The sequence below is a fragment of the Zophobas morio genome, unplaced genomic scaffold (assembly GCF_036711695.1).
Source record: "Zophobas morio isolate AGI-343-1 ecotype UQ-CSIRO unplaced genomic scaffold, CSIRO_AGI_Zmor_V1 ptg000021l, whole genome shotgun sequence".
NCBI lineage: Eukaryota > Metazoa > Arthropoda > Insecta > Coleoptera > Tenebrionidae > Zophobas > Zophobas morio.
The window spans coordinates 7448997-7729790 of NW_026972126.1; the positions used below are offsets into that span (position 1 = coordinate 7448997).

Here is a 280794-nt window from a genome sequence, read left to right on the forward strand (position 1 = left end):
CGAAATGATTGTAATTTTTGTGATTTTAAATGTCAAAGCTATGTTGTATTTCTCATTTTTTTTTGACTTAATATTTTCCTTTACATGAGCTGCAGGCCATATACTGTTGGTTTATTCTCACACACAAAAGTAGTTAGAGACCGCTAATGTAATCAGCACATACGTTATTTACTTCCTTAGTACATAGCAAATATGGCCTCGATGTTGCGACGCAAACTTATATTATTAACTACGATTACGACAATATAAAACATTGGTGTGTATTAATTTTTAAAGAGAGTTTGTAGAGTTTGTTTTTCTGAATTGTATCACATTTGAATCACCCATAGTGTGGCCACTACATTTGATTCGAATACATTATGCTATAAAAACACTCTGTTGACTTGTTTGTATTTGGTCTAGTGCGGAGTGTCAGTTCACACTTCGTCACCGATGATAGGAAACGGAGATCCGACTACACCCCCATTGATAAAATGTTACGCAAATGTTTGGAGGTTCGAAAATATGAACGGTTGTTCTTGATGATGGATACCTCTGAGGGTGCGCCCATCCTTTAAATTTTACTTTACCTATTATGTGACTAAACAACAAAAAAACAAGGCGGATTTGTAAAGTACGAGTACAGGAGTATATTATTTTATAAAACTGAAATGACGTTTCTTAGTAAATCTTAAGGTGAGGTCATTACAGTGTGAGTGGGGGTGACCAGACAAATTACGATCGGAAAGTAAAAATTGAACTGTTTTCAACAGCAACAAAAAACATTATTGTAATCCAGATTGGAGACTTAAAGTCAAAAGTACTAGGTGTTTGTATACCTGTCTCTAGAGCAATATATGGCAACCGTATACATCCATTTCTTCACATAGTAATTTATATTATTTACTACTAAAACACGTATAAGTGTTTTATATCACTATAATCGTAATTTAATGATCTATCAAAATTCGTTACAAAAAAATATATCTTGCATTTTAACAAAAGTATAATTTTGTGTCACAACGCCGCAGCATATTAAATTAAGGTTATCCATTCAAGCTAAAAACAATGAAGTTTACAGAATTTTAATATTTCTACCCGTTTTCAAATATACATTTGAGAACGGGTAGAAATAGAATATATAATAGAATAGAATTTTATCTGGAACGCCTATATAGCGTTGGTCAACAACAAAGAATTTTCAATAGTTCCTATATCACTGAGGGTGTTGCTTTCGATAATATATTTTTATTTTTTGAAATTAAAAAACTGATAGAATTTTGAATAAACAGAAATCCAAGTAGGTTGTATTGTTTCATCATGCATACAACCCGTTTTACGAGTTCAACAATTTTTGACATTTATTTAAAAAAAAAAAAACTGCATTTTAATTCCTAAATATTCCACTTTACCGTACGTTCCCCTAGGTACGTGCTTATATTAGAATTGCTAAACGGATGCGGTAATAAAACGTGAACAACATACCTACAGTTGTAATTAGATTTGAAGTTAGATATCTGCTTAGCAGGGCTTTAGCACCGGCTGTTCATGCGACTTTCACGTGATCACCGCAGCTGTTAATTGACTCTAGTATATCTGATTTGCCTAATCAAATCGTTTTGACTGCATATACTGCGTGACCAAAAATGACTGACTCTGCTGGCAGTACTTTTTAAACAAAAAGGTGAACTTTTCTTGCGTTTATGTTGGCACAACGGAAGCAATTATGTGACAGATACGTCAATCGTGACATGCGATAAATTTAGGTTATGTTTTGGATACATTTTGCCGTCGTCTTCGTTGATTCACTATTAAAGTCTCTCCAATTGGTTACAATCGTCCGATTTGTCAAAAGGGAAAATATCAAAAGATGTCACCCCCTTCGGGAGTTACAGGAACCTGTAATTAATCCGTTTTGTCACGCGCCAAACCAGTTTGTACTTGAATTGTTATTATCAAAATGTCCAAAAAAATATTGCTATGTGCCTGCTTGTGGGATCGTCAAGGATCCTAGAGACCACAAAATAATGCACAGATTCCCTTCAAACACTGTGAACAAAAGGTTGTGGTGCAAAAAGGTTTTTAATGGTACAAGTAGGTACCCCAACATGAATCTTTTACCTAAGGGAATGTATAGCCATTAAAACCATTTCAGGTGATAATATTGCACATAATTTATACATTTGTGGTAAATAGTTTGAGAGAACTTGTTATTATACAAATAAAAGAGTTAAACCCGGCTCTTTTCCTACTTTGTTCCTCCATGGTTCCAAGTCACCGCTACCTGTTCCTACTTTTTCAAGCTCCCCAGCAAGTACTAAACGGGATCCAGAATGCAGCTTCATAATTCCTGAGACACATTCCGATAACAATGTAAACACCTCAAAGAAAAATTTTCCTACTGCATATCCCTTTGAAGACCATCCACGCCCATGGCGTTGTGACTTTGGCACCGGTACCGAAATTTTGCTTCTTTTTCAAGTAAAAACCGAAATACATGATGTCAAATTGTCTCAAAAGTCACATCACGACGGACATTTAGCCGACATTACAGATTCCTTTCCCTCCCGACGTATGCTCCCCCACATGTCACATTTAAGGGATTGGAGAGACTTTAATAGTGAATCAACGAAGACGACGCATTTTGCAAATTAAAAATGTCAACAATCTATCAGTCTTGATAGCTGACAACTGTAAATTATAGAAATGACACCAAGTTCAACTATAAATCCAGAATTGCTAACAGACTCAGTTATTTCTGATCACGAACGCGGTATGACTGGAATGAAAAAAAATTACTGGTGACATTTTCTATTGCTACTTTCATGTTTTCTTGAGGTTTTATGACTCTTGGAATACTGTGATGTCCCAGTTCGAATTAAAATTTCGCACTGAATTTGAATAATTTGAATTTGAAAAATAAATTAAGGAAATTGTTAGACATAATAGACAATCATGTGCAACCTCAGTTAGGGTGATAGCTGGTATAGGAAATTAGTGAATGTCAAATCAAGTTGACAGTTAGTTGGTGAAGGGTTGGTAATGATATGCATGCGAAGTAGTTTTGATGCATCACTTATTGTTTGTTTGGTGTGAGTGTAGTATAACTACGTGGTGAACATTAGGAGCACCTTGGTTAAGTTTGGTTTGTAGCTTCATAAAACAGCAATTTGTTTAGACGAAAATTAATCGACGTCGTATTTGCCCCTCACGAGCGTAATTAATTATTCTTAACAGTTTTCTAATCTGAAATGTTGTAAAGTTACAAATTAATTAACGTGAGGAATTTTCGGGATGGCTAAAAATACACTAAACTTAATTTCTTTGTCAGTAGCCGATTTAGAACAACCTGTTTTCGGCAGATCTTCAACACATCTTCAATTTATTTCATATCATTGAAAAGTTCTAGTAAACTTACTGATATCGCGATCTGGATAAACATTATTGAAGAAAATACGAACGTTCTCATAGGAACGCTACCTGTCACCATGGCCACGCATTATCTCAGTTCGTTTTGATTGACTCAATGTAGACATTATTTAAATTCAGTTTTAATAAATACTTGGTACATTTTTAAACAAAATGTTGACAAAATTTATTTTTAAAATTTGTTTTTCTTGTTTCAGATGTTATAACACTTTACATTCTAAATTCGGGAGAAATTTTCTTCAGGAAATAGTTCACTCCGTGCACTCGCAAAAATATTTACGTATTTAGCGTACACTCGGCATATAATTGTTGAATATACAAGGCATAATATTGAATTTAAAAAATTTGGGTACTATGGTAATCAATAATTTCGGGTACTAGTTTACTGTCACGACAAAAATTTGAATATAGTCGAAGGTTTATTGTCACTAAATTATTTAACTCATTTCGACAATAATATTGTTTTTGCAAATAGTAGTATAAATTTTGATCTATATTTTTATAGGGGAAGTTGTTTGCGTAGTGATGTATTTCAGATAAATTACAATTTATCACTTCTGTAATGAATTTTAGGTCATTTACTAAGTAGGAAACCATGGATATCTACGTCAGTTAACCAAAGCATGGGAATTGGATATATCTCAGCTTTAGCGTGTGAAAAAATGCCGATAAGCCGATAATGACAAAGTAAACTAACTACGGAAAAGTAATTTAATTGTACCCGGCGCCTCCACCAAATATGTCACGTAGCCTAAATTTGGAACCAATTTAATGTAACTATTAATTATCATTATGACAAAGCTGAAGCACAGATTATCAGTATACTACATTTTCTAAGTGAGATTTACATAACAGATTTTAAGATGATATCATTAATAATACATCCAAAATTTGAAAGCCGTCGGTTCGAGAATTCCAAAGGTTATCTGTCCTTGTATTTGGCACTTAAAACACCACCAACACTGGCATTCTACCCTGAAAATATAACTGACAACACCGTAGTATTAAATCTGAAGTTTGAGATGAGGGGACAACAAAAATAGGTTAACTAAAAAAACTGAAATTCGATAAACGTTAATGTATATAATTGACTTCATTTATTTGTGCTTGCATGTTTCGTGATGACAAGTTTGACGTTCGTTGATGCTTCAACGGTATAATATGAAAATCATCACTGGAGGTTTCTTTTGTTAGCAACTGAAATCAACAAGTAGTGATTTTTAATTTTGGCAAAAACTATAGAACAATGGCCAATAGATAGCAGACGACAAGGAATAGAAATAGGAGTAATTCCACAATAAAATTAGTGTTCTTAGAATTTTGGCAAATTCAGAGAAGTTTAGGCGAACTCAAAAAATTTTGGCTTTTAATAACTACTGAATAATTTCACTTATCATATTTCATATGAATTTCAGTACTCCAATGCGTGAAAACAAATTCTATACCCCGTTAGTAATTTTGGATATTGTCTTTAACAAAAATTTCATTAGATCATAGACTGACAACTGCATTTTTATACTTTACGAGCTACAAAATGTTAAACAAATGTGAAATTACACAATGATTCGTTAGATATTTCCCTTACTGACCAGCCAACATCAATAAAATAATTTCATAACAACAATAAAAAAATTGGTCGAAAGTCATATAAGTAATTCGATAATATATGAATGGATTGATAAACCACAAGTGCAGAGTCATAAATATTTTGCATATTTTAGGTAGGATTTATTCGGCAAAATTTTGAGTTGTCATCAATTTTTTGGGGATAAATTAAGTTTTAATTGATGCAGATTCGGTTTTGCAGTTTCAAAGTTAATTTACAAAATATTGTTGTAGTGTTCCGACTCCAATTAAATTTAACACCAGGAAAAACATTTCAGTAATGTAGACGACTTGCTTGCTTTCATAGCTTCCCCACTCGACAGTTCGATTCTTTCAGTCAGTGGTGGTGAAAGGACGCAGGTCTCCAGTATCGAGCTGACGTGTGTTTGAAACCTATATGTTTCATTTTATTTGTAAAATTTAGCCAAAAATCAAATCCACAGTAAACCAATACTCCCATGTGTAAGTAAAAAATCACTATGATTTTAATTAACAATTCGTTTATCTCACGTATTGCGACGCAACTGACCATCTGCTGGGTTTTTAGGACGTGTTCAAATTTGTACAGGGATAATGCTGCTTTTGTGATAATATATATGTGTTTTACAACCTGAATTTTGAATATTTATTCTCGAGTAGTCATCTCACAGCGAAGTGTGTGCTGAGTGACGTTATCATGATGTTGACCGCATTTAACAAATGTCTTGATTTATGTAATGGAGCATTCGATTCATGATGTGACATTGATTGAATTATTTGGATTTATTGAATTTAATATTTCAGTTTCAACTCAACACGGTTTCATAAACAACAAGTGCAGGAGTACGTTACTGTATGAACTTTAAATAATACAGGGTTATTCAGCTAAGATGACCCACTTATGTTTTTAAAATAGGCAACCGAAAATACCGATTCCACCTGAACGTGGATTACAAAAAATGTCTCAAAATGAAATTGTATCAAAGTTTCCTAAATGTATAGAAACGTCATCAGTTAACGTCAGTGTCAAAAAAACGCCTATGCATTCAATAACGAGAAAACCGACATGAAGAATCATGTCGGTTTTCTCGTCTAAGAATAGTTATGGACAGATTATGGAGAATGATACAAAAAGACTAGGCGGACAGCACAATTCGTTGCGTAAGAACGTGGCCTACTTACAAGAGGAAACGGAACCAGACTGCGAATAGCTTGGAAAATGAAGTATAACCTCTTGCACAAGTTAATGAGAATTCTCATATGGGAGTTATGGGACAAAATAAATAAATTTCATCCTAACCATCTGGATCTGGAGCATGCACTTCGACCCACAAACCAACCACCAAGGTTGGTCAGTTTTCTCGTTATTATCGTAAGAATGCATAGGCATTTTTCTGACACTGACATTTCTATACACTTATAAGCAAACTTTGATACAATTCAATTTTGAAACATTTTTTGTAATCCAGGCTCAAGTGTAATCGGTATTATGGGTTGCCTATTTTAAAAACACAAATGGGTCATCTTAGCTGAATAACCAGGGCCGGCTCTAAAGGACCAGGTGCCCCGATGCAACTTAGTGTTCAACGCCCTCTAAAAAAAATTATTAAAAAGAAAACAAATAAAATTTTGTAATCACATATTTTTGTAGAAAGATATTTTTTATTAACAAACATGCATAAAATTATGATGAATAAATATAAGTATAAAAATAAGTACATTACAAACATTTTTCAATTTTTAATATTGTAAAATTGATTTGATTTCAAAGTTATTTTTAATTTAGATTTACCTCAATGTTAAACGAAATTTAAATTTAAAATTAATGATGACAGAGAGCCACGGAGTGATACACAGGACCAAATTCGGCTATGATAACAGGAACAGTGAAAATTATAACAAAACTGTTGAACAACCATCACAATCAGCCGACTACACTTAGAAAATAGATTTTTTAAGTGTGTGCCTACATGGAATTTTATGGTAAAAACAAACGTAACAAATGTTCTGAAAAACATCTGGTTTTGGTCATATCGCTGTCTCGTCAGATTGTTACCCAGATAATGCAATCATAAATCTGGTATTTTTTGTCGGTATTGATCTAAAGGTCCCATCACCCAACCCAAAAGGGACACTCTTTCAATTATTATAGCCAGAAAGTGCCAGGAATTGACTTCCTTTTTGGTGAACCACTCCCCATAGTGGAATGTTAAAATTGGTTTTTCTGAAAAGTTTTTGATATGCGCCTCAGTCGGTTCCTGCTATAATATTTTGTACGTAGTGATTAAATGCAAATCTAATACTCCTCCTATTAATTTATTTTTATAGCGTTAATATAAAAGTATAGGCGGCACCCGCCGCCCGGCGCCCCTGGTTGCGGGCGCCCCGATGCGATGCATCTTTCGCTTACCGTGTTGAGCCGGCCTTGTGAATAACCCTGTATTTACAATTGTAAATTTTGGAAATTACCTCATCACATTGTTGGTGGAGATTGTTACACACTTTTTTGGTTGGTGTTTTACCATATACATGAAATTCCTAACATAAATACAACAGGCAGACAGAGAGACATCTAGGGAGAGAAAGGGAGAGAAACTAGAAACCTATTGTTCCGTACTCTAGGAGTCAAAAAACATGAAAGGAGCCAGTCGTCCGATGGAATCAATTACATACTCCCTTAGCTTATGCTCGGGAAGTAAAAAAGCAGAAAAAAGGCTTCAAAAGAAATGACAAAATACCTTAGGCACTTGAGGAAATAACTTTTTATTCATGATGTATATATTAAGGGTATTATGAAATAATTTATGCCACTTCGAAAGCTACAGTTTACAGACCTAAATTTGAAGGGCATTAGGAATAGTCGCCACAGAAGATTAATCGGCTAGAAACCAATTATTACTTAATGTATTGTTGGTTGTATATGTAAATACGGCGACAGTGTTAATTTCTACTCCACTGGAAACACGGTTTCTGATTATAAGCAAAATTTTATCTGCCTGTACAAATCATTCGTTAGCAATAAGCTACAAAACTGCAAACTGGGCAAATGAAAAGAGTTCTTCTGGAGTAAATGCAACCAATAAAATAAATAAATAATACGTAATTATCAAAAACTACACGATAAGACATTTTTACAAAATAAGATACTCCTGCACTTGTGGTTTATGAATCCGTCTTGATTTTTCTGGGCGTAAACCAAAGACGTATTGTTATAGGGTTGATCCGACGAATGGCAACTTCTATATTTTCTGAATTTTACCTACAATGCGGAACAATAGACGTCTTGTTTCCTTCTGTCCGCATTTTGATTAATCTTCGAAATTACTTAATAAATTAACTATTAAATTAAAATTAATTGTAAACGTAAAATTAAATTATTGCTTCCACGTTCGGACGGTCACTGTCGGAACATACATCCTATGTTAAACGGCATTTGGTGATAAATTTTCGCCAACTTTTAATTTTAAAACTCGAAAAAAAAAAGTTTCAAATGTGAGCCGTATGAAACGGTTATTTTGTTTTCCATATCCCAATTTGATTTTTTCTTTATTCCACAGAATTTTATCAAAACAATCCATTTTTGGACAAAACGTTGCAATATATTGCACAGCTTTGAATTGATTGTTTTGTTCGCGTTTTTCTAATTCATCTTAAGCTTGCTGAAACAAAAGCAGTGTCTCTTAGGAGAAGCTGTGGGAGATATTCTTGAAACACCTTTCTGATTATGCACTAAAACTGTCAAAAGTATTGATAAGGTTTAAATAATAATTTATTGTCGCGAATTCTGCACATTTATTACATAAATGATCTGAATAGATAAAAATACACAGTACATAAATAATCAAATGTGAAATGTTTGGGGGCCTTGGACGCTATAGACTAGTCTTCATATTATTATGCTTATGATGTTGTGACATGATTACCGATTTATAAATACAAATCTTCACAAAATACCAAATTTAGTTCAATCTTAAATTCAGTATGCTAATTATTTTGACAATGACAAACTATTCAAAACAAAGAAAAAACCGATATAACATTAGTGAGAACGTTTAGAATTTTACATTCCTTTACAATATTACCGCTTACATCGTTACATCATAACATATCGATAACCTTCACGTTTGCATAACAATGAATCCTAACCCCACTAATGTACCTATAAATTAGGACACTCCTGCTTAAGCATCTTTAGTTGAGATGTACTTAATCAAATCTATAACTCTGCTGGAATATCCATACTCGTTATCGTACCAGGAAATCAGCTTGACAAAAGTGGGGCTCAACTGAATACCAGCAGAGGCATCGAAAATAGACGAATGCGTGTCTCCAATAAAATCAGTCGAGACAACTTGCTCCTCAGTATAAGCCAAAATGCCCTTCAAAGGCCCTTCAGCTGCCGCCTTAACCTTGGCCTTGATGTCGTCGTAACTGGCGGGTTTACCCAAGCGCACAGTCAAATCGACGACAGATACATTTGGCACAGGAACTCTGAAGGCCATTCCCGTCAATTTACCGTTCAGAGACGGAATGACCTTTCCGACAGCCTTGGCAGCTCCGGTAGAAGCTGGAATGATGTTCTGGGCGGCGCCACGACCGTCGCGCCACAGTTTGCCGGAGGGACCGTCCACGGTCTTCTGAGTGGCGGTGGTGGCATGGACTGTCGTCATCAGCCCTTCAAGGATCTCGAAGTTGTCATTGATGACCTTGGCCAGTGGGGCCAAGCAGTTGGTGGTACAAGAGGCGTTGGAGATGACTTTGGCTGCTGGATCGTAGGCATCCAAGTTCACGCCGCAAACGTACATGGGGGCGTCGGCCGAAGGCGCGGAGATGATTACTTTTTTGGCACCACCTTCCAAGTGAGCTGAGGCTTTCTCGATTGTGGTGAACACACCAGTGGATTCGACGACGTAGTCGGCGCCACTCTTGCCCCATGGAATGCTCTGAAACCAAAAAGGAAATCAGAACGTTAAATTATAAAAGAATCTATCTGTCACAGGTTATATGATTTGTCCAGTTGAGTGCTTAGATTATAGTGAAAACCTATCCCACTTCTTATGTTAAATTAAACGCTTGTTATGATTAAAACACTCGTACAAACTACAAATACCTACATTTCAAGTTATCAAAATCCCGAGATGTTACAAACTATGACTGTATTATAAATTATGAAAAATAGGGTGGGTAAACTGTGTACAGATAATAGTTACGAGTCGAACCTTGACTTTTTGTTTGTATTATTAAAATATGAGTTTTTTCTTGTGTAACTGTATGTACGTAAAGTCTCTAGTTGTTAGTTAACTTAACTTAATAAATATTTTCAAACGCTCATAAATTAAAATAATATGAGAAATTCGCACTTGATTAAATTAAATTTTTTTATCTAATTTACTCAATACAATTTCACAAGACTTATTGACTCTTTTTCTCTGTTTATAATTTATTTAACTAACGTGTGAATAATTACCATCTGTAATTACAACACAAATTTATCGTTATCATAAATGAGGTCCGGGATCATATAACACACACCGCTAAAAATAGGGTTTTGTTACGCGGTAAGTTTATTTGTGTATCTGAGAGAGAGAGAGAGAGAGAGAATAGAATAATAGCTTCCATTTAACATACGCTATCTTTAATCCTGGGCGTATAATGACTTTATAAATTTTTTTTTCATTTGGCAGCTTACTTAAAAAAATATACATTACAATATCCTTCAGGGCTTTCAAAATATATTGCCACCGTTTTATTAAATAGTATTATATTGTTATTTAGAAAGTTCACCTAAAAATTTTGCATAGTAAATGCAATTTAATGTTATAAAATAAAAATCCTAAACTTGTGTATGAATCCGCTTCGATTTATATAATTTATAATCATAAAAAAATAAAATTCGCGAAATCATTTTTCGAAGAACTGTCTACTACCCTAGACCAATTTTGATTTTATGAACAGATATAACAAAACATTAATTAAAAATATTCGAGTTAGTAAACTTCGTAAACATAAATAACACTATTACTATTTGGCAATGTGTAAATGAAAATAAATTCTCTTCATTTCGTTTTGTCGGTATAATCCTCTACCGTATATATAAGTATAATCCCGCTAAAATTTTCAATCATTATTAAAAAGAAGTGTTATAGAACTTTTTCCTCTTTACCAATAATAAAAAAAGTTGGTCTGGTCTAGGATTAGACAGAACTTCCCTCGCCTCATAAGTACTTCTCCATTTTTTTTTTGAAAATTTATAAAATTTGATATTGCGAATTTTTATTTTGTTACGATAATCCCTATAAGTGTGTGTAGTAAACTAATGGTAAAGAAGCATGCTCTCGCAAGGAAACGTACATCAATTTGGATACACGTGTGTAATACTAATAATAACAGTACTATATTTCCAAATTTTTGTAAAATCGGGGAAGCCATTCTTGATTTTATGAATCAAATAAATTGCTTGCAAGCTCTGTATAAGTAATTCTCAATAAGGTGTCATTTACAAGAACCATACAATTCGAAATATCAAATAAAACAGTGAATTGTTAACGACTCCTCTGCTAACGAGGATTCGATTTTGCATTGATGCTACTTGCTAAGATAAGGCTGATTTTGGCGAATGACATACCTTCTAAGAAAACAGAGGGAGGGTGGGCGGGCCTAGTACTTGTTAAGATAAGACTAATTTTGGCAAAAGAAATACCCTCTAAGAAAATAAAGGGGGGTGGGCGGGCCCAGTACCGCTAAGATAAGACTGATTTTGGCAAATGAAATACTCTCTAAGAAAATAAAGGGTGGGTGGGCGTGGCTAGTACTTTAAGATTAGACTGTGGCAAAAATAGTAGAAATGTGAACGATATCAACTGTTCTAAAGACAGCCAGACTGCCAAAAATATAATTTACAAAAAAAATTTTAAATGTCACAAATGTTCAAAACATCAAACAGGTCATAGTTATCAAGAATATGAAGAAAAAAAAAATGTAAAAAAGGATCAAACTGTCAAAAATATTACATAACTGCTTTAAGTTTATAGGTATAATATTTTTGATCTTTTTTTTTACATTTTTTTTTCTTCATTATCTTTTCTATCTTTATATCGAGAACGTGTAAGAATGTCAAAGTTTAAGGTTACTACAAGTATCTAACATTAAAAAAAAAAAATCACCAAGAATGATATGTCTAATATACGTGAAAATGTGTAAAACACATCTCAAATATTTCAAAATTGTCAAAAATAATATGCCAACATTTTCAAAGTTGACAAAAAAATTAAAAAGTAAAACACATCGAATATTTCAAAGCGAGCACATTTAGATGTCATTCAAAATTATTCGTCTGTGTCTCATTTTTAGTGTCTAATTAAAAAAGTCAATCTTGAAAATGTTTGTGGATACTAAATTCGGAAAAATTCCATCAATCTAATAAACGTGCTCGCTACGCTCTCATACAATTGAACTCAAGCAGCTTCGCAAAAACCCTCTCTAGAACATTTACAAGACTAAACCCTAAAAACAGAACGTTTAGAATGCGAACGAGAGAATTTTTTAGTGTCTAAAAAAAAGTAAATCTTGAAAATGATTGTGAGTACATATTAAAGTTAGAGAGACCCTAGCCACTGGAACGTGCTCGCTGCGCTCGCATTTCTAGGGTGTGTTTTTTAAAATATAGAAATTTATTATTACAACTGAGCACAAATAACTTCTCTAATAAGATTCTTTCTTGAATATTTCAGGGACAAAATTTCATACCAGCACAGCGACCACGTTCAGGTATAATTTAAACAATTTTTCATTGGTCAGACTGAATACGGTCGTTACGCTCGTCTTGTAGGGGTTGGTTTTTCAGAGTAATTTACCTCCAAAGTGTTAAAACCTCAGAAACAAATGTTAAACTTTTTATTTAAAAATGTCAAACATGTTAAATGATTCAAGAATGTCAAATAAGTAAAGTTCTACAGAAAAAAAATGTTTGACGGTCAAAAATTTCCAAAATTTAGATAGCAGTAGATGAAACTACAAATTCTAATGGGCAATACATTGCAAACATTGTGTTATCTGTAGAGGCAGCTGATACAATACATTTATTATTTATTAATCAAATATTCAGAATTAAAAGAATGACCCGGTATAATTTTTTAATTGTCAAAACCGTTAAAAATTACTGTTTCCACATTATTTTCTTTTGGAATTCTAACTTGAAAATATTTCACCACTACGACGAGTAATGTTAACGTAAGTTAAAACCGATCCTTAGGTTAATGAAAAGAGTAATTTTTTTTATTTTTTGGTGGTCACTGTGACAATTGTGGCTAAAATCACACACATGGTGTATGTACAACCCATTTGACATTTGTTTGAAGATCACGGATATGACATTTCGTAAAGACAATTTTACACCCATCCATGCGAAGGCAACTGACAAGTGTGGTGTAAATCGGGTTCGACTCTGACGCACAAATAAAATTCAACTTTTTAATTAACACTCCTACAACATATATTTTTCCAAGAAACCATAAACTCAGAACAGGAAGCGAGAACGGCCGATGGTCACAATTTACGATTGTTCCTGCTTGTTTGATAACTTGCCTAATTTTTTTAATTAGAAAAAAAATTCTTAGTATTCTGTAATTAAAGAAAAGTTGAAAATTTCTTAATAAAAAGGTCCAAGGTTATTTATGCCACCTGAAGTATAGTCCAACAAATTCAGCTTCCTCGGAAAATTATAAAACTGAATATATGAATTAAAATAATCCCTGGTAAACCTGTCACAGTGTAGGGAAAAAACTGAATATATCAGATAACGAACTCCGGACCTTTCAGCTGCAAACCTAACGCGCTTGCCATGTATTTGAATACCAACTTAACTACCAAAAATGTTGAAATGAAAAAATCAAGGCAAATTTATAAACCACAAGTACAGGATTATGTAATTTTATAAAATTTATAGACCATACTCTAAGCAAAATTTTGAGATGACGTCACCAAATTGTTGGCACCCATTTGCCAAATGGACCCTAATTACAATACTTCCTTAGGTTACGCTCTCGACGTTACGTATTTTTTCAATTTATTTAATTATATAAAAGTTTAGAATAAATAAAAAAATAAGTTACTAAAAAATAAGTGTTACCACACATTTTACTTCTACTAATAGTGAATCAACAACTGCTTCAAAATGGTGCAATTATTTTGTACTTTAATCAAATCTAATCTCTTTCCGTTTCATAATACAAATCCTAGGAAGCAAAACATGTATCACTTCATTAATATTATTTTTAACGCCAATAAAAATCGCAGATCTTTTCACAAAGTGATAAAATACAAGAACCTTTGAACTTGGGAGCCACTTGACCCTTCCTATCGCTTCTACTTCAAAACAATTTTTTAATACTTGTAAATTACCGAGCTACTACCTAGTGAGTAATGATACTGAAAATACAAAATCAGAAGAACTTTAAAAATACACCAGAGTTCTTACTTACTTACAATAAAGATTTGTTAAAGTAGCAAAGGTAAAGAAGTATGCTTCAAGTGGGTTTTCTATAACTAACATTTTGTGATGATGTCATCAACATTTTAGCAAGGACACATATAGACTAATAATAATAATAATGATAATAGTAGTAATTAATAATAACAATGCATATCATTACTTGGTCTTAGTACCCGTAATGATAGAAGTCTTGCCTGAATGCCGGTCATTTCCGGGTCAGTGGTGGGTCTTAATAACAACAACAGCAGTACTGTATTCTTAGATTTCGGGGAAAATGGGATTAACCGTTCTTGATTTAATTAGTAAAATATACTTCCTAATTGATTAATTTATTTGAGTCACCATGTATCTATAAGTAATTCTAAAAATTATGAATATATTGACAAACCACAAGTATAAATTCGATATTCTGCCTATTTTTGAAAATTTTGAGACGACGCCATCAATTTTTTGCAATAAACAGATAGATTTTGATTAACAATTTACAATGCTTACAACAACTTTAAAACGTCTGCAAGATTTCAAAGCATTCAGTTTTGCAATTCAGTCCAATTATTTATTCAACAAAATAAATGGACTGATTCATTAATTTTTGAGTAAGGTTCTTAATGTGATCAATAAAAAATTGGTCGAAAGCTATAAGTAATATCCAACAAATCAAGCTCTTTGATTTTACGACTTTCGTTTTGTGACCACGGCTGTAAAGTAAAAACCAGAGGCATAAATAAGACCCCTTGTCTTTCAGCACTAGGTACTAGCAATCTGACGTTCAAGTGTTTATTTATGTTTATATATCGAAAGAATGTCACGTAGAAATTAGTTTGATTAGAATGAGTTTGTCTTTTCAAAACAGGAGTAAAGTGATTAATTAAACCACAATCGAACAAAATATTCTGAATATTGTAATTCTTATTTTATCATTATTATATAAACACGTGCATATTCTTCACATTTTCGAGAAAATGGGGTGACTCGTTCTTAATTTGACCAATAAAAAAATTGCAATATAATTAATTTAATTACTTTGAAGGTGTGCCAAAAAAAAATGTTCAAAAGACTAAAACGAATTACTCCATGTGAAATGGGCCACAAATTAAAAGATCTAATCTTATTGAAGCTAAGTTATACGTTTATTTAAAATTTCTTTGGAATAATATGTTAGTAAATTTTATTTTCGAGATAAAAATTCAGCCATGGTATAACACAAACCCTAAATTAGTACATATTACATACGGGACGTTTGATGTTGCTGAAGTTAGCTTCAGATTTGGATTGGAATTCATGTTTTGCCAACTTGAACTGAGATGATAAGGTATGTAATAAAAGTTTCACATTTGTAATGAAAAAAAAAACTACTTCCAGGTTATAAATATTAAAAAAAAATCCAAATCTAGATTTAAAGCTAACTTCAATGTAGTAATGTTTGTGCGTGTATGACACCCTTACGTTTCAGTTGACTAGCGCTAAGAAAGCAGATACAAGTAAGTACATGAAATTAATTTTTAATTTAATGGTCTAAAATTTTACCTTAGGGTCGCGTTCGCTGAAAACGCTGATCTTATTTCCATCCACAACCAAGAATCCACCTTCTGCTTTCACCTCACCTTTGTAACGTCCATGGGTGGAGTCATATTTGAACAAATAAACCATGTAATCTAATCCAATAAATGGATCATTAATAGCAACCACATTGGCCCCACGTTCCAAAGAAGCACGAAGAACCAAACGACCGATACGTCCGAAACCGTTAATTCCAATTTTCACCATTTTTGCTGAAAATAATCAAATCAAATAATTACACAATTCTCAAACTTGTCTTTTAATTTTCATTAAACATAATTGCTTGAAACTAAAAGATGTAAAAGGTAATTTTATCTGAAGGTCAATAAGGTCACCATTGCCGGCATCCGCTACAAGACATCAAGTTACAAAAATGCATTCAATGCAGTTCAAATGTACAAATTTTGAATTTATGCAGCGCGTTATCATTTCCAAAGGTGCGGTTTTCTGCATTACGTGACACTCCATCGTGTGATTAAAAAATTAGCAAATATTCCACAAAAACTGCTCCCAGAATGGTTGCACCGTTTCGACAAACGAAGCCAGAATTTCGCGTAGAATTTCCAAATTCAAGTTTGCATTATTTGAGCTCATGATGACTATGAAATTAGCATTTAGGTGGGAGGAAAGCAAGTTAATTGTTTTAAGTACTTACAGTTTTTTTGACGACCTACAGCGTTCACACGACCGGCTGCAATCACAGAATGTCACTTGAAGGGCAAACGCGCGCTTTAAAAATCGAACGTCGGTCACGTGACCTTTGACTCATGCGCAGTCTACCGTGCACGTATGCAATTTTTAGTTTTCAAAAATGGCTTTACAAAGTTTGGCAGATTCGTAACTGAAAAACACGATTGAAGTAATGAAAAAATACATTTATTTTGAAAATTTACTTTATAAAAAGTAATCATTGCTATTACACAATATTACGAAAATATGAATTCACATTATCATGGTTGCACTGACACGAGCATCTTACTTTTGTAAATAAAATAGTAAAATTATTGTTCCTAAAATTGTAATGTAAAAATATAACAAATAAAGCACAAATAATTTCCAAAATTGAAAGCATAGAATATATAAAAATCTTAAAATACAACAAAATTAATAAAGAGATAAAAATCACAAAAAATTCATGTCACTACGTAACCTCTTTAACACAAAATCGGACAATTGTAACGTAATTCGTGTTACTCAGACTAAACTATGAAACATGGCACAGCCTGAATTTACTGCAATTTTCATTTGACAGGACCTACTACGGATTGCTGTTCAGTTTGCGCAGTTTTTTAATTCGCTGCAAAAGGATTTGTCCGACATCCTTATACTTTCCATTCTCGTCTTTGTCTGCAATAAAACCGACGTAAATACTGTAATACATTAGAAAAATATTTGGAGTTCACCGTCATAAAAAATCAGTTCACAAAAGTTTGTACAGTTTTCGTGTTCTTTCAACACCTTCTGTAAAGTCAAGTAAAACTGCAGCACAATGTCATTTTTATGTTTCTTGTAATGTTCTGAAAAAGAAAATAAAGTTACAATATAGAAAACAAATAATAATTTGGCTGACTTGAATGCTCTCCGTTGTACGAAACAACATCTTTGAATGTTTTCAGTGGAGTTGCATATTCTGCACTAACATAAACCTTTTTATCCTTGTCTAATCGGATTTTGTAGACTGAGTTTTTATAAACTCTGTTTTGTACTCCAGCCACTGTCATCTCTTTGGGACGCAAAGACTGAAACAAAGTGAAATATATATTTATCAAATATGAGAAACATTCAATAAAAATGCAGCGGTCACAATGAACAACCACATTCAGACACAATACTATGTTAAATGAATGACTTTGTCATTTTATAGTTGTTAGTATAAAAATTATTATTATTAATTTTTTCAAATAGATACGTCATAGAGTAGTATACGTTTTTTTCTTAAGTAAACGATATTAAAATAAAAATGTTTAAACTTAATCCAGCTTTTTCTATTTTTAAGCATGCAGATAAAAATAAGACTTATTTTCCGTTTACATTTGACGATTTGTAAAACGATTTGATATGTTCTATTTGTACCTTTTATTAATACTTATAATGTATGTTCTTTAAATGGATGACAGAAATAATATTATCCTTTGGTATTTACCTTCGTAGACAGAAATTGTAAAAATAATTATAATAATTAATACATAAAATGTGCAATTTCATTACTTATTTAACGACTGAGGCATAGCGACAGCTGAAGTAGGGAGTTTGAAGTTTAACCATACATTAATATAAATGCCACATACAGGCTGATTTTGCAAAACCACCCTTATTGACATTGGAGTCCTCAACCGCCAAAGACAAGCGCCAAATTTAAATAGTCGATGCCAATAAAAAAACTTGTTTCACAACAACTCGTCGCCTGAGGACTTGTTTGATGTACAGACCAGAGCGCGCTCAGGCCAATGTCGACTCTAAGCGTTCAGAAGCGATTTGGTTGGTTTGGACTATAATCTCTGCGGGAAATAGTTGTTTGGTCAGTTTTTATAACGACTAAGTGAATATTTTTGGTACATCTTTAGATGATTTTACATATTTTGTTTAAATAAGAATTAATTCTTTATTTGTGTTTTATACTAGCAAAACGTCTTAAACTAAGAATATTGTGGAAATCGTAATAACCCAATGGATTTTTTTCGGGAAAATGTTTTGGAAACACTGTGTTCTATTTTGAATGAATTTTTAAATGTTTTTAGTGATAATTTTTCTGATTGTTTTCGATACACTGTATGATATTAACAGCGAAAAAAAATGAAAAATTAAAATAATCGAAAATTCGAAAAATCGAGAAATTCAATACATAATCGAAATATCGAAGAACTGAAAATCGAAAAATGAAACATCAGAAAATCAAAAAAATGTAAAATTTAAAAACTGAATAACGAAAAATCGAGAAATCGAAACTCCCAAATTGAAAAAATCGGATAACTGAAAAATCAAAAACCGAGAAATGGAAAAATTAAAAAATTGGTCTAAAGAGTTTAGACAGTACTTCCCTCGTTGTCGGAAACTTGACGACTGCATGCCTATTGTGTTTTTTTTTTCTCATTACATTTTTGTAGTGGGAATTGAAAAAAAAATTGCGATGACGTCATCAACATTTTTGCAAGGACACGTATATCAGTTGGGATAGATGTAGTGTAATACTAAGAATAAAATTATTATATTCTCAAATTTTCGGGAAAATGAATTGGGTCGTTTGAATATTGATTTGTAACAATCAATAAAATAACGAAACAATTTACTCACGTATACCTACGTATCAGAGGCAACTAAAAATCGTGTATGTATAAACATTGTTAATTTAAGATGACAGGCGTAACAGCATACGTGAGAGCCAAACACAGAAACTGTAAACAAAACGACCGTCGGTTTTATTGCTTCGACTTCCGCTTATTATATAAAACATTGGGTTTTATTTTAATTCTTGACGGTGAAATTCACAATTGGTTGGTTATAAACATGTCTATTTCGCATTCGCGGAACCAAGTGACCGCATAAAACAAATGCAGATCTGTAACGTTAAAGTCGATGTAAATAAGCGTGCTACCCTTATGTTTCAACCGAGTTTTTCCTTTAACAAATTTTGTGTCTACCAAATTGGGTTGGTTGGGGTGTAATACTAATAATAAGTGTTGCCTTTAATTTAATCAATAAAATAAATTGACTTCATTAATTTTTTTGAACCACCTCTTAAGAAAATCTAAAAAATATGAATGGAATGATAAATCACAAGTACAAACTCATCATATTTTTTGCATTTTAGATAGGATTTATTCAGCAAAATTTAAGGGTGACGTCATCAATTTTTTTAGGAGGGATGAACAAATACATTTTGAAAAAAAGTTTACCATGCTTATAATAACTTTAAAATATTCCCAAGATTTCAAAGCATTCGGTTTTGTAATTCCTGATTAAATCGATAAAATAAATTCACGCCTTCATTAATTTTTTTCAGTCACCCTGCATATGCAAATCCAAAAATATGAATGGAATGATAAATCACAAGTACAGACTCATCATATTTTGTACATTTTAGATGCGATTTATTCGGAAAACTTTTGAGCTGACGTCATCAGTTTTTCGTAGAAGATAACCAAATATATTTTGACTAAAAATTTATTATGCTCTTTATAACCTTAAAACATCTGCAAGATTTCAAAGCATTCGGTTTTGTAGTTCCTGATTAAATCAATAAAATAAATTTACGCATTCATTAATTTTTTTGAGTCACTCTGTATATGCAAATCCAAAAAATATGAATGGAGTGATAAATGACAAGTACAGGCTCATCATATTTTGTACATTTTAGATATGATTTATTCGGCAAACTTTCGAGCTGACGTCATCAAGTTTTTGGAGGGGATAAGCAAATATATTTTGACTAAACATTTATTATGCTCTTTATGACCTTAAAACATCTGCAAGATTTCAGAGCATTCGGTTTTGTAGTTCCTGATTAAATCAATAAAATATATTTACGCATTCATTAATTTTTTTGAGTCACCCTGTATATGCAAATCCAAAAAATATTAATGGAGTGATAGTTCACAAGTACAGACTCATCATATTTTGTACATTTTAGATATGATTTATTCCACAAACTTTTGAGCTGACGTCATCAAGTTTTTGGAGGGGATAAGCAAATATTTTTTGACTAAAGATTTATGATGCTCTTTATAGCCTTAAAACATCTGCAACATTTCAAAGCATTCTGGTTAGCAGATTAAAAATTAAATTTCAAAATGTTGTTTTATAATTTTGATTTTTTTTCCAAAAATCTGGACGTTTCGGGTGAAAAGTCGATTCAGAGTTGTAAACTACATGTGTAGGACTATGTTATTTTATACAATTGAAAACCCATTTACTATGTACAATTTTGAAGTGACGTCATCGCTTTAGTGGTGGGGATGATTCGACAAATTTTGGTTAGCGTTTTACCATCTACACGACATTCTTAATATAAGTACAAAATTTCACAACAATCGGTCGAGTACTTTCGGAGATTATCTGTCTAATAAAAATCCGTGACAACAGACGGACAGACGGACAGACGGACAGACGGACAGACAGACGGAAATGGGAGACCTATTTCTTCGTCTTCTAGGGGTCATGAAAGATCGAGAAAACGTAAAAGTAGAGAGTCGGCCGACGGACTCGATTACAATACTTCCTTTGCTTACGCTCGGGAAGTAAAAATCAAGAAATCGTGGAATCGAAAAGTCGAACAATTGAGAAATTGGCAATCAAAATATCGAAAGATCCAAATCTCGATAAATCGAGAAATCAAAAAACTTAAAAATTTGAAAAATTGAAAAATTGAGAGATTGAAAGATCAAAAGAACGAGAAATCGAAAAATGATGAAGTCGAAAAATCGAAAAATAGAGAAATCGAGAAACAAAAAGTTAAAAGTTGAAAAATTGGAAAAGCGGAAAAATCAAAAAACGAAAAAATGGAAAACTGGAAAAACTGAGAAACCGAAATAGGTCAAAATAAAACATTGAAAAACTGATAAATCGAAAACCTGAACAATCAAATCTCGATAAATCGGGAATGAAAAATTAACAAATCGAAAAATTGAAAAACAGAACATCTAAAACCAGGAAGTCGGAAGAAATATTGAAAAATTAAAATATCAGAAGATCGAAAAATCTAATATTTAAAAATCCAAAAATTGAAAAATCGAAAAAGTAAAAAAGTAGACACATCGAAAAACCCAGAAGTCAAAAATAGAAAAGCCGAAGAATTGAAATATTGAAAAATCCTAAAACTGAAATATCTAAAAACTGAAAAATCGAAAAATCAAAAAGTCAAGTCGAAAAATAGAAACCTTAAAAAACCGAAAAATTGAAAAATCAAAAACCTTAAAAATAAAAAAACTAAAGAACTGAAGAACAGGAAAATCGAAATACTCGAAGGTCAAGAAATGGGAAAATCAAAACATCGATTACTTGAAAAATCGAAAAATTGAGAGTTTATGAAAGTCAAATTTGAAAAATTAAAAAATCGAAAAGTTGACAAAACAACAATTGAAAAACAGAAAATCTAAAACCGGGAAGTCGAAAAATCAAAAGATTAAGAAATCGAAACATTTGCAAAATTCGAAAACTTGAAAAATTCAAACATCGAAGAACTGAACTAAAAAATCGAGAAACCGAAAGATCTAAAATTTTAAAAATTAAAAAATCTAAAACTTAAAAATCGAAAAAGTAAAATAATCGACACGTCGAAAAATCCAGGAGTCAAAAATCGAAAAGTCGAAGAATCGAAATATTGAAAAATCCCAAAACTGAGATATCGAAAAACTGAAAAATGAAGGAAAAACTGAAAAATGTAAAACCTGAAAAATCCGAAAACTAAGGAGAAACCTAAAAAGTCGAAAAATTGAGCAATCGAAAAATCCAAAAAGTGAAGTCAAAAAATCGAAACCTTAAAAAAACTAAAAAATGAAAAATCGAAAAATTAAAGAATTGAAGAACAGGAATATCGAAACCCTCGAAAGTCAAGAAATGGGAAAATTAAAACATCGATTAATTGAAAAATCGAAAAATTGACAGTTTATAAATGTCAAATTTGAAAAATTGAAAAATCGAAAATTTGAAAAAACTACAATTGAAAAACAGAAAATCTAAAACCGGAAAGTCGAACAATCGAAAGATTAAGAAATCAAAACATTTGAAAAATTGGAAAATGGAAGAGCTGAAATGAAAACTCGAGAAATTAAAATACCAAAGAATTGAGAAATCTAAAATTTAAAAATCGAAAAAGTAAAAAGTCGACACATCAAAAAATCCAGAAGCCAAAAATGGGAAAGTCTAAGAACAGGAATATTGAAAAATCCCAAAACTGAAATATCGAAAAACTGAAAAATGAAAGAAAAACTGAAAAATCCCAAAACTGAAATATGCAAAAACGGAGAATCTAATGAATCGAAAAATTGAGAAATCGAAAAATGAAAAAAGTCAAGTCGAAATATCGAAACCTTAAAAAATTCGAAAAATTGAAAAGTCAGAAACCTGCAAAATCGTAAGATCGAAAAATTGAACAATAAGTAAACTGAAAAATCCAAAAACTGAAATGTCTAAAAACTGAAAAATTAAAAAATTGAGAAATCGAAAAATCAAAAAAAAAGTGAAGTTGAAAAATCGGAACCTGAAAAAATAGAAAAATTGAAAAACCAAAAAACCTGAAAAATCAATTAATTGAAAAATCGACAAATAAAGAGTTTATAAAAGTCAAAAATTGAAAAATCGAAATATTTAAAAATCGTAAAATTGAAGAGGAAAACTGAAAACCGAGAAATTGAAAAATTGTAAAATCAAAAATTGAGTAATAAATAGAAGTAAACTGAAAAGTCCCCAAACTAAATTTCGAAAAACTGAAAATTCAAAAGTTCAAACTGCAAGAAATTATGGTCGAAACGGGTTAGGATATGTATCAGATCACGAATCATGGCTTATAAATCAAATCGTTTCCGAACGCTTAGAATCGACTTTGGCTTGAGTGCGCTCTGGTCTGTAGATCAAACAAATTCTCAGACGACGAACTGTAATTCGTGTGACCTCAATTAAAGTGAAGGAAACAGTAAGCAGCTTGTAATATTCTGGTCAATTTGTCGAAAGTAAAACGCGTCGTTAAAAATATTATGACATTTTTTCTATTATAGTTAATTTTATTGCTAGTTATAAACAAACACTGTTGCCAACATAAGTCGAGGAGTTCTCAACCGTCATTTAATTTAAACTATGACGCTTCTCTATGGTCTCTGGTTTAACTGTCCCATGTATATATCTTTCATTGGCCTGCCCGTGCTGCCGTTGTCAAACAATATTGCCAATTCGCATTGTAGTATTCAAACATCATGTAGAATAAAGATTTAAAGTTTAAAGATACCGAGTAATTACAAATGTTTAATTTTTTGTTACATATTTACATTTTTATGGTGGCATACCTGATTTCAAAATAAAAATTTTGGATACCAATTCAATAGCTGCCTTCTCCTCATTGGTTTTTAGTTGCACTCGTGTTAAAATTGACAACAATAACTCAGAATTGCCATCCCAAAAACTTGCTTCAATCATTAAGAGTAACCTACTATTTTAAAAATGGGTTCTAAAGTCTGAAAACACTGAAAAATGGCAAACAAAACTTAACTATAGTAGACTACACTTGATGTGTCAAAATTTTGTGTCTATTTAAATGTCAAACCGAATGACACTAGTGACAGATTAATGTAGATTTGAACATCGATTTGACCTATAAGTGGTTATGGTGTTACCTAAACTTTTATCAAATTGAATTGTGGTTAAAACCACGTCTATGTGTAGTTTATTATAATATAATATACGAATTTCCTGAAAATTTTGAGGCTAGTGACGTTTCTTTGTCGCTAAGTTTTGTCTCCTAGTTTATAACATTTTGTCTTAAGGAATTGTTTAAAGTGTCTATCCTGGACTTAAAATCACCTCTGTAAAAGTGTTCGTTATTTAATTTTACATTTTATTTTTAGAAAAAACGCGTTAGATTGATGTACGTTTCAATTAATGCAAAATTTCTTAACACCTTCTTCTTTAATACTGTTACGAAAGAAACCCATACGCCGCCCCGGTACGAAGCCTATGGGTTCTAGCATGTACGGCGATGATGACTCATCGTCGGTGACGGCGGCCGGGCGGCGTTCGCTATAGAAGTCTGGAAGCGGAACTCGCGATGGGTATTTCAGAAAGATACCGATTGCCGAACATCTAGAAGGAAGTAAGGGTTTAAATAGAGGCCACCTTCGGGAACGATTATTATGCACTCGTGTCGAGTCCAGTGAGAGAAGCCACTCAAGTTGCGCCAGAATTATTTTGTACATAATCGCTGTATAATTAGTCGTGTAAATTCGAGTTGCTACGAAATAAATTGTTGAGTTTTACCAACGCCGATTTTTAATCACCGATCATCGTAACAATATTAATATTTAGTTGCTAAAACTTTTTGCACCGACTATATTAGTATTAGTACTTGTTTTTTTAAGTAAAATATATAGATCATCTGTAATCAAAAAAACATCTTTAAAGTAAGATCCTTTTCAACGTTAGCAAATAATTGCGCAATGGCGGAAGTTAACGAACGAAGAAGGAGCACTGAAGAAAGACAAAATTATCGTTTCTAAATGTTACGAGACGGCGCGAAAACATTGATATTAAAAATTTGTATTTATTTTAGTAAAGTTACTCCTCCGTAGTTTATTTGTAAAAAATTTGGACAAATTTTTCTGATCCGTTTGCTCACTAAACCACAATTACATCGGCAAAATTAAGAAATTTACAACAATTCAACAAATAATTTTTATCTTATAAGTGTACAAATTAAATACAGATTTAGATAAAATAGATCAGGGTACCAACACAGAGTGCAGGATCTGTAAAAAATCATGACCTTGCTAAATGTATACTAAACACACCTGCTTTTTTAATATTAATACTTCAAGTCTAATATTTTTTGGGCGTCTGTATAAAATCAATTAATCTACTTACTGAACTCTCCTCAATACTAGGTGAAATATCATCATTTTTCAGACTAGTTGGACAATACAACGACTTTGGTATTAAAATGAACAGTTTGTAAAACTCTAGTTTTACATGGTGTTCATCTTCATAATCCTTCATTAATTCTTCTAAATTTTTTTCACTAGTACCAGTCTTTGGAATTATTAGTCTTAAATACCCATGGAAGAACGAATGGGCCATACCTGAACCATAATCTAATCCATTTGAGTTTCCTATCCACAAGGAATCATACAGAGGGCCACATTTCTGCCAATACAACGTTTCAGAGGGACGTTTTTTCTAGAGATAGTACCTACCAAGTCAAGATTCCGTTGCAGTAAAAAGGCACTTATTATTGACAACATCAATGAAAAAGGTCCCATATTATACCAAAGAATAAATGAAGATTGTTCAAACCTTATGTACATAATAATATGTGTAAAGAACGCCATTACCGCTACTAAAGTAATGCTGAAAGAGAAATAAAAGACATCTTTTAAGAGAGTTCTGTAATTGTTTTCATAACGTGTGATCAAATGTTGTTTCTCTTCTGCAGCATATAAGATTCGAAAACCCAGTTCGATCAGACACAGTAAGGGTATAAGTACACTTATTAACGTAACTAAAATAAAAGACACAAGATCACATCATGTGCAGATATTGTACTTACAGATTGCATCGGTCCAACTCAAATTAATATTGTTGTTGGTAATGCTGCTCACTACAACAGTAAAGGTATTAAAAGAACACTACCACTATGTGAATTACAGAAGAAGAAGCCAGAACTGACAACATAAATTAACAGGGTGGTTAAATTTGACCGGGTCCGGGGAAGTGTCTTTTTTGTTCGTGCATTGCGTTTAGTACCGACCTGTTTAAACAGGAAATTTTAGCATTAACTGAAAACTGGATAAAACATCAAGCCACTTACTGTGTTATTCATTTTGGTTGTATAATTTTACACCTGAAGCAACATTATTTATCTACAATTTTTATTAGTGTATTGCTACTATACATATATTTCCCATTCGGAGAAAGCGATGATGCCGCATCTCGTTTTCTTTTAACTCTGATTCGCGGTTTAAATACATGTCAAGACCCTGATAGACTATCATACGAAGCATTGAATATTATGATACCGAATACGGTGTGTATATATATATATACTTATTTTTTTTATGAACATTTAAAAAATGATCTTGTTATAATCGGCAACATGGCATATTATTTTTGCCGTCAAAGCGTCAAGTGTCAAGTGCGTAACCTTGGTTTATGAAGTGTCAATTTTTTTTAAATTATGGATGATGTTGCTAAACGTCGTGAAGCCCGAAGACGGAAAATTTTGGAAAATTCCCAAAACAGGTTAAACCGAATCTCAGGAGTAGAAGAAAAATCGACGAGTGAGTGTCGCGGTAAATATTGAGGTTATGGCAGAAATGATGAATTTTGTTTTTCAGATGCATGTGCATATGATAATCATACAGAAAATGCGACAGAAAATCCATCCAATTCACATTTTGAAATTAACGAGTCTAACGAAACGTTTATAAACGAAGTACAAACGCAACAGAATCCAGTGGTAGAAGTTAGGCCCCCTCAGAAGCAATACAGAAAAATCGTTATAAGCGCCTTGGCTGTTTTCGTAAATGTGTTATTGTTGTTGATTGACAAACTGGAGCTTGATGCAACTCCATCACATAGTAATAAGATATTCCTTCCACTGCTTGTATATGAGGTGATTGAGCTCTTGTCTTCGAATAATCATAGAAACAAAAATAAGAATTTTCTCATACTATTAGCTGCCAATTTAAACAACAAATACATTCTCCCTGTGATTAAATATGTGGAAATATTGACGAATGTTTTACAAGATGTTATGGTTTATTTTTTTGTATTTGTGTGTTGTGAGTTAGTTAAGTATCTGTTGAGGATGGTGGGGTGATTTATAAGTTAACTGGTGAAGTGCCTTAAGTTAATTTGCATTTCTTATTTGAGGGTTCATATGTATATAAAATTTGCAATACAAACTATGGTTTTATTCAGTTTTACACACATAAAATAACAAAAATCCCATCAAAATAAGAGTAAAAAATTAATGCTAGAACAAATTTTTCAGTTTAGTTAAAATTCCTTCAGCGTCTCGCATTTTTTCTTTACCGTTATTTTGCCTATCCGCCTCCACTAATGAGCTGTCTGTTTGAGATTCTTCACCACATTTGGTGCCTTCACCCGACCAGGCGGAAGGTAACGGAGGAAGACACGCGCGTCCCTATTTACTTTTTCGTGGCTTAGGGGATTTTCCTGTGAGAGTAGAATTTCGAACGACATCCAAGTTGCCTTCCTCCATCATTTTTAGCTCCCAATTTTTTAAATCCTCCTCGTACTGTTGTTTGGCTTTAGCTGTTTCTTGAAGGTATTTTGCTTTCTCGCCTTCAGGCATTTCAGCCCAGGTATCTTTTAATTGTCCCAGTAAAGTTACATAGGACTTATTTGCATTCGAGGGTAGTTTTGCCTGTTCCATAACATACAACATGTATGCTCCAACTGGTCGTTTCGGCTTGCCTGTCTCCCGGATTTTTTTCTTTCGCTCTCGCCTAACTTTCGCCTGTTTCACTTCATGTTTATAATTTTCTAAAGCCTCCTTTTGCTCTGGTGTTAAACTGTTCATATATTCTGAATATTTTTTTGCATATTGCTCTATGTCTGTTTTGTATCGCTCTTCATACTTTGACTTTGTAGACTTATCAAGCGCTTTCCAATCAGCAGCACACTGCACAGACACTTGAGTAACTTTCCAGTCTGGGTATTGTTTAATTATAGATTCCCTTCGTTCCTGAACAAATTTAAAATAGGGTGTTAGAGGACGTTTAGGTTTTTCCGGAACTTTTAATTCTTGTAACGCTTTCACAACATGTTGCTTTACTCCTGACACTTGATTGAGTTGAGGTATTCTGGAAATTTGAAATGTGAAAAATAACGTGAATATTAAACGGTCTGTTACCTAGTATTAAGTAAAAATCGGCAGTTATTTAATGAATTGGAGACTCTAAATAGAAGCCCCTGGAAAGCCATAACAGAGTAGGTAAATTATTCTGTATGTGTTTAAAAAAACGCAAATATTATAACATATTCGAGGTTAAGATAATCACGCCAAAACCAAACATTTCTCAATTTTAGTGACATTTCACACGAGACAGGGATACCACACTAAATTTTAAATTCTTAAACAATTTGTTAACATCGTTTATTCTTTATTACTTTGAAACCAGGTTATGTAGTTATAATATTTTAGGCTTTTTTTGCAAGTTGCTATAATTATTGTCGTTATCCACATTTTTTACCTCGAGTATGATCGCGTCCTACCAAAAAGTGCAACAATGAACAGATTACGGATCATGTCCTGGAAATGTGCCAGATTGTTGTGAAAGTGTGTTACGTTTTGTTCGACTCTTAACACTTTTAGAAAAAACGTTGGATCACTAGGTGAGTAAATTCACATTTTTTACTCATATAATTGTATTATGTCCTAATTTATTCATATGAAAATTGTTTATAACCGGAGAATTCAAATTTAATCTTTCCTAACCTCAACACCAATGTGGAGAATTTCCTAAGTTTAAAACTAAAAATAGGACTGATTATGCATACTTTAGTTGTTTTGCATATCTGCACAAAGTTTCTGACGTGTACTAATTTGTATTCGAAAACTTTATTTTCGTATTTTTACCTAGTGGAAATTAACTATGTCACAATGTCAGGGCCATGAGGTCAGAGACTTGGATCTCTGACCATAAATGAAAGTAAATAGTCGTTTACAAACTGTCGAAGACTGAGGAAGCGTTTAATAAACTGGTTTTATTTTTTTTATTGGACGTTATCGCCGTTTGCAATTAAAAATTAATGTGTAAAGTTCACCATAAATATAAAACGCGTACAATTCTCATTATTACATAAACTTTCAGAGTGTGAAGCCCAAGAGGATGTACAAAGAGAAAGTCACCAGTTATCCCATAAGTGTATTTCACCTGTCCTCATCACCTAATTGCTGAAGACCCAACTTTATGACTAGCAACACAATGGCTTTGAAGACTGAAAATAAAAAATACGAGTTCGTGGTCAAGAATTTATTGGCTGGGGGTGAGTTTATTATTATTATTATTTTTTTTTTTTAAATTTAACTAACATTAAACTAGGTATTGCTGGTATGATATCAAAGACGACCGTCGCTCCTTTAGATCGAATAAAAATTCTTCTGCAAGCTCATAATAGACATCATGAGAGTCACGGGGTGTTTTCTGGTTTGCGCCACATAATTAAAACTGAATCTCCATGGGCCATGTACAAGGGTAATGGGGCACAAATGGTGCGCATTTTTCCATATGCAGCTACGCAATTTACTTCATTTGAATTGTACAAGAGATATCTGGATGGTGTTTTTGGGGCTACTTCGCACATTGACAAGTTTATTGCGGGGGCTGGAGCCGGACTTACAGCCGTTACCTTGACCTACCCGCTGGACACCATTAGAGCTCGTTTGGCTTTCCAGGTTAGTCACCTAAAAATTGTTGCATTTTAAGGGAAAGTTTCATTCATGTTGATTTCACTTCATCTAATTAAGTGTAATTGGATTTTTTAATAGGTTGTTGCGACGTGATGAAAGGCGACTAAAATTATTTGGTCTATCAGATTTTTTCCCAGTGTGTTAATTAGATTAATTTTTTTTTTGCAAATTATATCAAATATATCGGGTGATTTTTTTTTAAATTTCTGCTTTAGTTGGCCATGACGCTTACGTCAGCCGTTTCAATTGCACTGCTGACGTACGCGTCATGGCCAGCTAGAGCAGAAATTTAAAAAATCACAGCAGTATAATTTGCTACACGTGTCTATTTTTTTTAATGCTAATAACTGTTTTTCAAATTATTACTGGTGATATAATATATAATAATTACGTCAGTAATATAAATAAATTCAACTTTGGATAAGTACCTATAATGTCCAACCTTTGTTCCAGAAGGTTTTGGGTTAGGTGTTATATACAAATTTAAAACTTATTTACGTAACAATTATGATTTTGGGATTAATTGTCAACTGCGAAAATTGGATATGCCTGAAATAAAAAATTACAGGACTAAAGATCTCTGGTTGTCCGGTTTTGTCATGTTCTTCTGAAATGGTGTAATTTTGATTTTTGTTAGATACAAAATTCGAAATATTCTCTACCATTTACTAAGTTGTCACTTAAATCTTATTCTTTTTGTATTAGAGCTACGCATTTTTAAGTACTTATTTTTCAAGAATCCTCTTTTTTTTAGTAATAGTGTTTTAATAGTACACTATAGATACGAAGAAATAAGTTTTAAAGGAGACATCTTACGTGATTTACAAAAATTAAATTACGTATTATTCACATTCTACTTGGGTTATTGATAGAAATCTTACTAAAAGAAATGTGTTTTATTTATGTGGTAGTAACACATATACAGCAATAATTAATACAAACATGTTATATATTTATGATACATTTATCGTTTCACATATGTATTTGTATCTATATACACACAATTATACAATTTTATATTACATATATATGTACTTACGACCTGTATATTGCATTTCATTTTACATGGTAGTAAAGAAAACAATGGGACAAAGTCGTCAATAAAAACTGTAAGTTATATCGTGCGATAAAAAAAAGAAGATTAAAGTTAACTGTATAATAAACATTCTTTTAGTGATTGACATTGGGTATTATTCAATACGGAATAAATTAACAACTTTCACTTTCTTCTTAACTTTGCGAATAACAATGCCGTCCTTGACATTAGTTTATCACTATTGTTATCACATTATTTAAAATGTATGACTAATAATGGCATTATTAAGAATCGAATAAACACTTCAGTGTTCAAAGTAAGTCCTCAAAAATTTTAATAATTTGATCAGTGTTATTTGTTTTGGTCCATTGATAGCAAATGAAATTTGACCATTATTTTTCAAAATAAAGAAGTACCTCCTATGGACAAAAACCGATTTAAAAGTTCTAGAAACAACTTTCTCGATCTTGAAGCACACTCAAACAAATCCACTTTCTTATTAGATAAATTACAAAATTTGATTCTGCGAATTTTTTGTTTACAATAACCACCATTGTTAAAAAATCCATATTTATCCGAGCGTGTTTGATATAATGCGTTCCAACTGTTCTTTTTATAAATGTTCCATATATTTTGAACACCGTGTACAATTTTATATAACTGTAGAGACACATAACATTCTAATTAGGATCGAGTATTTAAGAACGACTCACAAATTCACAATAGCAAAATTTACTTCCGTACATTAAACAATCCACAAAGCTTTTGTGTTGTAATTCATAATTAACAATTGTGTTGGTTATAATTTTTTACACATTTATATGCATTTATTTGAACGACTGTATCAATATTTAAAGGCAAATAGAATAACGTGGATTTTTAATGTAAATATTGATTTATGTTTTGAATATTAAATATTGGAATTTCCATTTTCATAAAATTACATGTTTACACAAGTACATATATCAGAATTTGCAATATTTTTGGGTCTTTAGCTGCCGTATTGATTGAGAAATCATTTGGTAAAAGTTCAATTTAATGGCAAATTAAATTACAACACAGTAGTGTTGTTATTGATATTAATTCATACGTTTAAAAATAATATATTTGTCCTCCACTAAAATATTGTTGACGTCATCTCAAAAATAAGTTGGTGCATTGTGCGTTTAAAGTGATATTTTAATATTCGTGTGTTATGTAACAGGGATGATTTTTTAACAAAATAAATTTTATGATCTATTAGAATACAATTTTTAACTCATTTTTTCGCCGAAAGTGGAGATAGACCTTTACATTTTTAAAACACCGATTTTTACTAAGGAAAAATTGTAATAGAGTCCATCAGGCGACTGACTACTTTCTTCTTTTCTCGACGTTTCACGAAAAAATTGATCTCCCGTTTCCGTCTGTCGCCTGTGATTTTTATTAGACATATCTCCGAAACTAATATCGTCTCGTTAAAACTTTGCTTAGTAAACCATTTCAGTTTTATCAAATAATGTTCTGTTGTCATATGTTATATGAAAGTTAGGAGTTTCGTGTAGGTGGTAAAACGCCAAACAAAATTTCAGTGTCGATTTTAGAAAAAGTAATATCCAGAACTTTCCTCGCCCTTGAAGTACATGCGAAGAAATACAGTTAGTTTTTCGACAACAAAATTTTGTAATAACGTCTTTAACATTTTAGCAACGTTAGGTATATCAATTTGAATAGGAGCATTGTAATATTAATGATAACAGTATTGTATACTTAACTTTTCAGAAAAATGGGGTAAGCCGTTCTTGAATTGATTAATAAATTTCCTCATTTATTAATTTTTGGAGATACCCTGGATAAGTAAACATAAAAACTAATAATACATTAATAAACCACAACTGTATAGTTATAATATTTTTCATATTTTAGACAGGATTCAGCAAAATTTTGATATGATCTCATCCGTATTTTGAGAGGGGATAAACGGATAGACTTTGTAATTTCAAAATTAAATTGCAAAATGTTGTTATACAATTTTGATTTTATTTTTCCAAAAAATCTGGATGTTTAGAGTAAAAACTCAACACGGATTGAGGACACACAAGTGCAGAAGTATGTTATTTTATAAAATTTCAGTATTATTTACCATTGTAAACATACGTAAGGTATAAAATTTGACAATAATAGGTCCAGTAGTTTCGAAGATTAACTATTTAATAAAAATTCATACATACAACAGACGGATGAAAACGAGAGACCTTGTATTCGTACTCTTGAAATCATAAACATCGGGAAAACATGAAAGTGGCCATTCCTTAGCTTATGTTCGAAAGTAAAAACACGAGCAACAACTTTTCAATCCCAAGTTTCAAAATTGACTAAAATTCTATATAAGAAAAATTTCAAAAAATCCATTTTAATTGTGTTTTAATAAATATAAATAATACAGTTTTTTTATGCTAAAGTTATACACCATTATTGGATTTTTTTAAACGTAGCACCAAATATATTTTTACGGATTCAGATTTTCTTATTAAGAAGAACAAAGACTTTTTGCCAACAGTTGTCAACGTAAATATTTGCATTTTTGTGTAAAAATTGTCATATTTTTATAACACTCCGGCATATTGATAAATAAATAAAAGTCTGGAGTTTCACACAGAAATTTGTAGCTACCTTGATTGATAAACGTCTAACAAATTGAAAAATATTTTTATACCGAGTGTTCCAGCTTATATACATGTGATCAGTTTTTTTTTCATATTTTTCAGCAGGAGGCGGTCATTATTTTGTAACATTTTTAAACTTGTCGCAAAATCAAGTTTGTTGGGATTTATCCCCACAAATCTGGTATCAGAAGAAATTTCGAAAATATCGTAAAATACAGGTGTCCCATTTGAAAAACTCCAAAAAACCAACAATTTACAAATTGAATCACCTTGTATAAAATAAATTTCTATTTTTCGACGTATTTTAAGGTCAACTAATAAAAAAATCTTATGCAAAATTCTCGCAAAATAATAATAATAATAATAATAAAATTTATTTTTCCAACCGGACAAATTCAATTACAGGAAAATTTGTAATGCTCTATACGTAACTAATATATTGTAACTAAATTAAAATCTCTGCAGCTACAGAGCGAACACACTAATCACACTTTTTAGGATATGTCTAGAAATTACATATCAAATTTATTCGATACATATTTGGGTCATAATAAAATGTGTAGTGACTGGTGGCAGGTACTAGCCCCACCCGCCCGCCTTCTCTTTTCTCAGACGGTATGTCGTTTGCCAAAATCGATCTTATTTTACAAGGTACTAGCCCCGCCCACTCACCCTCTCTTTTCTTAGAGGGTATCTCATTTGCCAAGATCAGTCTTATCTTAGCAGCTATTAGCCCCGCCCACCCACCCTCTCTTTTCTTAGAGGGTATATGATGTCAAAATTTAGAAACATTACGAGCTTACTTATGTCCACAAGCCAGGAATTTTGAACATCTCTAGTGTTTAGTTGGTTATGAATTTTTCTTTTGTTAGTTTTCATTAGATGCGTGCAGTTTTGTTGACATTGATAAAATTATATTTTTTTCGTACTCTACATCATAAAGAATTTTTTTATTATTTTTTTGGGACTCCCGAAACCCCCGTACATAACGTACTGAAGAGTTAATCCGCCATTTTCCAGCTGATTTTGGCAAATGACATACCCTCTAAGAAAAGAGAGGGTAGATGGACGGGGCTAGTATCTGCTAAAATAAGATCGATTTTGGCAAATGACATACCCGCTAAGAAATAGAGGGCGGGTGGGCGGGGCTAACACCTGCTAAAATAAGACCGATTTTAGCAATGACATATCCTGCAAAAAAAGGTGGATGGGCGGGTCTAGTTCCTGCTAAGATAAGAGTGCTTTTGGTAAATGAGATACCCTCTTAGAAAAAAGAGGATGGGTGGGCGGGGCTAGTACCTGCTATGATAAAACTGATTTTGTCAAATGAGATACCCTCTAAGAAAAGAGAGGGCGAGTGGATAGGGCTAGTAGCTGTTAAGATTGATTTTGGCAAATGACATGTTCTCTAACGGGCCAATTTCAAGTGAGATTTACGATTTCGCAAGTCCCCGTTGCCATGGAAAATGGTATCGACACCAGTGGCGATAACGAATCAAATCGCGAATCGCAACAACTGTCATCGCAGTTACCATAGCAACGGCACTTGCTTAAGATAAGACTGATTTTGGCAAATGACGTATCTTCTAAGAATTTAATTAAATTATTATGAGAAAAGACACTAGAGGCCCCAAAGCACTTTCAAATTCATTCCAAACAGGAATGCCTAGAACCTTAAGATTGTTTTAAATTTTTCAAAAAAAAAAACAGGGTCCCAAAATTAACTCAAAAACAGGTCAGGTCAGAATTTTCCAAAGATAGAACACCAAAAGGAGAATAATTTCGGAGGCTTTCACGGTCGGAATCAATACATGATCGTTTTCCCGGTTGGAACCGTGGAAATTGAGTTTTTGAGAGAGACGAAGCTCTTTTTTCTTTTTGATATAGAGTTTCGCCTCTGGTATGGTTAACACACTGAGTTATCGTGCTCTTTTGCCTTATTCTTAACCCTGCTCCTGAAGATGCCACTTACGAAAGTGTGCGAAACGTTGAGCCCAAACACTCAATTTACACGGTTCCAACCCGGAAAACGATCATGTACCAAAAGGGGCAATTCTGAATCAAACCTATTAAAATTTAAAGGTTGTTAAAAAACGGCCAATTTACGAATTTAACTTGAAAACGAACAATTTTTGATGCGTCAAACATTTTTAACTGATTACTCGATTCTGGCTGATTGAAACTTTCGCTTTACAGCAGGCAAACATTGTTGTCAAATGAAATTTTATCAAATTATTACAAAGACAACACAACCAAATCTTTGTACATTCTAACTGAAATGGTAATTAAATATGGTCATGGGCGAGAGAAATATTAACTAAAATTTTATTACTAGTTAGTGTGATAATGAATGTGTTATTTAGTTGTTAAACGGTGCAAAAGAACCAATTTTAAACTCATTATAACTCCACCAAAATGTGAGAGAGAATTTGTTTACTATTTTTCCCAGAGCCACTATTTGATTCTTAAGAGCGTGGCGGAAAGTTAGTCGGCCATTTTACAAACACCCGGTATAACTGCTTTTTTTTAAGAATTTATCATCAATCTTTTTAGTATTTTGGTGAAATTTTTCATTACGTATCTTCAAAAATCAGTATCTCTATTATTTATGCAAATTTCGTAACGCAGTTTTCACAACTGTTTTCAGCTTATACTTAAACTTTTATGACTTAAGCGGGTTAAGCCAAATCACCTTTATAAGTCAAATTGGCTATCGCAAGCTGCAACAAACAAATTTTGACTTTATAAGGGTGGTTTGGCTTGTTGAAGAAACTATTTTCACCTTTTATTACAATTCTTCCAATCCTTTAATATTTTTCCAAGGCAAAATACTTTCTTGGAAAAATGCAGCTATCAAATCAAAATAAAAAAATCAAGAAGATACTTTAAACGATTTTTTTTTTTTGTAATTTTTTATTGGGTTCGACATGCAAATAATAAAAGGAAATATAAATCAAATATTTACTTGAATTTTTTTTATAAAAAACATTGAAATGAATAACTTTTGCGCACAAAACTTTGCTTTCAAACAGAAAAATTACAGCCAATGACGTAATAAGTAGCGAAATCCACTTATGTTAATATTTTGTCATTTTCTGACTGAGGTCATAAATATCCGTTCTATGCCCAAAATAACGTTAACTTCAAGGTGATCTCAGTTTATCTATTCCTGTCGTTTCTCTTAAAAATTTTAAGAATTGTGTTTGAATATGGCATATTAACTAATAAACGATAACATTGGGACGCGTCCGGCGAGAGGTCATCGCGAGAAACGCAACGTGTTTGCCTTCTCACATCACGCTCAGTTTCTCGGAATTCCAACCGATTTCCACTTTCCACCAATCTTGCGCCATAGTTCATCACGTCGCGCCACGAATTCTGGCAATTCCGACCTACTACCTCCAACCGAAATACCGCTTATGTACGCTCTGCGCGACACGTAACACGCGCCTGACCTGACTCACGCAGTTTCTCTTTTCCCGAACAGATCAGCGGCGAGCACGTGTACACGGGGATCGCCCATGCCGCCGTCACCATCTTCAAGGAAGAAGGCGGCACTCGAGCGCTTTATCGTGGCTTCATCCCCACCCTCATGGGGATGGTGCCCTACGCAGGTCTCTCCTTCTACTGCTTCGAGTACTTGAAGTACGGCTGCATGAAGTACCTGCCGAACCTGACATGCAACCCTTGCGAGAAAAACACGGGCGGCTTGGTCTTGATTCTTCCGGCGAAGCTGATCTGCGGGGGGCTGTCGGGAGCTGTGGCCCAAAGCGTGAGTTACCCTCTTGATGTGACGAGGAGGAGGATGCAGTTGGCGCTGATGAACCCGCAGACGCAGAAATTTGCGGAGGGAATGTTCAGTACGCTGAAGCTGATTTATAATGAGAATGGGGTTTTTAAGGGGTTGTATAGGGGGATGTCCATTAATTATTTGAGGGCGATACCGATGGTTGCGGTGTCGTTTACCACGTATGAAACGTGTAAACAGATTTTGAATTTGGATACGGGGTTGCAGGTTAAGTAAAAAGGGTGGGGTAGTTATGACAATCTCAAATTTGACTGAGGGTAGAAAAAGACCTTGAGGTTTTACAATTTGGTCTATTTGGGGAAACTGATAGTTTAAAAGACATTCCAAGGCTATTATTTATTCTCTAGTATTATTTTAGGGGCTCGTGTGATGCACGATTCTCGGATTTTTAGATGCACGTATTTTCGTATGTAAGGGCAAACATATTTATTTACAGTGGTAAATCTCTCTTTTAGTTGAAATTTTATAAAAAAATTGTAGTAAATTATTATTGTATATTTATTTTCAAGTTACCTCAATTAGGAAAATATTACAGTACAAAAAAAAATGTAATTATTTGTGAATAAAGACTTAATTCTTATGTAGTGGTTTTTATTAAATACCTTTTACATACACATATATCCATTTACGTTAATAGTAGTAGCGAGAAAGCTGACGTAATTTCTGTAGTATTTGCGGTTTGTTATTTTTAATATTATATTGCAAGTAATGTCAGTACATAGTCTAATATGTGTAACTTTTTAACTCAGATTATTATGCCTAGTTTTCTTGGTCATTTTCCTATTTTCTATGCATTTTTTTTTTCCAACAAAAACCGGTATTTTTACCAAAACATCAAAAAACAACGTTGAATTCGACTTTTTACCCTTGTTTTCTAACTCAGATTTTCCTAAAAACATCAATTTTTTATAAAAATAAGTCGATTTTCAAGTTTTAGTCGTTGAAGTTAGTCGAGTTTGAAAAACAGCCCATTGAGGTCTTTTCAAAAACTCAAACAATTGGGAAGATGACTTGTTTTTAAGCCCAAATACCCTATTTTTTAAAAATATATTCAAAAAGTGCATATAGAATTAAAAAAAAAATAAAAATGTGTAGCATACCTTAAGTGAATCACAGACTATTAATTAGTATTATTATTTGATCGATCAGACCACCTTTAAATCCAAAAACTGTCAAGTCAAATTTAACTGATGTATTCGAAACATCATCAAATTCATAATACATTTTATCTTTAAAGAATTATAAATTTTTGTATCTTGTCCATATGTGTTCGACTTGTTCTTTTTTTTATTCTTTTTTATACCATCTCCGAAGGCTTTTTGTGCTAATAGGTATAACTGCATCGTCGGTTATAACTAAAACCGGATGCACGGTATCATTCAGAATATTGTTATATAAAAATTGAATATTTCCAAGTTTTTAACGACTTAATATTTTCGTTTGTAAATTTCGAGAAGGTTTCCCATCTTGTTATTGTTTGTTTTTGCCCCTAGACTTTCCACCTGCTTTTCTTTTCAAGAGTTTATCTTCAAAATTGTCGATAAACTTTCTTAAATTTATTTTTTCATATGTTTTCAGATGTTCCGAATTAGCAATTCCCTAAAAAGTTAACAATAAAAATTTACATTACATAAAATAATCAACAACAATAAATAACATACTTTTTCCGCTTCTAATTCCTGTATCATTTGTTCATACTGAAAATTATTGTTCCTAGGATAATGAGCAGAGTGCCACTATTTCTTCACTTTATTAAAATTTACCACTTTTAAATTGCTTAAATTATGTAATTGCATATGTAATATATTTGATATTTTTAATGACAGTTTGTCGAATCGTAGAATTAGGAATGAAATTATAGATTATTACAATCAGTTCTAAATATTTGATATAGGATCGACGTATTTAGGTGCGCTAGTTAATATATAGCCTTCTCGCTTATTCTGTTTATTTGTTGGATTATTTTGTTTATTTGTTAGATTTTTATTTCCGTATGGACACCTGTTCGTTGGAAAATAAGCCCATTATTAATAAATAAAATGTGGACTCCGAATTTACAATCAGTGAAACCAAAATTACGCGTGTTGATGGAATAGTCAAGTTTTACACATTTTAGATTAGAAAATCATTAATAAACTGATATTACACTAATTACACCTATTGAGGGGGTAACGTGGCGTCAAGTGTCACTTCATTTTGTTTAAACAATTGCACTTTGGTAAAAATGACAATTACGTACTAATTTTAATACGTAAATTTAATACTTTTAGCTGATGATGGTGTAAAAGAAACCGAAACCTTTTACTCCGTCTTCAATTTGACAGTCTCGACTAACAACCCTTTAACAAATGGTGAAAGCAAAATTGGGTATATTGCTGATATTCCATATGGGCCTATTAGTAACTTTCAGTTTGATCTATCTCAAAGATTCATTCAAAGGGTACACCATACGCGGAAACAGACCTTTTGGACAGGTGATTCTGGATGCAGTTGACAGTGTGCGGGTGAATAATGTTTGAGATACATCTACATCAAAATATGGCAAATTTCGTGAGATTTTTGTTAACTCGGAAAACACCTACAGTCCCGACTTGGAAGTGTGACGTCATGATAAATGGACAATTTGATGCAGGCTTTCAAACTTTTTCTCGTCTGGAGACGCTTGTTTTTGCATTGATTCTGACGTCAGCAGTACTCGACACACTCGTTTTAAGGATGTTTACCTCTGTTTCATTTTTAATACAAAGACGAGTCTTTTTGGTAAGCGTTTAAAAATATGGGTCAAATTTTCAGTCAATTTCTTACATTATTTACCTATAAATGTTTGGTGGTGGTGTGCAAACTTTATACTACAAAAATAATGATAAACCTACAAGGGTTCTCAGAATTATGTGAACAAATTGTCATAAATCTTTTTAATATTATTAAGTGGTGATAAGAATTTGAATAGTATTGCAAAATATTTTTCTTTATTAGTAACTTGTTACATGAGTTTCATAAATAGATTATTATCCATAACTGCACTTAATTATTTTGATATTGATCTTAAGTGTCTTTAAACAATCGATCAATACTAATGTAATGTTGTTATCGAATTTTTTGCAGTTTTTAAATCACGTTGTTATTCAGGACTTTTTTGGGAGTTGGTCGGTAAAAGACGAAAGATAATTTGGTAATTTTCGCTCATTTAAATCTCTTTTGTCTAATCTAGTTTCGTTTTTAGATTTTTTCCTGAACGTCGCTTATGGGTCTTCTAGTACGTAAAGGAAAGCCTGGAAGCGGATGTCGCGACGGGCCCAAAAAAGTCTCGAAGTAGCACTCAAAAAGCTTGGAAGCGGAAGTCGCGAATACCCAATTCGTGAAAAACCTCGATCGCCGAAGTGTGGGTTTAAATAGAGGCCGCCTTCGGGAACGATTATTCATTCATTCAACCAGTTGAGTCAAGAGAAGCTGCGCCGAGATTATTTTGTACATAATCGCATAGTCGTGTAAATTGGAGTTATTAAGAAATAAATTGTTGAGTTTTACCCATGCCTATTTTATTCAGCGAGCAACGTAACAATTTTATTAATTATTATTAGTTCTCAAATCTTTCTTAAATGTCTCCCTTTAATTATTTACCACTTTTACTTTATTATTTCCATAATAGTTGACTCATCTCTAAAACCAAAAAAGGGTTTTTACTCTTTACGATAAAAAATATCTTAAATAACTCGTGTGATTGCGCAGCCAGTCACGCTCAAAAGTATCTAGACAAAAGATGTATGATAAAGTAATGCATAAATTCATAAAAAGTGCAGCAAAAAAAAATAGGTCGAATTTGTAAAAGTTTATGACGTCGTCAATGTTTTTTTTTTAATGTACCATTTTAATTGCATTATTTCTCTGCATATGAAAATGTAAATTGATGTAGGAGTTGCATTACAAAAAAATTGGTCTAAAGAGTTTAGACAGTACTTCCCTCACTGTCGGAAACGTGACGACGGCATGCCTATTGTTTTTTTTCGCAGTGGATTTCAAAGAATTCGGTTTTGTAGTTCCTGAGTAAATCAACAAAATAAATTTACGCATTCATTAATTGTTTTGAGTCACCCTGTATATGCAAATCCAAAATAATACTCGGAACCAAACACAAGTTACGCGCCAAAAACAAGAAGTGAGTGACTTTTTTAGAATTTTATCTGTGCTGTCTTACAAAAAGTAGTAGGTGACGTTATTGAATGTTTTTTTATTTTAATTTTTTTAATCCAGTTTCAAGGCGTTTTTCAGCATGAAATTTAATTTTTAAATTTCACCACAGTATTATGTTTAAATTTTGAAGACCTAAATGTTCATTTGTGGTCAGCCGTTTTAAAATAAAAATTAAGGCAACCGGCATTTATAAAATACAATTGATTTTTGAAAATAGAATTCTTTCCTATTGACTACACTAAAGATTCTCATTCTACCGGCATTCACTTATCAAATTAAACTAAGCATATTTTCGAACGAAAGTAATACAATTTGATAAAGTTTAGCATGATGCCAATTTTACATAAGTAGTATTTTTATTCTGTATGTAAAATCGGTATTACCTTACCGAAATTTCAATTGTTAACATTTGTCAAGGAATTGAAAAGCAATGAATGTGAAAAGCAATATTGTGAGTAACTTTACCGGTTTTATTTAAACTGTTTAATGCTTGACTGGATGCATTTTCAATACTTCGCCTAAATCCATCATTTTTCTAATTCTGTTCACAATTTTTTTTTTTTGAGTAAACAATAAAATGTAACTATAACACCGAAATATATGATGCAAACGTGATCAACCAAATGTATTTATTTTTTAAATAATTTTTGGCTTATTGGATTAAATTGGGCAGAAATCATCATATGTTAGAAGTAATTTCACCACGAAAGGGTACAGGGGCGGGGCTTAAGTTGCGCAACTTGTAGTCGGGCCATCAATGGCGTAACATCGATGCATTGAGAAGGGAGGCTCGGCTGAGTTATACTTCTTTCAAAAACAATTAAAAAAAGAACAATTTCTACAAAAGAATACAGACAACCATTTAATAAAAATAAATTTATTTGTTTGATAAAAAAATAGATTTACATAATAATAAATTATTATAATCTATCACACAAAATTTGGTATTTTTAATTATTAAACGAGTTTATAATGTGAGGCATTATAGCATGAATAAAAAAATTCACGAACCCCTCATTATAAACCAGTATCATACATTATTTTATAGTCGACTAGTCTTAAATCAACAGTTAAATCTTTAGATAAAAGCGAAGATAAAACTCTGAGAATTAGCAACCTATGACTATAATTATATGGTTTTTAATTTTCTGGCACAATTTGTCGATACCGTAAAATCGGATTATAATAAGGCTTAACGTTTTCTGTCTTTAACGTCGAAGTAATAATCACAGTTCATGAATATTATTAGTATAATTGTCGTTTATAACTAGAGCTTCGACTGTAGGCGTAATTTAACAGTTATTATTGCTCAGTAAAAATTACCTTTTTACTCCTTTTACTTACTTTTTTATTCAACTCATACATCAAATACAGCATTAACAATTGTTTAAATTCATTTTCTATAATGTCAGCGCTAATAAAATAGAAAAGTGATATTTTAATTAACCGCAATAATAATTTAATATTTCAAAATCGAAATATTCTTCGCCGCTGCCATTGCTTTCACGATATTTGTAAGGCCAAACCAAAACAATGTTCTGCGCACTCCCACCAGCTGTACCCTTTCGCGTTGAAAGCTACTCTAGTAGCTATAACATCAGTGTAATTTTTTATTGCGAGTCAAACTTCAAACGAAGGATCTTTTTTTTTGAATAAACAAATTAAAAGAATATACTTGTACTCGTTATTGGCAGTTAAACTAAAAAATCTTGATGGCACCACTTTTTTTATTACACTAAAACGATTTTATTAATTAAGCTAACGAAAACTGGTTTTACAAAAATAAATAAATATATTTATTTATTTTTGTAAAACCAGTTTTCGTAAGATACACTTTGAAAATGTCTATTCGCAACTATGTTGCCACATAAATGGATATTCTGTTGTATCTTCCAATACCGGTTACTGTTTTATACAAATTTCCTGCTGTATAATTAATTCTGTAAATAAACCTTTAAAACAGTTTGATAGTTCCATCTAAAATGGAAATCTTATGTACATATTTATGTACCCAACATTTCCCCGAACGTAAAGATACACAAAATGATTTCATAACTTGCATCAAAATTTCATAATATTGCAAACTACAAGTAAAATGTTATTTATCATTAACATTATCCGCGAAGAGTAATGAGCAAACAATCTTTAACTATAAACGGAAGATGAATAAATTCCGAAGTAACTTTTTCTTGACATTTGGAATTTTGTGCAACTTCTAGGAAATCTCTTTCTACTACCAGGTACTCCTTTACTAGAAGAATTATTGACTACTGAATCATAATCCAAATATTTCCAAAAAGTTGAATCAAGATTCTTAAAGCGCGCATCTGTCAGAAATGGGGGTGCGGTCGATGAACGGCTTTGGGTCACCTTGGTTTCAAGCTCCGCTCTGCGCTCTCAGTGAGTGATAAAACTCCGTATCAAACTAACGCGCTTTAGCCAGAACTTGGCGCTTTCATGACTGAAAAGTGCTTTCTTTTCCTGAGGCCTCACACAGCATAAAATTGCAAAACCGTAAGTACTATTAATTTCTCTTTATTCTCGCACTTTTTCTTGAAATTTTCTGACATATGTTGTGATGTTCTAACACCAACCACCAACATTTTCCTGCGTCGCTTGTGTTTTTTATTTATATTTCATGTCATAACCATTGTTAGTTTTACCTTCACAATATTATTTTTACTTATTTTATTACCATTGTTTGATATTCCGTGTTTGTTGTTGTCACTACAAATTAACTGCATGTATGAGTTTCATGTTATATCGTGTATTTTAATTTGTGGGATGGCTCGACGCAGTAAAAATTTATAATGTTGTTATGATTAACCCGTGTAATTGACAATTCGCATTCTAGTGTGTTTGATTCAATTAGAATAAATTTCTTCGCGCATAATCAACAGGTACGAGCATACTACACTCGAAACTGTATTTTCCAGGGCTGATTAGAGATGGAGCAAGAAGTTCCAGCCACAGGCGGCATTTGCGGGCGTAAGTCCCCCAATAATCCAAGTTATTTTCGGATTTATTGCAGTTCTAAATTTAGTGGTCGACACATATATTTGAAAGAAATATACCACAGACGGCACCTAAATCCGAAAATAGCCGCAGAATTCTTTGCATTGCAATTTTATTTTTTGCAAATCACACTCAAACATCGTTTGCTAAAATTAAGTTAATTTTACAAAAGACAAAGAAATATTGCAGCTCGGGAATTTATAGGAAACCGCAAATCTTATCTAAATAGTACCTACGCGTTTATTGAGAACAGATAGACTGACATTGATCATAAAGCTGAAAAAGTTAAAGCTATAAAGTTCACATAAACTAGCGTATTTCTAATCGTAACTTTAATTTTAGTTATACAACTTACGAATTGTTGAAAATACTATTAACCACTCGATGCAAACATTTTAATGATTTTTAACAAATCAAACCCATCTAAAATTGAACTGTTGAGTTGATATTTTGTTGTATTTGATGAAAATCCATATACCGTGACGTACACGATAGGGGAAATGTGTCTGAGACGGCATACTTTTTGTAATCGCCTCATAAAAAATTAAAAAAAAAAATTTAATTTATTTCACCTCGGGCATTTTCTTAGTTAACACAAAACTATGTTTTGAAGCATATTTGAAACGATAACCTTTTTCGCATAAACTAATATTAACACTACGCCATCTCAACCGCACAAGCCATCTCATCTATATACTTAAGGGTGAGATGGCATACCATTAAAATTTTACAACAAAAACATTAACCAAATGTTAAAAAATAGAAAATATTTCCTAAACGTTTATTTACCAAAAAACAAAATAACATTTTCATAAACATATTCAAATGCCGTTAAAAAAACATTAAATACACTTCCAAAAATTAAATAATTAAAGAAAACAACTTTTTGAAAAAGAAACAAAATATTAGTTAACTCTGAAAGTACAATTTTTATTATTCGGCCACTTGATAAGCCAGTTTTCGTATATCATTTGTAGACATACCAAATAATCTAGTTTCTAGATTTTTTACGTGGGCGACAATTTCATCTTCTAAGTTTTTATCAAACGTGCTTTTACGACCGCCTAGGTAACCCTTTCTCCAGCCATCTGCAATTTTCGCTCGTCGACGTAGTGTCGTGGATGGTACAGAATATATTTTCGATGCTCGGAGCCAACCCATTTTCTTACCACGAACCGCGAGAATAGCTTCTTTCATGTTCTGTTCACTCCATGATTGACGAGATGATTTTCTCCGATAAGGACCCATTTCTGACAAATAAAAACATAATCTCAATGGTGTAAAACAAATCAGTACAATAAAGACATGATGGCATGCCATGCCATCTCATCTTTAGATTTACTGTGCCATCTCACATAAAAGTACGTTTAAATCGAAAGTGCACCTTTAAAGAATTATCTTGAATAAAACCGTTGGGTTTGTGGTCATGAATTTATGCGCAATTACAATAAAAATAAGAAATTACTACTAGAACCTTCAACTTATCTCAAAATAAATCTTACGAGAGTTTTTCTGAGACGGATAAAAGTTTTTAACACTTACCTGTTTCAACAGTTTGCTCAAACATGAAAACCATCTCGCCAGTTAACCTCAAATTACGTAGCATTTTCTACTTACGCCACAGTCACGTGATGGCGTTACTCAAAGCGCTAAATTCAAATTCGAACTTAGTAAAAACGATAGTATGCCATCTTATCTAACATGCCGTCTCAGACACATTTCCCCTAATTGACAATTTATTTAAAAAATCTTTATCAAAAAATACCACAATCTCACCATGTTAATTTTGTTTTAAAAATATCGCTTACTTTTTCAATGGTACGTCGATCGAATACGAGTAGATGTTGAATAAAAAAACAATCTACATACTTACTTTTTTACGAAAGAGCCTCTTTCAAGACTCGAGATTAACGCTTTAATACTTTTTGAAATTGCATTATCCATTAGTTATAGGCCTTTTTATTAATAATTAATATATTAATATCAATTTTTTCATTAATTTTTTTATTACTTATTTTCGACAATTTAGATAAAACTAAACTTTATAACACGTGGTTTATTCCGTAAAAACTTTATTCAACAAAACATAGTATATACACTGCATAGACATAGACTGGTTACACGAGTTCTTAAAAATGGTCACTCCGCGGACGAACAGTCCTGATAACTCGTACACTCGCGAACACCCGGAGCGTTTTTCCACGGCCGGACCTGCGGGACCCCTCGGATACGCCGCTGATACTCAAGCCGACTTACTACTCGATTTGGACCTCCAAGACCCCTCGGATGCAAGGTGATACGCAAATGAGCTGTGAAGTTCGCAGATGGAAAAACTTGCCGAATCTGGCCGCTCGGGTCCTATGTAAAGGCGGCTAGAAATGCGTCGCGTGGGAGTGAAAGGGCGCACCGCCCTCTGGTAAGGGAGCGAGCGAGTACCGGGGTGCTGCGGCAGGGTAGTGGTGGTGCGTGGGCGTGACAGAGGGCGCTAGGGGTACTGATCGCGCTACAGTCTCCCCCTCAGGACCATAGGGTGCGTCCCCGCCTATTGGTCCTGCTGGATCTTTCTGGGGCGGCCTCGTCGTCGCAAGGGTTGTACCGGTGGCACGGGCCGGGTGGCTTCCTGCGTGGGAGGTTGGTACGGAACAAGGTCAGAGGCGTGATAGAGCCCTAGCACTACATCGGGCTGTTGGTGGGCGGCGATCTCGTAGCTCGTGGGGCCGTGCCTTCGTAAGACCACGTATGGTCCGTCTTGCTTGGGGGCGAATTTTGACGTGAACCCCTGGGAGGCCTTACTCAATCGGTGTGTTTTGACTAACACCAAATCTCCGGGGGCATAAGCGGTGCTTGTTTTTCGGTGACGGTCCTGGTCGCGTTTTCGCCGGTCTTGCTCGGACTCGTGTATTTCCCGAGCTCGTTTCAAGGTTTCGTCCAAGGTGAGTAACAGCGGTGTGGCCTCTGGTACGAAGTTCTCGCGGAGGGTGATTGCGCGGAGGTCGTGCGTGACGTCATCTACGGTGCGGAGGTCTCGGCCAAACATTAGGTACGCTGGGCTGTACCCGGTGCCGCTACACCATGCGCTGTTCATGGCGAAGCGAATGGAGGGTATCTTCTCGTCCCAATTTTCGTGGGGCTGGTTGCCAATCTGTATGGCGAGCTGCGTTTTCAGGTCGCGGTTTTTTCTCTCTACGGGGTTGGCCTCGGGGTGGTATACAGGGGTGAAGCTCTGGGTGATACCTAAGCAAAAAGTAATTTTCTGCATTACCGCGCTTATGAATTGGGTCCCATTGTCGCTCACGATACGACGGGGAATACCGTATCGGAGGAACACCTCCGTTACCAAGGTGGTGGCGCAGGCTTCGGCGCTAGCTTCAGCCAAAATGAAGAGTTCTACCCATCTGGTTGCATAGTCCTCTACGATGAGGACCCATCGGTGGTGTTCTTTGGTTGGGGGCAGTGGGCCAAATAGGTCCACGGCCAGTACTTCCATGCGGTGTCCCATTGCTGGGGTTTGTAGTAGGCCAGCGGGCTTCAGATTTGGGGCTTTGTAGCGTTGGCAGTCGATACATCCCTTCAGGTAGTCGGTAATATATCGTCGCATACCCGTCCAATAGTATCTTCGCTTGATCCGATAGTATGTTCTTTCGACGCCATAGTGGCCGGCGGTGGGTGAGTCGTGGTACTCGGCCAGTACTCGGGGTCGTTCGTGTTTGGGGACTACTAGCTGAGCCTCCTCACTCTCTCCATCTTGAGAGTATCGGTAAAGAACCCCTTGGTTGAGTAGGTAGCCGCGAGAGGTCCACTGCTGGGAAATCTCGGCTTGGGCGTGGACCAGGTCGTCCATAATCTTCCTAATTTCTTCGTCCTTGCGCTGCTCGCTTCGTAGTTCGTTGGCTTTACGTGTGGGGAGGTCCACTTCTACGGAGTCGATGGCCACCTCGGGTAGGTGGGGTCGTGACAACATGTCTGCTACTACGTTGGCCTTACCGGGCGTATATTCGATGGTCAGGTGGTACGGCTGCAGCTGCAGTGCCCACCTCGCTAGACGTCCGGTCGGTGTCTTTAATGTCATCAGCCATCGGAGGGGCTGATGGTCGGTGATGACCACGGTTGAGGATTCTTCTAGATACCCACGGAATCTTCGCACGGCCCAGACAATGGCGAGGGCTTCGCGCTCCGTGGTGGTGTAATTCTGCTCGTGGTTCGTGAGCAGGCGGCTTGCGTACTCGATCGGGCGCTCCTCCGGGCCCTCCCCCTGGAGTAGAGCCGCTCCTAGGGCGTAAGCGCTTGCGTCCGTACGCAAGACAAACGGTTCTTCGGGGTTGGCTTGTCGTAGGATGGGGGCGTCGGCCAATCGCTGCTTCAGTTCCTCGAACGCTTCTTGGTGGGTGGAGTCCCATTGCCATGCGGCATCTTTCTTTAAGAGGGAGCAGAGGGGTTTAGCAACTGTGGCGAAGGCGGTGATGAATCGCCTGAACCATGAACACGTTTGGATGAAGGATTGCAGTTGTTTGACGTTTCGGGGCGCCGACATCTGCGTAACTGCGTGTACCTTGTTGGGGTCCGCCGCGATCCCGGCGGGAGACAAGACGTGCCCTAGATATCGTACCTCGTGACATCCAAATTGGCATTTCTCTCGGTTGACCCGGAGTTTGAACGTGCGGAGCCTTTCGAAGACCTCCCTCAGGTGCTCCAGGTGGCTTTCTTCGTCAGCGGAGATGACGATTAGGTCGTCCAAGTAGGCCAACAGCGTAAGGTTAGGTAACCCAGACTTGAACCGGTCCATGAGGCGCTGGAACGACGCTGGAGCGTTCCGTAAGCCGAAGGGCAGTCGCCGGAAGCGAAACAACCCGAAGGGGCAGATAAAAGCTGTCTTGTCCCGGTCCTCTGGTCGCATTTGGATCTGCCAGTATCCGGCCTGGAGGTCAAGGGTGCTCATGCAACCAATGGGGCCGACGGAGTGCAGGAGATCGTCTAGCCTCGGCAGTGGGTAGGCGTCTGGGCGAGTGACGGCGTTCAGCTTCCGATAGTCGACGCACGGTCGCACGGAGCCGTCTTTCTTAGGGATGAGGACGATGGGGGCTGCCCAAGGGCTATCGCATTCCTCTATTACTTGAGCCTGGATCATCTTCTCCACTTCCTCCTTGAGCAATTGCTTTTTCGTGGCGTTCAGCTGATAAGGAGGCACCGCGATCGGGGCGTGGTCGCCTGTGTCGATGCGATGCTCGGCGTATGGGGTAGGCGGGCCGTGCGCCTCAAAAGCGTCGGCGAAGTCATCCACCAAGTCGTCAAACTTCGCGCGGGTCGGTTCGGTGAACCCGGTGCCTTCGTTGGCTTGCAGGTGCAGAGATGTTATGAACAGTCGCCGGGGCCCGTCGGGGAAGAGGCCCATCTCGTATTCGTCCATTTCGCCCGTCGTCATCGCGGTCTCCGCGTCTTCCCACATGTGTTCCGTCGCGTACGGAGCCTGATACGTGGTCCATATGCCGTGGGGGGTTACCAGTCCCTTGGAGGTATCGCGTTTCGGCGGTGCTGGTGGCGGGGGCCCGTAGCCTTCTTCGATGTCTCCCTCTTCCATGGGTTCCGATTGTGTGATTCGAACTTCTTTTATGGTCGTGGGAACTCCTTTTCTGGCGGGCGCCTCGGCTCCGTCGACGTCGACGAACGGGTAGGTCCGCGTGATGTCGCCGCCAAAATAGAACCGTCGTCTCGCCAAGTCGGGGATGATTCTCGCGTCCTCTATGAAGTCCGCGCCCAGCAGGGTGCGGGTGTCGCAAGAGTCGGACAACACGATGAAGGTGGTTTCTACGTGTCGTCCTTGAACGCCTACCTTGGTCGTGACGGCCGGCACCTGCAGGTGCTTGCTCGTGCCGTCTGCAAGGGTGGCGATCACGTTTTCCGTCCTTGCTTTGTGTCCCGTTTTTATCAGGTGGCGGTACAATGTAGCGCTGGCCACGCTATTGCACGCGGCCGTATCGAGGTAGCCGGTGCCTTCTTCTCCGGCGATTTTTATGTGGATTGCCGGGCGGGACCGTGGTTGGATCGTGCCGGACCTCAGCGCACAGAATGCCATGTTGCGTGCGGGTTGGCTGGCGTCGGTCGTGTTACAGGTGGGGCAATTTCTTCTAAACACCCCCGGGGCGTTGCAACCGTAACAACGCACTGGCTCAGCGGGCGTCCGGGTTGCCGGTCCGGGAGCTGGGGCAGGTCCTCGTGGTCTCCGGCGGCAAGCGGTTGTGTCGTGGCCAAAAGCTCTGCAGACGTCACAGCGGAGTCTGGGGCCGCGACTTCGGTTTTCGTCTGCTTTGGGGCCCTTACCATTTGGTTTCGCGTGCGAGTTTTTCCCTTCTCGCTCGCTCTCTTCGACGGCGCGGGCCTTGTGGAGGAGATCTGCGAAGGTGTCCACTTCCGTACGGGCGATGCGGTCTCTAAGTCTACGTCGCAGCAGTCCGTAGAGGATATCCATCTGCCACTGTTCGTCCAGCTGCCGGGACATCCGCGACAGCCGTTCGCGTTGGCGCGTGATGTACGCGTCGGTGGAGACCTCGTCCCCCTGAGGTTCGTTGAATATCTCCTTGAACAGGCGGTGGTTCGGGGCTCTCGGGGCGAAGGCGTCCCTGATTAGTTGGACTGCGGCTGGCCATGTGTTGACGGAATTCCTTACTCCGTTCCACCACGTCAGCGCTTCCTCGCGTAGCAGGATCGGTAGAGTTTCTAGGGCGTCTTCGTCACTAATTTTCTCCAACCTCTTGTACAGGCTCGCGGTTGTAATAAATTCCTCTACACTCGAGGCGTTGCGGGAGCCGTTGAACCGGGCCGGGCAATGGCTGAAGTGTCTCGTTCCTGAAGATGGGTGCAGATCGGCTTCTCGGGGCCTCGCGACATCCCTGATGCCGTTTATCAGTTCGTTGAATTGTTCTGCGGACATTTGAATCGTCATCCCGATGTTGGTTCGCGGACTTCTTCGCGTCGGAATCTTCGTTTTTCGCGAAATTGTGGTCGGTTTCGGGCCGCTTCGTTGGGCGTCACTTTTTATAACAGACGCCTTCTTCGTGCCCCACGTTGGGCGCCACTTTTTATAACACGTGGTTTATTCCGTAAAAACTTTATTCAACAAAACATAGTATATACACTGCATAGACATAGACTGGTTACACGAGTTCTTAAAAATGGTCACTCCGCGGACGAACAGTCCTGATAACTCGTACACTCGCGAACACCCGGAGCGTTTTTCCACGGCCGGACCTGCGGGACCCCTCGGATACGCCGCTGATACTCAAGCCGACTTACTACTCGATTTGGACCTCCAAGACCCCTCGGATGCAAGGTGATACGCAAATGAGCTGTGAAGTTCGCAGATGGAAAAACTTGCCGAATCTGGCCGCTCGGGTCCTATGTAAAGGCGGCTAGAAATGCGTCGCGTGGGAGTGAAAGGGCGCACCGCCCTCTGGTAAGGGAGCGAGCGAGTACCGGGGTGCTGCGGCAGGGTAGTGGTGGTGCGTGGGCGTGACAGAGGGCGCTAGGGGTACTGATCGCGCTACAACTTTGAAATAAACCGCATTAAATAATTTATCAGTCGATTATATGAGCTTATCAAATTACGCTCGTGCCAGCAGTTGTAACTAAACCCTTAACTTAAGTAGACCTTAATAGGACTGAAATGAAAAGAGTAAACAACAAGCTTGTTATAACATTTCATGTAATAAAGATTGAAGACATACAATAACATGTTAATAAAAATAAAGTGGACTAATTACAATTAATTTTGCCTCTATATCTGCTACTACTAAATACTAATTGTTATTTTTACTAAATGATCCAGGTAAATACAAGTTTGATCTATTTTCACATAAAATAAAGTCACTATCGCTTTTAGTGGTTTCAACAAAACACCATTACTTACCCTAATTCTAACATAGATCAAATTATTATTTTTTTAATAACGTAACTTCAATATAACAATAAATAATAGTAAGTAGGTACAGTCTAAATTTGTCTTTTGACCCCATTATCATACTAGTAATGTAAATATTTCGCATAATGCTACTGATTCCATATTATAGGTGTAGTTTATCAGTTAATTATTAATATCATATGTTGTTTTTCAGGAAGAGGCTTTAGATGTTTTTACATAAAGTACTGAAATTAATTTCTTTAACAATTGTGGAAATATAATAAATGATTAACACATTCATCATACAACCGTCCGTGGTATTTAATTCGTAATTTATTGTAGTTAAGTGCAATTCAACGCAATTTGTAAGACATCTGGAGCATGAATAACTAAAGTTGCTTTTAATCGCAAATATTGTATTTAAGATTAATCAACTAGAACTAAAAGTTTGATATTTAATTATAGTGTCCGACCAAAGGCTGCAACTACGGACCGAAACTTCCTTTTATTGTAATTTTCATTGACAAGTCTAAGACTACGTTGCTGTCAATTTTAGCTGCAGATTTTGAAATTTGATTTTGCGATTTTATCATAATCGCTAAAAAAATAAAGATATGTGTGTAGCGAAAGTAAAAGAAGCATGCTACAGACAGTTTCAAATGAGTTTTCCATTAAAAAAAATTGTGGTAACATTTTTCTTAGGAAGGACACTTTGGATAAATGCAGTGTAATACTAAAACAGTAATGTATTTTCAGTTTTCTGGAAAATAGGGTAAATGTTCTTTATTTCATCAAAAAAGCTTTTTTGGATGACTCTATACCTATAAGCAATTCTAAAAAATATGACAAACCACAAGTATAGAGTTGTAATATTTTGCACATTTTATATAGTATTCAGTAAAACTTTGAGGGGATGTCATAAATTTGAGGATTTTAGAGCATTCGATGTGGTAGTTTCAAAGTCATGTTGTAAAAGGTTATTATATAATTTGGTTTCTTTTCCAAAAATCTGGTAAGGTAAAAAATCAAGATGAATTCATAAACCACAAGTATAGGATTATGTTGTTTTAAAAAATTTAACTGAAATTTTTATGCAAAAGTTTGAGAGAACAAATTGATTAGACAAATTAATAAATAAGTAAACGTATAAAATTTGACAACAATCGGTAAATTAATTCTGGAGATTATCTATCCAATAAAAATCGACACAGACGACAGACAGACGGAAACGTGAAACCTGTTTTTATATTCTATTTGTCATGAAACGTCAAGAAAATATGAGCGTAGCAAAGAATAATTCGGTTTCGGTCGTAAAAACTAGTTTCGGTCGGACACTGGTATTTACGTAAGAGGTGAAATGATTAAATTAAATTAATTAAAGGTGAATTAATTTAATTAGTAATTAAGTAGAATTAATAATGAAATGTAAGTAAAACTAAACAAAATTAGCATTATTTAAATGCAATTGTGGGTGATTAGTGCCAATTAAATTAAATCTGTCGTTAAATAAAATCGATTCGTAGTTAATTAGATTTTGCTAAAAATATTTCAAATTTTCGTTCATTATTTTTCTAAAGTTTAATCTGCTGAATTATATTCAGATACCAAGAAATCAGTTATATTTGATGTTTAACCTATTGTTGATTTAGAACAGTTACAATTAATTATAGTTAATTTTAATGATAAATTTTTGATGTAGTATAACTTGAAGTTCTTAATCAGAAACTAAAACAGAATTTAAAAAAATGATCGATCTATACAACTTCTCTCGCCTGTGCAATAAAATCTAGATTTTTCCAAAAATTATAAATTGTTTTAGCGCATTTTATTTTTTATGATGACCCTTTTTGAGTTAAAATAAAGAAATGTATGTAATGTTCAAGTAAAGGTAAAGAAGCGTGCTACGCGTTTGTTTCAAGTGAGTTTTTCCATTACAAAATTTTGTGGTGCCGTCATCAATATTTTTGCTAGGACACGTATATTAATTTGGATCTTAGATGCAGTGTAATAGTGATAATATAATAACACTGTATTCTGAAATTTTCGGGAAAATGGAGTGAGTCGTTCTGGATTTAATCAGTAAAATAAATTGCCTCGTTCATTATTTTTTTTAAGTCAGCCTGTATAAATAATTCCAAAAACTGTGAGTGTACTGATAAACCAAAAGTGCAGAGTCATAATAAATAGTTTGCAATTTTTCAGATAGGATTTATTGGTCAAAATTTTGAGATAACGTTATATAGTAATCGTGGTAAATCGCCAATAAAAATGTATTCCTTTATCCCCTACCAAAAAATTGATCACGTCATCTCAAAATTTTGCCTAATATGTAAATCTTCTGAAAAACGCAAATTATTATGACTTTATTCTTGTAGTTTATCAATACACTCATAGTTTTTAGAATTATTTATACAGGGTGACTCAAAAACTGAATACGGAAATTTATTTTATTAATTAAATCAAGAATGACTCACTCTTTTGACTTATATGGGTTATCATAAAAAATAAAATAGGCAAAATCAAATCTTATAACTTTTGGAAAAAGCTGGATTTGTTGTATTGCACTTCAGAAGCGAAGAAAATTCAGTCGATCAATTTTTTCATGTAAAGGTAGCTTATGTGAAGTCAGAAAGTAAATATTTTCATTTTTCGAAGAGAACTGATAACAAGATTTAGTTAAAATTTAATTCTATAATTTCTAAGTCAGTTGTAATGACTTACCAAAGTTCGTAAGAAATTCGTTATGTAATTTTTGCCTTTGGCTTTTATGAAATTTTAAATACATTTTCAAATCTCCAATATTAACGGATTTATTATTGTTATGAAATTTTATACATATTTTTAAAAATAAGTATCAATTATTATGTATGAAAATTTCGGAACGCGGTTTTCATCGCTGTTTTCTGCTTACAAACCTTTATAAATCACAAGAAAAACACTGTCGACATTTTTTGTCGAAAATGAGATGCAGTAAAAGCAGTTTCTTCTACATAAGTCGTTAATGACGAAATAATACGACAAAAATTCTTCAGATACAGAGTAGGTATTAAAAATTCAAAAATCATTTTACACGTAAAAATTAAAAATAAAATTTATCACATCCTAATGTTGCCGACTAAGATATTTTTCTGTTTTTTGCTAAAACACACCCAAATTGGGCAGTATTTTCAACAGTTTTTTTTTATTCCTTTAATTCATAATTTATTCGAATACCCAAATTAATGTCATTCATTTCCAGCAAAATGCAAGGCCCGCTACATCATGGCCATCCTAGCCTCATTAGGAATGGGCCTAATTTACGGCCTAAAAGTGGGCCTTCACGTAGTCATCGTAGCAATGGTCAACAACACAGCAATTCAACATGATCGACATACCGCCTCCAGCGTGTCCGTATCGCGCTGTGGCCACCAAGACGCTATAAATGTTACAGTTAAACCTATGGAAGACGGTCCTTTTGACTGGAGCACGGAAGTTCAAGGATGGCTGCTTTCTTCATATTTCTTCGGGTATCTAGTAGCACAGTTACCCGGAGGACGAGTAGCTGAGCTTTTCAGCGCGAAGTGGGTTCTTTTCTTCGCTGTAGCTCTTAATGTTATTGCCATCTTGCTGAGTCCCGTATTGGCTACGGCTCATTATGGGGGGTTGTTGGTCATGAGGGTTCTGCAAGGGATTGGGGGCGGCGTAACGTTCCCGGCGTGCCACGTGATGCTGTCCCACTGGGCGCCGCCGCTGGAACGCAGCGTAATGAGCAGTATTGTGTATGCAGGGACGTCTTTAGGCACCGTGGTGAGTATTAAAGATAATTGACAGTAAGCCATTGTTTATTGACGGACACTTTAATGAAAATACGTTCGATCGAACATATTTTGTTTAGGGTTAATTATTATTAACTGTAAAAATGGGTAGATATTTGTCATGTGTCATATTCATCTGAATTTATTTTAAGTAAAGTGCGGTATCTATAGGGCAGACAGCAATCGTATTTATTTGTTAATGAAATTTGAGTTGTAAGAGTATATATAAAAAATAATTATTGAAGGTAATTTTCGCTCAAATAAGGAAGTGTCTATTTTAATGGTGTGTACCTGGTTTTAGGGATATTTGTGTCGTAAATTTTTGCGATAAACCTTGTTCACTTGTCACGATGCAGTACTTAATGAAATTAATATAGATTAATTTATAATTGGAAATTCAAAAAGTTTATAAAAGCGTGTTCAAAAAATTATGTTCTGCAATATAATACTTTAAATAGATCGTATTTATACCTAGATTTAAAATCAACTTTAACAGTATTTTTATTTCTATGAGAAAAAAATTCATATTTACTTCCAAAGTGTAAACTAAAATAGGATCCAGTTGTAAACGCCTAATTTCATATTTTTTCAACGTTTCATACCTTTTACCTTTTACAGTATGAAAAAATAGGTATCCTGTTGTCGTCGTCTCTTTGTCGTTTGTTGACGATTTTAGATAGATAATCTTCAAAACTACTGGACTGATGTTATAAAACTTTAGAACTTTAATTTTAAGAATATCGTGCTAAAATTTGTCCCACTATTTCACTAAATAAATTTGATTTCTTGCATACAAAATCTATACTAATACTAGATGACCCGGTGAATTTCGTTTCACCTACAATTTATTTGATTATAAGTTTATTAAGTTGATATATAAGTTTTGGTGAAGAAAGTTTTGTAATTTTTACTTCCCGCGCGTAAGCGATGGAAGTACATATTGTAATGGATTCCTTCGGCCGACTCTCTATTTTTACATTTTCTCGACCTTTCATGACTCCTAAAGTGTGAAGAAATAGGTTTCCCGTTTCCGTCTGTGTGTCGGTCCATCTGTCTGTCGTTCGGATTTTTATATTAGGAATATCATGTAGATAGTAAAACATTAACCAAAATTTGTCTAATCCTCACCAATCATGTGATGATGTCAGAGACTTTAAATACATAGACTGGCTGTTAGTAACATTTCTAATGCATTTTGGTGAAGCCACGGCGCATGGTAGTATGGACGCCATTGCTATAACTTTTATGTCAAATTAAGTGAGGTTGTGGTGTTTAGCAGCAGTAGTTTCTAGCACAGAACGTTTCTAGACCTCGAAATAAAAGTGGTTGTGTGTCGGGACTTACGAGATTGTTTCTAAATATGGCCATTAAAAATGATTTGGTAACTAAAATGTTTGCCTTAACTTTGCAAAGTAGGACCATACATTTTTTTTCTACATAATGAACATTTGTTTAGTATGGACTAGTTGGACGTAAATAATTCTTATTTTAATTTATTGCTTAAATTAATTTTGAGAAATTATTTGACTCTCGGAATAGGTTATGAGTGCCGCTTAAGTACTGAGCGTGAAAAAGCTATCTCTTTAAGACAAAAATTCAGGAAATTAATTTTGTTTCAAGGACATTAATATTTTTAAAGGAATTTACATATACATATAGATATTATTATGCTAAATAAATAATTACAATGTGTTCTCTTTTTTATTTAACATTTTAAATTCCATTTTGTGACCGGAAAATTCAAATTTCGCGCACTTACGGTTATAAGCAATATGGCGGTCGAAAAACTTCACGTTTTTCCTGACACAGCCAGTCTATGTATTAAAGTCTCTGGATGATGTCTCTTCAAAATTGTACATAGTAAATAGGTTTAAACTATATAAAATAACATGGTCCTACACATGTAGTTTAAGACTCCATGTTGAGTTTTTGCCCGAAACGTCCGAATTTTTGGAAAAAAAACATTTTGAAATTTAATTTCGAATCTGCAAAACTGAATGCTTTGAAATCTTGCAGATGTTTTACAGTTATGATAAGGATGATAAATTTTTAATCAAAATACATTATTATTTACTTATCCCCTCCAAAAAATTGATGACGTAAACTTAAAAGTTTGCCGAATAAATTTTGAAATTGCGAAACCGAATGCTTTGAAATCTTGCAAACGTTTCGACGTGGTCTTGACCCCCCCCCCCCCCAATAATAATAAATAATTTTTCCAAATAAATGTTACCTAAATTTTATAAAATAACACATTTCTGCATGTGCAATTTACGAATCCGTGCTGAGATATTACCTCAGACATAGCGTTATCTGAAAATGTTGTTGAAATTTTAATGTAATTTAATAAAGACCGATTTAAATTACACTAAGTATTATGCCTCTTGTGGTTTCTCAATGGATTCATAGTTTTTTTATATAACTTATACAGAATATTAATGACGTCATCACATTTTTGTTACGGAAAAATTCACTTGAAACAAACGCATAGCATGCTCTTTTACCTGTCTTTATTCTAACTTATATGGCTTGTTATTAAAAAATAAAATTAGCGAAATTAAACTTTATAAGTTTTCGAAGAAGCCGTTTTTGTTCGGCTGTTTCATAAGCGAGGGAAGTTCCGTCGTAATTACCTTCGGCCAATTTTTTTTCTTGGTGTGAAAATTAAGTTTGTGTTATTATTAAACATTGTAACACTACTTTTATTTGAACTTTCCATGTGTTGTGGTAGTAAGTACTTAAATGGATAGTGTCATATGTCATATGGGAAATTTTTATTCCAGTTATCACGTCCAGCTGTTTTCATCTAAAAATGAAACAGTAATAATTATTCGTTTCAAATGGGCTATTTATTTAGAATGCAACATTGATTTTTATGTGCTATTGAAGGTTCAGATTAGCAAAAAACTTCAACTTGTTTTGAGTCGTCCATTATTTACTGATTTGAACCTTCTTCATAAGATTGATTATTAATTTAATTAATAATTTTAATGAATAATTTTGTAGATAATTTTGTTGTTTTTTTTTGTTGTCGTCCACAGCAGTGCCGAGCAAAATTTAGTTTAAAAAAGAATCGTGTATCTGAAAATAAACATTTTTATACTGTTTTAATGATGTTGTGTCAAATTTTGTGAAGGGGTGAAAACTGGAAAGTTTAATTAAAATAAATTAACTGGAATTTCAATGAATCAAAAGTGACAGAGGCTCGGTTATTGCTAACGACTTTTTCGATTGTACCATGATTGTTTTTAAAAACAAAATTTAAAAATTGCAACTGATAACAAACAATCTGGACTATAGTTTTTATCTGAATGCATATTCTAAAAGTCAATAACAGTCAAAACGTCATGGTCACATTCGAGCCAGTGACTGCGTTTCAGGGATTATTGCTGAATAGATAAGGCGATAATTGTCTCGCTGGACTTCCTTATACATTTGTCATATTACTAGCAAAAATTAAACATCAGTCGAAAATTCTAACTTGTGTATTAGACTGGTTATTTGTTTCGCTGTATTTTGATCAATATTTAGTGCTTACACCGTTACATTTATAATAATTTATCGAGAAGATATGTACATATCAGGTGCATTAATGAGTTACAAACCATCATTAACAAATCTGGTGCTGTTTACAAAGCACTTGTCCCACTTTTATCTCTCCAACAAATACCGCACACCGCGTAACTGTCAGGGATTGTTGATAGATCTATTTAATATTTTTTAAGATGACATCAATTTTTTGATTTCGATAAATCTACTAATTGTGATATATACTTTATATATATGTATGTATAAAATTAATATAGTTAAATAATTTCAGTTGTACTCTATTATGATAGCTTAACATATGCCATTTATATTTTTTACAGATTTTCATTTTAATATCGGGAGTCATAGCCGGTGCGTTAGGCTGGGAGGCTGTTTTTTACATCGAAGGAGGAGTTTCAATTTTGTGGCTAATTCTATGGGCATGGTTTATCGCAGACTCCCCTTCTAAACAAAAGCACATCTCGCTTGAAGAACGCGCATTCATCGCTTCCAGCTTAGCTGCAGAATACGGTGGAGACGATCAAATAAAAACTGTAATTAATAATTTGCTTCAATTTATTTTTCTTATTTCAATACTTAAAGGCCCGCCCACCCATGCCATGGAAAGCAGTATTCACATCTCCTGCCTTCTTAGCAATCCTTGTGGCACACACTTGCAGCAACTGGGGCTGGTATATGGTTTTAATTGAGCTACCACAATACATGAAAAACGTACTAGAATTTGAAATAAGCAAGAACGCGGTTCTAACTTCAATCCCGTTCTTGACGATGTGGATATTTAGTATGATTCTGAGCAAGGTTTTGGATACATTGAGAGGGAAAAATAAAATTACAACGACAACGGCGAGGAAAATCGCGACTTTGATCGCTAGTGTGATACCAATGATTTGTTTTATTATTCTGTGTTTCATTGAATGTGAGAGGGAAGTTGCTGTTACGTTGATGACTATTGCTGTTACTAGTATAGGAGGGATGTTCTGTGGATTTTTATCCAACCATATTGATATTGCTCCAAATTATGCTGGGACGTTGATAGCTATAACAAATACGGTTGCCACTATTCCAGGAATTGTGGTTCCAATTGTTGTGGGAAAGTTGACTCACGTTGATGTAAGTTAAATAGGGTTTTTAAATGAAACAAATAATAATTTCAAACTTTTATAGCCAACTATTAATTCGTGGAGAATTGTCTTCTACATCACTATAGTGTTATATATTATTGAAATTATAACATACGCAATTTTTGGTTCTGGGAATGTACAACCTTGGAATCACGCTGTAAACAGGAATAGTCCTACTGAAGACCAACCTTTGCGACCCAAATAATTAGTTAGAAAAATTTGAATGAATTAAAGATCTGTGTACTTATTATGTAATTATATGTATATTTATTATATTTTATTGTGTGTGTACATTATTTTTTCTTGAATTTTTCCATTTTCCTCTTATTCCTATTTTTGTTGCCTTGAACCCTTTTCACTTTCAGTTTGTGGTACGGTACTTTCACGCTTTCAATTTTTTTAGAATTAGTAGATTGAAAATTTACACAATTTGAGTCCAAACTAATAAAATCCATGACTTTTTCTTTGACTGGCGCTTGAGGAACGAAAACGCGTTTACCCTTGTCTTCTTTCTTTAGGTGGAAATTAGGCTTCACTTCACTTTTTTCTGTAACATCATCAAGCTCACATTCATCTCCTGCATCTGAGTCAGGAATTGTTATTGTAGTTATATCAAGTGTTCTTCTACAAGCATTAATATGATTTTCAGGTACTGGATAATTTTCTGAAATACTAAAAATTGTTTGCTGGATTATTCCCAGCTCTGAATCTGGCCTAATGGACTTTTTTAAAGCAACAACAGCCCCACTAATCCCGCACTTATTTTTGCATATTTGTTTTAAATTGTCTACAATTAAAACAGGAACATGATACAACACAGCTTGATCTATTATATGCTGAACGAAGAGACGCGGCTGCACCTGACCTTCTATTAGCACGGAAGCAGCTTCTTGGTTTTCTAATAGTTTTGAAACATCATTAACGCCAAACACTATATAGGTTCTGTAAAAATAGCTCAATAGACACTTTTATTAACCACAAGGAACATACTTTGCCGATTCATTCACTTCAATTTGGGTTTGTGTATGAAATGTTTGCCGAAAGGTCTTGCGTTCTTGTTTGGGGATGCTTTGGATTTTCTTGTACGGGATATTGATCTTGAAAGGATACAATCTAGGGAGAAACTTTTCTAGAGTTTCTCTCAATTGATTGCTGTCTCCTGGTGATAACGAAGGCCTGAAAATTTTGGGTTATAGGTGGATTTAATTGAATTGAGTAGTAGTACCAGAAAGTTTGAAAAGGCTTCCCCAATACATTTTTGATTACTTCTGTCTTTTTCTTCTTTTTGCCGGACAGTGTGCTTTTGGCTTGCTTTTTAGTAATCGTCGGGGTTTCCATCGAGATGAACATTCAATAACAAAAAAAAACTCTATTACAACTGCAACATTGTTTTAAATAAGTTTTTAAATTGTGCTTATTTTATTTGTTTATGAAGTAAAGAAAACGTTTGAGGTTATGTGTTAGTAACTTTTTAGTTTCCCTTAGTGCAGTTGGTAGTTTTCCAATGCAAGTGTCAAAACTGTCAAATTTAAATTTTGTTTAAAAATGATAAGTTGGTGTAAGTTTTTAGTTTATTCGTTTAAGTTTACAAAAATATGTGGGTCCGTAGTTTTGGGGTAAGTACGGTACAACAAGATGTCCATACTTCATTATCTTTTTACTGGCTAATTTGAACACATGTCGAGTTTGAAGCAGAGCTGGACTCAAATCCCTATAAAGCAACAATAATTAACAAATTAATGTTTTAAGTCGGACGGTACTTACACGACGACCACATCAATTTCGGTTTCCTCCCAGAGGTTTTTCAAAGCCATGTGTACCACCCCGTCATTTTGAATAGGGCTAAGTGAACAAGTGGAGTAGACCACAATACCACCTTTCTTTACAAGTTTTAAAGCATTAACTAATAATTCAGACTGTAGTTCAGGTAATTGTAGTCGTTCTCTGACACGGGACGGCTTAAAAATGTTATTGTCGTTTTCATGAAGTGAATGACGGTCTGTTGTGCATGGTACATCAACCTAGAAAACATGTTTTTTATTAGTGATAACTACTGAGTTATTTGTTACCAAAATCCTGTCAAAATTGTTCTTTGGAAAATACCTTCCGTCGATATTAGTGATTTGGAGCTTTCCTGTTTGCAACCACCGTTCTTTAAAGTCATAAAGAAACTGTCGTCCGATATTATAAAGGCGATTTGTGCGCGACATAGATACGTCATTTGCGACTATACTATCAGGGTACAGAGTTTGTATTGCTAGTAGTGTTTTCCCTCCAGGAGCTGCACACAAATCAAGAATTTTATTACCAGGTTTTATGTCTAGTGCCAGAACTGGTAAAATTGAGCCACCATCCATCAGATAATAATTTAAAACGCCAGTTGAACCAGTACGCGCTTTATCAAAGTCGCTATTATTGCTTTCCTCAAAACAGTAAATATTTAAATGTTCAGGAAAATTAATGTCATACTCTGGTATGACCGTTATGTCAAATTTATCAGTTTTGTAAAACTTGTAATGGGTAGATTCTGGTATAAAATCGTCTTTTCCTTTAATTTTTGTTGCTGGAACAAACTCATGAAGAATTTCTCCAGATAAAGTATCGCGACTGTCTACTAGACGCCTTTCATCAATTTCGGCATTTTCTAAACTAGCTTCTAAAGAAAGATCTGGCTTTGTTTCATCTACTTTTGCATCTAATTCTTTATCAATCTTATGAATTTCCGCAAGTTTTCGTTTCTTCTCACTTCTAGCTTTCCTCTCCTTTATATACTCCTTCTGAAGATTAAAAAGGGTTCTCACATTGAGGGCACCCTGGAGTTCGAGTTTTGCCATTGTGGCCTCAGAATCAGAGTAATTATTAATAACAGCGACATATTTTTGTTTTCCTAGGAGCCCCTCTCTCATAAATTCCCATTTATTCGTAAAAACTTGCTTGTAAAAGTCGTCGAAATGCGCTAGAGCTTTGTCAACCGGGTGATTTTTCTTTTGAACAACTGACTTGAAAGGGTGGTATTATTAATTGTGTGTCGAGTTTTGAAAACTTACCCAGTGGTCTGGGGCATGTTTGTGTCTGACGAATTGTCGGCAAACACGCGACAGCATTTTATTTAAAAAACTAACCTAAAACGGGTTGTCTCGGTTGTCAAAGTGACAGCTGCAGCTGTCACGTGTTCCGCGGGATTTTTAAAGTTCGGCTTGAACTGTGACGAATTGCCATTAATTAAAGCGTGAAAGAAATGTCATAAATTGTGTCGGAATCTGAATTGGCGTAAATATGATGATCTCATTTCGTCGTCTGGACGTAAATAAATCGGATACAAGTGCGCATATGTGAACAGTTGGCATCTGGTTCTAGAAGATGGGCTGGCTGTCGAATTAAATGCAAATTTCGGGTTTCTGCGAGGGTGTCATCCCCTGGGCCCTAGCGCAGTGTTTCGAGTCGGTTTTCCCGCATAATCTGCATAAATAGTTTTACGGTTTATTGCGAATTAAATGCGCGCTGTGCGAAAAACTCCAACATTAATAAAGGGGTTCGATTGTAGTCTAGTTCGGTCTCGCGTGTTCCGTCTCTGTCCGATACGTTTGGTCGGTTGTGAGGTGTGTCTGTGATCGCTTGCTAATTCCCGGGGTTGTACAAAATCCAAGGGTGAGTATTGATTGTAATGTTTCAGTTTGAAAACAGATTCTGGTAATTAATGTGCGTTTTTCTCCACGACGATTGATTTGTTTGTTAGTTACGTAAGTGGAAATGTTGCAGTTCGGGTCTGTTTTGTGGAAAACGTAATAATTGTGAAAATGGATGTGCTTGGCCGAAAATGGATGTTGGGGGGGCACTGTCTAAACAAGGACCATGTCTGGATACTGTAAGAGCACTACATCAGACTGTCGTAGCTTTAAGGGCGGCTCTAGAACAGAGTCGTTCCGAAATTTTAGAACTGAAAAGCAAACACTACCCGGTTGATTCTGTAGAACAGACCTTGAGGGCACTCACGCTCGAAAATCACGTCTTGAAAACCAAGCTAGTCGACGAGCAAGCTCAAAAACCAGTATTAGAAGAAACCCGCGACAATCCACTCGTTCACAATGAAGAGAAAAAATTAGAAACAACCCGCACCAAATCCCGAAAGAAAAAAGGAAAGTTTGAGGCTAAAATTTCAATTAAGTCGATTGGGAAAGCGTCGGCGTCTTTGGAAAGCCTTCTCGTGTTGAAATCTCCAACCGCCAAAAAGTTATCCGTTTCGAAAACAGTAAGTTTTTCTAATTTGACCACTTTGGGCGACACTTCCACCAAAAATTTATCAGCGTCGAAAACTGTCAGCTTTTCTAACATAAACACATTACCTTCTGAAACCGAGATGAACAGTAATAACAACAACGAAACACGAGACGAAGAACCGGTTCCACAGAATGATCTAGAACAAGACCAAGATCAAGAAGTCGACGATATAGAGTTAATTTTTACCACAGACGAGACCAAAGACTCTGATTTTAAAGAACAGTTAGTCTCTATAGAACCTGGTGACTCCCACGCCGACACAGGAAACCTACTGCAATGTCCAGATCTTGACCAGAACCTTGACGTTTCTGATCGAGAACTCGACGATGACGTCTTCAACGACAACACGGATGTGGACTTCAGACGCGAAAACTCTCAATTGTACAACTCAAAATCCGACAACTCCATCAACCAAGAAAAGAGTCTGAAAAGCTGCTACTCCTACCAAGATTCCAGTTTCGAAAATAAGTCACTAGAAAAAGATGAGAGTTTCGACCGGTTTGAAGAACGTGTTAGAATTATCGAGACGGACATCTCGAAATGTGGCATACAAGACCCAGAATACGGGGGTTTGAGGAGGAACACGTGCCCTAATCCTCTTTCCTACAGGCCGCTTATACACAGGTATATTTATTAGAGTTCCGTTGATTTTGATATTTATATGAGTGTATGATAGGGAGGCCCTTGCTAAGGGATCACGGAAAACTCGACCAATTCTAGCCCATTCTAACGCCATACGAAAAGACTCGGGTGCACAGACTGACATTTCCGCTTTGCCTGGTTCATCATGGTTGTCTGAAAGCAATTTAGTCAATAAAGTGCGTGATCTTTTGAGGTTATTTGCATTCTAATTAAGCTATTTTAGGCTCGCGGGGGTGAGAATTTTACTACTTTGCCGTCGAAGTTCCCCTTACCTGGATCAAGACTGAGATTATCAGAGAAAACGGTCGAAGCCCGACGAGTTTTGCTTTCAGATATAGGGTTTACTAGTATGGTGCCGGAATTGTCGAGGTCAGCCGATCATTTGTGTCCTCCTAATATTAAAGCTCCAGTTGTAACTACTTACGGGCAGTTTTTGAAGACTAGTGACTTCCAGTCGCCGGGTTTTACCGTAAGTTGTCTGTCTTTTTTCGTCAATTTGAGAGGCGTTTCGGAAAAAGTAATCTGTGATACCTAAAATTGTGTGTTTATTTTTTACAGAATTGAGAAACAGAATGAGAGATATATTTTCGAAAAAAATTTTGATCATGCTAATAAATTAATTACTGAGAATACTTTCATTGTTTGTAGTAGGGTCATTTTGACGAACGCCTAATTGTATGTCTTTTGAACGTTCACAGAGTGTACAATAAAAATTTTTAAGACTATTTTCTACGCTAACAAAAATTTTCTCTAGTCATCCCCAACTCTATTTCGGGGCCCCACATCTTACATTTCAAATATACAGGATGTTATAATTATAAATGCAATAAATTTTCCTAAAAATATAACAGACACAAAAAAAATACATACATAAATATTAAATAAGAATATATTTTTACTTTTAGTTCCAAAAACAACATATTTTTACTTCCCGAGCGTAAGCTAAGGTAGTATAGTAATCGAGTCCATCGGGCGACTTGCCAGTTTCATGTGTTTTTACGTTTCATAACCTCTAGAGTACGAAAAAAGTGGTCTCTCGTTACCGTCTGTCTGTCGTTTGTCTGCCTGTCTGTGTCAATTTTTATTAAACAGATAATTTCCGAAGCTACTGAACCGATTGTTGTCATATCTTCTGTGCATATTAAGAACATCATCACCAACATAATGACGTCATCTCAAAGGATATTAAAATAAAATTATTTAATGTTATATGTACGTTATATGATGAGTCAATTTGTTTCATTTATTAAATCAGGAACGGCTCACTTCAATTTCTCAAAAATTTGGGAATACAACACTGTTGTTATTAGTAATATACTACGCCTATCCAAAGTGACATACGTGTCCTTGCAAAAATGTTGATGATGTCATCACAAAATTTTGCGAACGAAAAACTCATTTGAAACAGACGCCTAGCACACTGCTTCACATTTATTTTTAACATTAACTTTCTGTCAAATAACCTTCCACCAATTTTTTTAAGACGCCCATGTTGCTGGCAAAACTCAAAATAATAGTAATAATAAGGGAGCCCCTTTGTAAATTTCTCGGTGGGCCCCCAGGTCCTCAATCCGACACTGTAAATATCCTTAAAATTACTAGAGCAAAGTACGTCATGTTGGTGTTCGCGTTATAAATATTTACATTAAAATTAAAATGTTTATCCTTCCAAAGAAATTAATAAATCTTTACTGAAAAATGCACGCAAAATATGCATGTATAAATTCTTCAGGGACGAGGGAGGTTCTGCTTGAATAGTTTTCCACTGGTTTAATCAATTAACTGATTTTTTTCTAAATTTTTGAATGCGGTTTTAATTTGGTAACGTAAGTAGACAGCTGAAAAACTAATTTTCGTTTTTCCTTTTTTACTTCCCGAGTGAAAACTGGAAAAGTGTTGTAACAGGGTCCGAATTGGCGAATGGCTAATTTCATATTTTCTCGAAGTCTCATAACACCTAGAGTATGAAAAAATAGGTCTCCCATTTGCGTCTGTGTGGCCTCTGTCGTTTGTTGGTCATTTTATTTGACAGATTTTCGAAACTAGTGATTGTGAAATTGATCCGATCGTAGTACTGTTTAAATTTTATGAAATATATTTCTGTTTGCTTATTAATCGGCCTTAATCTTTTACCCTAGACATCTAGACTTTTTTTTATATAAAAAAGCAAAATTTTACAACATTTTACAATTTAAGTACGAAATTGATTGTTCTGGAAAAACATTAACCAAAATTTATTTATTTAATCCCTTCAAAAACTTGATGACATAATGTGAACAATTTTTTGTGGATAAATCTTATTTAGAAGATGCAAAATACATATTGTGGTATTGTCTACACTTGTGTTTTATGTGTTTTATCAATACAGCCATATTTTTTAGAATTGATTATACAAGATGCAGAAGCAATTCGTTTTATTGATTAAATCAAAAACAGTTTGTTTCATTTTCTTGAAATCTGGGAATACAGTTGTTTTAACTGTAATTTCAAAATCAACACATTTTTATTTTCATATAACATAAGAAATAAAATTTTCGTAATCAAATTTGAAAATTATCTAAAAAACTGGATTGTGCTTCAGGGGCGAGGCAATTTCAGTTTAAATAATTTTAAATTAATTTTTACTTACCGAGCGTAAGCTGTCCTCTGTCTGTCGTCTGTCTGTCTGTCTGTCGTCTGTCTGTCTGTCTGTCGTCTGTCTGTCTGACGTCTGTCGTCTGTCTGTCTGACGTCTGTCTGTCTGTCGTCTGTCTGTCTGTTTGTCGAGTGTCTGCTGTCTGTCTGTCGTCTGTCTGTCTGTTTGTCGAGTGTCTGCTGTCTGTCTGTCGTCTGTCTGCCGTCTGCCTGCCATCTGGCTGTCATCTATCTGTCGTGTGGCTGTCACCTGTGTCGATATTTATAAATAAATAAATAAATAAATAAATAAATAAATAAATAAATAAATAAATAAATAAATAAATAAATAAATAAATAAATAAATAAATAAATAAATAAATAAATAAATAAATAAATAAATAAATAAATAAATAAATATGTAAATAAATAAATAAACTTTATTACGGGGAACCCCATTATATCTAAATTACAAATTATAATTAAATACACTAAAAATTAAATTAAATTAAACATCCTACCTAATGTGAAAAATAAAGATATTTATTAGAAATATAATTTCCGAAATTCCAGGATCGATTGTTGTAAAATTTTGTGAGTATTTTAGGAATATTATGTAATGGACTGATCGTTGTGGAATTTTATATGTAAAAGATTTTTGGAAAAAAATTCAAAATTATAAAAACATTTTGCAATTTAATTTTGAATCTACAAAACCGAATGCTTTGAAATCTTGGAGATGTTTTAAAGTTATCATAAGCATGGTAAATTTTTGATCAAAATATATTTGTTCATCCCCCTAAAAAAGGGATGACGTCACTTTAAAATTTTGCCGAATAAATCTTATCTTAAATGTGCAAAGTATGATGAGTCAATACTTGTGATTTATCACAGCATTCATATTTTTTAGATTTGCTTAAACAGGTGGCCCCAAAAAATTAATGAATGAGTCAATTTATTTTATAGATTAAATCAGGAACGGCTCACTTCATTTTCCCAGAAAATTTTGGGAATACAATATTGTTATTTTTTAATTTCCATTTTACACTAAATAAAATACGTTAGTGAAATGGAGAAAACAGGTGGGCGGGGCTAAATTTAGCTTTTTTCTAGATTTATGAGCAACCAGTAGCCCCGCGCACACACCCCTTCTTCGTTCCAGTGATTAATCTTAATAATGTTCAGTCCTAGCTTAGCAAGTTTTAGCCTCGCCCACCCGCCTCAGCTGTTGGAAATGTGGCTCCTACATTCATATAAAACGTTAGTATACATATAATTGTGATTTTTTTGCTAAAATCTGGATGCCTAGGGTTAAAACTCAAGGTGATTCATAAACCGCAAGTCTAGGAGTATGTTATTTTATAAAATTTAAATACTATGATTCCCAATATAAAGTTTTGCAACAATCTGCGTTAAGCTCGGGAAGTAAAAAACGTACAAGAGTTCGAACATGCAGCCTCTCGTACATATTACAATCGAGAAACAAATTTAATTTCTTTAACTAGTTCTATTAAAGTCACGAATGTCCTAAATGAAAAGAAAATATTTACTACGAGAGGGGGGAAAATGGTTTGAAAAATATGTAAACTTGACCGCTTTTTTGCCAGAACCATAAATTAATTACTAATCCTTCTAAGTTGTTTTGCAAAACCTTCGTTCCAGAACCGTAGCTCTTTTATTACGAATCAACGATCTATCCGTACTTTTGTCATTTTACAAGAAAATAAACAAATGCTAATTTGAAACTAAATTATAATAAATGAAATTTCATCCAGAACTACGTCCTTTTATTTGGTATAAGTTGTACATAATTTTATTTGATAATACATGTCACGTAATTTGTGAACACTTTATAAATAGCTATAACAAGTGGACTTTTGTTAATCTAAATAGGTAAATGGTAGGAGACTTGAAAGCAAACATGGCAACGTTATTTGCGTGTCTTCTGGTCATGCAAATCAAACTGGCGGCTGTCTAATCAGTAATCTAGTAATTGAACTATTATCTATTCGATCTTTTAATCGTTCGTAAATTACACGCAATTTCAAGCTGCTAGTTTTTTAAGCAAAAAGGGGAAACACGCATGAGAATAAAATTGTAAAATATTTTTAAAAGATCCTATTAGTAACAAATGAAGTATTAATTTTTTTCCTTTCATTCTTAGAAATCGTGGATCTTGTATGCATAATCATTAAAATTAATAAATGGAATTTCGTGGTGGGTGGCAAAATACTCGTGTAGAGGGGCATAAGTTCAATCACAGTGACCAGTTGATAATTATAACCAATTGAAATATTACGTTTAAAAGATTGTTTAAATACTATCAAATGGTAAATAGTGTCATTTAAAATTGGCATTAGTAAAAATTATAAAGAATCTCGTCCCGATTGATAAAGCAATTACTTTTTCCGAAATATCATCACCATTAAACACCGGGTCAACATCGTTTTCATTTTAGTCGCAAAAATTTACATGGACCACCACTACAGCTACACCAAGCGAAGGCAGTTACTCGCAATCTCGCTACAATAGCTTTTATCCCCTATCTTCTCCACCCATCCCGTCAAGAAGGTGCTCCGCTCCAGTATCTCCGTCTAGAAGATCAACGATTAAACCTGCACCCTCCAAAGTTAGGTTCGCTAATGGTTCTCTTCCAGAACTGCGAGGTGACTGGACCCTCACTTTAGACAGTGGCGATTCCACCGACAGTTTGGTGGAAGAAGCCGAAAACTATTTAAGACGTTCAATTGACTGCATTATGACAACGAGAGATTATGGGTATGAGTTCACTTCTTTCGCAGTTGCACCTGATTGAAGCGTCCTTTCCAGAACTGAAAGTAAGAAGAGTGTGCCTAGGCGAGCATCAGCTCCGGAACCGTCTGGAGACAACGTACCACCTCAAGGGTGGCAGCCGTTTCTCCCGAGGGTTCCACGAGACTTGAAACCAGATCACTGGGTCAAAGTGATCACGCCTGAAGGGCGCGTGAGGGGCGGAAGGGTTAGGTACGTGGGACCTGTAGTGTCCCAAAGCGACCAATTCGTTGGGGTCCAACTGGGAACTCCGGATGGACACTCCGATGGTACTTTCAACACTAGGAGGTATTTTCAATGGTACATGCTATGTGTGTGATTGGTTGTTCGATTTTAATTGTTGGTTTTTGTTTCACAGTGAACCCTATCATGGTATTTTTGTACCTTTCAAGAAGGTTATTATGGGCTGGCGACCATAGTATCGGGAACACTTAATTTCTTCTTTATTCAATGTGCCATAATGTTATTGTTTAAGCAATATTAATTCAAGTTAGGCCAATTTGTGTTCAATTATTGGGTTAATTCGTCGTTCAGAAAACTCCAATCTGATCGCTTCCTATGACAAATGAAGAAGAAAAAAAAGACAGAGATGTGCCTTCGTCTTAATTTTATGGCTTACTTATTACTCTTCTGAGAGTTTAACTGAGGAATTGTCGTTCTCACTTTCGTTCTATTACTTTGAATAATATAACCGAAATGTAATCTTTATGCAAGCTGTAGAAATAGAAAGTTAAGTCTGACAAAAAGAGTCAGATATTTATAACTGTTATTCTCTTAGATATATTGTGTTATTGAGACCAATTAAAGAGTCGGCCTAAATTTGTTGAACTGTTTAACAATGAGAATGGTCAATTTTCCTATGTATCGCCGTTAATAGATCAGTATTAAAAAGGGTGTACAGGGCAACACTAAAAGTAATAAATAAACATATCTATGTCAGTAACAAGTCTTTTATTTTTTCGGTAAGGTAAGAAAACAGTGTATAAAATAACAGTTGCAAAGAGAAATAAATACAGAGAAAGAGTTTGAGACGAAGAAGAAAAAAAAAAGAAGAAGAAGAGAGCGAAAGATAAGACGAAGAAGAAGAAAGAAGAACAGTCAAAAGTAATTAATGTCCGCCGTGTCCATGAACTGGGAAGTCGGCGTACCATCCAAAGGACCCGTGTTCTCCTTTGTGGGCTCCAAAATCAACGGCGTCGTGGTGGTGTCCTCCACCAGCTTGTCTCTGTGCTCTCAGGACGCTTTCAGCAGGCAGAGGCACTTGGTTTTCAGTGGGAGTAGCCATCGCATAAACGGCGAAGATGGTCAAAGCCAAGAATAAACCTGCCAACTAAAAAAATAATAAGCATCTGTGTAATTAAAGCACCACTCTAACTCACCAGTTTCATTTTGCGTCTTTGAATTGTCGATGCTCAGTGTCTATCTGTTGTGAAATTTTCTATTTATATTAATAAATAGTACTTTCACCACTACCACAAAAACAAATTTCAATCAAACAATTCGAGCGTTTCGTTTGAATTTGAAATTTGCGCACTGGCTGATCAAGTGTAACGTGTTTTTCTCTTTCAACGACATTGTTCTAGTCAGCACGCTCTGAAAGTGTCACTTTGCTTTGTTTAACAGTTAAAGAATAGCCCAGAAAGTTTGTACCGATATCTCGGTTTTTGCGGAAAGAAGGAATTATTAGGTCGTTAAACCAAAAAGTCTTGTTTAAATTACAGTACATGTGAAAAACGATAGAGAAATCTGAGTTATTTAGGATGTATTAGTTTCGCTGTGCGTTACACGTTTTGGACAAATAAAAAACACGATTACAGTTATTTACTGTATTAATTATTCACTTATAAAAAACATCGACCATGTTTTTTCAAATTTAAATTACATTCTGTCGGTTGTGTGAAAATTTCAAGCTTCGCGCGCTGACTCCAACGGAAATCATTACCTGGCGGTGACACGAAAATCCCTAACGTCAAGTCTTTCACATCCGTTCAGCAGCGAGTAGTGACAAAAATGGTGAGTTTCTGTGTTTTTATTAAAATAGTAACGATTTTTAGTGTTAAAGTTTAATATAAATAATATTAGAGAACGCAATTAGTTTATTAATTTCTATTAGTTTCATTTTGTGTAAAAATATTTGCGACGTGTGACTCTAACCTCAAATCGTCCTCATGGTGTTTGTTGTAGACGTGTAAAAGGCGCAATGGAGGACGCTCCAAGCACGGACGTGGTCATGTTAAGCCCGTCCGCTGCACCAACTGTGCTCGATGTGTCCCAAAAGACAAGGCCATCAAGAAATTCGTTATTCGAAACATTGTCGAAGCTGCTGCAGTAAGAGATATTACTGAAGCATCAGTTTATTCTCGTAAGTCGATTTTAACGTGTTGGTGATTTTGCTAATCGTTTATTTGTAGAATACGTTCTCCCGAAACTGTATGCTAAGTTGCACTACTGCGTCTCGTGCGCTATTCACAGTAAAGTTGTGCGTAATAGGAGCAAGAAGGATCGTAGGATCAGAGTGCCGCCACAGCGGAACTTCCCAGGTCGCGACAACACTCGTGCGCAACAACCACAAAGAAAGTAAATATTCACTTTGTAATAAATTTTGAAAAATATTTTTAAAGTGTTTAATTTTAATACCTCACATTCATATATCTAAAGATAAATAAATTATTGCAATAACAGAAATATCAGGTAATTGTGCAGATATTAGTTATCTGTGGTACCGTCCATTGCTTCTTTTAGGTTCTTTTCAAAGAGTTTCTTTGAATCTGAGAATCCCTGCTTCGTTTTGCCGAAAGAGTTTGGTCCAGACGACGTGGGTGTGTCCCTGTTGGAACTAAATTTATATTTGTAATGCCCTGTTTCCTACATACCTCCCGATATTCCTCATCCTCATTCGAGCTTCTGGTGGCATCTCCTCAGGTTCGTCGTCGCTTTCTTGGTTAAAGGCCGACGCTATAGTTAATTTAGGTTTAGAATTTAGTTTTTGAGAGCTTAGTTTCATCTGAATTCCGATATTCTTGAGTCTCTTTTTGGCTTCAAGTGAAACATTGTCTGCTTTCTTTTCGTCTTTTCTTTGAGGTGAACGTGATCTGTCTCTGGGTGAATCTTTGCCTAATAAACACTGACGGATTTAAAGTTTTAAATTAAAACGCTGTGACAATATTTTAAAGCAAAGCAGATTGCAAAATTTTTGGTTATGTTTTGACAAATTAAATTTACCATGATCTTTGTGCCCTTCACGTTTTTTGTCGCTCATCGCCACCACGTTGTTAATTCTACTTTAGAAATTTGTGATTTAATCACTTTGTTACGATTTTGCTGGATTTTCATCAGCCAGGTACATTTTTTCTATGCTAAAAATGACATCTTGTGGTATCGATAATAGAAAACTGCCGCAAGGGTCTACGGACAGACTGCAACTTTTATGTGGACTTGCGCTGTAGTACCGATGTGTTCGTGAATCTTCGGACGTCACAATTTTTTCGTCAGTATGTAGTCAAATTTAAAATGCACTGTATTATTTTATTTAACTCCACCATTCCACTAATACTTAGAACAGCATAATTATGGAATATGATTGTAAGATCCGGGTTACAAAAGTATTTAATCTCGGCATTAATTTAATTAAACCATCGATCACATGATCAAATTCAACCAATCAAGGACTTTCATTCATACATTAAATTTTAATTGGAATTAAACATAATTAATTCTACTAAAGCAATCTTAAGTAAATTTTAGCAATCGTTGCGTATAAACCGGCCTCAACGTTTGTAATTTTAAGTTTAGCAGAGAGTAAAAATATTTTACAGAAGTTAAAATTAATCGTGTGTAATTAATTCTAATTTATACTTGAGGGATGAGTCATGAATCATGATCATGAATTAAGCTTAGGGGCTCAGGTATCTTTTTACTTCTTAAGCGAAAGGAAGTGTTGCACATAACCAAATAGGGTCGACAAATGTCGAAATTTATATTTTCTTGCTGTTTCATGCTTCTTCACACCTCATAGAATCTTTTTTGTTTGTTGCCTGATCACTGGTTACTTTAAAATTTTCGTGCAGTGACTATGGATTACTGTCGAAATAGCAAAAACGTGGCCACCTACAATTTGTCTATTCACCCACTTCAAAAAATTGATGACGTCATCTTCAAATATTATTATGTAAACGTCACATTTCATTTATTACTGATTTTTGTAATGGTTTATTCTTAACCACAGGCTTGTACCACCGAATTCTATGGTGGTTTAATACGGAGACTATACAACACATCTTTTTCAAAAAAATAATGGGTATAGTGGGGTATTAAATAGAAAATAAAAAACTGACGAAAAAGTTAGTGAGATCAGTGACTTATGCATTCATACATACATTCATACATTTTAAAATTATTCCAGAGAGCTTACTGTTGGTATATTTTGGAGATATCTTTTTCAACTTTGAGTAACTTTCTGTAATGACTTTGGTAGAAAATAGAACACTAGCATACTAGATCAGTTGTAAAAGTTATTTATTATTTTTTCCTCATGTATTAAATAAAAAATATTACTGTATTACCAAAATAAAAAAAATCAAATGAAACATTTTCAATTAATTTAGAAACTTAATTTTAAACATCCTATATGTGCAGTAAAATAAAGGTTATAAGTTATTCGCATGTTTTAAGTGAATTTTTCGATTACAAAATTTGTGATGACGTCATCAACATTATACCTGTGATTATACCAAAGACACGTATATAAATTTAGGATATGTGGAGTGTAATACCAATAATAACAGTACTATATTCGCAAATTTTATGGAAAATTAGGTGAGATTAGCTTTATTTAATCAATAAAACAAATTGCCTCCTTCATTTTTTTTTGAGTCATTCTGTGTAAACTATTCTAAATAAGGTGCTACTCACAACGACCAGATTACACATCGAAATATGAAAGAAAACAGTGAGTTCTGCTATCGAGGACTCCATCTTGCATTGATACAAACGCATTATCCTAAGAAACCACAACAGGAAGCGGAACGGCTCACGGTCACAATTTACGATTGTTTCTGCTTGTTTCATGAAACTTACCTAATTTTTGAATCCGAAAAGATATTTTTTGAATTTTGTAATTGAATTTTCTTAATACAAAAAAAAAATGGTCTAAGGTTATTTACACCCCCTGAAGTAGAGTCCAACTAGTTCAGCTTTTTCAAAAAATCATAAACACCTAAAATTTGACAACAATCGGTTGTTGTACGATTCTGATTTTTTTTTTTTAAACCTACATGCGTGCGGTTAAAAATAGGACCGAATTAATAAATTACAAATATAGAAACATATTTTTTTGTACATTTTCGTATTTACTTAACAAAATTTTCATATGACAATATCAAATTTTTGGCTACGACTATTTTTTTTCCTTTTTTTTTTAGTTTTATAAGTCCAGTGGTCCCGGAGTTTATCTATATGTATAATAAAATATGTATATGACAGACAGACGAAAACGGGAAACCAACTTTTTCATATTCTAGAATGTTCTAGAAGATAGAAGTAATTTCACTACGAAAGGTGACAGGGGCGGGGCTTAAGTTGCGCGTTTCGTAGTCTGGCTAGCAGTGGCGTAGCATCGATGTATCGAGAAGAGAGGCTCTGCTGAGTTATAGTTCTTTTAAAGACAACTAAAAAAAGAACGTCTACAAAAAAATTGGTCTAAAGAGTTTAGACAGTACTTCCTTCGCTGTCGGGAACGTGACGACCGCAAGCCTATTTGTCTTTTTTCGTATTACATTTTTGTAATTCATGAATTAATCAATAAAATTAATTGACTCAGTCATTTATTTTTTTTTCAGACACCCCGTATAAGCAAATTTAAAATATATTAATGCAGCGATAAATCACGAGTATAGACTCATCATTCTTTACACATTTAAGATAGCATTTTTTTAGCAAAATTTTGCGGCGGCGCGATCAAATTTTTAGGGGGGATGAGCAAATACATTTTGGTCACAATTTTACCATGCTTATAAATTTAAAATATCTTCAAGATTTCAAAGCATTCGGTTGTGTAGATCCTGATTAAATCAATAAAATTAATTCACACTGTCATTGATTTTTTTGAGTTATCCTGTATATGCAAATCGAAAAAAATTAGAATGGAATGATAAATCACAACTACAGACTCATCATATTTTGGACATTTAAGATAGGATTTATTCAGCAAAATTTTGAGGTGACGTCATCAATTTTTTAGCGGGAGATGAGCAAATGCATTTTGACGATAAATTTATCATGCCTATGACAACTTTAAAACACCTCCAAGATTTCAAAGCATTCGGTTTTGTAGTTCCTGATTAAATCAATAAAATAAATTCACGCATTCATTAATTTTTTGAGTCACCTGTATATACAAATTCAAAAACTATGAACCGAATGATAAATCACAACTACAGACTCATCATATTTTGTACATTTTAGATAGGATTTATTCGGCAAACTTTTGAGCTGACGTCATCACTTTTTTGGAGGGGATAAGTAAATATATTTTGATTACAATTTTATCATGCTTGTCATAACTGTAAACCATCTGCAAGATTTCAAAGCATTCGGTTTTGCAGATTCAAAATTAAATTGCAAAATGTTGTTTGATAATTTTGATTTTTTCTCCAAAAATCTGGACGTTTCGGGTAAAAACTCAATTCGGAGTCATAAACTACATGTGTAGGACTATGTTATTTTATACAATTTAAAACCCATTTACTATGTGCAATTTTGAACTGACGTCATTGCATTAGTGGTGGGGATGATTAGACAAATTTTGGTTAGCGTTTTACCATCTACATGATATTCCTAATATAAATACATATAGAGGTCATGAAAGGCCGAGAAAACGTAAAAGTAGAGAGTCGGCCGACGGACTCGATTACAATACTTCCTTTGCTTACGTTCGGGAAGTACAAATAGAGACAACTATACAGCGTGTTATTGAAAGGTACGTACAAAATAAAATCGGCAATTGGTCTCGAAGTATGGGTGCTAAAATTTAAAAAAAGTTCAAGTAAAAGTGTTCTCCTTTTAGAGATAAAAATTACTAAAATTGTTGTCCAAATTCGTTGTACGCCTCTGATAAAAAGAAACTCTATAGAAACAAAAGGGGGTCTTATTTTTTATTATTGTTACAGTTGCTAGAATTTACTAAAATAAATTAATTTTACCTGTTTATCTTTTAGTAGCGTCTAAAAAGGTTGGATAGGGGTTAATTTTCCCCTTATAATGTTGATAACACAAAATAAGTTTTTCAGAGTTCTTAGACTTCGGGAAGAACTGTCAATTTTGTTGTACGTACCTTTCAATAACACCCTCTATAATAAAAATAAATTTGTTTGATAAAAAATTGATGAAAAATAAAAAGAAAAATGTTATCAGATCTTGTTGACCGTCTCTTTTCAGTGACATGAAAATCGTAGAATATTTGACGAATGGTTTTCTCAAAATTTTCGTCTAATTACTGACTTTCGGTACAGGTTTTGTTTTTGTCGGAGAGAAGCTTGATTTTTCCCCAGATTTGGCTTTTCCTTGCTCTTTTGTAATGCTGTGATAAGCGTTTTTCGGAATTCCAGTAGCTGCCCTGACGCGTTCTCTATAATTTGCTATAGGAATTGTAGTTCCCTCTTCAGCTTTTTGTTTATTATTTTTCTAGTTTGAGAATGAAGGGGCTTACGTTTGCCAGTTTTTGAGTTGAACATTTTCACTTGATTTAAAATCCAAAAATGCAGTAACGTATTATCCGTTCACGATCTTTATATAGTAGGGCTGGCCATGAAAATCTAGTGAGTTTGTTGGTATTCGATGCAGAAGAATAAAAATTCCCTGAACTTTTTTCGTTAGGTTATGTTTTATTACATTAAAGGTTAAAAAATATGCCAGAAATATAAACATTGTTGCCGATACTTTCAGTTTTCAGTAGCAATGACCAAGTTAACGGTATCCATTTCTTAGAAAGCATAAAACTTTACGGTATTTAAAACAGTTATTTGGCTTTTTGTAAGTGTTTGTTTCATATGTAAGGAACAAACACTAAAATTTCACTTAAACATTTATATGAATGGGGGTTCTACATACGACTATTGTCGCATGCCGCATTTAGCATTTCATCTTTAATTCTCAATCTGCTCGCCCACTCTTCTTATTAGAAATGGAAATTTCGACCTTTGTGAACAGCCTATTTCCATGTCTTCCAACTTCTTTTTTCACTTTTCTAAGATTACTAAAATGGTTGGTAAAAGACAACAACCTTGCTCTAATGCTTTGATGAGTTTAGCTCTTCTGAAACATTTTTCCGGCCTTAAATTGAAAGATTTATCTATATAGCTATTACTAATGCTTACGTAAGTGCTCTTTATTTGCTTTTACTAAGTAAGTACTTCCAAACGCTTATTAATAAGAACGTTACTATACGCCTTCTCCAGGTCCATGAAGAGTTACAAAAAAAAGAACATGCTTAAAATTTGGTGCAAAGTAACAACGTGGATGATCTAACTAAAATTATACTTATTTTATTGTACGTCAGGCAGTTTTTCACATACTACCTTGGTAAATTTAGAACGAAAGATGCGTAAAAATATCACCCCCCGACAAGCTACAATTCACTCCATTTCCATTATTTCGCTATGAAAATCTGTATCATCACCGTCATTTTCAAATTCAGATTCTGAATCAGATTCACCTAGCGAAATAATGAAAGGAGGTATAGATTCGTACGAAAGATTTCCCATATTTTTTCCCAATCTGCCAAAATAAGTTTTTCACAATGTTTACAAAAATTTTGCCACATGCTTGGAGTACATTTAGAAAGCCCCTCAAGCCATACATTCTCCACCCTATTTTTTAATGAAAGTTGAGAATTTATATGCTTGTTGTAATAGTTCTTACAAAATCCCCACGCCATTTCAATTGGATTATATTGACAATGGTACGGAGGTAATCTAAGAACTTCATGGTCACTGTCTCGTCTACCAAATATCTTTTTTTTTTGTTTCTGAAGGGTTTAATTAAATCCCACAACTGTTTCTTCGAAAATTTTTTGTCTAATTCAACACTATGTTTAAAGAGCCATTCCTGCATTTCACATTTTTTGCTAGAAAAAGTGGGTGGTTTATCCAACTGAACCGAATGATACGGTGCATTGTCTAAAATCACCACACATTTTTGGTTCAACTTTGCCAAAGCAGGAATGAGGTGATTAATCACCCAATTTTGAAAAATTAGCCCGTCCATCGTTTTATGATAGTCTCTATCGTTATTTTTTGAATTTAAAAAATTGTTACAACCTTCCAAGAACCCCGTTGAACAACCCGCGTGGAGAATAGTAAACCTTGATCCTTCACTTTTAATTTTGGTGGGATTGCTTTTTAGATCAGTATCGTGCACCCAGCGACGAATGGACGAACCATTTTGATAGATCCATGTTTCATCCAAATACACGAAAGTCAAATTTTCACAAGAATTTAGAAACTGTAAATATGTTCTCAAAAAAGTAATTTTGGCTGCAACGACATGTTTTTGTTCACATCGAATTTTGCGACCATTTACTTCCCTGTGTTTATAACCCATTGACTTGAGAATTTTGTATACTATGGTTCGCCCCCCTTTAAATTCCAACTGTTCCCTAGAATATGCCAAAAGAGTATCTACAGTGAAATATTCGTTTTTTTCATTAAGTTGCGAAATTTGTGTTGCAGGTCTTTCCGAAACATATAATTTGTAAATAAATCCGTTGGTTTTCGCTTGCCAGATAGTGATGTTTTTAAATTTTGGTCCCCTGTTGATAAAATAACATGCTGCTCTGTCTAGGTTAAATAATTATCTATTTTAACGTATAGAAATTATCATTAAAAAAAAGTTACTCCTAATTTATAGGAGTAGCAAAACTCCCAAGACTGATTTAGTGATCGCACAGAATTAAATTTTATTTATGCATCTCCTTGAAAAATTGATGACGATATATTAAAATTTTGTTGTGCAAATTTCATTTAGAGGGTGTAAAGTGGCATGCTTTTTCGTTTGTAGTTTAGCAATCTATTCTTATTTTTAATAAAATTTAGCAGTTTATTGTGTATGGATAAACTTAGTAAATAACGGTTACTAATCAGGAAGACTCGAATATACAGGGTAGGACAATAGGTTGCACGATGAAATGATCGCACTTCAGAGTGGAAGAAATATACTATACTGTTTCAATTCTGTAGACCAATTTTCCAATATTTGGATAAAAACTAAAGTCTGTCACTAGACATGTGTACTGATTTCTTGTATGATCACATGTCAGTGTCAAAACTGCATTAAATTTGATTGTAAATTGCTAGGTTGCTGCAATGACATTCTAACTAATCAATTTCATAAATCTTTCCAAAGTGCTATTAACAGTATCAAAATTATGAAGTGTTTTACAACAACCCTCATCCTCTTTTTCGTAACTACTCCCGTCAGGTATGCATCCCCACGATTTGGCACTATTAGAAGTTAACATTTTATAGCTGTTATGTTGAACCGATTGTGCTAGTTCACGGTGGCGCTGATAACGTGCATTCATTGAGAATTGAACAAAGAAAAGATGGAATAAAAAAGGCGGCAATGAGCGGATACAAACTTCTTAAAAAAGGTGGTAGTGTAACAGACGCTGTGGAAGCTGCAGTAAGAGTGATGGAAGAAGATCAACATTTTAACGCTGGTCTATAATTTATCAGCCTCTTGCGACGATTTCTACACCGTGCCCTTTTCAGGTGTAGGATCCGCATTAAACATCGATGGAGAGGTTGAGATGGACGCTTGCATAATGGTAGGCTCAAATTTATCTTCGGGAGCTGTTACTGGTGTAAGATACGTTGCCCATCCAGTCAGGTAGTATTAATAACCTGCTTGTTTTGACTTAACAAACAAAATAGTTTGGCGCGAGCAGTAATGGACAATTCGAACCACTTCCTTTTGGGAGGAGAAGGTGCGAGGCGTTTTGCTAAAGATCGTGGTGTGCCACTAGTGCCTCTTAATTTTTTGTTGGCACAACACGCTCAACAAGACCTCGAAGAATATAAGAGTCTGATTGCTAGAGATTACCGATTTGTTGAAATGGCTAGTGGCTGTGGAGGTGTGGGGGCTGTCGCTGTAGATGGCAAGGGCCGTTTAGCAGCTGCTAGTTCAACGGGAGGGCGACTTGGTAAATTACCAGGAAGAACCAGCGATGCGAGTATTGTTGGTGCCGGAATTTATGCGGACGATGAAATTGGAGCTGTAGTTGTAACAGGTTATTTTGAAATGTGGAAAATTTTGCCATATAAACGAATTGGAGTTCGCGGCCAAAGAAAATTACCACTACACACTTCCAAATTTTAAAACATTGTAGGGTTTAATTAATGTTTTGTGTGACCAATCAAATAATTTTGACAAAGTCGCTGTCCCGTTTTTCAAATCAGGAGCGTACATTCAAAATGCTATTGTTACGATGATTGGTAATTTAAATCGGCGTGGGTAAAATTCAACAATTTTTTAGTAACTCGAATTTACACGACTAATTATACAGCGGTGATAAAATAATTCCGGCGGAATAATAATCGTTCCCGAAGGTGGCCTCTATTTAAACCCATACTTCTTTTCTAGATGTTTCGTGGTCGAAGTTTTTCTAGAGTACCCATCGCGATTTCCGCTTCCAGGCTTTTCTTTAGCGAACGCCGCCCGGCCGTCGTCACCGACGATGAGTCACCCATCATCGCCGTGCATACTAGAAAGCTCGAGAACCCATAGGCGTCGCACCGGGGCGGCGTATGAGTTTATTTCGTAACACTATTATGATACTTAAAAAAAATTAAAATGACATGCATAATTTTTGCTTCGTGAGCGTAAGCTTTCATGTTTTCTCGACGTTTCCGCCAGTCTGTTTGTTGCCTATGTCAATTATTATTCGATATATAATTTCCGAATCTACTGAACCGATTGTTGTCGAATTTTAAACCTATGATAGGAATATCGTGTAAATGGTAGAACGATAACCAAAAATTGTCTAATCATCCCTGCCAGCAAAATTTTGCAATAGTAAATGCATAGTAAATGTTATTTACATATTATAAAATACTTAATAATAAAATTAAAATGTAAAGAAAATGAAAAATAAAAATAAAAGCGAAAAATTGAAAAACTGCAACATTCAAAAACTGAAAAATTTTAAAATCAAGAAATGAAAAAAAAACGAAACTTGAAAACCCTATTAATTGACAAAATTAAAAATCTAATGATAAATCGAAAAACTGCGAAATCGTAAAATCGAGAAATTGAGACTTTTTAACCTAGAGGTCCAGATTTTTGGAAAAAAAATCAAAATCGAATGCTCTGAAATCTTGCAAACGTTTTAAGATTATCCAAAGTATCTTTGATCAAAATTCACAAAATTTTGGCGTTTTGGAATTTATTTCATCTAAAATGTGCACTTGAAATGTTGCCATAGTATAGTTACACCACAAACATATCTTTATTTTAATTTATAGGGATCATCATAAAAATAAATTCACAAAATCAAATTTTATAATTTTATCTTGTTTTTCGGAAAAGCATATGCAAAGTCGAAAAATTTAAAAACTGAAAACCTAAAAAATTGAATTGTCAAAAAATCAAAAATAATAAAAACCAAAAATTGAAAAATCAAAACATCGTAAAACTGTAAACTTGAAACATGGGAAAATTGAAAAATTAAAGATTAAAAATTGAAAACTCTATTATTTGAAAAAATTAAAACTCTAATCACTTGCAATTAAAAACAGAAAAAAACAGAAGCTAAATGTGATTTTATCAATATCAATCCACATAATAATAATATAACTTTTCTTGTCAACTCTTGTCCCGTGACTACCTAAAAATTAAAAAATCTTAATACAATCAAATTAAAAAAAAACGAAAAATTGTAAACCGAAAAACTAAAACGTCGAAAAAATAAATAATCGGGAAATTGAAAGTCGAAAAATCGACAAATTTAAAAATTGAACTGAAAAATTGAAAAAAGAAAAACTGTCCAACCTAAAAACTTGACAATGAAAGATTGAAAAAAATTGAAAAATTGAAAACTAAAAAAGTAAAATTGATAAAGTCTGAGAAAAGCTAGAAAAATTAATAACGTCTGTTAGGAATATCGTACAAATGGTAAAACATTAACCAAAACTTATCTGGCAATAATCTGATGATGTCACCTCAAAATTTTGCTTCGTAAATATACTTATTAAATTTTATAAAATAACATTCTTTTGCGATTGTAATTTATGAATCCGTCTTGATTTATTTTTCTCAAAAAATAAATTAAAATTGTGTAATAATATTTTGCAATTTAACTTTGAATCTAAAAAAGCTGGAGATACCACAAGGCAAAAAATTATTGAAAAATTGAAGAAACAAAAAAAAAAGAAATTAAAAATCTAAAAATTAAACTGCATCATTGAAAAATTAAAAATCAATTCTATTAATTAAAAACAAAAATCTAATTGAAAAATGGAAAAACTGCGAAACTGTAAAATTGGCAAGTTAAAAAATTGAAAAATTTAAATGTTAAAAAAATCGAAAAATTTAACTGTTTTATCCATATTAATTAATACATAAGTACATCAGACATAAGACATACATATTGTCTTGTCAATTCTTGCCCCGCTCCTATATCTAAAACTAAAAAGTGAAAAATTTTAAAACCAAAAAATTGAAAAACCTAAAAATTGCAAAATAAATATATACCGAAAAAATAGAAAAAAGGGAGTAAAACCAAAAAATCAAAAATAAAAAAATTACAAAATTATAAAGTCGAAAAATCGTCAAATTTAAAAGTTGAAGAATCGAAAAACTGAAAAAGAAAAAAACGTCCAATCAAAAAACTTAACACTGAAACACATCCAAAAACTGAAAAATTAAATATCCAGGAATTTCAATTCCTCCAATTTCAAATAAAAAATCGAAAGCTTGAGAAATCGAAAAGTTGTGAAAACGTAAAAATGAAAAAAGACATTTAAAAAATCGAAGAATTAAAAAATTCATGCTTAAAAATCGACAAAAATTAAAATTGAAAAACTGGAAGAATTGTAGACGTATATTACAAATATTTTGTGTCAATAATAATAATCAGATGAAGTCCCCTCAAAATTTTGCATAATGAATGTTATTTAAATTTAAGAATTAATATGCTTCCGCGATTGTGGTTTATGAATCCGTCCTGATTTTTTACCCTAGACGCAGAAAAAACTAAAAATTAAATTCTCAAGACAATGAAAATTAAATACAAGCGAAAAATTGAAGAAACGAAATCTAGAAATACGAAGTAATTGAAAAATCGAATAATTGCAAAATTGTAAAATTGAGAAAAATTGAAAAACTGCAACATTCAAAAACTGAAAAATTTCAAAATAAAAAAATGGAAAAAAATCGAGAACTCTATTAACTGAAAAAATTAAAAATCTAATTGATAAATCGAAAAACTGCGAAATCGTAAATTGAAAAGTTGAAAAATCGAAAAATTCAAATGTTAAAAAAAACGAAAAATTGAAAAATTAATTGAAAAATTGAAAAATCGTAAAATTAAAAATTCAACAATTAAAAAATGAAAAAAATTAAAATTGATAACTAAAAAGTGAGAATAGAAAAATTTAAGAAACGAGAAATCCAAGGAACGAAAAATTAAAAATCGAAAAACTGACGATACCGAAAATTGAAACGTCAGAAAGTTAAAAATCGAAAAATAGAATAATCTGAAAAAATGAGAAATCGAAAACTCGAAAAAAAAATGCATGTGGAAAAACTGAAGAAACAAAAAATTGAAAACAACGAAAGATTAAAAATTGCAAAATTCAAATTTAGAAAAATACAAAAACTGAATATTTGAAATGACAATTAAATATTATTTGAAGGTAACTTTGGGGTTTTTGTACGATTTAATTTCAGCTAAGATTTTCATATTATCGAGATACATTAAAGAATCAACATTCAGTCCACAGATTATATCATTTATAAACAAAATAAATAGGAACGGACCTAAGAATGAATATAGGTAACTAACTTCATATAAAATAATCAACGTTTTTGTATAAATTTTGATATTAGTGAGACGATTGCATAAGTAAGTAGTTTCTAATACTACTTGAGAATGCAGATAGCGAAAAACATGAAAATGTATATAAAATTGCATAAAATGCAAGAAAAAAATAATATTGATCGTCCATCTGGAAAATTATACAATACAATATTGTATTTAATTAATGTTTGGAACGAATATTTTTGTGTAGAATGCAACCACGCAGTGCAATTAATTTTCATTTAGTAATTGCAGAAATTAAACATCCATTTTATATATTTTTCCATGAATAGTGCGGATTTCGGTCGTAATCGATACTGCGGCTTTTCAAATAGAAATAAATTAATCATGACCGTAGCCGGACTGCGTCAAATTCATAAGTGAGTAAATAATAAATGGCAGGGGCGCCTTGAGCTACACATTTATAATTAATAATATTTGTATTTTTATGTTCCTAGGTATTCTTACTTAATAATACAATTTGTAATTCTGTATGTATTTACAAGTAGTGTGTGAACAGATTTGGGTTAACCGATATATTTTTTTAATAAGAAAATTGATGCTAATAAGATTCATCTACTAACTACCAGAGCGCGGCGAAAAATATATCTCGGGCAACGTCCAGGTAAAAAAGTAGCCGAAGCTACGCTGTCAAATGCTGAATACAGCTTATTGCTTTGCAGCACGCCGTGCCGTAATTGGGAACATATATTTTTCGCCGAGGTCTGCTGATTACGTATCGTAATCTACTATTAATGTTGTTTTAATTTTGTGGAAATAATGTGTCAAGTATTTACTAATTGATTTGTTTTGAACTGAAAGATGATTAGTTTTTCATATAACTGATTCTATAGGCCATGGTGAAGCTATCGCCCGGTATGTTATGGCTCATGAAATCATCAGTACCATGAAGCGAGGGTTCGAAGCGGGTGTTGCTACCAGAACGGTTGTGAAGGGAATAACAGAAAAGTTTCATAAACCCACAGGTTGTGATAATGTTGATATTAAAAAAAGATACAAAAACATGGATTTTTTTCAGGTGCTATAACGGTGTCCAAAAACGGACAAATTGGTATTAGCTTCACGACCGACAAAATGGCTTGGGCGTATCAAATCCGAGACGACGTCCATTACGGTATCGATGACTACGATCACTTTAGTGAAAAAATCAAGATTCATTAAAAAATAAAATACTGCATTACAAACACAGTTATTTATTAATTCGCATTACTAGGTATTTATCAATGTTGTAATACACGGAATTAACAGTTAACTGAAACCAGTTTTCTTGAGATAATGAAAGTCTTGGTCTTGGTCAGATCGGCGTAGTTCTAGTGAATCCACCACGATGAAGTGTCTAACAATAAGTTTAATTTTAGTACTGTCTCTATTTACACAAACTAGGTTAGTCTCTCGGTGTCATGTTTACAAATCACTTAATGCGTTTGATAAAACTGATTAAAACTGTCGAGTGGTTTTAGATGCAAAATGGAACCGATAGTTCTCGTTCATGGAGGTGCTGGAGACATCCCAGATTCCCGAGTTCCTTTAAAAATAGCAGGGGTAAAAAAAGCCGCTTCTTTGGGATACAAGATTTTAAGGAATGGAGGCAGCGTTCTGGACGCCGTTGAAGAAGCGGTTAAATCAATGGAAGATGATGAAGCTTTCAACGCAGGTAACTTTTTCGCTTAATTTTCTTTGTTACTAACAGCATTAAAGGATAAAACATTAAAATTTTACTGAGTAGTAAAATTATTCGAAGACTGGTGGTGAGAAATATTATTCGAAAATGTGTACTGTGACGTCATTTGGACTTTGTGCTTGGTATAGATCGGTCCACTGAAAATGAATAATTGGCTCCAGTGGGGATTAATTCCCTCATGAACATGATAATTCACCAGTCCTTTTTATATTTGTTGGTACCTGGGGAAATTTATCTTACGCAAATACAATACTGAAGGACGTGAATTTTTTTCCAGTTCTTTCGCTGTTACAACAGGTGTACATTTATCAGATTATCAATAACAAATTGCTTTTTTATTCTTTTTGATATTTATTGTGTACGATTTTTCTATTAAAAAATGTAGAACTTCATTATTCATTACAATAATACTATCCGTTAGGTTATTTAAATACACATTTCAAATATTTGGGATGAATTTATTGTTTATGATCATGTAGTGTAACTTGAGAACTTAATTTCCGTAATGTAAGGAGGAACCTATCGAATTAAATATTTCTACAGACTAGTAGTCTTTTAGCTTTTAGTATTTCAATTCTTAAAGGATTATGTCATACAGGAAATAGAAAGAAATATGTACTTATTTCTAGAAAATCACAGGATCGATTATAGGTAATCGAACCATCTTGAGGAACAGGTAGTGCGGAAACAAAAGCAAATAAATGATAATAGATATTATTTAAACGTTAATTACTATCCTAGCTAAACCCAAGTGTATTATTGCGTGTATTTTCATTTCACTACCTGAATCACTCAAACTACATTTAGACACAACCAGCGATTACTCGCCACCTATGACGTCACGCTTTTAAATATCTTATGCCATTTTTCCCGTAAGGACTATCATTAGAAAGTCGGCTATGTAATCCATATTCTTTAACGTCTTGCGAGAGTACAGCCATAAAATCCAAATATTGTTTTTACTTGTTTTAATTAGACCTTTAAAACCGTGCTTAATTTCGAAAGTCGACGTTTAATTAATAATTCAAAACACAATAATTAATTCTATACAAAATTTACAGTATTGATCTACAGGTCTCATTTAAGACTTCAGTACTGCTTGTTAGATATACTATTAGCTTTCGTGAAAATCCAATATTTTTTGTGTTACGAACTGAATGTCGTTTTACCAAGGTAAATGAAGTTTACTTATGGAAATAATAATTTTTAATCTAAAATTCTAGAGGCAGTCATTTAAATATGCTCACTTTATAAACTTTAACGATTGCTACAAATTCGCAAATATCTTAAATTAGTTGTCTCACTTTTGCATAAAAGATAAGGTCGCCAAGCTAATTTATATTGGTTATTTTTTCTTGAATCTTTGGTGTGGTTGTTGAAATTATTCAAAACATTTTAATGAAAGGCCATAAATATTTAATATCTAGATGAAAAACGTAACGAATATATATGTACTATTTAGGTATCTTAAAAATTCAGATTCATTTTATAGAAAATATGTAATACATAAATCAAAATTGGGGTAATTCATGTTCCTTTTGTTTGGCCGAAATAAATCCATCTTTTATTTTTAAAATGGAGCTAGGGGAGACCGCGGAAAACTGGAGATTCAGAGATTGGACTGAGTTCACATTAGATGCGGCCCATTTTTTTTTATTATATAGACTTTAGGACGAATAAAACGATTAAATAAAGTTCAAGTTGTACCACTATACAAATAATTTTTTCTTTATATTCTGTCTCTACTTTTATTTTATACTTTGAATTATACAGAAAACAGTCTGGATCCAGAAGTGATAGAGGACCTCCATAAATACCATTTATATAAAAGACTATTATTCAGTTTGGATTTTTTTGGGAAAAGGACGCCTAGGGTAAAAACTCAAGGCAGATTCAGAAGCCACTAGTACAAGAATATGTTATTTAATAAAATTTAAATGGCATTTACTGAAAATTGGTCTATCGTGATTTAGGCAAAACTCATCGCCCCTGAAGTACGGTCAAACAAATACAACTTCTTCAAAAAATTATAAAATTCAATTTTGCAAATTTTAAAATAAAGATATGGTTAAATAAGCATGCTATGCGAATGTTTTAAGTGAGATTTTCTAATGACGTCATCAACATTTTAGTAAAGACACATATTGAATAGGTGCAACTTTTTCGAAAATTTGAGTACCTATACAATACTGTTATTATTAGTTTAATGCTAATATAGTGTATACCTACTCAAACTTTCGAGAAAATAAGGTGAGTCGTTCTTGGTTTGATCAATAAAACAGGCGGCCTCAATTATTAATTCTTTTGACTCACGATTTATAAGTATGTAATTGTAAAAACTATGAATGCATTGATAAAGTACAGCACCATTTTAGATAGGATTTGTTTGGTAAAATTTTGAGATGATGTCACCAAATTTTTGCGCTAAATTTTTATTGACACTTAAAAAAAGACAGTTATTTTTATAAAATAATTAAAGTTAAATTCTAAAATGTTATATAATTTTGTTTTTCATGATATTCCCAATATACATACATACAAATTTGACAACAATTGAACCAGTAACTTCGGAGATTATCTATTTAATAAAAAACGACACACGACAGACAGACGAAATCGGGGACCACATTTTTCGCACTCTAGCGGTCATGAAACGTCGAGAAAACATGAAACTAGCAAATCGTCCGATGGACTTGATTACAACATCCACTTCCTTCGCTTATGCTCAGGGGATAAAAATTAATGCAGATGACCCTTTTATTGTAGCTAAGATTTTAGACAGAGAGTAGAAAAATATTTTGTTAAGTAAATTGGAAAAAATCGGGTCGTATTATTATTATAACATCTTTTTTTTCAGTAAATTTTTTCACAAGTAAAGTTTTTAACATAAATTTGTTTTCTGTATTTTTGTTTTTTATCCGAGTATGATCATTTTAATGTCATATTTCCATTTTAAGTTTTTACATTTTTTTGGAAGAAATTGGCCTATAACGAAATTGTAGGTTGTATGGGAGACTAGAATTATTGTGAAAGATCAAGACGTAAGTTATAAGAAACTGATTCCCTTAAGTTTGTTTTGTTACAAAGTTTTATCTTAGCAGGTACTAGCCCAGCCCACCGGCCCTCTCTTTTCTTAGAGGGTATCTCATTAGTCAAAATCAGTCTTATCTTAGCAGCTACTAGCCCCGCTCATCCACCCTCTCTTTTCTTAGGGGGTATGTCATTTGCCAAAGTCAGTTTTATCTTAGCAATGACTATATGACTAACTTTTACAAAAATGATCCAAATTTGGAAACATTACGAGTTTACTTATATGCACAAGCCAGGAATTTTGAACATCTTCTCTACTGTTTAGTTCGTTATGCTTTAATGGATTTTTTTTTGTTAGTTTTGTTTTTGTTTATAATTTATAAATGTCTTATTAAATGTTTTTTTTTGGTTTATTTATTAATGAAAAATAAACAACTTGTTTTATTAATAATAAGGCACAATGATTAAAGACTACTGGTTGTTATGTTTATTGTTCTAAAAAAAATAAAAGGTGGATTGCAGTCACCATCGTTACTAAAAGTGGATTAAGAAAGCAGAAAGTCAGCCGGAGATATTCACGCATTAGCTGCGTGCAGTGTTGCCAATGTTACCTTTATAAAATCACGTTTTCTTCGTATCTATATATGTAGTCTTTCTATTGAAACACCACTTGTTGATCGTAAATTTGGCAACGTTCATATTCAGACAATTTTCTAACTAAAAGCCGTTGTCAATCAACCGAAAGCTGTTACTAATTGCTAAATTTAAGCAAAATCAACAGGTAGTGTTTCAATAGAAATGGCAAAAGCAATAGTCTTTGCCATTTCTATTGAAATACGACTTGTTGAACGTAAATTTGACAACGTTCATATTCAGACAATTTTTTAATTAAAAGCCATTGTCAATCAACCGAAAGCTGTTACCAATTGCTAAATTTTAAGCAAAATAAACAGGTGGTGTTTCAATAGAAATAGCAAAGACAATACATCATAAAGAATTTTTTATTATATTTTTGGGACTCCTGAAACCCCCGTACATAACGTACTGAAGAGTTAATCCGAAATTTTTATTAAAATTATGTTCCAAGAGGCATTTTTTCCTTCTGCCTGTCGCCCGTCTGTCTTCTGTCATCTGTCTCGATATGTATTACACCAATAGTCTCCATAACTACTGGACCAACTGTTGTCAAATTTTATAAGTATTTTAGGAATATTATGTAGGTGCGGCTAACCACAATTTGCCTGATCACCCCACCAACAATGTGATGACATCACTTCAAATTTTGCATAGTAAATGCTATTTGAATTTTATAAAATGACGCATTTCTGTACTTGGTGTTTATGAATCCGCCTTAATTTTGCATAGCAACATTCGAGAAATTAACTTAGAAACAGGAAAACTTTGAAATCTTGCAAACATTTAAAGATTAGTAGCATAGTACGTAAATCACTAATGACAAATTTTTGTTACTAGAAAGTTATTTTATAGGAATAAAACATTACTCTGCTCATCGAGGTTGTAGAATGTAAGAGGAACGCTCAGTAATCGTCCATTAGCTCAGTTGGTTTAGAGCGTAAACTGTATTTATTTAATTGTGCTTCAATGATGAGGGAAGTTAAGCTTAAACCAAAAAATGTGCAAAATGTTCAAAAAAGACTTTTCGGTTATCTCAGGAATGGCTGTATGATTTGACCGAAATTGTGGGAGCACAGTAACATTATCTTTGATATTGAGCAAGTGAAGTTGACTGCAAATACCTGTAGAGATTATTTTTGTTTTAGCTAATCTAAAAATAAAAAACTAAAATTGAAGAAGCAGTATCCTAAGCTGGCTACACAGGCTTAAATACACTTGCGCATATAACATGCGCATGTGAGTCTGTGAAGGTATGCAGCTGAAATTGATCACTACTTGGTCATAAATTTCTACTACACCTGCGTGGGTAGACCACGCTACGAAATTGTTCATAATTTTATTATTGTACACATATCATAACTGATTAGTCTGATTCAAACTTACTCGAATTTATGTGAAACCACTCTATTAGTCTTGCTTAAGCGCTAACGACTTAATGACAGTCAGTCGAGTTTGAGTAAACGATGAATCTTACTTAAATTAAGTATCGACCTTGAATTTCACTTTATATTAACCAATGTCTTAATTAGGTTACGGATCCGTCTTAAACCTAGATGGTGAAGTAGAAATGGACGCATCAATCATGATCGGTGCCAATCTAAACTCAGGAGCAGTAACAGTAGTCAAAGACATCGCCCACCCCATCACCTTAGCCCGCCTGGTCATGGAAAAAACACCCCACGTACTTCTTGCCGGTGTAGGCGCTAATCGCTTTGCTAAGGACCAAGGAGTCCCTACTGTACCTCCAGGCAGCCTTGTGTCAAAATACGCAACAGAAGCCCTGGAAGATTTCAAGGAACATGGTGACAACCGCACTGAAATCGGCGATGTAGGAACGGTAGGAGCGGTGGCTATCGATAGTAAGGGGCGGTTGGCTGCGGCCACCTCCACTGGAGGGATCAATGGGAAAATGGTGGGGAGGAGCAGCGATACTTCTATGATTGGGAGTGGAACGTATGCAGATGATGACGTGGGAGCCGTTTCCACCACCGGACATGGGGAGAGCATTGCACGCTATTGTTTAGCTCACACAATTATTTATGAGATTAAAAATGGGAGTAGTGCGAACGTCGCTACGAGTAAGGCTTTGAAAGGTATGACGGCTAAACTTCACAATACTGCAGGGGCTATAACTATATCGAAAAGTGGAGGACTTGGCATTGATTTTACTAGCAGGAGGATGGCGTGGGCGTATCAGATTAAAGATGAGATACATTTTGGAATAGAGCATGGGCAACATACTAAGGAAAAAGCCGGGAACTAATGTTTATGGATCAGTTCCTTTTATAGAGGGCAGAAGGGTGGAAATAACCCAGGCTAAAAGCGGGATATTAATGTAACATATAGGCTAGTTATTATGTGTTCTAATTATGTAATATAAATTTTATGTCTAAGTTTACTTAGCGTTAGTAAAGTGTGTTGTGATATTACTATTTTTAATGTAGTAAGCATTAAAATATAAAATTTTATATTGAAGTGAATTCCTTTTCTACTTCTGGTAATCAACATCTACAAATATTTGGAACAACTAAGATTTACTTTTAATTTGATAGATCAAATCAAAATGAAGTTCAACAAATCCACATAATGCATAAAACAAATCACATATAAAAAAACACAAGGACGTATTAAATATGGTTAAGATCGAAATAATTCCAGAATAACTGTTGAAATTCAAGCTGTGAGCAAATAATTCGAAAGTAAGAAAACTGCACTCACATACTACAAAATAAACATAAAATACACCTCCTATTTCTAGTCCATGATGATATTAATTAAACTGATGATAATTTTCAAGGTCCTTTCTCTCAAAATCAATGTTCAAGAGTCGTTTAAATGCTATAAATTAACTATTTTGAACATCGAGTGAGAAGTCATGAGGTGTGGATAATGTATTAACTTAAATAAAAATATCCAGAACTTTTATACAAATCATTATAAAAATATGATTAAGCCTGAATTCGTCAATTTTCGCCACATATTTTTATGTGAACTTTTTTACATGGTCGTTGTAAAATTGTTCTACAACCAACAATAAATCTTAAAGACATGAATTATAAAATCATTAATAAACTGATCTTACACTAATTACATTCGTTGAGGAGGACTGTGGCGCGAATGCGATTTATTTTTGTTTAAATAATCGCCCTTTTTTGAAAATGTAAAAAAAAATAGACATGCCCTTAATGTTAACACCGATACATTAACTGTGTTTTTGACCACAATTTGTGGCTTTAACAAGGGCTTAACCAACATTTCCTTCTTACTAATAAAATTAGCCCTTCAGTTTACATATTTGGGATGACAAATAAATCATATTGCTCGTGCAATATTTCGTCAACTGATTTCAATTACCATTTATTCAGTTTATCATTTACTTCCCTTCTGGAAAACACGCTGTTACCATATTATTCAGTATTCCCCTTTATGATAATAATTACTTACTTGTCATCCACGGCTTCTGAGACTGGAATATTTATGGATTCAGTACCGTAAGTACACAAAAAATCACACAACAGAATAATTTAATCAAACTAAAACAGGTACGTGAAATCTACATTCGTACTAGTCTGTTGTAATGATGATGATTTCACTGAAAAAGTAAGTATTATTGTGTTTTAAGTATCTGTACTAAAACTATTCTAGTTAACTATAGTATTTAGACAAGAACAGACCTGTTGTGATGGATATTCCCAAGACCACTCTTATAAAACAATCAAATGCAACCCAGTTTGTGTACTGCCCCAGAAACATGTTCTTGTGAAGACGGTTATGAACTCAGCAAGGAAAATAAGTACGTTTGTAAACCTAAGTGCTCTTTTCGATGTTCTAAGGGAAAATGTGTAGCTCCAGAAATATGTTCATGTAATAACGGGTATGAACTCAGTGAGGGAAATAAGTACATTTGTAAACCTAAGTGCACTTTTCGATGTTTTCATGGAAAATGTGTGGCCCCAGAACATGTTCTTGTTATAGAGGATACAAACACAGCTCCCAAAATCAATACGTTTGCCATCCAGTGTGTTCGACACCATGTGCCAGAGGAATATGCGTAGCTCCAGAAACTTATTCTTGCTATATTGGATTTGAACTGAGTAAGAAAAATTGTCATGTTTGTGAAGCAGTTTGTTCTACACCATGCTCTAATGGCAAGTGTGTAGCTCCAGAAATTTGTTCTTGTTATGACGGATACGAACTGAGTACGAAAAATCACTACGTGTGTGAACTAGTCTGTACAACACCCTGTTCTAACGGAAAATGTCTAGCTCCAGAAACTTGTTCTTGTGATGAACGATATGAATTGGCCGAAGACAATCAACAAGTTTGCAAACTAGTTTGTTCTGTTCCGTGTTCTAAAGGAACATGTATCGCACCAGAAATATGCTCTTGTGTTAATGGTTACGAATTAAACAAGACGAATCAATACATCTGCAACCCAATTTGTTCCCAAACGTGTTCTAATGGAACGTGTGTAGCTCCAGAAATATGTTCTTGTTATAACGGGTATGAATTCAGCGACGAAGATCAGTACGTTTGTAAACCTAAATGCTTTTCGCAATGTTCTAATGGGGAATGTGTAGCCCCAGAAAGATGTTCTTGTTATAGAGGTTACCAACGTATCTTACAAAATCCGTACGTGTGCTATCCCGTATGTTCTACACCATGTATTAGAGGAATATGCGTAGCTACAGAAACTTGTTCCTGCTATGTTGGATTTAAACTGAACAATAAAAATCGCTCTGTTGGTGAACCAGTTTGTACAACACCATGTTCTAATGGCAAATGTGTAGCTCCAGAAACTTGTTCTTGTGACTACGGTTACACACTGAATGAAAACAACCAATACATATGTGATCCAGTTTGCTCCACACCGTGTTCCAATGGAAGTTGCGTGTTCCCAGAAACATATTCATGTGATGATGGTTACGAACTGAGCGAAGTCAGTAAATTCGTTTGTGATCCAGTGTGTTCCGTGTCTTGTTTTAATGGAATTTGTGCTGCTCCAGAAATATGTTCTTGCAATGCAAGCTACAGAGTGAGCGCGAAAAGTCCATTAATTGCGAACCAGTTCCATGTTCTGATGGAACATGTGTAGTTCCCGAATAATGTGAATGTTGGAAAGTTTTTTGAATTGGAATACGAAAATCGAAATTGTTCCAGCAAGTTATAAAATGTTGATGTCGCAAAAGAAAATGATGAATCTTTTTTAAATGTTATTTTATACGTGAGTGGCTAAATAAAATGTCACAAATTTACTACTGTAAAAGGAAAAGTTTGTGAAAAAGGAATCGTAAATTTGTAAAGGTGTACGAAAAATAAACAGTTAGTACAGGTACAATTTTTGGAATGAAATTCAAAAATAGCCATGTAAAGAATTCAAGTTTGGTGTAAATCAAAACATTTTTTCTGTGAAAATTTATGATTTTCCACGACACGTCTGGATTGATATTCTGTATCAATGTTGTGTATCAACTGTGGAGAGGAGGGGTTTGGCGCTGTGTCACTTTTAAGAAAGTTAGGTATGACATTTTAATAACAAATTTCGATTCAAATTAAATGAATCCTGGCCGCCACTAAGCCAAATACACCGTGCGATAAAAAGAACTTTGCGTCATTCAAATTTCGCCACCTTCTGCGACCTCTCGTGATTGAACTGGCAAAAGTTGAAGGAAAGAAACGCGCGAAATTTGAAAGGTGCGAAGTTCCTATTCAGATTTTGTAGAAATTCTGCCCATTTCTGAACAAAATAAATGTGCACCTTGTCATTGAAGTTCTTCGAGTACCAATTTAAGGTTAATTTAACAAGCATACCCATATTTGTGACGAAAAAGAAACTTTGAAATTTGAAAAAGAGCTTTGCTTGGAAGTTGGACATATTTTACATATAAAAACATGTCACACATTAGATTTTGTAAAGTTGCATAACAACAAAATTACTGACAAGAAGGGAAAGTACAAAGTAGAACAGAGTCCAGCAAGAGTGAAGGACTGAAGGCTGACTTTCTGTTTCCAAAAGTATTTATTGTAACCCCTTACTAAACTGCTTTTCATAAATTAATACCACTAAAGATAAGCCGGTCCTGTTTAGAAGAAGCGTGCCAGTGAAACGTAACAAAGAGCCCCTGTTTAAGTTTGGGGTGGTGTTATTGTATATCAAATAAGCTGTATTATTCGTCGACAGGCGTGGTGGAGGAGTCAAAAACATAAAACAACTAGGGCGATTACAATGCCTGTTTCAGGAAATAATCCCACTGTACCGTCGTCAGTTTGTATTGAAAAAAGGATGGTTAATAATAAATGTGCGGAGCTTTTTTTAAATGCGCCAATCAATTATCGATTTAGTGATTTTGATCTTACGTCACGATTTATGTTGGTACTGCAGTGGCAGCGACGCCATTTTGCGTTTTGCTTTCGTGGTGAAATAGTGCTGCTTATCACCATCAAAGTCAACGAAATTGAAGCAAATTTTGTGATTTTTTTGAGAAAATCCACCAAAATGACGGCCCACGATCAGATGAGGGCGATGTTAGATCAGTTAATGGGTACCGGACGTAACGGTAAGGCATTTTTTTAGTTTAGCTCATCGTCATCGATTTTCTTTCAATTTACGACCTCATTAAGCAATTCTGCATGTATTGCAGGTGAAACCACAAAATACCAAGTGAAATTTAATGATCCAAAGGTGTGCAAGTCGTTTTTGTTGGGTTGTTGCCCCCATGAGATCCTTACATCCACGGTAAGTGTACTTTGTTATTATTAGTTTTTTTTTTTGAAAAAGTCGTTCAGTTTCCGCACAATTTTAGCGAGTATTTTGTCTTTTGATTTGTTTTTTTTTTTTTTGAAAAAATAGATGATGTATTCGGTGGACTAATATTCGCACTATATTTTCAGAAACTTCAATTTTCTATATAATGATGAGGAAATAGGTGTTAGTTTTGTATGTAAGTACTATGACGTACGTATAAAATTGAATTTATTAGGTTTAATGTTGATAGTAACTTGCGACGGATTTGTTGCCGCGGCAATTGGGGTTTCTTAGTGGAGCCCCATTTCCGCGCCAACATTGTCTTTTTGTGTTTGCCTTGGTAAGTAAGTGAATAAAGAGGGTTATAGTACAAGATGCATGTACTACATACAAAACCTTAATTAAGGATCTTGTGAGTATTCGAAAAAAACGAGTAATAAAATAAATGAAAATTTGCTCAAGTCCAATCGATTGCACTGTGGCTTTTTTCGTGAGTATAATAACAATTTTTGGATCTTAGCCGATCTAATCATCAAAATTGGTGCGTTTATAAACACGATTTTTAACGGAAAATCGGGCTGCGCTTTAGGAATTAATTTTCATGTGGAAATTGCCATAATTGTAAGTTTATTTATTATATTTATTTTACTCAAGTCATCACCGGGCTTTCCTTTCCACAATCTCAATTCTGTGTCACACTGAACCATTTCACTTTCACTTTGCCAAAAATTGAGTTGTGATTGTCGAATTTAGGCCCGTTTTACTGTGTAGAATATGATTTTTGGAGCTGTAATAGTTGTTGTTTAATGTTAAAGATCATCAAACTACAAATGAGGTCTTAACTCTCCACTTAATAGGAAAATCTGTTTTTCTCATGTAATAATCAATGTCTAATTGAATTTTTTGACAGCGCATGGACTTGGGGGAATGCCCGAGAATCCATGATTTGGCCTTAAGGGCTGATTTTGAAAAAGCCCAAGCTTCCAAGGACTACTTTTATGACTTGGATGTAAGTAACATCACGACTATCTCATTCGCAATTAAATTAAGTCACTTTAAGGCAATGGAACATTTGCAAGCTTTCATCAGCGACTGCGATCGTCGCACAGAGGCAGCTAAACAACGACTTGCGGAAACACAAGAAGAACTTTCGGCCGAAGTTGCGGTCAAAGCAAACAGTGTCCACGAATTAGCTGAACAAATCGGTCAGAAACTCGCAAAAGCGGAACAGCTTGGAGAGGAGGGATTTGTGGATGAGAGCATGAAGTTGATGGAAGAAGTAGATGAATTGAGAAAAAGAAAACTCGAAGCCGAGCAAGAGTATCGCAATTCAATGCCGGCAAGTAGTTACCAACAGCAGAAGCTGAGAGTGTGCGAAGTTTGTTCAGCTTATCTTGGCATTCATGACAACGATAGACGTCTAGCTGATCATTTCGGGGGTAAACTACACCTTGGATTCATCAAGATTCGCGAAAAATTAGCGGAGCTTGAGGTAAAATTGAAAAAAATCAAATTTCGAATTTAATGTATACTTGTTTTTTTAATATAGAAAACTGCAGAAAAAAGAAAAGAGGAGAAACGGAAGACGAGAGACAGAGATCGCGATGACCGAGACGATAGGTATCGAGAGAGACACCGTGAACAGTACGTGGGAGGACGTGAGCTTGATCGCAGATCTAAAAGACATCGCTCCAGGTCAAGGGATCGCAAAGACAGGGAGAGGAGCGATCGTGAACGCGACAACAGGTTAAAGTCAAGTTCAAGTTTGAATATTGTGGTAATTAAAAGTTTTAGGAGCCGTTCTCATCGGTCAAGATCCAGAAGTCGTGAACGTCGTTCACATTCACGTCACTCGAGTTCAAGCGATAAAAGACGAGATCGCGAAAGAGATTGAAAGTGTTTTACTCTTAAGTAATATATTTTTGTAATATATTATTTTAGTGCAAAGTAGTTTTAATGTAAGTTGTGGTTTTGATTATTGGAAAAAATGTCATTAATGAGATATCTTGTTTTTGCTCTTTAATTATTATAATAATAACTTGGTTCAATAAAATTCGCAAAAGGCTATTTTGTTATTATTTATAAATTAACTAGCGGTGTTTGTCTGTTGCTCTTTACCTGGGATCGTGTTCGTTTAAGCGCTAATCGTTCTCTTGTTGCTCGTTCAAACCTAATAAGAAAAGTGTATTAATTATTACCAAATGTGCTAAATGGGTTACCGTCGCCTCAATTTTTCTGCCGTTTCATCAGATGGTTCTTGTTCCACTACTACACAACTTCTGACTGATGATCTGATCTTTTCTAAACAATCAGCTAAATTTAAATGCTGTGACCGCGTTACATCAGACCGAAAGATTATAAAACCTTCCTTGGTTATTTTGTTTTTATACTAAAATCCAAAGTTTAAAGGAAGTTATAGTGATGGCTAAAAGTACCTTTTCTAGTAGTTTACTTTTAAGATCATCATTAATCCAACTCGCTGAGCTTATATTGAAACGAACTTCAACTTTAGTATTAACTTTGTTCACATTTTGTCCACCGGGTCCTGAACTTCGGCTGTAGGTAATATCCAGTTCCTCTATTGGAATGTAACCTGTGAACTTGTCCTGACCTTCATTTGGGGGCTGTAAAGTAAAATTTGATAAACGACGAAGAAAAGAAAATTCTCATACTTTTTTAGGTGTTGCCAATTTTAAACTACTAGTGGGGTATAAACTATCCAAAGAAATGGCACTTTTGTACGAAGACGAATACAATCGATTAGTTGCCACTTGAGTAATAATTTTCGTAAAATTTTTGCACAAATTACTCATTTTTAAGTCTTTTTCGAACTATTGCAATTCGAGGTTATGTCACCATGTGAGTGACAGTTGATGATAATTAGGGTCGCCAACCTTTAAACATTATATGTTAATCATGAACACAAAAAACAAATACAAACAATATGTTTAAAAACAATTACCCGCTTTATTTGTTATGTTATGTTCATTTATTGAAAAATTAAGATCTGCTTAAATTTAATACAGCTCTGAGAAGATAAACATAAGTGAACATAACCTCAACTCTCGCTTATCAATGAAGTGCCCTAAAATGCGTGTTTGACGATTTTCCATATCAATTGATCATAAAATGACCGGAATAATCTTAAACAAACCATGTGGTCGACGGCTTTCATCCGCTTCATAAGACGGCGCATTATTTTAGGCTTAATTCTCACGATTTCATTACTGTATTGCATCTTAAGCTATGTGAGCAAGGTGGGGCTCCCAGAAACCGCTGTCCACAGCTTGACGGTTTTTATTTTAGAGCGATTTCCTGGACAGTGATGAAGTTGTTCCAATTCGGCGAACGCAGCCCTTCATCTGGCGCACCCTTCAACAACACAATTCGACCAATGATGCTGAAACTTGCCGCAATTCTGTACAGGGAAAAGTGTTGATAGTCGATGACAGGGGTTTCGTGTGTCCTCGACACGAGATTTTACCTTCGGGGTGTTGCAATGATACACCGCAAACCAGTCCACAATACTCCTGTGAGACGTGCAAAATTAACAATTGTTGTGCTATATACGAATTTTGCATATCTTGTTGCTTGCACCCTGATAAGGTGAGTTCGCCGGTTTTTATGGGGGTGGATTAATTTTGTGTGTTGTAGAAAGATATGTTGGAGAATGTTTTGGGTAAAGCCACTGAGCAGAATAATGTGTTGTTTGCTTCAGTTACTGATCATTTTGAGCTGTGCTTAGCTAAGTGTCGGACAAACTCGCAAAGTGTGCAACATGAGAATTCTTATAAGGATCCTAAAGCGAAACATTGTTATGGGGAGCTGGCGCCTGGAACACATAGCATTGAAAATGAAGTGTAGTATGTTTCAAAGTTTACTAAAACACTAATTTTTGCTTCATATTATTTGTGATAATTATTAGTATAATAAAAATTTTATTTCGATTATAAATACTGTTATAAATACTGGTGGATTTGTGGAAGAAAAAATTTGTCGTCCATAATTTTATTTAAAACTAGAGATACAGTTAACCTTATCTAATATAATACAATTTGAAAAGTTTATCTAATCACATACTCTAAATACCTTATTACATAAATAGCATAATATAAATTCCAATCTTACAATAAAATCACCAACAACAGTTTTACATTACACATGTCATACAATTAACAATAAATAATTGCATTGAGAAAATATGTCTTGAGTAGGAAAGGAGTCAAACGAACATTGTACTATTTTGACATGATAACTAAAAATAAATAATAAGAAATTTCTTTAAGAAAAAATAAAATCAATCCTCCATTGAGACAGCGTTTAAATTTATTACGTTGGTAACATTTATGATTTATAAATCCGCTGGAGGTGGTGATCCAGACACTGTCTTCACATTTTTACTTTTTCGTGGACCTTGAGTTTGTCCAGGCGGACTGTAGGGAGTCCTGGCGGATGACAAAGAGCTGAAACGTGAATTCAAACATATATAAAATATTACCAAACACGGGCATTCATGATTAATAAAAACATACAATGAGTTATAATGGAAAGCACTACAATAAAAGTAAATTACTAAAACCGACTTACTTTTGTGATAGTTCGCGAATATTTCTTATTTACATTCTAATACTGATGATACCTGTAATGAGACACCAAATTCCCATGAATTATTAGATTTAAACAAAAAATAAAAAGAATGATGACTGGATATGTTCATGGTGGATTAGCTCTGTTATTAGTTCATTTTATGATTGATGAAAAGTAGAAACCTACCTTGATGAGGACTGTGGAACAGTCAACGGTGAAGATCGTATACTTCTACGCGGAGAAACCAACGCTGTTGCCTGTCTTTGTCGACGTCTACTACATGCGCATAACATTTAACACAACATCAAAACACAGAAAAAAAGTTTCAAGAAATGAAAAAAGTGCGAGAGAATGAAACTACTTGTGTATAATACAAAAAAAGACTAGCGCCATAAAATACCCGTGTGTATTATTACAAAAAACAGCAATTACCTTGGGCCTCCAGTGATGGCCAACATGCTACCAGGACTTCCGTATGAGTGTCGGTTCCTCATCGATCCTGAACTGATTCTAGGAATTTCTGAACGGCTTCTCGTCTTAGTTTCCCATTCTCTGTTAAAATCATCAGCGTCATCTTCATCCAGATTGATGAAGTCTTGTTTCTCCTCTCGATCTCCAGTGCGCACATTGTGCTCTTTTTCGATGATGTGTGCGCGGTCTCCAATGTGATGTCCGATGGCCATTTTTTTAGTGCCAGATCTTGTATCAGTCACAGTTCTTTGTGTTTCTTTGATGCCCCCAGGAGCAGTGCGTGTGCTCGACGTTGCTTTGTACACTTGTGGCCGTCCGTCTGGACCAGACGACATACTAACAACGGTGCTGGAACTGTAACTGTGCCCCCCTAGGGAGCCTCCTAGAGAACTCCCTAGAGAACCCCCTAGGGAATCCAAGGAGCCGCTTAGTAACCGATTGAAATTGGGCATCATTGGCATGGAGAAAGGCATGAGAGAGTTGTGAATGCTTCGATGGCCTCTGTCAAAGTCACCAAAACCTCCAATAGCAAAAGGGTCGCTGAAGAAGGAGTTCATCATCGTGTTCATTTGGCGCATCATGTTCATATGGGTCCTGGAAGTTGAGTTTTTTGATTAAAATTGAGTTCATCTCGGAAACAGCATGGCGGATTGTTTATGGGATTTTGGCGGCGATTTTTTCAGTTGGAATCATCGGTACTTACCCGAAATAGGGGTCATCCTCCATGTCGCCCATCAGAGAGCCAAAGAGAGACATTTTTTAAATCGATTTAACAACTTATTTCACGAATTTTGCGGAAAACAAGTCTCGCAGAACACACCACGAAGTGACACCTGATGATACTAGTGCCGTCAGAGGGCGCTTCGGGAAAAATGTCTGGAATGTTCTGTGGAAAATTCCAGAAATAAAGGAAATGTGGTGATTATTTAACAGAAACCATATAATAAAAACACGTAATTGTAGTCAAACATACAACAACACAATTATTTTACAACCAAAAATTAATAATTCGTAAGCGTCAACCTGTCGGTAATGCAGTAACCATCAATGCCGACTGCCCAAAGCGACCTATTTTTTTTAATATCGTAAAAGTCACAAGTTTTTGCTAATCTATGTAATTTTCTAGTCGTTAGAATTTATTTTGTGTAAAAACAGTAGCGTTGTTAAATTTTGTTCGTCTAAATTACGCCAAGATCGCCACCTAACCAATCAAAGGGCTTCTCGGTTATGTTGTGTTGACGTGTTCCTGTCACCTGGTTGTCAAACTATAAAATTCTTCAAGCCACGTTGGAAGTGTTTCGTCGATTACATGTTAGTGCAAATAAAACATTTTTTGTGAAATAAAAGTTTCGTGTGAGAACCATGAAAGTCAAAGATTTGGAGCGTACGGCCAATGTGGCTTGGTCACCCAAAGCCCATACTCCAATTCTCTTAGCGGCCGGCACAGCTGGTCAACTACTCGATGCCTCCTTTAATACCAATGCCGCTTTGGAAATATATTCACTCAACTTGGCGGAGCCCGGACCCGATATGGTGCTCAAAGCAACAACTCCGAGTGAGCATAGATTTCATAAAATTATTTGGGGGGCGCATGGTGGTGATCAGACCAGCGGAACGATAGTGGGTGGGTGCGATGGGGGCTTGATCCAGATTTACAGTGCTTCCAAGTTACTAAATGGTGATAGCGGGTTAATTTGTCGCCAAGATAAGCACTCAGGACCTGTGCATGCGTTGGACTTTAATCCATTTCAACAGAATTTGTTTGCCACGGGAGCCGCCGAATCAGAAATTTTTATTTGGGATTTGAATAACACAAATACACCTATGAGCCCTGGTAAATATAATAGATCCTCCCTGAAAACAAGCTGATGTGTATTTATAGGATCAAAATCACAACCTCTCGAGGACGTACTGTCTATTGCGTGGAATCGGCAAGTGCAGCATATTTTAGCTTCCACTTTTGCGACAAAATGTGTTATTTGGGATTTACGAAAAAACGAACCCATTATTAAACTGACTGATACAGTTTCTAGAGTACGGTGGAAAGTGATCGCGTGGCACCCTGAAGTTGCTACACAACTTTGTTTGGCTTCAGGTAATGATTTCTCATACTGACTTTGAAATTAGTACATAAATTAATTTATAGAGGAGGACCACTCGCCCATTATCCAGTTGTGGGATCTACGTTTTGCAACTTCGCCGTTAAAAACGTTAGAGAATCATCAGCGAGGTGTTTTATCACTGGCTTGGTGTTCTCAAGACTCAGATTTACTGGTTAGTTGTGGCAAAGATAACCGGATTATTGCCTGGAATCCAAATTCTAATGAAACCAATGGAGAAGTGCTTTCAGAAATTGCTAAAACCAATCAGTGGAATTTTGATATACAATGGTGCCCGAGAAACCCAGCAATAATTGCGTGTCCTAGTTTTGATGGTCATGTGTCTATTTACTCTTTGATGGGTGGTAAAACTCAACAAATTCAAACCACAAATAAAATTGCTGACAGTTTTCCTGGCATGGAGGGATATGTGCAAGCGCCTGTCCCTCAACAGAATCTAGCACCTGTTAGCGTGGATCTTAGTAAACCACCAAAGTGGCTCAAAAGACCTGTTGGAGCGAGATTTGGGGTAGGTGTCTGGCCATGGTTTTAATCTAATCATTATTGCAGGGATTTATTGATTGAAACTTACTAATCTCATTTTATTATATTTCAGTTTGGTGGTAAATTGATAACATTTGATAATATTAAACCTCAAGTTGAACAAAGTGGTGATCATCCACTTCCTGTTAGCCGGACTGTTCAGATTAGCCAAGTCATAACTGATCCAGAACTTGTACAAAAATCCACAGAACTAGAGCAGGCGTTAGAATATGGAAATTTCACAGATTATTGTTCAAGAAAAGCGGACACCACTGATGATCAACATACAAAGTATATTTGGCACTTTTTGAGGGCGAACTTTGAAGAAAACCCAAGAGTAGAATTATTAAACTTGTTGGGTTATCGTATTGAAGATGTTAATAACAAGTTGAACGAATACATTAATAAGAATAGTGTGGATGGCGTAACAAATCGTTTGGCAAATTTAAATAAGGTATAATTATTGTTTACATATTTTTCTGTTTGTAAAATTTGAAGTTTTATAAGTCAGAAATTATTTAAATCCAAATGGAGAGTTTAACGCAATATTTTCTTATGTTTGAATCTTGTTCGCGTTTTCGTGTCAATGCGGTTTAATAGTCTGATACTAAAACGCAGTGGCGCGTGTTCATAATTTCTCGAAAAAAGATACATGTTGAATGGTCAAGTGTGAGTGACAAAGGAATAATCAACTAAAAGAGCAGAAGTAAAGTGTATAAGTGATTCTTATAAATCTGAGATAAATCAATTGTTATTGAAGGCATGAAATTTTGAAAGGTGTTTGTGTGGGAATATCTTTTTATTCTTAATTTTCCGTGAGAAGATATTAAATGATACAGCAATAACGAGCTATTGACGTAAATCGAGTATTTTAAAACAGTACTGTTATCTTCCCACTAGTACGCTTGGTTTATTTGTAGTACTAAAATTTATTGCTTTCCTTTGTGTTCCAAACAAATACAATGATCAAATAACGTTCAGTATAACAAGTGAAATCATTGAAAGGGACCATTAGACTAATACTAATAACAATAATTGAATTAGTATTTTTTGAAATTTTACTATATTACATTGACATAAAAATTCACGGTGTATACAAAACAAAAAATCATCTGGTTTGTCATATAGGAGTTTTAGCCTTTTGTTATTATTTTTACTTATCAAGCGTTTGACTCGTTCATTTGTCACCGTCTTTTTTAATGGTGTAGAAAAAAACTGCTTTTGAGTTATATTTTAATTTTACTATGGTTATTTATGTAAGTAAAATCGTGTAATTTGTAATTTAGGATCCATTTGATGCCATTGCTGATGCAAGACCTACCACACCTTTTAAAATCAAAACAGGTGACGACACCGAAGGACTGATCACTCAAGCACTTCTTCTGGGGAATGTGGAGGCAGCAGTACAATTGTGCTTAAATGATAAGCGATATGCTGACGCTATTATCATCGCTATGACAGGTAATCACATTTTTAAAACAGACCTGAAGCACTCCAGATTACCTATAGTGAAATTTTCGCAAAATGTACCCTATCGCATTTAATTTACAAGGTATGAAAAATTCAGGAACAATACGCCAATGTAAACTTAGTTTTACTCTTTCATTGACATTCATTGAATTCACTTTTACATCATTAAGTGCTACCATAGATATTTTAATTTTTATGGAAAAACTCACTTGAAATATACGCATAGCATGCTTCTTTATGTATACTTTGATAGTCCACACCAATTTTTTTTTTAACTTATTATGGGGGCTATCGTTAAAATAATAAAATTCGCAAAATTAAGTTTTATAATTTTTCAAAGAATCGGTATTTGATCGTCTGTACTTCATGGGCGAAGGAAGTTCTGTCTAAAAATCTTTAGATCAATTTTTTAATAAATAAATGTAAATGCCGTTCGTTCTTCCAGTGGCAACATTTTAAAAGATTAATATTCGCGAATCCTGGTACACCCTGTAAAGTCGCGATCTTTTCTATAGAACCACTCCCTAGTGTAAATTTTCAAAATTTGTTTGGTGTAAGTGACCTTGACGGGTTTCTGGGGGAAAACATGTGTCAAAAATTTGACAGGTTAGATGGCCCCATTGTCAATGTAGATATTTTATTTTAATAAATAGATGAACAGAACATACAGTCTGCACGGGATACAGTACGGCATAGCTGAGGGCAACCGAAACATTCGTGTTGTACTAGTTTCGATTGCCATGTCAACTACCGCTACCAACCGCGTTCGGCGTAAAGTACTAGATGACAGGGCTACCAACTTGACTTTTTATCGAGTGGGTCCGTAGAAATGACCGCTACTGTATATATATAATAAATTATCTTTACCTGCCCACTAAATGTGATTTCATAGTGTAACTAACAACAATCTTTTTTTTTTCAATTATACAGGGTTATTCATGAGAAACTCTACAGTTAAGAAATTTAAGACTCAACCAGAAATACAAGTTCAAAACCATCTTTGACATTTCATACCATTTAAAAAAAAATAAAACATAATTGTTTATCTGTTTTGTTGTAACAATATTGGCGTAACGTCAGATACTACCAGTTAAAATTGACATTTCGGTAAAATTGATGCAAAGAAAAACTCATTACTATTTTAAATATAAATTCCAGGGCCTACTACAGTTTTTTTCTATAAAACAAAAAAGTTCGGTAAGCAAGCCATGGAATTAACTTAAGAAAAAAAAGCTGGTGGCAGTATTGTACTTTCTCTTGAAGTTACATGTTAATTTAACATAAGTATTATCAGCGTAATAAAAGAAATGCGAATTTCTATTATCCGAAGTGATTATGATTACTGAAATAGAATCAAGCAAGAAAACGATGAATGGTCTTACTTTTTAATGTGATGTATGGAAGGATTTCGTGAAAAATTTCCCGTAACCTCAAAACGAAAAGTTGTGACAGTGCAGATTTTGCCAACACATTTTTTTTTAATTAATTCCATGTCCCATTAGAGGACGTTTTTTTTTCGATCATATGGTAGGTATTTAAAGGATTAAAAGATTGACATGATTTTGATCCATGGTAAGTGCAGTGAAAGTAACACTTGTTTATAATTTTTGGATCTAACTGTTTTGCTTTTAACTAGAAAATTGACGTTTATTTCTAAATTATCTAAATCAGACAACTGTTTTATATAAAAAAAAATGGTCGAAAGTTATTTCAACAGAACTTCCCTCGCTTCTGAAGTACAGTCCAAGAAATACTGCTTCTCTGAAAAATTATAAAATTTGATTTTGCGAAATTTTACTTTTTTTGATAACCTCTATGGAGTAAAAACAATGTAGAAGGCACTAGTCACAGTGTAATAGAAAAAAAGGTTTCACTTTCTTAAAAAAAGACAATTAGGAGACCCGAGAAGATTTAATATTCCTAAAAAAATGCACTTGGGGTCCCCAAGAAGGTTTCGCCATCTTTAAAAAAGGACAGTCGGGACTCCCGAAAAGGTTTCACATTCTTAAAAAAATGCATTTGAGACCCCCGAGAATGTTTTACATTGTTAAAAAAAGACATTTGGGACCCCCGAGAAGGTTTCATATTTTTAAAAAAGGACATTTGGCGCTCCCGAAAAGGTTTTACATTTTTAAAATTACATTTTTAAAAAAGACAGTTGGGACCTCCGAGAAGGTTTCACATTCTAAAAAAATTATTTGGCGCCCCCGAGAAGGTTTTACATTAAAAAAAAGACAGTTGGGACCCCCGAGAAGGTTTCACATTCTAAAAAAATTATTTGGTGGTTCCGAGGAGGTTCTACATTTTTAAAAACGACAATTGGGGTCCCCGAGAAGGTTTTACATTTTTAAAAAAGACAGTTGGGACCCCCGAGAAGGTTTTACATTTTTAAGAAAGACAGTTAGGGCCCCGAGAAGGTTTCACATTGTTAAAAAAGACAGTTGTGACCCTCGGAGAAGGCTCCACATTCTAAAAAAAAAACGTTTGGCGCTTCCGAGATGGTTTTACATTTTTAAAAAGACAGTTGGGACCTCCGAGAAGGTTTTACATTACAAAAAAAAGACAGTTGGGACCCCCGAGAAGGTTTCACATTCTAAAAAATACCATTTGGCGCATCTGAGAAGGTTTTACATTTTTAAAAAAGACAGTTGGGACTGCCGAGAAAGTTTTACATTCTAAAAAATTGGTCGAAAGTTGTTTCGACAGAACTTCCCTCGCTCCTTAAGTACAATGAAATATATCCAGCGTTCTTGAATTTATGTTTATACATCGAAAGAATGTCACGTAGAAATTAGTTTGATTTTAATTAAACCACAATCAAACAAAATGATCCGAATATTATAATTCTTTCTCCCTCATTCTCCCATTTATCTCCCTCTTTCTCATTCCCCCATTTATCACCCTCTCTCATTCTCCCATTTATCTCTCTCCCTCATTCCCCCATTCATCATATGAAGGTTTCACATTCTAAAAAAATTATTTGGCGCTTCCGAGAAGGTTTTACATTTTTAAAAAGACAATTGGGACCTCCGAGAAGGTTTTACATTTTTAAAAACTATAATTGGGGCCCCCGAGAAGGTTTTACATTAAAAAAAGACAGTTGGGACGCCCGAGAAGGTTTCACATTCTAAAAAAAAAAACATTTGGCGCTTTCAAGAAAGTTTTACATTTTTAAAAAAGATGGTTGGGACTTCTGAGGTTTTACATTCTAAAAAATTGGTCGAAAGTTGTTTCGACAGAACTTCCCTCGCTCCTAAAATACAATGAGAGAAAGTTTCACATCCTTAGATAAATACACTGGGGGCCCGCAAGAAGGTTTTGCATTTTTAAAAAAGACAGTTGGGGCCCCCGAGAAGGTTTTGCATTTTAAAAAACGACAATTGCTACCCGTGAGAAGGTTTCACATTCTTAAATAAATACATTTGGGGTCCCCGAAAAGGTTTTACATTTTTAAAAAGACAGTTGGGATTCCCGAGAAGATTTCACATTCTTAAAAAAAAATGTTTAATTGAAACTTGAACGAACTTGCGATATAATTTTTGTTTCAAATTTGTTTAAGCTTGAATTAATAGCTGCGCGGTTGTTTTTTTTTTTTTGAATAGTTCATTGTTGAATTTTGAATTTATCGATAAACCGTATTTTTAAGCCTTCAACTTAATTTACTTATTGTTTTGTGCGATTAGTTTTGTTTTATTTATAATGTACCTCAAACACAAGAAACCTCACCTTGCAAGACACAAAAATATTTTATTCGCAATGAATCATTAAAACATATTTTTATGGTTAGTGTTTAATACCTGCCATTATTTAACAATTTAATTTGGAGTGCTTATACGAAAACAACACAACTTTGTAACTCGTGATAGATTGACATTTGAGATCAATCAACTCGTAACACTAGCCAATGTCGAATTTTCCACAGGTGGTTCAGATCTTCTGGCCAGAACTCAACACGCCTACCTAGATCAATGCGAAGGCTACGTTTCTTCATTAATCTCAGCTTTAGTATCAGAAGATTGGGCTTCCGTAATCAGCAACTGCGACTTAAGCAGCTGGAAAGAAGCCCTCGCCGCCACTTTAACCCACTCCACCGACGAAGCCCTACCTCTCCTCTGCGAACAACTCGGTAACCGCCTAGAAGCTGAAAACCGAGGCGATCCGAAGCTGCGACAAGATTCTCAACTTTGTTACATCTGTTCCGGTAGCTTCGACAGATTAGTGAACTCCTGGAGCGGAAACGCCATGAACTCCTCCAAGGAACTCCAAGATTTGGTAGAATTGGTGGTATTTTTGCAAAAATCGGTCGAAAAGCAGGGGCGGCAAGTGCAAATTTCCGGCGCTTTAGCGGATTTGTTGGCGCATTACGCGTCGATTTTAGCGGCTCAGGGAAGTTTGTCGACTGCTTTGAGTTACTTGGGGAATTCTCAGGACGAAAAGGTCGCTTCTCTGAGGGAGAGATTGTACGTAAGTTTGGGACAGAAGCCGGGTTATGCGGCGAGGCAGCAGCCTCAAAGCAGGAGGCAGAGTCATAGGCAGTCGTTCTCGAGTTATCCTAGTGTTGGAGGGCAGTTCAATACGGGATTGCCGAATGCGCCGGTTTCGGCGGCTCAACCGTGGCAGCCACAGCCCCCGCCATCCATAGGGAGCTTCAATCAGGCTGCAACGAGGACTTTCTCTCCAGTACCGGCAGCGCCGCCGCCGACGCAGCCGCCAAGGCCAACAAGTGTGGGATCAAATCACGGTATGTCTTCAAGATTTGTTTTTAATTATTATTAAATGGAACATTCAAGTTAAACTTACGAACATTTTTTTATACTGATTCAGCACGTACAGTGAAGTGGCATTTTTTCTGTCATAATTATTTTTACTCTTGAAAATAAAAAAAAGTGTATAAAGTGCAATCAGTAAAATTGTTTTATATTATGTTATGTTTTTGAGAGTGAGATAATTTTAATAAGTTAAACTTACGAACAGTTTTTTTTTTATACTGATTCAGTACAGTGAAGTGGCATTTTTTTCTATCAGTATTGCAATAATTATTTTTACTCATGAAAAGAAAAAAGTGTACGAAGTGCAATCAGCAAAATTGTTTTATATTATGTTATGTTTTTGAGAGTGAGATAATTTTAATTTACCTCTTCCATTTCATTTAGAGTAAAGCGTTCCATTACCTCACTTATTTAATTTACTCAAACGAGTGGAGTAAGTTTCATTTCTAACAGAAATGAAAGCCTTCGGCGTTTATTAAAATTGACAAAAAACCAGAGCCGTAGATAAAGTTTTGTATGTTACGAGTGAGCTTTCGCGTTATTATCAAACTTGTGTGATGATACAATTCATTAGCATAAATAATTACTCCACATTTATTAGTTCTCTTGGGACTACACTTTTATCTAAGAAGTATATTATAAACTTAATCAGAGAAAATTAGAAATCTTTCTTGAGTTGCATAATTGAATTAGATACATTGAAATTTTACAAATACATATTGTTAAAAAAATGCATTTCTTATATTGCATACTTCAACGAAAACTAGTTGAAATTAGTTTTTGTGGAAGGATTTATTGAGTTGATCAAAACAAGCAAAATTAGTTTTGACACAAAGGCGTTATTTTTTGCCCCTGAATTCTATTCTAATCTGCATCTTTTGTACAGATGGCGCGATAAATCTCGCCAGCTCGCCTAGGAACCGCGCACTCCGCTTCTGCCGCGTTTTTCTGTGTTATTTACCTCAATTCCATTTTAAATGTTCAATTTCTTATAACTCTGATATTAATGACAATTGAACAAGTATTAAAGTTTCAAAAAGAGCAATAAACAACATTTAAATTCGCTATACAATCTTGTGAAATTTTAAACAACAAATAATTCTTATTTGAGATTAAGATTGGACATCAGATAATTTATGTGATGTAAACATTCATCAACAAAACATTTACATAAAAAAAAACTAGCAAAGATTTATGAAAAAAAAAAGATCTGGTGTGAAATAAACTTGTGCAATTAAAAATATTACGTGAGGTTAAAAACTGCAGAGGTATGGAAGTTTACGTTCAATTTAAACTATGCAACAAAGAAAATTACTGAGGCTAAAATTGTGAGATAGAGAAAAATTGTATGAGTTGAAAATTGCAAAGCTAACAAATTTACATGAGATTAATATTTGCCACACTTTGTCAACGATTCAAACAAAGAATTTACATTACGTTAAATGCAGCGTTTTTCCACCATGCTCACACAACACCGAACCAAACAACAATGACGTTTTCAACATGCTTTTCGCCACGCCGCGATTTTGTCTACCAACCAACCCTCTAACTAAAATCCCCTAACGAGCTACCAACTACCAGGAAAAGAAATAAACGTGTGCAAGGCCTATGTTTAACGATTTTTCTGATTGAATTTTTTTTTCAAATTGTTCTAATGTGATTTCGCGCCGCTGTCAATTAATTTCAGCGCGAAAATTTGATTCAAATTCGGTCACTACAATATATTAACAAACAAAAAGGCAGTCTTCCAATATTGAGTTGAAAAATTTACATTATACAAAACCTAATTACATAATAACCATATTTTTGTAGTTTGCCTTTGTACTGAGGATATAACGAAAGGCAAAAGCGTATTGTAAGAAACAAATTCTGTGCTGTAAGAATTATACTAAAAACAGAGTAATTTATTTTTCTAGGGTTGGCACTAGGTTTATTCAACCTCAATTAAATATTTGATTGCGATTAAATTTTTATGCGGCATTAAAGTACCACGCTAATCGCCTCATTAAATGCGTGATTAATTTGATTTCAATTAAAATAGTCTATAAAATCTTTTATGTTGAAAAACTTCTTTGGCACTTTCTGAATTCATGTTTACAAATAATATGACATTTCATCAAATGAATGACAATTCAAATTAATTTTTCTGTCACCTATCATTTTCAAGTTAACACCTAGTGACAAAAATTGATTAGTTAAAAAGGATTATAAACTATAGAGTTGACTTGCGTCAAATGATTTAGGGCAGTAGTACCACTCAAAGTTTCACAGGCGACGCCAACTCTAATTCCTTATATTTTCGAACAATGTTTATACCTGAAATTATAAAATAATAAATTTTAAATTATCACAAAAATTAAACAGTTTTTTTAATCGAATAATTTTTTTGTTTGATATTTCGAAAATAGTGTATTTTTTCTTAAATTTAAAGGTAATTGGTTCGACTTATTTAAATTATTTTATAATAGGTGGATCTGGTGGTCTACCACCTCGTAAATATGTGCTGGATCCCTCCGTGTCTTCGAGTCCATATGGAGCCCCCACAAGAAACATGTACCACTCCTTACCGCCTCAACCAGTTCCATCCTTCCAAAACAATAACTATGGAATGTCTGCCCCAGCACCAATGACTAATCCCATGACACCTATGATTCCTTCAAACAACAACTACGTACCCAATCCAGTGTTGAACCCAACACCGTTAGTGCCTTCCCAGTCACTAAATACACCTCTGGTACCAAATCCGCCTCTAAACCCCACACCAATGGTACCCAACATGCAGCCACCACCACCAATGGCTAGCGAGATGGGACAACAAGCAACAGAAAAGTACTTCTATCAAGGCGCTCCCGGATGGAACGATCCCCCTCCACTACACAAGCCCTTAAGGTCACAGGTAAACCCTCAAGTCGGTAGTTAGTCTAAGGCTATAGTCTTTTTCTCTTAAAAGTCGTATGGTGATAGTTATAAAATGTCAGCAGTGCATGCTGGGACGAAATTGTGGAAGCATGGGATGGGTCAATCGAAGGTATTTGTTTTGTTGTCGACACCCACAACTCAAATAACACTTTAATCTTCCGTGTGTCTGTGGCGTGTGTCTGTTTTGATTTATATAATTTTGTTATTTTTAAATATTTGTTCGGTGTGTTTGCTTTGTTCTTGAAGAATGGCTTTTTCAGTCCAAACCAGAAGCTTCTTTGCCCACACAACCCATAACGCATCCGTTGTACGGCGTGGCTCCCACGAATAACGGGTATCCTCAAGAAAACCAGCCGCAAATGTTCCAACCTGCGCCTACCAATAATTTCGGCCAAACAAACAATTACGGCCAACCGCCACCAAACTTTAATCCTGGCGGGTTCAAGCCAAATGCTGTTAATTTTAACCAAGGCGGCAATCAGGCAAATGTTGTACCAGAGAAGCCTCAGCCAATCCAAAAACCACCAATTCCTGAAGAACACATCCATATGCAGACTGTTTTTGATGAACTGAAATATCAGTGCAGCTGCGCTGCAGTCAATCCAGTGAGTGACTCCTTGATTTTGATTTTAATTAAAATGATAATAATTTTGCGTTTTCAGCAAACTAAACGTAAAATTGAAGATGTAGGAAGAAAATTAGAAGCTTTGTATGATTTATTAAGAGAAAATAAATTGTCTCCGAACACATTAGCTTCGCTACATCAAATGGTGCAATTAGTGCAGAATGGCGACTACACGGGAGGATTGAATTTACATACTCAGTTGGTATCAGGGCCTGATTTTGCTCAAATTGCCAGTTTTATGCCAGGACTTAAAGTATTGTTACAATGTGCTTTACAATTACAAGTTTATCTAAGATAAGGTCTAACTCTGTTATTAAAATTGTATTATTTTGGCTCTATTATTTTATGCGTTGTGTTTTAGATGTTTATTTTCTTTTCTATCATAGTTATTACAATTTAACCTAATAAATTGTATAGTGTAAGCCAGATGCTTTTTTAAATAAATAACCAGAAAGCCATGTTTTGATTTTTTGGATGAAGTCTTGAATGGCAGGTTGGTACACTTGTTGGGGTTGGTGTGTTGCGTGCACGGTGGTAGAAGTAAGGTGTGGAAACAAGCCGCTCCAATTTGTTGAATAAAACACGCATCCCAGTAGGCTTATTTACTACGAAATAGTATGCAGCACAGTATGTCCATCTATGTATTAACATTTCAACTTGTCAGTGTATTTATGAATGAAATAAGTGACAGATTCGTTGGAGGGAAAATAAATCACAGCACTACGGTTTGTGGTTGGTCTTTGGTGTGAATCGTGTGATTGGTGGATGATTCGACATTTGTGATTGGGTAATAAATGACATTGGCATAAATGTCAAAGATTTAATACAGTTTTCTATTACTTAATTTCAACTGATCTCTCTAGACGTCGCTGCGGTGTGGACAGATAATGACATATAATCCAAACCACGCGATTTGTGTTTTCTACCAATGATTTTGAGGAAAGTTATGAATGAGGTTTCCACACCTTACTTCTACCACCGTGGTTGCGTAATGTGACTCGATCTTGAAATGTGTGGCAATTAGTAACTTTTATGAAATAGAAATATATCTGTGTCCTTGTTATGCTCCGTCTTTTCGACAGCAGGTATTTTTTGCTTCCAGTATGGCGATCCTGTTACTGTCATTTGGCCCGTTGGCCGTCAATTGCCTTGGTGGTAACACGTCTTCCACGACTGTTTGCTGGTTACCGGTGACACTTTCTCGTTGAATAGGGCTGGAGTTACTTTGGGACTGGAATAGTGTTCTTTCCGGTCCGTTAACTCAATAATTCTACTACAGTCTGTCGTAACCTCAAATCGTAAACACATCAAACTTTCGTTGACAGATAGCGAAAATTACTAGCCTCGCGCTATCTTTGTTTAACACATAGGTTAGGTTCCTCTCTGTCGAATTCCGACCACAGGCAGTTTGCCGTACTTTCTAAAAGTAATAGTAGATCTAGTGACTTTATGGTTGCGTGCTTGCGTCGACAGATTTTGACAGTTGACAAGTAAGATGGTGGAGGAAACAATAAACAATACAAATAAGCCAAAAGTAAGAATAATAATTATTTATTTACGACGCTGATTGAAGTTGTTGTAATTTTAGGTTAAGGCTGCAAACAATAAACCCAAATCTGTGTATTCTTGGACGGTCGTGGATGTACAGAAATGGCTTCGGAGGCACTGCTCAGACTACTATAGTTTGTATGTCGACAAGTTTATCCAGAACGATATCACAGGCCGTACTTTAATAAGAATAAACGACAATTCTTTATTAAGGTTAGGAATTACAAACGTTGACCACCGGGAAGCAATCTGGCGCGAAATTTTGAAGTTGAGGTTGAAAACAGACATAATGGAAATAAGGGATTTACAAAGGCGCAACACCAATAATCTGTTTTATGAATACTCAATAGCATAATTTAATTCTATACAAAATCAAATAAATTACTAACATCTAACGGAATGCTTTCTTGGAATGGCACAAAAATTAAGACTCACTCTTGTCATTACTACTTGCTACTATTACTATTATCGTCGTTCTGAATACCGCTGTCATCATTTTCACTGTCTTCCCCTAACATGTATTTTTTAATCCCTTCACTGAGAAGCGTTTTGAGAATTTTAGTATCTTTTAACAAATCAATATCACATGAATTTGGTCTCTTCCGACTATTTTTTTCAGAACTGTCAGAATCTTCGTTCAAAAAGGCAAACCTTTGGAATAAACTGCCAATGAAAGGACCCACAGCCAGGAGCTGAGACCCAACAAAACGTTCAAACTCTAATCTCTGTTTCTCTAATTCAAGGCGTTGGCGCTCAATATCCAAGTTTTCCTTTTGGACTTCGAGCAGCTCTTTAAGGACGTGATTCATATCTAGAAATCAAAAGACGCTTTAATTGGAGTCTATGTTAACATTTAATTCAACAAACCTGGATCTCCTTTAGAGTTGGTAGTCATTTTCGGGGTGTCCTTCTTCTCTGGGTGGTTGTTTTGGGGTTGAACTCCATTCAGTATGAGAAGAGGAAAGGGAATCGACGGAATCGGGCCTTGTTTGTTTTGTACTCCATTTTGCTGGGATTGCATCGGAATGGTTACGTTGGGTAAAATCTTGGGCATGGTCTTGGGTGGGTACGTTTTCGCTGGGTCCAATTTTTTCCCGTCTTTGTTTGGTGCAGGTGTGAGTGGGGGTAATGGTACGTGTTCCTCTTCAAATTCGGACCTACACATAAGATATTCGTGAATAAAGTACACATATAGTTAGTTACTCCCACGGTCTTACCCCCCCATGCTGTTGGTGGTGTACGATTCCATATCGTCATTGATGTCAATATCGTCGATCTCTTGTTTGATGTCTTCGCATCTCGGTCCTTCGAACACGTTGTCCTTGTAAATGTCCTTCTTTTGGTGCTGTTTGCTCAGGATCCTGTCCATGGCTCTGTAGTGCGGCCAATCGGGGTCGACAGTGCCGATTCCGGCGCCTGATTGGACAGTTCTCTTGATCCTGTGGTACAGGCACTTGAGATTTCTTATCCTTGTCTTGATCTCATCGGGAGTTCTGTAAAAACCACGCTGTTGCATGTTGGCAGCCAAAAGACGCATTACTGGTTCTTTGCGGTGAGTCAGGTAGAGTTTGTTTTGTATTTGGGGACTTCCCCACAACTGTATTAATAATCTCGTTTCGTCCTCGCGGAAATTCGAAGTGCGCTTCTTTTGAAGCGAACGAAAAGTTTGCGCCTCCATCTCACACGCACGTCTACGTGTATCTGAAGAATAAGAGAAAAATACCACGAGCAGTTAGGGATGGGTACGACACGAGAAAAACTAACGAAAAGCTCAACACGTTTACAAAATTGGTATCGTCAAGTGGAATGAAGTTTTAGGTATTTTGTGTTTGGAAATCTAAAAGGTTAGTGGATAAGGAGCAGAACTGTTTATAGACTCCCTTGTTTATTTAATAAAGTTTTATTGATATTTCTGCTATAGAAATTTCACTTTAAGGCTCATACGGCTATAAAGCTTCAAACTGACTGAGATGGAGAAGGATGTGTGGAAAGCAATGAAATTATCGTCTTTCACCTGCGACGTGTGATCGTGCAAAGGATGAAATCTACAAAAGGAGAAGGTTTTATTGCTTCCTCTCAATCACCATGCCAATCTAATTCAAGCCTTTATCCACAGTATGTCTCTAATAAAATAAACTTCAGTTTCACTATAAAGTTTTACTTTTATTTCAATAAGACAATCATTTTTATACGATGTTATTGACTTACCAAAAATACAATAAAACAAAAATTCATGCCTTGTTATTTTTAGCTAACCATATATTTCACATCAACTGTATACTTCAAAACTACTCTACTGAAGGGAAATAAGTTAGTCACTAAACAAACTACAGACTAAATCTGTTCAGGTAGGTATTTTGGTTTCATCGGAGATGAAGACGACTGATTTTGATTTTAAATCTTTGATTCAACTACAGTTTGAAAATATTGTTTCTTTAATGCAGCAACACGAAACTGACAATTACGTTACAAAATTTTACAAATAGATATTGATTCGAATTGAAAGTTGCTTTTTGAAAATACGGTTGGATTTTTTTTTATCCAATGATATGGCAATAAAGTTGCAAGGATTGTTGATAACACAAAATGTTTTCAATTGTAAAAAAGGGACCGTTACCTTTAAAAATAAAAGCTGTCTTCGCTTCCGGTGAAACCATACAGTTTGTTTCTTAAACAGGTTTTGAAGAAACTGGAATTAGAAGATCGGGTCTAGTTATTTCAGGTTTATACATTTGGGAACACGAAATTCAGCCATGAAGAGTATGTAATAGAAATAAAAGGAGCTACTACTACAGAGATCTTATTTGAAGTGTTTTACTGTTTTCTTGAAGAGTTTTTACTTACAATATTAACTAGTACATTTCAACATTTGTAACAATAAATTATATAATTACCAACACCTACAAATTTATAATACACTACTTATAGTGCTTAGTTAAGAATAGGACAACCAACAACATTATTGTTCACTAATTCAGTGAAACCATAACCTCTGTTAGTAGTATTAATAACAGGCTGGTGAAAATTTATTATTTTTCAATATTGTGCAATATTAGTTAGTACTAGTAACCTGAAAGAATCATTTTAGGTACTTGTTAGCAAACAAATTTTAGTTTTATTAGAAATAAAAGGTTCTATTACTGGTAATGGTTATAAAACTTCATTCCAAAAGTTTAAAAATTTTTAGAAATTTTGTTATGAATAAATTATTCAAGTATGATTTATATTAATATTAAATAAAACATATTTGTAACGCTTTTTTCAAATGAAGGCTAAAAATGACCGACGCACCTAATCTACTACGATTTTAAATGAACTTGGTCGGCTTAAAATAATAAAAAAACTTATTGTAAGTAAGTACTTGTCTACAAAATGACCACGCAATTGTTGAAATTTGAAATTCCTTGAAATAACTAAAATATTTTGAGAACATTCGACTAACATTGTATTCCCTGTGAAGTTGAACACGGTAGTAACTTTAAATCACACTGTACCAGTAGCTAACACTAACCCCTCATAACCACGTGATAAAATTTTAGTGGACGTTCTGAGTATGTGTAAGTATTTGTGAGACAAAGATCTTTCAACAATTCTGGAAATACATGAAATATTTAGACAAAACTTTTCTTATTGACAATGGTGCCATAATTTGTAAAGTTTAACTAAAGTAGTCCAAGGTCATACCTATGACCATCATAAAAGTAGTCGACCGCAAATAAATACCCCCTTTATGTGAAAGTGGTCGATTTAGGTATTTAGTGAAAGCCGCCCCTGAACGAAACGACAACAGCCGGTCGAGCTGCAGTGGAGACGTTATTTACGTCCCTAAAACCTTTTCTATTGTAAACAACTTAACTTTGACACAATGGGATAATTTTATGATGGTCATATAACCTTATAGCTCTTGGACTACTTAACTTTCCGTATGTAAAATCTAAAAAAAAAGTAAACTACTGTCGTATGCATTTTTGAATAAATGGCAGTTATTTAAGTAATAATAATAATAACAACAGATGCGTATTTTTTTATAGAAGGTGGCAATTTTTTATTTTCTAAAACTGGAGTCTTTAGAAGGTTAGAAAATTAAATAGAAAAAGATAGGGACACCATTTTACGACGACTAATATCTATCAGTTTTTCAGAATCATGTCAAACACAACTCAAATTTGTAATTTTTGAATATCTAATAATTATAGATACCTATGAATTCCAGATCAATAAGTAAAAATATCTCTGTTCACAGCGAAGTACGTGACATTTTTGATTTAGACGATGCGTAACCAGTTTCACAACCTACTAAGACTGGGGAGCAACAGTGAATTATATTGTTCTTATGGCGGTTATATTCCATTAAAGTAAATTTTTGTGTTGGCAAACGTGTTGAGAAGATGTCACCGACTTACTGACTTGGCATTATAAATGTCAATTTGACAATTAGGTATGCCATCATAAAATTTTAAATACGTCGCCAACCTGACAAAAAAATTGCGAACTTTAATAGTCACTCGGTATTTGCTTTAAATGTAAATGTAAAGCAAACAAGAATATCTTGTATTCGTACCACATGAGTGAAAGAAAGTAACATTTGAAAATTACATTCTTTTCAAAAATCTAAAAATAATATGGCGTTGATCAGATACACCTTCTTTGAAAAATTATAGGTAACATTTTATTTTGCGAATTTTATTTCTTATTATAACCTCTATAACTTAAAATAAAGTAGTTTTGGAGATCATCTGTCGAATCAAAATCTGGACAGACAGACCGGGAGACCTATTTGTTTGTATTCTTGGGGTCATGAAAAGTAGAGAAAACCTGAAAGTAGCTATTTGCTTGGGAAGTAAAATCATGCTTTTCTTTGATTTTGTGGACGCAAGCACGGCCCATTTAACGAATGGCTAATTTAATGTTTTTTGACATAGTAGAATATGCAATACTGTAGGTCTTCCGTTTTCGTCTTGTCATTTATTGATGATTTAATTAGACAAGTAATCTGCGAAAGTACTGGATAGTGTTGCGACAATAGTAGGTCTTCCGTTTTCGTCTTCTGCCATTTATTGACGATTTCATTTGACAAGTAATCTACGAAAATACTGGACAGATTGTTGTGAAATTTTAATGATGTTTTAAGTATGTGGCGTTGTAACGAAAATTTATGTTTATATCCCCACTAAAAATGTAAGGACATCATTTCAAAATTTTTCTAGGTAAATTCGTTTTAGGGAAAAATCAAAATGGTAGAGTAATGATAATTGAATTCTGAAATTAGCTCCGTAAATGGTAAATCGTCAACTAGAATTTGTTAAGTACTTCCTAAAACTTGATGACGTCATCTCAAAATTTTACAGTCAACATCCTATGAAATATTCAGAAAAACATGTTTCTTTCTCTATATGTATGTAGTTTCTTTTTTTTAGTGTTTATACTGAGTGTGCCAAAAACCCATGGACTGCAGCAATTCATATTATTGATTAAAAAAAAAAAAAAAACGACTGAACTCATTTTCCCGAAAATTTGGGAACACAATACTGTTGTTATACTCGTAAATATTATATCTACCACGAGATCGAAAAAAACTTGCCAAGTGTGCTTTGGATTTTTTTTAATTGTAAAGGCAACATTGGCCATTTTTGTCATTTTCTTATAAGAAAATTCATGTTTATATTTCGAAGTTAGGTAACTCAATGACAATGATAACTCATTCTGTATTGAACGTCAAACTGACAGATTTAAATAACGTCGGTCAAAAATACTGTCAACATATCTTTTTTTTAATAAATTCCAAAGCAAACCTGACAAGTTTTTTTTTTTCGATCATATGGTATTTATCCAAACTGATATACCGTAGTTTTTATTAAATCCCTATTTTAATTAAATTATACGGGTTATCATAATAAAAAATATAATTCGCAGAACATAATTTTGCGTGCTTGCCCGCTCCACCTTGGGTCATGGGTTCGGTTCCAACCCTGCCTGTGGGTGTTGTGAATGTCCGGTTCCCCTTTAATTGGGACTCCGGCTTGTTGGGGAACGTAAAAAAATGGACTCGTGATTGTGCTTCACATCCGAAGGAAGTGTTGCCGAAACAACTCTAGACTAATTTTTATGTAGATTTTTATTTGTTTTCAAATAAAATGTTTATTTCATAAAATTGTAAACTTTTTTTTAAGTTTTGACTGTTTGTGGTAAGTACTAAAACGAATTACTAGAATTGAATATACTATATGATAAAAAAGTCGTCTAGTCAGTCATGGAATTAATTACCCAACACGTCAATTATTAATTTAGTCGTAAATCAAATAAAACTCACTAGTGAGTTATGAGGCCATTATTTGAAAAGAGTGAGGTGATTATTACTTTATTTTATTAGGGGTGGTAAAAGTTTTTTGTTAAGCTCACTTCGGAACACATTGAAAGAAAAAATTTTAACGCGTTTTTTTTGTTAAATGCGTAATTTTATTAAATAATATCCGTCAAATACTTACACAGTGAGATATTTTTTCAAACGGTATTTTTCATAGCTTCTGGGGTATTTCGTTATCGTTACCTTAGAAACTCATGTCTTGTGTACATACATTCGAAAAAATCGTTTACATATTTAGATCGATTTTCGCTGCAATCTCTTTGAAGTCTTTTAAATAAGAAAAACAATTGTACGACGTTGCTATATAATTTTTTTTTTCTTAGTAAAGATAAATGATAAAGTTTAATATGCCAAAAAAAAAAAAAAATAAGGAACCGCTTGAGGCTGTAATCATTTCTCTTTTTCCGTTACTTTTTCGTTTATTCTAACGTTAGATTAAAATTAAAAACCAAATAATTATTTTTTCGTTATACATACGTATTATAATACGCGTCAATCATGAAGACGTTAAATAAATAATTCAACTTCTAGGACACATCATTTTAACCAGTGTCATCGAAAGAAAAACGCCCTCTAGTGACCCACGGAATTATTTTTTTTTTTGCATTGACAAAATATGCACTGTTATAGCTATTCGTTTTTGAGGTTATGGGGAATTAAAGAATAAGCGCATTCACAGGTTTTCTTCATTTCGATAATAAATATTCTGTCAAAAATTCTAAAAATAATAGTATTGCTACCGATTAAAATAAATAATTCCATGGCTGACTAGACTACATTTTTTTCTATTACATATATGGTATTAAAAAAATATGTCCATGTTTATATTTTAATTGTTCGAAAATTTCGTGGGGGCTTTATGCCCTGGCGCCCTTGTGTTGCGCACAGTCGGAGCCGCCAGCGGGCTCGAAGCCACAACACCAAATTAATAATGTGACAACCGTGATACGAGACAATAGGTCGTGCTTTTGATGTAACCGAACATTAAGTATGCGAACCAACACGGATAACGACAAAATGAACTCGCTAACTCACCTCGAGTCCACCCCTGTAATTTATAAATAGAAATCAGCTGTACCACTAAATAAAAAACAAGCATCAATAGTAGAGGGGAGACACGAGACAAACACAAGTTACAAAAAAACTCCGATCGTTGTGGCAATAATCAAACAAACCCTCTGAAAACACTCAAACAATTTCGCAAAGACGGTTAATTATCCGTTAATTTGAAATTAATTCGGCTACCGAATACGATCAACTGTCACTAAAATAAGAATGACAGCTGCACCGAAAGTTTCCGATCATTCGTCAGTGAACAAACGTTGAGAGATACACACCACAATGACCCTTCTAAAACTACCCTCTTCGTGTATTACCTGTGTGTTGACAGTTTTTCGCCTTTAAAGCAATATTCCCGCCAAAAAACACCGGCTCTCACTTCTCTGACTTAGCCATGTTCGCACTGAGCACAAGTTGACTCGATGTGACTCGAACTTCGTTAGATTGTTCGCGCTCTCTGTGATTTTTCGAATAACGTGTACTGAATTTGATGGCGTTTTATAACTCAGGGTAAGAGAGTGCTGAGTTGGGGCTGTAAGTAACCGTCTTTGTAACTAAGTAGGTGAATGCGTCGAGGGAAATAAACCACCCTACTGAAATGTGATCGATACGTGCATTCGCACAAGCGCGATGTGAGGGACACTTAAGTACAGAGAACGGTGGTTGACTGGGGTTGCTATCCCCACCGGTTTCACCTAGACTGTGCGGTAAATTTCTGGTGATCAGGTTTACAGTGACCACGTTGCTTTTGTATGCAATAAAATTTTATGATGGTTTAAGCCAGTTGACTTCACAGCGGTTCGTACCATAAATTACAATTTTAAAACCGGACAAGTAGAAGACCAGTAATCCGAGCATCTTAGCTACCCTTCTGGTTGAATAAAAGCGACGCATGCCAAGGCGGTGGGACAGTCAGTGGGTGAACGGCTTAGTCAACCCCTCGTAATGAAATCGTGAAACTTACACAATTTTTTGCTAATAATCATTTAGTTAAGAAAATTGAATGATTATTATTAGCAAAAAAAATTTTTGTTTCAACAAAAAACCGAAATTATTGGATTTTTAAGAAACATTTTTTGTGGAGTTCTTAATTTTTGAATAATTATATTATTAGTATACATAGGTAATAATAAGGTATAATAATTTAATTCATAGAATAGTTTTAGAAAATTCGGAAGTCCACGAGATTTTATAAGATAAGTTATAACTTCATGCTGTGGTTTCTCTAGTAAATAAAATGAACAAATTTTTTAGTGTAGTATTTTGTACATATTACAAATTTTTGAAAATTTTCATCACTGGGCTGATCTGGATTCATGATTTAAGCAAATTTTTGTGTTGGTAATTTTAAATAATTGGCATCCATGCCAGACGTTAGTTCACAGTTGTCAATTGTGACATGAGCACGGCTAACAAACGTGTTGATTGGTTGAGCCGATGGCAGCTGTCATAAATGTTACTTTGACAATAAAAAAAATCACAAACTTTAATAGTCACCTTGTTACGCAGTTATAAAAATATGAATGGATTGATAAACCATAAATGTAAATATTTTATACATTTTGAGGGACGTCATCAAATTTTTGGGGGGAGATAAACAGATAAATTTTGATTAACTATTTAGCATTATTACGATAACGATAGATAAACGATAGACGGCAAACAGGTGGAGACGTTATCTCATTACCATTAATTATTCGAAACAGAAAAAAAGTGAAAAGCTAAAGTCGTATGGTTCTTTGAGTAGTAATACATTAAAATTGCTTTCGTCTATACGGAGTGTTTTGTTTTTGAGGCTTAGTACACAACTTAGTTTTATTAAATAGTATTTTTACATATTCTCATTACTTTCGTACCAAGCTTTATAATCATAGTTTATTTTTAAAATTCCCACGCGACGTTGCCACGTTATTTCAATTTTCTTGTTTTTTTATTTCCTGAGCGTAAGCTCATTGTAATCGAGTCTATCGACCAACTCGCTACTTTTATGTTTCCTCGACTTTTCATGACCCCTAGAGTACGAAGAAATAGGTCTCCCGTTTCTGTCTGTCTGTTGCCATGTGTCCGGATTAGACTTATAATCTCCGAAACTGCTAGACCGATATTTTTATATATAGGGTCTGCCATTTGAAAAAACTTAAAAAGAATACTCTGTATAGTTGAAAATAACTTTAGTGTATGGTACATACAACTTTAGTCTCTAGACTTTTTTCTCTTACTTCTGATAAATTAGTGAGATATCGATGACTGGGTGCTTTGTAACTCGTCCTGTATGTGTAAGTGACGTTACACGTATCCAAAGCAATATAATTAATTGTATCGGGTGATTTTTATTTCTCGAGCTTAAGCTAAGGAAGTATAGTAATCGAGTCCATCTGACGAAATGCTACTTTTACATTATCTCGACGTTTCATGACCCCTAGAGTACGAAAAAAGTGATCTCCCATTTCCGTCTGTCTACCAAAATTTTTTTAATCATCCCTACCAACAACGTGATGACCACTTCTCAAAATATTTCATAGTGAGGTTTAAATTTCATAAAATAATATATTCCTGTACTTGTTCTTTATGAATCCATCTTTAGATTTTCCCCGGAGCATCCAAATATCCTTGCTGAACTAATGTTGATGGAAACATTCTCAAATGGGAAAACTCACTACATGGGCAGAAGGCCCAATTGTGTATCAAAATGTGTTAAAATTAAATGTTAAAAATAAACAGCCAATCAGATTTACGAATTTAACTCGTTACTTTGGAAATTTGACCCTTTAAAGTTAGCAAATTTATACAGAATTGCAACTCTACTGTTATCAACGGATTCATATTTTTATATTCATGATCACTCCAGCCGACGTATAAACACGTGTGTTTTCATAACATAATGCACTCGAATGTGCAATGGAAGGGTATGGGTGAATAATTAAAGTACAATATCGCATGATCAGAGATGACTGAATCTGTTGGCAATCTTGGATTTTTAGTTGAAATTGGTATCATGATATAATTTCCGGTTGTCAGATGTCAAGGCATTTTTAATTTGCAAAATGTATCCAAAACATAACCTAAATTTATTGCATGTCGCGACTGACATATCTGTCACACAATTACTTCCGTTATTCCAACATAGAAAGAAGAAGAAAGAAAAGTCTACATTTTTGTTTAAAAGGTACTGCCAACAGACTCCGTCATTTCTGATCACGTAGTACATCAATGAATTCAGAAAAACAAGCTCTACAAAAATCTGAAAAAAATATGTAAATAGAATATCATTAAAAAAAGTTGGGTGTCATTTAGGCATTAAAAAAAACTAGAATGTCAAAACACATCAACATTTTAATTTTTCAAAGTAGCGGGATTTGTTGGGCTGTACTTCGGAGGCGAGTGAATCCCTTCGATCAATTTTTTGAATTTTTGCTGTAGTTGGCCATGAGACGTTTTAATTGCGTCATGGCCTACTAGAGAGCAGAAATAAAAAATCACATCGTATATAAAATGTAGAAGAGCTAATCTGTGGCGGCGAGGAAAGCGTTCACCATGGTTTTGAGGTGTAAGGTGAGTTCTTATGGACAGAGAACATTTTTTGTTATATATACTTAAAAATTATAAACTTCGCTTTACGATGTTAAATCAGCTGTATTATGGCATTTTCTAAGACAAAGAAATTAATTGGCCTAAAGTTTTAAATAGGATTCATTTGACAAATTTTTTAAGTGAGGTTATCGAAATTATGGTGTGGCTGGACAGATAAATTTACTTAACCATTATCAGGCTGATGATAACTTCAAAACACGTGCTAAATTTTAGAACAATTACTGACATATAGTTTCTAAGAGAAATTGCAAAGTTGGATTGTAGCTTTGATTTTTTATAATAATCTCAAGATGCAGAGACCCCATAGGTCTAGACGTATGATATAAATGTGTAATACCGGGTGATTTTTAAAATTTCTACTCTAGTTATCCATGATGTTTACGTCAACACTGAAATCGAAACTGGTGAGTTAAGCGTCATGGGCAACTAGAGCAGAAACTTAAAAATCACCCGATATAGTAATACTGGGTTTTATATATTTCTGATTTAGTTACCAAAAAATTGATTAACTCGACTTGCAACAACGAAAACAAAGCACGATTTAGGATTTAGATCATCATGAGATTGTAACAATTCAATTTTTTCTCAAAAGGAAACACCAGTGACTTCAAGATTGTTCTTTTTAAACCATAAATTAAGGACAAAGAATTAAATTACCCAATTTTTAAATGGATCCTATTACTATAAAACAAAGTATCAATTCAGTATAACTAAAATATGTACACAGCTACATATTAATTAATTAATTACAGTCAAAACAAAAACTGCTATGATTGGCCTCCCTCTTCTTAAAAATTTGAACAAGATAAATTACTCAATTGTACTTTTTTGATAACCCCTATATATTACTAGGTTCGAAGATAAATTTTCTTTTTTTTTTTATAAAATTTTGATTTTGACCAAAAATTTAGATTTCTAAAGTAAAAAGTAAGAGCGAAGTAATACATCGCAAGTATAGAAGCAAATTATGTATAAAGTTTAAATAAGATTTACCTTATTAAAGTGTTAGGTGACGTCATCTAACAGTTGGTGGGATGCAAGTAACATATTAAAAAAAAAATAGACTAACAATATTTTGCACATTTTTTGTGGATGATTTTACAACAAAATTTGCACATGACGTCATCAAGTTTGTAAGATTTTAAAGAAATGGGTTTTATACGTAATTTCTGAGTTAAATTAACGAATGTTTTACATTTCTGATTTTTTGCAAAAATTCAGACGTCCAAGGTAAAAAATAACAGCGGATTAATAAACTGGAAGTACAAGAAGTTAATTAACAGTAAAAAATTCGGTTAACCCTTTTTTTGATATTTCCAAGGCAAATCATTTTTATTTTATATGTATAAAGCATAAATCAGAGCTTTTTTTTCTTAATTTAACCTCCTCGCCCTAAGTGATGGGCCAAAAATATTCTTGTGTAACATCAAGAATGACGTTGAAAATTACCTAGACCTATCTGGATCCTTAAATCTAGAAACTTTTATCACGTTTCATGTTCACACTACAACGCTTTAATGGGAGAAAAGTTTCAGCGAAGTTGTACCAAAGTTATTTATTACCACCGAAAACTTAAAATAGGTTACTTGTTAAATACTTTCAACTAAAGAATTATTAATACATTGTTTTGTGGTATCGTTAGAGTTACCCACTCGTTCAATCATAACGCCAGTTAGATATTGCTATTCCAAAAAGAGAGCAAAAGAATAAATATGTGAATAGTTCCGAAAAACAAGCGACGATTGATTTGTGACTGTACATAAAACAACGTAGAAATCAATACATTACATGTAGTGTTGTTGAACAGAAGTATATTTTTAGACTATATGTTAAACGTATCTACTGATTGAAACATATTTTTTCAAACGACATCATATATCTTGAAATTTCAAGATGGCGGTTAGACGCCATATTTATAAACAAGTTTACCCGCACAATGGTGTAAATGAATTCTTGTTTGGAGCAAGATTTATGGAGTGGGCTTCACTAAGATCAACCCATTCAACAGGTTAGATATATTTGAGCACACCAGAGGCTCAGAGCTCTCGGATTCTGGTCACCCTAGGTCAAATTTCCACCAGTATGGATTTTCCACGGAAGGAATGCGCCGGACATTCATGAAATGTGCCTCAGTAGTGTTTTCTTCTTTAGTACACCCACAATAGACACGTTTAAATGTCTATCAAACTGGTAGTGACCCACGAGGAACTCTAGTTTACCTCTAGTGAAAGAGAGTCAATTTATTATCTAACAACTTACGGTTTGAAGTTACTCTACTTTACGGACAATTCTTTAAATGGCTTGGACCCTTAGCGCGATGTGCCTGAGGCGCGTTTCGTCATTACGTCTGATCCTTCGTTTCCTTCATTACCTTGCTGTTCTCTGATCCACTTGTGGCGGATTGCGCTTTCCGCAGCTACTCATTATTATAGTTTCTAGTATTATTACGACGAATTTTGTTTGTCGTGTGAATGCCAGAATACCGGTTACAGTAAACGCTCGTTTCGTCTTAAAATTGTCACTGGAACATCAGTGTCTCAAGTTTGATCCTAAATAACATCTTGTCTTTGTTTTTACTTCCCCAGATGCTGTATTCAATGCGTTTAAAGGTTCGTCATTTTTTTCAAAAATATTACATTGTAATATTAGTAGTAATTCAACGTCCAGAACAATTGTATCAACTATTTTTTAAAACTTTGTAGGTATCTTCCAAGCAATAAATATTATGTTTCCGGGATTATTTTGATTTGATTGATGCCGTTATTTTGCAGAAGAACAATCACAGATCCGTATTTGCTAAGACGAAGAAGAAATGAGTTTTGAGTATTCTCGAGTCGTTACAGGTAAACGACTGGACTGTACTAGGGCTAGTACCTATTTTATTATCTGTTATAATAAATATAGGAAGGATTAACGGATTAATTCCGCTGCAGTTTACAGGTGCCCCGAAAAAGTAGGTCCCCCGTTTCCGTGTGGCGTCTGTGTCTATTTTTATTACACCTCCGAAACTACTAAACCGATTATAATTATTGGCAAAATTTTGTATGTATTTTAGGAATATTGTGTAACTGGTAAAACGTCAAACAAAATTTATCTAATTATCCCCGTCAACAATGTGATGACGTCAGCTTAAAAATTTGTATAGTAAATATCAATTCTGATATCGTTGTGTGGGAACCATTTTTTGATCAGTTTTATGGACATAATGCATTGTCAGCCGCATTTCTCAAGACACAGACGAAGAGTATAATATACATAGGTGGCCTGCATTTAAGTAACCAGAATTCATAATTTGAAACAACAGATGGTGCTACTTGTATTACGTACCTGTCAAAGTTGTAGCAAATGTAGAAATTGCAAAAATGTGTAAGGGGCTAGTACCTACCTATAAACAAAATTAAACGGTGGTACATTGATATTTCACGTTTCTTCGTTAATTAATCTTCCCATAATGTTCTAAACACTTAGCATTGGTCTTACAATTTGCTATTTTGTTCTGTTTTATAAATAATCATGAAATATAACAAAGAAGAACATTGGATATTTTAATTGAACTAGAAGTGACAGTCTCTTGCTACTAACATCTAGACTGTGTTTTATCTGTAAACTGAAATCGAGTCGTGTAAATATATCGGTATTTTCGTAGTCATATTTGAAGTATAATAACAATATTAACTAAGGCAGGCAACATTACCGAAACTCTGCAAACTTATCAGTTGAAAGTAATCAAATTTTGGTTTTGCAAAAAATTATAATACGGGTTTCTCGAGGTAATAAAATCGATTGTCTTTTTAGATATTCACAAAAAAATGAAACAGTCACTGGCCTTTTCGCTCAGTAAATGCCAACAATTCCTTGTTAAGCGCTAAAAAAACCACACAGCTTTTTGCGTCAGCAGATTATAAGCAGATTTCAAAATTCCCGCCTAGTTTTGAAACAGAAATGTCAAAACTGACCTTACTGCGTCATTTCAAAGTTACTGTGCTCACGAAATTTAAACCCACGAGTCAACCTTACCTTGTATTAGCTTGCACGAATGTCGGTTTACAAAATGTAGTCAGAATTATTATTAGGTAAAGGGGGTTCAGCCAGTTTCCATCTGAAATTGGCTGTGAATTCGTGAACAAAAGTTTGATGATTTGGTGCATTAATGTGAATAAAAGATGTTAAACACACCCACGACACTGAGTTTTTTAGAGAAGATGCCAACCTAATTCACATGAGTTTTTTACACAAATCGCGACGCAATGTATATCTATTAACACTTTTGTACACTAGACAAGCTAAAATAAATTTTATAGCTTGGATATTTGTTTGCTAAATAACTTACGATCCATAAAGTTTCGAATCTAGATTGACTTTGGAATAAAAAGTTAAGTCGTTGATAACACCAATTTTCAACGTGTTCACTTTTCTGGCATTGACAGATGCATTCCGCATGCGCATATCTTTCTAAACCACATAGAACAGGAATTAAAAAAATCGCACGTTATATCTATATTTTCGTCATTTAAGAAAAAAATTTAAAAATTTATTTAAAGTAGAAACGTCAATTTAGTTTTTATAAGTTGTATCGACTTTATAACTGACAACGTGGAATGGTACAATCTAACCTTACTTTTTCGTACAATAAAATTAACGTCTTTGAACAATTCTTTTAAATCTCAGTTATACACCACAAAATGGATTAATAAAACACATATATTTTTCGCTAAGTTTTCTTCTATAGAAAAACAAAGCCCACAAATTTTCAGTTACTTTTAACATGGCCACGGTCACCAACTTTTGGAGAGACACAAGCATGACGGGAGAACCCCCTCAAAAACAAAAAATATCTATTGTTGAAATATATACCTACTTTATATAAAAATAATATACAAGATGTCCTAGCTAAAACTCCGCGGCTTAACATCTTGAGAACGGATAAAGATATTGAAATTCTGCAAACGCCATTATTTTTAGTTTGAAGAGGGTAGTTTAATTTAGTGTATTGCAAATACATATAACGTATACATGGCGTAGGTGTGGCGACGCAAACCTATATTTTTAATTTCCGAGCGTAAGCTAAGGAAGTATAGTACATGTAATCGAGTCCATCGGCCAAATTGCCACTTTCATATTTTCTCGATGTGTCATGATGAAAAAGTCTCCCGTTTCCGTCTGTCTGTCTGCATCCATTTTTATTAGACAAGTAATCTTCGAAACTACTGGAGCGATTGTTGTCAAATTTTGTATATTGTATATTAGGAATATCATGTAGATGGTTAAATACTAACTCACATTTGGTTAATCGTCCCCACCACCAATAGGATGACGTCATCTCCAAAATTTAAAATAAACAGTTTTTTTAATTTCATAAAATAAGATACTCCTGCACTTGTGGTGTGTGAATCTTTGTCGAATATTCACCCTAAATATCCAAAATTTTAGCAAAAAATTCAAAACTGAATTACAATGTTTTGCAATATAAACTTGAAACTGCAGAACCGATTGCTTTGAAATCTTGTAAATATTTTAAGGTTATCGTAATCATGGTAAACTGTTAAGCAAAATTTATTTGTCTACCCCTCCCAATAAATTGATGACGTCATCTCAAAATTTTGCCGAATAAATCCTATCCAAATTGTACAAAATATACTTATCATTTATCGTTGCATTAAAAGATTTTAAATTTCTTATACAGGGTGAGTTATAAAAATTAATGAATGTGTCAATTTATTTTATTGATTGAAACGGGAACGGCTCACTCCGCTTTTCCGAAAATTTGGAAATACAATATTGTTAGCATTGCTATTACACTGCACCTATCCAAAGCAAAAAATGATGAATGTTGATGACGTCATCACAAAATTTTGTTAAGGGAAACCTCATTTGGAATGTACGCCCAGCAGGCTTCTTTACATTTACTTTAACGTTACGTATATATCTTTATTTTAACTTATAAGGGTTCTCATAACAAAAATTAAATTCCAATAATCAAATTTTATAATTTTTCGGAAAGCTGAATTTTTTAAAATTAATTTTAAATTGCGACGTACCTATATTTTTTTAACGGGTTCTGATATATATTAAATTACAATTTGAATGATATACTTAAGAAATTGATTTCATTTTCAGTTGAGTAAAAAAAATAAAATTTGTAAAAATAAAGAATTGAGTGAAATAAAGAACTAGGTACCACTATTTTACGACATTTCAAACATTATTATACTTACAATACTTCCTCAGCTTACACTGGAGAAGTAAAAAATATAGGTTTGCGTCGCGATGCCGACGCCATGTGTGAGTCATATTTGCAGTGTACTAAATTAAGTTCCCCCGACAAGCTAAAAGCAATGGCGTTTACAGATTATCAATATCTCTATCCATTTCTCTGTTCAGCAAAAACTAACCTTTCCTAAGTAGTACAACAATGTTTCATAATATAAAAACATTCGAACAAAAAATGTCACTCAAGAAAATCGGAACAGAATTTTTGAGCGGAACGATAATTAAGAAACCTAAACCTGTCCTAGTTTAATTGGGTTTATAAAAAATCTTTATTTTCAGAAAGTGGAAAAATAATTTTATTTGCTTCTGAGATGAATTAGTCAGAACGGAATCTACATTTTATGAAATGTAAAATAAATTTGTATATATTAAGATAATAATCAAAGGCAAAACCAGCCAAAGAGAATCCATTGAGAGCTTTATTTTCCGTTAGTCAGATTGCTTATTCCAACGATATGACGTCATCATATATCGATTATATTTTTCAATATTTTTAAAAATAAAATTCTTTCCTTCTTTTAACTGAATCTAGAAGTTGAATGTTCATCAAACTTGTGATATTTCATGAAATCGATATAGCTTGGAGGTCAAACACTGCTGCTAAGTAGCTTTAAACTTATTTGTGTATAACTTAAGGTTATGTTATAGGCAAAATAGTTTTAAATTAATACCTTAAATAGATAAATAATACAAAATAATGCAGTAAAATTTAAATTATTGGGTCTTTAAATTTAGCACGGGTTTGATTGAGTTGTAATTGGCACTTGGTTGAAATTTGTGTCTAGAAATTAGAAACTAGCTTTATTTTTAAATAAATGCTAATGAACATAATAAATTTTGACAGATCACCCAGAAGTGTTTAAGTGTTGTAACGTTGCCATAGAAACCAATATAGGCCAATCAGTACTAAACTAAACTTTTAATTACTTAACCAATAGTACTATTTTTTGTTTTGTCATTACCTTTATGTATACAAATTTTTTGAAAATTACGCAATCCTTTCTAACTCTATATATGACCAAACACTAGTACACCTCTTTTACTTTTGTGGGACAACATACCGTTTTTCATAACAAGACAATTTATTTTTAAATTTTATAGAAGTCACCATACTAAAATAAACAAAGACTAAGACGGAATTGATTTTTTGTTGGCTTAAACTTTCGATAAACAAGACACAAAAACAGTGTGTTCTGCCCAAGTAAAAAACTAACAACTTAAGTAGCAGTAGAGGGATCACATTTTAACTGAAATTACTCACATTACAAAAAAATCACTGAATTTACGTATTGAAAAATTCAAGCGAAAATCATCATTACTAAACATGTGCCAAATAAAAACAACAGCTGCCGTAAACACCTTCACCAGCGTTACCAGTGCGTCTGCACCGAACACATAATAGCAACCCTCTAAAACTACCGCTTTTGTATATTACCTATGTGCTGAGGCTTTTTCGTCTTGATCGAATCCTTCCCGCCAAAAAACACTAGTTATCACTTCTCTGACTGAGTATCATTGCACTAAGCGCCGGCTGACACGATCGGCCGCGCTGTTGTCAACTAATTGTCTAGTTTGTTCAACTGTTTTTCTTTAAGCAGGTGTTGGCTTAAATGCAGTAAGTAGAGTGACGTCGCTATAACTGAGTAGGTAAGGGCGAAGAGGGAACTCAACCACCCTACTGAAGTAGGATCGATACTTGGATTCGCACAAGCGCAAATCGCCTGACACTTAAGTACATGGCAAGGGGGTAAAAACGTGATTATATTGTTTTTCTTATCGGCATTAGAGAGAGATAGAGCAGGTTATTGTTTATTGAATGTCGTGTTCGGTTTCTGTTAGTTGCGAGATTAGAGAAAAAAAATCTGTTTTTGATGGGTGTTTTCCATGCGGAAAACTCGCCGGCTGGGCATATGCGGTTTGGGACAGATGCGGAACTAACGGTTTCGTAACGGTTCTAAAGGACAAGGGGAGACGAAGAGGAATTAAAATTTAAGGTGGCCAGAGTTCGTGTCTTATTATTTTTCTTTGTGGGGATGGATGAACGGTGTAGGCTTTGTAATAATACTACCTACAATGCGAACGTACGGCTTTTACATTGGGTTTTTTATTGTCATTTCTAGAAGCGGTTACTTTTTAAATTTGGATTACGCAGTATTTTCACTGCTTATAATAAGATTTATTTAGTATTTTTATTTAACTTTTTTTTAATTTATTGTCTTCGTATATTATTAAATTTAGTTTCAAAGTAATAAAATTCCTTATTCAGAAAGTTTGAAAATAACTTATTTAATATATCAGCATTTTCTAATAATACTCTTAAAAATAACAAAAAATAATATGTTGTACAGAGACAGCAACAAAAAATACGATCATAAACAACTACGGATTTTTGAAAGTTTGTCTTTGATCGTCGTATTTTCAGCTCAAACTTTTAAATTCATGGCTGTTTTGATCGTACTGTCCTTTTAAAACAGGCGCGGCCAAAATAGTGACATTTTATAGTTTTCACTTGGTTGGCACATTGTAGGTTTCCACTTTTTCTACAGTCAGTGAACATTAGTGCAATATATGTATAAGTGTATTTTCTGTTGTTACATGCTTAAAATTGAATCACTGAAAGTATTAAATTTAAATCTTTGTAGTAAACTTAAGATGAAAAGCGTCATTCTAGCTGCAACAGTAATAATAATTAGGTATAAATATAAAAATAAATATAATATAATAATTGAATTAGGTATTTCTTCTTACTGTTTTTCCGAAAATATTTTACTTTTTCTTAACAAGGATACAGTTAGAATTGAAATACATGTTATCCGTGGTTAAGAGTAATTTACTGAGGTGTTGCAATTGAAAAAGTAGAAATTTTTTTCTAACTGCCCATTCACAATGGACATAAGACATAAGAACGAGCGCATAACATAATTTACGTTTTTGGTTTGTGTCTGGCTTATGCTTATCTACGTTCACAGTGGACAGAGTGAACTCTGTAAGAATTATTAAACTGCGCAAACGCAGAACGGAATAACTCCCGGCTAAACATAGAAACGGCTAACCTCAAACTGAGTCAATCAAAATATCTAACCTACAATTTCATACGATATTCGAACTTGACAACTCGCAGTACAGAACAGGCTCGCAGTGTGAAGCTTTGATTATAATTTTGTATAATATAATCAAAGGTGTGAAGTGCCAAGTGCCAACTGTCAAAGGGAATTCAATAGCAGCATTCAAAAGTCCCTAGATTTTAACATAATTTTGACATAATTCGTGCACAAAGTTGAACTTGTTTCAACTTTGTGTACGCACACAAGGATTACATAAAACGTTCATAAGCATAAGAATTACGTTCGTCCACTGTGAACAGGGGTATACGTTTTCCATCGTTTCAACTTTATGTATTTATGTAAGCTTTATGTACTTGTTATGCCTTATGTCCATTGTGAATGGGCAGTAACACGTTTAATTTTAGGGCAATTTTTTTATCTTTGCATAGTCATTAAAACAATAATCCGAAATATTTTTTATATTTGCATATGTGTGAACAGCTCCCTTTGTACGTCTTTGTACGGTGTACAGAAAATGATCTGTTTCTTAATACTGAACTAACAATGTACTATGTACGAGTATGTTCACTGATTTTTTTTTTTTGTTCGAAGGTGTACATTAAGAAAATGAAACTACCTTATCTATCTCTATTTCACGGAGAAATATAGATCTTTCTAACTTTTTGAAGAAATATTTTGACGTATAACGGACAAATAAAATCTTGCAGAGGTTAATTTCTCATTGTGAAATTTTATATGCATGTTATGAATATCGTGTAAATGGGCAAACGCTAACCAAAGTGTGTCTAATTAATCATCCCTGCCAAACAGGATTCAGGTTTGCTTTTCAATACAATACAACACAAATTTACCTGTTCTCTTTCCTTATTAATCCTTTTAGATATATGTACAATAAACTCAGTTGACTGGTACCCAGTAAAACTTTACAGCCCCCATTAACGGACAATGGTGTACAATTTTACTAGTGGGATCAGATTTTATTTAATGGCAGAATCGAGTTGGGATTCAAGAACTTAAACACTAATTAAAGGGTCAGGATTCTCAGGTAGCCGCAAAGAGCCTAAGAGCTTAGCGTTAGTATTATCATAAGTATTACTTTTTTTGTTAAGCAAAGGATGAAAATTATATTTAATAAAAATCTATAATAATGCAGAAAATATGTAAATACCTTACGTAAGTAATTACATTAAAACATTCCACAAATAACCATTTTTTTCGTTCTCACTTAAAACAATTGAACTCATCCTGAACTGCGTTGTCTTATTACTGATCTTATACTGAAGATGTCCTAATGGGCATTTATCTATATAGATATTAGGAGGTTGGTCATAAGAAGACCGGTAATTAGTTTTGTAATATATCGGGCGAGCAACATAATTTGTAATCGAGTCATCGTTGGAATTGAATTCATGTTTTCCCCGAAACGATATTTTTAATGCTGCCTCTAAAGGTACATAGCTATAAGGTTATATGGCCATCATAAAATCATCCCCTTGTGTCGAAGTTAAGTTGTTTACAATAGAAAAGATTTTAGGGTCGTAAATAACATGTCCACTGCAGCTCGACCGGCTGTTGTGGTTTCGTTCAGTGGTGGCTTTCACTAAATATGAAAATCCACCACTCCACTATTTCTTTACTACATGCAGACGCTGAGGGTTCCGAAATAACCACTCGCTTTGAAAGTCGGCCCTGTTAAATGTGAGCAAGAAATGTTTAGAAGACGATTTATTGACAACCGGTAAGCTTAGTGCGAACCACACAAAGGGGGTATTTATTTGCGGTCAACGACTTTTATGATGGCCATATAACCTTATACCTTTTGGACAAGTATATGTGACAGGAGTTCATACTTTTGAAGTAATATTATTCCGGCCTTAAAAGTTAAGTCTGCCACTTCTATTTCCCAGAACTATATCTCGTAGCAGGTAGACAACTCGCACTACTCCGGGAGATAATTCGGACGTAATATAAAAATTGACGTTTCTGGATGATGACAACTCAATTCTTCCCTCTTAAATTAATCCTGTTAAGACCATAACTTTTCCTGTTTGGGGTTCATCTTAAAGTACTTAGTTGAAGATTTCAACACATAGGCAACAGACAAACGGAAACGTGAAACTATTTTGCGGATTGGGAAATGGCAGGAAAGAGATGCACCGAGTCGCAGTGATTCTGTTACAATATTTCCTACAGCTATTGCTTTGGAACTAACAGCTATTGTTAGAGAAGTAAAAGAGTAAAAAATACGATTAAGCCCTTTCTCAATTTATCTTTTTTTTTTTATGCATCGTTGTTATAGACCGTGAATATTTTTTACTAGAATGTCAGAAAGGTAGAAGGCAAAATAGTCTAAAATCGTATAAATTGGAGTTTTACGATACTCAAAATGACAGCACAGTCCATGGACAAAAAAACGAATACATTTTAAACCATGTAATATATGTGGAGGCGTTAACCGACTATAAGGTTTATAAAAAAAGTTATAATTAAGATACGTTAATTATTGGGAGGAATATATGTTATTAAGTTATACAATTATATAAATATTTGTCCGAAGCAATTAATTTTTACAAGAATCCTCAATCTAATTCGAAGAAGCAACCGGAATAATACGTTCCACTGCATTGCGATGCACAGAAACTCTATTAAAATTCAGATTTATACAAATTATTCGCCAGTGGGTATTACACATTCATATAAATGAGGGTAATTTATGGTATAAATAGACACCTCGCAGACATAGTCTTCAGTAGCTTCTTCGCTTTCCTACAAGCAGGTCCTCAACAAGTCGTAAGAAATTTTCAAAAAACCGAAACGACAAATTAATCATTCTTTTTTTCCACAGCCAACCATGTCTAGATTTTTTGTTGTTTTCGCCATCATCTTGGGTAAGTTGAATTTCGTTTTCTTGTTTCAGGATTTGCTAATATAATTTATTTTAAAGTGTCTGCTTGCGCCAAGCAACAAAAATTGAGCGTGGCCAAGGACGACCTCGAGGCACAATCAACTGGTCACATTGCTGTCGGTTTAGGCGGTTTTGGAGGCCACGGAAGCAAGAAGTACTCCTCTAGTGCCCAACTCACCAGCTTGGCCCATACTTCAGCGCTCCAAGCCAGAACAGCCGTTCAGAGCCAACAAAGTGCCGGTATTCAGGCCGCTGTAGGAGCCCAAAGTGGATATGCTCGTGCTGCACAAGAAGCTGCTTCTGCCGCCCAAGTAGCCCTTGTAGCTAAACAAGTCATTGTCCAGGATTTAGAAAGGCACGTCGAGGACGCCGAGCATCAGCTTGCTGCTGAACAATCGCAGGTAACTTCATACTATATTTGAAATACCAGAAGACTCGTGGTCTTTTTTAGTACCAACAAGCTCTCGAAGCCGCCAATGCTGCCCAGAACGTCGTCCAGCAAAGCCAAGGACAAGTGGCTGCCGCTACCGCTGCTCTGGCTGCTATTCAGCAATCTGTTTCTCAGTCAGAACGTGCTGCTGCCGCTGCTACCCAGGCTGCTGCTGCTCAACACCAAATGATCGAAGACGCCAGGCAGAGACTCGCCGGACTTCAAGAAAGGTTGCATGAGGCTTTGGCAGGATTGCAGGATACCCAGCTTTCTGCCCAGAGAGCTGCTTCTGCCGCCCAGTTGGCTCAAACTAACGCTGCTGCTTCCGCACAACTGGCTGTCGCGAATAGCGCTAACAACCAGATTGATGAACATGATTCCGAATTCTATCATCATTAACAACTCTTACAGCAGAGGCTGCAAGTTTCGTGTTCGTTCATTCTGTATATAACCATTGTCATCGTTGACGTTTAAATATAAGTTACAGTCGAAAATGATTTTGTTTTATTTTGTATGTAAAACTACAAAAAACCTGCAAAGTTGTTGCATCTACAGCACAACTAGTACCCGGTGCACCTCTGGACTTATTTTCCGATGAAATTTATTCAAGTATTTTAAAATAACATAACTTTTTGGTGGAGATAAAAATATTAATGTTTACCATTTATAGAAGATAAGAATGAAAGTTTTTAATCAGAGCAAGGCTGTAGGTTATATTTTGGAATTATTTCTGAATTATTTGCGGATTTCTATTGGTTTCATTATATTTTATTTACGAAAGACCTACATGTGAAAATTAAAACAAGTGTGGATTAACAATAATAATAATTAATAATAAGCCATAAGTACGACTACACTAACATGAAAATTGTAAACACGATTCATTTAGCACAATTTTTAGATGACGTTATTATTTTTGGTGAGGATGGACAAACAAATTTTGGTTAGCGTTTTCCCATGCACACAATAATGTACAACAGCTTTGAAGATTACTTTCTAATAAAATTGCCACCAAACACGGACGTCACCCGACGGTAGGCATACGGAAACGAAAGACCTACTTTTTCATATTGTAGGAGCTATGAAATTTCGAGAAATTATGAAATTAGAAATTCGTCAAATGGACCCTATTAAAATACTTCCCTAACATACGCTTAAGAAGCAAAATGTTAAATTCACGCTGTACCTGTAATGTATAATTTGTTATGCTGTTGGTCACCGAAAATTAAATATTCTTTAACTTAATTATCAGCATTACATCATCTAGTAATTAATGGAAGAATGGAACAGTGATGGATTTAAATAGATTATCATATATGGTTCTGATTAAAGTATCGTGCGATGTGTTATTTGCAACGATGCAAGGAACAAATAATTGTTGACTGAATAGATTAATCGAATTTGTGATCACGTGAAAGTCGCATAAACAGCCTGCGTTAAATCCCTATTCGGTTTCAAGGCAGATGTTTTCTAATCAATAAGAACGTTAGTTTTCTATATGAACGACGTCTTGTACTTATAACTCAATATAAGTTCAACGTAATGGGATGAATATTTGTTCTTTCGAGGATAGAAAGTTTGCTCTAAAATAACAAAGGGGAAATCGTTTGCGTGCATTGAAGTAACTTTGGGTAGGACGTCATTACACCAATTAAGTATGTATAATATGTATATTTCACGTCTCAGAGGAATGGAAAGAAACAAGACAATATTTGTTTTATTAAACACTCTAGTTAGAAGACTCAGTAATCACTACAAGTGTAGCTGATAAAATTCTGGATTACTTCTAATGACTTCAGTATCCTTTACAACCCGTTTCTCTGGGCTTATATGAGGCATGCATTAGCTTATATGATAAAATACTTGTAATATCCCAATAGCGCCGTTTTGGCTACGAGAGCCCATTCATCTTTTCAGATAAGACGGGGATGCGCACGTGCACACTGGAAACATCCCAGACACGTGTAGAGGAGCAAAGGTCATCTAGGTTCACTGTTTGCTCGGGGGCAGTAATATATCGTCTCGGTTAAGGAAAGCGTCTAGGTAACTAAAATTACCATGTAGTACATGTCTCCCAGAAATGTTGTCAATTCTCAGTCATTTACTAAAACATCCATTTAGGAACGCTTTAAGTTGAAAAATAAATAATTATAGGAGTACAGAAAGCTGTAAAAAGACAAAACTTAGTAGAAATAAAGTTTGATCTTAAAAAATAGTTGACGAAGATAGGTCTTGAAAGTTTTTTATGTTTTTACATTTACTATCACAAAGGTTAATATCAGGCAAGTGTAACTTAGAACTTTTGCCTGACCAGCTATAAAAATTAATTAAGTATTCATATCTGAAGCACCATTGCAATTTTTTAGGAATAAGTGATGCAGATGAAATTTGATTTATCTCCTGATAAAAAATTTTGGAAGTAGTAAACGATAAAGAGATGCATTTTCCATGAACACTTGAAAATGGTATTAACCTAAACAAAAGCAGTAGTGTATGTTACTTCTGCAGGCAGAACAGGGCAGAATCTTAAAATTTAGCTGTTTTTCCACAGATAAGCAAGCGCAGAAGACCTAAAATCCTTAAAAAAGCACTAATTTTGATGCACCCGAAAAGTATAAAAATATCTTAGACCATTGTGTTTTTATGTCTCATTTATTTTTTGGTCGATTTTTTCAAATTTTGTATTTACCTTTATTGATGGATGCAGATTCTGTTTTACATATGTCAAAAATTTATTCATTGTTGTAATCTTTAATTTTAAATCGATTATTTCACATGAAGTAGTTGAAAATTTTGAAGAAAATCAAGTACTATGTTGAAATAAAGTATTCCGCGGAAGAAAACTTGTAAAAAGTTTATTCCCCTTTGAGAAATCTGCTCTTGAAGTGGCAGAAAGAAAGAATTTTAATTAACGCGTTGAAAACAAACTTTGCCATGAAAACATTTGCATGTTTTTTTCATAAAATTGTTGGTTAAACCTGACGGAACAACTAATTTTCTCGCACTTTTGTTACTTTTGAAGTTTCAACTTCGTGCTTGTTTTAAAATGCCTGAAACTTCAATTTTTTGGGTAAAGAGATAATCTATGTGTTTGGAGAATGTTGCAGAAGTATTACTGATACGATTAGAGTTCTGAGGCGACGATTTTCGGAAGAAAATCTGATAAACATGTGCTTAATTTATTTGAATACACTGGTAGTGGAGATGTGAATTTTGCTCAGTTTCTGTAGATGGTGGTGGTACCAAACATGCTGTGGAAGATAAATAAAAGTAGAGAGTCGGCCGACGGACTCGATTACAATACTTCCTTTGCTTACGCTCGGGAAGTAAAAAAGATCATTTTGCTTCGTTGAATACTAAAATGATTTGCAACTTCAAAATTCTCTATTACGGGAAGAAATTGGCACACTTGTGAATAAATGAAATCCGTGATTCTGCCGTAACTTATGAGAAAAAGCTAAATGAATTAACTACTGTAATTGTTAAATCTAAGAATGTTATACAAACTGCCTCTAAGACCAAATCAGATATCATTCCGAAAATTAATCCGGTTAACTTTAACGTGGAAATCACCGACGTTCGAACAAACAAGAATTGTCTCCTCTTAAAGTGTCATAATCCAGATAAATTGAAAAAACTAACAAATTATGAAGAAATTAAGGATTCACATGTTAGGTGTACGCAATTTGCAAACACCGCTACAGCGTCTTCGTATATCTGGCATATCTGACGATATCTGTGGAACTGATGTTGCATTTCTAACTATGCAGAATAAGCACATTTTCACTGGCTCCTCAGAATCCAAACTGATTAAATATACACCGCTGAAAAATAAAAATGATAGGTTTCAAATTATTGTACAAGTGAATGTAGAGGCTTATGCAGGGGTTCTATAAATGATTATAGAGTCGAAGTAGGTCATGGAAACGTGCCACCTCTCACTTCCTATAAAATTTACTAAATGCCAAAGGACTCGTGACAAATACCACATGCATCTGTATAACTGGTTGCCTAAACGCTTCATATCTTATTAAAAAAAAGAAAACCAATTCATTACAATAAAAAGAAACAAATGTATTGCGCTTAAACATCACAGTAAATGTTGAAAATCTTCACCATTTTGTTCAAGGCACATGTTCACTCTCTTTTTCATTTCAGAAATAGTCTGTGACATTCTTTCATCAGTACTTACTTTGGACCCATTGTTCAATTTCATGTTGCAACAGGAACTCCTGACTGCTGAGGAAATCTTGTCGAAGATGTTTGTGAATTCTGCTGAAGTCGTTTCAAATTAACAACAACTTCCTCAGATACTGAAGGTCTTCCAGGAGATTTCTCTTTGTCACCACTGCCAGTTCGAACAAATCTGTTGATTACATCTCTAATGTGACCTTCTAACGATGTTTCTTGAATGATCAAATCACGGTATTTAGCCAGTTAAGTTCAGAACAATTTAAAGTTGTCAAAACAAAACACATTACGTTTTTTTGAATGCCCAACATTTGGAGTTCAGATAACAACCCCGAGGTGTTTTGGAAAATCATCATTTATGAATATGCTCCAGATGTTTTTGCAGATGATAGTGGATGAAGATGCAAAATCAATGTCAAATCCAGAAAGTTCTTACAATTACAACATGTTTATGAATTTAAAGCTAAGGCAATACCATGGTGATTTTGTCAAAAAACATTGCGGTCAATATCTTGTGATTTTTGTGAGCCTTAAAAGTGTGGGAGGTAGAACAAAAATAGGTTGAAAGAACTGTCCGAAGCGATTGTAACAAATGCTTTGAAATTCTTGTCTAAAATCTTGTACACGCACTTTAATAAGAAAATTGTTATACTTATAAAGAAGGCTGACGGTCCATTTTGAAAGCTATTATCGTCAATAGGCAGATAAAATCTTGAGATGCATCATATACGAGTATCATCTTAGCGGTATGTTGTCAGCAGGTTTGAAGGGTAACGAATTTTTGGAACATTCATTAGTTAGTTCCTGTGTTCGCTTATCAGATGTACTTTTTATGACCTGCTTCTGCAGAAACAATATTTTTCTGAAACATATGGATTCACAAGACAAGAAGTACATGGTCTGTTAGAGAATGATGCATTTTAAGTAGCGAAGGATTTTGATGGTATCAAAAAGTGGTATAATGGATACCAATTATTAAGTAAGGGTGAGGCAAGGATTTAAAGTGGCTGGTATTTCACGCACTACTTATTTGATCAATAGTATTGCTACACAGAAAAGAATATTTGGTAAATATTGGGGTAAGCCAGGCTGGCTGGATACTTCAAGAAAATTGTTCGTAACTCATGAGATACAAGAGGCAATTGGCAAACTAGTTAAAGGCGAGAGTATTTCAATAGTAGTAGCTGATCCAAAAACTGATAATATATTGGAATTGAAAAGGACGATTTCTTATCCATAGAGTAAGTTGAATAAGTCACAAGTGAATTTCTTCTTCCAGCTACTGTGGGATGATGGTTTGTTGAATGTAAGTGAGATCTATAGGAATGCTGTAGAACTAAATATACCAAACTTGGAGATTAAGACGGAAATCCAACGGAAATGTTACGCTCAATCGCTTTTTGAGTTTTTTCTTTACACAATTTTGTGATGACGTCATCAACATTTATATCAACTTGGGTTGGTGCAGTGTATTACTAAAAATAAGAGTATTGTATTCCCAAAATTTTCTGGGAAAATGGAGTGAGCCGTTCCTGATTTAATCAGCAAAATAAACTTCATTCATCAATTTTTTTAAGCCACCTGTTTAGGTAAATCTAAAAAATATGAAATGATAAATCACAAGTAAAAACTCATCATATTTTGCACATTCTGGGGTAGACTTTATTCGGCAAAGTTTTAAACAGATATATTTTGATTAACAATTTACCATGTTTACAATTACTGTAAAAAAGATGAAATGCAATGATAAATTACAAGTATACACTCATCATACATATTTTGCACATTTTAGATAGTAAGAAAATAGGTGTGGCGCCACAGTGCGAAAGAAGCGGCCAAATAGTTTTACAGAGAATTTACACTTCGACAATTATAAACTGAGGAATAATGGTAGTCAAAGCATACATGAGTAGTATTTCGGGAAATAAAGAGGTGAAGAAACAAGACAGCAAAGGGTCCTTCTGATTTTAGCTTCAAAAAATGTTCAGTAAGAAGTAATTGATATAGCGGAGCTGGAAAACTATTCCACTTCTTCGGGCGGAACAATTAGTGATCCCAACCCTAGACATTCTTTCTCTCCACAAATATTCAATGATGATGATTACTGTGGGGACTATGACCAATTTGATATGGCAAACAAAATTGATGAAATGGAAAAAAATCTGAAATTAGAATCCATCCATTCTGTGCCAATTGTAACCTCAAATGCTGAAATTAAATTGCGAAATCGTGAGATCCAGTCTGAAGAAACACCACAAAACTTTAAGGAAACCAAAGGTAACAAAGAAGAAGAATCAAAAGACGACAATGTGCCCGACAATAACGAAAATACGAACGAAACTGTAGAATAAAAAGTAGAAAATGGTGATGAAGTGGAAGAATAATTTTTTTAATGTCAAACCGTATTTATTGTTTCGCGCCATGTTAAATGGTCTGAAATGACATTGTAAATATTATATTTAGGCTATTATTCATGAGGTTAAGGTCCTACTTTAGCTCACAGCGAACAAGATTACCCATCAATTGTTACACTTTTACATTTTAATGTTAAACCGATCTAAATTTTTGTAAATAGTATTTATTCGGCAAAATTTTGAAATGACGTCATAAATTTTTTGGGTTTCATAAATAACTTGCAATTCTTGATTTAATTAATAAAATAAATTGACTCAGTCATATATTTTTTTGAGACACTTTGTATACGCAAATCTAAAAAATATTAATGCAGTGATAAATCGCAAGTATAGACTCATATATTCTGCACATTTAAGATAGGATTTATTCAGCAATATTGTGAAGTGACGTCACCAATTTTTTAGGGGTAATGAGTAAATACATTTTGATAAAAAATTTACCATGCTTATGATAACTTTAAAATATCTCCAAGATTTCAAACCATTCGGTTTTGCAGTTCCTGAGTAAATCAGTAAAATAAATTCACGCACAGGCAGACGGACAGAGAGACAGACGCTAACGGGAGACCTATTTCTTCGTACTGTAGGGGTCACGAAAGGTCGAGAAAACGTAAAAGTAGAGAGTTGGTCGACCATGGACTTACAATTTTACTATATAACATCCCTGTGGTCGACGGATTCGATTACAAACAATACTTACTCCGCTTACGGTCGAGAAGTAAAAACACTAAATGTCAACTTGTTTGAATTATTGTAAAATATTTTACAAAAATGTAAACATTACTCGATCTGTCGAGTATGAACACCACCAAAGAAATAGAAGGAATGATGTTTTAATTGGAGAAAAGAAGTTAACCCAATGTCTTCATTAACTTCATTCCAACTACTTTGGAATTTTTTATTCTACAAAATCAAGTATGTACTTTGGTTGCATATTTTCAATGCATTGATGTGTGTTTTTCAAGACTGAATATGGGGATTAAGTCCATTTTAACTTTCATATGTTTAGAGTTCGAAAAATGTCTCAGTACGTAAATTTTATGGTACTTTTTTTGCATGACCCATATTTTTGTTATAACTAGTGATCAAAAAACACCATCTAGTTAATAGTTGATCATTTTTTTTTGGGAAGGTAGATCGCAAAGAAACACCAAATCTGCGCAGATTTATTCTCATCTGTCACATCTGCCGCCTGGATTTCCCTTTCGTTCAGTTGTTTATGCTTCCAAGTTTCTATCACGTCAGTTCGTTAACATATATACATACATGCAGACATACGCTTTGATGACAAAAGACGATCAACAAGTCAACAGAGATTTTCATCGCTTGTCTTTTGGCCGTGTTTATTTATTTATTCACTTTCACGTGCTGAAATTGGTTTTAAATGTTCCACAAAATACATACCTTAAATGTAATTTCAAATTATGTAAATGTATTAGTTACGTTAATTTAATTTCCAGAAGGTAATCAAATATTTTTATGTTAACATGTCAAAGGCAAAATGTAACGTGGTATACTGTAAGGATAAAAACACATGATACCGATGTAACAGCTTTTGGTTTTGGAAAATTTCTCATTGCATTTTTAATAAGAATTTGCTATTTCGCTGAGGTAGATAGCAAATCCATCACTTGAGATGACTTATTCAAACGCTTTAAAAAATCACTTATGGAAACTACACTAATGTTTCCATATGCGGTGAGGAAATTGGGTTCGAGTTTATATATATAAATATGCTCTGTACAAATAAAGTTGATTATCTACTAAATTAAAAAAAAATCCAATGAGAGGTCATAAAATTTTATTTTAGGTATCTTGAATTTTTATGTCAGAATAGGTGTTGTTAGTTAGTTACTTTATAACCCTACACAAATACTTCAGAATATTATTATTATTATTAAAAATAGTTGGACTGGTTCATGCCTAATTATAGACCAATAAACAAAAACTAATTAGGAAGAAAGGTAACGCGACTCCTGCAGCTACAAATTACAACAGGTCCCAGTTAGGATTTAGTTACCATTCCTTAACAAATGAATTAAATTTGTGAATAATTATAAACCCTGAGAGTCCGCAGTGAAGTAGAAAAAATAATCAATGTTGTTATGTACTCGATTTCCGATTCGACACATATTGGAGATAGGTGAAAATTTGGCAACATCTGTTCTCGAAGGAACTATATGGAAACATCACCATACTCCTAGGACCTGCATTGAAATATAATTGAGACAGAATAATAGGACAGTCAACGCTGTTATTAATGAGTTTATATAAGAATAATGCATAATAGTAATTTTTGAACTCATGACCTTTTTTGATGGCTTTCGCACATTTACCAGGGTGCGGGAGTTCGAACTTGCCGCACACGTGCATTTTAACTTTCCGTTGCGATGGTAACCTTAAAATAGTCGGGTAGTGTCAACATTGTGACGGCCCTGTACACAACACGTTGCTCCCTTCGATCGTGCCGCAAACAAGCTTGCATGCGGGAAGCAGGCTATCCCGAACTAGTTGTGTAAATTACTATTACGAGATCTCACAAGGCACAATAAATCATTCCATCTCCAGCATGCCTCGCCGAGTTAATGACTGCATAAACAATCGTGGTGGACCCACACATTATTAAATAACATTTTTATTTCATAAGTTTCAGCCCTGTTATTTTAATCATTGGTTTTGTTCATTTTAATACACATTTGGTGAAAATTTCAGTTACATTAGTCAATTCCTTTAAGGCGTTTGGATTTTTACGAAAGACAGTAGGTATACAACGTATAGAATACTAATTAGAAAGAACAAAAATAACAACTCATTAAATAAAGTGGTCCATGCTCCTCAACAAGACGCAACTGTCTTCGCACATCTCGCATTAAGTTTTGGACAGTCTCAACATCGATTTCTCTGATTTTTGTGTAAATTCTCCGTCGTAATTGTTCTTCGTTTTTAGCTTACCATCCTCTATCATAGACTTTTCGAACTAAAAGTGCCCAAAAATCTTCAATTGGACGAGACTGGGGTAAATTAGGCGGATTGTGGCATTTAGGGACAAAAGGTGTGATGATCATTAAGCCAGTTTTGAACTCGTCTTAATTGCCGACGACATCTTGGTATCCGTGCCAATTGATTTGGTCTATATTTTGGACATTTCTTTCTTTTCCGGTATTTTTGACCATTTCTTTTCAATTCTCCTGAAATGGTATCGTTAGATGTGCCGTACTCACGTCCCAATTTTCTGCCAAAACTTCTGAGACATATGTTATCATTCTTAAATTTGTCAAGAGCGAATTTATAAATTTGGCAAGAATAACTCCAAACAGCATTATTTCTGTCCATGCCTTTTCATTCTTTCCCTGCAAGACGAACGCAATTGGTGCATTTTAAATTATTTGATTGGCATTCTTTAATAATATGCTCAAGAACACATTTTGGACAGGAAACCTTATCTCGACAAATCCGCTACCAATGTACGTATTTACTGCAGTTAAATCACCGAGTAAGTTCGAGGCCTTCAAAAACATGACAATAATCATACCCTACAAAAACTCCTCCTGCAGCCATCAATCGATCGTTTGAATTTATATCTACTTGCATCAACTATTGATGTATATTAAGTTTTATCTTAGTTGGCAAAAATTTTAAAATTTTGCATTCCGAATTAGAACCAGATATGGTGTTATTTGTTTTCTTAAAACGATCAGGTAGTTCAGGTATTTCATTTTCACTGTATATTTCATCAATTCCCACAATTTTGAGACGGGGTAGTACACTCTTTGCCTCTCGAATCTTATAAGATTCAGAAAGTTTAATTTCATTAACATACCCCCTGTTCCAGAATTTACTAACTTTGAAATTTGTAGTTGATTCCTCAGGGGTTTAATTTCATTTTGTACATCAGTCCTCGTCTTCGTACAATTTGGAACAATATTTTTTGGTTCAATAATTACCGTAGGTTTGGTATTTTTATATTTACTCTCTGGAGGTATGGTAATTTTACTGTATTCGATGTTACTGATTAGATCATTTTTTATTCCCGAGAAAACATCCTTTAAGCTATCCACCATTTGATTAAATTTGTCACCAAGAAATGCAATGTTGGAGTCAGAGTCTAAGCAGAAACATTTCCTTACACAATCAGGACACCTCCCGTGAAAATCTATTCCCGTTTCCAGGTGAGCTTGGAAACTGTCAGGTAAGTCAGCGCATTTATAATGAAAGTGCTTATTACAGGTACCAGAGCAGGATAAGTACAATGGCGCAATAAAAGAGTAAACCCACCAGTTATGGGTCAGCGCCAGGTGCTAATGATAATGAAGGTCGGGCGCCGACCCAATCAACTGAACAAAAACTACCAAGATAGCGATTACCGATTATCAATAACTCGCAGTAAATAGAAACAACATACAAAAATGGAAAAATCTCACCAAATTCCAATAAGGCAATAATTCAAAAACACCACAAAAGACAGTGTCAATTCAATGTAATTGTGTTCATAACACCAGTATTCATTCGATCTTTAAAACTTCTCCTAAAATTCGCACTAAATTCTAGAGCACTGGACGAACCACTTCGCGACCGCACGTTCGCACGTAAAAGGCTATGTGCGGAGAATATGTCGAGTATATCTTATCTGCCATATTTACTTTTACTCACCTTTGTGCTGATGTTAGCCTTTCTGTCCAGAGTTCTCAATTCTTCAAAGTTTATGTTGCAAATTTGGTATTTCGCTCTGAGTAGTGACAGTGTCAGACTTGCCATAATGTTCAACAAAGGTCTTGTTGAAACTGCAGATGAGTGTAAGTCTATAGTGTTATAGTACTTGGGGGCGAAAGGGAGTCAGTGTTAGTACATGAGCTGCAGAGCTTCGAACTATACAAGATGGTTTAAAAGGTTTTGGCTAGAGAAAATAGTCTGGCTTTAGGGTGATTCTTACAGTGTAGTTTCTAGTAAATGTCGAGCATGGGAATACGATTTACTTCTAGTTGATAAAAACGTCCATGTCGACGTTAGACATCTGTGTCGTAGGGAGTATAGAAAGCTCAAATATTATCCGTTCACGATTTTTATATAGTAGTAGGGTTGGCCATGAAAATCTAGTGAGTTTGTTGGTATTCGATGCAGAAGAATAAAAATTCCCTGAACTTTTTTCGTTAGGTTATGTTTTATTAAATTAAAGGTTAAAAAAATTGCCACAAATATAAACATTGTTGCCGATATTTTCAGTTTTCAGTAGCAATGACCAAGTTAACGGTATCCATTTCTTAGAAAGCATAAAACTTTACGCTATTTAAAACAGTTATTCAGCTTTTTGTAAGTGTTTATTTCATATGTAAGGAACAAACACTAAAATTTCACTTAAACATTGTTTTTATATGAATGGGGGTTCTAAATACGACTATTGTCGCATGCCACATTTAGCATCTCATCTTTAATTCTCAATCATCAGTTCGTTCTGCTTGCCCACTCTTCTTAGAAATGGAAATTTCGACCTTTGTGAACAGCCTATTTCCATATCTTCCAACTTCTTTTTTCACTTTTCTAAGATTACTAAACGGGTTGGTAAAAGACAACAACCTTGCTCTAGTGCTTTAATGGGTTTAGCTCTTCTGAAACATTTTTCCGGCCTTAAATTGAATGATTTATCTATATATCTATTATTAATGCTTACATAAGTGCTCTTTATTTGCTTTTACTAAGTACTTCCAAACGCTTATTAATAAGAACGTTACTATACGCCTTCTCCAGGTCCATGAAGAAAAATGAAAATGCTTAAAATTTGGTGCAAAGTAACGACGTGGATGATCTAACTAAAGTTATACTTATTTTGTTGTACGTCAGGTAGTTTTTCACATACTACCTAGGTAAATTTAGAACGAAAGATGCGTAAAAAGATCACCCCTCGATAAGCTACAATTCACTCCATTTCCATGATTTCGCTATGAAAATCTGTATCATCACCGTCATTTTCAAATTTAGATTTTGAATCAGACTCACCTAGCGAAATAATGAAAGGAGGTATATATTCGTACGAACGATTTCCCATATTTTTTTCCCAATCTGCCAAAATAAGCTTTTCACAATGTTTACAAAAGTCTTGCCACATGCTTGGAGTACATTTAGAAAACGCCTCAAGCCATAAATTCTCCACCCTATTTTTTAATGAAGGTTGAGAATTTATATGCTTGTTGTAATAGTTCTTACAAAATCCCCACGCCATTTCAATTGGATTATTATTGACAATGGTACGGCGGTAATCTAAGAACTTCATGGCCACTTTCTCTTAATGTCTCTTCTACTAAATATCTTTTTTTTCTATTGTTTCTGAAGGGTTTAATTAAATCCCACAACTGTCTCCTCGAAATTTTTTTGTCAAATTCAACACTATGTTTAAAGAGCCATTCCTGCATTTCACATTTTTTACTAGAAAAAGTGGGTGGTTTATCCAACTGAACCGAATGATACGGTGCATTGTCTAAAACCACCACACATTTTTGGTTCAATTTTGCCAAAGCAGGAATGACCTGATTAACTACCCAATTTTGAAAAATCGTTACAATCGTTTTATGATAGTCTCTATCGTTATTTTTTGAATTTAAAAAATTGTTACAACCATCCAAGAACCCCATTGAACAGCCCGCGTGGAGAATAGTAAATCTTAATCCTTGACTTTTAATTTTGGTGGGATTGCTTTTTAGATCAGTATCGTGCACCCAGCGACGAATGGACGAACCATTTTGATAGATCCATGTTTCATCCAAATACACGAAAGTCAAATTTTCACAAGAATTTAGAAACTGTAAATATGTTCTGAAAAAAGTAATTTTGGCTGCAATGACATGTTTTTGTTCACATAGAATTTTGCGACCATTTACTTCCCTGTGTTTATAACCCACTGACTTAAGAATTTTGTATAATGTGGTTCGCCCTCCTTTAAATTCCAACTGTTCCCTAGAATATACCAAAAGAGTATCACAGTGAAATATTCGTTTTTTTCATTAAGTTGCCAGATTTGTCGTTGCAGGTCTTTCTGAAACATACATATACATATACCTACGTGTATGAAGCTGCCTTTTTTTTAGAAAAATACTGGAATCAAGGAGAGTGTCAAGCGCCACCATGGTTTCGGATGTGGACTGGACTTTAGATAATAGTGAAAAGGTTCTTGATGGTTATGACCTTGTGGAGACAACTTAAAACCTCTTTTTTTCTTCTTTAATTAGGACTTAGTCCTGTTGTTTGCAGCGTTATAGCTTTATTCATTCATGTCATCTCTGTGTGGATCTTCTCCGTAATCTCGATTGGATCTTCTATTCTTGACGATTATTGGTATTTTGTCGTCCGTATTGTGTTGTTAATTTTCTGTGTACCTAGTAGGGTGTAGTCAGTACTTGATCCATTCATTTTTGTTGTTCTTAAAAGGCGTTTTGTTCAACTGTGTCGAACGAGGCCTGCTTCATCTACCCCCACAAAAAGAAATTGCAAGGATTGAGGGCAAAAGACCGAGGAGAGATGGGAAGTGAAAATTTGAAAACCTACATGTGTTTGAAAAATTGTCTAGCATAGTATACTAATGAACAAATATTTTATTCTAAATTTAAACACGTATTATGTAGAATTATGCAAAATTATATCTTTATTTAAATCTAACTAAATTGCTTTAAGGTAGACTGGACGCACCGTGTTTATTCAATGTTATTAAAAGGAAAGAGATTTTCCAATCTGGTGAACATCAGACAGCATGCAACACATTTTTAATATGCTTATTATAATAAGATCCTTTGATCTCAAGAAATATTTCGAAACGACGTATTCTACTTCACAGTTTAATTAACATGCTTCATCTTGCTCTTAAACTCGCATTTCTCATTCCTTGTTGCAGAGAAATTATATAAAAATACGTACCACTAAGCAGTTACTCAAAAACGTTTTTAAAAATTTTGTAGGTATTTATTCGAACATAGATATTTATAGAATTTCTCCTTTCTCTTCCATCTTCATATATCTTCCCGAATTAAATAATAAACTAATGTACCTGACATGCGCGTTGATTGAATAATTAACTTTGGAATGTTGCCTAAAGAACAAAATTAGTAGAATTACGTGAAGTTACTCTCCCAAATCGCTGCGGATATGCAATTAAAGTTCCAACCACAAAAGAAAAATGTATTCAAGTTTGCATTGTGGCTTTCACATTTAATTGTTTCTTTAGTGATTACGTTAATTGTACAGAGTGTTGGAAATACAAATTTTAATTTTTAATTGCTTACCACAGAAGCACGAAAATGTGAATTTTTAGTATCTAAATAACAATAAAGAATTTGTCTAAGGTTATGGTGAATATTTGTTCTATAAAGGGATTGTTAATGTTCGACTCTTTATTTTATTAGTGATGTTAAAAAAATCTTGTATAATTGTAATTATAGTGTTACTGAATTAGATTTTTATGAAAATTAATATTATCATTAACTGAAGTCACAGAAATCTTTGAAAGATATCGGACCTGAAATGATTAGTAATGATTATATTTAAAAGATGTTTTTGATCTAAATATGCTGTTAATTTAAAACGTCAAAGTTTACTTTTCTCATCCTTAGTGTCTGCACAGTTTCAGAGTCTATCACAGCGTAATTTCCACTTGATTACCTTTCTAAACTAGTGTTCAATTAGGGAAATTTTAGTTACCGCTTAACACTGGCGTATTGTTTAATATATCTCGATTTTCTTGACACATCAAGAAACTTAGTCTTGGAACCGAATCAATCGTATCTTTGAGTTCTTGTTAAGCTTATGTGTATTCATGTTCGCAAACATTTGAAAATCGAGAAGGTGTGGTTTACATGACAATGGCCAACTTCATCTATAAACTCAGACTGCTTCACTAGAGGCGCTTCTTTGTATTTAAATATATTGTAATTGATTCTAAAATTTTAAAATATCAGTTCGTTTCAAAACTGATAATACAGAATGGTATCTTATATTTTTGACAAACGTTGGGAACGACTGAATACATTTCAAGCTTACACTGACGATGTACAGCATTACACAAGCATAGGTATTGGAGAAATAAGTATGTTTAAAGTAATAATGCAAGCAAGATATTTCTTATTTACAATGCTTACAGAGCATAGGATTTTATTATGTAATATATAAATCATACAGTTTAAAAACTGTTGAAGTTATGTGTTCGCATGAGCGACTTAAGAGAAGTTTAATGACTCAGCTACTGTTAAGGTAATCTGCAGAGAATGTATTGAGAGAAATTTTATTATGCTTGTAACAGTAGTTAGATGCACATTTCATGAGTTTTTTTTTTCGTTCTCTGTCAGGAGAGACTTGCTATTAAATTAACAATTTGTAAACTTAGAGCCGAACCAAGAACGCACACGGTGTACACTGATGAAAATATAGGAGATCAATTAGTAAGGAAAATCTTTAAATTCTAATCGTTGTGCATACTCTCTGTTTATGTAGATAAAGTTGGCCTTGTCATGGCTAAACGAAAATTACTAAATTATTTATCATAAATATTTTTTATCATTTTCTTAAGATCATATTCCGTTACATTTTTGCATCATTCTTTTGGTATACTATTCGGCTTGTTTTCAACAAGAATAACGTAAATTAATTTTTCTAAGCGAATTTCAAAGCACCATTGTAACGTTAGTTGTCGCAAGGAATTAAGTGGTACGTTTCTAGACGTCTTTCAGTTCGTGAAGACCTAAGTTGCAACCACGTTATTAATTTGGGAGTAACATGGTAAAAACTTTGAAATGTACTGGGTTGATTGGCACACTTCTTACAAGGACCTAGCAAACTCAGTAAGTCTCTTCAGTAATACTTTTTGAAAAATCTGAAAGTTACGGCAGTTTTTTTTTTGACAAGGTGTTGTAAAACTATATCAGTTACGACATCCTGTATGTGTTTGTTTCTATCTTCGTCCGGTACACTGTATTTACGTATGTAAAGAATGACGAAAACGTATACTGCGTAAATACAGGGTGTCGGACGATGACAGAAACATACGTTTTACAACAACTTGCCAAAATTAAAAGATGTGCAGTGCAGCAGGTGCGTTTGTGTAAATTGTGTGAAGTCTCTAAAAAAAAGATTTGAAAGATTTGAGAATGAAAACCGTAAAACATCCTTCTATGTCTTTCGGTATATATTTGATTCATGTTCAAATGGACGTCACTGTGCTGTTTTTATGCTTTGCTAATCTAGCATATGTTTGTACAGAGTGCGGAAGAATAATTCTTCTGTAGGTTTAAAATTGTTAAACGAATTATTCTCCTCGTCACACTAAAAATTTTCCCGTACGCGTTTAAGCAGTTACGCTGTCATGTTTTCAGTAAAAATGGTCGAACCGAATACGTTGGACGGAACATATGGACACAAAATACTGTATAGAGCATCTGTCACGTAATATATTACGCAGAAACTGCTGAAAATTTTAGAAATGTTTTCAGAACTGAACTTTTACTAGTAAAAATCACAACAGTTTTTGACAAATTTCGAACAATATTTTGCGGTGGTGATTAAACACATATGTATATACACAATGTTATTTTATGGGTAATGCAATTAATGCAAGTGAAATCTTTTGTTTTCAATGAATAATTTCTTTTTTATTATAGTCACCTTTTACATTTATTGCAGCGATTACTTAAAATGTTTCCTTATTCTGGAACCGATTAATTACGTTTAGTTTTACTCCTTAAAATTTTGGTTGCCGTTTAGAATAATGTATTCCTTTTATTATAATTGTATTGTAATATTTAGGATCCATTCGACGAATTGTTAATTTAATTTCATTAATTCCCGTTCTCATTCACTTAGGCGTTTTACTAATTAAGTTTTCGTTAATTGTATTTATGAAATAAGTGATGTTTAAATTCATTGATTATCATCCGCTACTGATTGCTAGGGATGCAAGCGTCCCTACCTATAATCGTGCCGTATTCCGACAGAAATCCGCTCTAGATTCATCAACCAAACCCGAATGACTGGCCTGTCGAAAAATTACCGGTTATCCCTAAATTCTTAACTGTTTATTACACTCTCTCAATATGTCCTAAACACCCTTTGTGATAAGAATTCGTGTCGGTATTAAAATCATGATGACTAAAGGGCGGATTTGTATGCACTGATATTGGTAAAAATTTGCGCGTATATATGCACAAAATTTCTTCGAAGTATGTATAATTTTTTGCGAAATGTGTAAATTTTTATGCACATATGTAATTTACTTCCGGCGACTTGGAGAGAAATAACAATAAACTACAAGCAAAAAACATGAGAAGTGTATATAATTATAATTACATTTATTACTTACAACATGTTTTTGTATAAAGCATAAATGCACTATAAACTACATATTTTCTTGCTGCTCAATACCAATTTTTTCAAAGGATCTTCCTACATTTAGAAAACCATACAATAAAAATAAGAATAAATAAAGCTGTTAATGGGAATACGAAATCCTACTTTGGTTATTTTGTTTCTTAAACGTGCAAATTTTCATTATAAAAAGTTTATTGTTTTTAAAACATGCAGTTATGACGAAGATGTGTCAACTTGTAAAGTGAAAGTAAGTGCAAGTAGGTGTCAAACGAGAATACCTTTTGTACTCTGTCATCGACTAGGTGATTAAAAATTTTATCAACCATAAATTATAATAGGGACATATGGTTTTATTTAAATAATAATTACAAACAATGACAATGATTATGTACACAATGAATGAACGCGAAACTCCCAGTTTGAAGTTTAGTGATGGTAAAGATTTGACTCATGTTCGCTTATTTGATTTGTAGCACTGTTTGCTACTGCCAGTAGTGCAGAACCTTCGGCATTATTTTGAGCTTCTTGAGCGGCAGCAGCGGCACTTTGTACCGACTGCTGAGTTTCAGCTAGTCCAGCTAAGGCTTCATCCAATTGAAGATGCAACCTTCCAAGTCTTTGCTGAGCATCTTGAATCATTTGATGTTGAGCCGCGGCAGCCTGTAACGCAGCAGAGGCGGTACGTTCTGTTTGAGTGGAAGATTGTTGCACAGCGGCAAGAGCAGCAGTAGCGGCAGTCAATTGCTGCTGGCTTTGTTGGACGGCGTTTTGAGCGGCACTGGCGGCTTCAAGAGCTTGCTGGTACTACAACACAATAAGAAATAATCACCTTTAGAATACGTTAATTTTCAAATTACCTGTCCCTGTTCAGCTAGCAATTGATGTTCAGCGTCCTCAACTTGCGCCTGCAAATTTTGAACAATAATTTGCTTGGCGACTAGAGCTACTCTTGCGGCGTGAGCTGCTTCTTGTGCGGCACGAGCGAATCCATTCTGGGCTCCTGCAGCTGCTTGAACACCGGCTGTTTGCTGATTTTGTACAGCCGTTCTGGCTTGAAGTGCCGAAGAATGAGCCAAACTGGTGAGTTCAGCGCTAGAAGAGTACTTCTTGCCTCCGTGAGACGAATAATCGCCGGACAACTGAATGGTGCCTACATGGCCGGTGGATTGGGTTTCTTGTTCTGGGACAACCACTCTCAATTTTTGTTGCTTGGCGGCGGCGATCGCTTTAAATAAGATTTTGATGAGAAATAAAACCGCAAGAAATATAGTAGACTTACCTAAGATGGCTATCAAAACAACAAAAAATCTAGACATAGTTGCCTGCAAAGAATTTATTTTATTCTTAATTTTTGGTTTTTTACTAGTACTTACGCTGTTGTAGGGGATTAGCTTGTACGAAAGTCGAGAAGTTACTAACGATGCTGTTGGAAAAATTGCTATTTATACCATAAATAACAATCCTGTGCATGTACGTGATATGGTTCGTTGAAACTAATTTGTATACAGTTGCTTTCTAATAGAGCTTCGATTAATTTATTTTTTTTTTTTGAAAATTAATAATATCAGGTAAAACCAACTTTTAAATAAAACTTAAAAATTATTCAAAATAAATCTGATAGCAGTGGTTAATTTTTCACTTTTTTAATCTATCTGTCCAAATCGATATTTTGTTTTTATAAGCGTTCATCAATTTGACGTAAGGAATTTTTTGATGATTTTTCTCGAACTTAAGCATTTTTGAATCACCCTGCATTATATCTTAGTTCAGGCAAATATTAGATAAAAACCGTCTTAACTGGTCCATGTTTTTACTTTTATAATGACTTTGGCTGTTAATTGTTAACTTCGTCTATTTGGTTTCTTTATTTATGATAACGTCTACATCTTTCATGAGAATCTTATTTTGAGTCTTAATTTTAAGGGTTGATCTTATTATAATTATCATTACTAATATTATTATTAAATTTTGTACATACTTTAATTCAGACGTAGTTCTAGATTGGACAACTTAAACTAAATTTAAAGCAAGATAGATGTTGATAATATGTAATAAATATGTACCTACATATGTAATGACTATTGATTTTTTCGACAGCAGCCTTTAGAGGTTTTTTAACAAAGCATATTTTTGCAGCTTTGAAGAAGATCTCTTCAAAAATATGACCATTTAATGATAATTTTGCATTAATTTCTTCCTAAAATCCGTAAACAATAGTGTGTAACAACACATTAAAAATAAATTGTACAATAACAGACCATTAAAATCTATGTTTCAAAAATTCATCTAATATCGCGCCAAAATGAGATATGTACACAAAATTATAAAACCCGCGGAAATTTAAATTTTAGCCTTGAACTGTGACAGTCTTCACTCTATATTTTTTTAAAAATGAATTACGTAAGATAAAAATATGAGTACATTGTTAATCCACAGATAAGGAAGAATGTTATTATAATGATTTTATAAAATATACTTTGAGACATATTTACTCATCAAAATTTTTAAATATCATTAAATTTTTGCTTGAGAGGAATAGGCCAGTTTTACCATATATCTATCGATCATTTCTGTTGTACTTCTTAGCTCACTCTCCGGAAGTAAGTTATATTTTTGTCAGAAAACTGGAGGATTCTGGGAGTAGGGAGGAAAAATTTGAATTTTGCATAAAAAGCAGCTCTGAAAACAAAAATCAGACTAAAAGTAGTTGAAACAAATGAAATGTGGACGTTTAATATCACTTGAGACACTTTAGCTTGATTTATACGAATTGTAATCCCGGTAATTTCAGTTACTCACTAAAAATTTTGATCCGCCTGAAAATAATATGAGTATTATTTTATAAGAAAATAAAAAACTTTCGTGTTCTGCAACATTTGTGTTAGGAGTTCTACAAAAAAACTCTCTGATAAGCAGTACATTGAAAATGTTTTGTTACTTCACTTTACGCAAAGATGTTTAATACGTTCTAGCGCAGTACATTTTTGATTTTGAAGAGTATAGGTTCGTTCTGTTGGTAAACTGGTTAGTTTAATTAATGTCTTACTTTTGTATTAAAGTAAAACCTGAGTGTTGTTATGTGCACAACAGAAACCATGGATTTAAAGGGTAATTGTTGTTAATTATATTTTATTTTATTGATTATATCATTCGCTGTACGTGTCGTTTATGGTATACTATTTCCAGCGATAGATTGGAAAATTTTGAATTCACAATCGCCAATCGGAGAATCCAAAATATACTAACTTTATACGGTTAAAGCTGTTAAAGAGTTGTAGTTTAAGTTGGCAACCAACGTTTCTTTTCCCGCGCAACGAATTTTCTACGCCTCTATGCCTGCGCCAGTCGGCAGGTTTCGTTTAACCATGGCCGACTAGTATAAAGATTATGGCCTGTCCAAAGGAATGTCAAAGGTACATTACGTGCTGCCATCTATTAATAATTCAAAAACGACAAAAGAATTATTAACACCTTTTGAAAGGCACAAAGGCATTCATACCGAAACAAACCACCATTACACGTTTTGAAGTCCCATAATGTCAAGTCAAATTAAAATTTTGCTAAATTATTAAGGGCCGGTTGCATAAACGCAAATCAAATTTAATCTCTGATTAAGAACAATTGTAACTATGATAATAACAATCGTTACTATGGAGTTAATCAGAGATTAAATTTGATTTGCGTTTATGCAACCGGCCCTAAGTGTAATTATTAATAGATGGCAACACGTATCGTACCTCTTGGACAGGCCATAATCTTTATACTAGTCGGCCATGGTTTAACCTGTGTTTTGGACGATCAACTGATTGACGTTAATTTAAAATTTTGGTTCAAAAAGTTAAAAAGTGTGTTTTTGCGTTTAGTGTTTGTGTTTTTTTACTTGCTTTGATTTGTTAGGTATGATATTATAGACCTTTGTGCTATTTTTGTATAGTGGCTGAAGTTTGGACATTTTAGGTTAAGTTGTTTGTGTCAAAAAACGTTTCATATGGACCCCATGGAAAACATTACGAATAAAATTCATAATTACGCAAGAGTGTGTTGTTGATTTATTCTGTGCAATAATTATATACCATTATATTTTGTAGCCCTCTTCAACCCGCTGCAATATGACTGTCGTTGACAACATTGTGGCACAGAAAATAATTGCCAATGCGTATTCATTTTTCAAGAAGGAAAATTTTAATTTAAGATGCCCTACAGAGGTTGTTACTTCAATATAAAGTGCGTAATGTTATTCGAAGTGTATGTTCCAGTGTAGATAATATTGTCTGTTGGAAATAAATTGTGTTATTATATATTAAAAGTAATTTTACGTAGTTCAACATTATTTTCAAATCTACTTATATTTCAAATAAAGCGTCTTTGGCACTACTTTTTATAGCGGTCTATTTGGTGACTTTTCTGTCAGCTAATCTATCGGTGGAAATACTATATTCACTTTTTTAGTTTAAATGGGTACAATAATATTAATAATAAAATAATAATACGAGTGTATTGTCAAGTTTGACATTTTGAAGTATGTATTTAATAGATCAACAAAATAGATATATTTTTACCATAAAATTTTATTTTATTATAAAAATGATGACGTCTGAAAATGTGTGTAATACATTTTTAATGAAATGCGTGTCTTGTTTTTGTGCGTGTTTCAGTAACATGGTTCTATTTTTTATGATTACTTATACCGCAGGATATGGCAGAAAAATGAATTAATGAAGAGGTGCATCTTATTGATTAAATCAAAAATGGTTCGTCTAATTTGCTAAAAATTCTGTTACACTGTCTGTATAAAAAGTTAGCGATGTCACTACAAGATTTCATAAACAAATAAAAAGTTTTATCATCTAGTAATGATATTTTTGTAATTTTTGAAAATATGCCAACATGTTTTAGTGATTGCAGGTCAGAAATTAGAACAATAAATATGGAACGCATTTGTGTCAAAAGTTTTTAAATTAAAACCATAGTAACAATTATATCAATCAGTTCACTATAAGTCGAACAGATTACAGAATATTAATAAAATTGTAGGAGTATTTTCTTAGTAATACTCTTCAAATAATTTTATTGATGACATCATCGAAAAAAATATGAAAAACACATTACGAAATATTTATTCATAAATTACTTAACCAGCAGCTAATTTTCGGAAATACATGCATAGTGTTGATCTAATTCGGAAAACATATTAGATTATTTTAATAATATTGTGTGATAATAATCCTTGAAATATTACTTTTGTTATCCCATCATGATTATAAAGATGATCCCTTCATGAACATAAAGATTCAAAATAAAAAAACCTTTGTATTCTATAAATTTATTTCGATAAAAATGTTACTTAATAACAACAACTTTTAGTAACTATTACAATTATTTAAATATTAACAGTAACCAAGATGACACTGGTTATTTACAGAATAAATGAACACAAACTTCGTCTTGTCAGACTTTAGTGATGGTAAAGACTTGTATCATGTTCACCAATCTGATTACCAGCGCTACTTGCTACAGCCAGTAATGCAGAACCTTCGGCATTATTTTGAGCCTGTTGAGCGGCAGCAGCGGCTCTTTGTGCCGCAAGCTCAGTTTCGTGCAACCCAGATAAAGCTTCTTCCAGCCTGAGATGCAAATGTCCAAGCCTCTGTTGAGCGTCTTGGATCATTTGATGCTGGGCAGCAGCAGCCTGTAGGGCAGCAGAGGCGGCACGTTCGGTTTGAGTGGCAGATTGCTGAACGGCGGCAACTGTAGCAGTGGCGGCGGCGAGTTGTTGTTGGCTTTGCTGAACGGTGGTTTGAGCGGCGTTAGCGGCTTCGAGAGCTTGTTGATACTACAAAATCGAAAAAAAAATTAATGTCATTAGAGTATAATATAAATAAATTACCTGGCCCTCTTCAGCTTGTAACTGATGTTCAGCCTCCTCAATCTGTTCCTGCAAATTCTGAACAATAACTTGTTTCGCAACTAAAGCTACTCTTGCGGCATGTGCAGCTTCTTGGGCGGCGCGAGCAAATCCGTTTTGGGCTCCTGCAGCTGCTTGAACGCCTGCTGTTTGCTGATTTTGTACAGCCGTCCTGGCTTGAAGTGCCGAAGAATGAGCCAAACTGGTGAGTTCAGCGCTAGAAGAGTACTTCTTGCCTCCGTGGGACGAATAATCTCCAGATAACTGAATGGTGGCTACGTGGGCGGTGGATTGGATTTCTGGTTCTGGGACAATCGCGCTCAATTTTTGTTGTTTGGCAGCGGCGGTCGCTACAAGTGAGATTTCGGTGAGAGATGAAACTATAAAAAAACATAATTAACTTACCTAGGAAAGCGATCAAAACAACAAAAAATCTAGACATGATTGGCTGCAAAGAAATGATTAGTTTATTTTTTTTTATTTTTGAATTTTTATGATTCTTACGGTGTTGTAGAGGATTTGATTTCACGAAGGCGAAGAAGCTACTGATGATGTTGCTGCAGAAATTGCTATTTATACCATAAATAATAACCCATGTGCATGATCGTGAAATGGTTCGCAGAAATTAATTTGAATACTTTTCAATACTAATGGAGATGTGATTAAATGTATGCAAGTTCTGCAAATAATATTTTTATATAACATAGAACAGCTTCGCATAGAAATAGCGTTATTTTTGTATTTTATGAACATTATACTTATCTATATTTTTTGATGAATATGCGTCTTATATGTGAATCAGAATTTAAAAATTGTTAAAAATGCCTTGATTTTTATTTATTATTATCATTTTAACAGAATTACTCTTCATCTACAGAAAAAATATTTAGTGAAGTATAAAGTGTTTTTATTTGTATTTGTTAATAATACAAACAAATCCCAACTTCGTTCTGCTCTAATACTGTTTAATCCTTCATTTAAAAATACGTTTTTTGTGGTTTTTCCCAGTTATGGTGTGAAGGAAACTAATTAGTGAAAAGAGGTTACAACATGCATCTTTGTTGTACCATTTCTATTTAATTTTGCATTTTTCTTTACTAAACGAAATTTCCATTAATTCATTTCCACCACACTATGTTGGGAAAAGAAACTACGAAAAATGTGTTTGTATGTCAGTAATGAACAATCACTAAAGACAGTAAAATCAAGAATCGTTATTTATATATGAGTAATGTACTCATATGATCCGTAGATTACAAGATCTGACAAAAATCTGTCAATTAACTAACAAGTAGTTTTGCAAAATAAAAAATTCAAAATCCCTCGACATTTTGAAAATGTTCATTCTGCATATAATATACTAATAACAGATGATAAATTCGTTTCTTTAGTTTATGTTTTAAAAAATCTAGTTTATTTTTTATTTAGGCAGAACTTTCCTCCCCTCCAGTGGCGTAAATAACACCCCCGCATCTACTACGACGCGGAGGCCGCGGTCAGTACGGACACTATTAAATATATTTAAAGTATATAACTAACGGGAAAAATATATTATCAATACATGCTTCACTTCGGTTCTTTATGTTTATCCATGCGTCTATTGTAAGAGAAGACGTGTGAAAATATCATTTAAGCTAAAATGAAGCAAACCGTTGTGAACCTTATTTTTCGTATAATCTTCAGTCCTAAACGAGATGGAAGGAACGTTACTGCCACTGCTGCTGTTAATATGTAGTAAAATCTTGTCAGCAAACTCTATCTTGATTGATAAAGAAACTGATACAGATCGTTCAGCAACTCCAGACGACCTGCAGTGTTACGGAATAAAAAATGTGTTTTATTATACCATGACCGCAGTGACGTTGAAGTGCTATAACGTCAACTCCAATATTTGCTAACAAAATAGACGAAGTCCTTCTCAAAACATGTCCTGTTTAATATTTTGGATCTTGAAGTTTTAAATATTCGGCAACTTTTTCAGCTATTTGTCCTATGGTGTTTATGTCCACAAGTTGATTTACGGATTTTCTTTGACGAATTGAATTGAAAAAATTAAGGAGAGTTTGTCACTTTGGGTCTTGACTGTATATTTTTGAAAAATATTTAGAAATTAAACTTGTTCATTGGATTTATAAATAATTGTGAAACTTCGATTTTAATATGTCTTTGTATCAGGTACATTAACAATGACAAGTGAATCTTGATTTGTGATATCATCATCCATCATCTTTGTAAGCTCATCACCCCTAAGACCCCCAGCAATCCCCATTATTATAACAACTTTCATCATAATATAGACTTCGTCGGGAGTTTCCAATAGAATTTTTTTCCTCTCCTCCATCGTAATTACCTTAGATGTTTTGGATGATGTCCAATATTTTTCTTCTTTAGAAATGTCACTACAAAGGCTTCCACCAGACTTCAGTTTTAAGCTTCTCTGAACAAAATAAGCCACCAAAGTTTTTTCAGTTCTCATTAATTTCTTCCCACACAACCATTTTTTGAAGCTTTCATAAACTTTTTCATACCTTACCTTCGATTTTTTTGGAATTAAAGACTGACAACCCATCTCATATGCTTTTTCTATTTCTAAATCTATGTCGCAATTGTTTTTTTCAGCCTTTACATAACCCTATTTGTGTCAGGGTTTACAAATGTTACATTCATGCAATCTTACGATGAGAATGATAACCACAAAATTATTAAAAATTGAAATTGTTTATTCGGTAACATAAATCCAAGGGATTCTAGATATTCGTAACAGAAACCACTTCCTACTTTAAACATATTCGTGTCAAATCCATTTAATCTTAATTTTTTATGACTTGATTTCTATAAATGCGTTTGTACGAAAAACGTTACTCCACATGGTTGTTAAGCCTCTAAAAAAATCTCGAAAATAGAAAAATCTCGCCTGCGTGTCGATTTTTAACATTTTTCTCGATTTTGTTATAATGTACTTACCAACCCTATAGCGTATATACTACTGAGCAAGTTGTCGTTATTATGATAATTCTTATTTTATTATTATTAAATATAAGCGGGCTCAACATTACGATATTCTCAAATTTTCGACGTGATGCATGAGTCAATCGAACCAGTGACCTTGGAATTAGTAATTTAACATTTGTACGCCACGGATACGAGAGTTTACATCACATGTTATTCCTCTTATATAGGTATAAATTGTGATGATGCAATTTGGATTTTTTGCGAAAATTTGGATTTCTAGGGTAAAAATCAAGGCGAACTGATAAACCCTAAGACTAGAGGAAAACTATGATGAGCGAGTATTTTTCTACATTGATAACATTAGCTTTTGAGAAGAAAAATGTACACAAACGCGTGGAAAGCTTTTCATAGGTGTGTTTTTCAATCAGGACAATGAGTCCATTCACAAATGTTTCACTGCGATTTAGAAAATTGATGAAATCGGTTATGGATGTTTTTATCATTTAGCTGTTCGCTAGATCTGGCTTTGTTAGACTATTATTATCTACTTCTAAATGTTCTAAAACTTCTAAAACTAAAACAAGTCTGAAAAGGGAAACGTTCTCATGGACTACAGCAGTTGTAACTAGCGGTTTACAGATCAAAGTATCATTTTATAAGTGTTGTATAAGTTGCATGCATAGAGTTAAAAGGTATTTAAGATGAATAAATAAAAATTTCTTTTGAAATAAGTACAACATTTTTCCGGTTAGGCTAAGCTTTCTCATATGTGTATGGTGACATGACTAATAGCTTAATGTAAGAAAAAACAAGTGTCAAAATGGCGTGATGATATCAATTAATATTAAGTTATATAAATAATTATATCTTTAGTTAATCGGTTTATTGAAAAGAATTACAGTCAGTTTAGCGATGCACGGTTGGAGAAATTTACGGGTTCGAGTTGGAATATAGATATATAGTCATTTATTCAGTGACGTATGTAATTTGACTTCTCCGAATAAGTATTTTACCTAGGTAAATTTGAATTTTTCGACTTTATCAGTAAGTTGAGTTATTTGACATATTGGTTAATGGCTAGGCCTCTTGTAGATGAAAGAAATGTAAAAATCAACAACTGTTTACTATCAACACATTTTGCTTTATTCAAACATAAACGACGACAATGAGTATATACAGAATGAATGAACACGAAATTGTCAGCCTTCTCAGAGGTTAATTAATGATGGTATAAGTTTGAATCATGTTCACCAATCTGATTGGCAGCGCTGTTTGCTACGGCCAGTTGTGCAGAAGCTTCGGCATTATTCTGAGCTTGTTGAGCAGCAGCAGCGGCTCTGTGTGCTGATTGCTGAGTTTCAGCTAGTCCAGCTAAGGCTTCATCCAATCGAGCATGCAACCTTCCCAGTCTCTGCTGAGCATCTTGAATCATTTGATGCTGGGCAGCAGCAGCCTGTAAAGCAGTAGCGGCGGCACGTTCTGTTGTAGTGGCAGACTGTTGCACGGCAGCAAGAGTAGCAGTAGCGGCACTTAATTGCTGTTGGCTTTGCTGAACAGCGTTTTGAGCTGCGTTAGCGGCTTCAAGAGATTGTTGATACTATAATTAAATATCAGTTTAGATTTTTTTGGGAATTATAAGAGTGTTGTTGTCTCATTTAATTTCAAATTACATACCTGTCCCTCTTCAGCCTGTAACTGATGTTCAGCATCCTCAACTTGCGCCTGTAAATTTTGAACAATAACTTGCTTGGCGACTAAAGCTACTCTTGCGGCGTGAGCAGCTTCTTGTGCGGCGCGGGCAAATCCGTTCTGAGCTCCTGCAGCTGCTTGGACGCCGGCTGTTTGCTGATTTTGCACAGCCGTTCTGGCTTGAAGTGCCGAAGAATGAGCTAAACTGGTGAGTTCAGCGCTTGAAGAGTACTTCTTGCCTCCGTGAGACGAATAGTCTCCAGATATCTGAATGGCTGATAAGTGGGTGGATTGGGTTTCTTGTTCTGGGACAATCACGCTCAATTTTTGTTGTTTAGCGGCGGCGGTCGCTGCAAATGAGATTTTGTGAGGCAGAAAGGTATATAAAATAAAATTAACTTACCTAGGAAGGCGATCAAAACAACAAAAAATCTAGACATGATTGCCTGCAAAGAAATTATACATGTATTTATTTTTTAATTTTTAGATTCATAAGATTGCTTACGATGTTGTAGAGGATTTGATTTCACGAAGGCGAAGAAGATACTGAAGATGTTGCTGCAGAACTTGCTATTTATACCATAACTAATAACCCATGTGCATGATCGTGAAATGGTTCGCTGAAATTAATTTGCATGCATTTCAATTATAACAGACACGTGATAATTAAGTGTATGTAAGTTGTAGGTACAAATAATATTTTTGTATAACATGAGTGGTACCGTAGTTTCCAAAAAATTTCGGGCAAATGACATTGACATGAAAGTAATATTCCCATTGCTTTTGATTGATCTATAAGAACATGATTGCCTCATCTCGACAAAAATTTTTTGTTGTTAGATATTATAGCGCAGTTTGTGAAAAATATTATATTTATATGTTTCCTCTTAATATGTGTGTTACATCATATCCGAATTATAAGTAGTTAAAAAATTGTAAAAAGTGGCACTCTTTGTTATTATGGCTTAGAATGATTCGTTCGCAGGAAAAATTGTTAAGTAAAATATAAATGCGAAGGAAAGCAATAATTAATGAAATGAGGTTACGGAATCTTCTTTGATCTCTCGGTGCACATTATAACGATAATTAGTATTACCGCATTTCAACACTGAAAACACAAAAATTCTTGACTCGTTTTGGCAACCACGTTGGCGTTATCGTGATAAAACTAAAAACTAAACTGAGGTTTTAATAACATATATCTTTATTTTACCATTTTTTTTTAATTTTGTATTTTGCTTTAGTCAAGTAAAGTGATAAGCTCCTTCCGTTAATTCATTTCCTTGAGTAGTTGGGAAAAGAAACCATAAAAATATGTTCATGTTCAATTCAATCATAATCACCTCAATTATGATAGTCGGAGTAGTTGAACTCGACCACGGCCCAATATGTCCTATAATCCCTAAGTTGACATCGACCACCAAACTCGGACCAGCGGATTAAGAGATTAAGTCGGTATTAGACGAGGTACAGTCCGGTATGGTTAGGTACTATTTAAATAAAATTGTACACCCTTTTCGTCTATCAGTTGTATGCTAAAAATGGAGGTGTCAACAATGTTTAGTCAAAGGAGAACCTATTTCGTCCACAAAAAATCATTGCAGGTTTTGAAATGGCAATTCACCAAGCAATTAATGGTGTAAATTTCATCATTGCCAGAATTGGTACATAAAAATTCAGAATGTAGGTTTGGTAGAGGAATATGAAAATAACACAGAAATTAGCCAATAATATCTTGAATTGTTGTTTGGACTTCCGTACATTCACACTTCAATTCATCATTTTAATGATGCTTTAATTGATTTTTTCAATGCAACACACACGTAAAAAAATCATGCAGCAAACTACTTTGTAAAGAGAATCAGAAAAGATATCAAAGAAAAACAAATGTATGTTAGAAAATAGGTGGATAAGCTTTACTTATACGGAAATATTAGCCATTTAGAATTTGTCAGAAGTGTGTTATAGGTCATTGCCAAATAAACATCTCTAAATACCTTGAATATTTTACTTTTCCATCTGATATTTTTGGGTTTACTATCAAATAATTAGTGCCCCCCCTGGAGGGTAAGCAGATACCCTGGTCTAGTTCGCATACGCCCGCTCATGGTCGAGTTCTACTATGTGTTAATCCGTATACCCTTCTCCACAAGGATTATAGCAAGTACTGTGGTTGAGTTTGCAGACCCCCATGATACTACCCACAGTCCATAATCTGCCTCATTATTGTACAAGTACAATAAAAATTGTGTTTTGGATTCCAGTGGTGCCTATCACTTTATTGGACTGTAAAGTAATTTGGACTGCAACCTTAGATCATATAATAAATAGATACCAGTACTCAAACTGAAAGCTGTGACTAGACATGAAGCTATCTGTTGTCGTTTTCTACGTCAAGAGGAGTAGTATAATGCTATCCTTGTGTGATCACCACATCTTCATCTTTGTTATATGCATTTCATCTGTATATGTCTATTTCACTTCCATCCTTGTACCGCACCAGCACAACAAATCGCTTTTGACAGATGTTTCTTCTAACCTCTCTTTCGAGTTGTTGTACAGAAAACAATTTTAGAATTTAGAACAAAGATCCTATTTTAAGTGATGTAATCATAAAGGATCACAATTGCTGCACAATAATTTACTATTCCTTTCATTATCTACTGTGAATTATTTATAAAATCAAGCTGTCAACATCTTTCGTACGAAGTTAGTTCAGACATACTTCCTAAAATTTAGGCGCGCAAAATTCAAATAGTGATCAGGCAAGGATAGCTTCATTGTAATCCCTCCATGCACGAAAGAGATGTGTGACAGGAGGATGTCGTCACAGGCTCTGCTAGGGAAAGAACACGGCATGGTGGTATCTATTTATTATATGATCTAAGACTGCAACACAATTCATATGACTGCGACAACGGCAGCACCTACTAAACATTATTAACAATTTTAAAAAGGAGCTGAAAAAGTTGCAAAAAAAAATTCTCTTGTAGAGGTAAACACAAAGCTATGTATGTCACACGTAAATAATACCTTTTATTGGACTTGCCCCTTTATTAGCCTCGCGAGCAAGTTTTCTTGGCCATAAAAGGGTGCGTCCAATAAAGCTATGTGTATTATTTACTTGCAACATAAATAGTTGTTTTATGTTAATTTTAAAGACAATTCCGAATAATTTATTTGCAATGGTAAAACTGTTATTTTATACTATCTTGTGAAAAACAATAAAAACTCAATAAAAAAAGAAATTATAGTTGTCTATGCTTTTTCACAACGAACTGGGAACTCTATCTTGTGAGCTTCATGTCATGTCATTAACATATTTTGAAGTTAAAACTAATTCAACTGTGGACACCAACGTTATTTCAAAGCATTGAAGAACTCCAAGGAAGAATATTAAATGTGATTGCTGATATTTCTCCTAATATTTTAATAGATTCATTTGAAAACTTTGTGCTATGTATTTATTATAGGCAGGAAGTAAATGGAGAACATTTGTTGTAAAATTATCTTTTTTCAATAATGTAATTTTTTATTTAAATTTGTCAAAAAGCTTTTATAACAATGTAAATGGGAGTATTGTTATTTTTAGAATATTTCCTAAATTATTTGGAAACAGCATTATCAATCTGTTACGCTGGCGTCTTTATTTCAGTTTATGTATCCTCAGTTCTATCATTTTTACAATGACTGTGTACTAGTATAATTTTTGAATAAAGTGTGCTAGCTAGCTACGATTTTCTGATTTTCAGTATTTTTATTTTGACAGTTTATTTTACCATGTTGAGAAAAAATTAAACAATGCGCCCTTTACAATTCTAGAATTAAAAAAATGCACTATTTAAAAATGGGACATTTGACTACTTGTGCTATAAAAATAATCAAATTAGCCCTTAATCTCAAAATCAAATAAACTATAAAATTTTAAAAAATGCAGAAAATATTACTTGAGTTCCTAGGAACAACCCAAATTTAAAAAGAGTCAATAAACCGTTCTCGCGATATTCAACTGCTTCCATACTTTTTAGCGACCCTATAGGTCTATTATTATATGTGTATAATAATATGTATATAATTACTTTTTTTGAAAATGGATGAGGAAATTGTAATAGGTAATAATTGCTCATATCGTTTACATGGTGTTTAGGTTTAGTTTAAAACGTTCTAATTAGTCAACAAAACTATGCAAATATGTTTAATTGTTTAATACATGACATGGTGCTTTTAATTTTTTTCGTTCGTACTTGCTAACAAATCGTAAATAGTTAACAGTTTCGTGGTGCACAGTTCGAACAAGTTACGGATTCCAGTTCTAATAGGATGCTGTTCTTTCGTAAGGTTTTCTGGCTGTATTGTTTGAATATAGAAAACGTATAAAAATAAACAACTATTTACTACCAATACATCTTACTTTTATTTAAATATAAACGATGACAATGGATATATACAGAATGGATGAACACGAAATTGTCAGTCTTCTCAGAATTTAGTGGTGGTAAAGATTTGAATCATGTTCACCATTCTGATTTGCAGCGCTGTTTGCTACGGCCAGTAGTGCAGAAGCTTCAGCATTATTTTGAGCTTGTTGAGCGGCAGCAGCGGCTCTTTGAGCCGACTGTTGAGTTTCAGCTAGTCCAGCTAAGGCTTCATCCAATCGAGCATGCAGCCTTCCAAGTCTTTGCTGAGCATCTTGGATCATTTGATGCTGAGCGGCAGCAGCCTGTAACGCAGCAGCGGCGGCACGTTCTGTTTGAGTAGCAGACTGTTGTATAGCGGCAAAGGCAGCAGTAGCAGCGGTTAATTGCTGTTGGCTTTGCTGGACGGCGTTTTGAGCTGCATTAGCGGCTTCGAGAGCTTGTTGGTACTACAAATGAATACAATGTTTTTTCATATTTTTGCCTAATTTTCAAATTACCTGTCCCTCTTCAGCTTGCAATTGATGTTCAGCATCCTCAACTTGCGCCTGCAAATTTTGAACAATAACTTGCTTGGCTACTAAAGCTACTCTTGCGGCGTGAGCTGCTTCTTGTGCGGCACGAGCGAATCCATTTTGGGCTCCTGCAGCCGCTTGGACCCCTGCTACTTGTTGATTTTGCACCGCTGTTCTGGCTTGAAGTGCCGAAGAGTGAGCCAAACTGGTGAGTTCAGCGCTTGATGAGTACTTCTTGCCTCCGTGAGAGGAATGATCTCCAGATAACTGAATGGCTGATAAGTGGGTGGATTGGGTTTCTTGTTCTGGGACAATCACGCTCAATTTTTGTAGTTTAGCGGCGGCAGTCGCTGCAAATGAGATTTTGGTGAGAGATAACATTATAAAAAATAGAATTAACTTACCTAGGACGGCGATCAAAACAACAAAAAATCTAGACATGATTATCTGAAAAAGGTTTTAGATATATTTTGATTTTTGTTTTTTTTTTGACTTACGGGATTGTAGAGGTTTTGATGGCACGAAAGCTGAGAAGTTACTGATGATGCTGCTGCAGAAATTGCTATTTATACCATAAATAATCCGCGTGCATGTTGGTGAAATGGCCAGTTGAAATTAATTTGCATACATTTGAATTCTAATTGAGAAGTGATTAATTGTGCGTAGCTTGTACACAATTGTTTAACACTAATTGTAACAAGTACTTAGGATTATTCTTCCCGTAATATAACTTTTTAAGATATTATTAAATACAAATTTTTGCACTGTACAATATTTGCTACTAACTATGGGGGTCCTTAAAAGTAAATCAGGAAAAATACATGTTTTATATTTATAGTTTATATATAGTTCAACAATTGTAAACAATCTTATCATCGTTAATTATTATGAAACGGAATGATTCATGATGATCCAGAAGAATTGCTTTTACGCTTACAGAATTACACCTTCATATGATGTGTGAGAACAGGGTCTAGTAAGTATGTAAAAATATAATATAATGTTAAAAAATCTACTGGTTTGACAAAAAAAGTCCAAAATTTTGTCATGTGATTTCTGCTTTTTTTAAGATGGTACATATGACACTCCACAGAAAATGATCGGGATTATTAATTACTGTTGCATAGTCGTAAGGAAAATACAATTCTGTGATCTAAAGTTGGATTAGTTTAGCTGTTCTTCCTCTGAACGTTATTTACTGATAGGCATTTTAATGAGACTATATTTTACATTAAACAAAGAAAAAACTTTTTTTGAACTTTAGAAACAATCGGATAAACTAGCCAGATTAGTGTACAGTAGTGTTGTTAGTTAGTAAACAGATACCGTAGCTGAAAAATATCCGGATACATATCCGGAGCTATTTATTAAAATAGCTTCGAAGCTTTTTGTTTCAAATTTTGCGTCAATGGAGATAGAATTTTGCAAATGTGACATATTAAAATCTATTACAAGAATAACAAAACATGTTGCAAAAAAAATCAAATCCTCATGAAGGTATAATATAACTTCATCTATCTTCTACTGATGGTTTGGATAAATATCTGGATTTTTTCTGCCAGATTAATCTTGGATAAATTACGAATAAAAATCCAGATTTTCAAGGAACATTTCATGAACTTTAGAGTACGAAATAGGTGGTGGCCCATTTTCATCTTTCTGTTTGTCGTCTGCCTGCCTGTCGTTGGTGTTAATATTTTTATTAAAGTGTTGTTAGATAATTTCCGAAACTAGTGGGCCTATTTTGATCAAATTTTATATGTATTTTAAGAGTATTGTGTAAACGGTAAAATGCTAAGCAAAATTTGTCTAATCATCCCCACCAACAATTTGATGACGTCCGCTCATTATATTGCGTAGTTAAGGATATTTAAATTTTACGAAATAAAGTACTTGCGGTTTATGAATCCTTTATGATTTTTATCGCAATTAGTTCACAATTTTTTTGTGCAATATTTTACACGTGGTTCATGGAGCCAATATCTTCCTATAGTAGGTGTCTAAGTTTGTAGGTGATTTTATATTTGTATGCTGCACGTCGAATCCCATCCTTACCGAGTGCTTCTTTTCACTGTGACTTGTGTTATTTATAGTTTTGTACTTATAGGGGTACAATTTTGAAAAATTAAATTTTATAATGTTTCGAAAAAAACAGAATTTTTTCGATTGCATTTAAGGCGTGAGGAAAGTTCGGTGTAAATAAACTTAGACGATTTTTTTAAGTAGCCGGTTATTTGACAACATTAGTGCAGATAAGATCTCATCTTCATAATTTGGATTAGATTATTTTAGATGTGTAATAAAATATCTGCAGTGTTATATGTCATGAGGCTGTTGTCAGATAATTCAGTTTTTAAAGGTCCTTGATTAAATTCGCCACTGAAATTTTTGGATCCACTGATGAGATGATTATGGTTTTAGGCTGCAAAAACGAATAATATTAAAAAAAAACACTCACAAAAAGTCTTGTCGCGATGTGTTCAAAATTAACAATTTCTTAAAATATATCGGCTATGTAGATTTATATTTCTATAAAATTTCTACTTCATATTCTACTATAATGGAAAATCACTGTAATACTAAATTCAAAATAAACTTACATTATTCTGCTCAAAAAATATACACCGGGTACAGAATCGTTTTTGAACCGTATGGATTTTACATGTAAATACAGAAATTTGAAAATATTGGCTATCCTTTTATTCTAGAGTAAAACATATACAAAAGTTGTAGATAATTAAAAACTGTATCTAAATTATTTTTTTAATTTATTTTGTAACATCTTATGGTATTGAAATAAAAAGGAAAAGGAATTCACAATTTGTGATAAAACAGTGGTAACCGTGAAATGTGACAATTAATACCCAATACATTAAGCATTGAAATCTTTCACATACCTATGTTAAAACAGCAGGGGTCCTAATACAGAGCCCTGCGGTACACCGCTCAAAACTAGTGGAACTAAACATATCATCAACTTTAAACCTCGAATGTTCGGTAAGAAAAAAAAAAAATAAACCTATAACCCCAGCTTTGCCGTTGAATGTTTAGAGGAGTGACACCTCGACCCGTGTAAGCGGACAGGGGATTGGATCCTCATTGGACACCCACTCAAAGTTTGCATCCCAATAGCGTTGCTTAATTAGCATTAGCACTTAGCCGGGATTTGACCTGTACAGTGCTGCACCCCTTAGTTTATAACCAACAAAATTTTGCATGATGTTATTACAATTATGACACCGATTTTTTTGCAATATTATTTGTTTTGTAAAAAAAAATTAAAAATAGAGCGATCGTTTTGATTTATGTTATGTATTCATATATATAATAATTAATAAATGTTAAATTAACAATTCAAAACAGAGAAAAAATGTGGTAAAAATGGAACTCATTTAGAGTCGGTCAGTATGTCGTCAACGCCTTTCTAGGTTAAAATAATTTAAAATTGAAGAAGCAGATAAATATTTTTCTGCACGTAGTATATTTTAATGTTATTTACGTGCATGCTGTGGTTGATTCATATTCAGTTGTTAAAAATATAAGACAGCGTGTCTCATCAAAACAGTTTTGTCAAAATAACGTGATGATAAATTAATTTTATGATAAAATAACCCTACAACAAAACAGCTTCGTGACGCAAGAGATCAACCTTAAGTTATTTATAAATCGCTAACAAGGTAAAATGATATTATCGTTATTCGTTATCGGATAGTATTCTTAGGACAGTAAGTATTTAAAGCATGCTATTTTTACCAATTTTTTGTTTATTTCTTAAAATAACAACAACACTGGCCTGGGTTTTTATTTAACGACGGTGCAAACGTTTTATTATTTGTTTTTACTTTCACTTGCATGTAGGGTAGTAATATAAAGTTACTCATGGATACCCAATTTTTTTTTTAAAGATTTTGTATTGTTTGTATATATTAACTGTGATTTTTTTTTAATTTGATCTTTGCCGTGTGATTTTTCTTTAGTTCCGAAACTCGTTTACAGCTGCCATTGTAATGATGTTTGCAACTTTTTTGATTGGAAAAACTACTTTTTTTTTGCTGGACTTGCAGACGGTAACTATTTAATTATTAATTATTTAACTTTCTTAGAATAAAAAAATCGGCAGTTAAGTCTTTTTGGTGTATAATTATTTTTACTTAAATATAAACAATAACAATGAATGTACACAGAATGAATGAACACGAAACTGTCAGTCTTCTCAGAACCTAATGATGGTAAAGATTTGAATCATGTTCACTAATCTGACTAGCAGCGCTGTTTGCTACGACCAGTAGTGCAGAAGCTTCCGCATTATTTTGAGCTTGTTGAGCGGCAGCAGCGGCTCTTTGAGCCGACTGCTGAGTTTCAGCTAGTCCAGCTAAGGCTTCATCCAATCGAAGATGCAACCTTCCAAGTCTTTGCTGAGCATCTTGAATCATTTGATGTTGAGCGGCAGCAGCCTGTAACGCAGCAGAGGCGGCACGTTCTGTTTGAGTGGAAGATTGTTGCACAGCGGCAAGAGCAGCAGTAGCGGCAGTCAATTGCTGCTGGCTTTGCTGGACGGCATTTTGAGCTGCATCAGCGGCTTCGAGAGCTTGTTGATACTGTAATTAAATAGGATTTAAGAAGATTAATTTTTTTTTCTAATGTTGTTGTCTCATTTAATTTCAAATTACATACCTGTCCCTCTTCAGCTTGCAATTGATGTTCAGCATCCTCAACTTGCACCTGTAAATTTTGAACAATAACTTGCTTGGCGACTAAAGCTACTCTTGCAGCGTGAGCTGCTTCTTGTGCGGCACGAGCAAATCCGTTCTGAGCTCCTGCAGCTGCTTGGACGCCGGCTGTTTGCTGATTTTGCACAGCTGTTCTGGCTTGAAGTGCCGAAGAGTGAGCCAAACTGGTGAGTTCAGCGCTAGAAGAGTACTTCTTGCCTCCGTGAGACGAATAGTCGCTTGAGAATTCAATGGTGGCAACGTGATCAGTGGATTGAGTTTCTGGTTCTGGGACAATCACGCTCAATTTTTGTTTTTTGGCGACGGCGGTAGCTATATATGAAATTTCGATTAGAGATAAAGTTATTAAAGATAAAATTAATTTACCTAGTACAGCGATCAAAACAACAAAAAATTTAGACATGATTGCCTGAAAAAAATGTTTTAAATATTTATTTTAATTTTTGAATTTTGTAGTGTTGCTTACGATGCTGCAGAGAATTTGATTTCGCGAAGGCGGAGAAGCTACTGATGAGATTGCTGGAGAAATTGCTATTTATACCATAAATAACAATCCATGTGCATGATCGTGAAATGATCCGCTGAAATTAATCTGCATGTATTTGAATTCTAATGGAGATGGATTAATTGCATTCACTTGTACATAACTGCCTAATATTAATTGCAGCAGGTATGGGATATTACTCTTGTCATAAAACGGATGGTTTAGTATTGTACATAACATTTAAAATAACATATTTTTTTATATTTTATGACTATAGTCCAGAACTTTAGTCAAGTAGATTCCTAGTTTTGGTACGACCATACAAAACATTTTACTTTGCGTTTTCCGGAAGCCGGTTGTACACCTCATATTTTATGGCAGAGAATTTTAATTTGTTACACTTGTTAAACCTGATATATTTGATACATTAATCTCCTTCGTTTAATAATCGGCAGAACATAAAATAATCAATAATCGTTTCATTGACTTTCATCAGATGTACTTTTTTCTTACAATACACATCGCTCAGCTGTCTTGTTTTCATTAGACCATCACATATGAAACGTAGTGGTTGAGATTTTTGTTGTCAAAAATGGTTTATTATATGTTTTATTTCTAAGGGGTAAACTAGAGCTGAGTTGTAATAGGGTCTATTTCGCGAATGGCTATTTTCATGTTTACTCGGGGCTTCGTAGCTTACGGAATATATAAAAAAAAAAATAGGATTGTAGTGAAATTTTTCACGTTTTTCAAGTAGATCATGTAGATGAAATAACGTTAACACCAAATTTCTTTTATTGTTGGCAACGAAAATTTACCTGGGAGTATATTTTTAAATTGGTGCCTGTAGATTAAAAAAAAAACAAAATTTTACTATTTAAATCAGAAACTGCAAAACTGATTGCATGAAAAGAAAATAGTAATCACGAAATTAAATAATGAAATTATTTGATTTCAAAATTTTGTTAAGTAAATTTTACTTGAAATTCATAATTTGGCCTTCCTTTTGTTCGTAGTTTAATAATGTGTGCATAATTTTAATGGTACGTATCTCGACTATCATTAAAAATAAAATTTGTAGAAGGAAGTGCTACAGTTTGTTTTGGAATCTAGGACACGAATTTTTTGAAATGTGATTTCATTTTTGTAAAAAGACTCTTTGTTTTTCTGCCCTGTTGTCCGTTCCACTTTACAAAACCCGTAAGTAATTCATTTCATATGGGAGAACGGCGGTGTTGTGAAAATAATTCCGGCGCAACTGGATTTTCTAGACATTGATTCGACTCGTTGACTGAATTGACTGAATAATGCGTTCCCGAAGATGGCCTTTATTTAAACCCATACGTTCCTCTGGATAGTTCGTGAACGCCGGTTCGAGGTTTTTCTGGACCCCGCAATCGAGACTTCCGGCGACCCGCTCTAGGATTTTCTTTATACGAACGCCGCCTGGCAGCCACCGATGATAACCGCCGTACATCCTAGAACGCTGTCGAGAAAACCCATAGGCGTCGTACTGGGGCGGCGTATGAGTTTATTTCGTAACAATAGCATATTTCAAAAACTATTCTAAATTTTGTCTTAGTTTTGACTGCAAAATAACCAAACACTACTGATTTTAACAATACAACTTTTACTATACTTTGAGTTTCTAGCAAAAACATCTTTCTTTGTTACTTACACGAAAGGTGAATTAAAATTTTTAACATGCAATTTTTTTTTATTATTGAATATTTTAAGATCGGTCAGTGACAAAGTTGTATATTCTGCGCTAAACTAATTTTTGCAGTGAAGAAATATTTGACAGCGATTTTGTTTCTTTGAGGTACATATTTAGTTATAACGAAATTTAAAAAAAATCGCATTTTAACATTAATGACTGCGTATTTTGAATTTTATATTTATACTCGTATTTTTAAAATTTCATTTTTCTGCATTTTTTATTATATCATACTGTAAAATCTACTTTAAATTCCGCCATAGTTTTTTCATAGTAGTCCCCATAAACACTTCTGATTCTAACAATGCAATTGTAATTGATTGATGACTTTAAATCTAAAAAAATCTTTCTTTGTTATTTCACGAAACGTGATAGAAATTTTCACGAAAAAGATTTTTTTATTACTCAGAATTTTGAAATTGATCTGCGACAAAGTTGTAGTAAATGCATTGAAATATTTTTAAACAATGAAAATGATCACTAAGAAGTCCTTTCTTTCAATTAAGTATGTCTGAACTCAAATCGTGACTCAAACAATACGTAAAGTCAGTTAATATGCTGCATCCGAGTCATCGCTCTAGTTTAAAATTTTTTAAGTCTTTGACGTACTTCAGTAGCGAGAAGTTCTGTCTAAGTAACTTTAGAAAATCTTTTTCTGTGAAGAGTTGGTTCTATGATAACACACAAAAGAAACATAGTCCAGAAAGAAAACCAATCAACAGCGCTGGGCCACATGCCATACAGAGAAGCAAAGATCCTATACACAGAACTAAAACATTGTTTTACTGAGTCCAAGATTTGAAACAAAATTATAAATAATAGGAGTAATAAAATAAATTTAATGAAGCCGGGCGAAATTGCAGACGAAACGTCTGGAATATTCTAAATAAATACACAGAAATAATTTAGTTTTCGTTTGCCAAAAAGCCAAGAAAACGTTTAAAGAAAAATCAAATTTGGCAAGCAAATTTATTTTTATTTTATAAACTAAGTATTTTGTGTTCTAAATACCAGAGCCAGAAACTCAAATATTCGTGTGTTGCATTCTTATGTGCTATCTAACACATATCATGTTTAATCGTCGTAAGAGTTTGTGTAAGTTAATAACTTATTGAAAAGTAACTTATTAGAAGTAAGTTATTATTAACCCGCTTTAGTTGAAAAATTAATGTATCTTATGTTAACAAGTTTAAAATGTGCATTGGAGGTTCAGATTAAGATTTTCAATAATAACAAAGAATTAAAATAATCAACAATAATCTCCTGTTAATATACACTAACTTTATTTAAATATAACCGATGACAATGAATATATACAGAATGAGTGAACACGACATTTTCAGTCTTCTTAGAACTTAACGATGGTACAACTTTGAACTGGAATCATGTTCACTGATCTGGTTGGTAGCGCTGTTTACTACAGCCAGTTGTGCAGAAGCTTCGGCATTATTTTGAGCTTGTTGTGCGGCAGCAGCAGCTCTTTGTGCCGACTGCTGAGTTTCAGCTAATCCAGCTAAGGCTTCATCCAATCGAAGGTGCAGCCTTCCAAGTCTTTGCTGAGCATCCTGAATCATTTGATGTTGGGTAGCAGCAGCCTGTGAAGCAGTAGCGGCGGCACGTTCTGTTGTAGTGGCAGACTGTTGGACGGCAGCAAGAGTAGCAGTAGCGGCACTTAATTGCTGTTGGCTTTGCTGAACGACATTTTGAGCTGCACTGGCGGCTTCGAGAGATCTTTGATACTACAAATGAATATGATTTGTTAAATGTGCACTTGCAGTGAATGAGGAAATACTCTTAATTACCTGTCCTTCTTCAGCTTGCAACTGATGTTCAGCATCCTCAACTTGCTCCTGTAAATTTTGAACAATAACTTGCTTGGCGACTAAAGCTACTCGTGCGGCGTGGGCAGCTTCTTGTGCGGCACGAGCAAATCCGTTCTGAGCTCCTGCAGCTGCTTGAACGCCGGCTACTTGTTGATTCTGTACAGCCGTTCTGGCTTGAAGTGCCGAAGAATGAGCCAAACTGGTGAGTTCAGCGCTAGAAGAGTACTTCTTGCCTCCGTGAGACGAGAAATCTCCTGAGACTGCAATGGCGGAAACATGATCGGTGGATTGGGTTTCTGGTTCCGGGACAATCACGCTCAATTTTTGTGGTTTGGCGGCGGCGGTCGCTGTAGATAAGATTGAGATGAAAGATAAAGTTACAAAAAAATAGATTTAAATTACCTAGGACGGCGATCAAAACAACAAAAAATTTAGACATGATTACCTGAAAAAAAGTTTATTTATGTTTTAATTTTTAGAATTTTTAGTATTACTTACAGTGCTCTGCAGAGGATGTGATTTCACGAAGGTCGAGAAGCTACTGGTGATTTGTTGGAGAAATTGCTATTTATACCATAAATAACAATCCATGTGCATGATCGTGAAATGGTCCGCTGAATTAATCTGCATATATTTGGATAATAATGGAGTTGTGATTATTTGTATGCATAACTATTTAAAATTAATTACAACAAGTTAGTTCCAGCTTTTCGACGTGGTCGGTATTAATATGTTTGTGCAAGTGTGTACCTCAATCGTCCAGAATTTTAACTTGTTACATATTAAATCTGATATGTCCAGTAGATAGGTATCATTTATTTCTGGCTTTGATAATGATCGATGTTAAAATAATCGCTTCACTGACTTTCATCCAATGTCCGAGCTATATTTAGTTGTCTGTTTCTTGTTTGCAGTTAAGGCCGAATTATTTTATTAGATAAAATTTGACAGAATGATAGTAGTTCGCGTTTTTTTTTTATTTTTTTTTTAAATTTTAATTTCTTAAGCGTGAGCTAAATTAGTGTTTTTTTTTTGACGAATGACTAATTTCATGTTTCCTTCATTTTTTACAGCTCCTAGAATTTGAAACAAAACTTCCGTGTCAGTCTGTCAGTCGTTGCGTATCTTTTGTTTTCTACCTGTTGCCTATAGCAAATTTTTTATTAAACAGTTTTTGTTCGAAACTACTGTACTGAGTATTGTTGTTGCGAAAGTTTTCATGTACTTAAAACAAAACGTCTAGATGATATGATGATATAATATTCAAACCAATTGTTTGATTGTTGCCACAAAATTAGGTCTAAGGTTACTTCCTCCCCCACTGGTAAGTTACAGTACTTACATCTTATCCAACTTGTTCGAAAATTGGTAGGATTTTTTTTTCATGAGAACCCATATAAATGAAAACAAAGATAAGTGTGTAGTAAAATAAAAGTAAAATGCATGCTATTCGCATGTTTTAAGAGAATTTTTCCATTATAAAATTTTGTTATGGTATGATCAACATTCTAGCAAAGATACGAAAATCAAACATTAATTTGGATAGGTGGAGTGTAATAATAATAATAATAACAGTAATAATTTTCAAATTTTCTGGAAAATCGAGTGAGAAACGCTTGATTTAATCCATAAAATAAAATTGCCTCGGTAATTTTAGGGATAGATTTTGCATTTATAACATGCAATCGCATTATTCTAAGAAACCACAAACTCAAAACGGGAAGCGAAATCGGCCGACGATGACAACTTACGTTTCTACTTGTTTGATAACTTCCCTAATTTTTTGGATGCAAAAAAATATTTCTTAGCATTTTGTAATTCAACAAAAAAGAAAAAAAACAAGATTCTCTCAACATAAAAAAATAGTCCAAGCTTATTTGCACATTCGACACTACAATCCAACAAATTCAGCTTCTTCTAAAAATTATAAAATTAAAATAACTCTTATAATTTAAAATAGATCTATATTTGGACTGCTAAAGTACTGCTAAACCAGTCACAGTGTAAGAAAAAAATTGATATGTCGGAGATTGAACTTCAACGCTTTTAGATGCAAACCTAGTGCACTTGCCACTGAGCTATGGCCTATGTTGCGTATGGTTGCTATTATGTAGTTAAAGACCCGCTTTACTACGAGAAATATTGAATAATAAAAATTGTAATAATAATAGACAAAATTAAGGCAAATTCATAAATGACAAGAACAGTAGTATGTATTTTATAAATTTTGTATGGGATGTACAAAGCAAAATTTTGATAGATATGATGTCATCAAATTGGTAGAGATAATTAGATAAATTTTGGTTAGTGTTTTACGATCTACGTGATGTTTCCAACGTACGTGTAAAATCTGACAGTTATTGGTCTGGTACTTTCGGAGATTACCTGCCTAATAAAACTCCGAATAGACGGAGATGCGAGGCCTACTTTTAGATATCCGAGAGGTCATAAAACGTCGAGAAAACATGAAAGTATCCAAGTAGCAAGTGACAAAGGACGCAAGTCTTCAGTGTCGAGGTCATATGTCTTTGAAACTGGTTTGTTTCATTTTATTTGTAAAATTGAACCGAAGGGCAAATCTGTTGAAATTTACCCCCACGTGCAACTAAAAGATCATGATGAGTTAAATTTTAACAATTTGTCCGTTTCACGTATTGCGAAGCGACGCTCGGAAACTCCACAAACTGCGTCATTTTTTCTTTAGACTAGTGTCGATGGATATCTGTCGGATTTTCCAGGACTAGTTTGGGGTTGTAAAGGGATACAATTGTAATGTTATTTCTCGAAATATTTCCTAATATTTAATCGTGATCTATCTAAAGGGATGGATGGTTTTTACTAAGTTATGAATTAAAGTTAATAAATTCTCATTTGGGAATGTTAAAATAGTAATTTGCAGTATTCAAAATTTAATTTTAAACATTGATGCTCTCTGAAAAATTATTAGTAAAAAAATGTCATCGTGCAAAGGGAAAGGGATTTCATGCTGATTTTGTGTTCTACGACCTAAATTTTGAATATTTATTCTCTTGTGCTCCTCTCACAGCGAAGTGTGTACAGACGTCGTTATTATGATTTCAACCGTATTTAACGTGTGTTTTTATTTATGAATTTGGATGGAGATTCGCATCGTTTTGTGGTGTCACGAAATTTTGATTATTTTGCAGTTTTTAATTTATTTAATCTAACGCATAACTTCGGGAGTACAAATTTCAAATGAACACGGTCAGACGTATAAAATAATGGACACGTGAACAGTTTAATTTGTTTGCAACTTGGCTTCTCACCAATGCAATTTTTCAACATTCCTTACGAACCCGGTCTAGCACATCTATAGCTACATTTTGACCTTTGAGTTTATTTTCTGTGAAGGCTCGGCTGTCCGTACGCGCAAGGAAATCCGCGAGCAGCATAACTTAACTTCGAAATTACCCTGATCTATAATTTGAACCCCTGAAAAGTTTTGATTTTGGTTCTGTTTAGATTTTTATCATACCAAGTAATAATTTGGGCATTGCCATCTATTTGCTTTAGATAAGATGTTGCCAACTAGAGAATTGTGTACATTTAACAACAAGCTGTATTTATGTGATCGAAATTTGTGGCCTTGCATTAAAACTTAATAAACTCCTTCCTTGCACATTTTTGTCTCGTTAATACAAGATCACTTTTTCACTTTCGCGATTTACCACTTTGCATTAGAACGCATTCCGCCATTTCAAAACACAACGCAGGGTTCCATTTTGTTGACGATCAGAGTTCATGGCCACTTTCCAAATGTTTTGCGATTTTTTGAATCTTTGTACGCATGCCTCAATTTTGGCGGAATGTTTGGGTTATCACAGTATATAGGTTATCATATATAACGAGTAGTCCGATTTTTTTCGGAATACTTGCATGTTAAATGTCTTACGATATATGCATAGAACTTCATCTAACTCATACGAAGCTGAGCAAAGACTAAAAGTAATTTGAGATTAGTTTTCGCAAAAAAAGCAGTGTCTTCTTTTAATGTATATCTACTAATTTTATTTAAATATAGGATGACAATGAATATATACAGAATGAATGAACACGAAACTGTCAGTCTTCTAAGAACTTAACGATGGTACAGCTTCAAATTAGAATCATGTTCACTAATCTGATTGGCAGCGCTGTTTGCTACGGCCAGTTGTGCAGACGCTTCAGCATTATTTTGAGCTTGTTGAGCGGCCGCTGTGGCCCTTTGCACCGAAAGTTGGGTTTCAGCTAGTCCAGCTAAGACTTCATCCAATTGAAGATGCAGCCTTCCAAGTCTTTGCTGAGCATCCTGGATCATTTGGTGCTGGGCGGCAGCAGCCTGTAAAGCAGCAGAGGCGGCACGTTCCGTTATGGTGGCAGATTGCTGCACAGCAGCAAAAGCAGCAGTAGCGGCAGTCAATTGCTGTTGGCTTTGCTGAACAGCGTTTTGAGCTGCATTAGCGGCTTCGAGAGACTGTTGGTACTAAAAAGGAATACATTGTTTGTTAAATGAGAAATATTCTTGAGTATTACTACCTGTCCTTCTTCAGCTTGCAACTGATGTTCAGCATCCTCAACTTGCTGTTGCAAATTTTGAACAATAACTTGCTTTGCGACTAAAGCTACTCTTGCGGCGTGGGCAGCTTCTTGTGCGGCACGAGCAAATCCATTCTGGGCTCCTGCAGCTGCCTGGACGCCGGCCGTTTGCTGATTTTGCACAGCCGTTCGGGCCTGGAGTGCCGAAGAATGAGCCAAACTGGTGAGTTCAGCGCTAGAAGAGTACTTCTTGCCTCCGTGAGATGAAAAATCTCCAGATAATTGAATGCTGGATACGTGGGCGGTGGATTGGGTTTCTTGTTCTGGGACAATCACGCTCAATTTTTGTTGTTTGGCGGCGGTGGTCGCTTCAAATGAAAGTTCAATCAAAGATAAAGCAGCAAAGAATGCCGTGAACTTACCTAGGAAAGCGATCAAGACAACAAAAAATCTAGACATGATTAGCTACAAAGAAATGATTTTATTTTTAATTTTTACATTTCTTGGACTTACTTGTGGTGTTGTAGATGTTTTGATTGTACGAAGGCTGAGAAGTTACTGACAATCACTCCGTAAAAAGCACTATTTATACCATAAAGATGGTTTGTTGAATGTGAACGTGCAATGTTCACTCAGAGGGAAGTGGTATAAATTTACATGTTAATTGAGCTTTGATACATTGTAATGCACTGGAACATATTATTCCGGATTATTTCCTTGGTTTAGGATGGAAGAATGTTGTTAAAAGTATGTTAAAATTGTGTTGCATGCTGTCGATAGAAAAGTTCAACAAATTTCATAATTATTTTAATTACGTGATTTAGAAGTACCAGACCATGGAGTCTGAGGTACTGACTCTCGTAAATAAAATGTTAAATTAATTGTACGCGAATAAATTCATGTAAAGCATAGCTTTGAATGAATGAATTGGATTTTCCATATTCAAATCTCAGGAACACGTATTGTTTTTCCTTAAAAATAGAACTTATGTTATTATAATATTAATAATAATAATAATATGTATTTAATGTAGAAAAAAGACACAGGATCCATAAGACGGCATATCAGAAATAAGAATTAAACATGTACATGTGACACAAAAGTAATTACAACAAAAGAAATACATAAAAACTAAAAATAATTAATCCATACAACTTAAAAATTTCTCAGGTAGTTATTTATAAAAGATAAATGTTTATAAATCTAGCTATATTATCACCAGATGCATGAAACGTAAAATTAGTTTCATGAAGTCTAGGTTTCAGCACAGCGAGAACCTATTCTAGGTACTCTAATATCCACCAATAACGTAACTAGGCCAGGACAGTCAATGCAATTCTGGGACAACTTGTAACCCAAACGAATTTCAGTTTTTAGGTTTCTACTCTCCAGTAGTTCCAGATTTACCAGCCTCTGATCGTAGCTATAAATTATCTTTATTTATTCCCATTTTAAAAAGTAGATAATTGATAATAAGTTTACATTGTACTCCTTCAAGACGATCAACATAGGTTTTATAAAATGGGAACTAAATAAAATGACAATATTTAAGAATTATTAGTTTAACTAAAGTTACCAATATTTGTGTAGGTTATTAATATTCCAAAAATCAGAATCTGACGTTTGATAAAGCCACAAGTTCGAAATTACTTATTCAGAACATGATCGATATAAGAAGTAAATCGTAACTCCGAGTTAGAGAATTACACCCAAACCTTTTTTTTTCAAAAACGCGTTCAAGAGTAACTTTATTAAAAGTGTATGGAAATACAACAAAGTTAGATTTATAGGTAAATGTTAAAACCTTACACTTATCCAGTGTTTATTCCCATAAAGTTGTTTGGGTACCAAGAACTAAGTATTTCAAGTATATTTTCGAGCAATTCAACCAAAATCTTTATATCATCTCCAACACGTAATCAGTCGTCGAATTGACAAGCCAAATCGTTAACAAATAAGGAAAACAGAACAGGTCCAAGATGGTTGCCCTGCGGACCATCTGGCGTGACAATAATTGGATCAGAATAATGGTTCCCCAACTGAACCATCTGAGTCATCTCTTTTAAGTAAGCTTTGATCCACTGGTAAAGATTAAAGTATTGATTCAGTTTATAAAGTAGGATATCGTTGTCCACTCGATCGAAAGCCTTGCTAAAATCAGTATATATTGTATCGACTTTGTAGCCCTCCTTTAATGTTGTATACACTGTTTTTACAACTAGGTATGTCCAGGACTCCTATTTGGTCCTGGGTTGAAGCTGTCCTTTAAGCATGTTAGTTTAGTAACATATTTCAGAAGTAATTTCAACATTGCATAGCGTTGCAACGTTATTGATAAAGTGTTGTGATTCACGTCTATAATTTCAAGTAACTTTCAGCATGGTGCTAAAACAGGTTGGAATTATTTAATTTCATTTTGCATATTGTAAAGGAAATCACTGGTTTGCCAACTAGAGAAGCTTTTCACTAAGAATGTATATTTTTCAAATCAAAAAATTTAATCTCATTTTCCTATAAAATTACAGCATATCGAACACTATCTATTATAATATCAAGTATAAAATAACAGTTATAAAAAATAAACAAGACAAAAGCTATTTAATTATCATGAAGTTACAATTATAGAAAACAAAACTGACAAAAACGGTATAAATATATTACTGTACAGCTACTTTTTCATCACAATTAACAACATTAAAATAATTATATATCTAAAACTTCCCTAAAATTTTCTCCCAATCTTTAATTTTTACTAGAGCATCTTTAGCGGCCACTCCCATCATTCCCTCAGGAGAATTTTCAGGTTCATAACTAAAAATTAAGCTAGCTTCCTCTAAACATTTCAAAATTTTCTTCAACCTGCTTCGCAATTCACTTTTCGTGCAATGTGTCTCAAATTGCCTGGTTAAAAGGATCATCAAAGGAGCGTGCATCTCGTAAAGAGTAACCCCTCTTAATCTGGTGTATCCTGGCTCAATGATGTTGAAAATTTTCATAATTTCTTCGCAAATTTCTTGTTTGCGGGCAAGTAAATCTTCACTGAGTTCATCAATGAGATAACCATTGGCTCTTCCATATAGTTGGCTTAGTGACAATTTCACGCTTAAGTTTAAATAGTGAGTAGGATGAAGAACATTGCGATATTTTTCTAGAAAGGTTTCCATGCCAATTATATCACTGCAGTCTAGGTTTTCAAGTTCTTGAGATATTTTGTCTGTTAGTAGTTGCATAGACCTAGATGTAATTTTGTAACCTGGACACTTGCCTACGTTCGTACATTTCCAATCAGCTTCCGCGTTTAGAGGATCAGTAGAAAGAACGCACCCAGTTCGACATTTGGGACAAATGAGGGCTCCGCTATAAGTTCCTAGTTCTGTAGGATCAGCACACCTACTGCATTGGCACTCGAAGAATTTATTTTCGAGAAGGTGTTCTCTTCGCTTTAGCGTGCTTTGAAGAGTGTAGGCGTAACTCAAAGTGATCATCTGACCAGGAGCTATTCTTGTAGATGCTCGAACTGTTAGCCTAAATGTATTTTCTTCGTCAATATGATTGGTATTTGGAACACAATCATGTGACATTAAGAACGCAGTCGGGTAAAGTCCTCTGATATTAATACCCTGCTGGCCGATTTCGAAAGAATTCACTTCCAAAATGCCACATATGCTATGTATTTCTTCTTCTGTATATTCTTTCAAGCCCCAGTCGTTTCTAATTCTATTAACTACAGTATTTTGGTCACTGTTCCACAATTCTGGAATGTTTCTTCTAATTTCATTATGCGTTTCCATTGTCATCAAATTCTCGTAAGCTTTAGGATCTGTATCCTTCAGCAAAAGACATCTCAAAGGAACGATAGCATTGAAATTAGTGCGCAGTTTTTCCATTTCGTGATAATTGAGAAACTGTGCAGATTTAGTAGTTTTGAGTATGGCACATTCGATCTCTGTATGGCCATACTTTTTCCTCAATCCCTTACATTTTGTAGAACACAGAGGCCAACCACACTCTTTACACCTATAAAACAGACACGCATTATTTTGTTCCCAAAATAATAGTGTTGATTCTTACTTGATATATAGAGTTGATGACTCAAGTGGTTTATAACAACCTAGACATTGTACCTTGCAACCTGCACAAGGTCCGACGACTATTGGCGCCTCGTTTAAAATTATATCACCCGGTTTTAGATTTTTCCTTGAAATCATGTATCTGGAATCAAAAGATGGGGGGCTAATTAATTGTTGAATAAACATAAAAATAAATTCGGTGTAAAGGATATAGTTTAGAGTATAAATTTTATTTGGAGTAAACGATTGTAGTGTTTAATCGGTGGCGGTGGTTTTTATTAGAATTGTGAAATTAAGCTATGACGCAGAAACTAATTATTGGTCTTACGTAGGGTTTCTTTGAGTAGTAAAATTTTAATGGAGGAGTCAATCCCAAAAATATCCGAGATGCAACGCCACTTAGAAGTTAAAAAAAGCAAGTTATTTGTTTGTTCCGGAAAAAAACAAAAATAAATTTAGTCTTCAACTTGCAACTTCGGTAAGAGAAGCAGGGTAATTTGGATGTCAGAGTGTAGACAGAAGCAAATAATTTAAAAAAAAGTTGTTTTACTTTTCGCTAGGTTAACAATATAAAAGTAAATAATTATGTTGGATAAATTAATTGTCAAAAACAATGATAATCTTCAAAACTACAAAACTAAAATTTTAAACGTGTTTTTCATACAAATTGTAAAATCTCAACCAAATTTTTAACTTCACTCCTTTTAAAACGATTGATTACATCAATTCAGGTATTGCTGAGTACGTTTCATTAAATAAAACATAATAGATTTCTTTGACAAACTATGAAGCAAAATTGTTTATTCATTCTCCAGAAAATTTATAACGTCATCTCAAAAAAATCTTAATTGAAATTACACATTCAGGTGTTGTATTGTTTACGTTGTAATAATATCATTTGCATATTTTAAAGTCGTTAATAAAATATGTTCGAAAATAAATAATGAACTGAATTATTTCTTTGAAGACATTATAAATGTTTCCTAGAATTTCTCCAAAATGGTGGGAATACCTCAATATTACATTCAATGGTATGTATTACTCGACATGAAATTCAACTTGTTTATCCTCGCCAAAAATATGATGACAAGCGGTTACTAAAATACACTGACGTGAAAAATTTCTGTGTAAATAAATTTTTTTTGATGTCTAAATTTTATTTTTATGCAGAGTAGTGTCAAAATAAGAAAAACTTTCACTCATTTGTGCACAAATTTTTTGGCGTTAACGCATCAGAGAATCTTATTTTAGAATTTTTTGAGATGACGTCATCACTTTTTTTGTGAGAATGAAAATATTTATTTTTATTTGCAGAATTAAATACTAACTATAGCATGACTGAATTTCTAGAGAAAAATTAAATAAACGGTTCTAAGACGAATCGGTTTATACTGCTTTTCTGAGTCATCCTGTATAAGCAGTTCGAAAAATAAAAACATTATCAAACCAAAAGCACGATGATATCCAAAAGCGTATTTATCGTCTTGTTTAGTGTTTTTTGGTTGTCTTATGTAGGACGTAACACTAAGCATAAAAGGTGGGTGGGAAAATTTTAAAATGTCACAATCGATTTTTTGACGGAAATCGTTCAAAATTTATACCAACTTTTTACAAATTTTATTATAATGCTCAATAGTATATAGATTTTGAAGTAATGTGAAGAGTTCCCAACATTTTTCGTTAAAAATAAAGTAAAAATGGATAAAGACGTCATATCCTTGGAAAACAGGTAAAACACCAAATAATGAAGATTTTTAAAAATCTAAAGTATCCATTTTGTGGTCGAAAAAAAAATTGTGATTTTGAAAGAAGATTAATGTTAACAAAATAAAGCTGAATTTGTTATTATCGTTTGTTAAGGTTCATTTACACGATAGATACAATTTGGCGAGTTGTAAGACTTGAATTTATTTATGTTTCTCGTAGATTTTCAACATGATACTATTACTTTTTTTTACAAATCAAAATATTTTGATCAGGGCGGGATTTAAACTATATATTTAATTACGTTTAAATGCGCCATTTTTGAAGCTTGAATTGATACTGTTGACTTTTAACACATATAGTTGAAAAAAGTATTATTACACACCAAATTTTTCTCGTTAAAGTATACATTTTGAAAGACTACAACATAATTAAATAGTTTAATTCTAAAAACATATCATCATTATGCGCTGCAATAATAATAATTTCTAGGTGCGGAGAAAATAAATGTTATGTAGGAAGGATGTGACAATTTTTGAATCTTATCCAAAACGACAAATTATACATAAGACAACAAGATTACTAATCTTGTTGGCACATCCTGAATTGCATTTGTTGCGAATAATAAGATTTTGCGTTGTAAGACATAATTATGACACTGGAACAGTAGCAACACGAACAAAACCAAAGAAATTAGCGGTTTTACATCGATTACTAATGAACCTATTAGTGTTATTAGACGTAATATATATTATAGCAAAAATAATAATCAACCATGGTGTTCAAGATGCATAAAAAAATAATTTTGTACAATCACTGAATGCACTTTTCATCTAAGGCAATTAAACTGACTCGGCATTTTTTTATACACCGCTTCTGGTTATTAAGTGAGAGGGATGTGAGTAGTGTATAATTTGTTAATTGTAGCTAGAACGACGGAATGTTGGTATGTATGAACATTATTATTATTTATGTACACAGGTGACGAGAAAAATCGGTTTGTTTTTAGATGGAAATGATTTTTGATTTTGTTAGTATTATTTTATGTCACTTTAACCGAACGTTTATAATGGGTAATTGTAGCTGTCAGAAAAATTCGTAAACACGATAAACATCGAAAAGAATAGCTTCCAACTATATATAATTAATCGATTTTTTAGACACCGATCGCGTGCCAACACAAGCAACTTGTTAACGCGATGATCCGAAAAAATATGAATGAAGTCAAGAATTTATTACCTTCCCATGACTTTCGACGTTTTCACGTCAAAAATTGGTCCATCGTCAATTATATCCAGAAGGTCCATATTTTCAGATGACGATGCTGTCGATTGTGACGATCGCCTTTTTGACGATTTGCTCTAAGAAAAAAAAAAAACTACATTGACTGTAAAAATAAAAAAATCTACCAACCTTTCTCCTAGAGTGTCTACTCATTTTGCGATTTTCACACACTCAAAAAAAAACGGTGCTCTAAATCACTTCTTGGGCGCAGAGTGACAATAATTTTTAAGTGACTCGGGTGTCAAGCGGTGGAGTATCTCGGACCGTTTATTTTGGTCAACTCATCCAACTCGACTAATCTGTTGTGGGAGGAATTATTGTGGACGCCGCCAAAGTTATTTTTAACTAAATCTTCTGTATTTTTGGATAGTGTTGCCAAACGGCATGCACCGAAATGACAATAAAAACAATGTGTTTACTTTACTCCAATCTAAGGGTCAACTGCGAGTGTGCATTTGTTATAAAAATTAAAATAAACAACGTTGGGTTATAGGTTTATAATGTCAGGAGTGTAAACAAAAACAGGCGCCTCGTAAATCATTAACAGATGGAACTGCATTTACAGAAGCCGGGATCCTGCGGACCTGGAAGCGCTCCAGCCTAATTTAAAGTTGATTTTCGGTCTTGGAGCATACTTTTAATTGCAAATTTGCGAAGTGTGAAACCGCTTTCGATGTTGGTGCAGGATGTTGGCTCTAAAATTTTAATGGTAAATGTCTGATCGTTAAATGGGCATCTGATCTTCCACATGAAGTGAAAGCAGTCTTATTTATGTATAGGTATATTAAATTCGTATGAAAACGGAAATAATTTTTTAAATTCGTACTGCAGAATGTTTGCTTGCTATGGTACTGTGTTACACTTGATATGAATAGGAAAGATATATGTATGAAATAATTGGATTGTGCCATGAATTATAACATATTATTCTTTAAAGCGGCAAACTGTGGCGATACTTTAATATTTATTGATAGTTGACCGCAAGTTATGGGGACTTATAGTTTGTGAAAATTATAATTTATGTTTCAGTTTTGTACTTTTTGTTAGTTGAGTGTGTCTTATCACGAACAAAAATAGCAAAATATTGTATGGAGTAAATAAAATACTTGTTGGGTTACGAACAATTTTCGATCAATTTTACGGAAGTAAAAACTAATAACTATGTTTACGCGTAGCTCAGAAAGCTAAATAATGGGCCTTAATACACACCTCTATATATATCTTATCGTGGTGTGCGATAGGTTTACACGAATTTTAGCGTTTGCCGCTCTTTTGAAATGAAAACTATAGTTACCTGAATAAAGTTAAATTAGTTACTGAACCCACAATACACTGTTGTGTATATGTTTAACTGAAAATTATATGTATTTTTTATATAAACTTCTACTGAGAAAAAAAATACCAAAGGATTTGTGGATAAATATAAAACATCTTTTTTTATATAAATAGAAACATGTTTAGTCTTACATCAAATAGGTGATACGCACGTATGTACAGCTACAGCCTATGTATGTTCGTTGAAAAAAAAACACATTTGAATACGTCAGGTGACAGAACTTTTTTTAAGAAAACACCCCATAACTTTTAATACCGTTCTTACACATAAAAATATAACGTCTATTAGCTGTTTTGAAAAGCTAATAATATCCAAATTAATTGCTCAAGTGTTTTATACCAGTTTGTGTCTCAGTCTTTCTTTTTATTACTTCCCGAGGGAGTATAGTAATCGGACAAATGGCCACCTTTATATTTTCTTGACGTTTCATGGCCCCTGCAGCACGAAAAAAGTATTCTCCCGTTTCCGTCTGTCTCTGTCTGTCTGTCTGTCTGTCGGTCTATCTGTCTGTCTATCTGTCTGTCTGTATGGTGGTTGAGGCTGAGGAATGCAGACCGGACGTCGCGCGTTCGATTCCAAGCGTGGCCTTTCGTTTTTCCCCCGTTTTTTTTCTCTTTCTCTCTCTCATTGTGTATTATCTATGTTTACGATGCTACTACAAATTTTTTATTGGTCAAATTAAGAATGAACCTCATTTTCTCGAAAATGTGAGAAAACTCACGTCTTTATGTAATACTGATAAAATAACAATTATAATATTCAGAACATTTTGTTCCATTGTGGTTTGACTAATAATTTTAGTCTTCTGTTTTGAAAAGACAAACTCATCCAAATCAAATTAATTTCTACGTGACCTAGTGCTGAAGGATATTTTATCCCGTTAGTTGAGTGCGGTAAATACATTTTTTCCAATTTCTACTAATAAAATGCTCATTTTGTATGTTAAATCTCGCTATTAAAACAATAGTTTAATCGAAAGGATGAATAAAATGTTTATAGCAACTAGTGATGTACCGACTATAGTCGGCCGACTAGTCGGCTTTGTTAAAACCGGTTAAAATTGGTTTAATCGACCGAAAATTGGTGTCAAAGTGTAGATAATCTTCGCTAGTTACGATTCTGAAATCGCCGTCACGATATCTTGTCCAATAAACGCGCAAAGCGAATTCAAAATTTCCAAAAATTTTCCAAAAAAGTGGTTAAAACTGGTTAAAGTATTGTATAAACTGCCCTAAATTGTGTAATTATTTGTTTTTGTACTGAGTTACTACAAAAAATTAAATGTTAAAATTATCCAAACAAATTTAACACAGTTTTTGGAAAACAAAGTAACTTTAGTTATTCCTTTTATTAAAATAAAACGATTTTTTAACAGTCGGCCGACTATAGTCGGTACATCTCTGATAGCAACACTTTATTAACACTGTCATTGACAACACGAATAAAGAAAAAAAACTAAAAATTCGCACTACCACTGAAATTTTCGTTGCTATGGATGTGTGGATATTCAACTAAAATTTGCAACGCCTGATAGTCGACCTCCTGTAAAACGATCCTAATGAAAGTCCAGGAGCATCGTTTGAATTTGACCGTGACGAAAGTACAGGCAGCTTAGGCAATTTACCTTCTTAAAATGTTCATCATATTAGTAATAGTACAATTCATATTTATGTATATGGATTACCTACACAATAAATTTTTTGAAAATAAATAAACGAATTTTATCCACTCAAAAACATTATCACACTCAGCTTCGCCTCGTGTGCTAAACTGCTTTTTCGTTGGATAAAATTCACTTTTATTCACTTATACCATAAATAGCTATTACATTGTATAAGCAGCAAACAGGCTGGGGCTCGGTGGGCACCCTTGCATACATACTCCCTCCTTTTTTTTTTACGCCTCTTCCTCCATGTGGTGGGGAATGTATATGTTGTCTATTACCTATCGTCCCTTGTCCACCAGTTTGTTTACTCGAAAGCAAACCTCTTTCATTAATCTCATTCCTGAATCTTTATTCCGGAGCCATTGCATATAAGATGATATAAGTTATACGCTGTGTTCAGGAGAGTTATTCTCCTGTAGTTTGTTTTTTTATTGGGAGACACCCTTTCCTATCGATAGGGCAAATTAGTCCTTTTCTTCCCTCCCATGCATCATTCATTACTTCCAGTATAATCATACCTTTATTTTTCGTATTACTATCAAATCTTGGTTCTTTTTCTTGTGCTTCCCCTTCTATTTGTTGTTCACCTATTTCTTTTTTGTCTCTAGTAAGTTCATAAAATAAACCATCCATTCCTCTATATCAATATTACAAAAGGCTTTCTTTTTGATTCTCCTTTCCTTATTGATATATTGCCATACCTACTTCTTTTTTCTGATCTCACTGTTTTCAGCTTTCCCTTCTCCTTTCATTATTTTTTTTCGTTCTTCACATATTTTTCTGTTCACCTTCCTTCGCTTGGTAATATTTTTTTGTGGCTTTTTTTTTACTCCTTTGTCTTTCTAACAACTTGACTTCATTTTGTGGTATTTACAAGTCGATACTTAATACGTCTAATGTGAGGAATTGAAGAATTTTCAAGAAGTCAAAAAAGCTCACCGGGTATCATTTTTTACATGTATTAATACAGGTTTACTTATCATTTGTAAACATACTATTTGGATAAAAAGACATATTAAAAAAGGTGTTTTTTCTTAAATAGTTATGATTCTTGACAATACAAAGGTAATATGTAAATTAATATTTCAACTGCTGAAACATTGGAGAACATAAAACTCATCTGATTAGTTGCTGAACCTTGGTCTCGTTTATAAAACATTGCTAAATTAGTTAACCGACTACCTGATCACGTGATTAAATTGAACGAAACATATTAGATTACCACGATGAAGACCTAAACTATCATCAAACTACTTAATAATGTCTTAATTTTTTACAGGTTTTCTGTAAACTAACTCTTAGATCTATTGACAGTTTCAACGACAAAATCAAACGTATTTTTATTATAAAAATTTCGTGAGAACAAAAAGGAAAAAGTCTTAATAGTCTTACATTTGCTTAATTTTATTATATACAGGGTTATTCAGCTAAGATGACCCATTTGTGTTTCTAAAAGAGGCAACCCATAATATAGATTCCACTTGAGTCTGGATTACAAAAAATGTTTCAAAATTGAATTGTATCAAAGTTTGCTTATAAGTGTATCGAAACGTCAGTGTCAGAAAAATGCCTATGCATTTTTACGATAATAACGAGAAAACCGACATGATCCTTATTTACAGAGAATGTCGCAAAAATGCTAGACGTGCAGCACAATTGTATGCCTGAAGATACCCTGACCGTGTGGTCCCAACACCCAAAATTTTTAAGAGGCTAGAAAATGCCTTGCAACTAGCTTGGCAAATGAAGTAGAAGTCTTTGCCCGAGTTTTAAAAAAATATTTTTTCTTATCTTTTTTGGAGTATTTGTTATCCAGTTTTGGCATTTTTAGGTCTATTTTTCTTCTCTAACTTTTATTACCTTCTACTAATTCTGAATAACTTGATTCCATCTGTTATTAGATTACCTACTTCACATTTTTTTTATTTTTTCGTTATTTTTGTTCCTTACTTTATGGTTGCCTTCATCGACAAATATCTTTCCTTGCAATTTTCTTATACTTTTGTTCTGTCCAATATTCTTATTATACTTATTATGTTCACGACCTCTTTAGACGTTAGTAGGTCATGTTTTTCTTTGGCTATCATGACTGACTGACGTGGTTTTCTTAATATCACAAAACATGCACCAAATGAGAAAAAAACTTTTCTTGTAGGCCGTGCAATCTATTTTTAAAATAATGATGTTGGTATTGCAGCTATTTGACCCTTTATTTGACAGTTATTTGACTCTAACTCTCAAACTGAGCAAGGAATGCTTTGGTGTTGCCAACATCATTATTTTAAAAATAAACTGCGCGACCTACTAGAGGAGTTTTTTCTTTTCAAGGATCAGAAAAATCAAAAAGCCAAAAATAATTTCATTGTAAATAAAACTTGCGATAAAAAAATGCTACTTACTTGCAGTTCCCTAAAGATAGACCTTACTTAAGAGCAAATAAATTTTTAAGTATTACTAGCATACCTTCTGTAACTTACAAAGACCTCGAAGATATTTGTTTTCAAAATATGTTTATAGGTGAGCCGTGCAACTACTTAAAGAATTCTCGTGACAAAAAACGAAAAGTTATCAACTTCATCTTCTGACAAAAGAAAATTAGCCGAAATTGTTATTGATTGTGTATTCAGAAAAGACCTGCAACGGACTCATTTGGTAATAGACTGAAAAAATAAATAAATATAAGACAACGAGGGAAGGGACAATAGCTTTTTTTTAATTGGGTGGTTAACCAGTTTATCCTTGCTTTGAATAAGTTACAATGAAAATGTGTGGTGGTAATGGACAATGCACCATACTATTTGGTGAAATCGAAGAACTCCCCCATATTTTCTAGCAGAAAAAGTCAAATGCAAGGTAATGACAGCATTGAGTTTAATCAAAATTTTTCGAAAAAACAAGTGGCATTTAATTTGGTTCTTTAGAATTGATCGGAAAAAACGATTTTTGGCAGACTAGACATTCCAGGAAAGTGCCTATCTGAAGTCCTTAATAAAGTTATCAAGTGCTGACTATTTATTAATTAGTTTAATAATAATGTTTATTGATGATATTTAAGCTGATATAGTAACAATGGCTAGATTTCTAACACAATTCATAACCTTAAATTAAAAGTAGTCGTCCGTTTCTGTCTGTGTGTTTGTCTGTCTGGCTGGTGTCTGTGTCCATTTTTATTAGACACTGAACCGATTGTTGTCAAATTTTGTGTGTATATTAGAAATATCATGCAGATGGTTAAATGCTAACCAAAATTTGGCCAATCATTACCACCAATAATTTGAAGACGTCATCTCAATGAACCATATCTTAAAATAATTTGAATGTTATACAAAAATATACTTACTCCTATATTTGTAATATATGAATCCGCTTTCAGTTTTTTTCGCTAAACGTTCAAATTTTCGCAAAAACATTTGCAAGGTATAATAACGTTTGTTACAAACACAGAATACAAGTCATCGTGGCTTAGTGGTTTTCTCGAGAAATTGCCGACGTGCGGTCGTGGGTTCGATGTCGAAGTTAGCTCTTTCCTTTTTTTTTTGCACTGGTAATGTGGTGTGACTACTTTTCCTTTGCGCTGTGACTACTATTTTCCATGTTGATGGCGTCCCCCCTAGATAAATAGACACTTGAGCTTCAGATTGCTATTATCTACTGCTGAAGGACATTTTATCTTGTTAGTTATGTGCTTTAAATATATTTTACATTGTCGTACGGCACAGGGGCTGTGAGGTGTTATTTATGCCGCTGGTTTTTACTTTGCAGAGGTTATCACAAAACGAAAATCGTAAATTCAAATTTTATAATTTTTTAAGGAGCTCAATTTGTCGGATTATACTTATATCCTTAGACCGATTTTTAATTGATCAAATTAAGAACCTCATTTTCTAGAAAATGTGAGCCACGTCTTTATTTAATTTTGGTCAAATAAGAACATAATCATATTCAAAATATTTTGTTGTTTGTGTTAATGAATCATTTTAGCCCTCTATTTCATTCATATTGAACAAATTTCTACGTGCCATTTTTTCGGTGTATAAACATAAACAATCAAAGTTAAGCATATACACTGATAATAATACACTTTTTTCCGTTGCTTATTTGCTTTGAATATATTTCAAATTGTCCGTATGCCTGCGGACGGCACCCCCTTGGAATTTGCGCCCCCACGGCGCACGAAGTTCGAGGTGTCCTTTACACGACTGGTTTTTACTATACAGGGTGTTTCATGAGTAATGCCGAGCCTTACAGGATTGAAAATGCAACACAATACATTTTCAGAGGCATCACTGATGTTTACAAAAAAACAAATTAGGTACGTATTAAACATAGTCAGTCTTTGCTTTCTATAAGTTTTGTCAAAAATGTCAATTCAAAACATTTTTAGGTTATTGTTCTAAGTTAAATCAAACGAGGTGACAAATATATTTTGAAAGCAAAGGCATCGTAGTTTTATGTTCGAATTGTCGAAGAAAAAATATCTTATTAGCAGTGAAATAATAAAATTGTACAATTTTTCAAAGAAGCGGGATTTGTTGGACTGTACTTCAAGGGCGAGGGAAGTTCTGTCGAAGAAACCTTGGACCAATTTTTTCAAATTGCCTTACGCATTATAACTTGTCAGTCCGTTTCATTTTTCTGTCAATCGTAAAACTTTGCTTTCCGGGCTTGTGAGGAAAGTAACATTTTTTACACTTAAGAACGTGTCACATAAAGACAGTGACATACCGGATGATACCGGCAACATTATTTTATCACGCAACGACAATATTTTTAAAGCATTCGTTTTTCTGTTTTTTTATTAGTGTTACTTTTTTTTTAATTGAAATCTTACTTTGTACATGTGAGTGTTTGTATAAAAAATACCTGCACTTAAATAATAGTACTGTAGCATTACACTGTTTGACTTTCATTTAAATTTTCCAGAAATACTCGCATTTTCTCTATGAATGTAACATAACCCTGAATTTTATAATCAGCACTAAAGTTCTTTAAATCGAAACTAGTTTTAACTCATAGTAATAAAGACCTGTTTATTATTATTAAAACTTAATTTATATTTTAAAGAATCTTTAAATTTATTGTGGAATTGGCTTTGAGTTAGCGCGTTTAAATAACTAATGATCACATTGCGACCAGATGTCAAAGTATTTGTAGTTTAATGTCAATGTTAAATTTTATGGTTTCCAGTACACTAACTTACGTTTCCAAATTATTTCATGACCTAATCATAATATAAATTTGAGTACGTATTCCAAAATTTAAACAAAGCAGATTTATTGCGGATTATTCAAAAATAGCTTTAACACATGGGGCATATAATTTAGACAATTTCGTATTGCTCTACCATACCTCATTATGCGATCTTCTTCTGCAGTTTTTATATCCGATCTAAAAGCGTTGAGGTCAAATTCAATGTGATTTAAAGTTATTAATAAAAGAATTTATGTACGGCAGATTATACCTTTATTTTAGCAGCATGTATTTTTACAGCATTTTGACGTAATTCATGGATTGCCCGGATTAAATTGAACAGTAAACAAATTATACGAAAGCTTCTAACAAAAAGCTTTTTGTAAACATTTACAGTACCGTAAGACGGAGTAAACTGAGACGATTTTAGAATAGCTTTTCAGATTAGATTAGGTTTTATTAATGCTTAAAGTGTTATACAACATAGTTTAAGGCAATGTCGAAAATTACTTATACAATAAAAGAAAAGAGATTCAATATTACAATAACATCGACCGACTCTTCTTTGTTTGCTGAGCAATAAAAAAGTGTTTAAAACATTTTTTTGACATTTCGTAGTTCATAGAATACGGAAACGGAGGTTTTCTATGTCGTATTGACGAACCTAGAAAGATCCGAAGCTATCAACCAACCGAAGATTTAAGTGGACGAAGTCCTCGAAGTACTCACAGTAAAAATGATATCACTCATCGCATCAAAATTGTGTTTAAACTAATGTCCAAAAACGTACTTTCATTTCAAAAATCCGTGCTTTAAACTGGCTGAATAATCATACAAAATCTCTTCCACGAAATGTTATTTTGATAGTCGGCTGTAAATTTATATCGTTAAAAATAAATTGGTAACGTTATTATTCACTTTTAGAGAGAATTTTTGTAAAGTGTGCTGAAAGACGTAACTATCTTCCATAATTCAAAATGACTCACTGATTTCTTTTAATCCCGTTTTTACTCAGTGAAAACAAAAATACAACTTACGTGCATACAGTGCAACCTAATATATATCATTGTTGGAAAACAGTCGTTTGCTAATAGTAAAAATAAATACGGTGTCTAATTTAAAACAAAATGCTCGAAAAATACTCAAGTATATTTCTTACACTGTACATTTTAGGCAAGGGTTAAGAGTTATTATAAATAGTTGAATTTATCATAAAATATATTTCTGTAGATCATATTTTATTGATTCACATGTCATGAATAAAAATAACACAAATTTGTTTCATATGTGATATTTTAGTGCACACTTTGTTGATAAAAGCATCGTATAAAAATTATATCACCTATATGAACTTGCATCTCCGGAAATATCTACTACGACTTTTTGCTTACGGAAAGTTTTCATATGCAGCCGTTTGTAAATCTCTTTTGTTTACGCGTACGTAACAAGGTCTAGGCAAATGAGTAAATTTGCTTAACTATAAACTGTTATGTACGGGCGAGACAAGAGTGCGATTTTCTGAAGTTTTCCAATATCGAGCTGCTACGTGTTTGCAGTGGTCATACAGATTTTTCTGATTTGTTTGTTATTGTTACCAATGTCCAAAGTCCAACATTCCTAATGATAATTACGAGTATTTCCAGATATTTTGTGAATTTGTGTCTCTTAATTCATAGATTCTTCAGTAAAAAAAAACAATTGAAACATTTTGGTACATACAAAAAAAAAAAAACTAAAAATTAAAATTTTGTGTTTGGTTTTGGATGCTTTAAACTAGTTTATTCGAGTTTTTATTTATTTAATTTTCAGTTTTGTTTTGATAATCCCTATAAGTAAAATAAAATAAATCGCTTCCTTCATTATTTTTCTCAAACATCCTCTGTAAGCAATTCTAAAAAAAGCATGGGTACATTGACATACCACAAGTGTAGACTCACAATATGCTGTACATGTTAGATCAGATTTGTTATGTAAAATTTTGAGATGACGTGATGGAATTTTTGAAAGGAGTAAACAGAAATTTATCGCGATTAGCTTGAAACGTTTGTAAGAGTTCAGGCCGTCGGTAGTTTATAAATTAAACTGTAAAATGTTATTGTACAAGATTGAATTATTTCTAAAAATGTACGTTTTAATGCACTTGATATTTCTAAAATTCACAACAATCAGTCCAGTAGTTTTGAAGATTGTCTGTCAATAAAATCGAAAATAGACAACAAATGACAAATAGACGGAAATGTAAAACCTACTATTTTTTAAAACAGACTTAGAAAACATAACTATTTCAGATATCAATAAGCACGTTTTATTTTTACTTCTATTTAACAAAAGGCATTTTTTTGTTAAATTTATTACTAAAATTAACTCGTGGCTGTTACTTTTGCTCGTTTGCATCATCAATTGTGTTGGAAATGATCTGATCACTTTGTGATATTCTGCATTTATTTTTATACTTTAATATTCAAATCATATTTTAATTTGTAAGCTATCAAACAACGAAACAACTAAAACTGACTGAAAAGTTGTGGTATCAAAATAAAAAAAAGGTCGAAGGTTATTTCCCTAGTACTTCCCTAACCCCTGAAATACAATAAAGATATAAAAAAATTACAAAATTTGATTTGGCAATCTTTTTCAAGAAAGCCCTTATAAATTAAAATAAATACTTATATGAATGCGGTGTTAAAATAAATCCAAAGAAGTGTGCTACTCGTATGTTTCAAATAAGTTTTTCCTTTATAAAATTTTGTGATGAATGTAATGTCAAATCACAATAAGTACACACTCATTATATTTTGCACATTTTCGATAAGATTTATTTGGCAAAATTTTGAGATGGAGTCATTAATTTATTGTAGGGGATTAACAGATATATTTTGATTACAAATTTACCATGCTTATAATAACTTTAAAACGTCTGCAAGATATAACTTTAAAACGTCTGCACGATTTCAAAGCATTCGGTTTGGCACTTTCTAATGTGATCAATAAAAAAGATTGACTAATTCATTAATTTTTTGAGACACTTTGTATAGGCAATTCTAAAAAATATTAATCCAATGATAAATCACAAGTATAGACTCATCATGTTTTGCACATTCTCGATGGGATTTTTTAAGGGTCAGTAAGTTGTTAGACAAAATTTTGCATCCTTGGCTGATCCAAAATTTTGTCTAACAACTTACTTACGGTAAGCCTTACGTTGCTAAATCTTTTTGCCAGCAGCTCCCATGCAGTTTGGTAATTATTTTCTGTTATCTGGAGATGTTGAATGATTCTGCTGGGCTCATCTCTGATGTACGTCTTCAGATACTGCATCTTTTCAATGTTGGAGAGCGATGTATTTTTGTGAATGACTTTGCTGAATAGATCGTGAAAAGTGGGCCAATCTTCATAATTCCCGCTAAACGTTGGAAGCTTAATTTGGGGTAATTGGATGTTTGGTTTCTCCTGTTGATGGGCGGACGGTGACTGGATTTTTCTTTTCAGTTTTTCGACCACAACCTCGTACCTTTCTTCAGTCCTTTCGTACATTTCGTCGGCGAAATATTTGTCTTCGAATTCCCTTTCATGGACGTAGATTTCTTCATGCAGTTCCATGATGCTTCTCCACTGACCTTGGATTTTTTCGGCTAAAAGTTCATACCTGGCTCGGCTGTAGTCCTGATCTAAATCGCTCTTTATCTTGGTCAGCTCGGTGGATATTTTCTGTAGTCTGAATAATTGACGTCGGATGCGGGTTTCTTGTTCCGGATCGACGTCGGGCGACGTCTGAACTGACTCGAGGTATTTCTTCGCATCTTCGTGCAACGCTTTTAGCTGTTCAAAATACTTCACCTCGAAATAATTGTGGGTAGTTCTGAGGGTGGGCCCTAGTACCTTCAATTCTTCATGGTTTTGCTGAATCTCATTCCAAAGTTCTTGGAGTTGCTCTGCTCTTTTGGATCGCCAATTCTGGGTTTTTCTTTTTGAGGGGTCTTTCCTCGCGTTGGTTAGGAGAGTTTGAATTTTCTTCCCCAAATCCTCTTGCTCTTTGGCTTTCTTGTTGAATTCTTCCATGACGAATTTTTTCTTGCACCCTTAATTTTGCAAAGGCTTGCTGGGGATAAAGGGCACCGCCGACCGAAATTTCTCTCGGAAGTGGTGCTTGTGTAAGGATGGTACCACCGGACTGCAGTCTCACAGCCCGAAATTGTAGACTTGGAAATGGTACCGGATTAGGGGATGAACACCACCGAACCGCAGTCTCACGGCCCGAAAATTGTAGACTTGGAAATGGTGTTCTAGTAAAAAAAAGGAGTAGTGCCACTGGACTGCAGTCTCACAGCCCGAGTTTGTAGACTTGGAAGGTGGCACTGGGTAAAAAGGAATAGACACCACCGAACCGCAGTCTCACGGTCCGAAAATTGTAGACTTGGAAATGGTGCCTATGTTAAGGAAGGTGCCACTGGACTGCAGTCTCACAGCCCTAATTTTTAGACTTGGAAGGTGGCACCTGGTTCAGTAATGGCTCGAAGGACCATGAACAATTCTGGGGTAGAATTGTGGGAGTGAGTAAAAAGCCAATAAAGCTTAATACTGATTTTATTCAAAACAACCTAACTTATTTATACAAAACTAACTATTTACAGCCTATGAGTGGTTCTAAACTAAAGGTAATGAGAGATTTGAAATTGTATTGCGACCCAGTTTCTTGCATGTTCTTTTGTTTCATTACCGCTGCCTTCTTAACGCTGACGATGGTGCTTGTGCGGTGGTCAGTTCTGGTGCTTGCAATTCCATGTTTCAGCGTTCTACATTCTTGTAGTTGATCCTGACCTCCTTATTCGTGACGTAAAGCGGAAGTTTAAATTTTAGAAATTATTGTTTAATTTTAGGAATTAAACAGTCATTAAGCAGATATATCTTAATAGAAAATTTATTGTGCTTACTATAACTTTAAAACGCCTGCCTGATTTTAAAAAATTCAATTTTGCAGTTTTTGATTTAATATTTAATCAATAAAATAGATAAATAAAATAAAATAAAAAATAAAACTCATTCATTAATTTTTTTGAGTCATCCTGTATAAGCAATTCCAAAAAATATGAATGATTAAACAAAAGTATAGACTCACCATATTTTGTACATTTTAGATAGGATTTATTACGCAAAAGTTTGAGATGACCTCATCAATTTTTTCGGGGGACAAACAATTATATTTTGATTAAAAATGTATCATGTTTACGATAACTTTAAAACCTCTACAAGATTTCAGAGCAATCAGAGCATTTTGTAGTTTGAAAATTAAATTAAAAAATGTTGTTATACTACTAATTTTTTTTTCCAAAAATCTCTCTCAGGTAAAAAATCAACACGAATTCATAAAATATATGTCTCAGACTATTGTATATTATACAATTTAAAACTCATTTACTATGTAGAATTTTGAGATGACATCATCACATTGTTGGTGGGGACGATTAGACAAACTTTAGTTAGTGTTTTAACATCTACATGGTATTCATATAAAATTTGACAACTATCGGTCTGGTAGTTTCGGAGATTATTTGTCTAACAAAAATTCACACGGGCGGACAGACACACAGACAGACGATGACCTATGTTTATATACTATAGGGATCATAACACAATACATCGAGAAAATGTGAAAGTAGCCAGTCGGCCGGTGGATTCGATTACTGGATTACAATACTTCCTTAGCTTACGTTTGGGAAGTTCAAATATGAGTGGAATGAGAAATCACAAGTATATAATCATCATATTTTGTATATTTTCAATAGGATTTATTTGGCAAAATTTTGAGAAGACGTCATCAGTTGGGGGGGGGGGGGGGTTGTAGACGGAAAAGAATTTGAGTAATAATTTACCGTGTTTCCGACAACTTTAAAACGTTTGTAAGGTTTCACAGCATTCAAATTATTATAAAATTTTGATTTTTCCTACAAAAATCTAACTACCTAGGCTAAAAACTTAAAACGGATTCATAAACTACAAGTATATGAGTATGTTATTTTACAAAATTTAAATCACTTACTACAGTAAAAGTTGGAAATAACGCCATATGATTATTCATGGGGTTGATCAGACAAATTTTGTTTAGCGTTTTGTCATTTGAACGATATTCCTAATACAAATACAAGTAAAAAATACTAATACAAGATTTTACAACAAGCTGTCCGGTAGTTTAGAATATTATCACTGTAGTAAAAATCGACACAGCGGACAGACGACAGACGACGGAAACGTTTTCGTATTCTGGGGGTCATGAAATATCGAGAAAACGTAAAAGTAGCGAGTCCTCTGATGGACTCGATTACAATACTTCCTTAGCTTACGCTTGGGAGGTACAAATGAGTACGTAGGTAAATCGGATTTACCACTAGTGTGGTAAGTGGACATCGCAAAATATATGTTGTATGAATGCTACTGGTAATTTTATTTGTCTTACTCTTGTTTCGAGGCAGAGTTGGTGGATAATTCTTCAATCAGCAGTGTTGTATTTTGCCAAAAAATGAGTTGCGGAATTCTGAAACCTTATTGAAATGGTTCACTGACTTTTTACTTCTTGAACGTAAGCTAAGGAAATGTTGTAAAAGTGCCCATTCGGCGAATGGCTACTTTAATGTTTTATTTATTTTCCATCACCCCTATAATATGATATTAGGTCTCCCGTTTCCGTCTGTTTGTCATCGGTCTGGGGTCGGTCGTCTGTATCGACAATCTTCGAAACTACCAGACCGATGGTTGTCAAATTTTATATGTATGTTTGAAGTATCGTGTGGATGTAAAATGCTAACAAAAGTTTGTCTAAACATCCCTACCTGAAATTTTTTTTCGTCAATAATACTTAAATTTTATATTTGTAGTTTATGAATCTGTCTTTATTTTTTTAAAGCAGACATTCAAATTTTTATATTAGCACTGTATTCGAACACCGTATTTTATAAACGTCGGACGCTGTATCAATTTCAAGCTCAATTTTATGGAACTCTTGAGGTATGCCGTATTTTAATTATAGAAAGCTTGTGACTTTAATACTCCAGACATAATTTGTTTTAACTTGTTGTTATACAAGATCCCAAAATCAAATTTTATAACTTTTCGAAGATGTCTAATACCTTAGACCAATTTTTTATTTTATCTTTATTCTTGTATATAGTCCTTAAAATATGAATACAAAATATTTTTGTTACCAATTACACATTATATATTTCGACGGCCAGTTGGGTTTTTTTGACATTACGTCCGTTTGTTTGACATTACGTCTCATTATTTTCATTAGTAGTTGCACATGTTTCAACAGCATTTCTTGGGCTTACTCCAGAAGTTCAGATCACCAGGTCGAAGAAGTCCATTAACGAAATGAAAGCTATCTGTGGTGACGATGAAAATTGTGGATCTTTGTATCTTTTTTGAAAAATTGTTTTTAGATATCTACATACATAAAAAAAAAATCTTACAGGTACCAGATTCTTAGGGATAATAATTCCTCTTTGCATTTTTTTTTATTTTTACTTTCCGAGTGAAGACTGCGGGCGTATTGTAATAGGGTCTATGGCTACTTTCAAATTTTCTAGACGTTTCATGATGTATGAGAATGAAAAAATACGTCTCCCGTTTCCGTCTGTCTGTCGCCTGTTGTCTGTTTGTTTTCATACTATGGAGAAAGCAATGAAAGGGACGAATCCGGTCGCGAGTTCGATCATGAGCCACTAGATTTTTTTTTCTTACGCTGTGACTGGTATTATCTATATTTTTACTTCCTAGGCAAGCTAAGAAAGTATTGTAATCTAGTGGAATGGAAAAGCTTAGTTGAAACAAAAGCATAACAGGATTCTTTACTTGTACTTTAACAGTTCACATATTTTTTTTGTGACTTAACACAAAAAAATCACAAAATCATATAGTATAAATTGTCGAAAGGACTAGATTTGTAGCGGCGAAGCCAGTTCTGTCCAATATCGTAGACCATTTTTTTTCTTACATTGTGACTGATTTTATGACTTTTTTAACTTACAGGGTTTATCGTAGACTAAATATTTAGCAAAATAAAATGTTATAATTTTTCAAACAAGCTGGATTTGTTAGGTTACGCTTCAGGGGCGAGGAAAGTTCTGTCTAAATAATGTAGATCAATTTTTTAAACACGTATCTCAAACTTTTAAGCGAAAATAAAACGAATTAAATGTTAGAATTTTCGACTTGCCTTATTACCGTCACTTTGACAGTTTGTAATAACAATTTTACGATCAAATATGTACAAACTTTCAATCTATGGCTGTCTTGATCGTGTTTTTTATTGCTCTCTCGGTGATAAATTAAAATATTTGCAAAGTCTCTAAGTCAGAAGAAGAATACAAAAGCTGTCATAATATTGTATCTTATGAAATGTAACAAAAAGTACTAGGAAAACTTTAGAAAGAAAACGGAAGGATTAACTTTCTAAACAAAACGGGGTAAAGCTGATACCCATTGCCCATTTGGACGAAAACAACGAAAAAACAGATAGAAACTGGTTCATGATCTGGTTTGAAAGAAATTTGGACTCTATTAAAAATGGAGAAACGCAATATGGTGATGTTTTTTGAGCCGACCTCGATATTTATTTAGAAAAATACCAATTTTATTTTAAATAATAATTATAGTAATAGCAGATTTAAACCTGAGATTCAAATATTTAGTTTTAAGCAAGATTGCGCCTTTGAAATTCGAAATTATAACTGAATAATCTTTAGAAGAAGTTATCTTTTAATAAATCAAGAAATTAATTGAAACATGTTAACATGCTCCACTTTCATTTAACCAAACACCAGCAATTATTTAGTAGGTATCTACACATTATTTATTTTACTTTTAACGTTAAAACACAGTCTTGTCCCATCTTTGCCTGTTTAATATAAAGCATTTATTGTTCTAATGAAATAATGTTCCGGTTTTAATAAATATTTAGATTCAAGCATATACGACAGCGAGCTTGTATTGTTAACAACTTAATACTACGAAGAATAGTACAACTACCAGATCTGTGACAGGTTTTTGGCAAGTTATATTACTGCCAATCACTTAAATTAATTTTTGAGCAAATATTTATATTGCATTAGTTAGGCAAAACGATTAAACATTAGCTCCACAATACACTCAACATTTCGATCTTCGTTCACCATAAAATAAAAATTAGTGGTAATTTATCACTTGCTTATATGTAGTAGGTAGTAACAACAAAAGTTTAAATCCATTAATTATTTTCGTGATATCATATCATTATTTATGTTTAAAGTAAAAATAACAACAGTTTTACATAGCGACTACCAAATTTATGTGTTTTCTGTTTGTTTTTTGTGATTTTGGCTCATTATGATTATTTTTATGTTGAAATTGTTATGTAAGCAGCTAGTGTGGAACAAAACAAAAAAAACAACTATTTTAAAAATAAAATTCCAATAGAGGACAGTATCGGTTTCATTTTACTATCTCTGCAAGGACCCTTGAACTCGTTTTATGACAGAAAAGTGACGAATGTCTCGAAATAAACCAAAAACACGTCCAATTTACGAGCTGTCAGCAGTCAATTCAACCACTTTAATAAAACAGCTTACGAAAAAAAAAACAAACTTTAATAAACACTATTTCTACCGGCAGTAACGAAAATAAAACTCCTGGAAAATTCATGACAAACTCCCAATTCCGACTTTTGCTTAAATTGAAGAGTTTCTAGGATTTCTGGATACGACGAATTAATTCAAATAGTTTAAGTATCATTAGTTTGTAGACGAAAATTAACTGGAATTAAACTTTACGCCTTCACCTCGTATCCCATTCTAATTTCATGTAAATACCATTAATCCTGCATTTTGGAGGAGCGAAGTTATTTTTAGTACAAAAATACAGTAGAGTTCACACTAACGACATCGACACACGTTTTTGGTTCCGGTGATTTACAATGGAAGCACCACCATATAAGGTAGGGGCCATTAATTAAAATAAAAATATATATATTAACGTATTGTTGTAGATATGTTTTGATAACATTTTGGGGCGCCATCTGGTAGCAACACATTCAATCGATTGTGGTACTGTCATATTGGAGGAGCCCCCTTTAATAAGAGGGCCTTTTTTCCATACTTATGCTGTATGCCTGGCTTGTGGAAAAATTTTGACTGAAGCGAGTAGTCGTCCTTGCTCGAAATGTGGATGGCCTTTGTGTGACGAAAACTGTGAGAAATCTCCAAATCATCAACCAGAATGTATATTAACAGTGGCCAGAGGAAACAAGGTTTTTGTAGAATTCTTGTCAAGTAGTTATATCTAACTGATTTTTTGTCTGTAGATATCGATCAAAAATTTTGGAGTTTCTAACCCAAATTACCAGTTTGTTACAATTTTGCGTGCTCTGTATTTGAAACAAGCAGCTCCAGAAATGTGGGAAAAACTAATGCAACTCCAGCCACACCCCATAGATGTTAATATAGCTCCGCCAAGTTTTATTCGGAAGTTGTTTAAGTTGGACGATTGGTCCGAAGATAAAATAAAAAAAGTTGCTGAAATTTTAACAATAAATGGACACGAACTTCCTATTGCGCGATCCCCACAGTTAGCAGTTTATGACAAAACTTCGCTATTAGAGCACTGTTGTCAAGCTAATTGTACTAAAACGTTTACAAACGAAGGACATGTTTTAGTCATAGCGGCACGCCAGATCGAAGAAAACGAACACTTGAGTATCTGTTACACTGACCCTTTATGGGGAGTCGAAAATCGCCGGTTACACTTACATCAAACAAAACATTTTTGGTGTTCCTGCTCTAGATGCGAAGATCCTTCAGAAATGGGTACAAACATAAATTCCATTAGATGCCCAAACGAGTAAAAACGTGCCACAAATCACTCACTTTTTAATTCTTGTGGTTTCAGGTCATGCAGTGGGTTCGTCCTCCCCAAAACCTTCTTGCAAGAGATCAAAATTTGGAACTGTGACTCATGCGATGCAGTTTTTTCCAATGACAACATATCACTCCTTTTGGGAAAAATTGGTGCAGAAGTGTCTGAAATGCCAAAGGAAGATGCAGCAGCTTGCAAACAATTTATCAAGAAGTATGACAAGGTTTTGGCCGCGACTCATTTCTACATGATTGATGTGAAGATGGCGTTGAGTCATATGCTTTCTAGTGAAAATTACGAGGAATTAAGCTATAATGATTTAAAGTTGCTTTTTAAAACAACCGAGGAGTTAAAAATGGTAGCAGAAACCATTGCCCCCGCTGAAAGACGGCTTCTGGGTTTAATTCTGTACCGGCTGGCAAAAACAAAAATCGAAATGGCTAGACGCGATGATGATGAAGGCAAATTTCGATCAGTCCTAGCGGTACGTAGTCTGAACTATGTGTTTTTGTGGTACTGACGTACTCATGTTCACAGGAATCCAGGAATGACTTCTGCGAAGCGCGCCTTTTCCTCGCGAACGAGCCCACGGTACTACCTGAAGGCCGCGTTTGTTTGAAGATCGGGCTCGAGTTAAAACTGATTGATGATTTGTTAACTAAAAAATAAACGTGTTTTTGTTTGTGTACCTGCAAGTTTAATTTGTATCGTTTGCTACATTTCCGTTTTATATTTAAATCTATTTGAGGAGGTCGACGTTTATTAATAGCTGCCGCAAGTCACTTTATTGCAGTTCTCTTTCAATTGCGGACGTGGGTTGGCGCGTTACGCAACTTTTATTACTGTTTGTTTGGATTCAGTTCAACTATTTAACGATGGATGCAAAAGCTGACGAAAAGCTGCAAGTTTTGGAAACGAAGCAATGTGAGGTGTGCCAAAAACCGGCCATACACAGGTGTGGAGGATGTCGCCGGGTTTGCTACTGCAGTAAACAGCATCAGCAGGACCATTGGGAACAGCACAAAAATGTTTGCAGATCGTACAAGGTAAGGTTACCTCATTTTGACGCCCCACGTAAAATATGCAGTCAAAGGAGCGGCTGGATACGTGGTGTTAAAGTAACTTGGATTACTTGGAAAATGTAGATGTATAGTGTGTAGTGTATATTTGTTGCATGAATATTTACCGCAAGACCGCAAGATAACTAAGCGATCTTATATCAGAGTTCCGCAACTAACGTTGTTTAGGTTAAGTAAACATTTTCCTGCGTTGTACGAAGTTTCGAAAGAGTTAGAGGAGTAAATGCATTTTAAATCCCACGGTTCCACAAGGAAATGTTTCTTTGCAACTTTTGGCTTTGTGAAGAGGTTTTTGTCAAAATGTTTGAGCATCTTAATTAGTGCGGGAAATTTAAAATAGTCGAATAGTCTGGACACAGTGTACCATCATTACCGTCAGAGTACGTGGCAAAGTAAACAGTCAAATTTATTGACTTATAAAAGGTTTGCAACATAACTTTCTTGTGGGCTCTTTACCGGTATTTATTGCCTCTTTCTTGCACAGGTTTCCTGAGCTGGTTGAATATTTTAAAGAATAAGTTCAACATAATAATATTTTAAAATAAGATTTAATTTATTTTTGTTAGGCTTGCTCTGATTTATTTTTTCTGCTTTTAATCAAAGAAAAGGATTTAATTTCAATTTAAACAGGAAATGAATTGGGAAAACTCGAAGTGAAGCACGTTTACACTGTCTGCAATTTCGGAAGATTGGGTTCAATGGAACAGCATTTAAACGGCTGAAAATACGAGAAAATAATTACAATATTCGGTAGTTACCGTTGAAAGTTATTTATTGATAATAAGAAAGGTATATGTAAAGTACTGTTCGTCATTCTTACTTCCCGAGCGTAAAGCTACGGTCATGTTTTTTCGACGTTTTTAGTCCAAGAGTACGAAATAATAAGTTTTTCATCTTTATTGATCAAATCAAGTACGGCTCACATAATTTTGCCGAAAATGTGACTATAGTACTGTTACTTTAATATTACACTGCACATATTCAAATAATAAAAATATAAATATTGATGACGGCATCACATAATGTTTTTTATGGAAAAACTCACTTGAAACATACGCATATCATGCTCTTTTACCTCTACTTTCACAGTCTACACAATCTTTATTTTAACATATAGGGGTTATCATGAAAAAAATACAAATCGCGAGGGACAAAGGATTTTCTGTCTAAATAACCTTAGAATTTATTAGTTTTGTTCTACAATAATTTCCTAAGAATGTTAAGGAATCGAAATTTTGAATAAAAATAATAAAAATAATGATCACTGAAGTTCAATTTTTAAAAATTAACGAAATTAACGTGCATAGGTGTCTACAAAAAAAATTATGAAAACTTTGAACAAGAACCAAGAAATTAGATGTTAAATGAAGAAATAACAACTGCGAGTCTCTTCCATAGAAGTATTTTTTAATACCTTAATTAATGATTATTATATATGGGCTGAAAAAAAGAATGGGACGGTCAGATGAGTTGTTATTATATTGTTTGTGTGTAAAATATAAAGCCACAGCCAAGAATTACTTTTCATGCAAGGTCACGAGGTGTTGCTATTCTACCTACAAATAAAATTGAAGTAATGATTACGCAATCAAATCATTTTAGCTGTAATAAAAAGTGGCGGGAAATTGCTTTTTCTAAAATGTGGTCCTCATTACGTGGGGTTAATTACAAATAATTGCCATGCTGGAAGAAAAAGTCGTAAACATGATTTTCAATTGATTTGATATGACGTGAGACTTTAGCACTATGAATTATTTACGTCGGTAGGAATTATTGTACAAAAACTCTTCTAAGCAGGAATTCCAAACATATGAAGTAATTTCTTTTATGACTAAATTGTGTTCCTTCTGGTGTTTTTAGTCATTATTGTTTGCAATTTTAGCAATGTCAGTATTCAGTCTAGTAATTTACTCTAATAACGTGTATTTGTTGTCATTAACCCTAGAAGAAAATTCAAGAATGCTATATCCGCAGGTAAAGATGGCAAGAAGTTTATAACTGTTTTACGAAAAAGAACAAGATTACTGTGGGTTTCCATAATACACTGCCAGACAAAAAAACCGAACACTCGAATTTTTTGCGATCAACTGTAGTTGGTTGAAGTTTTGTAAAAAAAAATATTCTAAAAAGCAAAACATTAATGTATTCATTAACAGAAAATATAACTTTATTCTAAAAGAAAAAATAAATAAATAAAAAAAAGTTACAACAGTAAATGTTAGCGTAAAAAAAATCAAAATGTTGTTATAAGAGACCACGCACTAGACACCTCTACATGAACGAACACTCATAGTAAATTTTGAATGTACCTAATTAGCTAGAAACTAAAGGATTATGTTGAGTTTCCAGTATTTCTTGAAACAAAAATCATTATGCACGTGATATTTTGAATTTCTAGGTAAATTGATATACAGGGTGTTCATTTTATCTGTTCACGCCTGAATATTTCTACATAGACAATCCATTTTACGTTTCATAAACAGCTTTGATTAATTTTTATTTTTAAATAATAATGAACGCATAGCTAGCAATGATCAGCACCAAAGTTATGACAAATTATTTCTGTCAGCTAAATATTTTCAGTTTTCGTTTGCTTTAAAATGTTTTCGAATTCTGAAAGGACAGAGTTCGAAATTGAACCAGAAAATCCCCACTTGAGTCAAAGACAGATTGCAAGACAAATGGTGATTAGTTTGGGTTTGGTTTTCAACATCGTATTAAAGGCAAACCGATTTCATCCATACCAACTGTCCAACATTTAACAGAACGGGATTTTATCCAACGGTTAGTGTTTTGCGAATTGGTGAGGGCTCAATTACGAGACAATCAAGATTTTTTATTGATTTACGGATGAAGCCACATTTACCAATAACGGGTGTGTAAACAGGCACAACTCACATATATACTATGCCCAGAAAAATCCCCATTGGTATCAGGAAAAGCACTTCCAAGAAGTTTTCAAAGTTAATGCCTGATGTGGAATTGTTGGTAATCACGTCATTGGTCCACATTTTTTTGATGGAAATTTAAACTGACCTATGTATCTAAATTTTTTAAAGAATATTTTACCTGAACTATTGGAAAACGGAGAGCTATACATACGAAGAACACTTTGGTTTCAAAATGATGGCGCTCCTGCTCATTATCAGAGAGACGCTAGGAACTATTTACACAGATGCTATGGAAGAATAGTACGCTTGGCCCGCACGGAGCCCTGATCTAACGTCATTAGATTTTTTTCTTTGGGGGAAGGTGAAAATAGTATATTATTAGCCAAGGTTGCAAAGCCAAGCATTCTAGACCGAGTGCAAATTAGACCCCGAGACGCGTAGCGTCGAGGGCTCTGAAGCGCGAGGTCTAGAAGTGGCTTTGCAACCGTGGTTAATATACTATTTTTTTCACTAGTAGAAACCATAAGACAATAAATTGAAAAAATAAACGTTCAATTTTTTGACGCAACATGATTTTGTTTTGATTTCTAATCAAACTTAATCTAAATCTTCAACACAAAGAAAACCGTTTATACTTGTCGCTGAATTAATCATTTTATCTTCTACCGTCTACCAACTACCATGCGTATACTCAAGTAATGTTTGTAGCACACATTTGTTCATTTCTTAAGAAATAATCACATCAAACATTGCGTACATAACCTCAATTTTTCTTTTTGAACCGGTGTCAGAACGATAACTGTTCAGGCAATAAAGCATGTTTAAGAAAAGTTGGGTAGATATGGTTTTTAACTTTTTAGTGGTCTTAAATAGCGCGCTGTTTTTCTTCAAGTAAAATCAGACTTTAAAATAAATAAAAGATGGCTAGTGGGCGGAGCTAGGGAATTTTAATCCACCTTTCACCGAAGAGGAAATTACGTGAATTCGGGTGGGTGGAGCTAACTTCAATTATTGTCAAATTTAGATTCTGCTCTTTGCCAATATAAAATTGAATGTTCATTTCGGAGCGAATAAATTTGGTCTTTTGAAAGAGAAGGGGTGGGTGGGTGGGGTTATTTTTTGTGTTTATAGTCTAGTATTTGCCAAAACAAAATAAAAGGAAATAAAATGAGTCCTTTAAATAGAGAAGGAGTGGATGGATTTTTTAAAATTTTATGTGGATTCTACTGGAGGATCATTTTGCATTTTTTTTTAGTTTCCGGTATTTGCTAAAATAGAAGGAAGTTCTTGAGATAGAGAAGGGGAGGGTGGGTGGGCCAAATATTTTCTGTAGTGATTAAAACTAAAGGCACATCATTAATTTATACGTAACATTGAAATTCAAAGCATATTTTTTCATAAGCTTTTGCTTAATATTTTTTGGGATGTCACCAACTTATTCGAAGGAATTTTTTTGGTCGAATTTTTTTTTCGCTTCTTTCAGTCGCATTTTTTTGTATTTTCTGTCTTTTTCTTATCACAATTTTGTCTTGCATTTTTTGTCGCTTTTTTGGATTGTTTTTTAGTCGGATTTTTTTTCTTTTCTTGTCTTTTTTGGCCCTCGTCTTTTTTTTTCCAGCTCTTGTCTTTTTTGTTCCAATTTTTACTTTTTATTGTTGCCCATTTTTTGGCACTTTTTTGGATTATTTTTTTAATCGCATTTTTGGTTTCTTGCTGCTTTTTGACGTTTTTTGTTTTTTCTTGCCTTTTATGGCTGCATTTTTTGTCGTTTTTTTCCCTTGCCTTTTTACTTTCTGAGCGTAAGCGCAAGCGCAAACAGTAGCCCCTCCCACCTACCCCTTCTTCGTTTCAGTGACTACTCTTAATATTGTTCAGTCCAGTTAGTACTTACTAAGATAAGACTTATTTTGGCAAATGATACACCCTTCTATTTTTTTAGAATGTGTCATTTGCCAAAACAATCTTATCTTAGCAAGTACTAGCCCCGCCCACCCGCCCTCTATTTTCTTAGAGGATGTATCATTTGAAAAGTCAGTCACATCTTAGTCAATATTAGCCCCGCCCACCCGCCCTCTATTTTCTTAAAGGGTGTTTCACTAGCCAAAATCAGTCGTATCTTGGCAAGTACTAACCCTACTCACCGGTCCTTTATTTTCTTGAGGGCCGGTGGGCGGAGCTAGTATTTACTAAGATAAGACTGACTTTTTAAAATGATATAACCTATAAGAAAATAGAGGGCGGGTGGGCGGGGCTAGTACCTGCTAAAATAAGTTCGATTTTGGCAAACGACATACCTTCCAAGAAAAGACATGGTTGATGGGCGGGGTTAGCACCTGCTAAACATAAAAGTGATTTTGGCAAATGACATATCCTCTAAGAAATTTAATTAAATTATTATAAGAAAAGATACGAGAGGTTCCAAAGCACTTTCAGCTTTATTTATACCATATATCTAATATTACTATATTGCTAACTGGCCTCAAAAGAGTCCGAAAACACAACGGCATAGCAATACATCCGATCTCTCTGTTTCTCTGAAGTATTAGATATATGATTTATGCACTCAATGCAGAAACTAAATCTTCTGTAATTTATTATTATTATTACGATCATACTCCTGTGGTCTTTATTTAGCTTTTTTCTTCTGTCGTCTTCGTCATGTCATTCACAAATTGACAGAGTCAAACATAACGTTTAAAAGTGAGGTTATGGCTAAAACTTTATTTACACCCTCTCACCCTCTGACAATACGAAATGAGGTGTCGGATGCTGTATATATAATATGTCACTCTATCCGCACTTTTTGTTGATTGCGTTTGTGTAGAGCTTACCTCAGTTAAATTATTGTTGAATTGTCGTTATAAACTCGTTGCCAATGGTCTCAGTTTTTTTTTTTGTAAATTAAGCAGTTCTTTCTACAGTTTTTCTTGTTTAATTTTAATTCAAATTTTGTTAGCTTTTTGGGGTTTAGGTAGAAGTTTTTATCAGCTATTATTTTTGTCGGTGATGTTTCTCTTCGATTTTCTTTTCTCAAACTAATATTGGAATGTTAATCATGAATTTTGTTTCTTTTCAGTTCGATAGTATCTTGCTAAATTTTATCTTTATATTCCACGAAGTTTTGGATTGTTGATTCACTAATGTTTTAATTTTTTGAATATATTTCCCTGCTTCAAATTTAATCTACAGCTTGTTCTTCAAGGTCTCATAATATATCCTAAAAATTGGTCCATTACTATCAAGGCAGTCATCATAGCTAAATTCATGACTTTTAACTTGTACAACTTATTAATCTCCGTTATACTCGTCTTTAGACATTTCACTTCAAGAATGTATGTCATAATTAAAAATATTCTATTCTATTCTATTCAATTCAAAAATATCTATTCTAATAAAAATAATAGAAACAAATATGTATATTTCTAATGAAAATTAAACAGAAGGGTCCAAGGAAACTTTAAATGTCAAAACATCAATGATGAAAACGTAAACAATTTAAAAATGTGTGACATATTTATTTGTTGGTAAAATTATCAATTTTTTTTGTTTGCAGATTTGCCAAAACGATGATCACAGTCGTCATGTAGTAGCTACTAGATCTCTCACCCCTGGAGAATTCATTCTACTGGAACCACCTCTCATCTGGGGCCCCTCTTTCAACACAGTTCCAATTTGTCTGGGTTGTGGCAAAGCCGTTAACGGCGAAAATAGCAGACCTTGTAACAAATGCGGTTGGCCTGTGTGTAGTACTTTATGTGAAAAATCTCCTAGTCATCTTCCCGAATGTAGATACTCAATCCAACGTGGCGAAAGAGTCCACATAAAAAAGTTTGGAGTACCTCAACCGATTTACAGATGCATTACCATCCTGCGTTGTTTGTACCACAAACAGTTTTTACCAAGGAGCTGGAAGAAACTGGAAAAACTTCTTTCTAGTTTAGGAAATCACACCTCAACAGTCACTTCCGAGAATGAAAAACAGACAATCGCAGAATTCATTAGGAGGTTTTTCAAGGTTTGGGCAATATTTTCAATGGAGGACGTGATGAAAGTTTGCGAAATGGTCATGGTAAGATACACTTCCAAAATTCCACCATATGTTACTTTAACGTTTTGTTTTAGATTAATAGTCACGAAGTACGTTTAACCGATCCGCCTTTCATTGCGATCTATAGTACCACATCTATGATAGAGCATAATTGTAGACCAAATTGCACTAAAAGTTTCACAAATCTTGGCCAAATTCTTATCACTGCAGCAGTACCAATTCAAGAAGGTGATAATCTGAGCATTTCTTATACGGATCCTTTATCTGGCACTCAAAGTCGGAGGTACTTCCTTCACGAAACGAAATTCTTTTGGTGTCGGTGCGAGCGGTGTGAGGACCCAACAGAACTTGGTACAAATTTTAGTGCTCTTAAATGTCAATCACCGTAAATTGGTCGTTCAGTTCTTTCTGATTTCACTATATACGTGTGTTGTAGAGACTGTGATGGTTATCTCCTTCCGAAAACATTTACTGATGTTCAAACTTTGCCTGACTGGATTTGTAACATATGTAGTCGGTGTGTATCCTCCTACTCAGCTCATGACGTACTGGAACGAATAGAGCATGATTTGTATGATCTTGATAAGGCAAATGTTGAGGAATGTAAACATTTTTTGAGAACTTATGAAAGTTATTTGCACGAAAACCACTTTTATTTTGCTGGTGTTGAGTATATATTTTGCCAGCTTTTGGGAAAAAGCGGTGTGCAACTCTTAAGTGATGAAGATCTAGAGTTGAAGTTTCATTATTGTTGTCATTTGGAGAGTTTACTGAAAGTTTTAGCGCCAGCGGAAAAATGCATTCTTGGAACGGTTTTATTTGAAAAATTTTCAAGCATCATGGAAATTCGGAGAAGAAAAGGATCACAGGAACTGAAAAATAATCATGAGGTAAGTGAAACGTGCTTTATCTGAGTATTACATGTATTGAACTTTTGTTTTCTATATAGGAATGCAGAGCAATTCTTCATGAAGTGACTGAACTTTTAAAAAATGAACCCGACTGTCTCCCGGAAGGAAAAATTTATCAAAAAGCAAGAGCGTATTTGAGTAATGAAGTTCTTATGGAGAATGAAAATATCGATGAAAACTAGTGTATCGCATAATTGTTATAGTGCATTTAAATAAAACCTGTTGTGAGTTGTTAGGGTTTACTTTTTCAACCATCTGATAATTACTTTGCATAGTATGATAAGTTACTTTAAGTACTTCAAAAAAAGCGCAACGATCTGCCAAATACCTTAACAAATGTTTGTTTGTTAAATCTTTTGTCAAAATATTTTTTGACCTAGTACTACGCTTTGACCTTGAAATGTCAAAAGTGTGACAATTTCAGTATGAAGTGTGTCACCCTACGTCAACGTTGTTATTGTTTGTTAGTTCTTGACGTAATCAGTATATTAGCTAAATGACCTTATTATCTTCAAAATGGGTTTCCCCAACACTTTTATTTATTTAAAATAAAGCATATAGCAGCTGTTACTCCTATCAAGAGGTTCACGGCATTCATATCAGGCATTTATTAAGATTACTTATTTTTTAAGTGTTGCTTGAGTTTTTTTTTGCATTAATGTTTTTTAGTTCTGATATTATGTGAAGAATGAAAAAGGCTCTCAAAGAAGGAATCATTCGATCCACTATGCCTCTTAAAATTTTACTTATATGTCATAGTTTTGATATTTCAAAATTAAAGCGTGTCCCTATGATGGGAATCAGCATTATTTTACTACTTATCCATAAGTTTTTAAATTTTAATGGTGTACCTGCAGCGGTTCCAAGGTTATAAGACTTATAAGGTAGGGATTGACTTTACAGGCGCACTGTATGTTAAAATCGTATATCAACCAGAATGATTTCCAGTGAATCACTGAAAAAAAATTCTTTGGCGGATTTGACAACTCATTTAGTGCTACAATGTAAAATTTTTTTGGATCATTTAGGCTATTTCGTTGGAAGGTCATTTTTATATACTAATCATCAGCTGAGGAAATATTGTAATATGCTCCATTCGCCAAATGGCCACGTTTCTCTACGTGTCATGACCCGTAGAGTATGAAAAAGTGGGTATATTGTACAATTTAGATAGAATGTACCCATCAAAATTTTGAGATCACGTCATTGAGTTTTTGGAAGGGATAAACAGATTTTAAATGAAACATTTAGAAATTATTTTTAATTATATAATCCATTGGCGCATCCTCTACATCTGTCTTACGATATCAAAAATTAACAATTTTTTTTTCAAAATTTTATGTTGTATAAAATGTGTTGCCGCTGAAAAATCATAGAAATGTGTGTGTACGTCATTTACAGTTGCAACACTTTTTAACATTTAAGTTTAAGAGATTCCGTACTTAACAATATTATTTATTTAGATTCGGTTGTTGCTTTGACAGAATGTTATCCTTGAACTATATCACTAGAAATCAACAAATTAAAAAAATTGCGTTATTTAAATTTAGTTTAAACAATAAAAATATTACGTATATTAATTTCAGTGTATTTACTTTGCAGAAAAGATAATTTGTTGATAATAAATAATCGTCACATGTTAAACGATATTTTATAAAAAGAACTTATCAATGTTTGACCTTCATTTCATATTTAATTCGACTTTGTCAGTGGTCATCTACTGTATCTTACAGCGTCAAAGCTTAGAACCATAATGAACATTTTCGTAACTTTCGTGTTTGTAGTAATTTTTGTGACGTCATGTAAAGGTAAGGATTTTTCTTTATTCGAAAAAAAATCGCACTAAGTGAAGTGGACATTATTCTCGTGTTCTATGGTATACACACAATCCTCCTAATTTTAGGTATAAAAAGTTATATGGGCACAGATATGCAGACATGTTTCAACTGTCTCTGCCATGCCAGAACTGGTTGTTACAGTCGCATCAATTGTGCTAAATACTCAATTAATTTTGATTACTGGAAGACCGCTAATAGTCCAGTGGTTGACGTAGACGATGAACCAGAGACCCAACAAAGTTACAAAAAATGCATGCGCAATGAAAACTGCATTTTAGCTACACTTGACCAGTACGCAGATGCTATTGGACATATGGTATTGAACGCATATTTCATATCATGAAAAAACAGATAACATTTTCCATCTTATTTTAGGATTGCAATTGTGATGGCACGTTTGATTGTAAAGACAGATTTGCTATACACTTATTTGGATCCGAATGCACTAATCCCAAGTTCTCCAAAAAATACGCTAAAAGGTTTAATAGTTGTTCAAAAGAGGCAGGTACTAAAACCATGTTGATCGAGGAAGGCTACTATGGGTGCACGCCTGAAGTGTTTTAACTGTTAACAATATTTTAATACGTACAACACTTATTTTTATATGGATTTAGAACTGTAGATCAGGAAGCAAATTAAAAAAAAGTGTTATTTAGTGTAAATTTAATTCAAATTGATTGTAAATTAAAGGAATGCTTCGATAAAACAATAAATGGCACAAATACTTTTATTTTAAAAGTACCAATTATTACATAGCAAAATAGTAATTTTCAATATTTAAAAAAATATTCGGAAGTTTGTGTCAAAATTATCAAATCTAATTTTTTTATCTCGCTCCATTAGCGGAGGATAAATCATGACTCATTTAGACGTTTTGTATAGATCGTTGCCATGGAAACCACGGCTCTAGTCCCTGTATTTGGCTGGAATCAGATCACATTTGAAACAGTGACCACAGGAAGTAAATCAACTACGGGAGTTCATTTTCATTCTGCGCGATGAAGTTGTTTGATTTTAAATAAAAATAATGAATTCAGATGAATATTTAATAACCCCCGATTTATTAATGAAAAAGTGTTCATGGCAAAACGAGAGACTTTCATAGATATTTTAATAGACATAACACGCGTCATAAATGTTTGTGGATGTGCGGTTGTGAAAAAAATAATAAATTGTTTTGTTTTGTGTGTCTCCTCAGTAATGAGTTAAAACCAAAGGTATGTGGACAACTACATTTTTACTTTTATTGAATGCAGAGTTGTATTTATTTCCGTCACACAATTTCGTCTATTAATTGGTAATAAAAGCCTGTCAAAAAAAACAACATTTTTAAATTGATCTGTGTCCGTAAGATATTGGCAATTTATAAAACGGATTTTACACTAATATCAGATTGATTTTGATAGTTCTAGTAAGCCTTAACATTTTGTTTATTTATGAAAATACCTATATCAAAAAATGAAAAGTGTTTTTAAACGGTCTGTTAGGAGGTGTACTGAACTAAGTCTGATTGTTAACAGCAGTTGATAAATAAAGATCATTATCTGATAAAAACAGTATTTCTTTATCAGCATGATAGTAAATCTATCGATCAGCATAGGTAGTTCGAAAGTGTAACACCAAATATCTAAATCTAATCAGTAATCAAGTTTCAATTGTAACAGAAACCTTGTTTTTGCAACTATTAAAACATTTTAGCTGACATTTTTAGACTTTATCCAACCAAAATGGCAAACGAAGAAGAACCGCAACAAAAGCTAATTATTACTGATTCGTCGAAAATTTACGAAGATATGTCACCTTATTATTTGAAGGACACGTTTTCCGACATTCAGATAATCCTATATCCGATAAAACAATTCATGCGCACAAAGTATAAGTTTTCCATTCGTTTGCGAAAAAGATCAACTTCTGAGCAAAGTTTCAATTTTCAGATTGTTCTCGCTGCTAGGTGCAAAGATTTTGAGATCCTTTTAATGCAAGACCGAAAACAAGTAAGCAAATATCTGTGGGAAAGTTATCAATTACACAGTAGAACAGTGTTTTTGTTACATATATTTTCTAAACATGGTTGGAAAGGTAATTTTGTGCTGAACAACTCTTAAAAGAGATAATATACCCATGTCGTCAAAAAAGAAAATTATTCAAGTTTTTATTGTCGTCCGGTGAACAATTAGAAAAAATGAAGTGAATTCTAATTTTACATAGAAAAACGCGCAAGAAGCACTAAAAAAATGTTCCATAGATTTCTGTCGACAGATATTTATTTATGTCTACGAATATTTAACCTGCCTAGAATATGTAGAAGGATCTAACTCTATAAAAGCCTCATGTATTCAGAAAGAATGGATACTTGGGTCTTTGTCTTAAATCTGTCTTCGACTTTCTTTATTTCTCGATGAAAAACTTATCAGCAAGGAAATTTAAATGAGACATAATTTGTGGAACGTTTGTTTCCTAAAAATTCACTGAACACTAAGCCAATTGATTCCCAAGTAAATTCAAATAGGCGCAGAACATTTGATCCTCCATTTGAATTTCAAGCCCAATGAAAATTCCTAAAAATAGAAAACGTACATAATATGAAAACTGAAATTCACTGTATCTTTTAATTTTTACCTTGGTTTATGTTAGCAGCAGAAAGCTTAGGAAATATTGTTTTCAGATGTTGAAATGCTTCCTCTCTTGTATTTCACTTGCATAAGAAGCACATGTGATTGGTATATCCAGATTGTAAGCTAGTTACTAAAGCTATAATTTTTAAATCGCCTATCAAATTCCACTCAAATTTTTTGTTTAACAAGTGTTGAATATTCTCGTATGTTTCTGTAATTTGTTAGGAATATGTAGTCGGCAGTACTAGATATTTATTCCCATTATGCAATAGTACACCTTCAACTGGAACTATCTATGAACAATCTCCAAAAAAAATTTTTTGACGATGTAGGCATAATATCTTATTTATTAGATAGTTATTCAGTACAAAATAACCTTTCAGAATACATTTTCAGAATGCTTGTAACAAGAAATTTTTCTAAAATTGTTCGACTGTGTATCATTCATAAACTGTTTTCAGACCAAGATTGAATTAGTTGATGTACCTTCAAAAGCGTTTGAAGCAATATTGTATTACATTTACACAGGTAGTTAGCCAAAATTTTAACTAAATATCTTGAATACATTGTGGTGTTAAATTTGTGGCAGGATCCGTTGTAATTGCATCATTCGATGGAAAATATATGTTTGATATATTGCAACTAGCAGTCGAATGTTAGTTAAAAACACTGGAAAAACGTATAAACGAATAATTCAATTCCATTCTGAATTCGTCAAATGTTTGTTTCTTTCTAAACATGTCCAACGTACACGACATGGATGAGTTAAGACAAAAATGTCATACTTTTATCGATGAACATGTTTCGCAAACGTTAGAATATGATTTTTTAAATAGCCTTATCCAAGTAACATCTCTACACTAACTGCGTATAAACATATACTTAATAGCATGTTTCAAAAATCTAGGGTTAAATTATTATTGAAAAGGGATGCGTTTCTGGTTGACGAAATTGACGTTTTTAATATAGCGGCGAACTGGTGCAAAATTAACAAAGATGTAGATAACTTGGTTATTGAATGTGTTCGATTTTCTTGCTTAACGCAAAATGAAATCTTAAATGTTGTTTGGCCGTCTAAAGTTGTAGATAATGAAAAACTGCTGAATCTTCTTGCACTGATTCAAAATAAAAGCACACACGAAGAACTACGCTTTGCTGGACAGTGTAAGTACGAAGACTGCTTAATCACCAAATCAGAAATGTAGACCTGTATGTTTTTTAGTAAAAGATAAAAATCTTTCTACAGCAGGATATAATGTTAAAGTGATTTCTGGAATGAATACCAACATGTTGTTTGAAGAACCTGAAAATTGTTGACAGTACAGTTTCTAAATGCGGAGTCCTCGCTTCAATCGAAAACTAGGAAACGGGGGCGCGGTATGCCAGTCTGTGGGAGTTCCAGATTTGGATCTGCTGACACTGAAGAACGACGGTTGTGGGACTAGTAGCGATGAGTCATTGGTAGTAGAGGAGGAACAAGCCCCTCATCCCGTTGCTGAATCGAGCCGGTTGTGCTCTGCGCATGCGAACGTCGTACCGGTTTCGAAATGGAATTTAAAGTTTACGGGAGGCGAAAAGGAGATATCATTGAGTGCGTTTTTGGCGCGAGTTGAGGAATTACGGATCGCCCGACACGCCACTAAACAAGATCTTTTGGACGGCGTTATTGATTTGTTTTCAGATAGAGCTCTAGTTTAGTTCAGAGCAAATCGCAAGCGTATAGACGGGTGGGACACTTTGGTCGCTTTATTAAGGCAACAATTTCAACCAGTGGATTACAATGATCGTCTTTTCGAAGAAATTCGCAGTCGTACCCAGGGTGCTGATGAACCTATGGGAATTTATTTAGCTGTCATGGATAACCTTTTCGATCGTCTGACGGTTAATGTTCCAGAGGGCCGCACGCCTCAAGATTATTTTACGCAATATTTCTCCATTTTATCAAAAGCAGTTGGGAACGAGACCTGTTACATCGCAGGAGGAACTTTTGGAGTTAGGTAGATTGGCCGAGTCTAGGAAAGCTTCGGTGGAAACGTTCAAGTCTCCCCCTAAGCGCGGTTCACATTACTTTTTGGAACCAGATCTTGCGTATCTCGAGATATCGGATACTTCCGTTGAGGCATCCGGAAGGGAGTTTAAGACTAGTTCGAAGGCTCGGTTTCCAGATAAATCAGGTCCGTGTTCGTCCGGTGCTATAGAGCATTCTTCTAAGTCAGTCGCATGCTGAAATTGTGGAAAGTCCGGTCACGTAAGACGTGAATGTCCTTCAAGAAAGTTAAAATGTCATCGTTGTGGTAAGCACGGTTTTACTGTACAGAACTGTCCAGGGTGTTCGGGAAACGGGCGCAAGGGTGCGTAAAAGGTCGCAGCGTCAACCCTTCTAGTCCGATAGCGACCAAGCATAATTTCTTTCCTGGTTCGGTGGACGAAGATGAACTCAGTAGGCGTTATGTGTTGCAGTACGTATTGCAACACGCTAAAGGAGATGAAAGACCTTATCTCGACGTGTTGATACAAGGTGTTGGTTTTTGCGGGTTGTTAGATTCGGGAGCTTCCAGAACTATTCTTGGTGGTCCTGGATGGGAAGTTTTGAGGAGTTCAGGAGTGTGTCTAAACCCTATTGATTTGCAGTGCATCATTGCAAACGGTGCCAAATGTCATTGTTCTGGTTATGTTCGCGCTACCGTGAGGTTGATGGATCGCGTGCGGGTGCTTGAAATTTTAGTCATTCCGGCGGTTCCTCAGAAGTTGATTTTGGGAGTAGATTTTTGGAAGGTGATGAATATCGTACCGGATTTGAGGCAGAACGTTTGGCATTTTTTGAAGGAACCGTGTGACTCCTTTTCGTTGAATAGTGTTCTGGACGAGAGCAGGTTGTCGCTCGAGCAGAAAAGCGCGTTAGAATTACTGCTGAAAGCTAAGTTACAGCGTAAGCCAGATTCTATCGGGTGTGCGAACACCGCACAGCACCACATCGAGCTTCTGCCCGGCACTAAGTCAATTAAACAACGTTATTATCCCGTCTCTCCCCACAAACAGCGTATCATAGATGAAGAACTCAAAAGAATGTTGGAGATGGACGTGATTGAGTCTTCTAAGTCCACCTGGTCGTCACCTGTATGTCTGGTTCGCAAAAAGAACGGGTCTTATCGATTTTGCGTGGATTATCGTCAGTTAAATGCTGTTACGAAAAAGGATGCATATCCTCTTCCATATATTTCGTCTATTTTGGATCAGTTACGCAACGCGAAATTTATTAGTTCTATCGACATCAAGAGTGCGTTCTGGCAGGTTGATTTGACTCCAGAGTCGCGGGAGTTCACCGCTTTTACTATTCCTGGTCGTGGTCTTTATCATTTCAAGAGAATGCCGTTTGGGCTTACTGGTGCTCCAGCCACGTGGCAACGTATTATCGACAACGTGTTGGGTGCAGACCTAGACGATATTATTCTCGTTTCGGGAGACTTTGAGTCTCACCTTAAGTTGTTGGAGTGTGTTTTGGATCGTCTGCACGCAACCGGTCTTGTTGTAGCGGAAGATAAATGCTCATTTTGTCGTTCCGAGCTGTCTTATCTCGGGTATGTGGTTGATCGGTTGGGAATACTGCCTGATCCTGGTAAAGTCCAATCGATCGTAGATATTCCTGTTCCGGGTAGTGTTACTGAAGTGCGTAGATTTATAGGGATGGCCTCTTGGTATCGGAAGTTTGTACCGAATTTCTCGTCTGTTATTGAGCCGTTGTGTAAGCTGACGAAAAAGAACGTTAAATTCCAATGGTCGTCGAAGTGTGGAGCTGCGTTTCAATCCATTAAGGACTTTTTAGTTTCTGCCCCCATCCTTACTTGTCCTGATTTCAATACGGAATTTATTCTGCAGTACGACGCATCTGGGTACAGAATTGCGGCAGTTCTTTGTCAGAATATTGATGATGGCGAGCGTCCTATTTGTTATTTATCTCGATCTTTGTCTCGACCCGAGCGAAATTATACTACCACCGAACGTGAGTGCTTAGCTGTAATATGGGCAGTCGAGAAGCTCCGTCATTACCTAGAGGGTACTCATTTTACCGTCGTTAGAGATCATTTTAGCCTTTTACGGCTGAATCGCTTGAAAGACCCTCAAGGCCGTCTTGCAAGATGGGCTTTACGGCTACAGCCTTATGATTATACGATCATTCATCGTAAAGGCAAAGATAACGTTGTTCCGGATGTACTTTCGCGAGCGGTACCTGTATTGGATGATGCTATGGAAGCAGTCATTCCCGAAACAGATGATTATTCTCAGACAACAGATCCTTGGTACTCTGATTTGTTGGATAAAGTGGCGAATCGTCCAGCTAGTTGTCCGTCGTTTCGAGTGGAAAATTCTCGGCTGTACAAATATGGGAAGAATAGTCTTCCTGAGCTACGGAAGGAGTCCGATTATTGGAAACTGGTAGTCCCTAAGGATTTCGGTCTGGGTATCTTCAAACGTCATCATGAGATTCCAGCGTCGGGTCATGTGGGTATTTTCAAAACCTATTGGAAGATACGTCATCGTTATTTCTGGCCAAAAATGCAGGCGGACGTGGTCAAGTTCGTGAACGGTTGTGTCACGTGTGCTCGATATAAAACTGAGCGGAAAGCACCAGCTGGTCTAATGGGTGGTAAACCTTCTATCACTGCTCCGTGGCAGTTAGTGAGCTTGGATTTCATAGGACCGTTTGCGAGAGCAACTCAGGGTTACACCCACGTTTTAGTTGCAACCGACCATTTTACAAAGTACGTCGTGTTGTTCGCCGTCCGTGCCGGATCGGCCAAGACTATGACACGTTGCGTTGAGGAGGGGATTTTTCTGGTATATGGGACACCCAAATACTTGATCTGTGACAATGGGACCCAGATGAAGAGCTGTGAATTTCAACAGCTATGCAAGAACTACATATAGAGTCAAGATCTCTTACACGCCCTTATATTACCCACGTGCGGATCCTACCGAACGAGTGAATGCCGTTGTCAAAACCATGATCGCGACTACGGTGAAAGATGATCATCGTCGTTGGGCCGATAATCTGGCGGCCGTTGGTTGTGCGATTCGTACGAGTCGGCACGAGACCACCGGATATTCTCCTTATTTCGCTAACTTTGGCAGGGAACATCAATTGTACGGACATGATGCGGACCATGACTTGTCCGATGAGCCAGAAAACCTCGGCGATACGGTGCGCAAGCGACAGGAAGGATACAAACGGATGTATCAGGATATCGTCGGCAAGTTAGCGAAGGATTTTGCTCGCAATAAAATGACTTACGACCTCCGTCGCAAACCTGTTTATTACGTACTAGGACCCAAGTTTGTGGGACCATTTGTTATTACTCGTAAGTGTGGCGCCCGGACGTATGAATTGGCAGATAAACAAGGTATTAAGTCACGAGTTTGGCACGCACAGGATTTAAAACCTGTGAACGATACGTTTATAGCCCTGTCTGCGGGGCCTGAAGACTACCGGAACCGCGTTTCACCGTGAGGAGTAAAAGTCCCCTAAGTGCACTCTGTAATCGGCTGGTCTTACATCTGTACTGGTTCGGTATTGCCACTCTTGGACGTTCGTATATTCACTGTAACTATTATATCCCTAACAACTTGGATAGAGACTCTATATTAGCTTGTTGCTGTATGACTTGGAGTTTCGCGAAAGTGATCCTCGTTAATAATTCCCAGATTTGACTTGTTGCTTGCTGTTCGGCTGTGCCGGCAGTTTTTATTCTCGATTGTGAGACCCATGAGGTCGAAAATTCCTGGCATTTGGCGCAGGTCGGGAGAGAATTGTAGTAGGGCTTTACTGGCGTATACGGTTTTGTTGTGTAGTGTGTTCTGTGACATGATGACATCATTTCGTTAGACACGTGAGAAGGAAAACTGCATGCCTGACCTTATAACCTGGGTAACCTTCGTCAAGGGCAACTCCACAGAATGGCCGTTGCGGAGAAGAATTCCTTCGCTCAACCTGTTCCTGGAGATGAAGTACAGCTGCACGTTCCGATGAACGGGATGTAGAAAGCGCAGAACGAAGTTCAGCCCAAGATCAGCATAAAAGCAGCATGAAAACGGCTTAAGAACAGCATAAGAGCTGCTTAAAAGGATCTTAAAAGAACCCTGCAAGGGAGAACGACCTACTCGTTAAGGTTTATTCGGCAAAAAAACGACTTACTTAGATGGTGGTGGCCTCGTGGTGCGGAAAAATAAGTAGAAACGCCCGAAATCCGGCTCTGCCGATATAGTACGGTGGTCTTCCAACACTATGACACCGACTACTCATACGGGGGTGAATTTCAGGGATTAATCCGACTATGCGAAAACCAAAACTATGCCCTCGAAAATTCACGCATCATTCCTACCATCACTCCACCTCTAATACCAAGCAACTAATGAATTCCAGACGGAAGTGGAATTTTTCCCTTGCGAGAAAGTGGGGCAACTTTGGTGATGGTATGGGAAGCGGGAAAATACTACCTCAAAATCCCTTTAGAAAAACGATACCCTTTTCAAATATTCCCCCCCTGCATTTCCATGGCACAGCGTACGCGCTAACTGCTACACGGAGCTGTCAACGTGCAGGGGGGAAGTATAGTCAACCTCCACAACAATATCTCAGGGCGTGCTGCGGCAGCCAGGCGCTAAAATAGCCAAAAATACTACAATTAACTCGTGCCGAAATCACGCCGTGACACTGCCCCCTCCTCAAAAATAAATAAATTTGCCTCGGCAAACAGAAACCCTTCCACGCACAGCAACGCTGAGACTGAACCCTATGTACCACAACGTAGGCGGTATTGATGGAAACCTCAACCACAAAAAAAAAAGAAGAAAAGAAAGATAATGCTATACGACAACCATGCCTACCCTACATTACCCAACCTCAAAAAAAAAGTTAAATGAAATGAAATTTAAAATATTTCGGGCGGAGCGCCACTGACCGACAGAGACCAGGGGACGAAAAAATTTTTCCCCCGTGCGTGGCGAATAGCTGTTATCATCGCGCCATTACGCACTCGACCGTCACTGAAAAATCCTTCGCTACGTCACCGCTCATAAAACCGCGTTTCCCAACCGCAATCTCCGGACCTCCACCGGAAGCAACAACTCCTCCTAACACCCTCCAAAAACCCAAAACCTAAAACCAAAAAGCTAAAACAAAATATCTCGAGCGAGAAATGCACTACGCTCGCCTCTAACGCACGGTCCACACGTCCGAGAAAGACCGAGGAGAACCCTGCCCACCCCCTCAGGAATGGGTTGCAGTGATCTACCCTCTCATTACACTCGGCATTCACAAACAAAAGGCCACCCAATCTCCTCCCACAGCGTGCCAAAATCAAAACCAAAACGAGGACGCGTTCGAGGACAACACCTCCACGCTGCAAATCAACAAACACCTGCCCGAGAGAAAGGGATCACCGTGATGTCGCTTATCGCGGGACGCTCTCGGCTTGTCGTTTCGTCGTGTTTTTTTTTTGTTTTAACCACTTTAATGTTTTTCTTCTTATTTTAACTTGGATTAAATCTTATTTAACTCGTATTAGATCTCAATTCCACTCATATTAAATCTTAAGTCATTCATATTAAATCTTAATTTAATTTGTATTAAATCTGCATTACTTGTACTTCTTTCGATTAATTAGCTATCACCATTATCTTAATTTTATTTATTACGTGGTTTTGTTACCTATAGATAATTGTTAGCGTAATATGATTGTCACTATGTTTAGTTACTTTTAAGAGCCTCGTTTGATCAAACGTAGTATTTGTAGGCATTCATTCCAACTGAATCTTATGTGGAGTTGTGCTCACTAGAGCTAGGAATATCGCCATTTAAATTTATTGCTCAATTTATTATAATAACCATTTTATTTTTAATATACACTCATATTAGTACAATATAGTTTTTGTGGTTACGTGAGTGTACCCCCAAAGCCTCACAGATCACAGGTCAGGTCAGGTCACGTCAGGTAAGTCGTAGGCCGACTTTACGGGTGTTTTGGATCCGGACACCCGGTATTCTGTAATAAGGGTCCTGGCGCCCAGAATTTCTTTTTTAGTTTGACTGCGTGCGTATGGGTGTGCGGACCATTAAGGACGTCAGCACTGGGTCGAGTTTTTTTGTAATACGTCCCACGGCCCCTGAGCTGCAATAGCCGGAATCTTTTTTGCCAACAGTCGGCCCTTGCCCAATTAGCTCGCATTTTGAAAAGTAGCGTGGCAAAGTCTTGAGTTCTTTTTTGCATTGATGTTTTTTCAACTGTGATATTATGTGAAGAAATCGGCTCTCAAAAAAGGAATCATTCGATCCACTATGCCTCTTAAAATTTTTAGTTGGATATATGTCATAGTTTTCACATTACAAAGTTAAGCGTGTCCCTGTGATGGGAATCAGCATTATTTTACTCTTTATCCGTAAGTTTTTAAATTTTAATGGTGTACCTGCAGCGGTTCCAAAGTTATAAGACTTATACGGTAGGGATTGACTTTACGGGCACACTGTATGTTTAAATCGTATACCAACCAGAACGATTTCCAGTGAATCACTGAAAAAAAATCTTTGGCGGATTTGACAACTCATTTAGTGCTACAATGTAAAATTTTTTTTTGGATAATTTAGGCTATTTCGTTGGAAGGTCATTTTTATACCATGTGTTTCTTTTATTTGAAACAACCCCTAAATTTTTTTTATTTCTAAAGATAAACATATAGTTCTTTGAGCAAATTTGTATCATTGTAAAAGATCACTTATGTGAATAAATGGCATGAGTGTCAATTTTTCAAACTGCTAGATTGTCGTTAACAAATATGAATATTTCGTCTATTTTATTGAATAACTTTTTAAGTATGATTTTAGAATATTGGTTGCTTATGATTTTTTACAAAAAATCAATCTTTCCATTTATGAAAAAATATACCCAGTGTTCCATAAAAAAAATAAAATTGACGTCATTTCCGGTTCTACCGGAAGTTATAATAAAAATGTGAAGCTGCCATCACATAGTTCCTTTAAAATAATACAAATTTGCTCAAAGAACTGAAAGAATAAGAAAGTTACAGGGGTTGTATCAAATAAAAGAGACAACCTGTATACTAATCACCAGCTGAAGAAATATTGTAATATGCTCCATTCGCCAAATGGCCACTTTCATAATTTCTCGACGTGTCATGACCCCTAGAGTATGAAAAAGGGGATATATTGTAGAATTTAGATAGAATGTACCCATCAAAATTTTGAGATCACGTCATTAAGTTTATGGAAGGGATAAACAGATTTTAAATGGAACATTTAAAAATTATTTTAAATTATATAATCCATTGGCGCATCCTCTACATCTGTCCTACGATATCAAAAATTAACAATTTTTTTTTTTTAAGTTTTATGTTGTATAAAATGTGTTGCCGCTGAAAAATAATAGAAATGTGTGTGTACGTCATTTACAGTTGCAACACTTTTTAACATTTAAGTTCAAGAGATTCCGTACTTAACAATATTATTTATTTAGATTCGGTTGTTGCTTTGACAGAATGTTATCCTTGAACTATATCACTAGAAATCAACAAATTAACAAAATTGCGTTGTTTAAATGTAGTTTAAATAATAAAAATGTTACGTACATTAATGTCAGTGTATTTACTTTGTAGAAAAGATAATTTGTTGATAATAAATAATTGTCACATGTTAGAACGATATTTTATAAACAGAACTTATCAATGTTTGACCTTCATTTCATATTTAATTCGACTGTGTCAGTGGTCATCTACTGTAACTTACAGCGTCAAAGCTTAGAATCATAATGAAAATTTTCGTAACTTTCGTGTTTGTAGTAATTCTTGTGGCGTCATGTAAAGGTAAGGATTTTTCTTTATTCGAAAAAAAAATCGCACTAGGTGAAGTGGACATTATTCTCGTGTTCTATGGTCTACACACAATCCTCCTAATTTTAGGTATAAAAAGTTATATGGGCACAGATATGCAGACATGTTTCAACTGTCTCTGCCATGCCAGAACTGGTTGTTACAGTCGCATCAATTGTGCTAAATACTCAATTAATTTTGACTACTGGAAGACCGCTAATAGTCCAGTGGTTGACGTAGACGATGAACCAGAGACCCAACAAAGTTACAAAAAATGCATGCGCAATGAAAACTGCATTTTAGCTACACTTGACCAGTACGCAGATGCCATTGGACATATGGTATTGAACGCATATTTCATATCACGAAAAAACAGATAACATTTTCCATCTTATTTTAGGATTGCAATTGTGATGGCACGTTTGATTGTAAAGACAGATTTGCTATACACTTATTTGGATCCGAATGCACTAATCCCAAGTTCCCCGAAAACTACGTTACAAGGTTTAATAGTTGTTCAAAAGAGGCAGGTACTAAAACCATGTTGATCGAGGAAGGTTACGATGGGTGCACGCCTGAAGTGTTTTAACTGTTAACAATATTTTAATACGTACGACACTTATTTTTATTAGATTTATTAGAACTGTAGATCAGGAAGCAAATTAAAAAAAGTGTTATTTAGTGTAAATTTAATTCAAATTGATTGTAAATTAAAGGAATGCTTCGATATTCGATAAAACAACAAATGGCACAAATACTTTTATTTTAAAAGTACCAATTATTACATAGCAAAATAGTAATTTTCAAAATTTAAAAAATTATTCGGAAGTTTGTGTCAAAATTATTAAATCTAATTTTTTTATCTCGCTCCATTAGCGGAGGATAAATCATGACTCATTTAGACGTTTTGTATAGATCGTTGCCATGGAAACCACGGCTCTAGTGCCTGTATTTGGCTGGAATCAGGTCACATTTGAAACAGTGGCCGCTGGAAGTAAATCAACTACGGGAGTTCATTTTCGTTCTGCGCGATGAAGTTGTTTGATTTTAAATAAAAACAATGAATTCAGATGAATATCTAATAACCCCCGATTTATTAATAAAAAAGTGTTCATGGCAAAACGAGAGACTTTCATAGATATTTTAATAGACATAACACGCGTGATAAATGTTTGTGGATGTGCGGTTATGAAAAAAATAATAAATTGTTTTGTTTTGTGTGTCTCCCCAGTAATGAGTTAAAACCAAAGGTATGTGAACAACTACATTTTTACTTTTATTGAATGTAGGTTTGTATTTATTTCCGTCACACAATTTCGTCTATTAATTGGTAATAAAAGCCTGTCAAAAAAAACAACATTTTTAAATTGATCTGTGTCCGTAAGATATTGGCAATTTATAAAACAGATTTTACACTAATTAATCAGATTGATTTTAATAGTTCTAGTAACCCATAACATTTTGTTTATTTATGAAAATACCTATATCAAAAAATGAAAACAGTGTTTTTAACGGGTCTGTTAGGAGATGTAGTGAACTAAGACTGATTTTTAACAGCAGTTGATAAATAAAGATCATTATCTGATAAAAACAGTATTTCTTTATCAGCATGATAGTAAATCTATTAATCAGCATAGATAGTTCGAAAGTGTAACACCAAATATCGAAATCTAATCAGTAATCAAGTTTCAATTGTAACAGAAACCTTGTTTCTGCCACTATTAAAATATTTTTTAGTTGACATTTTTAGACTTTATCCAATCAAAATGGCAAACGAAGAAGAACCGCAACAAAAGCTAATTATTACTGATTCTTCGAAAATTTACGAAGATATGTCACCTTATTATTTGAAGGACACGTTTTCCGACATTCAGATAATCCTATCCGATAAAACAATTCATGCGCACAAAGTAAGTTTTCCATTCGTTTGCGAAAAAGATCAACTTCTAAGGAAAGTTTCAATTTTCAGATTGTTCTCGCTGCTAGGTGCAAATATTTTGAGACCCTTTTAATGCAAGACCCAAAACAAGTAAGCAAATGTCTATGGGAAAATTATCAATTTATTATTCATAAACTGTTTTCAGACCGAGATTAAATTAGTTGATGTACCTTCAAAAGCGTTTGAAGAAATAGTGTATTACATTTATACAGGTAGTTAGCCAACATTTTAACTAAATATCCCGAATACATTGTGGTGTTAAATTTGTGGCAGGATCAGTTGTGATTGCATCATTCGATAAAAATCATATATCCGATATATTGGAACTAGCAAACGAATATTCATTAAAAACACTGGAAAAAAGTATATATGAAAAAATCAATGTTATTCTGAATTCGTCGAATGTTTGTTTCTTTCTAAACGTGGCCAATGCACACGACATGGACGAATTAAGACAAAAATGTCATACTTTTATCGATGAACATGTTTCACAAACGTTAGAATATGATTTTTTAAATAGCCTTACCCAAGTAACATCTCTACACTAACTGCATATAAACATATACTTAATAGCATGTTTCAGAAATCTATGGTTAAATTATTGAAAAGGGATGCGTTTCTGGTTAAAGAAATTGACGTTTTTAATATAGCGGCGAACTGGTGCAAAATTAACAAAGATGTAGATAACTTGGTTATTGAATGTGTTCGGTTTTCTTGCTTAACGCAAAATGAAATCTTAAATGTTGTTTGGCCGTCTAAAGTTGTAGATAATGAAAAACTGCTGAATCTTCTTGCAACGATTCAAAATAAAAGCACACACGAAGAACTACGCTTTGCTGGACAGTGTAAGTACAAAGACTGTTTAATTACCAAATCAGAAATATAGACCTGTATGTTTTTTAGTAAAAGATAAAAATCTTGCTACAGCAGAATATAATGTTAAAGTGATTTCTGGAATGAATACCAACATGTTGTTTGAAGAGCCTGAAAATTGCAAAGATGGTGCTTATCACCACACGAACGATGAAAACGGTATCACTATTGATCTTGGTGTGGTAAAATTCTTCAATAACATAACAATGTTTATAAAGGAGTAAGTGCCGTCAACTCTAAGTTTGTTCAATAATTTTTTGAGGTGTTTTGTCAATATGTGCAGAAGCTACCGTTGTCGTTACTACATTGAAGTTTCGACTGATTTACATAACTGGCAAAAAGTTATAGATTACAGCGAATACTGGTGTTACCATACGCAAAACTTGTATTTTGATCAACAAAAGGCTAGATACATTCGAGTAAACGTAACCAGACCGGTAAATATTAATAATTTAACTAGACCTTAAGGGTGGCGTCTGGTTCGGTTTCGCCCAATACTAAATACATTGAAAACATCGTCGTAGTGTCCGGAATTGCATTTTTAAAATACTGAAATCTCCAACTAAGTCAGAATCTAAGTAAACCTGCATTCTGCTACCGCATCACAGCTCGTTTAATGCCGATTTCTCGTTTCAATAGATTTTGACTTTTCGCGAGTTATTTACCTCAGTCGTGGGTTTTTTAATATTATAAATGGTATCAAAAGAAAGCTGACACTTTTCCCCAGGAGACCTCCTATCTCAGAATGCAAAAAACTTCAGCACTTCGTCAAAAAATGCATCAATGTGCCGGTTAAAATGTGATGTAAAAGTTGTTCAACTTTATAATTTTTTTTTGTAAAAACTGCATACTAGATATGAATATAAATATGGAGGTCCCCTGGACTGAAGTTTGTTAATTCGAAATATAATTTTTTTAAAGCGATATATCTCATATTTTTAAAATGCAACTCCGGAAACCGCGACGATGTTTTCAATGTATTTAGTATAGGGCTAAACCGAACCAGACGCCAGCCTTAAGTAAGATGAAATACGTACAAATAACTGAAAATGCAAATATTTTTACTTCAGTTAGAAAAATAGAAATAGGTGGATGCTGGATCTAATAGTACGGGGAAGCTTTTGTTTGACTAAATAAAAAGAAAACTAAGTAAATTAAAGATTTATTAGCAATCTTTAAATTTGTCACGATATGTTACGTATCATAAAGAAAGCAAGGTGTATTTTATTCATACGGGTTTCTTTTTGTCAAGCAGCAACTAAACAAAAACAGGACCAAAATGCTGTCATCGTTCTGAAATGCGAAAGTACCTAAATATTTAATATCAAAAATTTTATCCAAAAGTAGTAATTGTTTCAAAAATTTTTAAAAAAGTATATAACAAATAAAATGACGTTTGGATTTGTGTTACAGGGCTCTGCTCGACCATTTTAGTTGTTTTTATAAATATATAATACCTTCTCTGTTTGGTAATAAGGGGGCCATTGCCAATTTTATTTTTTTCAAAATAAAATTTGACGTTTGTGTTTTCAAAATTTTCAAAAATAAGAGAATTATTAAGAAACAAAAATCATTTCGACATTAATTATATACTATTCCTTTAATTGTATCTAAATAACTAAATGTTGATACAGAGTTATTCACGCCTGAAAAATTCAAAACGCAACCAACAGTATAATTTCATAGCAGTCTTTGATATTTACCGACATTTCTACATTTCTATTTTAAGTTAAACATAGTTAGGTGTTTGGTTTTGATAATTTGGAAGTCGATGATCAGATTAAAAGTAAAAACAAACAACTTCAAAACAAATACGGAACTATGATTATATCAAATTGGTATCAGTTTGTTCGTCGTCTGACTATTATTACACAAAACAGAGAACTATGGTTTTTCTTTTTTACTTCCCGAGCGTAAGCCAAGTCCATCGGACGAATGGCCACTGTTATATTTTCGCGAAGTTTCATGACACCTAGACTACGAAAAAAGTAGTCTCCCGTTTCCGTCTGTCTTTCTGTCTGTTTGGTATTTGTATCCATTTTTATTAGACATGTAATCTCCGAAACTGCTAAACCGATTGTTGTCAAATTTTGTATATAGATATATTAAAATGATTTGAATGTTATAAAATTCGGTGCCGAATTGAACTTTACTTTTTACTTCCAGAGCGTAAGCAATCGACTCTCTACTTTGACGTTTTCTCGACCTTTCATGACCTCTACAGTACGAAGAAATAGTTCTCCTGTTTCTGTCTGTCTGTCTGTCTGTCCGTCTGTCTGCCGACCCGGATTTTTATTAGACACATAATCTCCGAAAGTACTTGGCCGATTGTTCTCAAATTTTGCATTTATATTACGAATATCATGCAGATGGTAAAACACGAACCAAAATTTGTCTAATCATTTCCACCTATAATGTGATGACGTCACTTCAAAAGTACATAGTAAATGAGTTTTAAATTGTATTAAATAACATAGTGAATCTACATATGTAATTTATGATTCCGTGTTGAGTTTTTATCCGAAACGTCCAGATTTTTGGAAAATAAATCAAAATCATAAAACAACATATTTTAATTTTGAATCAGCAAAATCGAATGCTTTGAAATCTTGTAGATGTTTTGAAGTTACGGTAAGCATGATAAATTCTTAATCAAAATATATTTACTTATCCCCTCCAAAAATTGATGACGTCAACTATCTAAAATGTACAAAATGCGATGAGTCTATACTTGTCATTTACCACTGCATTAATATTTTTTAAATTTGCATAAACAGGATGTGTCAAAAAAATTAATGACTGAGTCAATTTATTTTATTGATTAAATCATAAATGAATTACAAAACTGAATACTTCGAAATCTTGCAGACATTTTCAACTTAAATGTCCACATCCAGCGTCGCGAGAAATGCTTCTAGTTGGTATAATTTCCAACCCTATGAGAAAATAAATATGTCTCGATGAGTTGATGACGATAACGATAGTAACTGCTTAAGGGGAAAATTTAATCCCTCCCGTACCTAAGTCCGCGATATTATGGGGTCTACCTCACTTTCCACGGTCTTTTCCCAGAGTGGGACAACGTTAGATTAATTTAACTACAGTAAATGAACTATTAGCAATCTTGTGTGAGCAATTAAGAAGTGTCATAATGTAACACGTAAGTATAAGCATCAATAAACCTTGTTTATTTATAACTTGATAAACAAAAGATAAGTCCTGACTAAGTGAATTTTATGAAATCTCCTAACAAGTGCTTTATCTGGACAATCTCAGGACCGTTAAATTGTGTTAAAACTAGCTAACGATTAAAATCCTAACATGAATTGTGGATTTACAAACAATAAAACTTCGCATATTTCTGCTTGGAAAAAACCGCAAGAATTCGCTACACGTATTGGGGAAAACCCTAGCATCCATCGCAATCGGTTCGATTTATTTCCGTTAAACAAAGGCTTTCCCCTTTTATTAACTACCAAACCAACTAAACTTAATATAGCTTCCTTACCGCGTCCTTTCACTCACACCAAAGAAAGAACAGTGACGCCACAGAACGACGCATCTCTCCCCTCTACCAAGCAAGTCAACTTCTACCAACTCTCGCACTAGATACTCCCCAGAAATTCCCTAGGAGAACTAACAGCTGCCAGAAAAGAACTAAACGTGCACATGGTTGCCTATGTTTAACGATTTTCTTAATGAATTTCTTTTTTTGATTCAAATTATTCAAATGCGATTTCAAGCCGCTGTTTTTTCTTTCAGAGCGAAATTTTAATTCAAATTTGGTAACCACAGCATAAAGAAAAAATTTCAATGTAGTAATAATTTTTTGCTCGCTAAAAACATCTTTATATTTACTAAAAATGCTACCTAAGTTTTAACAAAGATTCGAACTGTTGTCCAAATTCATATTTCATACCTTACCTCATTGACTTAGCTTTCCGAAGTCTGAGAATTTTTTATATTGGAGATCTGAGTACTTCGTATTTATTCTCCAATAACATAAAAAATCAACGACTTGCTTGGATGTTTTTGAAGACTGCCGCTTAATTAATAATTTTACTTGTTCCTCACTTGTAAACATCAATTTACCAAGTCACTGTATTCAATATGAAAATGTCACTTAACTGGCTATAGCCTGTAAAAAATGTTACTGACTGCCAGTAAAATTTTTACAGCCCTGTTGGTGCTCATACCGCCATGTATTTTAAACATTTTAAACTATTATAAGTTGAAATGACAGCCAAAATTGATTCAGGTAAACTTTCACTCACAATTGCTGCTTCCTCAGTAATATAGCTTGCGCCACACTCATTTCAATAGATCGAAAACGATAAATCGAAAAATCTAAATGACAGAATTAGACAACATAGTAAATGCAAGTGCCATGCTGACGTGTTTTTCCAAGGCAATACGTCTAAAGCTCATACAATGTTTCTTCAAATATTGGACCTTCTAGAGTTTTTAATAAATTTATAATAGTTATTTACAAGTGAGAAACAAATAAAATATTGAACAATACACGCAAGGTGTAAACATAAACATTCGAAGTTAAGCACGTTATTATTACTAAGAAGACATTTTTTCTTTTGGTTATCTGTTTTAAATATATTTTACATGGTGCATACATTTACAGATCGCATCCCCTTGGAATTTGCGTCCCCACAATGCAGGGGTTACGCTGGTGTTATTTACGCCGCTGGTTTTTTAGTTTATAGAGGTTATCAAAAACAAAAATCGCAAAATCAGTATTTTTATAATTTCTCAAACAAAAGGAATTTTTGGACTTGTACTTCAGGTGCATTCCTTTTGTTCAGGTTCTTTTAAACACGTTCAATCTGCTTGTAAAGCTGAATCATTGCTATTTTTTTTTCGTTCTTAAGCAATTTGCTAATTTTTCCTCTTCTTTGTTTGCAACCGTATTATTCTGTCTTGTGAGGCAGAAAAGTCTTTTTACTTGATGAGCGTAAGCTAAGGAATTATGGTAATACGGTAATGTTGTCTTAACATTTCATTACCCCTAATGTAGATAAAGTACATCTCCGATTTATATCTGTCTGTGTCGATTTTTATCAGATACATAAACTCTGAAACTACTTGACTGATTGCTCTGAATTTTGATATGTAGGTACTTTAGAAACATGGTGCTGATTTATTAAACGTTAACCAAAATGGGCCTAATAACCCCCACCAACAATGTGATGACGCTCCTTTTCTTATCAGGCAGAATTTAAATTTTACAAAATAACGTAATTTCTGTATTTGTAGTTTATGAATCCGCCTTGAAGTTTTCCCCGAGGCTTCCAAATGTTCACAAACAAAATCAAAATTGTGTAACAACTTCTTACACTAATATAAGTATAGTACACACAAAAATATTTAATAGCGCAGTGCTTACAGGCGCGTTCGATTCTTTTATGGGCCTTGTGTTTCTTAACTGTTACTGGTATCATTTATATTTTCAATGTTTAGAATTTATCAATTATCATTATCACAAATACAGTTCCTCAAAATCAAATTTTATAATTTTTCGAAGAACCGAGATTTCTTAGACGATTACAGGTACGGGAAAAGGTCTTCCGAATTAACAATCGATGCACTTTTTTTCTTCTCTATGTAACTCTGTAGTCGTGCTGTAAAAATGTTGAATGATTAACGTGAAGATCGCTGGTTCGATTGACTCATACACAAGATTTTTTATTGCTTAAATCAAGAGTCGAAAATCTGAGAATATAGTAACGTTGCACGTGCCTATATTTAATAATAATAAAATACGGATTTTCGTAATAGCAACTACGTATCCAAAGTAATATCCACAACGTTTTGCTCCATTGCAGCTTAGTTAATAATTTTAGTCGCCTCTTTTCTGTTGAAAACACAAAATTATTGAAATCGCTGTTTACATCATAACATTGCTTTTTTACCAGTACTTTAACAGTGTCCACACACATATTTATTTTAACTTGTAAGGGTAAAAAAAATAAATAAAAGTTATAAAACATTTTTTTTATTTTTCGAGGAAACTGTATTTGTTCGAATATACTTCAGAGGTGAGGGAAGTTCTGTCTACTTAACTTTACATCAACGTTTTTATTATTATTAAACAGAAATGGAGCACAAGCCTATTATGATGTTTTATAAAATAAGTAAAAAAATGCATACTTATTTAAGAAAATGAAGTGTACAAATAAAATTCTATTATGTTTGAAAATGCAAAATACAGCCAGTATTAGTAACTAATTTGATATTTTCTGATGGTATTGTACATGTAATTGCATTAATGTGTAATTTGTTAGTATTCACTAAGAACTAAAGCACTAAAAATAACCTGCAAAGAACACTTGTTTTATGAAATAAAGCAAGCCAAACAAAAGTCACTTATTTAGCAGTCCATGTTAAACCCTGTTCCAAATGAATGTGACTTCTCGTCACCACAAACGAATAATTTAAATGTTATTTCACAGTCTTGCACGATCTTTTGCCTATTCATAGTGTTGTTACAAATGTTTCACGAACAAAAAGTTTTTAATTACGCTTTCGTCATTTGTAGCATTAACTCCACTGCATTGCCTGTTGTACAACAAATGAAAATTTGAAACATCTGCGTTCTCACATAGTCTGCACGAGTTGAGTACGATTTTTGGTTATAACGGTATGAATTCTCTTGTTCCCTAATACACATGTATAGAAATGGGAAATCCCCGGAGTTTCCAAACCGCATTCGACTAGAACTGCGCCGAGCATTGGATTGTTTACAATTAAACACAAAGGAGTCTAGGCTTTCACTATAGTCTCACGTATTCTAGCTTAACTCGCTGGAGGCCAAAACCAGCGGCCTCGGCGTGTGGATTATTCGTAATTCTTCCAGGAATGGCGGCGTGAAGTGTCCTAATTGCTCTCATTATTACGTGGTGTATAATTTAATACCCCTCCCGCGATGTTTTACTGGTTCATAAGCTTTTCTCGGTCTTCAGGTAAAGAGGGGGGTTAAGCGCCGTCGCTTTCCTCGTTATGAATGCTCAAGTAAACGAGCTTTGGGCTTAATGGACCATAAGTCACCCAGATGTACCTTGAAGAGACTTTGTTGTTTGGCCGTTACGTCAACCGGCGGAATTGACCGAGGCTTAAAGCTCTGCCCGACTTATAACGACTCGTAATTAAATAAAGTTCAACTTGGAGAAGAACGTCGTAAAGCAAATGAAGAGTTAACAAGATAAAACTTTGAAAATTCATCAAGTGCACGTTAATTATTTATTAAACTAAAAAGCTAATTAAGGAACTTTATGAGGTTTGTGCTAGGTCGGAGCTAATTGTGATCGGGATGAAACATAATTCTAGTGTGGTCATTCATCATAGCAATATTTTCTTGAAGGTATTAATTTTTCATAGGCATCCCTGTATATAGATGAAATTGATTAATTAATATGAAATATCTCTGTTTAATGAGATTTCAAAAAGAGCTTCACAAATCTTGCTCATTTCAATAAAATTTAATTTTAGTCAAAATAAAATACAGGATAAATAATGATTCATACAGTGCAAGCCCAAAGTCAGTAACCTCAAAATATAATTTCTGTACTATTTACATGTGCAAGTTTTAATATGTTTGAGCAAAAATAACAGTAAAAATATGACATCTTTCTTACTAATATTTTTAATTTTCTTAAATAAGATGTTAAGATGTAGACGAATAAAAATATGAAATACTACGACTACTTTCGTGTGAACTTCTGTAGAACAAATTGTCATAAAAACATACGTTGCTGAACTTACATTGTTAAGTTGTTATAAAAAAATGGGTCGAAGACAGAACTTCCCTCGCACATAAAGTACAGCTTGTTAAATTCCGAAAAATTAAAAAAATTGATTTTGCTAATTTTATTGTTTTTTATGGCAACCATTATAGGCTAAAATAAAAATATGTATCTAATGTTCGAGTAAAGGTAAAGAAACGTGCTAACCGTTTGTTACAAGTGAGTTTTTCTATTACAAAATTTTGTGTTGATGTCATCCACATTATTGCAGAGACGTATTACTCGTAATTTAAAACAAATAGCGATAACGCTTGTCAAGCTGTGAACGTGAGAGTGAAATAGAGAAACTAAAGTAAAAGATGTTTTCTACGAATTGTAATAACCGGATCACAATGCCGACGGTCCAGACTTTTTTATTGCTCTGACAACCGCTTATTGAATAAAACACTTTTATTTTGATTTTCGAATTGTAATTCACATTTCGTTAATTATAACTTGTCTAGGTCTAAGGAAGGTTCAGCATCATCCCCTAGCCTCTCCCTAGCTATGGCCTTGTCTAGGGGTTATGAAATATCCAGAAAATATGAAAGTACCAAATAGTCCAATGGCCTCCATTGCTGTACGTCCTTAGGTTATCTTCGATAAGAAAAACAACTTGAAAGCGTGTATGTTTATACATCGGAAGAATGTCACGTAGAAATTAGTACGATTGGAATGAGTTCGTCCCCCCAAAACAGAGAATTAAAACTATTAAATACTTAGTAAACTACAATCGACTAAAATGTTCTGAATATCATTATTATAATTTTTATTAAATAAAGACGTTTGTATTTTCTTATTTTCCAGAAAATGTGGTGACTCGTTCATAATTTGATCAATACAAAACATGAATGCAATAATAAATCACAAGTACGGACTCATAATATTTTGTACATTTTAGATAGGGTTTATTCGGCAAACTTTTGAGCTGACGTCACCAATTTTTTGGAGGGGAGAAGTTTATATATTTTGATAAAAAATTTACCATGCTTATCATAACTTTAAAACATCTACAAGCTTTCAAAGCATTCCATTTGCAGATTCAAAATTAAATTGCAAAATGTTGTTCTATAATTTTGATTTTTTTTCCAAAAATCTGGACATTTTGGCTAAAAACTCAACACGTAGTCATAAACTAGATGTTAATAAAATACTATTTTAACTACAGGATATTTATAAAAGATAGTACTAGTTCAAATTGGCCTTGAGATTTCGTGAATTTTGCGCCTCGTTGTGATGATCGACGACAATTCATCGGCTGTCCAAAAGACAGCCATAACCAAATTTTAATAAATGTGACAACGTCCGCAGCAAAATGAAGCCACTTTGAACACTTCTTATAGAAATACTTTTCCTACCTCTATAAAACTAGAAAGAAATATTAATAATGCCCTACCGTTAGACCGATAATAGAATGTTCGAACAATTTCTAAGCACGAGTGATGTTGGAAAAGAAAAATCGACCGGTCAACGTACTGTTGCTATACCAGATGTTGACAACGCTAGTCATATTGTAGAACAAAATCTACGTGGTTCTGTTCCTCGCTTATCCCAATAAATAGGTTCCAACTGACAATGTACTTATTCACCTAACCTTTTCCAAATCGATTTTCCGTATTTTTGTCGTGTCAATGAAACTTTGAGACTCCCTCTCCGGAGAAGAACCACCTGGGGTATTCTGGCCGAAGAAATGGATCTCCAATGGGTCTCGTGAGCAGCCGCACAAAATACAAATAATATACCGGTGAAAATCAAAAAGATCCGATTATTATTATCTTTGCCACCATTATAAAATCTAAATAAGAAAATCAACTAAGGGAAAAAACTTGCAGACCAGATTAAAGTCGTCCTGTAACTTTCCTGGCGGCGGCTGTTTTCTGGACGGGGCTGCAGCAGTTCCTGGGGAGGCGGTGACGCTGAAAAGGGTACGGTATGCAAAAAGAGGATCACGCAGCGGTCGTGTTAGAACGGGCAGCGGTTGTATGGTACCTTTTCTGGCTAGCGGAGAAAAGGTACCATCGAGGGTCCACCTCGGAACTTTTTGGACGTTACGGGGTCGATGGTGGCAGCACTTCGAAAAACTGAAACGATACTTTCTACAGACTCTTACAGTATTCCACTTCATCTCCCTTCTTCTCCATGCACTAATCACTATACCTATTGTGTAATTAAGATTATCTAAATTTAGTGAAATAATACACTCCTATACTTGTGGTTTACGAATATATCTCCAAATTTTTTGTTATTACTACATATTTTTTTATTGTTTAATCCGTCTTGTTCTTTAGACACATAGTACATAACAACCACTCTTCACAAATTTAAATTCTATGATTTTCGAAAAAGCTGCATTTATTATTATTATTATTCTTTGAGCGGAGGCTAGCGCCTATTGGGCTCACGAAAGGTTCTTCAGATGCTTGAGTAAAAAAAAAAGAGATAAGGCTGACGTATGCATATGTTCCACCATTCCGCAGGGGCGAGGGAAGTTCTGTCTAATTAACCTTAGATCACTTTTTTCCGATGAGGCGTGGGTCCACCTTTCAGGGTTCATAAAGTCACGAAATTACAGAACCTGATCGACACGAAATTCCCATAATTTTATTTAAGTACCAGTGTATCCAGTTAAAACTAGCATTTGGGTGGCAATATCAAGAGATCTGATGCAACAATTAACGCTCAGAGATAACAAAGGCCTTTTATGAAACAATTTATAAACACAATCTTGAGAACATTAAACTGACAAGGGGTTACTTACAACATAATTATACCATCTTCCATAAAGTCAGACTACAATGATTTTTTTTGGAAAAATAGGCGTAGGTTTGTGATCCAGCAAGTCATCCGATTTGATATCTATAGACTTTTTTGTAACATTTATTTTGTCCGTAATTTTGTGAAATTTTATTTATGAGATGATTATTCAAATTAGTAATTTTTAAATATCGTCAAATAAATAAAAAAATGCCAAGAATGATATTAACTTTAGAAAATGGATGTTCATCTTCTTGCAAACAACGCAAATAACAAAACTTCCAGGATTCTAAGCTAAAGAAATAAATCAAAGATAGACACATGTCAAGGACGAGTTCTAACACCTACACAAGTATACCGACCCAAGAAATTTTCTTCAATCATTAATAGTCCCGGTATATGATGAATATATTGATGAATATTTTTCTGAGTAGTCACAGCCACTCAACAATTACTGTTGTTCTGCATGTCAATACCGTAAAAACTCAGCACCCGGCGCCTCCACCACAAATGATCTTCTTATTAACACGAAAATATTTACTTTGAAGATTACTTTAATATCTAGTAAAATTTTATTATTGTATGATATTAAAAACGGTAATATCTGTGTAAACAAACCCTAAATAACACTGTATCAATGGCAGGTAGAATCGCGAACTGATTATCCTGAAGATATGACAGCAACAATTTTCAAGCATACGTATAGTGAAAAAATTTGTGCTTCCCAAATTTACCGCCAGTGACTCTGCTAGTCATGGACAATGTTCCAATAATTTTTTGTCTTTTGTTTTCTGTGGGGTTGAGATTTTCAAGTTACAACCCCTATATTTTCACCGAAAATTAACCGGTAACTTTACAATCGTCACTAACCCTGCTATTATGCCGTCCACACCCTCATAATCACGTCATAACATTTTAGTGAACATAAAAATAACGCTATGGGTTTTTAACCTTGAAAATTCGATAGAAGCAGTTACTTTTTTGGAGCTTTCGCATGCCGCCAGAGCATATGAGAACTGAGGTTTTATTTTTTCATTTGTTTGTCTGTCATCTATCACGTTGTTTGTTGACTCGATAATAACACTGTTTTAGAAATTATCGCGTCAGTAGCTGTAATTCACGTATTCTCACTTTTTGGAATTAGTTTATATGTATTTAAAATTACTTATACAGATTGTTTCAAACAATTATGATTATTGTTGTGTTTAGAATTTATATATGTATTTTTTAGTTAATTTGGCAACTTTTTATACTAAAAAATTGCTGGCGACGTTTATAAATCTTATTTTAAATGTATTTCGTTAATACTCCTATAATTGTACTGTTTGTTCTTGAATTAAAGCGGTACCTTTTCTTTTGATATTACTTGCAATTCCTTTATTTACAGTTTTTTTAACTATGTACTTGTACATAAAACAAATGTAATGTATAATTAAATACTCCTTATCAAAAGCTTATTTGCTTTTATAATCACTTGTAGGTATTTAGTTGTATTCGATGAAGTTGGATGCACTTATCTTTGTAAATAAAAGACATCCATACCATAATAACCAGTTATTTAGATACTCCTACATCATTTTACTGAAGTGATCTTTGCTTGGAAGTAAAAAAATACACCAATTTCCCACTAACCAAAAATTCATTAAAATCGTCTGCAAAATTAACAACAATTTCACTGAGTAGAAGTATGATCCGTGGACAACAGTTAGTAGAGCTTATTTTTAAACTGACCTTAGGATATCATATGACTAATTTATTTCACACACGAGTTTCTCCATTAATTTACAGCTGATGATAAAGTTTCTTTGTGAAGCGAACCGCGTTCACAAATACATATATTCTTTTTAATATAGAAGTACAAACAGAATTAAACTGATTACAACATTTGCAACATTAAGCAATTATTAAATTAAAGTAAATAGAATATAATCATTTCTTTCATCCCTCCAATTTATGAAAAATTATTGCTTTGGAGGAGGTGGCGCCATCAAGTGTTTGCTTTAGAAACTTCAAACAGAAATCGTCAGCACCGATATTTACTGTTCACAAACATCAACTTGGTGATTTTTGCCCATTACTGAAATACTGTATTTTCACATAAAACAAAATAAAAAAAAATTGTTGAATTTTTCTAACAAAAGACAATAAAAAGAATAAATGTGGTGGAATTGACATTTATTCTATACAAGTAGTTAATTTTTTTACTGAGCTTTAAAAATTAGAGTAAGTTGTTACCAAGCTATGATCATTTGAGCAGCGAAAAATTTACCATCAGCTAAATGATCACTAATTAATAAAAGCAGACATAAATTTAAAAAAATGATCCCAACACAAGCAACTTTACTTTTAAAAATAAAATCAGTCTATTCTAAGGCTTAACTTTCATTGTTTATTTAAGGAGGTTATTCCTTAAGTCAACAGCAAAACCTTGTCGGCATGAAAACATTTTTCCAATAAAAATTTGGATTAAAAAACTCAAAACAAAGTATAGTATGTCCTAAAATAAAAACGTATTGAATAGGTAATTTTTTCCATAACATCATCATCAATTTTTGGAGGGGATAGACTTTAATCACTAAATCAAGTTAGTATATCTTGGCAAGTGTCGGCAATTTGTTGGACAAACTGTAAAATTTTGTTCTGCAGATTTTTTTGGTCTGTGTATGTCAGAGTAATGATCCGGGTAAATTATTAAAGCATGAGTAAACGAACACGTGTGGTGACGCATGACGGTGCATCTTTCATGTAGGGTTCAATTCAGCGATGACTTAACTACTGTTTTCTCACTAACAAATATACTATTAATTCGAAAACGTTTAACGCAGCAACAATAATAGCAAAACTATCGTTGTTTTCCTTAAATTTCAAGGAAATTAGATTTCATAAAAAAATGAAAAGCATCATTCACAAATTTTTTGAGATATCGTTAAATAGTATTTGAATAGTTTTTACCTCTGCTTTTCTCTAAAAGGTGTATGCAAAAAATATTAGACAATGTTTTATAATTATAACCAATAGCTGCTGAAACAACGTATAAAACTTTATACTAGTTTTATTTTTTTGCGGTAATTTAGACACGTAAGATCAAGAATATTCCCACACTATTAAACCACAGGTAAAGGAGTATGTTACACTGTAAATTTCAAGTGCAATTTATTTAACAAGATTTTAAGATAACCTCATAATTTTTTTAATTCGGGGATAACCACTTGTACGGAAGACAAATTGACGGAAACCTATAGTTTAACTTTTTTAACCAATTCACGCATACAATTTTTTGCTAGTTTACATAAAATAAAAACCTGTTGCCGTAGTGTTTCCCCAAAATATAATTATCTCACTGACGCATCTCCTGTTCTTCATTCATGAAAAACCCGTCGTAAACTATTTAATGCAGTACCAATTACTGAATCAAATTGAGTTAGTTGTATATATTTAACCTTGAAGTTTGTTTAAATGCATCTACCAGTTACAAGATATTTTTTTGTCAGGTCAGTTACATTTGCGTAACGTAATTCCAGCGTTGATAAAACACAAACTTCCCAACTAATAAGTAATATAATATCGCATTACACTATTACACTATTTATGTAAAGGTCAAACATCGATTGTGATTAGAAAATAAAAAAGATAAGTACCAAATTAAATTAGATAGTTAAGTTAAAATATGTCGACAATACTTTTCATAATTTTCTTCACTTGTGTAACTGCTAAAGAAACTTTAGAACCCGAAAGAGAAAAATGCATCAGATGTATCTGCAACGCAGTGAGTGCCTGCTTTAGTTTAACAAATTGTGCTAAAAAAACCATTGATTTAAATTATTGGTTGGAAGCTGGATCACCAGTTGTAGACACTGCCAATGACGATGACAACATCGCATTTTCAAAATGCATACAAAATGATGAGTGCGTATTGACAACAATTGATCAGTACACGAAGGAAACCATTGCATTTACGGGTGTAAAAATGAAACAAGTACATCAAATTTTCGATAAGTAATTTGTAACGTTTTTTAGGATATTAACTGCGACGGCACCATTGACTGCAAAGACCACCTTGCTGTTCATAAGTACGGAAAAGCTGCAAAAGAGGTGGACAGTATTTTTACAAGAGCGGCAACTAGAAGGTATGATATTTGCACCGGAGAAAATTTGACGGCTACTGGATGGAGACCTGGAATATGCATTAGTTTGAAAAATAATTTTGTCAAGTAGAGGGTAGTTTAAATTATTATTATTATTTGTTTGATTCTGAGTGAAGTTATTGTATTCTATCGTATAACATTAAATTACTTTAATAGAATAACTGTTTATATATACTTACTTATGTTTAAATTTTCTGTTTCTATAATTATTTCCGATAGAACCTACACTATATCAGAACACATGAAAATCACGTAAAGATATACTTAAGACTGTCTTAAAAATTATTGCCCGCCAACTGGATACTGAACCATACCTAGTCTTCAGATATTCCCAATTTCAATGCAAGGATGCGTACTTTTATTTTTTGGAATATTAAAAAAAATAGCTCTTGTCTACTGTGGTAACGTGGAATTATTCAAAAGAATCCGTAAATGAAGTAAGTGTTGTTGACTTTCTAGATCAAAATTTCCGCAAATAATATTAATAACCTATAACATGTGATCTGGTAAATTTGGAGTCGTATATATTTTCCCACGATTAGATTGATATGCAAAAAATGTTGACAAACATATTCACAGGAAAGAGAATAACTGATTAACAAGGTTTAAATTGAATTACATTGACATATTATTATTTTGATAGAAGTGTTAAAACAGACAAAAACAAAATAGGATGAAGCTACAAAAATAGCAATATACTTAGTTATTTTTAAAATCGGTGTTACAATGTTTTGTAGAAAAATAAATAAAGGGACGCCCTTGGTTGCGGTAGCAATTAAATCTAAAAAATCGCAGCAATTATCAACTTTAAGTACAGAAAATACTTCAAAAAAGAGAAAAAACAAAAAATGAAATAAGAAGCGGTAATAAAATATATAAAAATAAAAAAAAACTGAAATATCGATATATAGAAATTGTAGTAATCGAAAATTTTGTTATGAACACTCTGTAGACAAAAATTTAATTTCATTTATACTAGAACATAGCACGCAACTTTACTTATCTATCTACAAAATATTGTACAAGAATTTTGAAGATAAACCTACTGCGATTTTTTTCGTGAACTCCCTAAAAGATTTAAAAAAAATGGGAATGACGTGGCAACGTTGCATAGGAATTTCATAAATAAACTGCCTAAGAAGTCAAGAAGAGGTCAATCAAAATATGTAAACATACATATGTAGGAGGTTTCATAAAAAAAAAAACTAAGTTGTGCCTTTAAAATAGAACAGTCACTTTTAGAGTATAGTCCTAGAAGAACCGTACAACTATGGGCTTTGACTTTTTTCTATTTCTAAGGAATAATGATATAGGAAAGCGCGCTTAGTGACTCACCCTGTATCTACAGTGACCCATATAAAACTTCGCCACCTAATATCTTGAGAATAGATAAAGATATTGAAATTCTGTAAACGCCATAGCTTTTAGCTTGAAATGGGAAGCTTAATTTAGTTCAGTACACAAGCTATGTTCTTTTATTAACTTTCGACGTACATATTTTTAGTGGATTTTGGAGAGAAATCAAAGTTATAAATATAAAAATAAAATTAGTAAAATTGACTAAAATAAAGTACTAGCAGTTTTTTTTTTACAATAATTGGTATTTGGTTTCAAAAACATTTAATTCATTTAAGCATATCGCACGTTAAAAACGATAAAACATTTTCAATTTAGTTTGTTTATTCTTCTAAATTAGGCAAGGATCGCAAATACGCCAAAATCTTTTATATATCGCCGTAATAATAAATCAAGGACATTAAATCTGGGCTGCGAGCTGATTGTAATTACCTCTGTTACCGATCCAATATTATATAATAACAAATGTTTTTATAATGTAATTGAACCATTCTATTAAAAATATCGCAGTTCGTGTTATCTCGTGATTTAGATGATTTATATTTTTTACATTTAAAGCTATTACAATACATACAAAATTTGACAACAAACAGTCTAGTAGTTTCGGAAATTATCTGTCTAATAAAAATTCGTACAGACGGAAGACGACAGACAGACAGAAATAGATGATTTTCGTACTCTAGGGTTTATGAAGTAGCCAGTCGTTCAATGGAGTCGATTACTATACTTCCTTACCTTACGCTCCAGAAGTAATAAAGTAATTACACAAAATAAATATCACATTATCATCTTCGTGAGGATGTAATACTAACCGTTCGTATGGTCATATTTTTATTAATTCTAATGTTTCATATATAAAAATTTCTTCCATAAAACTAATAGTTAATTAGGTATTATAAACTGTAATAGTCATTGTCAAAGCAGTTAAAAAAGTTACAATAAGCTTAAAAAAAAAACATGAATGAAAATGTTTATAACAATTATAACCTTCCCAAATTAAACAACTTCTGGTGTACATCCGTCGAATCCTTCGTTTTCCAACATGGTATTCACACCAACTTCTTTTGCGCAAGTGTTGAATCTATCTACGTACCACTTCTCGAATTTCGGATTAGTACAATTTAATCCAAATAAATGAATAGCAAACCTGTCTTTACAGTCAAACGCACCATCACAGTTACAGTCCTGTAATATGTTGATGTAAAAATGCTGTCTAGTTTAGTAATTTAGCATAAATTAAATTACGTACCATGTGTCCAACGGCGTCTGCGTATTGGTCAATTGTAGTTAGAATGCAATTTTCGTTGCGCATACACTTCTTGTAACTTTGTTCTGTCTCGGGTTCATCATCTATGTCAACAACAGGACTTTTTGCAAATTTCCAATAATCAATATTAACTGAGTAGCTGGCGCAATTGAAGCGGCTGTAACAACCCGTCCTGGCATGGCAAAGACAGTTTAGACATTTTTGAATTTCTGTGCCTTTATAATTTTTTAAAGCTATAAAAAAACGAAAAAAATTAAGAGTTTATTGACACTGCTTTGAACAATAATAATGAAAAAAGAACTCATTTTTGTACTATACACACCTTCACTGAAAGTGAAAAACATAACAACCAGAAAAACTGTGAGAATTTTCATGGCGACACTTCAGTTAACTTCAAGATGCGGCTATAAAATGTGCACTGGTTCTGTGGGAAATACCCTATAAAGGTCAAACATTAATAAGATTTGTAATAATCACTGCATTCAATAGTAATACCATGAGTAGGATGAATATTTGTGATAATTCAGACGATTTATATATTAACCAAACTCAATTTGTGTTGGTCTCAGGAATTACCACTCGTTGCTGCCCAACTCGTGGTATTTCCATCGCAACACAAATTGAGTTTAGCTAATAAAAGTCTGAGTTATAAACATATTCATCCTACGAATTGTACACTGACCGGCAAAAAAAACCAGCCACTTTAAACTCAAACTTTAAAAATTATTATTTTAACTAGTGATCGTTATTTTATTAAAGAACCATTCACTATTGACAAATGATGTATAAATTAGCAAAAAAAAGAAGACAAATAAATGCAGAACTAAATTAAATTTAGCAAACTAACAGAAACGGAGCGACAATTTGAGAGACGTCTGTAAGAATTAACGGCATTATTTTCACTGGTAAGCTTTTATTAACTGCCAAACTTATAATCAAATGATGAAAAACACTGTTTACAACAACAGCTTCCTTACTGTTTTATTTAAGAAAATATCGTACTTGGTCTGTTTCTGGTATTTTATTAAACTAAATTTAATTCTGCGTTTATATGTCTTCTTTTTTTGCTAATTTGTACAACATGTGTGTCAATAGTGAATGGTTCTTTAATAAAATAACGATCATTAGGTAAATTCATAATTTTTAAAGTGGTTTTGCTAAATTTTTCAGGGTGGCCGATTTTTTTTGTCGGTCATTGTATTTTACAAGAGACTATTCCAGTTTGTACTAAAGCACAATAATTATAAACAATTTTGTTGAATATTTTTAATTCACTTTCTACGAAAGAATTGTTGGCAAATGAACCCATAATGAACCCATTTTTTAATAATGTCAAAAAATTAATTTGTTTACATGATCGTAACTATGGTTTGTCAGGTTGAAAACACCGTTTTTTGACCCAATGGGGATGCCGAGTTACTGTGGCTTGCCGCCAAAGCCCACACTGCATTTCAATTATGATTGGTGTTTAACCTATATACATGGAATAGTCAGAATAACACTGTTCATCAACAACAGCAGATAATTTTTTTTATGTTTGTACCATTCCTCTTCTCGAGAACTAGGTTTTAGAACTTTTTTTTTATTTTTCATCTTGAAAAAAAATATGTACAACGTTATCTGTCTGCCCATTATTGGTCAATTTTTTGAAGACCTGCTTGTTAAAGTACGTTGGAAAGGATTTAGCATGTGGGTGATCAAACTACACTAATAAATGACAAATGTAAAAGCACAAATAACGGACACTTTTTAATAACATTTTTAGAAAATAACTGCATAGTTACAAGGAAAATTACTACAGGATTAATTAATTTCACACGTGTCTCAAGATCTCTGCTTTATTCTTTATATCGTTCATTTCTTCTGTTACTCTCAACCTTACTAATTCCTCCAAAATCTTCACGCGTTCGATAAATAGTGTTCTTTAAACAGGGTCATCAAAAAAGTCTGCAGAATAAAATCAGAAGATCTCGCGGGCCAGATATTGTATAGGTATACTTCGACTAATGATATTACACTAAAAATTAGTAAATACTTAGTGCACAATTTTAACTTGAAAGTTTCTTAGAAACATTCAATTTCTTTTAAAAATTCTCTGAAGTGGGCCTCTATCTCTTGAATAGACAGTTAAAAGAACTGTTGGCAAGATGAAATAATTTACCTTATTAGGAGAAAGTTGACCAATAATTTTAATGAAACTGACTGTTCTTTCGTTAAAACTGAGCAGTTTGTCTTCGCTAATTGAACATGCAGCTATTTCCCATTCAGAATATTTTGTGGAGGTATGTATCACAGATATGTAGCTGTAAAATCGTAGCTTGATCTTTACTTGTGAAATTATGTATGGCTGACCTAAAACGGAAGTGTTTTTTTTTTACTAATAATAACAGAAAAGTTACTTAAGTGGATTCCCAACCAACAAAAAGTTTCAAAATAACACAACATCTACAACATTAACTTATCGTATTGAAGTAAGTGAGGTAAGTTCGACTATTGTAATCGTTTTCAAACACAAGTAATAATATTCTTTCATTTATCCAAATATATTTAATTTTGAATCTGCAAAACCGAATGCTTTGAAATCTTGCAGATGGTTTACAGTTACGACAAGCATGATAAATTTTTAATCAAAATATATTTACTTATCCCCTCCAAAAAATTGATGACGTCAGCTCAAAAGTTTGCCGAATTAACCCTATCTAAAATGTACAAAATATCATGAGTCTGTAGTTGTGATTTATCATTGCATTCATATTTTTTGGTTTTGTATATACAGGGTATCTCAAAAGAATTAATGAATGCGTGAAACAACAGCAGATAATTTTTTTTTTTATATGTGTATACTGTTACTTTTTCTCTAAAATTAGGTTTTAGAACTTATTTTTTTTTTATTTTTCATCTAGAATTAAAAAAAAAAGCATGCATTCTATTACATTTTATCCGCCTGTCCACTATTGGTCAAGTTTTTGAAGACGTGGTTCTTAAAGTATAACATTTAAATTTGTGTTTATAATGTAAAAACAGACTCTAAAACTTAAGGAAACTGCAAATCGTATATTAACGAACGAGTTTCATAATGCAAATATTAAGGCACGAATCCAAGTTTATAGAACAAGCTGTACTTTATGTGCGAGGGAAGTTCTGTCTTCGACCCATTTTTTTATAACAACTTAACAATGTAAGTTCAGCAACGTATGTTTTTATGACAATTTGTTCTACAGAAGTTCACACGAAAGTAGTCGTAGTATTTCATATTTTTATTCGTCTACATCTTAACATCTTATTTAAGAAAATTAAAAATATTAGTAAGAAAGATGTCATATTTTTACTGTTATTTTTGCTCAAACATATTAAAACTTGCACATGTAAATAGTACAGAAATTATATTTTGAGGTTACTGACTTTGGGCTTGCACTGTATGAATCATTATTTATCCTGTATTTTATTTTGACTAAAATTAAATTTTATTGAAATGAGCAAGATTTGTGAAGCTCTTTTTGAAATCTCATTAAACAGAGATATTTCATATTAATTAATCAATTTCATCTATATACAGGGATGCCTATGAAAAATTAATACCTTCAAGAAAATATTGCTATGATGAATGACCACACTAGAATTATGTTTCATCCCGATCACAATTAGCTCCGACCTAGCACAAACCTCATAAAGTTCCTTAATTAGCTTTTTAGTTTAATAAATAATTAACGTGCACTTGATGAATTTTCAAAGTTTTATCTTGTTAACTCTTCATTTGCTTTACGACGTTCTTCTCCAAGTTGAACTTTATTTAATTACGAGTCGTTATAAGTCGGGCAGAGCTTTAAGCCTCGGTCAATTCCGCCGGTTGACGTAACGGCCAAACAACAAAGTCTCTTCAAGGTACATCTGGGTGACTTATGGTCCATTAAGCCCAAAGCTCGTTTACTTGAGCATTCATAACGAGGAAAGCGACGGCGCTTAACCCCCCTCTTTACCTGAAGACCGAGAAAAGCTTATGAACCAGTAAAACATCGCGGGAGGGGTATTAAATTATACACCACGTAATAATGAGAGCAATTAGGACACTTCACGCCGCCATTCCTGGAAGAATTACGAATAATCCACACGCCGAGGCCGCTGGTTTTGGCCTCCAGCGAGTTAAGCTAGAATACGTGAGACTATAGTGAAAGCCTAGACTCCTTTGTGTTTAATTGTAAACAATCCAATGCTCGGCGCAGTTCTAGTCGAATGCGGTTTGGAAACTCCGGGGATTTCCCATTTCTATACATGTGTATTAGGGAACAAGAGAATTCATACCGTTATAACCAAAAATCGTACTCAACTCGTGCAGACTATGTGAGAACGCAGATGTTTCAAATTTTCATTTGTTGTACAACAGGCAATGCAGTGGAGTTAATGCTACAAATGACGAAAGCGTAATTAAAAACTTTTTGTTCGTGAAACATTTGTAACAACACTATGAATAGGCAAAAGATCGTGCAAGACTGTGAAATAACATTTAAATTATTCGTTTGTGGTGACGAGAAGTCACATTCATTTGGAACAGGGTTTAACATGGACTGCTAAATAAGTGACTTTTGTTTGGCTTGCTTTATTTCATAAAACAAGTGTTCTTTGCAGGTTATTTTTAGTGCTTTAGTTCTTAGTGAATACTAACAAATTACACATTAATGCAATTACATGTACAATACCATCAGAAAATATCAAATTAGTTACTAATACTGGCTGTATTTTGCATTTTCAAACATAATAGAATTTTATTTGTACACTTCATTTTCTTAAATAAGTATGCATTTTTTTACTTATTTTATAAAACATCATAATAGGCTTGTGCTCCATTTCTGTTTAATAATAATAAAAACGTTGATGTAAAGTTAAGTAGACAGAACTTCCCTCACCTCTGAAGTATATTCGAACAAATACAGTTTCCTCGAAAAATAAAAAAAATGTTTTATAACTTTTATTTATTTTTTTTACCCTTACAAGTTAAAATAAATATGTGTGTGGACACTGTTAAAGTACTGGTAAAAAAGCAATGTTATGATGTAAACAGCGATTTCAATAATTTTGTGTTTTCAACAGAAAAGAGGCGACTAAAATTATTAACTAAGCTGCAATGGAGCAAAACGTTGTGGATATTACTTTGGATACGTAGTTGCTATTACGAAAATCCGTATTTTATTATTATTAAATATAGGCACGTGCAACGTTACTATATTCTCAGATTTTCGACTCTTGATTTAAGCAATAAAAAATCTTGTGTATGAGTCAATCGAACCAGCGATCTTCACGTTAATCATTCAACATTTTTACAGCACGACTACAGAGTTACATAGAGAAGAAAAAAAGTGCATCGATTGTTAATTCGGAAGACCTTTTCCCGTACCTGTAATCGTCTAAGAAATCTCGGTTCTTCGAAAAATTATAAAATTTGATTTTGAGGAACTGTATTTGTGATAATGATAATTGATAAATTCTAAACATTGAAAATATAAATGATACCAGTAACAGTTAAGAAACACAAGGCCCATAAAAGAATCGAACGCGCCTGTAAGCACTGCGCTATTAAATATTTTTGTGTGTACTATACTTATATTAGTGTAAGAAGTTGTTACACAATTTTGATTTTGTTTGTGAACATTTGGAAGCCTCGGGGAAAACTTCAAGGCGGATTCATAAACTACAAATACAGAAATTACGTTATTTTGTAAAATTTAAATTCTGCCTGATAAGAAAAGGAGCGTCATCACATTGTTGGTGGGGGTTATTAGGCCCATTTTGGTTAACGTTTAATAAATCAGCACCATGTTTCTAAAGTACCTACATATCAAAATTCAGAGCAATCAGTCAAGTAGTTTCAGAGTTTATGTATCTGATAAAAATCGACACAGACAGATATAAATCGGAGATGTACTTTATCTACATTAGGGGTAATGAAATGTTAAGACAACATTACCGTATTACCATAATTCCTTAGCTTACGCTCATCAAGTAAAAAGACTTTTCTGCCTCACAAGACAGAATAATACGGTTGCAAACAAAGAAGAGGAAAAATTAGCAAATTGCTTAAGAACGAAAAAAAAATAGCAATGATTCAGCTTTACAAGCAGATTGAACGTGTTTAAAAGAACCTGAACAAAAGGAATGCACCTGAAGTACAAGTCCAAAAATTCCTTTTGTTTGAGAAATTATAAAAATACTGATTTTGCGATTTTTGTTTTTGATAACCTCTATAAACTAAAAAACCAGCGGCGTAAATAACACCAGCGTAACCCCTGCATTGTGGGGACGCAAATTCCAAGGGGATGCGATCTGTAAATGTATGCACCATGTAAAATATATTTAAAACAGATAACCAAAAGAAAAAATGTCTTCTTAGTAATAATAACGTGCTTAACTTCGAATGTTTATGTTTACACCTTGCGTGTATTGTTCAATATTTTATTTGTTTCTCACTTGTAAATAACTATTATAAATTTATTAAAAACTCTAGAAGGTCCAATATTTGAAGAAACATTGTATGAGCTTTAGACGTATTGCCTTGGAAAAACACGTCAGCATGGCACTTGCATTTACTATGTTGTCTAATTCTGTCATTTAGATTTTTCGATTTATCGTTTTCGATCTATTGAAATGAGTGTGGCGCAAGCTATATTACTGAGGAAGCAGCAATTGTGAGTGAAAGTTTACCTGAATCAATTTTGGCTGTCATTTCAACTTATAATAGTTTAAAATGTTTAAAATACATGGCGGTATGAGCACCAACAGGGCTGTAAAAATTTTACTGGCAGTCAGTAACATTTTTTACAGGCTATAGCCAGTTAAGTGACATTTTCATATTGAATACAGTGACTTGGTAAATTGATGTTTACAAGTGAGGAACAAGTAAAATTATTAATTAAGCGGCAGTCTTCAAAAACATCCAAGCAAGTCGTTGATTTTTTATGTTATTGGAGAATAAATACGAAGTACTCAGATCTCCAATATAAAAAATTCTCAGACTTCGGAAAGCTAAGTCAATGAGGTAAGGTATGAAATATGAATTTGGACAACAGTTCGAATCTTTGTTAAAACTTAGGTAGCATTTTTAGTAAATATAAAGATGTTTTTAGCGAGCAAAAAATTATTACTACATTGAAATTTTTTCTTTATGCTGTGGTTACCAAATTTGAATTAAAATTTCGCTCTGAAAGAAAAAACAGCGGCTTGAAATCGCATTTGAATAATTTGAATCAAAAAAAGAAATTCATTAAGAAAATCGTTAAACATAGGCAACCATGTGCACGTTTAGTTCTTTTCTGGCAGCTGTTAGTTCTCCTAGGGAATTTCTGGGGAGTATCTAGTGCGAGAGTTGGTAGAAGTTGACTTGCTTGGTAGAGGGGAGAGATGCGTCGTTCTGTGGCGTCACTGTTCTTTCTTTGGTGTGAGTGAAAGGACGCGGTAAGGAAGCTATATTAAGTTTAGTTGGTTTGGTAGTTAATAAAAGGGGAAAGCCTTTGTTTAACGGAAATAAATCGAACCGATTGCGATGGATGCTAGGGTTTTCCCCAATACGTGTAGCGAATTCTTGCGGTTTTTTCCAAGCAGAAATATGCGAAGTTTTATTGTTTGTAAATCCACAATTCATGTTAGGATTTTAATCGTTAGCTAGTTTTAACACAATTTAACGGTCCTGAGATTGTCCAGATAAAGCACTTGTTAGGAGATTTCATAAAATTCACTTAGTCAGGACTTATCTTTTGTTTATCAAGTTATAAATAAACAAGGTTTATTGATGCTTATACTTACGTGTTACATTATGACACTTCTTAATTGCTCACACAAGATTGCTAATAGTTCATTTACTGTAGTTAAATTAATCTAACGTTGTCCCACTCTGGGAAAAGACCGTGGAAAGTGAGGTAGACCCCATAATATCGCGGACTTAGGTACGGGAGGGATTAAATTTTCCCCTTAAGCAGTTACTATCGTTATCGTCATCAACTCATCGAGACATATTTATTTTCTCATAGGGTTGGAAATTATACCAACTAGAAGCATTTCTCGCGACGCTGGATGTGGACATTTAAGTTGAAAATGTCTGCAAGATTTCGAAGTATTCAGTTTTGTAATTCATTTATGATTTAATCAATAAAATAAATTGACTCAGTCATTAATTTTTTTGACACATCCTGTTTATGCAAATTTAAAAAATATTAATGCAGTGGTAAATGACAAGTATAGACTCATCGCATTTTGTACATTTTAGATAGTTGACGTCATCAATTTTTGGAGGGGATAAGTAAATATATTTTGATTAAGAATTTATCATGCTTACCGTAACTTCAAAACATCTACAAGATTTCAAAGCATTCGATTTTGCTGATTCAAAATTAAAATATGTTGTTTTATGATTTTGATTTATTTTCCAAAAATCTGGACGTTTCGGATAAAAACTCAACACGGAATCATAAATTACATATGTAGATTCACTATGTTATTTAATACAATTTAAAACTCATTTACTATGTACTTTTGAAGTGACGTCATCACATTATAGGTGGAAATGATTAGACAAATTTTGGTTCGTGTTTTACCATCTGCATGATATTCGTAATATAAATGCAAAATTTGAGAACAATCGGCCAAGTACTTTCGGAGATTATGTGTCTAATAAAAATCCGGGTCGGCAGACAGACGGACAGACAGACAGACAGACAGAAACAGGAGAACTATTTCTTCGTACTGTAGAGGTCATGAAAGGTCGAGAAAACGTCAAAGTAGAGAGTCGATTGCTTACGCTCTGGAAGTAAAAAGTAAAGTTCAATTCGGCACCGAATTTTATAACATTCAAATCATTTTAATATATCTATATACAAAATTTGACAACAATCGGTTTAGCAGTTTCGGAGATTACATGTCTAATAAAAATGGATACAAATACCAAACAGACAGAAAGACAGACGGAAACGGGAGACTACTTTTTTCGTAGTCTAGGTGTCATGAAACTTCGCGAAAATATAACAGTGGCCATTCGTCCGATGGACTTGGCTTACGCTCGGGAAGTAAAAAAGAAAAACCATAGTTCTCTGTTTTGTGTAATAATAGTCAGACGACGAACAAACTGATACCAATTTGATATAATCATAGTTCCGTATTTGTTTTGAAGTTGTTTGTTTTTACTTTTAATCTGATCATCGACTTCCAAATTATCAAAACCAAACACCTAACTATGTTTAACTTAAAATAGAAATGTAGAAATGTCGGTAAATATCAAAGACTGCTATGAAATTATACTGTTGGTTGCGTTTTGAATTTTTCAGGCGTGAATAACTCTGTATCAACATTTAGTTATTTAGATACAATTAAAGGAATAGTATATAATTAATGTCGAAATGATTTTTGTTTCTTAATAATTCTCTTATTTTTGAAAATTTTGAAAACACAAACGTCAAATTTTATTTTGAAAAAAATAAAATTGGCAATGGCCCCCTTATTACCAAACAGAGAAGGTATTATATATTTATAAAAACAACTAAAATGGTCGAGCAGAGCCCTGTAACACAAATCCAAACGTCATTTTATTTGTTATATACTTTTTTAAAAATTTTTGAAACAATTACTACTTTTGGATAAAATTTTTGATATTAAATATTTAGGTACTTTCGCATTTCAGAACGATGACAACATGTAAAATATATTTAAAACAGATAACCAAAAGAAAAAATGTCTTCTTAGTAATAATAACGTGCTTAACTTCGAATGTTTATGTTTACACCTTGCGTGTATTGTTCAATATTTTATTTGTTTCTCACTTGTAAATAACTATTATAAATTTATTAAAAACTCTAGAAGGTCCAATATTTGAAGAAACATTGTATGAGCTTTAGACGTATTGCCTTGGAAAAACACGTCAGCATGGCACTTGCATTTACTATGTTGTCTAATTCTGTCATTTAGATTTTTCGATTTATCGTTTTCGATCTATTGAAATGAGTGTGGCGCAAGCTATATTACTGAGGAAGCAGCAATTGTGAGTGAAAGTTTACCTGAATCAATTTTGGCTGTCATTTCAACTTATAATAGTTTAAAATGTTTAAAATACATGGCGGTATGAGCACCAACAGGGCTGTAAAAATTTTACTGGCAGTCAGTAACATTTTTTACAGGCTATAGCCAGTTAAGTGACATTTTCATATTGAATACAGTGACTTGGTAAATTGATGTTTACAAGTGAGGAACAAGTAAAATTATTAATTAAGCGGCAGTCTTCAAAAACATCCAAGCAAGTCGTTGATTTTTTATGTTATTGGAGAATAAATACGAAGTACTCAGATCTCCAATATAAAAAATTCTCAGACTTCGGAAAGCTAAGTCAATGAGGTAAGGTATGAAATATGAATTTGGACAACAGTTCGAATCTTTGTTAAAACTTAGGTAGCATTTTTAGTAAATATAAAGATGTTTTTAGCGAGCAAAAAATTATTACTACATTGAAATTTTTTCTTTATGCTGTGGTTACCAAATTTGAATTAAAATTTCGCTCTGAAAGAAAAAACAGCGGCTTGAAATCGCATTTGAATAATTTGAATCAAAAAAAGAAATTCATTAAGAAAATCGTTAAACATAGGCAACCATGTGCACGTTTAGTTCTTTTCTGGCAGCTGTTAGTTCTCCTAGGGAATTTCTGGGGAGTATCTAGTGCGAGAGTTGGTAGAAGTTGACTTGCTTGGTAGAGGGGAGAGATGCGTCGTTCTGTGGCGTCACTGTTCTTTCTTTGGTGTGAGTGAAAGGACGCGGTAAGGAAGCTATATTAAGTTTAGTTGGTTTGGTAGTTAATAAAAGGGGAAAGCCTTTGTTTAACGGAAATAAATCGAACCGATTGCGATGGATGCTAGGGTTTTCCCCAATACGTGTAGCGAATTCTTGCGGTTTTTTCCAAGCAGAAATATGCGAAGTTTTATTGTTTGTAAATCCACAATTCATGTTAGGATTTTAATCGTTAGCTAGTTTTAACACAATTTAACGGTCCTGAGATTGTCCAGATAAAGCACTTGTTAGGAGATTTCATAAAATTCACTTAGTCAGGACTTATCTTTTGTTTATCAAGTTATAAATAAACAAGGTTTATTGATGCTTATACTTACGTGTTACATTATGACACTTCTTAATTGCTCACACAAGATTGCTAATAGTTCATTTACTGTAGTTAAATTAATCTAACGTTGTCCCACTCTGGGAAAAGACCGTGGAAAGTGAGGTAGACCCCATAATATCGCGGACTTAGGTACGGGAGGGATTAAATTTTCCCCTTAAGCAGTTACTATCGTTATCGTCATCAACTCATCGAGACATATTTATTTTCTCATAGCGTTGGAAATTATACCAACGAGAAGCATTTCTCGCGACGCTGGATGTGGACATTTTGTGTTTATTTATTATGTATTTTGTTTGGGATAAGCTGGGGACAGTCCACGATATAAACTCTCAAAGCTAATTGTTTTAAGTAACCAATCACTTGGATAATAGCATACTTTAACATCAGGTAAATTCTTTGTTTGAATCGTTGATAAAGTGTGGCAAATATTAACCTCATGTGATTTTGTAAGTTTTGCAATTTTTCTCTATCTCGCAATTTTAGCCTTAGTAATTTTCTTTGCTGTATAATGTAAACTGAACGTAATTTTTCATGCTCTACAGTTCCTAACCTCACGTAACTTTTTATCTGGTCAACTTTTACCTCACACCAGATTGTTTTTTTTTGTTTTATAGATTTTTGCTAGACTTTTTTTCATGTAAATATTTTGTTGATTAATGTTACCACCATATAAATTGTCTAATGTCCATTCTTAATCTTAGATAAGAATCCTTTGCCGTTTAAAATTTCACGAGAGTGTATGGCGAACTTAAATGTTGTTTATTGCTTTTTTTGAAACTTGTTCAATTGTAGTTTAATATCAGAGTTATAGAAAGTGAACATTTAAATGGAATTGTGGTAAATAACACACAAACACCGTGATTTCCAACCACGAATTTGCGACCGTAACCGCCTGCTCGCGCGTACGTTTCTTCGTGATGGAGGGGTGTTGGGCGACATGCTTACGGATAGAATAAAATCACCCTCGTGGCAGGAGAAACGCCACAACCAGGCTCCCTAAACTCCGCTCGTGCTACAACGCTTCCTATGGGTAATTTTGCTGTGTTTTAGAATGAAATTGATATAGTTCGATCGCCACACTCTTATAGCCCTCTGGTGTCGCTGCCGCTGCACAGTTTTTATTAAAATTTCGTTCTCTTGTTGACTGCCATAATTTAAATTTGCAGACACATCCGTAATAACTTGTGTATTTCCATCCAGTTACTTTAATTCAGATTTTTCTTTTTATTAAATTTGTGATATTCAAATATTTGCATTTTTTCAGAACGTTTAATCTGATTTCATTCAAAGTTAGGCAAGTTTTTTTTTGTAGCTGGGCATTAAGAGGTGTCTTCAACCGGCACAACTTAGTCGCAGCTTTTTTTTGTTTTTTGTTTGTCAGTGGAGGAATAAATATATTTTGTGTTTTATTTAGCGGTACTTTTCCAACCTTGGGGTCCACCACTTGCAACTGAATGCATTCTGCCACAAAAAAAAAACACACACACACACACACTCACACACACACACACACAACGTAGGGTGCCATTTTGTTAGACGATCACAGCCAAGGCCAAATTTTTGAATTTTTGAATTTTTCGCGGGTTTAAATTTTTTTTTTCACATGCTATTTTAAGGAAGGATGTTTGGGTTACCACAATGCAGTTGTATTTTGGATAAAATTTATCAAATTATTTAGCAGGAAATTTACAATGTTACACGAATACTCTAAGTAATATGCTTGATAAAATAAAAACTAATTTTCTATATGTACATGTATTGTGTAAAACATTTATACATACATGCATAATATCTATGCTCACATATTTATGTTTATGTTTATGTCACTGTTCCGTGTGTTTTCTATGTTGACGTGTTCAATGATCTGTATTGAGCCTGATGAATAAATCACCATTATTATTATTATTATTATTATTATTATTATTAGAACTGTAACTTTTGGATTTTGGTGTGTCATCAATGCTGCAATTAACAAAATTGTAAAAAGTGCTATGGCAGAGGTATAAAAGAGTTCTAGTGAAAACGATTGTTAGGTACTCTTAAGTTTAAGCACGAAAATAAAAAACAGAGACATATATCAGCAGTTTATCGCTCCTTCCTTACTCACTTTCTTAAAACTCCCTTAAAACTAATGCCCCAAATAAGATTTTGTATTAAGGAATTTTTCATAAAGTAGTTATTAACACTCATTTCTAGTTCTACTTAGCAGGTTACCCATCGGGTTTAAATATAATGCATTTTGAAAGTATGTGACTAACAATACACTTGAGTACGAACTATATCTACTGTTGAGTGTTAATATTGAATATTATTAAAAATAAAGAAGTGTAACAACCATGTTAAAGTGTGTAGTGTATAAAACATTTCCGTTTTTTTTTCTTTTTATGTTTGTTGTTTTGGGTAAAGTTAATTTTAATTAGCTAATCGTTGAAAATACACTTCATTTCTATAAGTTATCGAATTTATTAGACAGCTCGAGTAGTCAGAATCATTCGACATACATACTTCGAATACATTTTGTCTTCCTCATTAAACTCATTACCTATGTATTTCTTGATTGTACCTTCTATCGCAAATTATATCAAAATGATCAAAATTTGTTGGTATGTTTGGCTTTTTTATGTGTTATTTATATTAGTGGTTACGCAAATAATTTATATTGCTTTTCTTTCCTGCACTTATTAAATTCTGCCAACTATTCGTTATTCTGAGAAGTTATGGGGAAGCAAGTAGAAACATCAATAAGTGGTTGTACATTTTATTGTTTGGACATATTTTCTAAGCGTAATATCAAAAAAATTGTAAGAAATACTGACATTTTCCAATAACACACTCACTCCTTTCGTCAAGGAGGAGTGAAAACTTCTGGTCTATACACACCAACATATACACACATATACTGCGGTCCTTATATTATTTTAAGAACATGAGAATTGATATTGACTTTGACAAACAATAAATAGATAGTGCAGAATTCGTTTTGGCTTTGAGTCCCCTCGAAATAATCGCCTTACAAATGTAGTTTCAACTTTGTAAACATAAAAAAAATTCAAACAAACGCGTTTTTTAGGCCCACATCTTAAAGTGTACTTCTGCTGAAAGTACTTATAAATATTATCTAGCACTCTACATAACAAAGTGGATTCTTCTATTTGATCACTTTGATGAAGTTCCGCACAGCTTCGAATAAAAAAAGTCGTAGAAAAAGCACGTTTATAAAATTCTCTATATACTCGTTTTTTAAACACTCGCTCCGCTCGTGCTTAAATAAATCGTGTATGAAGGAAGGTATATGTTGAAAACTTTCTGGATCATCACATCAGAGTTAGTATTCCAATTATGGTTTCATTGACAAGTAAAAATATATCAGCTAGATTTAATTAAATACGTAATACACTATGAGTTAGTGTTATAGTACAATGATTAAACGAATTTTCATTAAACTAACAACTTCGAATAATGATATTGGTAATTTTTCAAGATTTTAGTCTGTAGAATTAATTATAGCGCTTTATATCAGTGTAATGTCTGTTATTATATGTTAATCGAAATATCTTTTATCAAGAGCAACTGCAGCGCTTTAAGAAATTCTAGTTTGTAATAAAATGTCTGGGCACATATATTATGTATTTTTATACATCCATGAAGATTTTATTACTCGAACATTTACGATGATGAAGTATGTGCCACAACATAATTTATATGTGTAGAATAAATATGTAGTTATTAGTTCCTATTTCCATAATTTATCATTTTAATTATGATTTTATTTTTTGTTGACATCATTACTGATGTAATCAGTGTCGTGTGAAATTGCTTTTTTAACACCATCGTTGATTTTGCAAAACATAATTGTTATTTTGTTGTGGCAGCACGATATATTGTTTTTATTGCCATTTTAGTAAACACCAACATCTCTGCATGATGTTATCTAGAAAATATTGTTTTTTTTTTGTTCTTTTTTATTATTACGGAATACGTAACTTCACAAAAAATACAGAATTTTTTTAATGTATCACGCTCTACAAGCAACTTTTAGTTTTCATGGCACAGTGATTAATGGTTTTGCCACTTCTTTACGAGAAAACATATCAATGCATTATTAACTACGTCTTTAAAAATTGTGAAATTTCAAGCAAATTTATTTTACATAATTTGAGCAATTTTTAATACACTTATTAAACAAATTTGCAATTACCAGAAAAGCATATTACGGAAAATAACCTTGAAGATGTCCATATTTTGCGCTACTTGTTCTTTATTCATGATGTATGTAACAGGTACTTCGCAAATTAACATAACAAGTTGGAGACATTTGTACACAAATCTGGGTTACTCGTGGCAAAAATAGCAATATGAATATTAATCAGTTAAGGTAATTTGAATAGGTAAAGTACAGGTGTTTGAAACTTTTGTTTGTGTAGACAAAACATTTTTTTTTGTGCTTTAATGACTAGTTACGGTGATTATGATATTAACAGAATAGTTCTTGGGATAGTCACAAAGAGATCAATATCAGCAGTATGTTTAACAAACTAAATTACTAAGTTATGTTTCCTCTCATTAAAACTATGTACAAAAAAATATTAAAAATAAAAAAATATAGTACTGTTTAGTAGTATCATTTTTGCGTTCAAGTCACATTTAAATTTTTAATTTTACAGGTTATTTACATTAATTTTCTGTTAATAATAATATAAAACAAATGTGTGTCGCAATTAAGAATGTAGTTGCAAATTAATACAGTAGATTATGGTGAATCAGTTTATTTTGGAAGTTTTTTACAGCAAGGATTAAACTAGGGCGTACCATACTCTGATATGGCGTGCTTAGAGTTATTATACTGACCAACTTATTATTCAAAAAACTTAGAAATTATACGACCTGTCCTTAATAGAACTTATTTTAGGATCTGCAGAGTGTATTCTCAGAAGAGGAGTGTTATTCAAATCTGCTTGTGTGTTAAGAGGTGGAATAAGTCGTTTTTTATATACAGGTTCTAAAAACCTTGAAATCTCTAAAAATATTTTGATAACTGTTTGACCATTTAATTATTGACTATGCCAACAAAGGAATATAAATTGTGTTGAATGCTTTCACTAAACTCTTTCAATTTGTGCCTAAACGCTCAACTAAGTATTACAAATCTGGTGGTATTCTCTCAATTTGTAAACGAGAATATCGATGCTTAAGAACAAGTGGACGTAATTTTCACTGATTTTCAATAGGCTTTTGACCAAATAGATCATCAAATTTTACTTGGAAAATTAGATAGACACGGCTTTCCTGGTACATCTGTTCCGATCCTAGTTATTTGTTGAGTAAGCAGTTCTTTCTTGGATATCGAAACTTTATTTCGACTAGTTTTACTCCCACAACTGGCGTTCTGCAAGGTTCAAATCTTGGTCTTTTGTTATTCTTGTTCTTTATCAACCAGATGTTGATACGTGACATAAATTACTATTTGCAGACGATTTTAAATTGTATCGTAAGATTTGTTGCTCGGGAGGCTACTTAATTCTTCAACATGATATTGAATTTCTGATTCTAGGTGTCGGCTTAATCGTCTCACACTTAACATATAAAAGTGCACAGCAAACGCTGTTTCATTACGACTGTAATATTGGTGGTTCTATTATTAAGAGATCTACTGTGTATAATAACTTAGGAATTTTATTTAACTTTAAATTTACATTTATCGAAGTTGTTGCTAAAGCTTAAAAGATATATGACTTTTTTACCGCAGTTGCAAGTATTTTAATAATCCACAGGTCTTGGAAAATTTTATTTTTCCTTTTGGTTAGATGAATTTTAGAATATGGCAGTTTGATTTGATATCCAATATACGTAACTCATTGTCACCATATTGAATCTCTCCAAAGGAAACTTCTTTAGTTTTTAGCTTTTCTTGAAGATTATATTGCGAATTACATCGGACTAACGCTTTAATAAGATCTCTCATTTCATTAATATGTGAACGCTTTAATTTAATACAATATCCAATGTGTGACGTAAATTTTGATTCCTTTCGTTCGAAATTCAGTATTGAACTATACTTAATTATTTTAATATATATATACAGACTGGTTTCGAAATGTGCGCAATAAAAAAATGGGGAATAGCTCACAATAAGATTTATTGCACTGTGTAAAATTTACGTGTAAGTGGCAGCAATGTGTAGAAAAAATGATTTGAAAATAAATATAAATTGATATACACGCTAGTGGTAGTGTTTCTTGACTTACCATAATTACTATTCATTGAATAGCACACAACAACTAGGATTAAGATCCAAAAAGCGGCGCACTTATAATAAGCAAGGTGCAAAAACACGATAAGGGCCAGTCATGTATCAGTTGTCTTGTGTACGGTTAACATCTTTGACAATGGTGATTTTTTTCATTTCAGAGCTTATCGACATGGTAATGCTTGTAAAAGATATTTACAACTTAAAGTTGTCGCGTGGCGATAATTTCCAGATCTTAGAAAGCGGAATAATCCAGGTTTGGACATCGTTACTCACGAACGAAAATTACCATTATTTTATACGTACTACCTGCTAAATGTTCTCCTACAAATTCGGATGAACTGGTGTGAACCATAAATATTTCTTGCTATTGTACTACTGTCCGCCTCGTTATTATCAATAAAATTTTATAGGGTAGAATGAAATTTCCAAAACTATACAACAATGGCATAGCATTTCCAAGATACTCACGATCGTGGTCGTGATAGGACCGAAAAAAAACTGCAAGCTGAAGAACAAATTTTGGAACGCGGCGAAGAAAAGCCCGACGTCACCACTGACCGACTTGCAGCTGGAGTTGGAATGTCGCAGTTTATAGTGGATCGTACATGAAAAGAACAAGACTTACATCCTTACCACGTTGAAAAAGTGCAAGCTTTGAAACCCGCTGATTTTCCACGTCGTGTAATTCACTTCGAATCGTTGTTACAGCAATATCCTGAACGCCCTAACTTTTTAAAATGCATTCTGTTTACGGACGTATGAGGAGTCACTCGCACTGGTGTTTTCAACAACCAGAACACTCACATCTGGTCCGATGACAATCCATACGCTCGTCAAGAAGTGCGACTTCAACGATGGTTTTCAAGAAATGTAACTCTGCTGCAAAGTTACCATTGATAGTAAAATTGGTGTTGAACTTTTGCCGTATTTAAAGGGGTTGTAGAAGAAAAGTGGAGGATTTAAGTTGTTTACTACAAAATTTTACCATTTTAGACTTGTTTTAAATTTATTATTGTCAAAATAAGTCTAATAAGTATAAAAAGGCAAAATGTAGACGCGCCTACTCGCCTATCTCACTTGTGATGATTTTTTTTCCTCGTGAACCAAGGGGGCGGAACTTAACTGCAAAATCCTTATTTCTTTACGAGAAATTAAAAACATGTCGGGTATCGTGTTATTCAAAAAATACTACGTCCTATATTAAGAAAAAATTAAACCCAAAGATTAAGCCCCAGTCATACCTGATCTAAATAGTAATGAAATTTTCATTCGTTGACAGATCCAGGGGTGGAGCCTAATTGCAAAATCCATGTTTCCTTACAAAACTTTACCATTTTAAACGTGTTTTAAGTTCCTAAAAATAAGAAAAAATCATCACAATTCAGATGTGGTGGGCGGGCGGGGTTTATATTTTACTTTTTTTCTTAATATACATAACGTGCGATTAAAAATAAAACACCTCAAGTTACTACTCGATGCACAAATGTTTTTTGAACGTATGGCGTAGCTGACATCGTACAATCAGTATCAAACTCGTTCTTTCAATTCTATTTTTGCTTTAATCTGTCACTATTCGATCTATCGATCTAACCTCAAATTATTGTTACGACAGTAGCTACGCCATACGTTCAGAAAACATTTGAGCATCGAGAAGTAACTAGATGTGTTTTTTATTTGATCGCTCGTTAGTATTCTTTGAACAACTCTCTTTTGATACTCAAGAACATGTTTTTAATTTTTTGTAAATAAGTATTTTGCAGTTAACCTCCTCTTGGTTCTAGGTGAATAAAAAAAAATCATCATAATTGAGAGAGGGCGGGTGGGCGGGCTTACGTTTTGCCTTTTTGTTTTAATATGTGCAGACTTCTTTTCACAACAAGAGACTTAAAACATGTTGAAAATGGAAAATTTGTATAAGGAAAAATCGATTTTGCAATTAGGTTCCGCCCCATAATTGCAAAATCCATATTTTCTTTAAAAAATGTACTGTTTTAACCATGTTTTAAGTTTCTTGTTGTGAAAAGATGGCTATGTATACTAAAAAAAAAAGGTAAAATATACGCCCCGCCCACCCGTTTTATCTCAATTCTGATGATTTTTTTATTCGTCGTGAGCCGAGGGGTGGAACTTAATTGTAAAATCCTTATTTTTCTACGGGAAATTGCCATGTGAAATATGTTCTTAAGTAATCGTATTACACGATGTATTAATTAAAAAAGAAAACCAAAAGAGAAGCCCCACCCATCCGTCTCGATCTCAATCGTGATGAATTTTTCATTCGTTGTCAGATCGAGGGGCGGAGCGTAAATGCAAAATCCATATTTCCTTGCAAAAAATTACCATTTTAAACGTGTTTTAAGTTTCTAAGAATAAAAAAAATCATCACAATTGACATTGGGTGGGTGGGCGGGGTTTTTATTTTGCCTTTTAGTTTTAATATGTGTAGACTTCTTTTCACAACAAGAAACTTAAAACATGGAATGGAGATATTCTGGTTTTCCAAGGTGCAAGAAATTTCGGGTGCAAAAATCTGCCGGAAAAGTACTTGCTTTAGTTTTTTGGGATTTGCGTGGCGTAATTATGGTTGATTATCTAGAAAAGGGCAAATCCATAACAGGAGAATACTACTCAAGCCTATTAACAACGCTCCGCGAAAAAATGGTGGGACCGAGGGGCACAAAATTTTTCAAAGGGGTTCTGTTTTTGCAGGACAATGCTCCTGCACACAAATCGCGCATTGCAATGAATACTTGACCATCCTCCTTATTCCCCGGACCTAGCTCCCTCGGATTATTGTCTGTTTCCTCAATTAAAAAAATACTGAAAAGGCCATAAATTTTCTTCAAACAACTAGGTAATGGAGGCTGTGGAGATTTGGTTTGAAGAACAGGAAGAATCATTTTTTTAAGAGGGTTAGAAAAGTGGCAGGATTGCTGTAACAAGTGTATAGTTTCGAAAGGGGACTACGTTGAATAAACAAAAAATAATTTTCAAATTGTCGTTTCTTCTATGGTAGGCTAAGAACTTATTAAATTACCCTCGTATTGCTACAGAATTAGTTACTACTAGTTATTCCTCACCCATTATAACAATCTGTTTATTTTGGGTGTTTCTGTTGGAATAAAATTATTATTATTATTATTATTGTTTATCTCGTTAATTTCTTGAACCTCAATTCGTTCAAATTCTTGACATGTTTTCGATAAATAAAGTTCTTCAAATAGGGCTACAAAAAAATCTGTAGGACTAACATTCTACAAAATTTCGGGAGTCAAAAATTATCGTAACATTGCTATTGTGCTCTTATTGAAAATAACCTATTTCCATTATTTCATCAGTAAAATCTGCTCCTATTTTTTGATTATGTTGGTAACAATTAAATCCTTACCTGTCGCACTTTTAATCACACTTTTCGTACAGTATTCGTTAAATCTGTCTTATTTTGTGGTCGTAATATCCATTTTCATAATAATAAAGCTATTGTACTTTTCGGCCTTAAATAAAATATTAAAATGTATTTATCATTTTTGTTCCTAATCTTGCAGATCAATTATTATTTTTAACGAATACTACTTAGAAAAACATAAGTTAAAATTTATTTAGACAGAATTTTCTCACTCCCAAAACAAGTTCAAACGAAATCCAATTTGGTAGAGAAATTATAAAAGGTTTTCACATTTCAAATAATATTTACTTGATACAATTTTAAGATGACGTCATTATATTTTTGGTGGGACCAGATAAAAATTTTGGTTAGCGTTTTGCCATCTGCGGAATATTCTTAAAACACAACTAAAACATTAAATGATGGAAAGGGTGAGACACGATACTGGGAGACCTACTTTTTGCTATTCTGGGTGCTATAGAAGCGTCCAGAAAACATAAAACCAAAAATACAAAATACTCCAAAATACAGCACTACAAGTAAAAATCAAACAAAATGGCTTTATTGTAACTTAAAAATAGTGTGCGAAACATGCGAAAAGAAAAAATTACCTTGCAGCGCTAAACTGCGTTTCTACCAAAACCCCAAATCCGACGTAGCGTGTAAAAAATGTTTGTAATAGATACTTACATTCCAATTGGTAGTACCTGTAGTGATTAACACAAAATACATATGTGTATAAAAATTTCGCGGTCGGAAAATTATCCAGACAAACGCGAGTTTTTAATAAATATTATAGTGGCTTGGCAATACATACTTAATTTTAAAAAAGTTTCCGCAATTAATAACGCTGTCAGCACATAAAAAGTGGCCGCAAAATCACATGTCCATTAAAATGCGGATGTTTACCGATCGATGTGTATCTAATATAAAAATTAATTCCATATATCTCAGTAAAATTTAAATATTATACCCAATTACCGTACAATACCCTGACCTTGCATGAAAAAATAATACGTTTTCCGTATAAACACCTGGGCAGCGAAACCTTTCTCGAATAAATACTTGTGTTAAAAATCTCTTTTAAATCATATAATATTTTCTACTTGAGGTGCTTCATTGTTTATAATTAGTCGCAATAACCTTGGACCTGGGACGTCGTAATTGCTGTTATGTAACATGGAATTAGTGGACGTTCGCTTTGTCCGGACTTTTTTTGGTCGCTGCCGACTTTCAATTACGTACGAAGTACGGTACGAGGGCATTCTGCTAAAATATGATCGAACCAATCAAGGGGACCAACGATTCGTCTAATCTGAGACGACAGTGGACCTTATTGGAAATAAAACTCGAGAAAATATTAAACAAAACACAAAGCAAAAAGTACGGCCTTTTGGAAGAGGTCAGACGTTGTAATATAACCCCTTGCAATATACGAAATATCAGAGAAATACGATGCACACATTTCGCACAGGTTTTCGCGGAGCGAAATATGTAGGGGAGAGGCGGGTATTAGTAATCAGCACACAATATAAGACTGGTAATTTTTGATAACTTCCAATATTTCGTATATCCATATGATTATGATAGACATATGTATAGCTAGCGAGAACAAATAAAATTGGTACAAAGTTTACAATGTGTTTTAGAACTTTTTTCAAATTTAAGGATTACAGAATAACGACTAAAAACACTGCGCAAAAATTTATTAACTAAATATTTTGGTAAAAATTATGCAACATTGTTTGCGATTTAGTAATATATATGTTTGCATTTTTTAGAATTGTTTATACAAAATATTAAAGAATATGATTTAGTGATAAAAAAGTAAATGTCCCAAAATTCTGAGAATACTGTTCTTTTTTTATTTTTAAAAATATTTTAGTCAACAAAAATTCTAACATACGAGTACGTGCAGGATGATTAAAATTAGTGTAAATATAAAATTAGTTTCGTGACGTTTCTTTGTAGTAGCCATATACTTAATAGCCGCTCATCAATATATCTTCTTTAACTTGAATTCTGGCTATTTTATTTTTAATCTTAACAACATTTTTCGTTTTTGAATGCTATCAAAAGAAATTTTTCCGTAGCAGCTTTTACGATTTTCTGAAGAGATGGCGCTACTTTAGTAGTTCTAAATTCATGCTGATGACGCTTATCTCAAGACATCATGTTAATTACTTTTCTTGGTTTCGTTTCGTCCCGATTGTCCTTATTTCCTAGCTTACGTTAATTTGGGACTAGAAAAAAGATTTTAATAGATTCAACACGGAGGTGGATTATCGCAAGTGTTCAATTCGAGGTTCAATTCGTGTAGG

General features: G+C 34.0%; 37 protein-coding genes and 1 long non-coding RNA gene across 53 annotated transcripts; 19 read left to right on the plus strand and 19 right to left on the minus strand.

Moving 5' to 3' along the window:
- Positions 1-8743: 8743 nt before the first annotated feature.
- On the minus strand, positions 8744-16790 carry LOC135133239 (glyceraldehyde-3-phosphate dehydrogenase 2). Its single transcript, XM_064061568.1, has 3 exons — positions 16698-16790; positions 16010-16254; positions 8744-9935 (listed from the first exon to the last, which is right to left on the minus strand). Exons 2-3 carry the CDS (start codon positions 16247-16249, stop codon positions 9174-9176), a joined length of 1002 nt encoding a protein of 333 aa, XP_063917638.1. The 5' UTR covers positions 16250-16254; positions 16698-16790; the 3' UTR covers positions 8744-9173.
- Positions 16791-16896: 106 nt separating this feature from the next.
- Positions 16897-26655, minus strand: LOC135133238 (stimulator of interferon genes protein homolog). The gene is made up of 8 exons (XM_064061567.1): positions 26550-26655; positions 26387-26489; positions 26289-26339; positions 25936-26240; positions 25607-25885; positions 17613-17781; positions 17446-17559; positions 16897-17389 (listed from the first exon to the last, which is right to left on the minus strand). The coding sequence occupies exons 1-8, from the start codon at positions 26559-26561 to the stop codon at positions 17301-17303; spliced, it is 1122 nt and encodes a 373-aa protein (XP_063917637.1). The 5' UTR covers positions 26562-26655; the 3' UTR covers positions 16897-17300.
- Positions 26656-26787: 132 nt separating this feature from the next.
- On the plus strand, positions 26788-27645 carry LOC135133244 (uncharacterized). Its single transcript, XR_010281158.1, has 2 exons — positions 26788-27018; positions 27076-27645. It is a non-coding gene; the product is annotated as an uncharacterized LOC135133244 (long non-coding RNA).
- Positions 27633-28804, minus strand: LOC135133242 (transcription factor A, mitochondrial). Its single transcript, XM_064061573.1, has 2 exons — positions 28620-28804; positions 27633-28569 (listed from the first exon to the last, which is right to left on the minus strand). Exons 1-2 carry the CDS (start codon positions 28688-28690, stop codon positions 27888-27890), a joined length of 753 nt encoding a protein of 250 aa, XP_063917643.1. The 5' UTR covers positions 28691-28804; the 3' UTR covers positions 27633-27887.
- Positions 28805-28990: 186 nt separating this feature from the next.
- LOC135133240 (solute carrier family 25 member 16-like) lies at positions 28991-38248 on the plus strand. 2 transcript variants are annotated; one of them, XM_064061570.1, is made up of 4 exons: positions 28991-29101; positions 29581-29755; positions 29812-30164; positions 37348-38248. In XM_064061570.1, exons 2-4 carry the CDS (start codon positions 29680-29682, stop codon positions 37882-37884), a joined length of 966 nt encoding a protein of 321 aa, XP_063917640.1. In that variant the 5' UTR covers positions 28991-29101; positions 29581-29679; the 3' UTR covers positions 37885-38248. The 2 variants fall into 2 exon arrangements, with proteins under 2 accessions (XP_063917640.1, XP_063917641.1); XM_064061571.1 differs by lacking the exon at positions 28991-29101 and adding an exon at positions 29406-29522.
- Positions 38249-44247: 5999 nt separating this feature from the next.
- Positions 44248-61520, plus strand: LOC135133079 (sialin). 3 transcript variants are annotated; one of them, XM_064061332.1, is made up of 6 exons: positions 44248-44373; positions 44760-44847; positions 56004-56551; positions 60429-60641; positions 60691-61218; positions 61273-61520. In XM_064061332.1, exons 2-6 carry the CDS (start codon positions 44808-44810, stop codon positions 61432-61434), a joined length of 1491 nt encoding a protein of 496 aa, XP_063917402.1. In that variant the 5' UTR covers positions 44248-44373; positions 44760-44807; the 3' UTR covers positions 61435-61520. The 3 variants fall into 3 exon arrangements, with proteins under 3 accessions (XP_063917402.1, XP_063917401.1, XP_063917404.1); XM_064061331.1 differs by having other exon boundaries at positions 44796-44847; XM_064061334.1 differs by lacking the exon at positions 44760-44847.
- On the minus strand, positions 45800-46464 carry LOC135132984 (uncharacterized). Its single transcript, XM_064061205.1, has 2 exons — positions 46417-46464; positions 45800-46124 (listed from the first exon to the last, which is right to left on the minus strand). The coding sequence occupies exons 1-2, from the start codon at positions 46448-46450 to the stop codon at positions 45808-45810; spliced, it is 351 nt and encodes a 116-aa protein (XP_063917275.1). The 5' UTR covers positions 46451-46464; the 3' UTR covers positions 45800-45807.
- On the minus strand, positions 61254-62711 carry LOC135133081 (uncharacterized). The gene is made up of 3 exons (XM_064061337.1): positions 62455-62711; positions 62220-62405; positions 61254-62171 (listed from the first exon to the last, which is right to left on the minus strand). Exons 1-3 carry the CDS (start codon positions 62577-62579, stop codon positions 61523-61525), a joined length of 960 nt encoding a protein of 319 aa, XP_063917407.1. The 5' UTR covers positions 62580-62711; the 3' UTR covers positions 61254-61522.
- A 71-nt stretch (positions 62712-62782) lies between these two features.
- L(2)10685 (lethal (2) 10685) lies at positions 62783-64404 on the minus strand. 2 transcript variants are annotated; one of them, XM_064061335.1, is made up of 4 exons: positions 64277-64404; positions 63299-64228; positions 62994-63250; positions 62783-62940 (listed from the first exon to the last, which is right to left on the minus strand). In XM_064061335.1, the coding sequence occupies exons 1-4, from the start codon at positions 64331-64333 to the stop codon at positions 62796-62798; spliced, it is 1389 nt and encodes a 462-aa protein (XP_063917405.1). In that variant the 5' UTR covers positions 64334-64404; the 3' UTR covers positions 62783-62795. The 2 variants fall into 2 exon arrangements, with proteins under 2 accessions (XP_063917405.1, XP_063917406.1); XM_064061336.1 differs by having other exon boundaries at positions 63299-64224; positions 64277-64378.
- LOC135133078 (uncharacterized) lies at positions 64351-72625 on the plus strand. The gene is made up of 7 exons (XM_064061330.1): positions 64351-64877; positions 64989-66131; positions 66184-66325; positions 66373-66618; positions 71221-71540; positions 71592-71873; positions 71932-72625. The coding sequence occupies exons 2-7, from the start codon at positions 65047-65049 to the stop codon at positions 71990-71992; spliced, it is 2136 nt and encodes a 711-aa protein (XP_063917400.1). The 5' UTR covers positions 64351-64877; positions 64989-65046; the 3' UTR covers positions 71993-72625.
- Positions 72626-73476: 851 nt separating this feature from the next.
- On the plus strand, positions 73477-74185 carry Rps26 (Ribosomal protein S26). The gene is made up of 3 exons (XM_064061341.1): positions 73477-73586; positions 73758-73935; positions 73985-74185. The coding sequence occupies exons 1-3, from the start codon at positions 73584-73586 to the stop codon at positions 74152-74154; spliced, it is 351 nt and encodes a 116-aa protein (XP_063917411.1). The 5' UTR covers positions 73477-73583; the 3' UTR covers positions 74155-74185.
- On the minus strand, positions 74184-74994 carry LOC135133082 (PEST proteolytic signal-containing nuclear protein-like). Of its 3 annotated transcripts, none has more exons than XM_064061340.1 (3): positions 74796-74994; positions 74447-74697; positions 74184-74409 (listed from the first exon to the last, which is right to left on the minus strand). In XM_064061340.1, exons 1-3 carry the CDS (start codon positions 74796-74798, stop codon positions 74280-74282), a joined length of 384 nt encoding a protein of 127 aa, XP_063917410.1. In that variant the 5' UTR covers positions 74799-74994; the 3' UTR covers positions 74184-74279. The 3 variants fall into 3 exon arrangements, with proteins under 3 accessions (XP_063917410.1, XP_063917409.1, XP_063917408.1); XM_064061339.1 differs by having other exon boundaries at positions 74184-74400; positions 74447-74687; positions 74796-74993; XM_064061338.1 differs by having other exon boundaries at positions 74447-74687; positions 74796-74993.
- Positions 74995-81938: 6944 nt separating this feature from the next.
- LOC135132572 (isoaspartyl peptidase/L-asparaginase-like) lies at positions 81939-87901 on the plus strand. The gene is made up of 6 exons (XM_064060695.1): positions 81939-82046; positions 82094-82287; positions 82340-82457; positions 82502-82857; positions 87501-87632; positions 87686-87901. The coding sequence occupies exons 1-6, from the start codon at positions 81994-81996 to the stop codon at positions 87826-87828; spliced, it is 996 nt and encodes a 331-aa protein (XP_063916765.1). The 5' UTR covers positions 81939-81993; the 3' UTR covers positions 87829-87901.
- Positions 87902-87931: 30 nt separating this feature from the next.
- Positions 87932-94489, plus strand: LOC135132573 (isoaspartyl peptidase/L-asparaginase-like). Its single transcript, XM_064060696.1, has 3 exons — positions 87932-88050; positions 88128-88321; positions 93544-94489. The coding sequence occupies exons 1-3, from the start codon at positions 87995-87997 to the stop codon at positions 94275-94277; spliced, it is 984 nt and encodes a 327-aa protein (XP_063916766.1). The 5' UTR covers positions 87932-87994; the 3' UTR covers positions 94278-94489.
- Positions 94490-95957: 1468 nt separating this feature from the next.
- LOC135131662 (epidermal growth factor-like protein) lies at positions 95958-97109 on the plus strand. Its single transcript, XM_064059508.1, has one exon. It carries the CDS (start codon positions 95958-95960, stop codon positions 97107-97109), a length of 1152 nt encoding a protein of 383 aa, XP_063915578.1.
- A 1116-nt stretch (positions 97110-98225) lies between these two features.
- On the plus strand, positions 98226-100824 carry LOC135132410 (putative RNA-binding protein Luc7-like 1). Its single transcript, XM_064060490.1, has 6 exons — positions 98226-98571; positions 98656-98750; positions 99670-99768; positions 99820-100251; positions 100309-100505; positions 100554-100824. Exons 1-6 carry the CDS (start codon positions 98241-98243, stop codon positions 100651-100653), a joined length of 1254 nt encoding a protein of 417 aa, XP_063916560.1. The 5' UTR covers positions 98226-98240; the 3' UTR covers positions 100654-100824.
- Positions 100753-101648, minus strand: LOC135132415 (large ribosomal subunit protein mL62). The gene is made up of 4 exons (XM_064060500.1): positions 101432-101648; positions 101195-101383; positions 100979-101148; positions 100753-100929 (listed from the first exon to the last, which is right to left on the minus strand). Exons 1-4 carry the CDS (start codon positions 101570-101572, stop codon positions 100839-100841), a joined length of 591 nt encoding a protein of 196 aa, XP_063916570.1. The 5' UTR covers positions 101573-101648; the 3' UTR covers positions 100753-100838.
- Positions 101649-101781: 133 nt separating this feature from the next.
- Positions 101782-102713, plus strand: LOC135132414 (SREBP regulating gene protein). Its single transcript, XM_064060499.1, has 3 exons — positions 101782-102016; positions 102066-102365; positions 102414-102713. Exons 1-3 carry the CDS (start codon positions 101915-101917, stop codon positions 102621-102623), a joined length of 612 nt encoding a protein of 203 aa, XP_063916569.1. The 5' UTR covers positions 101782-101914; the 3' UTR covers positions 102624-102713.
- A 352-nt stretch (positions 102714-103065) lies between these two features.
- Positions 103066-104662, minus strand: LOC135132412 (myeloid leukemia factor). Of its 4 annotated transcripts, XM_064060498.1 has the most exons (5): positions 104521-104662; positions 103779-104411; positions 103533-103622; positions 103347-103398; positions 103066-103222 (listed from the first exon to the last, which is right to left on the minus strand). In XM_064060498.1, exons 1-4 carry the CDS (start codon positions 104571-104573, stop codon positions 103383-103385), a joined length of 792 nt encoding a protein of 263 aa, XP_063916568.1. In that variant the 5' UTR covers positions 104574-104662; the 3' UTR covers positions 103066-103222; positions 103347-103382. The 4 variants fall into 4 exon arrangements, with proteins under 4 accessions (XP_063916568.1, XP_063916566.1, XP_063916565.1 ...); XM_064060496.1 differs by lacking the exon at positions 103347-103398 and having other exon boundaries at positions 103533-103619; XM_064060495.1 differs by lacking the exon at positions 103347-103398.
- A 193-nt stretch (positions 104663-104855) lies between these two features.
- Positions 104856-116700, plus strand: LOC135132409 (protein transport protein Sec31A). Its single transcript, XM_064060488.1, has 9 exons — positions 104856-105651; positions 105700-105912; positions 105964-106445; positions 106533-106913; positions 107746-107920; positions 111852-112670; positions 115167-115594; positions 115878-116222; positions 116280-116700. Exons 1-9 carry the CDS (start codon positions 105180-105182, stop codon positions 116538-116540), a joined length of 3576 nt encoding a protein of 1191 aa, XP_063916558.1. The 5' UTR covers positions 104856-105179; the 3' UTR covers positions 116541-116700.
- Positions 116701-117345: 645 nt separating this feature from the next.
- On the plus strand, positions 117346-118185 carry LOC135132416 (protein aveugle). Its single transcript, XM_064060501.1, has 2 exons — positions 117346-117776; positions 117831-118185. Exons 1-2 carry the CDS (start codon positions 117738-117740, stop codon positions 118143-118145), a joined length of 354 nt encoding a protein of 117 aa, XP_063916571.1. The 5' UTR covers positions 117346-117737; the 3' UTR covers positions 118146-118185.
- On the minus strand, positions 118110-136712 carry LOC135132411 (uncharacterized). 4 transcript variants are annotated; one of them, XM_064060492.1, is made up of 5 exons: positions 125531-126018; positions 120408-120479; positions 119008-119491; positions 118658-118947; positions 118110-118601 (listed from the first exon to the last, which is right to left on the minus strand). In XM_064060492.1, the coding sequence occupies exons 2-5, from the start codon at positions 120445-120447 to the stop codon at positions 118237-118239; spliced, it is 1179 nt and encodes a 392-aa protein (XP_063916562.1). In that variant the 5' UTR covers positions 120448-120479; positions 125531-126018; the 3' UTR covers positions 118110-118236. The 4 variants fall into 4 exon arrangements, with proteins under 4 accessions (XP_063916562.1, XP_063916564.1, XP_063916563.1 ...); XM_064060494.1 differs by lacking the exons at positions 120408-120479; positions 125531-126018 and adding an exon at positions 136510-136712; XM_064060493.1 differs by lacking the exon at positions 120408-120479 and having other exon boundaries at positions 125531-126016.
- Positions 136713-140838: 4126 nt separating this feature from the next.
- Positions 140839-141968, plus strand: LOC135132463 (prophage side tail fiber protein homolog StfR-like). The gene is made up of 4 exons (XM_064060571.1): positions 140839-140929; positions 140985-141027; positions 141084-141445; positions 141496-141968. Exons 1-4 carry the CDS (start codon positions 140840-140842, stop codon positions 141871-141873), a joined length of 873 nt encoding a protein of 290 aa, XP_063916641.1. The 5' UTR covers position 140839; the 3' UTR covers positions 141874-141968.
- A 5584-nt stretch (positions 141969-147552) lies between these two features.
- Positions 147553-148016, plus strand: LOC135131663 (SH3 domain-binding glutamic acid-rich protein homolog). The gene is made up of 2 exons (XM_064059509.1): positions 147553-147613; positions 147673-148016. Exons 1-2 carry the CDS (start codon positions 147553-147555, stop codon positions 148014-148016), a joined length of 405 nt encoding a protein of 134 aa, XP_063915579.1.
- An 11735-nt stretch (positions 148017-159751) lies between these two features.
- Positions 159752-160818, minus strand: LOC135132947 (egg-laying defective protein 27-like). The gene is made up of 4 exons (XM_064061165.1): positions 160790-160818; positions 160696-160738; positions 160274-160641; positions 159752-160220 (listed from the first exon to the last, which is right to left on the minus strand). The coding sequence occupies exons 2-4, from the start codon at positions 160730-160732 to the stop codon at positions 159843-159845; spliced, it is 783 nt and encodes a 260-aa protein (XP_063917235.1). The 5' UTR covers positions 160733-160738; positions 160790-160818; the 3' UTR covers positions 159752-159842.
- Positions 160819-164792: 3974 nt separating this feature from the next.
- LOC135132842 (uncharacterized) lies at positions 164793-165858 on the minus strand. The gene is made up of 4 exons (XM_064061052.1): positions 165826-165858; positions 165727-165769; positions 165304-165671; positions 164793-165249 (listed from the first exon to the last, which is right to left on the minus strand). The coding sequence occupies exons 2-4, from the start codon at positions 165761-165763 to the stop codon at positions 164872-164874; spliced, it is 783 nt and encodes a 260-aa protein (XP_063917122.1). The 5' UTR covers positions 165764-165769; positions 165826-165858; the 3' UTR covers positions 164793-164871.
- A 3553-nt stretch (positions 165859-169411) lies between these two features.
- Positions 169412-170510, minus strand: LOC135132786 (uncharacterized). Its single transcript, XM_064060983.1, has 4 exons — positions 170468-170510; positions 170366-170408; positions 169948-170312; positions 169412-169870 (listed from the first exon to the last, which is right to left on the minus strand). The coding sequence occupies exons 2-4, from the start codon at positions 170400-170402 to the stop codon at positions 169493-169495; spliced, it is 780 nt and encodes a 259-aa protein (XP_063917053.1). The 5' UTR covers positions 170403-170408; positions 170468-170510; the 3' UTR covers positions 169412-169492.
- Positions 170511-174363: 3853 nt separating this feature from the next.
- On the minus strand, positions 174364-175418 carry LOC135132827 (uncharacterized). Its single transcript, XM_064061031.1, has 4 exons — positions 175390-175418; positions 175297-175339; positions 174878-175242; positions 174364-174826 (listed from the first exon to the last, which is right to left on the minus strand). Exons 2-4 carry the CDS (start codon positions 175331-175333, stop codon positions 174449-174451), a joined length of 780 nt encoding a protein of 259 aa, XP_063917101.1. The 5' UTR covers positions 175334-175339; positions 175390-175418; the 3' UTR covers positions 174364-174448.
- Positions 175419-179041: 3623 nt separating this feature from the next.
- LOC135131664 (uncharacterized) lies at positions 179042-181583 on the minus strand. Its single transcript, XM_064059510.1, has 5 exons — positions 181451-181583; positions 180089-180141; positions 179989-180031; positions 179567-179934; positions 179042-179490 (listed from the first exon to the last, which is right to left on the minus strand). Exons 1-5 carry the CDS (start codon positions 181581-181583, stop codon positions 179113-179115), a joined length of 975 nt encoding a protein of 324 aa, XP_063915580.1. The 3' UTR covers positions 179042-179112.
- A 1501-nt stretch (positions 181584-183084) lies between these two features.
- LOC135131665 (uncharacterized) lies at positions 183085-187059 on the minus strand. The gene is made up of 5 exons (XM_064059511.1): positions 186964-187059; positions 184145-184210; positions 184049-184091; positions 183626-183993; positions 183085-183562 (listed from the first exon to the last, which is right to left on the minus strand). The coding sequence occupies exons 1-5, from the start codon at positions 187057-187059 to the stop codon at positions 183179-183181; spliced, it is 957 nt and encodes a 318-aa protein (XP_063915581.1). The 3' UTR covers positions 183085-183178.
- Positions 187060-187649: 590 nt separating this feature from the next.
- On the minus strand, positions 187650-188751 carry LOC135132702 (uncharacterized). The gene is made up of 4 exons (XM_064060878.1): positions 188696-188751; positions 188605-188647; positions 188183-188550; positions 187650-188129 (listed from the first exon to the last, which is right to left on the minus strand). The coding sequence occupies exons 2-4, from the start codon at positions 188639-188641 to the stop codon at positions 187746-187748; spliced, it is 789 nt and encodes a 262-aa protein (XP_063916948.1). The 5' UTR covers positions 188642-188647; positions 188696-188751; the 3' UTR covers positions 187650-187745.
- Positions 188752-190642: 1891 nt separating this feature from the next.
- On the minus strand, positions 190643-195664 carry LOC135132217 (SET domain-containing protein SmydA-8). Its single transcript, XM_064060225.1, has 4 exons — positions 195370-195664; positions 195196-195317; positions 192254-192394; positions 190643-192199 (listed from the first exon to the last, which is right to left on the minus strand). Exons 1-4 carry the CDS (start codon positions 195391-195393, stop codon positions 190894-190896), a joined length of 1593 nt encoding a protein of 530 aa, XP_063916295.1. The 5' UTR covers positions 195394-195664; the 3' UTR covers positions 190643-190893.
- A 17588-nt stretch (positions 195665-213252) lies between these two features.
- Positions 213253-215001, plus strand: LOC135132590 (SET domain-containing protein SmydA-8-like). The gene is made up of 5 exons (XM_064060716.1): positions 213253-213396; positions 213448-213708; positions 213763-214298; positions 214347-214797; positions 214851-215001. The coding sequence occupies exons 1-5, from the start codon at positions 213376-213378 to the stop codon at positions 214980-214982; spliced, it is 1401 nt and encodes a 466-aa protein (XP_063916786.1). The 5' UTR covers positions 213253-213375; the 3' UTR covers positions 214983-215001.
- A 91-nt stretch (positions 215002-215092) lies between these two features.
- Positions 215093-223473, plus strand: LOC135132589 (SET domain-containing protein SmydA-8-like). Its single transcript, XM_064060715.1, has 5 exons — positions 215093-215359; positions 221837-222352; positions 222406-222716; positions 222768-223221; positions 223281-223473. Exons 1-5 carry the CDS (start codon positions 215189-215191, stop codon positions 223422-223424), a joined length of 1596 nt encoding a protein of 531 aa, XP_063916785.1. The 5' UTR covers positions 215093-215188; the 3' UTR covers positions 223425-223473.
- Positions 223474-224932: 1459 nt separating this feature from the next.
- LOC135132423 (uncharacterized) lies at positions 224933-225818 on the plus strand. Its single transcript, XM_064060512.1, has 3 exons — positions 224933-225050; positions 225146-225396; positions 225456-225818. Exons 1-3 carry the CDS (start codon positions 224996-224998, stop codon positions 225642-225644), a joined length of 495 nt encoding a protein of 164 aa, XP_063916582.1. The 5' UTR covers positions 224933-224995; the 3' UTR covers positions 225645-225818.
- Positions 225819-237439: 11621 nt separating this feature from the next.
- On the plus strand, positions 237440-238259 carry LOC135132621 (uncharacterized). The gene is made up of 3 exons (XM_064060760.1): positions 237440-237565; positions 237662-237912; positions 237972-238259. The coding sequence occupies exons 1-3, from the start codon at positions 237511-237513 to the stop codon at positions 238158-238160; spliced, it is 495 nt and encodes a 164-aa protein (XP_063916830.1). The 5' UTR covers positions 237440-237510; the 3' UTR covers positions 238161-238259.
- Positions 238260-239273: 1014 nt separating this feature from the next.
- Positions 239274-255199, plus strand: LOC135132679 (BTB/POZ domain-containing protein 9-like). 4 transcript variants are annotated; one of them, XM_064060849.1, is made up of 8 exons: positions 239274-239481; positions 239541-239600; positions 239656-239722; positions 239784-240040; positions 240094-240355; positions 240414-240603; positions 240667-240820; positions 254948-255199. In XM_064060849.1, exons 1-8 carry the CDS (start codon positions 239338-239340, stop codon positions 255143-255145), a joined length of 1332 nt encoding a protein of 443 aa, XP_063916919.1. In that variant the 5' UTR covers positions 239274-239337; the 3' UTR covers positions 255146-255199. The 4 variants fall into 4 exon arrangements, with proteins under 4 accessions (XP_063916919.1, XP_063916920.1, XP_063916921.1 ...); XM_064060850.1 differs by lacking the exon at positions 254948-255199 and adding an exon at positions 248641-248730; XM_064060851.1 differs by lacking the exon at positions 240667-240820 and having other exon boundaries at positions 254948-255180.
- A 2054-nt stretch (positions 255200-257253) lies between these two features.
- On the minus strand, positions 257254-258146 carry LOC135132703 (uncharacterized). The gene is made up of 3 exons (XM_064060879.1): positions 258021-258146; positions 257681-257931; positions 257254-257616 (listed from the first exon to the last, which is right to left on the minus strand). The coding sequence occupies exons 1-3, from the start codon at positions 258070-258072 to the stop codon at positions 257428-257430; spliced, it is 492 nt and encodes a 163-aa protein (XP_063916949.1). The 5' UTR covers positions 258073-258146; the 3' UTR covers positions 257254-257427.
- Between the last annotated feature and the right edge of the window lie 22648 nt (positions 258147-280794).

Excerpts from the sequence above, each read along its gene's own strand:
- LOC135131665 (XM_064059511.1), bottom strand. The coding sequence starts at position 187,059 with ATGCTGCTCGCGGATTTCCTTGCGCGTACGGACAGCCGAGCCTTCACA. Across the intron at positions 184,092-184,144 it reads CACATCCTCTGCAGAGCACT|GTAATCATGTCTAAATTTTT; the intron begins GTAAGTAATACT and ends ACTTTTTTTCAG. Across the intron at positions 183,563-183,625 it reads TGCAAGCTGAAGAAGGACAG|TATCAAAGATCTCTCGAAGC; the intron begins GTAATTAAGAGT and ends ATTCATTTGTAG.
- LOC135132415 (XM_064060500.1), bottom strand. The coding sequence starts at position 101,572 with ATGAGTAATTTGTGCAAAAATTTTACGAAAATTATTACTCAAGTGGCA. Across the intron at positions 101,149-101,194 it reads AAAGTAAACTACTAGAAAAG|TATAAAAACAAAATAACCAA; the intron begins GTACTTTTAGCC and ends TTTGGATTTTAG. Across the intron at positions 100,930-100,978 it reads GCAGAAAAATTGAGGCGACG|GTTTGAACGAGCAACAAGAG; the intron begins GTAACCCATTTA and ends TTTTCTTATTAG.
- LOC135132409 (XM_064060488.1), top strand. The coding sequence starts at position 105,180 with ATGAAAGTCAAAGATTTGGAGCGTACGGCCAATGTGGCTTGGTCACCC. Across the intron at positions 105,913-105,963 it reads ACAACTTTGTTTGGCTTCAG|AGGAGGACCACTCGCCCATT; the intron begins GTAATGATTTCT and ends ATTAATTTATAG. Across the intron at positions 116,223-116,279 it reads GCTGCGCTGCAGTCAATCCA|CAAACTAAACGTAAAATTGA; the intron begins GTGAGTGACTCC and ends TTGCGTTTTCAG.
- LOC135132786 (XM_064060983.1), bottom strand. The coding sequence starts at position 170,402 with ATGTCTAGATTTTTTGTTGTTTTGATCGCCTTCCTAG. Across the intron at positions 170,313-170,365 it reads TGTTTTGATCGCCTTCCTAG|CGACCGCCGCCGCTAAACAA; the intron begins GTAAGTTAATTT and ends TCTCATTTGCAG. Across the intron at positions 169,871-169,947 it reads TACAGGCTGAAGAGGGACAG|TATCAACAATCTCTTGAAGC; the intron begins GTATGTAATTTG and ends ATTTAATTATAG.
- LOC135132410 (XM_064060490.1), top strand. The coding sequence starts at position 98,241 with ATGCCTGTTTCAGGAAATAATCCCACTGTACCGTCGTCAGTTTGTATT. Across the intron at positions 98,751-99,669 it reads ATGAGATCCTTACATCCACG|CGCATGGACTTGGGGGAATG; the intron begins GTAAGTGTACTT and ends ATTTTTTGACAG. Across the intron at positions 100,506-100,553 it reads GATCGTGAACGCGACAACAG|GAGCCGTTCTCATCGGTCAA; the intron begins GTTAAAGTCAAG and ends TAAAAGTTTTAG.
- LOC135133238 (XM_064061567.1), bottom strand. Across the intron at positions 25,886-25,935 it reads TGCAACGGAATCTTGACTTG|AAATGTGGCCCTCTGTATGA; the intron begins GTAGGTACTATC and ends TTGTATTGGCAG. Across the intron at positions 17,560-17,612 it reads GTACAACGGAGAGCATTCAA|AACATTACAAGAAACATAAA; the intron begins GTCAGCCAAATT and ends TTTCTTTTTCAG.
- LOC135132416 (XM_064060501.1), top strand. The coding sequence starts at position 117,738 with ATGGTGGAGGAAACAATAAACAATACAAATAAGCCAAAA. Across the intron at positions 117,777-117,830 it reads ACAATACAAATAAGCCAAAA|GTTAAGGCTGCAAACAATAA; the intron begins GTAAGAATAATA and ends TTGTAATTTTAG.
- LOC135132573 (XM_064060696.1), top strand. The coding sequence starts at position 87,995 with ATGAAGTGTCTAACAATAAGTTTAATTTTAGTACTGTCTCTATTTACA. Across the intron at positions 88,051-88,127 it reads TCTCTATTTACACAAACTAG|ATGCAAAATGGAACCGATAG; the intron begins GTTAGTCTCTCG and ends GAGTGGTTTTAG. Across the intron at positions 88,322-93,543 it reads TGATGAAGCTTTCAACGCAG|GTTACGGATCCGTCTTAAAC; the intron begins GTAACTTTTTCG and ends TGTCTTAATTAG.
- LOC135132984 (XM_064061205.1), bottom strand. The coding sequence starts at position 46,450 with ATGGTTTTCATGTTTGAGCAAACTGTTGAAACAG. Across the intron at positions 46,125-46,416 it reads TGAGCAAACTGTTGAAACAG|AAATGGGTCCTTATCGGAGA; the intron begins GTAAGTGTTAAA and ends TTTATTTGTCAG.
- LOC135133242 (XM_064061573.1), bottom strand. The coding sequence starts at position 28,690 with ATGGCTTTCCAGGGGCTTCTATTTAGAGTCTCCAATTCATTAAATAAC. Across the intron at positions 28,570-28,619 it reads CGATTTTTACTTAATACTAG|AATACCTCAACTCAATCAAG; the intron begins GTAACAGACCGT and ends TCAAATTTCCAG.
- LOC135132589 (XM_064060715.1), top strand. The coding sequence starts at position 215,189 with ATGGATGCAAAAGCTGACGAAAAGCTGCAAGTTTTGGAAACGAAGCAA. Across the intron at positions 222,353-222,405 it reads AAGTTTGCGAAATGGTCATG|ATTAATAGTCACGAAGTACG; the intron begins GTAAGATACACT and ends GTTTTGTTTTAG. Across the intron at positions 223,222-223,280 it reads AACTGAAAAATAATCATGAG|GAATGCAGAGCAATTCTTCA; the intron begins GTAAGTGAAACG and ends TTTTCTATATAG.
- LOC135132412 (XM_064060495.1), bottom strand. The coding sequence starts at position 104,573 with ATGTCTCTCTTTGGCTCTCTGATGGGCGACATGGAGGATGACCCCTAT. Across the intron at positions 104,412-104,520 it reads GAGGATGACCCCTATTTCGG|GACCCATATGAACATGATGC; the intron begins GTAAGTACCGAT and ends CTCAACTTCCAG. Across the intron at positions 103,223-103,532 it reads GTTCCACAGTCCTCATCAAG|CTCTTTGTCATCCGCCAGGA; the intron begins GTAGGTTTCTAC and ends TTCACGTTTCAG.
- LOC135133240 (XM_064061570.1), top strand. The coding sequence starts at position 29,680 with ATGACTAGCAACACAATGGCTTTGAAGACTGAAAATAAAAAATACGAG. Across the intron at positions 29,756-29,811 it reads CAAGAATTTATTGGCTGGGG|GTATTGCTGGTATGATATCA; the intron begins GTGAGTTTATTA and ends ACATTAAACTAG. Across the intron at positions 30,165-37,347 it reads GAGCTCGTTTGGCTTTCCAG|ATCAGCGGCGAGCACGTGTA; the intron begins GTTAGTCACCTA and ends TTTCCCGAACAG.
- LOC135133081 (XM_064061337.1), bottom strand. The coding sequence starts at position 62,579 with ATGTTCATCTCGATGGAAACCCCGACGATTACTAAAAAGCAAGCCAAA. Across the intron at positions 62,406-62,454 it reads AAGCCTTTTCAAACTTTCTG|GCCTTCGTTATCACCAGGAG; the intron begins GTACTACTACTC and ends CAAAATTTTCAG. Across the intron at positions 62,172-62,219 it reads GAAGTGAATGAATCGGCAAA|AACCTATATAGTGTTTGGCG; the intron begins GTATGTTCCTTG and ends CTATTTTTACAG.
- LOC135131663 (XM_064059509.1), top strand. The coding sequence starts at position 147,553 with ATGGTAGTCAAAGCATACATGAGTAGTATTTCGGGAAATAAAGAGGTG. Across the intron at positions 147,614-147,672 it reads AGAGGTGAAGAAACAAGACA|CGGAGCTGGAAAACTATTCC; the intron begins GCAAAGGGTCCT and ends TAATTGATATAG.
- LOC135132463 (XM_064060571.1), top strand. The coding sequence starts at position 140,840 with ATGAGGGTAATTTATGGTATAAATAGACACCTCGCAGACATAGTCTTC. Across the intron at positions 140,930-140,984 it reads AAGCAGGTCCTCAACAAGTC|CCAACCATGTCTAGATTTTT; the intron begins GTAAGAAATTTT and ends TTTTTTCCACAG. Across the intron at positions 141,446-141,495 it reads TTGCTGCTGAACAATCGCAG|TACCAACAAGCTCTCGAAGC; the intron begins GTAACTTCATAC and ends GGTCTTTTTTAG.
- LOC135131664 (XM_064059510.1), bottom strand. The coding sequence starts at position 181,583 with ATGTACGGCGGTTATCATCGGTGGCTGCCAGGCGGCGTTCGTATAAAG. Across the intron at positions 180,032-180,088 it reads ATCAAATTCTCTGCAGCATC|GCAATCATGTCTAAATTTTT; the intron begins GTAAGCAACACT and ends CATTTTTTTCAG. Across the intron at positions 179,935-179,988 it reads TGTTTTGATCGCTGTACTAG|CTACCGCCGTCGCCAAAAAA; the intron begins GTAAATTAATTT and ends TTTCATATATAG.
- LOC135132947 (XM_064061165.1), bottom strand. The coding sequence starts at position 160,732 with ATGTCTAGATTTTTTGTTGTTTTGATAGCCATCTTAG. Across the intron at positions 160,642-160,695 it reads TGTTTTGATAGCCATCTTAG|CGATCGCCGCCGCCAAGCAA; the intron begins GTAAGTCTACTA and ends TCTTATTTAAAG. Across the intron at positions 160,221-160,273 it reads TGCTAGCTGAACAGGGACAG|TACCAGCAAGCTCTTGAAGC; the intron begins GTAATTTGAAAA and ends ATTGTGTTGTAG.
- LOC135132842 (XM_064061052.1), bottom strand. The coding sequence starts at position 165,763 with ATGTCTAGATTTTTTGTTGTTTTGATCGCTTTCCTAG. Across the intron at positions 165,672-165,726 it reads TGTTTTGATCGCTTTCCTAG|CGACCGCCGCTGCCAAACAA; the intron begins GTAAGTTAATTA and ends TCTCACTTGTAG. Across the intron at positions 165,250-165,303 it reads TACAAGCTGAAGAGGGCCAG|TATCAACAAGCTCTCGAAGC; the intron begins GTAATTTATTTA and ends TCGATTTTGTAG.
- LOC135131662 (XM_064059508.1), top strand. The coding sequence starts at position 95,958 with ATGTGTGGCCCCAGAACATGTTCTTGTTATAGAGGATACAAACACAGC.
- LOC135133078 (XM_064061330.1), top strand. The coding sequence starts at position 65,047 with ATGGATGTTGGGGGGGCACTGTCTAAACAAGGACCATGTCTGGATACT. Across the intron at positions 66,326-66,372 it reads AAAGCAATTTAGTCAATAAA|GCTCGCGGGGGTGAGAATTT; the intron begins GTGCGTGATCTT and ends AAGCTATTTTAG. Across the intron at positions 71,874-71,931 it reads ACTAGGAGGTATTTTCAATG|TGAACCCTATCATGGTATTT; the intron begins GTACATGCTATG and ends TTTGTTTCACAG.
- LOC135132679 (XM_064060849.1), top strand. The coding sequence starts at position 239,338 with ATGGCAAACGAAGAAGAACCGCAACAAAAGCTAATTATTACTGATTCT. Across the intron at positions 240,356-240,413 it reads ACTACGCTTTGCTGGACAGT|TAAAAGATAAAAATCTTGCT; the intron begins GTAAGTACAAAG and ends TATGTTTTTTAG. Across the intron at positions 240,604-240,666 it reads ATAACAATGTTTATAAAGGA|AAGCTACCGTTGTCGTTACT; the intron begins GTAAGTGCCGTC and ends CAATATGTGCAG.
- LOC135132572 (XM_064060695.1), top strand. The coding sequence starts at position 81,994 with ATGAAGTGTTTTACAACAACCCTCATCCTCTTTTTCGTAACTACTCCC. Across the intron at positions 82,047-82,093 it reads TTCGTAACTACTCCCGTCAG|CTGTTATGTTGAACCGATTG; the intron begins GTATGCATCCCC and ends AACATTTTATAG. Across the intron at positions 82,288-82,339 it reads AGATCAACATTTTAACGCTG|GTGTAGGATCCGCATTAAAC; the intron begins GTCTATAATTTA and ends TGCCCTTTTCAG.
- LOC135132414 (XM_064060499.1), top strand. The coding sequence starts at position 101,915 with ATGTGGTCGACGGCTTTCATCCGCTTCATAAGACGGCGCATTATTTTA. Across the intron at positions 102,017-102,065 it reads TCTTAAGCTATGTGAGCAAG|AGCGATTTCCTGGACAGTGA; the intron begins GTGGGGCTCCCA and ends TTTTTATTTTAG. Across the intron at positions 102,366-102,413 it reads GTTGCTTGCACCCTGATAAG|AAAGATATGTTGGAGAATGT; the intron begins GTGAGTTCGCCG and ends TGTGTGTTGTAG.
- LOC135132411 (XM_064060491.1), bottom strand. The coding sequence starts at position 125,253 with ATGCTTGTTTTTTATTTAGTGGTACAGCTGATTTCTATTTATAAATTA. Across the intron at positions 119,492-125,189 it reads ATTACAGGGGTGGACTCGAG|ATACACGTAGACGTGCGTGT; the intron begins GTGAGTTAGCGA and ends CTTATTCTTCAG. Across the intron at positions 118,602-118,657 it reads CAACTCTAAAGGAGATCCAG|ATATGAATCACGTCCTTAAA; the intron begins GTTTGTTGAATT and ends TTTGATTTCTAG.
- LOC135132703 (XM_064060879.1), bottom strand. The coding sequence starts at position 258,072 with ATGAAAATTCTCACAGTTTTTCTGGTTGTTATGTTTTTCACTTTCAGT. Across the intron at positions 257,932-258,020 it reads GTTTTTCACTTTCAGTGAAG|CTTTAAAAAATTATAAAGGC; the intron begins GTGTGTATAGTA and ends GTTTTTTTATAG. Across the intron at positions 257,617-257,680 it reads CAGACGCCGTTGGACACATG|GACTGTAACTGTGATGGTGC; the intron begins GTACGTAATTTA and ends AACATATTACAG.
- LOC135132702 (XM_064060878.1), bottom strand. The coding sequence starts at position 188,641 with ATGTCTAGATTTTTTGTTGTCTTGATCGCTTTCCTAG. Across the intron at positions 188,551-188,604 it reads TGTCTTGATCGCTTTCCTAG|CGACCACCGCCGCCAAACAA; the intron begins GTAAGTTCACGG and ends TTTCATTTGAAG. Across the intron at positions 188,130-188,182 it reads TGCAAGCTGAAGAAGGACAG|TACCAACAGTCTCTCGAAGC; the intron begins GTAGTAATACTC and ends ATTCCTTTTTAG.
- LOC135133079 (XM_064061332.1), top strand. The coding sequence starts at position 44,808 with ATGGAGCAAGAAGTTCCAGCCACAGGCGGCATTTGCGGGC. Across the intron at positions 60,642-60,690 it reads GAGACGATCAAATAAAAACT|GCCCGCCCACCCATGCCATG; the intron begins GTAATTAATAAT and ends CAATACTTAAAG. Across the intron at positions 61,219-61,272 it reads GAAAGTTGACTCACGTTGAT|CCAACTATTAATTCGTGGAG; the intron begins GTAAGTTAAATA and ends AAACTTTTATAG.
- LOC135132217 (XM_064060225.1), bottom strand. The coding sequence starts at position 195,393 with ATGAGTAGACACTCTAGGAGAAAG. Across the intron at positions 195,318-195,369 it reads GTAGACACTCTAGGAGAAAG|AGCAAATCGTCAAAAAGGCG; the intron begins GTTGGTAGATTT and ends TTTTTTTCTTAG. Across the intron at positions 192,200-192,253 it reads TCATCAACTCTATATATCAA|GTGTAAAGAGTGTGGTTGGC; the intron begins GTAAGAATCAAC and ends TCTGTTTTATAG.
- Rps26 (XM_064061341.1), top strand. Across the intron at positions 73,936-73,984 it reads TGAAGCATCAGTTTATTCTC|AATACGTTCTCCCGAAACTG; the intron begins GTAAGTCGATTT and ends GTTTATTTGTAG.
- LOC135132590 (XM_064060716.1), top strand. The coding sequence starts at position 213,376 with ATGGAAGCACCACCATATAAG. Across the intron at positions 214,299-214,346 it reads TCCATTAGATGCCCAAACGA|GTCATGCAGTGGGTTCGTCC; the intron begins GTAAAAACGTGC and ends TTGTGGTTTCAG. Across the intron at positions 214,798-214,850 it reads AATTTCGATCAGTCCTAGCG|GAATCCAGGAATGACTTCTG; the intron begins GTACGTAGTCTG and ends TCATGTTCACAG.
- LOC135132423 (XM_064060512.1), top strand. The coding sequence starts at position 224,996 with ATGAACATTTTCGTAACTTTCGTGTTTGTAGTAATTTTTGTGACGTCA. Across the intron at positions 225,051-225,145 it reads TTTTGTGACGTCATGTAAAG|GTATAAAAAGTTATATGGGC; the intron begins GTAAGGATTTTT and ends TCCTAATTTTAG. Across the intron at positions 225,397-225,455 it reads CAGATGCTATTGGACATATG|GATTGCAATTGTGATGGCAC; the intron begins GTATTGAACGCA and ends ATCTTATTTTAG.
- LOC135133239 (XM_064061568.1), bottom strand. The coding sequence starts at position 16,249 with ATGGTGAAAATTGGAATTAACGGTTTCGGACGTATCGGTCGTTTGGTT. Across the intron at positions 9,936-16,009 it reads TCAGCGAACGCGACCCTAAG|AGCATTCCATGGGGCAAGAG; the intron begins GTAAAATTTTAG and ends TTTTGGTTTCAG.
- LOC135133082 (XM_064061338.1), bottom strand. The coding sequence starts at position 74,832 with ATGAGCGACAAAAAACGTGAAGGGCACAAAGATCATG. Across the intron at positions 74,688-74,795 it reads TGAAGGGCACAAAGATCATG|GCAAAGATTCACCCAGAGAC; the intron begins GTAAATTTAATT and ends AGTGTTTATTAG. Across the intron at positions 74,410-74,446 it reads AGGATGAGGAATATCGGGAG|TTCCAACAGGGACACACCCA; the intron begins GTATGTAGGAAA and ends ATATAAATTTAG.
- LOC135132621 (XM_064060760.1), top strand. The coding sequence starts at position 237,511 with ATGAAAATTTTCGTAACTTTCGTGTTTGTAGTAATTCTTGTGGCGTCA. Across the intron at positions 237,566-237,661 it reads TCTTGTGGCGTCATGTAAAG|GTATAAAAAGTTATATGGGC; the intron begins GTAAGGATTTTT and ends TCCTAATTTTAG. Across the intron at positions 237,913-237,971 it reads CAGATGCCATTGGACATATG|GATTGCAATTGTGATGGCAC; the intron begins GTATTGAACGCA and ends ATCTTATTTTAG.
- LOC135132827 (XM_064061031.1), bottom strand. The coding sequence starts at position 175,333 with ATGTCTAGATTTTTTGTTGTTTTGATCGCCGTCCTAG. Across the intron at positions 175,243-175,296 it reads TGTTTTGATCGCCGTCCTAG|CGACTGCCGCCGCTAAACTA; the intron begins GTAAGTTAATTC and ends TCTCATTTGCAG. Across the intron at positions 174,827-174,877 it reads TGCAAGCTGAAGAGGGACAG|TACCAACAAGCTCTCGAAGC; the intron begins GTAATTTGAAAA and ends ATTCATTTGTAG.